The following is a 243,793-nucleotide window of genomic DNA, read 5'->3' as shown; positions in this document are numbered from 1 at the left end:
GTGCCCTTCTCCCCATGTCACAGCAAGGGTACCTACATCCACACCCTCATCTGGTGATGCTAACCTGGATCACCAGGGTAAGACTGAGCCTGCCAGGTATCCTGGCCACAAAGGTCCTCTCTGTCCCTTTCTTGGCCCTATTCTTTAGAAGAGATCCCAAAGCCCATTCCATACCGCAGGTGTGTGTGGTGCTCATCACCTGTTGGAGGGGGAGAGCCTGCAGGTACCACTGCAGGTATCATTGGAGGCTGCAGGGAAGGTTTATTTTTCTAGCACTTCTTGCTCATCCTCTTTTCCCCACGCTCACTCCGACTTGGGTGTGGCCCAGCACAGGCAGCTCTGGCCTTTATCTGACCAGTGGGTGATCAAACAAATGAAGTTGAGGCCACTTGTTGGCCCCACTCAGGCCTGGGCCTCTGTGCACCCACCAGGGGACCCCAGAGGACCTCTTCTGGTGGGAGGGGAGGGTCTGCATCCCTGGAGAGAGGCTCCATCCACAGGCCTCTGGGGCCCCAGTCACAAGCTTTCTCCCTCTCCCAGGCCCCAGCTGGGAGGGAGGGCCACAAGGGTCCTGGGTAAGTGCTTCCCCTCCCCACTTGGGGAGATTCCTGGCACACAGTAGGTTCTTAGCAAACACACCCTGTCTCTTCCCTTCTTCCCAGGGCCAGCCTGACCAACATGCTGACACAGCTCCCAGTACCTCCTCCCCTAGTGTGTCCCAGCCTGAAGGGCTGGCTGTCCCCAAAGAACAGCGACACAGGGAGAGCCAGGTGTCCCTTCTCCTGCAGTGCTATCTGCCTAGCAATCACCAGCCTGTGCAAGGAAGGCCCCTGGGGAAGCGGACTGAGCCCAGCCCCCATGGTCCTGCCAGTGCAGACTCAGATGGAATTTCAACCCCAGGCTCGCACCTGCAAGGGGCAGCAGTGCCTCCTTCTAACACGGCCAGGACCCATTTTAGGGTTGTAATGTGCCCAAGGCTCTGCTGGGGCTGAGGACAGAGTCTAGTGGACTCCATGAGGAAGGGGGTGGGTGTCAGGTGAGTATCTCCTCCAATGGAAGTGACACGTCATGGAGACCATGAGATGAATGGGGAAAGGGGGCTGTGAGGAGGAAGAGGAGCAGCAAAGCCAGGGCCAGCACCCCAGAGAGACGCCTGTTGGGGATCCTCCCAGGGTCTGTGGTCAGGCCAAGCTGTTGGCACACCCTCAGAGGAGAGACCCATGTACAAGCCCAGCTCCGTGCCTCAGCCTGGTCACGACCCACTTGAGGACACCTGCTTGGTCCTGCTAGGGCCCTGGCTGCTTCCTACCACTGTGCTGGGCTCAGCCATGGCAGCAGGCACTGTCAGGCTGCCCTTCCCCTCTGTCTGCTGGGCTCTGGGACCCCAGCCCCTTCACTTTCTTCCCCTACCCTCCAACACTGCTCTCTGTTCTCGGGCCCTTAACACCTCCCCCGCCAGGCACAAGGCAGGTGTGGCCTCACCATGACCTGGCAGGAGGTGGGGAAGCCTGGAATGCAGAGCTGTGGTGCTGGGCCGGCGGTGGGAGCAGGGACTGGGAAGGAGGGCTGACAGTTGGCAGTACTACTTTGGAAGGACGGCTGGGGGTGAGTGAGTGCTTGGAACAGAGATGGGGCGACAGTTGGCGGTGGCAGCTGGAGTGGCAGTTGGGGCTTGGCAGGGGCACAGGACTGCAGGGCAGTTGGGGTGGGGCAGCCACAGGGTTGGCAGGTAGCCCCTGGCCCAGAGCAGCTCTGGAGGGTGGTCTTGGGGAGGCCTGGGCATGAGGGCAGGGCCAGCTGGCCGTGAACCTGGCCAAGCTATGCCTAGGAGGAGGCCCACCTCACTCCAGCCTGGGTGAGGCACTCTCCCCAGCCCATGGGTGTGGCATTGCTGCAGCCCAAGGCCAACCTCCCATCCACAAGCAGGACCCAGGATGACGTGGAGTGGGCGGTCCCCTGGGCAGCCCAGTATCCTCAGCCCGCAGTGGGTGTCTGCTTCTCCGCCCTGCTCTCTGCCTTTCTCTCTGGGCTTCCAGCAGAGGCCTGGAGAGGACAGGGACAGGTTATGGGCAGTTCCCTGGGAGGGGGCAGGACTCCCAGGGCTGTTGCCATGGGGACGGCTGAGCAACACCACTGGCTGGAGAATAAACAGGCAGGTTCTCTGACCAGTGACTGAGACAAAGAAAGGCACAGAAAACCCTGCTGGAGTGGCTGGGGAAGATGGGGATGGTGAAGGCCCTGGCAATGGCAGAGAGGGTGGGGTGCCCCCCAGGACACTCGGAAGGAAGACAGGAAGGGATATTTGCTGTTTCTTTGTAATTTTCTCTTCCAAAGCTCCTCCCAGTGTGTTCTTCACAAAAGCAGCCCCTGAGAGGAGACAGGCACCTGGCACAGGGCTGCACCCCTCCCTCCTCCTCTGCCCTACTGCAGCCCACAATAGGGGTGGGAGGCAGGCAGCCAGCTGGCGGAGCGTGGCGCAGGGGTCTCTAAGCACAGGTCTGCAGAGATGTATGTGTAGCTTGCCAGCCATGTGACTCTCCCACTGTTGTTGGCTCCTGTGGAGTCAGTCCAGGTCCCCGGGGCCAAGAGGGCACGTTCTGAGGAGCTGGCATCAGCAAGCACACCGGTGGCAAGAGCAGCTTCTACACACTGCCCCACTCCCTGGCTCCTCAGAACGCCTGGCCTGTTGCTGCTCCTTGCAGCTTTGGGGTGTCCCCAGGCAGGACCAAACATGCTCACACAGGTGGCTGGAGTGGCTTTCCTAGATGACCACACCACACAGTAAGGACAAGAGTGATCTGCAGGGCCTTGGCTGCCCATTTGCTTGCCTGTCTTGTCCATCCATTTGTTGAGGGCAGGGACCATGTACAATCCCTGGTGGCACCTCCATCCCTTGCCCTGAAGGCCAGGGTGCCTGGGGCAGAGTGCCTCTGAAGCCCATCACACACACCCATCCCCACCTATTTCCAGACCTGCCTTCAGGGCGGAGCAGCCAGTGTCCATGAGAAGCCCATGGCTGTCAGGCACCAGCAACCAGGGACTGCAGTGAGAGGGGCGATCCAGTCTGGCATCTGTCTGCCTTGAGTCCGGCTCCCAGCAGTGCTGTGGGTGCTGGGCCTGATGAAGGCAGGGTTCCTTGGCCATGCAGCACACTGACCCACCAGAACACACATCTAGGTGGCACACAGTTCAGGTGATGTATCCCCCACCCTGCTGCCCAGTTTTGCTCAGAGGCTGCAGATGCCATTTCCTGCTTTTGTTTTTAAATATAAAGAAGTTTATTATCCCTCGGAACAACGAAGGTGTGGAAATGGGGTGGCTTTAGGCATAGGTTGATCAGGGCTCTCTTTCTGGGGCTCGATCTTGGTTTTGCCTTTTCAAAGTGTTGACTTTATGTCCACGCTGCTTGACTTGCTGTTGGCTCTTGCACAGGAAAGTGAAAATCTTGGTCCTTAGTCACTGGTGAAGGGTGCGAATCAGGAGTGCGGTCCCTCTGTCCTGGCTTATCCTAGGACCCAATAAGAGCAGAGAGGCAGCCCTGGCCTGGCAGGTGGAATGGGCCTTGCAGTGGTGAGACAGACCTCATTCTCACCTGCAGGCCTCTTGAGCAATGACTGAGCACCAGAATGCTCTGGCAAGGCAGCATCCACTGCTCTACAGTCCTGAATGGAACATGGACATGGCACACAAACACTGTCATCCACCCCACCATTTTGGGAAAAACGGGGTGTCTCTGAGCAAGGAGATGACGTAAGAGGCCTCTCCCTGCTTCACTTCCTCCTATGGGCTCCAACGGAGCTCCAGGTTAGTGGGTAGTGGGGGCTGAGTGGCTATCTGCAGACAGTGTCCTCTGCCTCCTCAAAGGGAAGAGGCAGGTGACCAGTCAGAACCTCTTGGAGGCCTAGAGGCAGCCACTTCTCAGGGTGATTGTGCCCAGCCCCCAATTCCTAAGGGCCAGAGACACTTGGGTTCATCCCAAGTGGGTCCTCCAGCAAAGAGGCTGGGGATGGTGTTTCCTGGACCCGCAGTGCCAGCTCAGGCGGCTGGCGAGAGAGGCTGGGGCGGGGGCGTCTGTACAGCCTTCTCCAGGCGCCGCGGAGCAGTGAGGGAGTGTCCCAGCCTTCCATTGCTGGCTGCCAGACCTCGGCTCGCCCTTGCTCTCTCAAGGAGAATTTCCCCCAGCCTGCCCTCCCACTGCCGCCGGGTGAATGCCTCCTTACACATTCAGAGAAAGCCTCCATCATGGCCCGTCGCCTCCCACCTCCCGAGGAATTCCGCGGCCCTGGCCCCGCAGGGAGGCAGGGCGCGGACCGCCGGGAGCTTTGCGATTGGTTGACCTAGCGGAGCTCGACTCCGCTGCGTGGCTGGCCGGCCACAGGCTCACCTCCCTTCCCGCCGTGCTGGGGGGAGGAAGCGAGGTGGCCTTTACCCCCGCGCAGACCAGCCAGGAATGCGGGGCCGAGCTCCCCATTCTGTCCGCCCGAGGGCAGCGGAGGCGAGAGGGGGAGGCGCTGGTCTCACCACGCCACTGGGAGCGGGGGTGGGAAGAGACACATCTGTGGCTGCACAAATCGCGATCGGATTGCCGGCTGGAGAATCCGAGCAAAACCCGGGCCGTTTGCCTTCCGCCCCTTCCCAAGCCCCGCACCCTACGGGTCGACTACACCACGAAAGGACCTAAGCGCCACTGCTCATAATTGGCCAAAACCCAGCCCCAGTGGCGGGCATAGCCACGTGGCCAGCGCCCCAAGGTGCGCCCACTCCCGGGTGCATCGAGGTCCCTCGATGGTGGGGGCGCGCGGTACCCAGGCTCTCCCGGGCATTGCGCCACCGGCGGCCTTGGAGCGTCTGGGCGTCCAGCGCTCCGAGGCCCGTCTATCCGCCGGTGCTGGCGAGAAAGTCGCGAAGTTTGCCAGATGCGCGCACCACGACGGCGCGTCGGGGTTCGGGGACAACCGGTGACCCGAGGACCAGCGCGCTCCAGGAACAGGCGCGTAAGCAACGCCAGGTGCGCTGTCCCCAGGGCCGGGCGCCCTCGCCCAGCCGGCCTCTCCCATTGGGTGGTCTCCCCGCTGCCCGACACCCACCGGGAAGGGACGCGCGGGCCGGGACCCCCGCCGCGCCGCCCCAGTGCCCGCCAGCCAGGGGAGGGGGCTTCCCACAATGCCCAGCGAGCTTCAGCCGGCACTTCCGCTGTCCGGCCGCCACGGGGGGGGGGGCGTGCAGACCGACTGCCGCGCTGCCCCCGCCAGCCCGCTGCGCGGAGTCGCCGGGCGAGGGGCGGGGCGGCGGCCGGCGGCGGGGGCGGGGCCGGGGCGGTGGCCGCGGCCCGGAGCAGCGCGGGCCAATCAGCGGCAGGCGGGCGCGCGCCGGGGGCGGGGTCAGGGTCCGCGGGCGGGGCGCGCGCGGGCGGCGGGCCGCCGGGCTGGAGCGGCGCGGGGGCGCGCGCCGGCCTGACGGACGGACGGACGGACCGGCGGGCGGACCGAGCAGCCCCGGCGAGCACGCAGCTCGGACCCACCCGCACGTAGCGCTCGCCCGCGGCAGCGGCGATCACCGGCGCGGGTCCGGCGGCCCCGGCGCCCGCCCGCGCCCCATGGGGTCACAGGTAAGCGGCGCCGGCTCATTGTCCGCGCGGCCGGGCCGGCGTACCGTGGCGGGGCCGGGCCGGGCCGGGCCGCTGTAGTCCGGCCGCTCCGATCCTGGCGCGCCCCCGCCCCACCGCCCGCCACGCCCCGCCCCGCGGGGGCGCCCTACCGGGGGCGATGGGCGCCCGGCGGAGACTAGGGGCGGCGCGCGGACCCCGGCCGCGGGTCCCGACCCGAGTGGCGTGGGCGGGGCGGCGGGGGGCGCGGATCCCCGCGGGGCTGAGCGCGGAGGTGGCGGCGGCCGCGGGCTGCCCGGCCCCTCGGCCCCGGCACCTCCTGCCGCCGCGGTCCCTCCCCCGTCACCTCCGAAAGGGGAATTTTCCAGCTGGTAATTTCTGCTGCGTCAACGCCCGGCCCCGGGAGGCAACCCGGGGGCGTCCCGCGCCCCCCGCCCGCGCCGCTCCTCTCGTCCTCCACCCGCGCGGCGGAGCCGCACCCGGACCCGCCCGCGCCGAGTTTGCCAAGAGTCGGAACTGCGGGAGGTGGGCGCAGGCAGGTCTCCGCGCCCTGCGGGGCCTTGGGGGTCATTGTCTTCCCAGAAGCCGGACGCCGGCCCAGTCTCCATTTTAATCACGGGCCGAACCCGGACGCAGGGCCCTGGCGCCGGGCGGCAAGGGGCGCGCAGAGAAGACGCGGCGCGCGGAGCGCACGGGGAGCGCGGAGGGAGCGGGGTCCGCTGCGAGCCGCGTCTTTGTTTCCCTGTAAATAGACATGTCAGTTTCACCGGGTAGCGCAAGACAGTGTCTGACAACTCAATCCTGAGGGCAAATGGGGAATTTTCTGCGCCAGAGGGAGGGCTCTGGCCAATTGGGGTTCCCCCGTTCCTCCAAGAATTTCACTGTTTGAAGGATTAAAAAGAACTGTATACAATAGGGCTGGACTGTGGAGCCTGAGGGCAAGCCAAATGGGGCGCAGAACAGGTAATTTCTTACCTCGAAGAAATATAAACAAAAGAAAGTTTGACTGAGATTCTTAGGGAATTTCAGTGGCATTGGCGCTACAATCTCAGCGGAGCTCTTGGCGAGGGTTATACTGGCAAGATTGTTATCTGCATTGTTTAAAGAAATGCTAATTAGGAAACGTTTCACTAGCAGCCGGTGCGGACACCTGTGCCTGGAGTGCTCCTGTGCATCAGAGTGGTAGAGTTGCAGAGTGTTTCCCCGAAGGCTCTGTCGTCGAGGCTAACTTTCCGTGTTTGGTAACACTGGTGGATCCACTCTGTTGCTGGCCTTCGCTTTACCAGTGTAAGGCAGTATTTCCACTCAGCAAGAGTGGAAAATAGTTTGTTCATCAAAAGGAGACATATAGACGCAAACGGTAGTATTTTATCATAGGATTCTTACATTTGTCATAACTTTGTGATAGTATTAGATATTTTGAAAACTTTGAGGTCCCAATCTTGTTATTACCGAGAAGATTAGGTGAATAATGGGAATATTTAGGCAAAAGCTTTTTAGATATAAGCAGGAATTTAACACTGTGTCCCCTAAAAAGCTTGTGATTGTTTCCATATCCTTTACTGAAGGGAAGAGGGGTTATTGTGGATTTCTCTTTAGAGTAGTGGAATACCTCACTGGAATGTCTAGAAATCCAAAATTCAATCTTGCCTGAGGCCTGCCTGGGGACAGCATTTAATTAAGCCTCTCACTGACAGTATCCTGCATGTAAGAGTTTTGTTTTGCGTAGATAACTTTTGTTCAGGTTTAGCTGCTCTTACTGGAACATAGGTTGTCCTGGTACTCAGGCCTCAGTCCCCTCCCCTTTCTGACTGGGACTGGTTGGCTGTTACATGGGGGCACTTGTCCCCTTGACATTGTATCCCCACTTGAATCATACCGGGGTCAGGTTGTCCCATGCCTGTGGCTTCCCAGGTCCCTTGGTCACAAGTAGCACAGACATCAAAGGCAAGCCAGGTACAGTGGTAGCACTGCGCCACAGGTGCGGAGAAACACCACAAAGCGTGGCGTTTCTGGTTATTGTCTGGAGATGTTTTATTTACAAACACTGTTAAACCGAATTAAATGTCAATAGTGAACTTCCCAGCACTGTCCTTATGTGGGGTTCTTCAAATTAGGGAAATTGGGCCACTCTGTCCCTGTGGTCTGTGTTTCTGGGGCGGCTGCTCAGCTGTGGTGCTCTGTGCTTCATCAGAGGTCTTAGACCAGCCTCCAGGAACTTAGGGACCCACTTAGTGCATGGTGCTTAGAATGCACCACAAGCCAGGGAATTTGAGCTGATTCTCTCACGTTGCCATCACTTTCTGTGCTCAGGCTCCCTCTTGGCTGCTGGTATGAGAGGAAAGTTCTAGAAACCATTGCTCCCTTACATGCCCACACCAGTGTTCCAGCACTTACTTTGGGAAATTCTGTGTGGGGGACTGTATCTTCTTGCCCAACTATTGTTCTCATAAAAAATGTGGGCTTTATCCTCTGCTCTGATGTGTGTGCTTTACCTTAAGTTCTCTGGAGTGATGCAGATTCTTAGTTCCCCTGAGACTCTGTGCCTTTCTGTGGGGGAAGAAAGAAGATCCCTGTGGTTGCTAGAGTTTCTGAATCGCTGCACCCCATGAAGAAGTGGACGATGCAATAGCATCATGATCAAGGCCACAGACTTACGTCTTTGACGTCTTTGAAATACATCCTCTTGTTCCAGTTTTGGTTTCCTGCCTCTGGCTGCAGCTCTGGCTTTGGCATGGCTGGAGCTTGTCCTAGCATGTGCGGAGCCTTGGGACTGAGACCGGGAACCTGTGGGTCTCCTCACTTTTGGCGGTTCTCAGACACTTTGCCTTCTTTTGCACTCTCAGGTGGTACTGTGGTTTGTTAGTGGTGGGAGAATGTATCTGACCATGTTGCTTGTAGGTGGAAAGTGGAAAGCCCTTTCTAACAGATGAGTTCTTCTATGCAGGGTTAAAACTAGCAGGCTCCTCAGATTTGATCTGAGTCTGACTTTTGTAGGATTTTCTGTTGGATGTTGAAATCAGCAGTACCATTTAACTCAGATTTTAAAATTACTATGTTGTGTTTTTTGGGTGTTTAATTTTTTCCCTCTGGTGCTTGGGATGGAACCCAGGGCCTTGGGCATGTTAGGCAACATGACTTGGATTAAACTGGGCATTTGGGGGATGGCTGAGAACCTCAGTGTATTTTTCAGCAGCACTGACAGCGCTTTTTGTATTTCCATAGATGTACCCTTTGAGCTGTGTTAGAGATACCCAGGGTTTTTCTGACCACTCCTTGGGATTATTGAGGTCCTGCTGTGCACCAGCCTTCAGGTCGGGTTGGGGACAGAGTGCCAGTGGTCTGTGGGCATGCAGCAGGGGGCATGTAGGGGCCACGGATGTGATGTTCAAAGAGGTGGGAGAGAGCCACCTTGAGGACTGGAAAAGGATAGAGTGTACACAGACTGTAGGGTGTGGAGGGGCATGTGTCTGTCCAAGGCACCTGAGCCAGGGCTCCAGAGAACTGCATCTGACCTGTTTTATGAGTGTGGTCTGCCCATGAGGGCAGGCTGGAGGGGGCAGCTGTGGGGGTGGCATGAGAAGGGATGTGGTCTCCACTGCACCATTCAGAGCTCTTGCTGCAGCCCACAGTCCCTTCCCATGAGTCATACTGGGAGACCCCTCATCCTTTTTGGAGAGCTTGCAGAATCAGTTCCTTCCCTGCCTAGAGCTGTGTGCTCAGGTGCCCCAGAAGGGCCCAGTTTTTCTTGCTTTCCCTGTCTGCTTGTGGCTCTCTGATTTGCTGACACCTCTGTCTTTCCAGCTGCCTGCAGGTCGCAAATGATCCATGAGTGTGTGTGTGAAAGATGGGTTTTTTAAAATGTCTTAATTTGCACAAAAGTTGGACAGCGTCACTGCTTTTATGGGACACAGATCAACTTCTGTTTGAGACAGTTTTGTTTCATTCATGGCTTTCTCTCTCTCCTTCCAACCACTGCAAGAAACGAGGCCTCTCTCTCTTAGTGGGAACCCTCTCCTTCACCAGCAGCATTCAGGTGTGCAGTGGTCTCTGTAGAGGTTTGCAACAAGGCACCGCTGCATCTTGGGCTGGGATGGCAGGCGCAGGTCTGTGTGCTGAGACAGACCATGCCTCTCTTAGGTCTATCAGATGCATACCTAAAATGAGCTTTGAAGAGAAAGTCTTAGTCTTCATAATCTTGTCCTAGTGCAGCCCTTTTTGAATTTTTTTTTTTTTTGACGGAGCCTTGCTAGGTTGCCCAGCTCGCCTCAGACTTGCAATCCTTCTGCCTTAGCCTCCCGAGCAGGTGGGTGACAAGCATGGCCACTGCTCCAGCCCTGTTTGGATTTTTTTTTTTTTTTTTTTGGTACCAGGGATTGAACCCAGGGTTGCTTAACCACTGAGCTACATCCCAACCCTTTTTTATATTTTATTTAGAGGCAGAGTCTTCGCTGAGTTGCTACTTGCCTCACTAAGTTTCTGAGGCTGGCTTTGAACTTGTGATCCTCCTGCCTCAATCTCCTAAGTGGGTTTACAGGCATGTGCCACCATTCACTTGAATCTTTTTTGTGTGTGTGTGTGGTGCTAGGGATTGAACCCACGGCCTTGTGCATGCATGGCAAGCACTCTACCAACTGAGCTATATCCCCAGCCCTCCTTTGAATCTAAAGATAGGTTTGTGATGTGCTGTTCTCATCGACCCATTGAGCACTGAAGCCTGAACAGCAGCATGCTTTGATTTAGGAAGTTCAAAATCAGCTTAGGAATTTTGGTAGGAAGCAGAAATTACTCAGCTTCATTTAGAGGTGGAGAATGAACTGACTGAAGAGGTGACCCCTGCAGGTGAGAATGGTACTCGGGTTCATCATCATCCTCTAGCCACGGAATGCTGCCTTCTGTGCTCCAGGGGAGCCTGCCTAGTTGAGTATAGACCAGCATGCTCAACTTCTGAGGTGTTCCTCATGCCTAGACTCCACCTGTGTGGTTGTCACCCATCCAAGGAAGCTGCTGTAAGGGGCATGTGTACCACCCAAGCCTCCTTCCACTCAAACCCCCACCTTTCTAGGTGTAATCTGGTCATTCCCAGCTCCGGGGAGAGGTCCACTCCCTGGCTGACATGCCTATTGACAAAGAAAATGAAGCAGTCATGCAGACTGTGGACATGCATTTTTGAGAGGACAGAGTTCAGGAGAGGAATCAGGATTGGAAGATGCAGAAGGGAGAATTGCTTCGGGAGTGTCTGGCCAGGGCACAGCATGGCACCTGTCCTCCGTCACACTGGCGCCTGGATGGCTGTAGCCATGCTCCCTGTGCTTGCTGTGGGTGTCACTTTGTGTCCTCTGAGCAGCAGCCACTGGCAGGCTGGGGATCTTCCTGAGGACACCTCACAGATCCGGGTGCTGCTAGTCCTGCTGTGGAACTGAGCCCAGTCTCGGCCGATCAGAGAACCTGAAGAGCTTGAGCCCTGGAAGGCCTCTGTCTTCTCCTCTTGGACCCCTCAGACTCCATGCCTGGCTTTGTGTGTGCACACGCGTGTCAGCTTGGGGGCCTTTCTGTCTTTTGGTGATGGAAACTGAGTCCAGTGTGCCATACCTCTGAGCTACATCCCAGGCTTTATTTTTTTCTTTTTTTCAGGCAGGGCCTCACCAAGTTGCCCAGGCTGGCCTAAAACTTGAATCCCCATGCCTGAGCCTCCAAGTCACTGGGATGACAGGTGTGGTCAACATGCCTGGCTTCTGGGAAGAATTTCTAAAGCTTCCAGCAAGTTCCCATTGGGGTCTGTTTACACTTGAGAAGGCTGTGTCCCTGGTGAGCACCCTAGGTCACTTCAGGGCTCCCAACTCTGTGTGGCCCTTACACTCCACCAGGACCCTCTAGGGGCCCTTGGGTTTAATATTTCAACCTCCCTGCCTGATTCAGACATGGCGCCAGTGCTCTCCTGGTGTTCATAGCAGTAAGAATTCACAGCGGAGTGGAGTGGCAAGTGGATTTTTCCTATGGAAACCTTATGTAAGAGAAAGTCAAAACGCTGTTGTTTCTCACCTTGGCCAGTAAATAGGTGGCTCTTCCTGACCAGGAAGACTCAGGCAGGCCACCACCTGCTCGGTGTGGTTCACAAAGTGCTGTGTGGCCGTTTATGATTTTCCAGCTCTGAAGGGAAACTAAGGAAGCCAGGATATTGAAAACCTCAGGGGCAGCTGGGTAGCATGGTGCACACCTGCCATCCCCACTACTCAGGAGGAGAAGCCAGATTGAGCAATTTAGCAAGACCCTGTCTAAAAATAAAATAAAAAGGGCTGGGGATTCAGTTCAGTAGTGAGGCACCCCTGGTTAATCCCCAGTGCCCAAAGCCAAAACCAAAACAAAGCAAAACACCAAACAGAAATTTCTCCACAGTTACTAAACATGCAGATGCCCTTGTCTGAAGCAAATGAAACATTTTAGGTGAAAGTCACTCTTCGCACTTTAAATGTTTCTGTTTAACATCATGTTGTTAAAAATGTGTGTGGGGGCGGGGGATGCGGCTCAGTGGTAGAGTGCTCACGTTGCGCGTGTGCGGCCCTGGGTTCGATTCTCAGCACCACATAAAAATAAATAAATAAAGTAAAGGTAAAAAAAAATTTAAAAGTGTGTCTGTATGTCATCCATTGTCACTCTTGCCTTTGGTGGTACTTGGGTGGATAGGTGACAGGAGAGCTCATTCCCCATTGCTGGCTGTCATGTAGGAAATGTTTGTGTTATTCTATTGCTTTGCTTGAAGACTGGCTCTTTATGCTCAGGTGTCTTGAATTTTTCGGAAACCATCAGAGGTGCTCTGTCTGCAGGGCAGAAAAACCTGAACTCCTTGACTGTCCCACTAAGCAGCTGAACAGAGGGGTTTTCCATGTCGGGTTCATGTAGACTTTTCCGGTTCTTTCTCTTGTGTGCTGGTGGATGAGACAAGGAGGCACTTCCAACATCCGCTGTGGTCAAGGCTCTTTTCACAGATGCCCAGGCTTTGGAGGAAGTAACCCTTTGGGAGGTGGTCCTGCCAGATCCTTTGCTTCTTCTCTTGGTCTGGCATCTTGATCTCTATTGCTATTTTTTAAAATCTGTTTAGCATTGTGGAAATTGCCAGAGATCCTGGGAAAGGGAGAGTAGTGGGAGGTTCCAAAATCTCTGCTATGTGTGGCTTTGCGAGGCTGTGTCCAGTGACAGTTTTTTTGGGTGGAGCAGAGTCACAATGTTCACCATCACCTGTGCATGGCCTGCAGGTGCCCTAGAAGCGGGGCCAGGGCTGAGAAACATGCCTTCACTTGGGTGAGGGCTGTGGCCCAGCACAGTGCCTGCCCCCGTGTCTGTGGGCTCCGTGCAGCTGATGGCGAGCTCCTTCTTTCTTCAAGCAGGTTTCTCTGCTTCCCAAGGAAGGCACTGTGAGCACTGAGCTTGATGCCTCCTTGGGCCTGTGAGGCAGCGTAGGAAACTGCAAGCTGGCCGGAGGCCATCTGTTGCTTGTGCAGTGCAGGCTGTGTCTCGGGTCTGGGGCAGCCTCAGTCCACCTTCCCCTGCAGAGCTACCCCCAGAGCAGCCGGCCAGTGTTGCATGCATTGCTTCTCAAGCAGGTGACGCACTGCACATCTGTCCGATGCAGCCCATCTGGAAGGGCTCTGACTCTGGGCATCCTGCACTTGGAGTGACTTTGCCACATGTTTCCTGTGTGACTTTGCATAGCACACACCTCCCTTCAGGTGAAGGTGGCCTGTGGAGAGCCTCATAAGACTCACCTTTAAAGCAGGACACAGTAGCACAGGCCTGTAATTATAGCCACTGGGAGGCTGAGGCAGGAGGCTCTCAAGTTCTAGGCAAGACTCAACAACTCAGTGAGGTCCTGTCTCAAAACAAAAGTAAAAAATGGCCGTAGGGGACTGGGCTATAGCTCAGCTGTAGAGTGTTCGCCTAGCACGCGGGAGGCCCTGGTTTCTATCCTCAGCACCACATAAAGTAAATAAATAAAAATAAAGGTATTGTGCTCATCTACAACAAAAATGTATTTTTTTAAAAAAATTAAAAGGGCTAGGGATGTGGCTCTGTGGTAGAACTCCTGGATTCAGGCCCCAGTACCCTTAAGAACTTCTGAATCAGAATGTGGTGGTGGACTGTGGCCCAGGGTGAAAACCACTAGCGTCCCATGTCAGGTGGCCTTTCCTGCTGTGCTGTGGGGCAACTGGGGTGCTGCAGGCTGCTGTGCATGTGCTTCCTGCGGCTGCCAGAACCGAGGGTCCTGGGATGGTGGCTGAAGATGGCAGAGATTTACCTGGTGTCGGTGAGCTTCCTCCCTCCCGAGGCTCTGGGGAGGACCCTCCCTGCCCCTTCCAGCTTCAGGCCTTGGTGTGCCTGGCTGGTGGTCACATCTCCCAGTCTGCCCTGTCCTCTCCTGTGGGTATCCATGCTCCCCTTTCCTAGGGGTGGCAGTCATGGTGGGTTAAGTAGGGCTCATCTGAACTCGATCACATCTGCAGAGACCTGGATTCCAAGTGCGGTCACATTGGACGGTGTGGGGTTCAGGCTCCCACAGACCCGCCTCACTGACACATTTCCATAGACGTCACTCAGGCTCTGCCTGGGAAGGCTTCTCTGGGTGTCATGAGCTGTTCCTTCTCAGGGCACCATGGCCCTGACAGAGCTGTTCTTTACAGCAGAGGTGCAGGTGACCACCATATTAAGTGGTATGTCCCTTGGCAGGCAGGGTTCCTGGCGACCTGGCAGCCAGCAAATCGGTAAGCATCCTGGTGGGGGCAGCAGTGATGCGGAGACTGCCGTCTCAGCCTGCAGGGGGCTGTAGAGGCTGGAGGCAGGGAGGGCCGGGCCTCCCACATTCAGTGGGGGTGAGGAGAGAAGAGCCAGGTGTCTGGTCTGGCTTGGAGTATCTGTCAATGGCCCTTCTGCCTCCCTGTCTAAAGCAGGACTGTGTCCCCTCCTCCCAGCACCCCACTTGCATGGCTAATTGCCCTTGTGCCCTTCCTTCTCTCTGTGGGTTGGACCCAGAACCTTGTCTGTTTCTCTCCCTGGCCCTGGATAGCAGGTGAGACCAGTGCCCTTCATTTTTTTGGTACCCAGGGTGCTTAACTACATGTCCTATCTCGAGCATGTTTTTATTTTTTATTTTGAGACATGGTCTCCTTAGGTTGCTTAGGGCTTCACTAAGTTGCTGAAGCTGGCTTTGAACTTGGGATCCTCCTGCTTCAGCCTCCCGAGTTACTGGGATCACAGTTGTCCACCTCTATGCCTGGCCAATCTCAGAGCTCAGTAGTGCCTGACAGGTGGCCATGACCAGCCCAGAGCCCCGCCCTGGTAACTGGAGATGCCTGTCAACCCAGGCAGGTGGGGTCTCAGGCCTGCAGGACATGCATGGGCTCCCACCTACCCACCTCCTGTCTGTAGCACCCCGAGGTTTCCCACTCTATGTGTCTTGTCTGTGGCTTTGGAACAGAGAGGGGGGCTCCCAGAAATGCTTCACTAGGCATGAATTGTCGGTGGTAGCCTGCCGGAGCTGCCCACAGCCCCACTGAGGAATTTCCTTCTGCTTTCAGAAGTATGAGCACTGGGCTTTGGCTGCTTCTCTGTGAGGGGTGAAGAAGAAAGCAGGTCTTTCCCTTGTCCTCTGGGGAGACCCCCACGGCAGTCCCCACTTCTAGGTAAAACCCACCGGTCCATGGCAGTTATCTCTTCTAGGTGAGAACCCCCCTTGGCAGTTCCCAGGTCTAGGTGAGACCCCCCCCATGGCAGTTCCCAGTTCTAGGTCAGACCCCCCCATGGCAGTTCCCAGGTCTAGGTGAGACCCCCCCATGGCAGTTCCCAGTTCTAGGTGAGGACCCCCCTTGGCAGTTCCCAGTTCTAGGTCAGACCCCCCCTTGGTAGTTCCCAGTTCTAGGTGAGACCCCCCCTTGGCAGTTCCCAGTTCTAGGTCAGACCCCCCCCTTGGTAGTTCCCAGTTCTAGGTGAGACCCCCCCTTGGTAGTTCCCAGTTCTAGGTCAGACCCCCCCTTGGCAGTTCCCAGTTCTAGGTGAGACCCCCCTTGGTAGTTCCCAGTTCTAGGTGAGACCCCCCCATGGCAGTTCCCAGTTCTAGGTGAGAACCCCCCTTGGTAGTTCCCAGTTCTAGGTCAGACCCCCCCTTGGCAGTTCCCAGTTCTAGGTGAGACCCCCCCCCTTGGCAGTTCCCAGTTCTAGGTGAGACCCCCCTTGGTAGTTCCCAGTTCTAGGTCAGACCCCCCCTTGGCAGTTCCCAGTTCTAGGTGAGACCCCCCCATGGCAGTTCCCAGTTCTAGGTGAGACCCCCCCCTGGTAGTTCCCAGTTCTAGGTGAGACTCCCCCTTGGCAGTTCCCAGTTCTAGGTGAGACCCCCCCCCCTGGCAGTTCCCAGTTCTAGGTGAGACCCCCCTTGGTAGTTCCCAGTTCTAGGTCAGACCCCCCCCTTGGTAGTTCCCAGTTCTAGGTGAGACTCCCCCTTGGCAGTTCCCAGTTCTAGGTGAGACCCCCCCCTTGGTAGTTCCCAGTTCTAGGTGAGACTCCCCCTTGGCAGTTCCCAGTTCTAGGTGAGACTCCCCCTTGGCAGTTCCCAGTTCTAGGTGAGACCCCCCCCCTTGGCAGTTCCCAGTTCTAGGTGAGGCCCCCCCTTGGTAGTTCCCAGTTCTAGGTGAGACTCCCCCTTGGCAGTTCCCAGTTCTAGGTCAGACCCCCCCATGGCAGTTCCCAGTTCTAGGTGAGACCCCCCCCTTGGCAGTTCCCAGTTCTAGGTGAGACCCCCACGGCAGTTCCCAGTTCTAGGTCAGACCCCCCCATGGCAGTTCCCAGTTCTAGGTGAGACCCCCCCCTTGGCAGTTCCCAGTTCTAGGTGAGACCCCCCTTGGTAGTTCCCAGTTATAGGTGAGACCCCCCCCCTTGGCAGTTCCCAGTTCTAGGTGAGACCCCCCCCCCCTTGGCAGTTCCCAGTTCTAGGTGAGACCCCCCCCTTGGCAGTTCCCAGTTCTAGGTGAGACCCCCCTTGGTAGTTCCCAGTTCTAGGTGAGACCCCCCTTGGCAGTTCCCAGTTCTAGGTGAGACCCCCCTTGGTAGTTCCCAGTTCTAGGTCAGACCCCCCTTGGTAGTTCCCAGTTCTAGGTGAGACCCCCCCTTGGCAGTTCCCAGTTCTAGGTGAGACCCCCCTTGGCAGTTCCCAGTTCTAGGTGAGACCCCCCTTGGCAGTTCCCAGTTCTAGGTGAGACCCCCCTTGGCAGTTCCCAGTTCTAGGTGAGACCCCCCTTGGTAGTTCCCAGTTCTAGGTCAGACCCCCCTTGGTAGTTCCCAGTTCTAGGTGAGACCCCCCCCTTGGCAGTTCCCAGTTCTAGGTGAGACCCCACCTTGGCAGTTCCCAGGTCTAGGTGAGACCCCCCATGGCAGTTCCCAGTTATAGGTCAGACCCCCCATGGCAGTTCCCAGTTCTAGGTGAGACCCCCCATGGCAGTTCCAAGTTCTAGGTGAGGCCCCCACTGTCAGAGCAGTCCCAAGCTCTGGAGAGCCTGAAGCTCCTGTCGGCCCTCCTTTACTGGGGTCCTGACACCTGGGAGGTGGCTTGGTCTTCAGGTTAGAAGGTGTATGAGAGCAAGCACCTGGACTCTATTGGGTTCCCAGCCTCTGCTCCTGACAGGAGTGTGGATGGGTGCAGTTTCCCTCCTAGCTGCTGGATCTGACTTTCTGGTGGGATGTCCCACTGGAAGACCACCACTGGCCTGTGTGGAAAGGGCTTGGAGCAGGTCTCCTGAGTTTTTTGGTGGGCCCTCCTCTTCTCTTGCCTATCAACTTCTGAGCATCCAGGTGACAAGCTCAGGACTCCTGTGCTTGGGTTTTCTGTTTTCCGCTTGTTGAGGCTTGGGGCTTTCGTAGCCTCACTGTTACACATAGCATGCCTGGGATGAATTGACCTTTTGGGTGGTTTCCTGGGGGTAAAGCCCAGGAGTAGAGCTGGTGGGTCAGAGACGGACTACATTGGGAGCCTTGTCCCTGCTGCAGGCTGTGTAGCAGGACCGGGCATGGGTCTGGGTACACCACCAGCTTTGGGTACTTAGGATTTGATGTTGCTCTTTGCTACCTTCATAAATTCAGATGTTGTGGTACTCTCAGAGTCTAGGACATTGCACTTGGTCTCTTTAGGCCCTGCCCAGAGCCCTTTAAAGTCATAACATTAAGTTAAACCAAAGCTGGACACAGGGGCATACATGTGTCATCCCAGCTCCTCAGCAAGGCTGAGGAAGGAGGATTGCAAGTTCCAGACCAGCCTGGGCAATTTAGCAAAGTTCAACATAAAATAAAAGGGCTAGGATGTAGCTTAGTGGTAGAGTGCTCCAGGGGTCAGTCCCCAGCGCTCATCACTGCACACAAGGTTGAGCGCAGCTGCCAGTGCCAGGATTCATGTTGACCTTAAAAGAATAGAGAGGACATGGGGCTGGGCTTGTGTCTCAGTGGCACAGCGCTCACCTAGCACATGCGAGACGCTGGGTTCGAACCTCAGCACCACATAAAAATAAATAAATAAAATAAAGGTATTGTGTCCAACTACAACTAAAAATATATATTAAAAAAAAGAATAGAGAGGACAAGGGGCTTGCTCGGCACCTCTTGACTGAGGCTACGCAACGTGCCCCTCAGCCCCAGGTGCCCCAAGATGCCCTCAGTTGCTCTCTGTGTCCCCAGGTGTCCCTGGTGGCACCCCCATAGCCCATCTGGACCTTGAGGCCCAGCAGTGGGTGAAGTTGCTGAGGGAGTGGCCTCTGCTAGAGGCCTGCTGGGGGGCTGTGCTGCTCCTTCTTTTTTTAAATATATGTTTTTTAGTTTTAGGTGAACACAATATTTTTTTATTTTTATGTGGTGCTGAGGCCCGAACCCAGTGCCTCTTGCATGCCGGTGAGCACTCCACCACTGAGCCCCAGCCCTGCGCTGCTCCTTTGACTGTGACTCTGGGTCTACACCACAGACACATGTGCTGAGCCTACAACCTGGCCCTGAAGGGAGGCAGCTAAGCAGTGGCCGTTCCCCAGGGCTGGGGCTTGCACAGGTGGGCGAGGGCTGTTCCGCTGAGCTGCACCCTGCCCCGGGCTCAGGTGCACTACCCAGGTCACCCTGGTGCCCCCACTGCTCACCACCCCGAGGAGTGCCATTGGTGGGTCCTCTGCCTTCCTCCTGAGCTGTGGAGTTGTCTTTTTTCCTAACATTCTTCCTTTCTTGTGTGCGTGTATGATGCTGGAGATGGAGTTCAGGGGTGATCTACCACTGAGCTGTACCCCCGTCCTTTGTGTTGTGTATTTTGAGACAGGGCCTCACTGTGTTGCCGAGGCTGGCCTGGGACTTGGGTCCTCCTGCCTCAGCCTTTGCAGTAGCTGGGATCACAGGTGTGGCCCTGCAGAAAAGGGTAGTGTTTACAAAGTCACTGCTGCTTATGCCTGGCCTCCTAGGGTGCGTTGCCACAGGACCAGACAGGCTCTTCCAGCGGGAGTTTCTTCTTGACGGGTTCTGGCAGCCAGCTCTCAGGCCGAAGTGTCGAGGGGCAGCCATCCTGAGGGCTGCAGGCCAGGCCCCTCAACTGTGGCTGCCTTTCTGTGCATCTGTGCCCACATTCCCCCTTTGCATATGGACCCCTGCCTGCCTCACCCCACTCAGTTGGGAGAGGCCTGGATTCCTTTCTGGAGCCACAGTGCAGGCCCTGCACCCTCCACCCTGCTCCAGCCCAGCATGAGGGAGGGTCCTGCTCCACCTGGTGGGGCCCAGGGCACGCTGCAAGCTTCCCTGTGCCACACGGTCTTCCATCGCCTCACGCTGTTCACCTCCAGCTCTTGACCTAGGACCAAGGAGCTTGCCATCTTGTTTCATTTCTATCAGCACTTTAAAAAGGATGTTTTGAGATATTCTTGGGTTAAAAATGCACAGTTTCGGTATTGCAGGTTTAATGTGACGAAGGCATGGTAGTTTTTTTACCTGATTGTGTACATGGAACCTGTGTGGTATTGAGGTGTGGTCCCTGGGCTGAGAGGCCCCAGCTTCAGTAGCAGGGCAGGGCAGCTCAGGCAGCACTGGACAGCAGGTGTGCTGCTAGTTTAAGGACAGAGTGGTTGGGGCACCCAGGAGGGCTTCCTGGAGGAGGCAGGGCCAATGTCTGGAGGGGTCTCCGTGCTGCCTCTGATAGGGCTGAGCTGCCCTTCAAACTCTGTGACCCGAGGGTGAAAGTCAGCTTTAGGAGCCAGGTTCAAGGCCAGGAGCACCTCGGAGCCCAGGCAGTAAGAGCTTCCCTTTTCCTGGGCCAACTTCCCAGCAGCTGAAGCAACAAAGCTGAGCATTCTGGAGCCCTGCCCGCAGTGGACACACCAGGCACAGGGCCTGGGCCTGGTCACTGGCTAACCCTGAGGAGGATTTTCTGGGCCAGTGCCCTGGGCTGATCCTTTTCTGTCTTCTTCACCTGAGGGCCTGGACCTGGGCCACTTGCCCACGAGGCAGAGCCCGAGTCAGGATGTGAGGGTCCTGGGCAGTGGCTGCCCGTGTGGGCAGGTTCCCCTCATAGTAATGGCCTCCTTTAGGGTCCCTAGCTGTTGAGGCCAGTAGCACACTTGCTGGCCAGTGCACCGCTTGTGGCATGGGCTGCGGCTTGAGCCTCACTCCTGTCCTGTGGCTCCTGACCCTTGGATGTCCCAGTCATTGAATGCTGGCCAGCTGGTGCTCTCTGCTTCCTGTTGCTCTGCTGCCACCGCTTCCCGAGCAGCCCAGGCTCAGGGCTGGAGGCAGCCCTCGCGCTCATGCTGGGAGCTGCCAGTTTTGCTAGCTGTCCTCCTGGCTGAGCCGTGTGGATTGGGCTTCTCTGCACTGAAAGGCCAGGCTGGCCCTTAGCACTCGGACTTGGTGGACTGCCTGGGTGCCCGTCTTTCTCCATCATGGAGTCAGTCCAAACATGCTCAGGAATGCCCAGGGTCACTTCTGCCTCACATTCTTGGTTGGTGGGGAGTCTGAGGCTGCAGTCAGGCCTGGAGGCCACCCATGTCAGAGCCGAGGCTCCGTGGGGTGCTGTGAGACCACCTGTGCCCTGCAGCACAGGTGTGGCCCCTGCCTCTCCCTGTCCTCCACAGCACCTTCATGCTGCCTGGGCCCCTGCCTCTCACTGGCCTCAACTGGAGTCTGCCTGTAGATGGTGGTGTCAGAGTTGGCCCCAGCCCCACTGCGGCAGGCCTGGGTGCCCCCTCTGGCTGTGGGCCCTGGTGGAGTGAAGGTTAGGCTGAGCCCCGGGACTGGGCTGGCTCCCCGTCTCACCCCTGGGCTGGTGTCTGTTAATGATATTGGAGTACGTCATTTAAAACAATCTGAACCCAGGGCCTTGTACCCCCAGGCCAGCACCCTGCCACTCAGCCACATCCCTACCCCTAAGGATGCTGCATGCAGTCATGAGCGGAGGCCATGTGGTGCCTGTGAATCGTACCTTATGCCGTAATGTGGCAATGCACACGCATCTCCGTCTTGAGCTTTCCAGAACAGCACAAGCTGTGAGCACCCAGGAAGTGCCTTGAGAACTGAGTCCTGCCCAGCTGCCGGGTGTGCCGGGGAGCTGCTGGGTGAACCGGGCATAGCCTCCCTGCTCTTCCTCCTGTGGACAGCCTGCTGGGGTCTGCTGAGCCCTGTAGACCAGGAGGACACGTCCCGGGCTGCCACACAGCCAGCTAACAGGAACCCTGCGTTTTCCCTCCCCCTCCTCCTCCCCCTCCTCCCCCTCCTCCCCCTCCCCCTCCTCCCCCTCCTCTCCCTTCCCCCTCCTCCTCCCCTCCTCCCCCTCCCCCCTCCTCCCCTCCGCCTCCTCCGCCCCTCCCCCTCCCCTCCCCCCTCCTCCCCTCCTCCTCCCCCTCCTCACCCTCCTGCCCTCCCCCTCCCCCTCCTCCCCCCCTCCTCCCCCTCTTCTCCCTCCTCCCCCTCCTCCCTCTCCCCCTCCTCCCCTCCTCCCCCTCCTCCCCCTCTCCTCCCCCTCCCCCTCCCTCTCCTCCCCCTCCTCCTCCTCCTCCCCCTCCCTCTCCTCCCCCTCCTCCTCCTCCTCCCTTCCCCCTTCTCCCCCTCCTCCCCATCCTCTCCCCCTCCCCCCCTCCTCCCCCTCCTCCCCCTCCTCTCCTTCCTCCTCTCCCTCCCCCTCCCCCTCCTCCCCTCCCTCCCCCTCCCCTCCCCCTCCTCCCCCCTCCCCCTCCTCCTCTTCCTCCTCCTCCCCCCTTTCCTCCTCCTCCTTTCTTCTTCCTTCTTTCTTCCTTCTTTCTTCTTCTTCCTTCTTCTTCCTCCTTCCTCTTCCTCCTCCTCCTCCTCCTCCTCCTCCTCCTCCTCAGGGTCTGGCTAAGTTGCCCACCTACAACTAAAAAATAAGTTTAAAAAAACAATGAGGCTGGGCATGTGGCTTAGCGGTAGTGTGCTCGCCTGGCATGCACGGGGCTCTGGGTTCGATCCTCAGCATCACATGAAAATAAAATAAAGACGTTGTGTCCATTGAAAACTAAAAAATAAATATTAAAAAATTCTCTCTCTCTCTCTCTCTCTGTCTCTCTCTCGAGACTGGGTGTGGTGGCCCTGTAATCCCAGGGACTCCAGGGAGAGTGAGACAGGAGGATTGCAAATTCAAGGTCAGCCTCAGTTATTTAGTAAGACCCTGCCTCAAAATAAAATAAAAAAGGCTTGAAATGTGGCTTAATGATAAAATGCCCTTGGTTCAATCCCCAAGACCAAAAACAACTCCAAAGCAAAGGAACAAAAAACAATCACTCCAAGAAGAATGGACTTTTTCCTGAATGTGTGTGGTGACCAGACCCAGGGAGGAGTCGGCCTTGAGGCCTGGCCAGCAGGGGGTGCCTGAGGCCATAGCTCCTTGTCCCCTGGTCTGGGCTCTGAGTGTGAGATGCAGTTTGGGTGGGACAGACCTGTATGGAGGTTAGAACAAATCACCTTCCTGGTGGAGCTGCTTAGGGCCCAAGGGAAAGAGCGCCCCCATCCTACATCTGCATCAATATTCTGAGCACGCAACTCTGCAAAAAGTCCCTGCTAAGCAGTCTTCAGGCACAGTGGCCATGCTTGTCATCTTGGAGTCTTGGGAGGCCAATGCAGGAAGATTCTCAAAATAAAAATAAAGTGGGCTGGGGGTTTGGCTCATTGGTAGAGCACTCTGAGTTCAATCCTCAGTCCTGGACAAAAGAAAAAAGAAAAGGAGAGGGATGTTATTCTTGCAGGAAATCAAATAATGCAGCTGCGACTCCTGGGTTTGAAGCGAGGCACTGACGTTTCTGTGTCCACGGCATGGCTCGCGGAGCTGTCTGTGGTCCATCCCTCCACGTCACTTAGCCTGAGCACATGGAGCCACCGGCTTCGGCCTCCTGAGTCGCTGGGGTTACAAGTGTGCCCCCATGGCCGCCCACAGTTGGGTTCGTTTAGCCTAGTTGGCCCATCTACTTACTGAAGGGTGACCTTATTAATTCTGGGGCATGTTGGTTCCTGTGTGGGGATTCTTTTCAGCACCCATGTCCATCATGAGCCTGGAAACGGGCCTTAGATGTCCTGCTGGGTAGGGTCAGCGCCCACTTGCTGCCTGCTGCCCTTCGTGGTGAGGGTGGATGCCTCCTGCACACCTGTGCTCCAGGTGTGTGGACGGCTCCGCTGGCCGTGCTCATCCCCTCTGTATGCGGGGCTTTTCGTGGCCACTGTGCTGGCTGCTGGCCTGTACTGTTGCCTGCCACAGTCCCTGTCCGCCTGGGCTGCATGGGTAACTCTTCTGTCTTGCCCCACAGAGTCTGTAGAAGAGGCAACACCAGGACTTCCCAATGAACAACCGAAAGGAAGATATGGAAATCACGTCCCACTACCGGCAGCTGCTTCGCGAGCTCAACGAGCAGAGGCAGCACGGCGTCCTGTGCGACGTGTGCGTCGTGGTGGAAGGCAAGGTCTTCAAGGCCCACAAGAACGTGCTGCTGGGCAGCAGCCGCTACTTCAAGACGCTCTACTGTCAGGTGCAGAAGACGTCTGACCAAGCCACCGTCACCCACCTGGACATCGTCACCGCCCAGGGCTTCAAGGCCATCATTGACTTCATGTACTCGGCCCACCTGGCCCTCACCAGCAGGAACGTCATTGAGGTGATGTCTGCCGCCAGCTTCCTGCAGATGACGGACATTGTGCAGGCCTGCCATGACTTCATCAAGGCTGCCCTGGACATCAGCATCAAGTCGGACGCTGCCGACGAGCTCGCAGAGTTTGAGATCGGCGCCCCGGCCGGCAGCAGCACAGAGGCGCTGATCTCTGCTGTGATGGCTGGCAGGAGCATCTCTCCGTGGCTGGCGCGGCGCACAAGCCCCGCCAACTCTTCCGGAGACTCAGCCATTGCCAGCTGTCACGAGGGGGGCAGCACCTATGGGAAGGAGGACCAGGAGCCCAAGGCCGAGGGCCCCGACGACATGTCCTCGCAGTCCTTGTGGCCTGGAGACGTGTGCTATGGGTCTCTGCGCATCAAGGAGGAACAGATATCGCCTCCTCACTATGGAGGGCGCGAGCTGCCTTCTGCCAAGGACAGCACGATGCCGAGCTCTGCCTCAGAGCCAGGAGCCGGCGACGGCTGGCAGCCCACGGGCCGCAGGAAGAACCGGAAGAACAAAGAGACGGTGCGGCACATCACGCAGCAGGTGGAGGAAGGCAGTGGGGCCGGCTCCCCCTCGCCTGCCTTCCTCCCCACGCCCGGGTGGCCCTTCGGCAGCCGGGACTCAAGTAAGCGTTTCCTTTGCCACATCAGGTCCACACCCAGTGCCCGGCGTCCGTGGCCTCATGGCTGTGGGTGGAGTGGCGTGGTCGCTGGTGCATGCTGGGGGCTTTCTGCGGTCTCCTCCTCTCATAGGGAGTCGGGGTTTCCACGGGAACATAAGTGACGGGGCTCAGGCTGGGGCGACTGGTGTCTGGGAGCCCCTGCCAGTCCGTTCCCATCGCACTACACCAGTGGCCACCTGGGGCAGGGCTCCTGCAAGGCCAGGGGACCAGCTGAGGGGTCTGTAGGTGGAACAGTGGGGAGGGTCCTGGGGGAGCTCTTCAGCCCCGTGTGGGGTGTGGGTCCAGCTGCTTCCTCTTGTATATGGTGACTGAAGGGGTCATTCAAGGGGTCACTCGCCTGTCACCAGAGTGTCTGTGGGACCCAGGCTGTCCCCTCAGCTGCTGCAGCAGTGCTGTGGCCCTGGGCCTGCCGCAGGATGCAGGATCCGTATTTGCTAAGTGTGGTTCCCAGCCAGGCTAATAGGGGCTGCTGCATGCTGGGGGCCCCATGACCCGCACAGGCCCTCTGCCCTGCTTTCCAGGGCCCTGAAGCCATGCATGGGAGCTGGGCTTCAGCCTGCACGGCAATGTGCTGTCCGTCTCCCAGAATGGAAGACGGTGAGCTCCGTGTTCATGCTGGGGCTGCTCCTGGTGCGGAGCACCCAGCAATAGCCTCTGCCTGTGCTGCATGTCCTCTGAGCGGCAGGTGGGGCTCCAACTGTCCTTCCTCCCAGGCCCAGGCCAGAAGGGCACTGATCAGAGCAGAGGTGGCCATTGCTTACTCAGGGAGGCTGCCAGGATGGTTAGAATGCACCCTGGGTACATGTGAGTGGACAGAGGTGTTCATGGGGCAGACACCATAGGGCCCAAAGCCTGCAAAGGTGCAGCCGATGCCAGGCGAGCTTGTGTGCGGGCGGGAGGGCTGGCTGGGTGGGTGGACACTGGGCCCTAAGCTCCTCCTCTCCTTGACGGAAGCCTCGGGAGCTGGGAGTGCCGTGGAGGGTTCCTGAGGCCAGGTCTCCACACTGGCTGGCTCAGTGCAGTAAAACGTACATAGCATGAACCTTACAGGGTGACCACTTGTTCTTTTTTGGCATTGAGGATTGAACTCAGGGGCGTTTAACCACTGTGCCACATCCCCAGCCTTTTTATCTTTTATTTAGAGACAGGGTCTTGCTGAGTTGCTTAGGGCCTTGCTAAGTTGCTGAGGCTCGCTTTGAACTCACGATCCTCCTGCCTCAACCTCTGGAGCTGCTGGGATTACAGGCTGGCGCCAGTGTGCCCAGGGACATCATAACTACTTTTAAGTGCACAATTCACTGGCGGGTCACACTGTTGTGCCATGTCATTGCTCTACATCCAGAACTTATTTCACTGGGTGCTGGGGTGGAGCCCAGGTGCCTGCTGGGCCGATGATGTGCCCTGAGTCCTCTCCCCCCAGTTCTGTAGCACTTTTTCATCATCCCAAACAGAATTCTGTCCACCACACAGGACCTGCCGTGGGCCCTGCCAGAATCCACCAGCTGTGGAATGCTGTTGTTCACTATGCACTCTCTGTTCCCAGCCTTCACACTGAGCCTCCAAGGCAGGGCCCAGCTCACCACGTTCAGCTGAAGTTGATTTAATTCAGGGTTTCCCTTTTCTCTGGGGATGTCCTGAGCACAGTGGATGTAGAGCAAGTCCCTGGCTTCCACCCAAGATGCCAGTGTCACCTGTCCCCCAGGTGTGACAGTGCAAGGATTACCTGACATGGACAAATGTCCTGAGAAGGTCCTCCACCACTGGTGCTGAGCTGAATAGAATCAGGTGAGAGTCACTCATGTCCCTGCTGTGCCTATGGGGAGGTACCCACAAGAGCAGACACGTCAATGACTCACTTCTGCTCCTAGCTTTGTTTTACAATCGTCTACAGCTCTGACAAAGCCCCTGGAGAGTGACTAGCCTCCATGGGCACGGTCTGACATGCACAGATGCACCAAGGCCTCCGTGTGTGGTGAGTCACCTGCAGGTGACAGTTCTGGGGGCCTTTGTGTCACAGAGCTGTCAGCGGGTTAGGAAGCAGCACGCCCCTCACGCCTGCTGGCTGGACGTCTCCACAGTTGGGGAGCAGGTGTTTCCAGATTCCAACAAGTGACTGCGGCTGTGTACTTTCCTTTGCGTCTTCAACCCTTAGGTTTCCAAGGCAACCATGAACCGCTCCTGCCAGCAGATTCCCAGTGCTGAGGCGTGGGCGTGAGATGTGGGCCTGGGCTCGGGCATGGGACCTGGTGGCCAGTCGTTCCCGAGCTTCTGGCCTCTGCTCTGGCCCCCAGCCTGGGATTCAGAGGTGTGAGTCGTAGTCCCTTAGGGAGGTCAGCTCATTTTCATTGAAGGTTTATTGTATCCTAGGGAGGATTCTCCCCTCTCCCTCCTCTTAGAGGAAGGAGAAAGGCTCTTTCCTAAGGAAACGTGTTGGGTGGTTACTGCAAGTCATCTGGGCATCGGCCAGATCTTGGACGCCCAGCCCTCCCGCCAGCTCACTCACCTGTTCTGCTCTGTGTCCCCTTGGCTCATGGTGCCCCAGGACCCGTTGGCCATTAGGAGCAGTTCTCCAAGTACAGGTCCCATGTGTTCTGACCTAGCTGCTCTGAAGACGGAGTATTCCACTGTCCCCCTGTGAGAGCGTCTGGGACAGCACCGGGCAGGACAGAGCCGCCATGCAGCCCTGGCACAGTCAGGGCTCAGGCCAGGCCTGCCCTGCTGGCGTCAGCTTCCTGGGGCTCTGCCTCACTGCCCCGTCTGCAGAGGACAGCGACTTCAGTGGTGGCTGGTGAGGCCTTGGGCGGTGGAGAGGAAGCTGCTGATTCAGGAATGGCGGAGGAGCAGCCCAGGGCCCCGTCCAGGGTTTTGCAAGAGTGAGGTCCTGTAAGCTGAGAGCTGTGGCACACACCTATCACCCCAGGAGCCTGAGGGACGAGGCAGGAGGCTCCCAAGTTTCAGGACAGCTTGGGCAACTTAGCAAGACCCTGTGTCAAAATAAAATAAAAGCCTACGATGTAGCTCAGTGGCAAAGTGCCCTTGGGTTCAATCCCCAGTACTGAAAAAATAAATAAAGCCTTGAGGTTTTGTGTGTTTTTTGTTTGTTTGATTGGTTTTTTGGTACTAGGGATTGAACCCGGGGTACTTACCCACTGAGCCAAATCCCCAGTCCTTTTTTGTATTTTGTTTAGAGACAGGGCCTCGCTAAGTTGCTGAGGCTGGCTTTGAACTCGAGGTCCTCCTGCCTCAGCTGTCGGAGCTGCTGGGGTTGAGCCTTTAGCTTTATTCTAGCTAGAGCACAGTTGTGGCTTTGTAGAACACATGTCTGTGCTGAACTTCAGTGATGTTCAGTAATGTTGGAACTCATTGCATCAGGACTTTCATGACCACACTGGGACCACAGAACACCCAGTTGGTAGATGGGTCCCTGGAGGCTCCCGTGTCACCCTTGTCATGGCAGCCTCCAGTCCTGCTTGGGGTGGGGAGTGGGCAGCGCCAGCTCCCAGGACCTGGCCCCTCTTGGCCTCAGCCAGTCCCAGCCCCCTTAGTTTCCCTTCCGAGCTCTCTTCAGCCTCTTGGTGCTTGCTCCTTGCTGGAGGTGAAGTGAGAGAAGCCAGGGGCATCAGAACCTGACCAGATCACACAGGTGCAGACTGACCGACTTCCGGAAGCTGTGGGCCTGTGGGTTTGTCTCTGTGTTGCATTGGGTGCAGGCTTCGCGAAGCAGCTGTAGACAGGAAGGGCTCACCTGAGCCAGGTGCAGCCTGCAGGGCCCGGTCAGGCTGGAGGGCTCACCTGAGCTGGCTCCACCTCTGCCATCTAGGTGAGGATGCACTAATGGTGCCGAACAGAGGGACAGGAAGGTGAAAGCAGGAGCCAGATGCTCGTGGGGTTCAAGGGGCATCTGCTTCACAGGGGAGCAGGCAGGTCGCTGCTTGTGCCAACTGAGCTGAAGGTCCAGTGGACTCTGGCCTCTCATCTGGGGTGGGTGTGCTGAGCTGGGCCTCAGGACCTCCACTCTGGCTGTTCTGACTGAGCCACAGGGACTTCTGCTGCCTACCTGCTCCTTCAGGCTGAGCTCACGTGCAAGGGCCTGTCTTTGCCACTGGCCTTTCTAGGAAACATGATCCATAAAAGGGTGAGTCCTGAGGGGTCTTGTGGGCATCAGCTCAGCTTACTAGTGGCCTGTCTGCTCAGCAGGGCACCTGGCAGAGCTGGGAGGATGCCTGGTCCCCATGCAGAGGCAGATCAGCCTGGGCTGAGGAGGGGCCAGGCTGGCCTGCTCTAGGACACCACCTCGCTCTGGCCTGCGGACAGTGGGAGGCACAAGGGTTAGGAAAGTCGCCCTTTGCTGAGCAGCACTTTGTGGTAGTGGCTTTTGTGATACTGGGGACTGAACCCAGGGCCTCCTGCATGCTAGGGGAGTGCTCTACCACTGAGCCACCTCCCCAGCCCCTTTGACTTTTTGTTTTAGGACGGGGTCTCACTAGTTGCCCAGGCTGGTCTTGCATTGCAGTCCTCCTGTGTCTGCCTCCCGAGTAGGTGGGGTCACAGGGGTGTGGGTTACTCCCAGCACATTTGAGAACTCTTGTCACTGCTTTCTTAGAAAATGTTTGAGGGTGAGAAGAGCACAAGTTCAAGGCCAGCCTCAGTCAAAGCAAGGCGCTAAGCAACTCAGTGAGACCCCGTCTCTAAGTAAAATATAAAACAGGGCTAGGGATGTGACTCAGTGGGTAAGCACCCCTGGGTTCAATCCCTAGTACCAAAAAAAAAACTGTTTGGGGGGTGCACAGCGGGTATGTGCAGCCAGTGTTGAGCACCCTAGCAAGTACTGTTTTCACACAGGTGGACACAGATGCATGTCACTCAAAAATGTCTTTGAGGCCCCTCAGAGTAAGCATGCATACTTTTTTTAAAAAAATATTTATTTTTTAGTTTTAGGTCAACACAATATCTTTATTTTATTTTTATGTGGTGCTGAGGATCGAACCCAGTATCTCATGCATGGTAGGCAAGCGCTCTATCTCTGAGCCACAACCCCACCCCCATGGTTTTTTTTAAGTATTTATTTTTTGGTTGTAGTTAGACACAATACTTTTATTTTATTTATTTATTTTTATGTGGTGCTGAGGATTGAACTCAGAGCCTCACATGTGCTAGGCAAGTGCTCTACCACTAAGCCACAATCCCAACCCCAGTATGCATACTTAAATATATGTTAAAATTTTTTAAAAAAAGAAGTTTGAGGACTGGGTGTGGTTCGGTGGTAGACTGTGTGCTTAGCATGTGTGAGGCCCTGAGTTTAATCTTCAGCCTGCAAAATTTAAAAAAAGGTCTTGGAAACAAATGTGCCATAATGTGCCAGAGAAGTCCAAACCACCAACATGACCAGCACCCCACAGGTGCTCATGCCCACAAGACCTGTCCTTGTGTGGCCTTTGTCCTGACAGGGGCACTTGGTTGAGTTTGGATTTTCCAGCCGGAGGCCAGCTGTCCTCCTAGTCCCGGGCTTGCCCTCTCCCACTGAGCCTGCTCCTTCCTGGAGCACCAAGGACAGGTCTCGGTGCACCTGCCACCTGCAGGTCTTGGGAGCCCAAGGCGACCTTCACAGGCCCCAGGGAGCAGCCCGGCCAGGCCCCCCAGCTTGGCCATGGCCACACCCCCCTGCCTCCTTCACCCCCTCACTCCTTCACCCCCCTCACTCCTTCTCGGCTTCACTCCTTCTCCCCACCTCCTCCTGATTTTTCTGACCTGCGGGGTCTTGTCCACGTCAGGTGATGGTGTCGCAGGCTCCGGGGACTTGGATGTGAATCCTTAGCACACGGTGTGTTCACCAGCAGGTGTGCTTCGTGGGAAAATGGTCTCTCACTGTTTGAGATGCGATACGAGCAACTGCAGATCCATGTGTACCAGTCGAAGCTTCTTTTGTCTCTCCCTCGACTGTTGTACTGGGAGAACATTCACAGTCCGAGAAACCTGAGGAAACGGAGCACAGCGTACCGCTTCTGGGTTCCTGGGCGCATTCTGCTTTACTGTTTTTCTTTATTGAAGATCCATCCACATACCCCAGTCCACCTCGTTTTCAGGGCTTTCCGAAAGGTGGGCAGCATGCACTTCAGGTTTATCTGTGTCAGAGTCCAGTTTGCATTTGTTGGTGAATTTCATGCACAGGAATGTGCCAGTCTCAAATTCATGTTTAGGAAGTTTGTGCAGACATGGAGCCCAACCCCACTGAGGGGGAGAGGTCCTGCCTGGAAGCCTGTGGGATGGTGGCCGGTGTGTCTGGGGTGGACTTCGTCTTTGGGACAGGTCCCTGTGTGTGCCAGTGAGTGTGGCTGCCTGGGCTGCGTCTGCCTCCGGCTGGGTGCCCATACTGCTGTCTAAACATCCTGCCTTTCCTTCTTCAGTCTCAGGGTGACTAACGTCAGAAGTGTCTTGGCTTTTTCTTTCTGCCTGTCTTTGATGCTAGGGATTGAACCCAGGGGCTCTCTACCACTGAGCCACATCCCAGCCCTTCTTATTGCTTTTATTTTGAGCCAGGGTCTCCCTAAATTGCCCAGACTGGCCACAAACCTGGGACTTGCCTACCTCAGCCTCCTGGGCTGCGGGAGCCCAGGCCTGCACCACCCCAGTAGTTTGATGGGTTCTGACAAAGGTGTGTAGTCCAGCAGAGGGTGGGTGACCCCAGGTTCCCTCGGTCCTCGGGCTGTGAGCAGTGTCCTGACCAGCCTGGAGCCACCGAGAGGAGTGTCCCAGGGCTTTCCCTTGGGTCTGGCTTTGTGTTTCTCTTCCACATTGAGGTGCGGGTGCAGAGGAGCCCCGCGGGCCTTGGTGCAGGCCACATGATGCTGTGCCTCGCCGGCACTGGCAGCCCCTCTCGCCGGCCAATCTGCAGGCCAGGTGGGGTCTCTAGCTCTGCCTCTTCTCACTCGCTATGTTCAGCTCTGTGTGTCCAGCTGCCATCCAGCCACACTGTGAGCAGGACCCTGAGTGGCCCTCGCACCCCTGCAGCCTGGTCTCTGTGTCAGTAGCCCCTTGTCTTCAAGGCTGCTCGCTGTCTGTGTGTCAAGGAAGCACAGGATCCCGGCCAGCCGAGTTCTGTGGCCTGGCTGTGGTGCTGCTGGCTCTTGGTCGCCTGTGGGTGGCCTCCATCTGGTTTTGGCTATAGTGGAGGAGGCTGCAGGGAGCCTACTTGTCTTTGGACACCTGGTTTGGCTCATCGTCAGTGAACACGGAGGAGTGGGGTTGTTAGGCCCTGGCCAGGGTGTGCTCCTCCCGAGAAGCGGCCAGCAGCCTCCTGCTGTTGCGTGTTGCATGTCCACCAGCAGCGTGCAGCTCCCTGGGTTCCATTGGCACCTTTGGATTTTGTCCCCTCGGGGGAAGAAGCGTGGGTCTCTTCAGGGTTTCCATTTCCTTGGTGGCTGAGTGTGTCAGTCAGTTTTCTGTCACTGTGACAAAGTACCTGAGATAAAGGACTTATAAGGGAGAAGGTTTGTTCTGGGTTGTGGTTCACTTGGCCCCTTGTTTTGGGCCTGTGGCGGCATAGTGCATCGGTTGTGGGTGTGAGTGGTATGGGGGCTGCTCCCTTCCTGATGGCCAGGAAGCACAGAAAGACCAGGAACCAGGTCCCAGCATCCCTGAAGGCTCCGCCTCCCCCCAGTGTCCAGGCCGAGAGATCCTTCAGCTCTGCGCAGCAGGGGGGCCGTTGGGCTCCTTCACAGCTTCTTGGCTGTTCACAGAGCTCCTTCCTGTTCCTGTCTGCTGTTCCTCCTTGGGCTGGGAGGTGCTCAGGGCTTGTCCTGGGCTTGGTGGCCATCTGCCTGTTCGTGGGAAGTGTCCACTCATCTCCGTCCATTCATTTTCGCTGATCCTGCTGTTCTGCATACAAATCCGACATCAGGTGCAAACGCTTCCTGTGTCTTTTGCTCGTTTTCTCATCCAGCAGTATTTTAAGAGCAGGCAGTGTTGTTGACCCTTTTCTTTTTGGCTCCTTCTCCTTTGGTCCTAGGACCTCTGCCCAAGTCACCAACTTCTCCAGAGTTTGCTTTTTCCTAGAAGTTTCACAGACTCAAGTGCAACGCGAGCTCCTGTGACTCGAGTCGCTTTCTATATGTGGCATGAGGTTGGCTTGAGGTTGGCTTTTGATGCGATTGTGCAACTGTCCTGATGCCACTCGCCAGAAGCATTGGCTTTTCCCTGTTGGAGTTCCTAGCTGAGGTGCTGAGTGCGTGCACGGCCACCTCTGTGTCTCCAGATTTCCCATCTGCAGATCCAAACATGGATTCAAAATATTAAAATCAGGAAATCAAATCTCTACCGAACATGCACTGACTTCTGCTGGTCACTATCCCCTGAACAGTACAGTGTCCCACCTGTTTACACAGCATTTCCGCTGTGTTAGGGATCACAAGTCATCAGAGCTGGCTTGAAGGCCATGGGAGGGAGGCCCTGGCCCTGTGCAGACACGGTGCCACTCTGCCAGGGACTTGAGTGTCATGGGCTTTCTATCCTGGGGCTCCCAGAACCAGTACCCTCTAGATACCCAGGAACAAATGCACATAGGAAAAGAGAGAAGTTCTTACATGATGTGAAAACACCCTGATATGATTATAAGTGAGGAAACAAATTTAGTTTGGACCTTCAGAAATAAAGAACAACTTAAAAAAACTCACAAGGTGGAGGTGACTTCACACACAGCGCATCTCTAGCGTTTTTCTGCAGTTGTGTTTCCTGAACCTGGTGCTCTGTGGTGGTGGGAAAGCCAGTGTTTGGCTGCTCCCCAGTGGGAGGTGACCCAGACCCTGCCTAGCTGTGGACAGTTGATGTGATCCCATCTTGCTGCTGTGCGAGTGACACTGCTGGGCCCGTGGCTGTCCTGGGAAGGAGAAGGAGCTGAGGGCGGGTCTCCCCTCCCGATTCCCACACCATCTGCACTCTGTCGGAAGCCTCGTCTTCTCTCAGCCAGTGGGGTATGGCAGGGAAGCCACCGCCCCAGTCTCTCATCTGCAGCTGCAGCCCTCTGTGGGCCCAGCATGGCTCAGCCCCGGGGTCTCTCCTCAACCCTCCCTTGTATCCCTGGGGAGGAAGACCCTCATGAAGCAGACATGCCCCAGAATGGACAGCAGCGGGGAGCAAATCCAGCAGAAGCAGGGACCCCGTGGCTGAGGAGGGTCAGGGCCTGGGCAGGCCTGCACAGCCTGGTGGGGCCAAGCAGGAAGGGCCCGAGGGTAAAGTGAGGGAGAGGCTTGGGGGGCATCCAAGACGAGAGGGCAGCCCTGGAGGCTCAGGAGCACCCCAGAGAGCAGGACATCAGAGGCCAGCGCTCCTTCTCCGGCATTCCAGACCACTAAGAAGGGCGTGCCGGCCCTTGCAGGGGCCTGAAAGGACAGCGCACTTGCTGGGAACCCGCAGGCACCAGGCGCAGCTCCAGACTCTGGCCGCGGGGGGCCACCGAGGCTGCCCTTGGCCCTCATCTGGGAGGCACCTGTGGTGCTGTGGGGACTCGTGTGCAGAGTGGCCTGGCAAGGCGGGCAGCAGACGGAGCTGCTGGAAGATTTCACTGGACGTGGGACAGTGCCTAGTGCAGGCTCCAAGCCGTCTTCCCGGGCCCAGTCGTCGGCTGGTTCTTTGGTCATATATGTCTGCGCTGGGACGGGAGGGACCCAGGACTACAGGCATGCAGGTAGCGCTCTGCCACGAGCCACAGCCCAGCCCCAGTTTGTTAGGTTTTAACATTGCCATTAGGGACACTTGCCCCGTGCGGCCTCCCTCCCTCCCTGTCGGTACTGGGGACTGAACCTAGGTGCTCTATCACTGAGCCACACCCCAGCCCTTTTAATAATTCATTTTGAGATGGGTCTGGATGAGCTGCCAAAGCTGGCCTTGTGCTTGCCGTCCTCCTGCCCCAGCCTAGTCCCTGGGATGCCAGAGTAGCCACTGTGTGGGCTTCGACTGCATTCTTACCAGGTGCACAGGGCTTTTGGCCCACGCCCTCAATGGCACTCCTCATGTTCTGGGTTTTGGGGTCCACACCTCAGGGGTATGATGCTGTACCTGGCTGTGATGGGGCATTTGATGTCTTTGGATAAGTGTCTGGTCAGACCTAGTGCCCTGTGTGTTTGTCTTTTGAATCGCGAGAGTCCTTTATGCAGTCTGGGTAGGATTTCTTATCAGAACGTGGCTTGAAAATATTTTCTCCCCATTTGATGGGTTGTCTTCTCACTTTCTTGAGAGCAGACATGGAACATAGGAGGTTTTGATTTTGATGAAATCTAGTGTATGTTTTTGCTGCTTGTGCCTCTGAAGGGCAGGGCAGGGGCCATGGCACACAGGTGTGGACCTCAGAACCCATCACCAGGTCCAAGCTCACGTGGATTTCTCCTGAGCATTGTGGCTGCAGCTCTGATATCCAGGCTGGATGCTGGTGCTGATATCTCCTCTTCTTTGAGGTGGAGTCCTGTAGCTCCGGGCAGTCTGCATGGGTCTGAGTCCTCGTCCAGGGTGGGGCTCTGAGCCGGGCTGCGGCCTGAGGCCTGGGCTGTGACTGTGAGGAGCTGCCAGGGCACAGCAGGTCGGGGTGGCAGGACGGGGCGGGATGGAGCACTAGGCCACTACAGAGCCCTGGCAGGTGTCCTGGTCATCGGGACTGGGTCCACACCTCACAGGCCATGGTCAGCAGCAGGTTGTTGCACTCCCCTAGACTGGCCGCGTTGTCCACTAGGAGAGTCTTGAAGATTGCCGTGTCCTCTGACGTGTCTTCCTCCCACCCGCAGGTGCAGACCTGACTGTCACTGAGGCCAGCAGCTCCGACAGCCGAGGGGAGAGGGCCGAGCTGTACACCCATGTGGACGAGGGCCTCCTGGGAGAGGCCAGCTGCCTGGGCCCACCCCTGACTCCTGAGAAGGACGAGGTGCTACACCAGGCCAGTGCGGTGGCCGGTCTGCGCGCGGCACTCATGAGTCAGAGCAGCCTGCTGTCTCTGAAGGCCGACGTGCTGGGGGACGACGGCTCCCTGCTGTTCGAGTACCTGCCTAAGGGTGCCCACTCGCTGTCTCGTAAGTCCAGCCCCTGGCCTGTTGCTGTGCTTGCTTCCGCGTCCATCATCCCATCACGAGGGTCAGACCCAGAGAGCATGGAGGACAAGGGTGGGGCTGCCCATCACCCCGTGGCTGAGGGCCGTCCCTCTAGGCATCTTGGGAGGCTTCACAAAGCCCGAACTGGCCTTGGGGTCCCCTGGGGCCTGTGTGTGGTCAGGTAGCAGGAGAGCCAGGGAGGTGTTTGCTGTTCATGCTGCAGGCCTGGAAGGCTCGGGTTTCTGTGGAGCACCAGGCGCCCTCTGCTGGGCCCTGTGCCCAGTCGGGGAGGTGTGCAGCCAAGCTGCGGCTGCCGAGGACAGCAGGCCACCCGCGTGCTTGTTCTTGTTAGATGATGCCGTGGCAGTGAGTGTGGGAAGAAGCTGGGTGCTGTGTCCACCCTCAGCGCTGTGGTGGGAGTGAGACCACGCGTGGCAGGAGGTACGGCTGCACCTTGCAGAGGCCCTTGGTGCCTGTCCCTGGTGGGCGGGAGGTGTTACCTGACCAGCTCACACAGCCTGCAGCACCAGCGCCAAGACTGGCAGTGCACACGGCCCCAGGCAGTGCAGTGCCAGGAGGCTCTGCCAGGGGTGGAGTGAACAAGGGCCTGTCCCCTACGGGGCGGGGGCACACCCCAGGCGGCAGGTGCTGCGCGGGGCGGGCGGGCGGGCGTGTGGAGCCGCGTCCTCACCTCGTGCCGAGTCCCCTGAATGAAATAAAGGAGGGTGCCGGTCGTTTGTGGGGCTTTGGAACGTGTATCTTTGTTTTATTTTTGCTGTTTTTAAAGACAGCATTTCTACAATTTTGTTTTCATGAGGACGAAAATATCCTGAGAGTTTGTGTTGGTGTAAGGGCTGTTGGTGTATCGCTATGGCTAATAAATGCTGCCTGGAAGGAACGCCCGTGTCCTCTTTATTCCCGTGCACCTGTCGAGGGCCGGAGGGTGGGGCGGGGCAGTGTGTGGGCACTGGGCGCTGGTCTTGGACACGCTGCTGAGACCTTGTTCCCACGTCTGAGAAATGGAGATGCAGCCATTTACATAGGTGCTGGGATCTGCCACAGAACGATGTCCAGGAGCACCGAGCAGGCAGATGGAGTGCGCAGTGGACCGAGTGTGGACTGGTCAGTGAGGAGAACATGCAGTGAGTGGGCTGTGTGCAAAGCGTAGACCGCCAGCGGTCCTGTCTGGGTGGTCCTGGAGCGTTCTAGAGAAGCTGAGTTAATGTCCTTGTTTCATAGGACTGACCAGACGGGCAGCAGGCGGGGGTGTCGGCCTGGTATGAGGACTTCTGCATTTGAGCAGCCTGACTTAATGGCCTACCTGTTTACAGTCATTGTTCACTGAAAAGGAGCCATTAGCTGCGCCAAGTGGCCGCTGTGTACAAATAACCCACTCAGGTCCTCGGCCAGCGCGTTGCCTCCGTGGGTCTGGAGAAGGCGCAGGAACGTGGTAGCTTGGATCTCACGTGAACACCAGCCAGCCGGGTATAGGAGGGTGTGGCGTCGTCCCATCCCACGGTGACACGAGAGCACAGGCGTCCTCTGGAGCACCGTGAGCTTCGGCCAGTGACACCCACAGAGCTGCATGTGACATGGTCCTGCCTCCCTGGAGGAGGCCACCAGGCTCCTGGGGGCTCATGGCTGTGGCACTGGAACTGGGCTATGGCTCACCCTGGGCTGTGGGCAGGAGCATCTGGAGGGCAGAGGCAGCGACCTCCGTTCTGGCTTAGAGAACACTTCCTTCAGCTGTTTAAACAAGGTGTCCAGGGCCCGAGCTCGAGTCTGGATGGTGCTGGGCCCTTGCCCTTTGGGGCGTCCTGCCCTGTGGAGGAGCCGCAGCATCTGCCTGGAAGCCCCTGTCAGATCAGCCTTCGAGGCCCGAGGTCCCGTGCTGCAACTCTCTGTGATGAAACCCTCTGTTGAAATCGGTTTGCTCCTGGGAGGCTGACCCCGAGCTCAGATGAGTCACCAAAGAGACCCCTGCTGCTGGGTTTGCCCAGCTGAGGAAAATACCCACACTCACCCTGCGTGAAGACCCTGGCACTGCCCCTGGCCAGCCATGCACTCTGGGGTCCTGCATGGTGCTCCTGGAACTCTGGTCTCTGGTGAACCTGCATCCCGAGCCAAGCGGCTGACACTGCCCTTCCATCCCAGGTGAGCCTCCGGGCAGTGCCACGTGGCCAGGAGCAGGCCAGGGGGGGCGCCACTGAGGCCCAAGCCTGGTGCCTCAGGAGCTGGGACATGGCCTTCCTCCTCCCTCGGCCCCTTTCAGCTCGTCCTTGGAGGTGAACCAAGCGTTAGCTATCACTATGACCGCTCCACTCCCCGGGGACACAGGAAGCAGAATTGTTCGATTTAAAGTGTTTCTTGAGTCACTTGGGCGCCTGGGTGGGAGGACCTGTCAGGGGTCCCACGGTCAGGACCAGCCGGGCAACCCTGCGAGGCCTGTCTCTGTGACCCTGTTCTGAGGATTTCTTCCCCCAAAAAACATTTGATTCACATGCAGGAGGTTGAGAACTCGGATTCCCACAGCCGAGAGCGAGGCCATCTCCGGGGGCCTTCCTGCATGGGGTCACCGTTTCTGACCATCTGCCTTGGCCCCAGAGGTCTGGTGGGAGTGCGTGCTCCTTCGTGTCCCTAGCCACAGGGGAAGGCCTGCCACCTCCACCTCCTGCCTCCCTCAAGAGCCAGGAAGCCTGGAGCCACCACCTGGATCTGCAGGTCCACTGCTGCTCTTCGTCCTCCGCAGGTCATCCCCGCAGGGTAGCTTTGGGTGCTGGTACTCTGGTAACAGCTCTTCTTCCACGCGTCTGTTTGTTGGGAATTAATGACAGCCTTCCTTTCCAGGTGGCCGGTGACAGGTTGTCTTTGTAGCTGCTGGACGGGGACCAGGTGAGTGAGAGGGGGTATCAGCTGCAGAAGTGTTGCCCACCTTTCTCACACCACCGGTCAGTAGCTCGTGGGCCTCTGGCTCTAGGTTGGCATCTCTGTTGACCTGGACATGGGTCTGAGCAGTGCTGTCTAGACCTGGCTCCCGGGGTCCTCTCTAGGGTCCTGGGGAGCCTTCTCCCAGTACCCGGCATTCCTCCCACAGGCTGGGTAGCCTTGCTCCACCTGGGTGGCCGCATTGGGGTGCCAGCACTGTGGTCTTGGGCACTGGGAATGCCTGTGGAGTCTGCTAAGGGTCCCTGTGGGACAGACGCTCAGCTAGCTGTGCACCATGGCTCCCAGGCAGGATGGGCCTCCAGTGCCCTGAGCCCTGTGTGGGGATGGGTGCCTGGTGTGCGGGTCCCTGTGGCCACTCATGTGCAGCTTTGAGTGTGGGGCAGTTAGGGACACGGCTGCTGTGACGCCCAGTCAGGGAGGGGCAGCCTGGCAGGGGCGGGCACACCTCCAGCCTCCAGGCAACCTGACCATGTGGCTTGTGAAGTTGGGGGACAGAGGAGGGGCACAGGGGCACGTGGAGGTGGAGTCCAAGAGGTCTGCCTGACTCCCCAGGGGGACCTGAGGGCCCGGCCCAGCCGGCTGTTGTGCAGGCCTCTGCCCACGCACCCCTCAGTGCTGATGGGCATCACCAGATGCTCCTCTTTTCAGAAAGCGCCATCTGCCTTCACACATGCGGTCGACATCACCTCCTTACTCAGAGCTGGGCTCCCCTTTGCGGAACAGCAGGTGGCTCAGGAGGGTCCTGGAGTAGCCAGAGTGCTGTCAGGCAGGGTGGGCAGGTGTCCCTGGAAAAGGCGCTTCCCCTCGGCCTTCCCTGTGACCAGTGCAGACCGCCTTCAGGCTGCCGCAGCTCCCTGCTGATGCGTCTCTGTGCCATGATGGCAGCTCTGAGGACAGAGAGCTGTGGGGGGTGTCTTGAGGCTGGGTCCGCCAGGGCAGGTCCCTCTCAGGCTCTGGTGGCCATCTGCACTGAGTGTGTCCTTACTTTGTGGGCCACCATGAGTCTGTTCACTGTCACACCGAGATTTTGTGTCCCGCCTGGGCACCTTGGCTGGGGGGCATGGATGACCCCACCTGAGCTGGGGTGTCTGGTTGGGGTGGTGGGGAATGGTGTCGGAGGTCGGCAGCTGACCATAGGGAGGTACCTCCTGGGACCCACACGCAGGCCCAGAGGTTTTGGTTGGTGTTTGAAAACAACTTAAAATTTAGATGGTTTCCAGAGAGCCTGAAAAAACAGGCTTTGTGATGAATGGTAAAAATGATAAGGGATGTAGGAAGCTTTGTGTGTGTGTGTGTGTGTGTGTTCACTCTGGGGGCCCCGGGGTGTTTTATACTGAGCTGTATCCTCAGCCCTCTTAAAAACTTTACTTTGAGACAGGGTCTCCCTAAGTTGCTGAGGCTGGCCTCAAATTTACAATCCTTCTGCCTCAGCCTTCCAAGTAGCTGGGATCACAGGGGTGTGCCCCACACTAGGCAACATTATTCCTTCTTGAAAACAGAACTTCAGTAATAAAAGGTTGGTTTTCTCTTTAGGTCTGTTAACTGCCAAGTATCTGCTCCATATCTGTAAATTCATTTTCCTGGCATTACTGTCTCCTTCGCATACGGGAAGCCTATGGGTACACAGAAGGGCATGTAGGTTATAAAGATCAAGACTCCACCCACCTGGGGTGTGGACTTACTAATTTAGATTTTGGGTTTTTTTGTTTGTTTTTTTATATTTTGTTTTATATATTTTTAGTTGTTGATGGGCCTTTATTTTATTCATTTATTTTGTATGCCATGCTGAAAATCAAACCCAGTGCCTCACACATGCTAGGCAATCCCTCTGCCCCTGAGCCACAACCCCAGCCCATAGACTGCACTTTACATTGTCAGCTTGGCGATTTGTCAGCTGCTATAAAAAAACACTTGTTTTAAAGAAAGTGTCTTTGAAGAGAAGTGGGGCTCACAGGTTCAGCCAGCCTGGCTGGTCCTGGGCTGACCTCCGTGGCGAATGATGGGAAAGTGCCCACCCAGAACACATCACTGGAAGCCTGACCCACACAAAACCAGACACACAGGCACTGGAGTCCTGGGGTGCAAGCCCATGTGGGGGCCGGGCCCTGGGGAGGGTGGGAGGGCGCCCACCCTGGGTCTCTGTAGGTGCTGGAGCTGACCCACAGGCTGAGCCCTCAGGACACAGGTGGAGGTGGTGCCTCAGGCTGCCCACCACTTTGGGGACTCAAGGGGCAGAACCCGCGTGCAAGAGACCCCCACATGCGCACACAGACCCTCGGCCTCTGAGCACACTCTCAGAGCCACATTCCAGGAAGTCCAGCCGGAATGTTCTAGAAGGTGCATCAGGCAGCATTTCCCCAGAAACACAGAGCAGGAGGAAGCCAGGGTCACGTGGGCTGGGTGGAGGGACAAGGGAACATGGGGTGAGACCCACTCTCTGGGAGTAAAACTCAGACTGCATGGAACCACTGAGCCCTCACGGGACCTCAGCCATTGCTAGGGTCCACAGCAAACGTCTGCCTTCACCGTGTTTGGAGAAGGCACTTCTTCCCTGTGCCTCAAGTGCCCATCATCCAACTGAAGGGTCCAGTGTGTGCCAGGTCACCCACTGACCAAGCCCCACTGGGAGCCAAGAAGGTTCTTGGTTGTCAGACAAGGCCGATGGATCTGCAGCTGACCTGCTCAAGAAATCAGCCAGAAATAGCAAAAGATGGAGAATTCCAAGAGAATTGGGATCTGTAAAAAAAGTGTCTGAGCTGGGCAGAGCACAGTGGGGCACGCCTGTAATCCCAAGGCTTGGGAGGCTGAGGCAGGAAGATCTTCAGTTCAAAGCCAGCCTCAGCAACAGTGAGGTACTAAGCAACTCAGTGAGACCCTGTCTCTAAATAAAATCCAAAAAAAGAAAAAAAAATTAGGGTTGGGGATGTGACTCAGTGGTCAAGTGCTCCTTCGTTCAGTCCCTGGTACCTACCCCCCCCCCCCCGCAAAAAAAAATGGAAAGAGAAAATACAGTGTCTGGAATTTAAGTTCACAGATAGTCTGAGAGCAGCCAATGCAGAAGGTGGGTCAGTGGCTGGAGACAGATGTGTGGAAAACACTCCCGGCAGGAGCTCAGAGGAAGAAAGAAGGGGCATGAAGCTGCGAGGCGCGGTGCGGAGCTCGCGAGGTGGAGAGAGCCACTGGGATGCTCCAGGACGGAGCAAGACAGCGTGGGCTCAGGAGCTGTGAGCACCAAGACCAACCAGCCAGCCACAGAAGCAGCCACAGGTACACGCTGACTCGAGGACAAGGACGCAGCCAGAGGAGACTTTTCCCTCCAAGAGCCGCAGTGCTGGGGCTGCAGCCCTGAGGACAGGCCGCCCACCGGGAATGGCGACGGCAGGAAGTCAGCTCAGCGTTGGGGGCATGTGCAGGGCCTTGTCAGGCACCCAGGGGGAGCCAGAGAGCTCACCTCCTAGGACAGGTCTCCAGGGGGAAGCACCCAGCCGGCAGCCCAGGGTGACAGCAGCCCAGGGTGACGAGGTTGGGTTGCTGACTGGTTGTTCAGTCCTCGCACAGTCCAGGTGGTTGTGGCCAAAACACAGTGCAACTGGGGGCTGTGACAAGAACCGGCCACTCCTGACCATGGGAAAGGGGCGGGAGAGGAGGCTCAATGATACCCAGCACCTCCATGGCTGGCCCTCAAAGGAGGCCCGGATACCCAGGAAAGAACTGGGTACCTCCCTGGGCAGGAGCTCTGACCAGAGTGTGCTGTGCGTGAGTGGACACATCACGGCAAGTCCCTCCCGGGGGCACACTGCGCTGCTCCCATCGAAGTGGAAAAAACAATCCTTGGGGGCTGCAGTTGCGGCTCAGGGGAAAAGTGCTCGCCTGGCATGCGTGAGGCACTGAGTTCAATTCCCAGCACCACATAGAAATTAAACAAAGGTGTTGTGTCCACCAACAACTAAGAAATAAATATTAAAAAAAGAAAAGTAAAAGAAAAGTAAAACAATCCTTGCCTTTTTGGAGGGAGGTGCATAAGGGGCCCTGAGTGTGGCTGAGGTGGTTCTGAACTCTTGGACTCACGTGATCCTCCTACCCCAGCCTCCCGAGTGGCTGGGATAGAAGAAAGTTGTGCACTACCATACCCAACTTTCTTTTTGGTTTTAGCCTTTAAAAAAATATTTACCACTTATGGATGACAGACTATGTAGATAAGAACACAGGAAAATATAAAGCAAAAAGATAAGCCAGGCAGACACCAACCTAGAGAAAGCAATATTAATGCCAAAGTACACTTTAAGGTGTCACAGCCTGGTCTGGTGGCCATGCCAGAAATCCCAGCAACTCGGCAGGCTGAGGCAGGAGAATTGTAAGTTCAAAGCCAGCCTCAGCACTTAGGGAGGCCCTGAGCAACTTACCCAGAATACCTCTCTAAATAAAATATACAAACACACAAATGACTGGGGGGGTGGCTCAGTAGTAGAGTATCCTTGGCTTCATTTCCAGTACAAAAAAAAAGGTAGCAATTAAACAGTGAACTTGACATTCCTATATGTGTCCAAAAATAAGTTCAGTCTTTAAGTACATGGAACAAAAGTCGGCAAGAAGCTAGAGGGAGCTGTGGACAAGTGCATGGTCATATCGGGGGTTTCTGACACCTTGTCCGGCTAGCCAGACTGCCCTTGGCTTCAGCTTGCTGACACTTTGTGGAGAATCTTGTATCTGAATGACCAAGGAGCGGCTTTAGCACGGGTGCAGGAAAGGGTTACCAAGGACAAGGCAGACCAGCCATGTCCCAGGACTGAGACTGCAGGTGGCTGGAGCTGGGGTCAGCCAGAGGAAGATGCTAGAACTTCCCAAAGGTTCTGCTTGAGGCCACAACTGGACTGAGATCCTGTGTCACTGGACGCCACGGAGGTGGTGACATTTTGAGTTGAATGATAGTGGAAGTAAGAGCACCTCAAAACTTCAGAGCACCCTGAGACAGTGCTCAGAGCTCTGTTGCCCTGATGAGAAAAGGAGAAGGCTCTGGATTCATATGTCAGGAATCAAGGAGGAGCTGAATACAGTGGAGTGCACCTGTGATCCCACTGGCCTGGGAGGCTGGGGCAGGAAGATCACGAGTTCAAAGCCAGCCTCAGCAACTTATCGAGGCCCTAAGCAACTCAGTGAGACTCTGTCTCTAAATAAACTACAAAATAGGGCTGGGGATGTGGTTCAGTGGCCAAGTGCCCCTGAGTTCAATCCCCTGTACACCCCCCTCAAAAGAAAAGAAAAGGAATCCAAGAAGAGAAGAGTGTGGGGTCAGCACTCCACCCTCTCCACCCTGGTACCAGACACCGAGGAGTCAAGTCGCTTGATTCAGGGTCTCAGGGGCTTCAGCTCAGGGTCACTGGGCTCCATCGTTTCTGGGCCTGAGTGAGGCAGGTCAAGGTGGCAGCACGTGGAGGAGCAGAGCTGTCACCTCATGGTGGCCAGGAGGCAGGGAGAAGGGAAGGAAGGGGCTGGGGACAAGACGTAGTGCCCAAAGGCTCATCCCCAAGGACGGGGTCTCCACCACTCCCCAAAGTGCGTTCAGCTCTGAGCCCACCTGAGGACTCATCCACGATGGGTGCCGTTGGAGCCTCACAGTCCAGGCGCCCCAAGATCCCCTGCTCTGAACACTGCCGCACTGGGGACCAAGCCTTCAGCACTGCAGGCCAGGCCACGGCAGATACCACGCGCAACCCAAGGGAGGCAGGAGACAGAGGAGGAGCAGACACCAGTGAGACCGAGCGTCCCTCGGCAAGGAGGAGCAGGGCCAGAGGCCCAACTGCCCAGCTGGGCGCACTGCACCTGCCCGTGGTCCCAGGGACAAGGCTGAGGCGGAAGCATTGCAGGTTTGAGGCCCTGCCTCAGTAAGGTCAAGGTGGGGTTGGCTCCGTGGTGGAGACCTTGCCTACGTCATGCAAGGCCCTGGGTTCAGTCCCCAGCACCAACAGAACAGCAGCCGTGCCTTGGGGCAGGTAGGTGCTCAGAACCTTCAAGGAGCTTTTGCAAATCAGCCTATGGGACTCACCGCGTTTGCAGAATAAAGGAGAAAAAGGAAAGGGAACCCTGTGATCCTAAACCCAGTGGCATTCATAGTAAGAATTCCCAGCCTAGTGGAGTAGAAAGAAGTGATCCCCGGTGTCTAGGGAAGTCAGAGTCGCCCTCAGGGCCCTCCCAACAACTGACCCAAGCCACCCTGGCTACAGGGCTTGGTCTTCAGTGGCATGAAGCTCTGTGCTGCAGCAGAGACCACACAGCTGAACTCAGATTCTGTTTTGGGGGGATCTCAGTGGTGGCGGTATCATGTGATACTGGGCCGTGGCATCTCTGAGTCACTGTGTTCAGTAAGGGCAGACCATCAACTCCCTGCAGCGTGGGGTGGTGGCTGGCTCTAGGGGTCGGGAGGTGGGGCCCACCTTTCAGCTCACAGTGGGCTTCTGGGGATGGGGCCCCGTGGTCACCTGAGGAGCTCGCACACTGTGTCTGTGACCTCCCCCAGGTGAACACTCTGTGGGTTGGCCAAGGTCCTGAGCAGGGAGGTGTGTGCAGAGTGGGCTCCTGAGGACAGGCCCTCTGGGGTCTCCTGGCAGGCCCAGTGGCCTTGGGAGCTGGTGGTGCCCACCCCCCGCCCCAGTGCAGACCTGCTGGGGGTGGGGGCAGGCAGGAGTTGGTTGTGGTTTTGATTTGGTCTTTTGCAGTACTGGAGACGGAGGTGCTTTACCACTGAGCCACGTGAGACACTGTTTTAGTCGGCTTTTTCACTGCCATGACCAGAAGAGCTGAGGAGAACAATTAGGGGAAGAAACACTTATTTTGGCTCATGGTTTCAGAGGTTCGGTGCAGAGGAAGCCAGCTCCATCCCTCTGGGCCCGAGATGAGGCTCAGGAGGGCATGGAAGAGGAAAGCAGCTCAGGATGTGGCAAACAGGCAGAGAGCTCTGCTCCCCAGGGACAACCCAGAGACCCCCAGGCAGGCCCCAGTGACCTCCTCCCCAGCCACACCCGCCTGCCTGAATCTCCACCCAGTTAACCCTCACCTGAGTGCCTGACTAGGTCCAGGCCTCTCAGTCTTCTCCTTCTTGCTTTGTCTCACTGAGCTGCTTGGGGACATCCAGCGTCTGAACCAGGACAGTTGCCCAGGCGTCCTCAGATCCCTGTGCACTGACGTGAGCCCGTGTCAGCAGCACAAATGGGCAAATGCAGGCGGCACAGAGTGTTGGGATGGGGGGCCTCTGAGGCTGCTGCGCAGTGTACTGCTGAGTGTGTGTGCGTGTGGGTGCACAGACAGGTGAGGCCTCACTGAGCTGGGTCCTGGGGTGCACGCACTTGCCCACGGTTAAGATCTTGAAACAACTTGGATACATTGTAATTCCGCCTCATTCTAACATAAAACTGTGGCTGCCTTGTAAGTCTTTGAAGTCAACTATGGTCCTTATTTGGACCTGATTTTGAAATACTGTAGAAGTGCACTCTTTGGTAAATGATGACTAGATGAAGAATTGACTGTCTGGAATGGAACCCCTGGTGTTCGGTTTGGTTTAATGGTCTTGCATGTTTTCGTTTATGCCAAGTACTGTTTTTTTTTGGGGGGTGGGGGTTGAACCCAGGGGTGCTCCAGCACTGAGCTGCACCCCAGCTCTGTTTATTTTTATTTAAGACAGGATTTCACAAGTTTCTGAGGCTGGCCTGGAACTTGGATCCTCCAGTGTCAGCCTCCTGAGCAGCTGGGAGCAAGATGTGGCTGCCATGGCAGCTTATGGCAGTGACTCTTTTACTATGTGGCTTTTTAATGTTTATGACAATGAAGCCACACGTCTTGGTGCATTTGTGCTGCCACAACAGAAATCACAGGCTGGATTGTTTATAAAGAAAAGAATTTGGGGCTGGGGATATAGCTCAGTTGGTAGAGTGCCTGCCTCTACCATTCTGGAGACGGAAGTCCACGGGGGAGGGGCTGAGTCTGAAGAGGGCTGCATTCGTTTTATTTATTTATCTATTTTTTGAGACAGCCTCACCTGTGGCCCAGGCTGGTGTAGAACTTGTGGACTTGAGGGGTCCTGCGTGCTGGGACTGCAGGTGCAGCTGTGGCCAGGCCTACTTGCCTTGTCAGCCCAAGGTGGAAGGCCAGCGGGGAAGCCCTGCGTTTGCGACCAGCCTGCTCTCACGGCAGCACACACTCCCAAGATAGCTTGTGTTTGTCCTTTGGCTTTGCAGTGCTGGGATGGAACACAGGGCCAGCACCTGCTAGCCAGGTGTGCCATGTGAGGGAGAGGCCCAGACCTCTCACAGCCCTGTGCCTGGCACCGCGTGGTTGCTGGGACTATGATTCCAACACTGCACCTTGGGCCACATTCCAGCCTTAGCTCTATATGATTTGGGAATTTTCTAAGATATGTAAGCTGTAAGTCACAAAGAAATTACAGGGGATATTAGTTGTTTCCAACTAGGAATGAATTTATCAGACACAGTGGCACTCTCCTGTGACCCTAGCTGTCCCCCTCCTGTCCCTCCAAGAAGCTGAGGCCGAAGGATGGCAAGTTCTAGGCCCCTGGGCAACTCACCAAGACCTTGCCTCAGATAAAGAATAAGAAGGGCTGGAGATGTGGCTCAGTGGTAGAGTGTTTCTGAGGCTCTGGGTTCAATTCCAGTACTGAGAAGAAAAAAAAAAAAAGGACATTGTTCTAATCATCACTGGCTGGGGCGTGGCTCGGTGGTGCAGCAGCTCCTAGCTGGCCGGACCCCGGCAGTGACATGCTGCTGACTGCACACAGCAGGTACATGGTGCCCCCAGTGCCCACTCCTAGTCTCCTGGACCTGTGACTGTGACCCTATTTGGAAAATGGGTCTTTGCAGGTGTGGTTAAATTAAGTATCTCAAATGAGGTCGTCCTGGATTAGAGTGGCTCTAAATTCAGTGACACATGTCTTTATAAGAGGCAGAAGAGGAGACATAGGCTCAGAGGAGGAGCCACCTGAAGATGGAGCCATGTGGCCATCAGCCAAGGGGTACTGGGGCCCAGGAGCTGGAGGGGGCACAAGGAGCCCCCTAGAGTTCACACTGTGGTGTCCCAGGTCTGACCTCCAAAACTATGAGACTGAATTTACTTACTGTTCTGGGCCACCCAGAGGCTCTTTGTTACAGCTGTGACCCTAAAATAACCTGTCAAGAAAAGACCAGAAAGCGTTGTTGCGTTAGCTTCAGAAGCCACAGGTACGGAGTGGCGTTGTGTGCCAGGCCTCTGCTCTGGGCAAGCCCTGCTTAGGAGGGGGAGCCACGGCCAGGAAGTTCCAGGCAGTTTTTATGAGAGAAGAAACAGTGCTTCTATACAGAGAAAGTGTTGATTTAGCACGCAGGTCTGAATTACTAAATAGAAGGCTAAATATATGGTAATACAAAATTCTAATTTTCATGATTGTAAAACCAGAATAGGAACCATGGCTGTGTTCCCCCAAAAAGTTGTTTTAAGTAAAACAGTGTAGAAATTCATGTCCTGTTCCCCTCCCACCTAGAGGGTGTGCATCACCCCCCAGGTACGGCAGTGGGGACACAGGGTTCTGAGGAAGAGCAGTCCTTCCTGGTGGAGGTGTGGCTGGAAAAGGGGAATATTTTTGTGCCTAGTTCACTGGACCACATCAAGGACAGAGCCCAGTGGTCAGGGAGGACAAAGCAGGGTGTGGGCAGTGGCTGGACAGAGGCCTGTCTCCTGTGGGTCACCTTGCTGAGCGCCCGCTCTCTTTGTGCCACTGGTGTAGCCTGTTGGATAGACTCGCCCTAGCTAAGGCAGTGCACATCATCAGCAGACACTGGACACCAACTCCCCCCGAGGACCCTGCTTTTGGGCGGGTCCTACTGGAGTGTGCCCCTCTGCTGCGATCCTGCCTGCACAGGCACCAGGTGGACAGGAACAGTTGCAGGGCTGTGGGTAGATACTGCCCAGGACCCGTCTTCAGAAGGTGGTGGGTGGTACAGTCATCTACAGGAACCGCAGTAACCACTGTTCTCGTGGGTGAAAGAGGGGAACACCTGAATGCCCAGCAGCTGGGTCTCTGGCGGATCTGGTATGTGCAGACCTTTGGCAGATGCAAGTCCCAGGCTGTGCGTTGAGGCCATAGTGTGTTGAGTGGGTGCTTTGTGTGCGGAATGCCTTCCGGTCCAGTTCTGACTATATGTGGGTACAACTGGAAGATGGTGCACTGTTGGCTGTGGTCATCTCAGTGCCTATCTTGCCTTAGAGGCCATGCTGAGCGTGGTCCCCCTCCTGTCCCCAGCCACAGGCCATTGCCACACCCACCAACACTGAAAGCTCCTGATGTAGGGACACGGTGTACATCTAATAGAGAGGCTCAGAAGCAGAAGTCTTGTGGACTCCTACTCTCCAGGGGACCTGATGTTGCTTTAGGGGCACAGACAGGGACCGTGGCTCTGGGGAGTGGCTCAGCTATGAGCTATGGTGTCCACTTGGAGTTGTCAGCTCAGGGCTTTCTAGGCCTAGCAGGGATGAACTCTCCCCTCAGTTCTTGGAGAATCATGTGTCCCTGGGACAGGGGTTACTGTCTGTGGGGCACAGGACTCTGGCTCACGGTGGATCTTGCAAGGATCTTCCTGATTGGACCTGTGTGAGTCCAGGGCCAGTGCTCTTGGGGCTGCTCTGCGCTGGCCAGTTTCTAAGTCCCGTGCCGAAGCTGGGGTCTGAGCAGCAGAACCACACTGGAGCCTCTGAGGGTCCCTCAGCAGAGTCAGGGCCCAGGTTCCCTGGGACAGTGTAGCGTATTGGATAGATTAGACCCCTGGTTGTTTTCCAGCAGAGGGGTGCCTCCTTTTCCCTCTGTGTTTTTTGGCCCATGCCTCGCTACGGTGCTGGCTTCTTATCTGCCTCCTGGGAGGTCCTGATATCCAGCAGCATCTGAGGGCATGGGGGAACATCTGAGGACATGGGGAATGTATGAACAGAGACAAGATGGCATGTGCTGGGTTGGTTGTCCACAGGGCTTGCTGCTGCCCATGCCTGGGCTCTTGGTCAGCCCTCGTCAGGGAAAGATTGCTTGAGTGGGCCTCCATTTTGCAGAAGGCTCCTCAGAGGTGGGCACCAGCCTCCCTGGGCTTGGGTTGTGGGTCCCCTTTGGGTGGACAGCACGTGGAGAGGAGGCAGCCAGGTGACCCTTGCACTGACGCCTCTGCTCTCTTCCAGTGAATGAGTTCACGGTGATCAGGAAGAAGTTCAAGTGCCCCTACTGCAGCTTCTCGGCCATGCACCAGTGCATCCTCAAGAGGCACATGCGTTCCCACACCGGGGAGCGGCCCTACCCCTGTGAGATCTGCGGGAAGAAGTTCACGCGCCGTGAGCACATGAAGCGGCACACGCTGGTGAGTGCAGGGCCTGGAGCCGCGGCCTATGCTGAGCTGAGATGTCCTGAAAGGCGGGCAGTGGGGGTGGCTATGGGATGCCTGGACACTCTGCAGTGGGGAAGCCAAGCAGGCCACCATGGACAGCATTCGCCAAGGGGTCACTGCTGCTGGCTTCGGGCTGCCTTGCTCGCCCTGTAGGGGTGGGGCCAGGCTCTGCACCCAGCTGGTGGCTGTCAGGGAGCAGATGCTGAAGAGTGGACCAGCTCAGCTAAGAGCGACAGAGAGGAGGTTGTCTGGAGATAGAGAGGAGATCAGCCTAGCGAGACGGACCCCCAAGGCCCTGAGCCCTGACAGGGGACAGCCCCAGGTGTGATACCAATGGGATGCTGCACTGGGATGGGGGAGCATCTCGGCGTCTTTGGGATGGGGATGGTTTGCAGGCTGGGTCACCTGGAGCTCATCAGCTTCATGGGCAGCCCTGCCAGGCGGCAAGGGCCGAGGCCGGGTTCAGGCTCTCTGTTGGCCTCTGCTGCTCGAGCCTAGTGGGGTACTCTTATTTGAGGTGAGGACAGCTGGGAGCTCCCCTGAGGTTAGGGTCCCTGAATGGCTATAGAGCCCACAGAGGGATATTCTCTAGGGTCCCCCATGTGTCCCTCTGTGAGGTGGGGATGCCTGGATCAGGAAGAGCCCTTGACCATGAAGGGAGGCCAGAGGCAGACCCATGTCCACGAGAAGCCATGAGGTCTTAGCAAGCCAAGTTTAGAATTTTTTCTCTAAGTGAACGTTTGCTTCTGCTTCATCTAATTAATCAGCCATAGAGATCACTTTGCAGACTAAAAGGCACATATGCACCTATTCAGAGGAACCACATCTTGTTTCATGCTAGCAAATGCTGATGAGTCTCAATGAGGGTCATTGCATTTGTCTAGAGAACCCACAGGAGGGCCCTGAAAAATGTACTTAAAACATTTGAGCCAGCTGCAGTGGCCATGCCTGTAACCCCAACTGTTCATGAGGCTGAGGCAGGAGGACCTCTAGTTGTAGGCCAGCCTGGGCAATTTAGCAAGACTCTGTCTCAAAATAAAAAATAAAAAGGCTGAGGATGTAGCCCAGTGGTAGAGCACTTATCTAGCATGCATGAGGCCCTGAATTCAATCCCTAGTGTTAAAAAAGTAGAATACAAAACAAAAACAAAAACAATGAAGGTGGCCCACCTCTTCCTGAGGAGAGGGTTTCTCTGGGTGCCCACTCTGAGAAACAGGGCCCTGCGTTAGGAGACGGTCTGCGGCCTCCTTGCGCACAGTAGCCATCCTGGCACCTCTGGGGGGCAGACCCAGCAGCAAGGAGTGGGACCCCTCTGTACCTGCGAGGGCTTCAGGTCTGGATGGGGTGGGCCGGCCCTGCTCCACAGCAGCACCACCAAGGGGCTCAGCAACAGTTACCACGGTGCCCAGCACCCTCCCCGAGCAGGAGTGTGAGCACCCACGAGTGCCTGGCCCTCTGGTCCTGGCCATCTGCCTTGGGGACCCCGACTCCTCCTGGGCCTGTTCCTGCCCTGTCATCCCCATTTGCACAGTTCCTGTTGTGACTTGGCCTGGCCGTTTTGTTCCCCTGTGTGGGGGGGCAGAGGGAGGCCCTGAATCTAATACAGAGCAAACAAACCTACAGAATTCTGGACCCAACCCAGGGGTCTAGACCCTGCTGGTTGGGCTTTTGAGGAGGCCATGGGGCTAGCACCCAGCTCCAGGAGCCATCACCAGCTGTTCCTGAAGGTCTCAGGTCCCCCATGTGATGACCTGCCCATGCCACACTCTGGACGTGCAGGTTGTCACGGCAGCCTGGCAGCTGTCACTGGAGCCTTCCCCACTTGGGGTTTGGTGGAAATAACAACCCTGCCTTCAAGAAGGTTGGGTTCAAGAGCAGTGCTCTGTGGGACCAAGGGCCTGGGAAGCTGAGGCCAGTGAGGGGCAGCTCACGAGGCATAGCTGCAGGACCACAGTGATCGCTTGTCAGATCATTGCAAGTAGAAGAAATATGAGCTTAGCCAGGCACGGTGGCACAGGCCTGTAATCTCAGTGGCTCTGGAGGCTGAGGCAGGAGGATCAAGAGTTTAAAGCCAGCCTCGGCAAAAGCGAGGAGCTAAGCAACTCAGTGAGACCCTGTCTCTAAATAAAATACAAAATAGGGCTGGGGGTGTGGCTCAGTGGTCGAGTGCTCCTGAGTTCAGTTCCTGTTAGCACCTCCCTCCAAAAAAAAAAAAAAAAGAAAAGAAAATGTTAGCCAACTTTTTTTTTCTGCTGTGACCAAAATACCTGACAAGAACAACTTAGTGGAGGAAAAAACAACAACTTAGAAGAGGAAAAGTTTATTGTGACTCATGGTTTCAGAGGATTCAGTCCATGGTGGGCCGACTCCATTGCTCTGGGCCCAGGATGAGGCAGAAACACCATGGCAGAGGGCATCGTAGAGGAAAGCTGCTCAGTTCACGGCAGCCAGGAAGCAGAGAAAGACAGCGGGGAAGCCTCCCAGGGCATGCCCCAGAGACCCTCCTCCAGCCAGTCCAACCTCAGGTAGTGCGTTCACCATCCAGGACCCAGACACTGAGGAGGTCCGGACCCTCAGGGTGAGCCCCTCCCAGAGGCCCCACCTCTGACTACTGCTGCGTCGGGGACCATGCCTTCAACACGTGAGCCTGGGACGCTCTCAGCCACCCCAGCAGGACCCCGCTCCCCCTCAGCCTGGCTGCAGTCTTTGTGTGACAGGACTTTCTTGCAGGCAGTGGAGAGCTGGCTTCAGACACCCCCTGGACAGCTCCCTCCCTGTGTGCAGCCAGCTCTCCACAGCTCCAGCTCTTGCACATGGAGGGTAGGCGTCTGCAGGACACAGAGGGCCGAGAGCCTGGAGGTCTGGGGAGGCTGCTGGCACTTGAGGGCAGAAGCATGGCTAGCACCAGGTCCAACCAGAGGGTGGACCGAGGCTCACAGGTAGCTTGCCACGTGTGGGCCCACTGGCCTTTGTTCTTGAAAAGTAGGGTCAGGGCTTGGTTGTGACCAGTCCCTCCAAGCCCTCCTCAAGTTAGCCAGGGGTGCTGTGCTTCTCCACAGACTCCAGTGCCCATGCTGAAGTCTCCACAGGTTCCAAACAGCAGCAGGCATCCTGTCCCCTTCTGCAGAAGGCATCCCGTCTGTGTGTCCTCAGGTCCTAGGGCCTTTGTGTCCTGCTCTCTTGAGGACCCTCTCCCAAATGCTGTTGCTCCCTGTCAGGCATAGCCCTGGTAAGGGGCACTGATCCTGTCCCTTCCTGGCCAATGTGCCTCTTCTGCTGACCTCAGTTGCTAATCTCTGTCCTAGGCTCTCAGTTGACCTCAGGCTCCAGCTGGGGGAGGGAGCTGTGCCTTTTCACCTACAAGGAAATGGTCAGGAGAAGGCTGGGGTGTGGACTTGCCCCCAGTCTGTTCCCAGTTCACCACCATCTCCTGGGACTCCATCCCAATTCCCCTTCCCTCTTTTTTTTCTTTTTAATTTCCTTGTAGTTGTAGATGGATAGAATGCTTTTATTTTATTTGTTTATTTTTATGTGATGCTGAGGATCGAACCCAGTGCCTCACGCATGCTAGGCAATTGCTCTACCACTGAGCTACAGTCCGAGCCCTTGTCCTTCAATCTTGACCTATGGCTCTCCTGCTGCCCAGCCCATCAAGCCATGGGCCTGGACTGGACTCCCAGAAGCCAGATTCAACCTATAGCTTTTGGTCACTGCTGTGTGGGGCTCTCCACCCTTAACCAGCCTGAGCTGGCATCGTCTTTTCCAGGAGGGGCACAGGAGTGCTCCATACGCTGTCTGATGAGAACTCAGCCTGTCCTTGCAGGGACTCTGGAGGAGGGAGCAGTGTGACCTTAGAGAGAAGTATGTAGCAGGGCCTCTGTGTGTGCATGTGTGTGTGTGTGTGTGTGTGTGTGTATGTGTATACTCACACCGAGACCTGGCCCTGCTGGGGCTGCGGGAGGACACTGCTGCCCGTGGTTTCAGCACCCCTAGGGACAGGGCTTTTGGGTGCTGTCCCCAGTTCTGACCATGTAGACTCTGGGCAGCACCCTCAAGCCTGGGCTTGAGGGTCCCAGCAGATCTGTCACCCCCAAGTCATGCCATGGCTATCCTTGCTCATATGCCTCTTTAGGGCCTGGCAGAGACTGCCCCTGGGGGACCTCACCCCTCCACTGACTGCCCTGTCCTCCCAGGTCCACAGCAAGGACAAGAAGTACGTGTGCAAGGTGTGCAGCCGCGTGTTCATGTCTGCAGCCAGCGTGGGCATCAGGCACGGCTCCCGGCGCCACGGTGTGTGTGCCGACTGTGCTGGCCGGGGCGCAGCCGTGCAGTTGGACCATGGGGGCGGCGAAGGCTCCCCTGAGGCCCTGTTCACTGGTGATGGGCCCTACTTGGAAGACCCCGAGGACCCGCGAGGGGAGGGTGAGGAGGAGCTGGGGGAGGATGAGGACGACGACGTGGCAAAGTGGAAGGACGATGTAGGGCTGGCGCCCGAGGACACGCTGTTGGGGGACGACAAGGAGGACGAGGACTCACCACAGGGCCCCCGCAGCCCCACTGCAGGGCCTGAAAAGGACTTCGCCTGGATCTCCTAGGCCCTGCCCCAGTGGGCAGGGTCTGATGGTGGGGTGGTGGCTGCGTCGTTCCGTCCACCTGTGTGTGTGTCTTAGTGGGTCTCAACACCCGACGGCAGGGCAGTGCCCTTCTCAGCCCCTCCTCTGGTCCTCCCTGCAACCAGCCCACTCCCACAGACACCGGCCATGGCCTTGCGGTCAAGGGAGAGCGCATGCTCCTGCCTGTCCTGGGATGCCTGGAGTCCCCAGCAGGTGCCTGCGGGTGTGTGACGGGTCTGGTCTGGGGCGTGCCTCCAGAGCATCAAAGGAGCCCTCTGTGGCTGGCCAGACCCTGGATGCAGGCTGGCCAGGGTGGCCAGGGGCATGAGTTCATCCTCGAGGCCACAGGTCTGAGTCCATGTTGAGAGTTTTGCATACACCGAGCTGCATCCGTCCGCAGCACTGCTCAAGCCCTGCAGCCAGGTGGCTGCCTGTGACCCCGTAGTGGCCCTTTGCCCTCTTGGCTCCTGCCACATAGTGGCAGCCTGTAGAACCCAGGTCTGGTGCACAGAAAGCCCTGCGATCCTCTTACCTCTGGGCTTTGGTGCTTAACAAAGCAGCTGCAGATCCTCGAGATCCAGGGCTCCAGGTGCTCTCTCCGGTGGTCCTGGAGGGCGGGGCCTGAGGAGGCCGCAGCTCCTTCCATGCAGGACTCCTCAGTCAGGGAGGAGACCCCTGGCCAGGCTCCCCATCTCAGGCCCAAAACAGTTCTGCCATGAGGGCCTCAGCTCTGGGTGCACTTCCTCAGAGAGCCTGGGCCCCTTGTCCACCCTGGGCTTGCTCCAGGGCTCCTGCTGACCCCTCTTGGGACGGGCTGGAGCCGGACTCCTGCCATCGTTGCTGCTAACACTGGAGGTGGGTGTCCTTGCTGCAGTGTGCTGCTTCACCTCCCTGCCTGGGTAACCAAATGTTAAAGTAGTTGGAGACATCATGAGGTAGCTGCAGGAAATTCTTACTTTTTGCATTGTTTTTCGCAGTTGGCAAAACTACATAGGGTTGTTTTTCCTTTGGCTTGTTAAGTCCTCCTGCTGTGTTTTGAAGGAGCTTCCCATGTGTTCTCCTTTTTTCCTGAGTGAAAAGCAAAGGCCCCCATGGTGGGCATCTCTGTGCATCACCCAGCGTTGAGGCCCTGGAGGCAGGCTGCCAGACCCACCCTAGAGCATACATGGCAGCCTGTACCCCTCCTCCAGGCTGCTCTGACACCACAACTAAGACATTCCACCCTCTCCTCCTCCTCCTCCTCCTCCTGTGCACCCTCTCAGGGTGAGGTGCAGGCAGCTTGACCACTCCCCACCCTAGGCCAGGGCTCCCTGGGAGCTAGTGTGAGTACCAACTGGAGAGAGAGTTTCTAGTTTCTCCTCCAGACTGCAAGCCAGATGGCTGTTACCTTTTTACTGTCACATCTTCCTCAGTGGAAAAAGGAAAACCCCACAGAACTATGACTTAGGTCCCAGTGGTCACCTGGAGCACATCTCCTGAGAACATTCCCTAAGCACAGCTGTCTGGCAGCTGCTGCCAAGGACACACAGGGTGGGCCCATGTGGGCGCAGGGACATGGTGCTGCCCTTGAGGGCCTGTGTACGGGGAGGAGTTGCAGTTCTCTCTCTTGTTTTTTCAAAGTTAAATCAGCCAGTTTCTACCAGTCACAAGAGGCCGCTCCCCCTGCTGCCATCCAGCCCTGCTGCGCATACATCCCTCCTTGGCAAAGCCATGAGCTCCTGAGCCAGTCCCTAGCGCAAGCTCAGACCCTCCTACACAGAGCATGGGGGCCTTGGCTTGTCACCCATTCTCCCACAACCATGGCGGGGTCTGGGGTGCTCCCAGTGGGGCAGTGTGGCTGACCCCCTGACCAGGAAGCTCCAGCTGAGCTCCCAGCCCCCTTCAGGGCTCTCAGAACTTTGTACCTTTTCTCCCACTTTTTTAACACCTTTTCTATACACTGATTTTCTTACAAGTTGCATTTGGAAACCAGACCTTTGCTACCAGCCTCTGGGTTTTGTACCGGTCCCCCCTCTCAGGCCAAACTGCCCAGGGCCCCCGGCCCACCTCCCCCAGGCACCTCTGCCTGGCACTCAGGATGTCTTGCTCTCTGACTGGCTCCCACTCTGGATGCCTTTGCTGGCCTAGGGGCATATCCTTGAAATGATACTGTACCAGAAAACCAAGGGTCCCAATCTGTCCACCATCTTCCCCGTCTGCTGTGTGGCAGGTCCGCTGTTCTGTTTGCTAGTTGGAGAGTGGAATTTCAAACCCAGATGAACACATCCATCTCAGGAGGCATGGAGGGAAAAGACGTATGTAATGAAGGTTTTTTTTTTTTTTTTATGTGACTGATTTTTTTTTAATCAATGTTCAAACTAATAAATATTTTTTTATGAAGAGGAAAATAATGTGTAGATTACATTTCACATTTTGTATTTTTGTTGTTGTTTGTGTCTGTTTATACCTTGGTGTTTGCAACACCAAAGTGGAAGATACAGTCCATGGTGGTGGGGGTATGTGAATAGGGAAACCATGATTTTGTAGGGAGCTCTGGATCCTGGCCAGGTTGTTTGGACTCTGGGTCTGGGCAATAGGATGCTGCCAGGACTCTCCAGGGCCTGACTCCGGACACAGCTATGCTTCCAACTTTGCACATCTTCCTTTTTAAGAAAGAAAACTGAGAAAATGCAAAACTGGAACTTTTTTGCAATATTATGAAAGATAATCTTCAGCTCATTTTGTGACATGTGCAGCTCTTTAAGAAGCCATACTTTCTAGTGGTTGTCTTTTGTTTAGATCCTGTTGTTTTGTACGCGGCCCTTTTAGAACCACTTGTAGTGAGGGTGCTGTGTGTGTGTGCTTCCCTTAAATATTTATTTTTTTTCAACATGCTTTCAACCTGTCATCAAAAACAGAAGAGACAAAAAAAAAAAAAAAAAAAAAAAAGGGCAGTGTTTGGAGACTGTTGATTTTTTTCTTGGGATGCTCTATTATATTGACTTTATATATTATTATAAACCTGTGTTTGTACTGGAGATGTGTTTAATATTTGGGGAGGTTTTTCAGTCCATTGGTGGAAAATCACAGCTGCTGCCTAGGTCTTGGTAGCCAGAGGCCAGGCCAGCAGCCAGCATCACCTTCTCTTCTCTACAGAGGGTCTGGAGTTTCCTGCTTGCCTCCACAGGCTCCAGGCCTGCCTGTGGAGTTCCTTTCTGTGACGGGATTAGCATAGACATTCTTGCAAAGCGATTACTTTCAATAAATTGGGAAATTGCTGCTCCCAGCAGATGCCTCCTGTGTTTCAGATAGCCCCCTCCTCGGCCTCATCTTGGATACAGGGGGCTGGATTGGAGACCCCCAGCCCCGTGGCCTCCCCCCATCCCTGCCCACAAGGTCCTGGACCCATTCCTTCCCTCCAGGAGGCAGACTCAGCTTCTGGAAAAAAAACCCAATTTTTAATTTTTCTCCTCGCCTGGTGGCCCAGACGTGAGACACCTGAGCTTCAGAAACATGGAAAAAGTCAGCCCTGGCCCCTAAACCATTGCATTAGGTGTGAGTATGGGAGTCCCCTTCTCAACACCCCTCAAAGTGCCTCTTGGACCGAACCCTACAGCTGGCCTGCCAACATCCTTGGCCAGTCCTGGGCCAACAGGCAGCGGGGCAACAATCCTGGGGCCAAGAGGACAGTGATGTTATTTGGCTTTAGTGCAAAAACGCTGGCTTCTTCAGAGGCACTTTGAATAGCAGGACCCCTTTCCCCACTGCTGGGGTCCAGGGTCACCATCTCCCCTACTGTCTCCTGCCTTAGGAAGTAGCCCCACAGCTACAAGAGGCAAGGCCTGGTGATTGCCCAGGACAGGAGGTGGGACAGCAGGGCCAGTGGGCTCAGTCCAGGAACCGCTGACAAGCCTTCTTCCAGCGGCAGGCTGTGCACCACAGGTCCCGGTGATCCGTGCCGTACACCTTCCGGCACTTCTTGGCATCACCGCGGGGCTTCCTGGGGAGACAGGTGGGAGACGAGTGCTGTCAGCTGGGACCCTCCCCACCTGGCACCTGACTGGGCCCGCAACCCACACGCACCTCAAGCTGGCACCAAGCTTGGAGGGCAGGGCTGGTGCAGTGGCCTGGCCCTCAGTGGGCTGCGGGTCCACATGGACGGGTGCCAGGCAGCCCTGGGGGGAGCTGCAACTTGGACTTCGCTCCTCTCCAGAGTGCCCTGAGACTTGCTCCCAGCTGCCACCTGTTGCCTCCCCAGCATGGTGGGCATGGTCACCGTGGCATGTCTTGGGAGGAACTGCAGAGCTAAGCAAAGGGGGCAGGGGCAGGGCCAGGGGCCGCAGCAGGCTGGGCAGGTCCAGATGGGGGAAGGCAGGTGGCACAGGGGCCTCAGGGGACGTTGGGGCCAGGCTGGACAGCCCATTGGTCAGCATGTCCACACCAATGTCCAGCTCAGTGTAGTAGAAGTCCTCCTCACCATCACTGTGCTCAGGCTCTGCCCGTCTCCTGCTGGGGACACAGCAAGGGAGCTGAAGCGCTGGCCTGGCCTGGCCCCACCGCCCGCCCCCGGCCCCACCGCACCCCAGGTGCACCAGGCGGATGTGTCTCTGAATGGCGGAGGCTGTGCGCAGCACCTTCCCGCAGCTCTTCCACAGGCACTGGAACACCACCTGGACCGCGCTCTGGGCAACAGGGTGTGTGTCAGGAGCAGCACTCGAGTCCACCCGCCCTGGGCTCCCCCAGCTCACCTTCCGTTTCCTCTGAGTGGGCTCCCCAAACAGAAAGTGGGCTGCCTCAGGGGGCAGTGGGGGCGATGGTGTGGACGGGGAGGACTGGTCGCTGGCCTGGTCCCAGACCCAGTCTCCACTGCTGCTGCTGTAGCTGTCAGTGGGCTGCGCCAGGGCCTCCCTCCAGGGTTCCAAGTCAGGCTCTGCAGGAACATGCACCTCAGGACCTCTGGTGGCTTGAGCTGCTCTGTGGGGACCTGCTGCCTGCTGTCTGCCTGATGACCTGCAGTCCCTAACTCAGCTGCCACCTATTCAGGTGAGCCTGGTGGGCAGAGTCTTGGAGAAGATGTTGGTCACAGGGGCATGGGGAGACATCCCCCAGCATAGCAGAGAAAAGGGGGTGCCTGGCATGGTCAACAAAGTGGAGGTGGACAATCTGCAAAGGCCTGGCTTCAGTGAGAGGCACTGAAGATCCATATAACCACTTCAGAAAGAGAGCTGAAGTGTGGGTGGCAGGTCTGCGGACTCTGCTCGATCCCAGAAACTGGGTGGCTGTAGGGTCCTCTGTCCCAGGCCCTGCCCCCACCTGAGCACAGACTTGAGACACACCTGGACTGAAGGATACAGCAGAGGTCCCCAGATAGAGGGGGCTAGTAGACAGGCTTGTAAGGGCTGCCGCGGCCAGGACCTCATCTAGCCGAGCTTTTCCTGGGGGGGATCTGAAGGAGACAGGGGCAAGATGTGGGTGGGTGGGGCCCAACAAGTACTCTAGGACCCTCCCCTGACCCAGCTACACTTTCAAGGCCTGGGCACGTGTTCCAGCACCAGGCTGCCTCACTCCTGGCAGAGAAGGAGGTCTGGCTCCACCCCCAGCTCAGGTTGCAGAGCCCCCAAATCACCAGGAACCACAGGGAACAGGGCTGGGGTCTCTCTGAGGCTGGTGTTCTCTACAGCCTGGGCTTTGTACCCTGCACCCTCAGGATCTACAGGGCACCATGTCTCACTGGTGGGCTAGGACTGACCCCGACCCAGCCCCCATCACATATTAACCAGCGTTGTGCGTTGTGCAACAGCAGCTGTGGGCCCCGGTCCAGGCTTAGGAGGTGGGAGCAGCCAGCAGTCGGCAGCAGCCAGGAGGGAGAATGGGCTTCAAGCACAGGCCGGTCCTGGGCCTCAGCGGGATAGGACAGGGCCCGCCCCTGCTGTGCAGCCAGCCAGAAATGTCTGGGCTTAGGAGTGGGGGAGTGGCAATAGGAGCCCCAGGGATTCCTGGACAGTAAGCCCCACGCAAACTGCACTGCCTCTTCTGCACAGAAACTGACAGCCGCCCCTCCCAGTTCTGCGATGGGACCCCCAATGTAATTGGTCATTTATGTCCAACTCCTCCAGGGTTGGAGAGCTGGGGGAAGAGAACGCAGAAACCCAGTTCCGGACCCTGACCTATTCTCTACCGAGGCCTCCCTCGGGAGGGTCGGGAAGGCAGAAATCCGTGCCCCACCCACTGCCTATGCACACACCGACGCACGTGTGCACACACCCACCTCGGGCACGAACTCCCCCCACCCCAGGGGCTCACCTCTGCCCTGGCACCGGGATGTGCACCGACGGTGTCGGGAGCCCAGCCGCCCCTGCCCACGTCCCCGGGGTCCCTAGGTCTGCAGCCTGCGGCTCTTGCGGCAGCGCGAACTCCAAGCCCGCAAAACCTCCGCCCATAGAAGGGCCCTGCAGATGGAAGAAACTCATAGAAGAGGCAGCCCAGGCCCACCAGCCTGCACCATGGATCCACTTGGCGCCCGCCCCCGCCCCACCGGCATAGCTCCGCCTCCGGCCCCGCCTCGGCGCGGGCGACGGGGGGCGTCCCCCGGCCGCACGGCTGGACCCACGGACATGCAGGGGCCGACGCGGCCACCCCTAGCTGCCACGCCCTCGGGGCCCAAAGTTTGCGCAGCCCCGACGCCATCTTTGCAGCCAGAGAAACTTTGTTGGCGCCCCCGCCCACTGGTACCTGTGGCGGCGCCGGCACCGTCACGGGCGCGGCGCGCGGGCCCGACCCCTGCGCGCTCAGCCACGGCGCCTCGGCCCGTAGCGCACTGGGGTCCCGACCGCCGGCGCGGAGCTGGGGGCGCTCACAGCCCGGACCCGGACCTGGGGAGAGCTCGGCTTCCATGGCCGGCCGGCCGCCGAGGCTGCAGCGGCGAGGGCGGACTCTCGGGAGGCGGCCCCGGGCCGGGCCGGGCTGGCGGGGCCGCCGACCCCCGCCCTGGATCCCGTGCGGCCCTCTCGGTGCTGCGCCGCCCCGAGGCCGCCCGGCCGACCACGCCCCCCGCCCCGGCGCGAGCGCCTATTGGCCGGCGGGCGTATCAACACTCGGTGGCCGGGGCCCGGCGCTCGGCCTCCGACTGGCCCGCGTTGGGATCTTGCCCGCCTCTAGCCCGCGCTCCCGCGCTGGCCAGGAGAGGTGGCCTCCCGGCGCCCGACGGCCCCTAGCCTGGCCAGCTCCGGGCGGGCGCTCTAGCGCTCCGCCGCCTGGGAGGGCCGCTTCCCCACCGGTGTGTTGGAAGAGTTGCCAGAGACAGAAAGGGGCCCTGTCTCCTTGGCTGGCTTCTTGGAGCAGGTTATTCTTTAACGCAAACTGCCCACCTCCCCCGACTTATGTAACTCTAGGGGTTGGTGGCGGAGCCCAGGGTCCAAGTCCCACCCTGGCAGCCGCCCAGCAGGCTTCCCTGTCCCCAGGACTGGAAACCACAGCGAGATGGTTTGCCTTCCCCCTGCCCGCCAATGGCTTCGGAAACCAGAATAGCCTCAGGTACCAGAGCTTGGGCACCTGGGTGAGACCACCTGCAAGACCAAAAGGAGCCATGGATCCTTCCAGAAGTCCTCACTGCAACCCTCCCCGCTTTCAAGAACGGCAGGCTGTGAGGCATGCATGCCCATCCTTGTTTGATGGAACTTTATTAGGATGTAGGCCTTCTGTGGAGCAGGGAGAGGACATGTGGACGGTGGAAATAGAACCTCACAGGCTAGAAGCCTTGGGATCTGGGATTTGTGCTGTCAGCTGCAGGGGCAGGGAGCTCACTCTGGAGAAAGGAACATAGTAAATACTGGGTGTTCAGGGGTCTCCAAACCCTCCCGAGGCAGAAACGGGGGCCTGGCACCTGCACATATCCACTGTATTACCAGGTAGACAGGAGGGGTGAATCCTGCTCAGGGCCCCATCTCCTGGATGCTCTCATACACATTTTCCAGGGGCCTGCTGTCCATGCTCAGGTCCCTGAGGGGGAGGGTCTCACAGGTCAAGTCATTCCTTGGGGCCAGAATCGATCCCCCACCCTTGAGGTCTAGCTGGTTTTTTATGAGTCCTGGGTCCCTGCTTTCAGACTTGCAGACCCTGGAGTACAGGATGTCCACCTGGAGAGAGGAGGGATCCAAGGAGCGGTTAACACCAGCCTCTCTGCCAAGAATCTGCCAGCCCCACCTGCTGTGCACAGCCCAGGCCCACTTTACCTGAGCAGTTGGGATCCTCTCAGCAGTCCCCTGCTGCAGTTCTTGGGGACCCTGACCTGTCCCCTTGAGCTTCTGGATGCAGGCATATTCAGCCACCAGAGGTCTGGCCGCAGGCCCAGGCCTGGCACAGCCGATGGTCAGCCGTGTCCCTGCCCACACCACAGGGCTCGAAGCCAGGCTGGCTCTGGGGATTGCAGCCAGCCCTATGTTGGAATAAGTGTCCTCAGGGCCAATGAAGGGTGAAGGGGAGACAGGAGAGGCCTTAGGCAACTGCTGTGGTGGGAAGATGGAGGGGGCTGCCTGTGGCCTGGTGCTGCTCCTGGGCACTTCCAGCCAGTGTGGGTGCAGGAGATCCATGCTGGCAGGCCGTGGGGCTAGGGGTGGGGTTAGAGTAGAGGTCACTTAAGGGTGGGGAGCAGGCCTGGCCCCAGAACTGGGGAGACAGCCTATGGCCAGACCCACCCCATTAACCCTCCCGGAGGCTCACGATGCTGCTGTGTGGGCCGCGGTGCAGCTCCTACAGCCTGGTGCCGGACCTGCTGAGGGAGCAGAAGCGAGTCTGTCTCAGCACTGACTGAGGGCAAAGGTCTGGAAGGGACCCTGTGGCACCACCCTGGCCCCACCCTGGCCTGGCACTCACCACTTGCACTGGCATCATGCTGCCCTGCAGCCTGGCCCGATGCCTCGGCACCCGTGTCCTGGGGGCAAGAGCATCATTAGGCCAGGGGCCACAGTAGGTACAAGGGTGGTCAGCAGCTGATGCAAGACCAATGTAGAGGTTCTCACAGAGCCTCTGCACGGGCCTGCCTCTAACTCCTGTCTGCACAAGGAGGTGGTGAGGGCCCACAAGGAACCCAGCACAACAGACATACCTGTGGCAGGCTGTGCACAGCACCCACAGCCAGAGGAGCAGGGAGAAGCACCCTAGGACCCAGAGGGTGGGCAGGGCCAAGGGCACTGGTTGCCCCATCCTGTGAGGCAGGGGCCTGGGGGCAGAAGAGAGGGGCACTGGGGCTGGCTTGAGGATGGGGCACACAAATGGCAGCCCCACTTGTGCTCCTCCCTCTGTGGGTGGGCTCCTCCCCCTATTCTGACTCAGCATACCGGAAACACCTGACCTTACCCAGGGGCACCCACCCTTCCACCTCCAGCTTGGAACTCCTGGTGAAAAGGGGTACTCTGCCTGCACTTTCACCATAACTGCAGGTGGTCATGGTGATGGCAGAGCATGGCTAGGGCAATTGTAACCTGGCCAAGATCATGCTGTGGTCACTGCAGCCCAAACCCATGATCTGGGGGAAGTCCCTGCAGTTACACCCCTGGGCCTATGAGCCACAGGCCACAGACCTCGCCTACCCACCCTGCCCAGCTGTGGCCCCCTTGTCTTACGTGATGCCCCTAAGCCATCTTAGTAGAGAGCTTGGACCTTGAAGTGGAGTAGTGGAGAGGCAGAAGAGGCCAGCTTCAGGCACTGAAATGTCCTCCCACCCCTCTGGCTCTCCTCCCCCTGGTCTCTGCCACCTATGCTGGATTAATGTCAGCAGAGTTGCCTGGGGGATGGGTGGTGGGTAACAGGTGGGCCCACCAACTATCTGTAGGAGTTAGGGGAGGTTCAAGGGGTAATCTTGGAGGTCGAGGCCAGTCTACCCAGACTCAGCAGCGGGCTTCTTGCACGGGCATGTGGGAGGGCCCAGTCTGATTAACTGGAACACAGCCAGTTCCCAATGCCTTGACCAGGTCAGTCCAAGCCCTCCCAAATGCAAGGAGCGCCCCTGAGGGGCTTGGGGAACTGCCCATGCTGGAGGGCAGAGCAGGCACTTACCAAGGCCACCACGCAGCTCCTCCACGGCCCTGTCTGGGGCAGCCAGGAAGGTCTTTGTGGGCCTGGTAGAGCTCCCCACCTCACTTCCTGTCGCTGCCTCAGAGCACCTCCCCAGCAGCCCTCAGCCCTGAGCTGCAGCTGCTGCCGCACCAGGAGTCACCCACCTGCTAGGGCCCCTCCCTCGGTCTAGTCGTGACTCAGTGTGCTACCCTGGGCGCTGGGTGGCCATCCCTATATTCTGAGAACCCAGCTATGCACCCTACCACACCCACTGAAGTGAACACTTGCCAACAAGAAGTGGGGAGAGTAGATCAGCTAGATAATCAGTGGCCACCAAATTTCAACTGACCAAACCCACTTGAGCAGGACCACCTGCCTAACAGTGCTCCTGAGGGCCAAATCCACCCAGTGAAGTAAGCACAGGGCACCAAAGGACACCCAGGGTTTTTACCCACCTCAATCAGAAAAGAGAAGGGAGAAGGCCACTCTCCTGGGCCCTCTGACCCTGGCATGGGCTGTGGCCTCATTCAGGACCCCTGAAGCCCAGCCCGTGAGTTGCCATGAACCTGTGCAGACCCCTCTCTCCCCAGAGACCCCGTAGCCAGCTGAGTCTCCACTGATACTGTGACGAAATCATTTTAATGTCCTTGCTAAGGATACGCCCCAAGACACTGGCAGGTGGGCTCCGTAGGCAAGTAAGTATCCAGAAGTGACTGACCCTCCAGAAGGACATCTTCACTTGGCAGTGTCCAAATACTCCAGGCTGGCGAGGCTGATATGAATCCTAGAAGTGGGCTGTCCCCTCTTGAGAGGTATCTTAGGTGTCAGAGTGACAGCTGGTTTTTCAGCCAAGGCAGCTGGAGTTGGGGTCCCAGGACCCATCCACAGTACATGCGAGGCCTCTAGAACTCTGTCATCTTCCTGTGGGTGTCTGCCTTCCGCTGTTCCCGCTGCAGGCCTGCCTCCTGAGCTCGGAGCTGCCCCAGCTGCCGCTGGGCTCCTGCCAGCTTCTCTTCCAGCTGGGCTGCTGCCACGCTGTGCCTAGGAACGGCCTGCTCGTCAGCATAGCTTCCTGGCCCATTGACACCACTGCTGTTGTGGCCACTGCCCGACCTCTTACATCTAGCTTTCTTCAAACTCAGCAGGCACTCTCAGGTCAGGTGACCTCCCGCATATGTCCTATAGGGATGGCCACCCAGCGCCCAGGGCCCCACACGTACCGGCCAGCATTCCGGGTGAGGGCCTCTTGGATGCCCTGGATGTCCCGCTGGGTACGCACAATCTTCTCCTCAGTCTGGAAGAGCCGTAGGCTCAGGGCCTGCTTGGCGCTCTTGCTGGCATGGTACATGTCCTGGCTCCTCCTTCCTGGGGGGCCCGCCCCAGCCTCCAGGGCCCCAGGAGCCTGGCCCCGCAGCTTTTCATTCAGGAAGTCAAACACGTTCCGAGGGGGTGGTCGGCCCCCAGGCCCACCCCCACTCCCCTGGCACCTTGGGGGCCTGTTGGCACCAGCCTGGCCCCGCTTGGTCCTCTTTTGCAGGATCTCTGCACACTGGTCCAGCGACTTCCCTCGAGGCAACACCACAGCATGAATAGGCTCCACCCGGCCTTCGGCATGTCTGCCTAAGCCTGCAAAGAAGTAGGGCTGGTGCTGCAGGTACTGACCCTCAGCTGGTCTCCAGCACCCTTCCCCCCAGGTAGCACACACTCACCCTTGCCAAACTCATAGCCCATCTTGGCGAGGAGTCTGGAGCCAATGCCACGTGTGTGTACTTCCCAGCCAGCAAAGGCAGAGCTGCAGGTCCCAGTGTCTGCAGTGCCTGATTCCACCACTGCAAGAGACAGAGGGCAATGGCTCAGCTAGGCCAGAGGACGGTGAGTGGTGACCTGTGCTCTGGCCCGTGTTCCCCAAGAGCTCAGCTCCCAAGCAGGATACCCATCTCTTGCCAGGACTCACAAACCTGCTGTGGGTGTTCCTGGCACCTTAAGCAGGTAAGTTGACTGTACTGCAGCCTATCACTGGTTGCTGAGGATAGGGGTTCAGAGATCACCAATTCATGTCATAGGTTCCCAGGGACACCTCCCTGTCATTACCCTCCCTGACCCCTCAGGAGACTTGAACATTGCCTACCAGCTCCCTTTCCTGACACCTCCACCCAACGTATCTGGACACACACCCTCTATCTGCCAGGTTCCCTTCCACCCCCACCCACCAGGCAACAGGTCCTCAGCCTGGAAAGGCAATTGACAGAGCCACCCCTTCCTGTCCGTCACGTCTACCCATCACTCCCTGTTGTCTCTTTAGCAGCTCCAGCCCCAACAGTCCTTTCTCTCCCACAGCAAGGCCAAGACCTTGCATTTCAGAGCTTGTAACTGTTGCACATGCTCCTCAAAGCCAAAGGCCAGGTCTCTGGCCCTACCCCAGGCCCTCTGCTTTGGTTACCCAGGCTGAGCTGACCTCACTTTGGCCACTCACTACAGTTGTCCCCTTAGCAGGGTGCTTCTCAGGGAGAAAGCTGCCAACCTTGCTCCAGGCCCCCACCATCCTGGCTCTGGGCACCACGCTGCCGTTGTACCTCTGGCATAGCTTGAGTCAACCGCATCACCACTGTCTGAGTCCGATGACTCTGCAGCCTCCGTGCGCAGGGGGGGCAGAATGCTATCTCCCTCCACCACAGCCTCTTTCAGCAGCAGTGAGTCAAACTTGACTGTATAGTAGCCATTATCTACATCTGAGGAGACAAACATGGGCTGCAGGTCAGCAGCTGTAATGAGCAGGCCACAGTAAGGAGCAACGAAGGAAGGGGGACGGGAGGCAGAGCTGAGGCCAGGCCAGACTTGCTCCTCTTGGGCCCAGTCGGAGATCTCAATGTCCAAAGAGATAGGAAGTGGCCCAGGACACAGACAAAAGACTTTCTAAGAAGGGCTTTATTCAGAAGCACCCTGTCAGGGAAGTCCCCACAGCAGCCTCACCAAGGATCCGTGCTGGGTGCCAGAGGCCATCCTGGTGCTTGGCCAGACACGTAGAGCCAGCCTGCAGCAAGCTCAGATCTGGGTCCTGGAAGGGGCGCAGCTCATCCACGGAGACCACCTGCCCGTGGGAGAACCTGCAGAGAAGGCCACAGGGGGCAGGCTCAGGCATGGCCTATGAGGGCAAACAAGCCCATCTGCCTGGTGCCCAGAAGGGAGAAACAGACAGGGAGATAAGCACACCAAAAAGAATATACTTTTTCCATCTCTCTCACATACCTTTTTTTTTTTTTTTATTTTTTAAGTTGTAGATGGGCAGCGTGACTTTATTTTATTTGTTTATTTTTTATGTGGTGCTAAGGATCAAACCCAGTGCCTCACACATGCTAGGCCCCAGCCCCAGCCCTCTCTCATATACTTTTTAAATATTGTTTTTCTAGTTATAGATGAACACAATACCTTTATTTTATTTAATTATTTTAATGTGGTGCTGAGGATTGAACCTAGGGCCTTGCACATGCTAAGTGAGTGCTCTACCACTGAGCCCCAGCCCCAGCCCTCTCATACACTTTTGCATGTGCATATACATACACACTTTCTCACAGGCAAACACAGACGTTCACTCATAAACACACACATGCATAAACATATACACTCATACTCACAGACATACCTACATATACATGTACAGGTGCACACAAATATACAAGCACACATATATATTCCCATGTACCCATATACATAAACTCACACGCGAATATACACACACACGCAAAAACAATATACTCATACACACTAAACATGCACACTTGAAGTCTCTCAGGATGCGCTTGGCTACTCTGAAGAGCATATTCCTGGTATTGTTTCCAGCTTGCTAGGGTGACAATGTGGCAGAGGGTCTTGTGACTTTGGCTCAACATCATCTCCAGTTATGAAGTTCTAGACCCAAACCCACTAGGACAGCCTAGTCATAAGTAGCAGTGCTGAGACTCATATAGATATATATATTTTTAAGTACTGGAGATTGAACCCAGGCATGCTTTACCACAGAGCTATATCCCCAGCCCTTTTTATTTTTTTCCAGTTCTTCTTATTATTTTTTGTTTTGAGACAGGGTCTCATTAAGTTGCCCAGGCTGGCCTTGGGCTTGCAATCCTCCTACCTCAGCCTCCCAACTTGCTGGGATTACAAACCTATTCCACCACATTCAGCAGTATTGCAACTTTTAGATATCAGTGCACCAGTAAAATTAAAACCAAAACCAAAACCAAGTTAGAGAGAATGAAGAGGAAATGTGGGGACAGACACAGGACTGCAAACTTGAACCTGCTAAATAAAGACATGAAAAAGCTAACCACCAGCCACCACTGCATGTCATCATTTCATACAGGAAACTGTTAACCCCACAGGAGCAGCTGAGGGCTGGCATTCACGTCAAAACAGAGCCAGGGTTGTCTTCCTAGGCAGGAATCTGTGGGTGGGAAGGAGGGAGATGGACAGGCAGTCTCAGTAAGCTCCCCCAAGTTGCACAGTGGTGGTCTGGGGTTCTCCTTCTCACCCCTGGCTATCCTGGTAAATAGGGCACTGCCATTGAGCAAGCAATACCAGCAGCTGTGACACAGCTGCAAGAGCACTGTAGTGGAGGTACTGGCAGAAAAGTCTCACTCAACCAAGGACTAAAGGGATGCACTCGAAGCAACTCCTCGCCAGGTGAGTTTGGCACATTCCCAATGTCTGACCATCAGTCAAACCTTTTTGGAGGATCCTTTATCACTAGAAGAGGCCTTAAAATTTGGCACAGATTGAGTGCTCCTTATCCAAAATGCTTAGGACCAGAAGTGTTTTAAACTTAGATTTTTGAACACTTCAGATTTTGAATTTTTAGATCAGGGATGCTCAATCGAACAAGTGCTTTTATGAAAGGATTTCCAAGAATATGAAAAACTTAAGAAATAATCTAAAAATTTGAAGCATGGGGAATAGTTATGGTATATCCATGAGGTTAAAAATAAGAGATGGACAAACTGACCTGTGGAAAAAAGGAGAACAGCAAGAGCCCCATGCACATAGGAAACGTAACAACTGAGGAGTACCGCAAACATGCTAGGGAAGGATGAACTCTGGATTCAAAATTTGAGTTTTCATATATAAGACCCCCAAATTGATGACCAACATCAAAATGTCCACAGAAACACATTCCAGATGAAGTAAAGACTTAAACCTGAGAACTCTAAAAAGATCTGGAACTATAAAAAGATCTAAGCTCAGCTAGGGCCTGGTAGGGACATCATTGAACACTTCCCACAGAAATACAAGCCTAAAACTGGAAAAAATTGTCAAGACTCACTGGAAATTGATGAGAGCACACATACACTGAAAAGAGATTAGTGACAACCCGCTCAGCTCTGGTGGAAATGGGAGGAGACAGCTGCTACATTTGGCCCGTTCCTGGGTTCAGAAAACCCACGATAGTTCTTCCAGCTTGGGAAAAAACTAAAAGCCGCAGAGCAGATGGGGGCAGAGGCAAAACCCAGGCCCTGGCAGCTACATGCGGCAGTGCTGGCAAAAACCACTGGGGAAACAGCTCTGATCATGTGGGGTTGTGACTTCAGCTGCAGTGAACACCAGCTATGTGTTTAACAGGGAGATCCCCAGCTCCTGAGGGAAATGCATGTGTTAGGAGCTCCAAGAGAAGACTGGAGAAACGAGGAGAGAGAACAAGAGGCTGGGTAAACACGGAAGGTGCTCCCCAACCCACAGGGCCAAATGGCTGAGGTAAGAAGCCCTTGGTGCTAGAGGTATCTGAGTACCATTCCTGCCTAAATCACAGGTGATCATGGAGCTTTAAGAAGATGCAGCCCCCTCCCCGCCACACATATGTGCATGCACACACAAAGATGCAGCTCTAGGAAACCAGGCTAAAGAGCAAAAGCACATCTTAAATAAGCAGTGGTGACAGAGGCTGCACATTACAGGGGAGGCAGATTTTCTGATTTAAGTCCAGAAAACTTCACTAAAACAAACTTAGGAAAACAATTCAGAATCCAGGTATAATATATCACCTGTCTTCTGGCTCTGCTCTTTCTAATGAGATGTCATTGAATTTTCAACAAAGTTATGAGACAGGAAAACAGGAAATGTGATCTAAATTTATGGAAAAAAGCAATTGATAGAATATGACCGAGTGAGTCCAAATGCTGAGTTAAACAAGACCTCAAAACAGATATTGTAAGTATGTTTCAAGAATTAAATGATAATGACACTCACTCAAGAAACAGAATATCTTAAAAGAGGAAATTATATAAAAAGAATCAAATAGAAATGCCACAGTTGAAAAATAGAATCACTGAAACAAAAAATTTGCTAAATAGAGGAGAATGATTGAGACAGGCAGAGCACAGGGGGCTTCCAGGACAGTCCAACAATTCTGTGTGGTGCTGTAGCGCTGGATCATGTTACTACGCATTCGATCAAATCCACTGAACATGCAGCACCCAGATGGAGCCCTGTGCACACTGTGTCTGGGTGGTGACAACGCAGGTGCTCTGGGGCATGAGGAGCTGGTGATGGAGGTTGTGCCTGCCTGGGGCAGGGGCATGCAAAGAAATTTCTGTACTTCCATTCAATTTTGCTGCAAACTTAAAACCTCCCTAAAAAACAAACAAACAACAAAAAAACCCCACCAAATTGGGGAGAAAAAAAGGCATCTCAGAAGCCCATATAAAAACATCAAGCGGGCTGGGGATGTGGCTCAAGCGGTAGCGCGCTCGCCTGGCATGCGTGCGGCTGGGGTTCGATCCTCAGCACCACATACAAACAAAGATGTTGTGTCCCCTGAAAACTAAAATAAATAAATAAATAAATATTTTTTTTTTAAAAAACAAATAAAAATAAAAACATCAAGCAAGGGGTTGGGGCTGGGGCTCAGTGGTAGAGCGCTTGCCTAGCATGCTTGGAGGCACTGAGTTTGATCCTCAGTACCACATAAAAATAAGAAAATAAAATAAAGATATTCGGTCCATCTACAACTACCAAAAAATCCAAACAATAACAATTAAAAAAACAAAACAACAACAACAAAAAAAAACCATCAAGCAAACCAGTACATGTGCACCGGGAGTCCAAAGGGGATGAGGCAGCTGATGAAGTGACTGCAAGGCCCTCCCACCCGGTGGACTAGACATCAACTCAGCTTCAAGAGACTTTCTGAGGCTAAATGGTACAAGCGCAACGAGATCACATCCAGACATCAATAGAAGTGCCGAAGTCAGAGAAGCATAGCAAAAGAAAAGTAACTGTTTCTGTACAAAGGCACAGTGGTTCGGTTCATAGATGACTCCTCATTGGAAACAATGGAGCCAGAAGGCGATGTGATGTTGTATGAGAATGCTTAAGAAGAAAAAGAACTGCCCACCAAGAGCTCTGAAGGTGACCTTCAAAGATGAAGGTGACCATACTCCAATATTCAGACGAATCAGACGAAAATTATAAGGCATGCTGAAATAAGAAAATATAGCCCATTAACAGGAACAAATAAGTTAACAGAAACTACTTCTCAGCTGTGTTAATTATACCAAATAACTAAAGGTAAGCATGGATGATGAACCAAAGGAAGTGTAAGAACAAGGTATGTTGCCCCAAGGTAACCCAACAGAAGGTACCCACAGACAGGACATCATGGAGGAGCAGTGTACAATGTCCCAAACACCAGCTTCAGGGAAACCCTGAAGCTAAACAGTAGAATAGCCAGAGGAGTTGAGCTGGCAGATGAAAGAACAGAAAACCCGGAGGCAGATCTACTGAATGAGAGAAAGGAGAGTCCAGGAGAAAGAGCAAGGCCCCAGGAATCCATGGTACACCACTAGCCCCACACACCATCACTCACAAGGCGGGAGCTTCCGGAGAGGAAAGAGGGGAGCAGAAAGAGTACTCTTGAAGATGTGGAGATAATGACTGAAACATTCCACATGAGATGAAAGATCTGCATCCACAACATCCAAGAAGTGCAATAAACTCCAAATCTTTAAACTCAAAGAGGTCCAGAATGAGACTCATTACAAGCAAACTGCTGAAATCCAAAGACAGAGAATCCTGAGAAGTGCAAGAGAGGAGGGACTCAGCATGTCCAAAGGATCCTCCAGAAGATTAACAGCCAGTTTCTCATCAGAAACTGCTGAAGCCAGAGGCAGTGGAACATCATTTAAAGTACTGAAAGAAAAAACAAAAACACTACTGGATCAAGAAGTCCATATCCGGCAAAACTATCCTTCCAAAATGATGGAGAAATAAAGACATTCCCATATTCAAAAAGCTAGAAGAAATGATTGTAAATATTTTTTAACATAAATAAATGACAAATGTTACAGGGGATATAGTAGATAACACATACAAGGTATTGAAATATCACATGGCACCCCATTATTAGGTACAATTTTATTTTTTTTAATGTGTCAGTTAAAATATTAATTTAGGCTAGGCATGGAGGCACACACCTCTAATCCTAGCTACTCTGGAGACCAAGGCAGGAGGAAACCTGGGAAACTTAGTAAGATCATGCCTCAAAAAATAAAAAGGACTGGGGATGTAGCTCAGTGATAGAGTACCCATGGTTTCAATTCCCAGTACTGCAAAATACATACACATATACATACAAAAATTACAGACCACTATCCTTTTTGGATATAGATGCAAACACCCTCAACAACACAGTAGTAAACCAAATTTAGCAACATATTCAATATACACGATGACTAATTGTGATTCATCCCAGGAATGTAAGGAGGAGCTCAATGCATGAAAACCATTCAGTATAATACACCACATTAGTAAAAGAGGAAGTAAAAAAAAAAAAAACCAACATAATCATATCTGTTGATACAAAAGAGCATTTGGAAATGGCAAACACAACTCAGGGAATGTCCTAAATTTGACGAAGAGCATCCATGGAAGACCCACAACTAATATCATATTCAACAGTAAAAAACAGAAAGCTTTCCCCCCTAAGACCAGGAAAAAAAGAAAAAGAAAAACACAAATACACACATACTCTTACCACTTTTATTATACAATGTAGCAAGTTCCAGTTAGAGCAATTAAGCAAGAAAAAGAAATAAAAGCCATATAAGTTGGATACAACTGAAATCTCTATTCAGAGATAACATTATCCTATAAACAGAAAATCTTTAAAAATTACAAAAACCTTCAAAACCACAAAAAACTCCTATTAAAGCTAATAAACAAATTTTAGCAAAGGACACAAAATCAACATACAAAACTCAGTTGTATTTCTACACATTGGAAATGAACAATTTAAAAATGTAATTAAGAATATTAAGTAAATTCTACTTATAAGACCATCAAAAGGAATATTAAAAAGAAGTTAAACCCAAAACATGTAAGATCTGTACATTACAAAATATAATTGGAAGAGAATACTGCTAATACTGTTTAACAATCTTATTAAGATTGGTCTATGTATTCAATCCCTATCCAAACTCCAAATGCCAGGCTGGGGTACAGTTCAGTGGCAGAGCACCTGCCTAATATGTGCAAGGACTTGGGTTCAATCACACACACTCTCTGATACATACTATAACACAGATGAAACCTAAAAATACTATGTTAAGGGCCGAGGATGAGGCTCAGTGCTAAAGTGCCCAACCAGCATGTGCAAGGCCCTGGATTCAATCCTCAGGACCACTCACATGCACACACACTGCGTTAAATGAATCCAGCCAAAGAACAAAGGACAAATGCTGGATTATTCCACTTGTACAGGCGCCTAGAAAAGGCAGATGAAGAGAGACAAAGTAGAGGTTCTCAGAGGCTGGGGGAGAGGGTCCTGGAGTTACTCAATGAGTACAGTTTCTGTTTGGGAAGAAAACATTCTGAAAATAGATAGTGGTGGTAATGACTTTTTTTTGGGGGTTGGAGGGTGGGTATGGAATCCAGGTCCTGCATATGCCAGGCAAGTGCTCTGCCACTATGCCATATCCCTAGTCCTGACAGTGATGATTATGATATACTGTGAATGTCAATTAATGCTACTCAACTGAAGGCTTAAAAATGGTTAAAACGGGACACCTTGTCATACATATTTTACCACAACATTTAAAAATAAATAATGTAACATAAAAAACCAGTGAATTGTATGCTTTATATGGGTGAATTGTATGCCATATCAATTAAATCAACAAAATTTTGTTTTGCTTTTTTTTTTTTTTTGGTAATGCTATGGACCGAGCCTAGGTTCTCACACATTCTAAGCAATGTTCTACCACTGAGCTACTATCCCCAGTCACTCAATGTAATTTTTTTTTTTTTTTTAGTGAAGGAAAGAACAAAATATAGAAATGAAGAATAAGATAAAGAGAGAAAGCATCAAATATTAAAGATAAGTGAAGAGTTAGTATGGACAACAAGACATATACTATGTACTGTAATTCAAGAAAACTTTCCTGATGGGCTGGGGTTATGGCTTAGTGGTAGAGCGCTTGCCTAGTGTGTGTGGGGCACTGGGTTGGATCCTCAGCACATTAAAAAAATAAAGTTATATATCCATCTAAAATATATTTTTGAAAAACTTTCCTGATATGAAAAATATTTGTAATTACCTATGTTGAAAGACTATACCATGCTGAAAGTATCACTTTAGTGTGATTCACAGTGAGATGCATCACGGTAAAACTACTGAATTTTACAGGGAAAGAAATGTGTGAGCCAAGATTTATACCCAATAAAACTGGCCTTTGAACATAAAGGATACAAACACAACTTTTCCAATAAGCAGCTCTCCAGAAATGCCACTCTAGGAGCCCACCACTCACCTAGAGATAGACGAGCCTCAGATAACCAAGTAACCCAACTGCCCAACATGGATTGACGGCATACACAGAATAGGCCCTTGCAGAGCTGAGATGATGGGCTAAGATGACCACACACTACATAATGGAGACCTAGTGCCATCGTAAAACACAAGAATGCAGGTACGTGGATAAAAACACTTCCCACAGTTTTCAGTCATTGCAAATGGTGCTGTTAGTCCGAGTGCAATTGCTCTCAGAATGCTGTGTACCTACAACGGGATGACAAAAAGCAATGAGAGGAAATTTGGAGTCTATGATCCCCTGAGCTCCTGAGAACCAGAACCCTGGGGTGGGGTAGAGAAGGAAATTCAGATGTGATCCAAAAGAGACTGAATGAAAACGCTAGTTGTTAATTTGAACTGTTCTGAATACCTATATGAACTCACATGTATTTTACTCTTAAAAATACAGGTGGATAGGTGGGTGCACTAGAGCATGCCTGTTATCCACAGTAACTTGGGAGACTGAAAAGGATCAAAAGTTGGGGGCCAGCCTTGGCAACTGAGGAAGACCCTGTCTTAAAATAAATAAAATAAAGGATTAGGAATGAAGTTCAGTGGTAGAGTTCTAGGTTCAATCTCTAGTACCAAAAACAAACCCCAAATTGAACAGGTGCATGGTCTTGTTATCTCAGGCAGCCTATATACATATACATCCACTGTTCCCTGTTTCCTAGCTCTGCCACCTAAAACATGTAGAAACAATGACCAGCCTGCAGCCTGGTATTATGCACGCTGAAGGTCTAGAAACACCCCCTCCCATGAAGGAAACCATCCTTCCTGGAGGCTGGGCAATGCAGGGTCTAGGGCAGGAAGTGCACTGGTGGGTTGAGTATCCTGACCCAGACAGCAAGGTGGCCATCAGCATCAGTGGAGGCCAGTCAAAAGGATGCAGAAGTCAACTTGAAGAGGGTCCTGCTGGCCAAAGGCAGGCCAATTTGCAGGTAAAAAAAGGATCAGAACTGCAGCAGATCAAAATTCATCAAATGCATTTACATTTATGAGTTCATAAAAATATTAAATTTTTTAAAAAGTTACTTCATCACCTTCTCATTATAAAAACGATTCAGCTCTTTATCTTCAAAACTAAGTAAACAAGACAGAAATGTCAAGCATTTTTTCTATACTGGGTGGTCAAGTAGCACCCCAGGTGTGTGCTCTCTGCACCCCTTCCATTCATATGGCCAGCAAATGACCCTAGTGATAAAAACAGTAACACCAACAGAGGTTGGACCTGAAGCCTGCAGATGGCAGGTGCAGCTATAATCAGGGTCAGAAAATGGGCAAGACCAGATTATGGCGGTTACACCACAGTCAGACCTGGTTGATAAGCCATATAAATAAGAAATACGGTTTTTGAGGGAAGAGGCTGTTTAGGATTGAGGTGCAAAGCGGGGGCTTCTAGGATTATTGACAACTGGTAGTTTTTGATCTGGATGGTGAGAGCCAGTTCAAAACATTTCTTTATATTCTATTTGCTTCCCACATCTGAATTTGTTTCAGAGTAATGAGCTAAAGAAAGCCACTTATGCTTGTTACTCTTCAGGTACTGTTCTATATTCTTTGTGGTCCTGTACGTGAATTCATTCTATTCTCCCAGTAACTAGAGGAATACTTCTCACCTCCATTTTTTAGAAGACAAGAGAGGAGAGAGATCAAGCTATAAAAATGTGTGAAAGGGGGCTGGGGATATAGCTCAGTTGGTACAGTGCTCGCCTCGCATGCACATGGTCCTGGGTTCAATCCCCAGCAACACACACACACACACACACACACAAAAAGGCGTGAAAGGATGCTCACCTCATTAGTAATCAGACAATACAAATTCTATCCAGATGCCACTGTCCAGTTTTCAACAGGCACAAATCTGAAGGTCAGACAGTATGACTGTGGGCAATAAGAAGAGCACTAAGAATGAGGCACTTCAGGAGGTAAGAAAGTGCGTGCTCTCTGCACTGACCCAGGCATATACTGACTCTCCACAATGCTTACATGCTGGGGAAATGTTTCTTGGGTGCAAAATAACATGCACTAGGATAGTCACCGCTTGTTGTTTGCAATAAACGAAAGCTGAACACCATCAAAGCAGACAGAATAAGATGTGGCATACTCATATGAGGGAAAGTAACAGTACCTGAACAGAAAAGTTTCATGTCAACTTGTTCATCTCTCAAAACATAACTGAAGCCGAACACAGTGCCCCATGCCTGTAATCCCAGTGGCTCAGGAGGCTGAGGCAGGAGGGTTACAAGTTCAAATCTAGCCTCAGCAACTTAGAGAGATGCTAAGCAACTCAGTGAGACCCTGTCTCTAATAAAACACAAAATAGGGCTAGGGATGTGGCTCAGTAGTCTAATGCCCCTGAGTTCAATCCCCGGTAACACCCCCCCTCCAAAAAAAAACACAGTACATACACCACTTACAGACACACATCTGTAGAGGACCATCATGTACTAGAAGGGTATGTACCAAGTTTGGTGACAGCAGTCTCTCAGGAGGAGAGTAAAACAGAGAGATTGGGGGTAGAAAGGTACTTTATATTATTGGTACCATTTTATTTCTTTTATTTTAAAAATTACAAGCTGGGTACAGTGGTGCATGCCTGTAAGCCCAGCTACTGAGGAGGCTGAAGCAGGAGGATGGTAAGTTTGAGACCAGCCTCAGGAAAAGTAGCAAGACCCTGTCTCAAAATAAAAATTAAAAAGACTGGGGCTGTAGCTCAGTGGTACAATCCCCAATATCTATCAATCAATCAATCAATCAATCATGGAGCTCAGCAGTAGAGCACCCCTGGGCTGAATTTCCAGTATTTCAAACCATCTTCATCATCATCATTATCATTGTCCAAAACAAGTCCAAGAAAACAACTTAGCCTGGGGTGCTGGCAAGGCAAGTGTTTGTGAGATGCTTCAAAGTCTTCAGATTGGACCTAAAGCTGACAGAAGGAAGCACTGCTGATGAACAGTGCTGGGGCCGGTGACCTTGGGCAACTTAGTGCTTCAGAGCCCATCTCTCCATCTGTAAAATGGAGTGACTGCAGGGCTTACCTATAGTGTTGCTGCACAGGTCAGTGAGCATATGCAAATCTCTTGGAATAGCACCTGGGCCAAAGGAAACAGGCCAGCAGCAAACTAGATCTCTCATTGTAGGGAACACAATACAGGAACTTGGTAACCCCCAGAGACAGTGGCAAAATGATGATCTAGCTGCTGGTTACACAGACATGTCCACTTGGTGAATATTGTCACTGATGACAGGCACCTTTGTGCAGGGGTGGGAGAGGAGGGTGGGGAGGGAGGAAGAGAGGGAGGAAAGGAGGGAAGAAGGAAAGGAAAAAATATACCAAGAGTCTACTAAGAAGTATGATATTCAGCTAGGTGCAGTAGCATAAACTTATAGTCCCAGTCATTCAGGAAAATGGCAACTTATCAAGATCATATGTCAAAATCAAAATCAAAATGGGTGAAGTACAATGTAGCTCAGGGTTAGAGTCAGCTGAGGTTCAATCCCACACAGCAAAACAAAACAAAAAAGTTCAGTAGTCATCCTGAACTACTGGCTTAAAAGAAAATCAACTATGAAAAGTTTTAGTGAATACTCCTTCTAAAGATGAAGTAAAAACAAAACTATGTGTTAAGGGAAAAAAAAAATAGACACCGTGGCAGTAAATGAGGGCATTTGCATTTGATGAGGTGATGCCATCCCATTCCTGAGATGTAAAGATGCGGACATTATTTATTCAATATCCTCATCAAGTAGATCATAGGTGCACCCTGAAGCACTTACGGGCAAAAATAAAAAAGGAACTTCTAGAATTTGCTTTAAAATAGTCCAGGGGGAAAAAAAAAAGGTAGAGCAAGGGAAAATAGATGTAAAATTGGAAAATGTGATAAATAATGAAGCTGGCAGTTGTCACCGCTCTAATCTTGTGCATGTTTGAAAACTCCTGTAAATCCTGGGGTTTGAGGTACAAGTCAGTGGCAGAGCGCTTGCCCAGTATGTGGATTGACACCGCCAAAAAAAAAAAAAAAAAAAGAAAAAGCTAATTTTAAGGTTCACTCTGGAGAGTAAACTGATGATGGGCGGGTATTGTTCTTTACAGTATAAACGCAGACTTATTGATTTCTCAAAAAAAAAAAAAAAAAAAAAATCCAAGTAAACATGAGGCTGGGGCTTGGTGGTAGAGCGCTGGCCAAGCATGGATGAGACACTGGGTTTGATCCTCAACACCACATAAAAACAAATAAATAAAACAAAGGTACGTATCCATCTACTACTAAAAAAAAAAAAATTAAAAAGAAAAACCCGAGTAAACACCTCATCCCGACACCGCTGCAACTCCCCGGGCAGGGCAAGGCCTCACCTGCAGCTGTCCTTGAAGCGGCACTTCCCCTCCAGGAAGAACGGGCAGGGTTTCAGGGACTTGTGAGTGGGGTAGAGGTAGAGCACGCGCACGCCCGCCGAGCCGTCCTCCGCCGCCTCGGTGCCCACCACCATGGCGTTGTGATACTCCAGCGTGCCCCACGCACTGCGGTAGGGGGCGTTCACTTTGGCGCCGCTCAGCTCTCCCGGGTCCGGGTCCGGGTCCGGCTCCGCGCGCCCGGGCTCCGCGGGTCCCGGCCCCGCCTCTCCCTCCGGGCCCATCTCCGGGCCGGCGGGCACCCCCGCGGCCTCGGCGTCCAGCGCGGCCAGCAGCTTGCTCTTGCGGACGGACACCAGGCTGGCCTCGGTGAGCCCGATTAGCTCGCGCAGGTCGGCCTGCAGCTGGCGCAGGTCGGCCTGCTCGGCCGCCTCCAGGCCGGCCCCCAGGGCCAGCTCCACCTGCCGCAGCTGGGCGCGGTAGGTCTGCAGGGCCGCCTCCAGGCTCTCCTCGTCCATCTCGACGGCTGCGCGGGTCCGGGGAGGGGCGCGGGCGGAGCGGCGGGAGCGCGGCCAGGGGTGCCGGCTCGGCCGCTCGCCCGTAACGGCAGGCTCGCTCAGGCGCGCGGCAGCCGGCCCCGCCGCCTCCCGCGCCGCCGTCAAGGGCCCGCCGGCCTCTACGCCACAGCGGTTGCGCCCGCCTTCCGCCCGCCGCGGGCACTTCCTCCCGAGCGCCGCCACCGCCGGAAGTGCCCGCGCGCGGGGGCCGCCGGGACGCGGCCTAGTCCCGACCTCAACCCGCGTCCAGTCTAGCGCCGCGCGGGGGGTCAACGCGGGGTCGGCCGAGTCAGGACCTCAGCGGCAGAGGCTCCGAAGTCGCTGCGGAGGCTGCGGCGTCGGTGCGGGTGCAGGTGGGCCGCGGCGGGTGCGGCACAGGAACCCGGCCCCGCCAGTGAGCGCTTCGGGAACTGGCTAGCCCTGGGCCGCGGCTGCAAGTTGCAGGCGTGTTCCAAGTACGTGGTCCAGAGGGAGAGAGGCTTGGGAGGCGGGAGAGGGAAAGGACAGGAAAGGGCCTGGACTCTGAAAGGCCGGCCATTGCCCACCCGCGGAACGAGCTGCGGTGGGAGTGGTCGGGGAAGAGCTGGGTCAGGGGTCTTCCAGAGTGGCCGGGAACGCCCGGACTCGAGTTGAGCTGCCCGCAGGACGGACGGACCGTAGGGGAAGCCAGGGGAGTGGGGTGCTGGCGGTGCGCACCATGTCGTCTCTCGGGTCCCAGGATGTACACACTGCTGTCCGGGCTGTACAAGTACATGTTCCAGAAGGATGAGTACTGCATCCTGATCCTGGGCCTGGACAACGCCGGGAAGACGGTAGGTGCCTGCCCGGCCCCTCCCTGCCAGGGTCTGCTGGGGGTTGTACCCGTAGCTGCTGTGCAACACAGGGCCGTGATCACCACCAGATTCTTGAAGAGCAGCACACGGATCTGTTTGGTTTCTCTTTTTGTTTTTTTTTAAAGGTTAGACCCGTAATCCCAGCAACTCAGGAGGCTGAGGCGGGAAGATGGCAAGTTCAGAATCAGCCTGAGCAATTTACCAGTCCCTAAGCAATTTAGTGAGACCCTGTCTCAGAATTTTAAAAAGGTGGGGGTGGAGTGGAGACGTAGCTCAGTGATAAAGCACCCTTGGGTTAATGCTCTAGTACAAAAAATAAGTAAATAAAAAAATAAGAGTATTTGAGAAGCACACCTGGAAAACTGCCTTAGCTGCCTTTTCCTTTCTCCTCAGACCTTCCTGGAGCAGTCGAAAACCCGGTTTAACAAGCAGTACAAGGGCATGAGTCTGTCTAAAATCACTACCACCGTGGGTCTAAACAGTAAGACGCACCTTAAAGCTGTGAATTTAGGGGTACCCCTAAGGATGCTGTTATGGCCACAATTCAGCCCATCAGTGGCCAGAGCCCTGTGTGTTACGCTGCTTCCCAGACCCCTGTGGGTGGCACCAGAGTGGTTTGCCCTTTCCCTAGGAGAGCTGGGACTTGGTGTGTCAAAGACTAATGTCATGAGCTTGCCCATTCTCTCTTCTCCCCAGTTGGTACTGTAGATGTGGGAAAGACTCGCCTCATGTTCTGGGACTTAGGAGGACAGGAAGAGCTGCAGTCCTTGTGGGACAAGGTAAGACATTCAAGTCTGTCCCCACAGCATTTCTTTGCAGATAATAGCTCTTGGTCTTCCTCTGTGAAAGTCCATTACCCACTTTTTTCCCTGAGGGTTCTCTCTGGTTCTGTCCCAGGTTTCCCAGTCACTCCCTGTTTCATTCCAGCCAAACATGCTGCTAGAGTCACCACAAAAGTGTCAGCAGGGGATTCCTGTGGTGGTCAGCACAGAGTACTTCCTGGGGGAACACAGAGAGCTGCAACCTGTCTTTTGGCAGTTAATGATGGAAAGGATTGCTCTAAACCAGCAGGCCAGGAATGGGGTTTACCTGGGCATTTTAAGGCATCTGGCTCAGGACCACTTCAGTTCTTTTTGAGCATTTTGGGGAACAGTCAAACTAGGAATAACTTTGGGGTAAGCCAACACTTACCAAGACCAGAGAATGTTCAAGGCCCCAGCTAGGGCTCAAGCTTGCTGGGAAAATCAGGCAGCTGGCCTGGTCACAGAGTCATCAAGGCAACTGTTTCTCAGCATAAGAGAAAAAATGGGAGAAGCAGGAGGTCTCTTCACCACCATCATCGCTTGCCAAGTGAGAACGCACTTGTTTCCTTCCTGCTTAGAGTAATTTAGTTGCCGATCACCACAGGATACAGGCAAAAATGGCAAGAATCAGATGAGGGGTGGGCACAGAACCTGCATCTGCAGGTGGATCCATCTGTCTCAATTCTAGCTCATTATACATTTTTCTCTGGTAGCTTTTTCCCCATACCAGGGAGTGTCCTCAAGCAGACAGAAACTGCTTCCTGTTTTGATGTAGGTTATGGGCATTTCTGAGACCCCAGTGTGGTACCCCTCTCCATACACAGCCTAGATTATAGTGTGGGTTCAGCTTAACCTATGCCAGGCACTGGGTCCGGTACTGAGCAGGACAGACCTGGCCCTTCCCTTAGGGAACTCCTGCCCCATGAGTTGGCACTGTGGGTTTAGGGGATCCCAGTGCTATAGTGCAGATGCCTCAGCTACCCTCACACACAGTATCCAGCCAGGCATGGTGGAACATGCCTGTAATCCCAGGGAGGCTGAGACAGTAGGATTCCAAGTTCAAGGTCAGCCTCAGCAATGTAGCAACACCCTGTCTCAAAAAATAAAAAAGGGGCTGGGGATATAACTCAGTTGTTAGAGTGCTTGTCTCACATGCCCAAGGCCCTGGGTTCAATCCCCAGCACCACGCAAATAAAATAAGTTAAGAGGTGTAACTTAGTGGAAAAGTGTCCCTGGGTTCAGTCCCCAGACTGCATAAGAGAAAAGAAAATACAAAAACCTGAGGACCTGCACCTGATTCTGACCTTGGTCTCCTTTCTTGGGTCCCACCAAAGTGTTCTGTCCTACCCTGACTTCCAGTCAAGAGGATGGTGCTGGTCCTGTGGCCTGAAGATGGACAGAGAATAAGCCAAGTCAGGGTCTTCTCATCTAAATGCAGATGCAACTGGGGAGCCAGGGTCTCAGGAATGGAGGCCAGGATGGGTTGGGCATAGTGTGCACATTGGGGATCTGTGCTGGGAAGGCAGCAAGCAGGGTACAGGACTGAGCAGGGGGAAACGTCACTTTGGGTGATGGGGTCAGCAGGGCCTTGGCAAGCTGGGAGTACAGGAGGAGAGTTGCTTGTCACAGCTGTACCATGTTGGACAAAGATGACTAGGACTCCTCCTGTCACCGGTGTGGACAGGTGTGACTGGTAAGATGGCTCTTAGCAGCCAAAGTGGGTCCTGCAATAGCCAAAGTGCCTGCCACTGGGTAGCAAGACTGCAGTGGGGCCCCATGGCCAGCTGCGTACCACTTGTGTTCATATCTTTGCTCTGGGGAATGGCTCTTCTCAAGGGGAGGCTGGCCCAGGAGAATGTGGGCCTATAGTCTTGTCACCTGATCCTGGGCTGTGTTCATCTTTGTTGTCACCATTTTGCTGAGGCATGACTTCATCCTAGTGGTCTAAGCCCTTGTCCAGATGGCTCACTGGGTTTCCCTGCCCCTGCCAACTGGTGTCAGTTACCTTGCCAAGGTGGGGTCTCCCGGGCAGCCATGGTTTATGACTCAGCAACTCTGTGGAGCACTTGCTGCTTTAGTGAGCAGACCTCCAACCCCACAGAGCCCTCAGTTATGGGGACAGTCAGCCGAGTCCCCCATAGGTTACTGGGAGGGACAGGAAGGGGCCTTTATTCAACTGTGGTCCCTGAATGCTGTGACCTCCTTGTTGGAGCCCAGTACCTCAGGTCTCTAACTGGGAGTGCTGATCTCATCCTGAGGCCTGGCCCCCTGCAGGCTGCCGCTAGGTAAATACTGTGGCTGGCCCAGCCCTGCGTGAGACTGTCCAGGTGTGGGGCCCATGCCATGACAGTGGCTTACAGGAGCCTCTGGGGCTGTGTGACATATTGGATCATGGGCTGACATCTCATGGTGGGAGTACCCATTGCTGCTGAGATTAATTTGTCTCCAGAGTTCCTCTGATTTCCTTGAGGACCACACCCTGTTGAGCTTCAGCCCTGCTGTCACTGTCAGGCTGCATCCCTGGTGGTGGTTCCCTCAGCCTTGGTGAGTGGAGCCTGTCCCATTAGGCTTGTGCTCTGCCACCACAGTCACCGCCTCTCACTCACCCAGTGCTACATCCCTGCACTGGGCTGGCCAAATCACTTTATCCCCAGCAGCTGCTCTGGTGGACCTTACATAGGCACCAAGGTCTCTACTCCTTGTGCCTGCTGCTTGCCTCTGCTCCAGGCCCTGTGTCCATGCTGTCCACAAGTTGGCACACATGCATCTCAGGCCACGACTTCTCACACAAGCAGGTGAGCTGCTCTTCAGCTCTGGCTTGTCCTTACCTGTCTAGCTGACCCATGCTTGGGTATTTCCCTTTAGGGTTGTTCAGGGCTTTCTTACATGGCCAGAGGTGTGTTGCATCTGTTGGAGAGCTAATGTGCTATTCCCATCTCACTGGCTGTCTCTGAGCCATTCATCTTGTGCATGGTAGGTGTTCAGGGTGGCTCTGAATTCCAAGGTCTGACACCCAGTTATCCTAACTGTGCCTTGCTCATGCACTTCAGGTGCTACTGGGACTTACTGGGCTGGCTATAGACCCTCTGGTAGAACCTGCCAGCTCCTGAGTCTGTAGCAAGAGGCCAGCCTATTGCCCAGCCCTCCTAGAGCTGGCAGCCTGTGTGCCAGGCCTAGCTCCAGGCCAGAGCAGCTCCAGTGTATGGGTCTCACTGTAGAACCCAGGAGGACATCTGGAACTGAGCCTCCTATTTCTCAGGTGCAGTGGCTTATCTGTTCCTGGACCAGAAGCCCTAAGGCTCTTGCAGAGCTAGCAGCCTGCTGCTTCGCCAGTTATTGCCCACCTGAGGGGTGCATGTGACCGCTGGCTTGTCTTGTTCTTCAAGAGCATATCCTGGTACTCGTCAATGCCGAGTACCAGTGTGCTGGGACAGGAGAGTTGGTGTAGCCCCGGGTGAAGTGGCAGGCATGCTGTTATCTGTGCCACAAGGACATGCAGTCTCCCAAATTCTGTTCTGCTTGGGGTGAAAATACACCTGCTGAATCTTTGGCTGTTGCCATGTAGACCTGCACCTCCTGTGTCTGCCTTGCCCTCTGTCTTGCCCCAGTAGTGCTGCCCACTTATCACCCTTGGTGAGCCCAGGGCTGGCCATGTCCAGCCTGCAGAGGTCTGAACTCAGTAGGGGTGACTGTCCTAGCAGGGGCAGGGCAGCTTTGTAGGTTTCTCCGAGTGCCTTGTCAGAAACATGCCTGCCCCTCTTGCATCCCCATTGCTGTGCTTCCCCTTGTGCCAGGTGTTACACAAACCCCCAGGTGCACTCCTCACAGAGACTAGGCTAAGATCTGGACTTCTCCCAGCCCTGTCTCTTTAATGCCACCATCAGCCCACGGCCGCTGGTGGGTTCTTAGGACAGCACCTAGGCAGGAGAAGGATGACTACATCATCAGGGTCAACAAGCCTTTCCCTAAAGGCCCTGGATGTGTGTCTACAACTGAGTTCCCCCAGCTCCAGAAAGCACCCCAGCAGATCTTCCCCTTGGGGCTGCACCTGTTACCTGACTGTGGCCCCGGAAGTGAGAATCTTCCTTTTATGGACCCCTCCTGATGGCCATGACGGGGAGCTTGGCCAAGTCCACCCTTGGCAGGGTGGTGGCTCCAGCCATCTTCCATGTCTTCCTAGTACTATGCAGAGTGCCATGGTGTCATCTATGTCATCGACTCCACTGACGAGGAGAGGCTGTCTGAGTCGAAGCAGGCATTTGGTGAGTGTAACCCAGATAGAGCAGAGGCAAGAATCTATGTCCCAGGGCTGTGCGGGGAGAAGTGAGGGGAGGTCGGATCTAGCCTGGACATGGTCCGGTCTGGTCCAGGTGTTTGGAGCTGGCTTCCTGGCATATGAGGGGAGGGTGAAAGGAGAGTTGGTGCCACTCTCCATGCTTGTGGGCCCCGGGCACTGCCTGCTATCAGGATGCAGGGTGCAAGGTGCTGCCTGTCGTACCCTCTCCAGAGAAGGTGGTGGCAAGCGAGGCGCTGGACGGTGTCCCCATCCTGGTGTTGGCCAACAAGCAGGATGTGGAGGTGAGCCCCACACAACTTCTCTGGAGTCCCTGTGTCCCAACTATAAGGAGAGTGGTGTGTGTGTGTGCCCTCATGCTGAGAGCTCCACGTCCTTCTGGTGCACAGAGCTCTTGAGGCCTCTCTGTCTTACGTGCTCAGGACCTCCAGCTCCCGGAGCCCAGGTCCTCTCTGAGTGTCCTGGAGCTGTCATCACTAGGCAGACCCATCCTCACTGTAGGCGCTCTCACCCTGCTGTAGGCACCACCCTCTTCCCTAGGGAAGTGCCAGGATTTTGGCGAGGGGAGGGCAGCACCTCAGAGACATATTCCTGCTGTGTGGGCATCTTTTCTCCTCTGGAGGGTGACTGTGCTCTGTCCTAGCGTGGGGCTGGGGAGACCCAGGTGAAAGCTCTGAGCTCACAAGTTGTGAGGGGCCCTTGAGTGAGAGTCAGCTCTGACCCCATCCTGTCCCCACCATCATTGGAGCCAGTGTCTGTACCAAACCTCCCCCAAGCCTTTGGAACCCCTTGGAGGTGATGCTGCCATGGAGAGGCTCTGCACAGAGCAGCTGCAGACCACAGTGGCTGCCAGTGTCTGGAGGGCCAGGGAAAGCCTCACTCTCCGGAAGTGCCTCTGCCCCTCCCCTAGCCTGTCTCCCTGGCTTCCTTGCAGACCTGCCCCACCAGCCCTGCTCCTGCATCTGGAAACCACTAATGGGGGTTGTCTGTCACGGGGTGGGGTCTTCTTTCAGGGAAGGGTGAGTGGAGAAGCCACCCCATGGCTGACACTGCCACTTCCCCCTCCCTCACCCTGCCCACCAGGGCCACTGAGACCCACTGCCTTGCTACCTGGCTTGTGTCAGCTCCCTACTTGGAGCCCACGTTCTCACTGTGGCTGCTGTAGGGACTGCTGTCAGGGTGGGGGTGGTCCTTGCCATGCAGCCTGGATGGGGCAGGCATGGGGGCTGCTTCTTAGGGCCTCCTCTTCCCCCAGACTTGCCTCTCAATTCCTGACATCAAGACTGCGTTCAGTGACTGCACCTGCAAGATTGGCAGGCGAGACTGCCTGACCCAAGCCTGCTCTGCCCTCACGGGGTGAGTGGGCCTCCCCAACACGGGCCTGGGCACCGAGGCCGACTCTGCCTCACACCACTGTCTCTACAGCAAAGGAGTGCGCGAGGGCATCGAGTGGATGGTGAAGTGCGTCGTGCGGAACGTCCACCGGCCACCACGGCAGAGGGACATCACATAGGCACACCTGAGCCCTGCCTTGGATGGCCCTTCTGCAAGTGCTGAAGAAGCTCGCTCCCTGCCACGGGCTCCTGTGCCATGGGGCTGGGGGTTGGGTTTGCTTTGCCTTTTGCTTCCTTCATTTGCTCTGTGTTTTCTGTAAGACAAACTACTCTGTCTGGAAAACTGTAGGCATCCAGAGGCTTCTGCCAAGAGGCGCCGGGCAGCTGGGCCCACCTGGCTCCAGGCAGGCCACCACAGGCTGGGAGACCTTCCCAGTCCAGGCATGGAGCTGGGTGAGGCCCTGGTAGACAGGCTGCCCTTGAGGCCTGCCTGCCCATTCAAGGTGGGGTTTTTAGGGAGATGGGTTGGAAATGAGGATCTGGCTCTGGTGGGTATTCTGTCCAGCTTTCCCATGAGGAGGCAGGTATGGCTATGCCTCATATTGGAGGTGGTCTGGGGCTGGTCTTACCTTGAGAGGATCTGGTCCACAGCAGGGCCCTGGGCTTTGGTGGAACCTTGGGACAGAGTGGAGACCTTCCTAGGTGGCCATGCCCACTGGTCCATTATCATCTTGCTTTAGTCCCCAGGGGAGGGGTAACATGAAAATGCTGGGAGGTCGTGCAGGTGTGTATGTCCTTCTTACCCTGCAGGTTGGGTGGTGTTTCTGGAGATAACACTCTGCCCTTCCAGTGCAGCCAGGGCAGCAATGCAGTCAGAACAGCTCCTGTCCATCCATTCCATGGAGCAGCCCAAAGGCCAGGTTCCCTTCTGTCTGGCAGAGTGACTGTAGCAAGGAACTGTACCATGGGCCCTCAGGGTGGGCAGGTGGCAACTCCCCAGGCAAGTAAGGAGCCATGAATGCATCCTGTGGGTGTGGAAAGCAGCCCAGCCACAGTCCAGAGAATTGGTGGCTCTTTGTTCCAGATCAGGTCACAACCAGACTTTATCTTGGAGGGGGTGGGAAATGGGTGTCTAGCTGTAGTCCTTGATAAAGTCTCTGTTCCCACCCTTGCAGGCCCCAAAGGGTGTTCTGCAGGTTGATTCTTAGGACCTGAGGGTCTCCAGCCTCAGGAAGGACCTGGCCACCCTGGAAGGGGAGAGGGTGGCAGACCCAGTTCCTTAGGCTCTCTGGATAGGTCTGGAGGCCACCTTGTTTCTGAGAAGGCAATGGGATGCTTGAGGTCCTTGACCGGGCTTCTCATGGGAAATCCCCTTGCACATTAGAAGTGGGTGAGACTCAAAAGATCAGGGTAAAGGGGTCCCTCTAGCACAGTGAGACGTCCTGTGGGTGCTCCCCCATCCTTCCTCTGCTACTTAACCAGAGCAAGACTTGGGGAAATGGGTATTTCACAGACCTTCCTGTGGATGATATGCCCTGGTGTTTCAGGTATGGGTGGGAAAGGCGGGCCCAGACCCCAAGGTCTGCTGAAGCACCTGGGCAGGGTGGAACTTCCCACCAGGTATCCCTGCCTGTCTTTAACAGAAACATGACTTTAAAGCAACAAGTCTTACAAAATGGCTTTTTAAAATAAACCTTAAGAAGTCTCCCTTGGTGATGTTGGGGTCTAGAGGCAGGGTGAGGGTGTGCGGAATAGGGTGTGCCACATCAGCTGAGTGTTGACTGCAAAGCCATGCCACTCTCCCTGGGTGGCGACCTGTTCTCCAGCCACCACAGCCTCTTGGAGATGCCCTGGGAAGCCACCAAGTCAGTGATAATATACTCAACATTCCTTTGTCTCCCTGCAGGAGTGTCAGAGTGGGCACATGGGCCACCAGTTTCACAGACCAAAAGTAAACTGCAGGGTACAGGGCAAAGATGGAATATAAAGCCCAGGCAGCACAGGGGTGGGGCAGCCGCCCGGCAGCTCCAGACCAGGGCAGCCAGTGCAAGGGCCGAGGGGTCTGCCCTATCTATAGAAAGAATTGGGAGGGACAGGGAGGTTCAGGCATGAGGTGTGGTAGGACAAAGGTTAGCATCTGCATCTCACAAACCTGGGCTCTCTGGGCCTGTCCAAGGAAGCAGTGGCCTTTCCCAAGGGCAGGGAATGTGTGTCCAAGATTCTTCTGGGACTTCTCCAGTGGAGCTTAGCCTAACTTGAATCCTAGCCCTCTGCATCCCTGAAAAGCTTAAAGACTTAGTGGGAACTTGGAGTTCCCAACCCTATGAAACTTCTGGAGGCCCTCCCTAGCTGCTGTGCCTTCCAGGCTGCTCTGCTGGTCCTGGGCTGGGGGCAGGAGAGGGTGTAACTAGTGCACAGGCTGGCACTGTATGGTCCCAGGGAGGGGACCAGAACTGATGTGCAGATTCTCGTGCACCTGCCAGAAACCTGCATGCACAAAGGAGCCAGGGTGTGGTGTCAGGCACATTTGTGAAATACAGCCAGGCAGCGCTGCCTCAAGCTCCTGCACCTGCACTTGGTCCTGGCTGTGTGAAGGGGGTAGGGTTGGGCATTGGGTCACACCAGCTCCAGCGTAGGGAGTGCCCATCAGGGCAACAGGACCAGTCTCTCCAGTGTTCTTGTCCTTGCTGGAGTGGGCATTGCCCAGTCCAAACCCCCCAAGCACAGGCAAGGGGCCACTGCCATGTGCTTGCTGCAGCTTGCCTGCCAAGCAATAGGAAAAAGCATGCCAGCCTGTGGGAATGCTCACTTCTGTCTTGGCCACTGTCCTTGTGCTAGGTAAGGCAGGAACCCTCCTGGGTGGAGCCCAAGGTGTGATTGGTAGGGGATGAGGGGGCTGGCCCAACATACATACATGCAGGTCTCCTCTGAGAGTACCAAGAGCACCCTCCCTGCTACCCAGATCTTCAGTGTATCCTCAGATACCCCAACAAGCAAGGTCACACAGACACCTCTTGGCCACTGTCGGCAGTTTTGTTTGCACATAGCTGACAGAGGCCCCTGGGGAAAGTTACAGAGAAGAATTTCTAGCAGACCTATCCCAGGCCCCATGTGTCTGAGGCCTGTAGAGGGTGACTCCTGGACCATACCACACCTGGGACAAGCCAGTGTGGGGGCCACAGCAGGGCACAAGGTACTCCACAGATGTTCACTGGAGCTTGGGCCAGAAGACCTGTGTGATGTGCTTCCTGGCAGCAGCATGACAGGACACCTCCTGGAGGCCTGTGGAGACATCAGGTTGCTGGGCATGTCTGCTGAACACCACGGCCTAGTGAAGGGCCTTAACTTCTTCCTACCCAGCCCACCACCTGAAATGCCATCACCAGAAGTGGAAATCAAAGGAGAGGCACTGTGTTCTCTGCCTGGAAACCTGGTACAAGGGGCCCTGGGTGAGCTCACTTGCCCTCCCAGTGCCATCCCCCACACTTAGCAGTCTGTGCAGCCTCGTACAGCTTACCCCACCCAGGATTTGCATGCCCATCAGGAGGCCTGGTGTTGGTCTGTGGTGGTGCCCTTGGGTACTGCACTTCCCACTGGCCTCTGTCTAAGGAAAGAGGAGATCTTGCTCTGGGTCTTCCCTGGTTTATCCACCTGTGAGGGACCTGCAGAAAGGAGCAAGTTGGAGGGGTGCCCAGTGCTGCCCTCCTGCCTTCCCGCTTTCCCAGGGCTGCAGGTGACTCAAGTGTGACAGAACGGGCAGAGAGAGTGCCCAAACAGGTGCCCACCTGCTTGAGGTGCTCCAAGGGTGAGCTCAGGGAAGTTCTCCTGAGGACTCTGCAGTGTTGTCCCTGTGGTGGGCAGGCCCATCAGTTCTGCACAGGTCTGCATGAAGTGCTGTTTGTGGTGGGGACGCACGAACATGCTGAACCCTGTGGGGAGTTTTGCTCAGGCTGTACCTACCCTGCGTGGCCAGGCCCACACCATCCTCTCCACAGCTCTCCTGCCCTGCCCACCCCACCCTGGGGCCACTTGCTCTGCAGCAGGGGGAAGTCCTCAGGCTTTGACGTGGTCAGCGCAGCTAGCACAGCCAGAACCTTGTTGAGGTCATCATCACGTTTATATGCCTTCAGTGCTGCCAGGAGCTGGCTGCAGCCTGCAGACCCTAGGGCCTCGCGGGCATCTGCCAGGTAAGCACTCACAGCAGGCTGGCCCCGCTGTTCCTCTCTGGACATGACTTGCGGACAGCTGCCCAGGGCTCCTGATCAGGGGTAGAATGGCTCAGAGGTAGTGTTGGGCCTCTGGGGGTCCAGGGCTCCCCCTCCACTCCCTTTCCTTCCAGGAACTCCTGCAGAGCCTAGTGCTGGTCAGGACAGTGGGAGCATAATGGAGAGCAGATAGGAGACAGGAGACACCCCTGCCAGTGGCTCCAGCTCTGCTCCAGACTGTTCTGGCTGCCGCCACTCAAACCAAACTAGAGCACAAGCCTCTTTGAGAACTATACACCCTACCTAGGTCTACAGGAGTCAGGTACCTGCAGGGCTCAGCCTGGCCGACAGGTGGGGCCCACCCTGGTTCAGGTGCTTTCCAGGATCCAGCTGCCCGGATACACCCTCAGACTGGGTCAGCTTGGGCTCATATTCTCTCTTTCCTGAAGAAATATGCTCCTGAGGGCCTGAGAGGGTCCCCAGGGCAGGAACAGGACTGGCCAGAGGAGACCAGGTCTCATCACCCTCCACAGTCCAGAGCAGTGACCCTGACTTGCACATGCTGCAGGCACCTGGGGGAGCTGAGTACAGCCCACACAGCTGCCCTTCTGTTGGGGGAGGGGGACAGGGCTAAGGCCCTGCCCAGGAGCACAGAGCCATAGGTGCAGGCACCAGGACCTCCACCCGCCACCAGCCCAGACTCCTATGGATGAGCCTGCTCTGAAAAAGCAGCAGCAGGCACTGCCCCTCTAGGACCCAGCTCACCTCAGCTCAGAGGAAGGAAAAGAAGGTAGAGAAGTGCTTAGCATCTAGACCTGGTACGTGCACCTGGCTCCCCAAGTGCAGGTCTCTCCTGGGAGGCCTAGGCCCAGCCCAGTGCATAGGAACAGGGCTTGCCCACATAAGTGCTTCCATCTTATGGTAATGCCATCAGCCCCCACATAGGAGCAGGGAGGCTGGGCCAAACAAGAGCACAGATGCCCACTCTGACCACCCAGGGTCCCAGGTACCACCCATCCTTGGGGTCAGAGGCTGAGGATCCTGCTTGGTAGCTCACCACTGTGGTCCTGGGCTGACTGTGCATGCTGCCCATGGGAAAGACTGTGCTCTGGCTGGCAGCTGCAGCTTTGGCCTGTTAGCTGGAAGCAGATATCCTCAAACTGTTGTTTGTGGTGAGGCCGCACAAACTGGTAGAACCCTGTTAGGAAGGGATGCTGCCTGGGCCCATGTACTGTGGCCACTGAGATGGAGGTTTGAGGGGCTGTGGGTGGCCTACCAGGCCCCTTGTCCAAAGGGTAGGGACAACCTTAGGCCCTAGAAGCCCTCTGGCAAGTGCTCCCCACCCCCAACAGCTAAGGTACTCCACCCATGGCAAGAGGGCTCTGCAAGCCAGGGCACCTTGGAGCAGGGTGTGCTTCTTGGGGTCCTTAGCAAAGAGGCTCCCAAGGCAAGCTGCCAGGGCTTCGAAGTTGTCAGAGCCCTTGTAGTCCTGCAGGGCCTGGGTGAAGGTGTCAAAGCTGGCTTGACTCAGGGCCTGCTTCACGGCCACCATGAACAGCTTGGCTCTGCCCGCCTGCACACCAGCTGTTGGCTCCTCCTGCTGGGCACATGCAGAGAGGACCTATCAGGGCCAGCCCCATCCTTTCTGCCCTTGGTTACTGCCAGGAGAGGCCTGCAAGGGTCCACTGTAGCTCCCTGCACCTAAGGTCCACCACAGGTACAGGTGGAGCTGAACTCCGAGGGCAGCTTGCAATGAGAGCTGCTTCTCAGCAGGCGTGCCCACTTGATTTCCCTCCAGCCATTTTCTATTTATATACTTATTTTGAGACAGGGTCTCACGAAGTTGCCCAGGCAACTTAGGATCCTCCTGCCTCAGCCTGCCCGGTTCCAGACATGGCCACCATGCCCAGTTAGGCCTCACTTCTGCACAACTCAGACCCACGAGGTTCTATGAAAACCGAGGCAGGGCTGGTCCAGGCAGTCCCACAACCCTGCCCCACCCTTCCTGGCTGCAGCAGCCCTCCAGGGGCACTGCTTGATTCTTCCTAGAAGCTGAGGGACATGGACCAAAGCAGTTGCACTTGGGCTTTCAGCAGGCAAAGGGCCCGTCTCAGGTCTGACTCGGTGGCTCTCATCTGAGACCAGGAGCACACTGCACCTGCTCACACGAGGCAGGTCAGGGTCTGTACTCGGGGACGGCAAGGGTCACGATGTGCTCCCCACCACAGCTGGAGGGGAGTGGAATCATGGCCAGATGTAAGACCCAAAACAAATGGGCCCAAGGGCTAAGCCAGATCCTGGCTGGAAAGGAAGAGGGGCTCTCAAGACACCCACAGAAGGAACTGCAACCTCCAGCCAACTGTCATCACTGCTGCCCAGGAAGTCCACCTGTTGGGGCTGACTGACCCACACCCTACTTGGTTGGGGACCATGGGCACAAGAGTCAGATTCCAGACATGTCCCTGAGCAGCCAGTGTGGCTGCAGGACAGCTCACATACCGGGCTGACCAGCCTAATCTTCCTCCTTCCTCCTCTCGGCATGTCGGCCAGCCTCTTCTCACGCTGGAGGGCTGGGGCAGTGTGACTGAGTACCTGAGGGGGACACAGCTATGGTCCCAACCCCAAACTTGAGGGTCTCCAGGAGCTCTGACAGTGTCCTGAACAGATGCCCTGCAGGGGGAGGCTGTCATGCTCAAGTCCTGGTGGCAACTGGATTTGGGGCAAAGGCCCCTGGGGGGGCAGAACTCAAGGTCCCACTCTAGCCCAGGCCCTGAGAAAGCCAGCTTTGGGTGTAGCAGGCAACAGGAGCCACTAGGCTGTGCCAGCCTGACCTGCCAGGGAAGCATAGCATGGCGGGGGGCATAATCAGGACCTCATTGCTTGGGGCTGAGGGCATACAGCATAGCTAGGGGTGCTGAAATCCCCCATCAACCCACCAGGAAGGGGATTTACAGAGGCAGTGGGAAAGATGCCAAGGTCAAATGGGCAGGACCTGGGCAGGTTTCAGAACCCCAGTGTTCACTCCCAGGCACTCCTCTGCTCCAAGCCTGCACCTCCCCTCAAGGGCAAGCCTCAGCACCAAGCACCGGACCCCATCTCCGCACCTCTTCCTCCCTGAGGTGGGCCTTATCTGCAAGTGCCTCAGCCCTCTGCTCACTGTGCTCCAGGGCAGCCAGCAGTCCCACGGGCCTCCGCTGGGCTGGGACAGGCTCCTGCTCATACTCCACGCACAAGCTGCTCTCGGGGTTCCCAGAGGATGGCAATCCTGCAGAAGCATGAGAATGAGAGCAAGGCTCACAGGGGCCAGGCAGGCTGTGCCTCTGCCCATGGTGGCCCCAAACCCAGCCCTATTAACCTGTGGACCCGGGCCTCAGGCTGGGCACATGCACATCCAGACTTGTGGCTTTCCTGGCAGAGAGGAGGGTGCTGGGCAACCTGGCCGTGGAGACAATCGCTTCTTCCCCACCCACACCTGGGGCTGCAGCCAGTGGGGCCTGTGTAGGCATCTGCAGACCACAGGGCAGGTGGGGCCTGTTTCTGTGACTCTTCAGAAGAGGAACCCCAACCCCTCCCTGGGTAGGGCACAAGGCACGGCCAGCTGGGCATCTGGGAGCTCACAATTTTCTGAGCGACACGGAAGAACTGTGCCACATCGCGAATAACGTGGCCAAAGTTGTTGTACACCTTGAGGTAGGGGCGCACCCAGGAGGGCAGCTGGGCTCGGGCGTCAGCACAGGCGAACCTGGAAGGCGTGTGGCCTTCAGCCAGGGTCCTCTGCTCTTTGACCCACTTCACAGGGCTCCAGTTTCCAAACAGAGGCTCACTGTCTGCCAGGAGGAGTCCCCCAGCACAGAACCCCAGGGGGCTCACACGGGGCTGAAAGGCCCAAGGCCCACAGAGGGCCTCCAGTGGCCAGGGGGAGCCCTGCCGTACTTACCTGTGGTCGCACAAGAAGACAGCCCCATAGTCATGGCGGTGCCTGATGACCCGCCCAATGGCCTGGTTCACAGCCCGGGACGCCTGCAGTCGGTACCACTCCTGCCCAGAGAGGAACTTCAGGGGCAGGGGCGCCTGGTCATTGGGGCTGTCACCAGTCCCCTGCCCTAACCCAGCCCTGGCTCTGTGGCGTCTCACCTGGCCTCCAGCCCCACTCTGGCTCCTCATCTCATCCAGGAACTGCATCTTGAGAACAACCCGGGGGTCCATGCGTGGCGGGTATGGGAGGCCCGTGACAACCACACCTCGGCCATTGGTGTCTGAGAAATCCAGCCCCTCACTGGCCTAAGACACAGGCCCAGGAGCTGCCTGGGGCAGTGGAGACTCCTCTCCCCTGATGCCCCCACCTGAGCTCGGGGCTCTTCCCAACGGTCTGTCTGTGCCCCAGCCCACACAGCCCCATCTCTCGGGCATGGGTGAGATGTAAGGAAGCCCCCTCCTTGCCCCAGCCGGGCCCATCACCAACTCCCCCTGCTCAGAACCTCCTGTGCCCTGCCAGTGCTTGCCTGGCCTATGAACAGGTCCCAGTGGCCAGCAGGGCCCATGGCAGGGGGAGGATGCACCACAGAGGCCTCACCTTGCCCCGACATACTGCAAGGAAGGTGGCCCCACTGGACCCAGGGGAGGCGACCTGCTTGTAGTAAGCATCGATGACCTGGAGGAAGAGGCTGGTCAGCCTGAGCCTTAGGCCTGGACTCCTCTGCCACAAGGGAGACGGGGATCCCATCCTCCGAGATTGGGGAGCCAGTAGGTCGTACAATCACCATCACTGCTGGTTCCCCACTGACCCATGCCCAGAACCCAGAGGCTGCCTAGTATTTCCCAGAAAACACAGGGACCCCACAGCCAGGGTGGTTGTGGGGCCTTAGACACCAGTGAAATGTCAGCAGCTCTCCAGGCAATACACCCAGGGAGGTGGCAGACCCTGGTGGAGCACAGACCTCTGAGAAACTGCCTTTGCTTCTGGGCTCCACAAAGAGAGGCTTGAGCATCTCCATCTTTCTGGCCAAGTCTCGGGCCTGTAGGAGGAAAAGCCAGGTGTGCACAGGCTCATCAGTGCACTGGTCAGACTCGGGCAGTTGTGGGGCTGCAGCTGCCTGCCACCTTGACCAGACTCCCTCCCCTGAGGAGGCACAGGGGATGTACCTGCCAGAACTCCAGGCTTTTCTCCATGACGGGGTAGGAAGGGAAGAAGACCAGGAGCCCATGGGGCACCACGCGGGTGATGTTTCCTGGAAGCATGGTGGCCATGGTCAAGGCAGAGGGCCCCACAGCTCTTGGGAGAGGGGACTGGGTGTGCCAACTCCAAGTGGGGCTCTGACAGCATGGGAGGGCTGGACACCAGGGCTTCCCAGAGAGGGCAGACTCCTAGGTGGAGTGGCACTTACCCAGAGCCTTCCCCAGGGAAGACAAGCACTCTTCAGAAAACCTGCAGAGCCAGGGAGGCTGCTGTCATGAGGACCAGGGCACAGCTACACCCCACCACCCTGTGAGGCCCAGACAGGACCCCCTTACCGCTTATCAAACGCGGAGCTCAGCTGGGCTCCATCCGGGCCTTTGGGAATAACTCCCACCCAAAGCTGGTGTCTGTCGATGACGTGGGGGTTCTCCAGGCAAACTGGGAAGGGGCTGGAGCCGGGCAGAGGGAGCAGTCAGTGGGTGGCCCCGTGGGCAGCACCCCCACACCCAGCTGTCCCCAGCACTTTGGTCTCTGGTCAGGGGTGACCCATACATCTGCATCTCCAGGGCGAAGGAGGAAAGCGGGGCCAGTGTGCCGCTGGTGAGGATGAGGGTGTGGACACCCTGGCGGGTCAGCTCATGCATGCTGTGGCCGGGACTGAAGCACCAATAGCTCAGCACCTTTCCTGTGAGGACAGGGGGTGTGAGGATGGGACATATGTCATCTTTCCCACCTTCCTGCAGTCACACAGGCACAGGGTGCAGAAGTCAGAACAAAAAGGCTCTCCTGAGGTGAGCTTAGCCTGAGAGCTCAGAACACGAGGGAGCAGGACGCAGGTCCAGGCGAATGCTAGGAGACCCCTTGGGAGAGACCACCAATCTCACACCCAAACTTTTCCAAAGCCAAATGTGTGGCACAGGGCTCAGAGGCCCTCTGCTAAAACCACAGGGAAGGAAGCAGGTCCAGCCTCCCAGGCATGAAAGACCTCTGCAGAAGCCAGGGAAGTGAGTTTCCAACTCTGGGCAGTCAGGACAAACAAGGTCACCACCCCAGAAGCCAGCAGCTTCCCAGAGTGCCTGACCAAAAGGCCCTCGTGGCACAACGCCACTGCTCGCTCCCTGCACTCTCCAGAATGGGGAGTGAGGGCAGACAGCCCAGGGCAGGACCCTTTCCTGAGCTTGGGAACATGTTCCCACATGAGCTGCCCCACATGGGGACCATCAGGGATGCCTGGCAAGGACCCACCACAAAGGGTTGATTTCCCATCGACACCCCAACACAGGAGACTACTTTTTTTAACTGGATTGAACCCAGGTGCACCCAACCTCTGAGCCACATCCTAGTCCTTATTATTATTTTTTATTTTGAGACAGGATCTCACTAAGTTGCTTAGGGCCTCACTAAATTGCTGAGATTGGCCTTGAGCCTACAATCTTTCTGCCTCAGCCTCCCAAGTCCCTGGGATCACAGGCGTGCGCCACCATGCACAGGTCAGGGAGGCGGCTTCTAAAAAGCCACATGATTTGAGTGGAAGGAGAATACACTACTCAGGCCCTCATTCTAGGTACCCCTTAGCTTCACAAATGCCACCCCCTACTCAGGATGCGAGAGGCCATACTTTGAGGCTGTGAGGATCAGAGCTCCTGGCCACACCATGGCTCTAGGCTACTCTGGACCCCCGAGACCTTTCTCCCCGACAGCAGTCAAACTACAGTACCCACACAGAAACACCCACGGGCTGCTTCTGCTGAGGCATTGACCCCAAACGAGACAACAGCGGGAAAAACAGCAGCCCCACACAGGGAAGGGCACAGAGGCCCAGGAGCCAGGGAGGGCTGCAGACACAGAGAGGCACACCTGGAATGTGGGCCCAACACTTCTTGAGTTAGCAGCACCCAGGGGCCCCAGGCATGAATCCACTGTTTGCTGGCCACAAGGACTGACCGTCTCACAGAGGTGGGGCCAGCTGTACCCCAGAACCCCTGTGCTCCAGACACCAAGCCAGGGGCACACTGCACCAGATGCAGTGTGTCCTGGGCAGGTGAGAGGCCTCACTGGTCCCTGGCTTTGTCACTGCCCACCAGGTGACGGACAGGTCATGTGCCTTCAGCCTCCTCCAAGGCCCCTCTGGCTTTCAGTGAGCAAGTGAGGTGGCCACAGGTGTGGCTGACTGATGTAGGCAGTTCCAGTGTGTCTGAGGTCAGCGGGGGAGTGGGTCCAAGCCCATAGGCTGGTACCTTGCTTTTTGGATGCACTGGCGCTCCAGGTGACTGACCGCTGAGCTGCCCTCCTGTATCCTGTGTCAGGGTGAATGTGCACCTAGAGGGACAAGCATGGACAGTGTCCTGACCCCTTCCTCACATCTCTGCGGCACTACCATGCTGCCCACCTCCTGGAGGGAGCTCCCACCTTGTAGGCCTGTGAGAACCCAGGCCATACCACGGAACCAGGGTTGCCCTCTGCAGAGTCCATACTGAACACGACCTAAAAGGCAAGGAGTCCATCACAGGGCCAAGGGCCAGGGCCGAGAAGGAAGCCTCTGTTGTGCTGGGAAGCAGGCCCTTGGCCCAGCGTGCAGGAAAACCTGTGCCACCAGGATGATGGACAGGCACTCAGGACCTCCCTGGCTCACCTGCCCAACAACATCCCAGGATGAGGGGCAGCACCTTCCACACCAGGTTGACCGCATGGAGGGAACACACAGCAGCCCCACAGGGCCTTTCCTCTTCTGCCTTGGCCACCCTCTACCCTGCATCCCAAATCAACCTAGAACTCAAAACATTCCAGTCAAGACTATAATAGGACTCCTAAAGGACATCAGTGAGCTGACCCAAAGTCCACCTGGTGGAGAACCTCAGAGCTGAAAGGCACGGGAGAAATTGTTCTGGCCAACAAGGACAAGGTGAAGCACAGGACACCTGTGGGCGGGGCAGCTGTCTGTGTAAAGAAGTGGGCTCCGGCTCTCTGGGAGGGGCCAGCCCCAGCAGGGGCAGGCCTCCTGCTCACTGGCCCCCACCACAGAAAGCAGTCAGAAGACAAATGCACTGTGCAGATCAAGGGATCAACACTTGCAGTGACAAAGCCCTATGGAGCTGGCATGCCCAGGACAGTTCACAGAAAAGGCACAGTGAGCAACCGGCCAGCAAGGCTCCAACCAGCACACCTAGGTCAGCAAGGGATGTGGCTTCCAAGCTGCAGGACGAACTGGGCAGTCCCCCCAGAGGGTGCCACCCAACAGTGAGAGACTACAGAGAAGGAGGTGAGAGAACACCCCTGGGGGGCTGCTGGGACCTGGAGATGGAGAGCAGGCTCTCAGGCACACCAGGGAACCAGGCCTCAGCCAAGGTTGCTCAAGGGAGGCCACCTGCCCGGCACCAATGTGCCCAACAGTACAGGCAAAGAGTCTCCGGCAACTTGGGTGTGTGCCCATGACAGCACTCTGTGGCATGAACACCAGGGTGGCAGAAGATTCCTTGTCCTTTGGGGCTCTGACAGAGCCCTGTGCAGACTGCTCCCAGCATGGGTGCGCTGCCCTCACTTCCAGTTTCCGGTTAGACTGCACGTACCCAAATGGTCTCCTGTTGTGCTCAGCACTGCCCTTAGTGGGAGGCCCCTCTGTCTGTGAGAGAACCCCCAGGACACTGCCTCTGGCCTGATGCCCACCAGGCCTGCCCTGTACCCACTTCCAGCAGTACCAGGGAACACCAGCTTCCCCCCAGGGCTACTCTGGACATGTCTGGCCATTCAACAGTCAAGCACAGCCAGACGGGTCCTCTATCTCTTCCCCTAGAGGCTCAGTGCATTCAGACTGAGAGGAAATGAGCTTAAGCATTTGCCAACAGAAACACGTGGTGTGGGGGCCTTCATCCAGGCTCTGACACCCTGCTGACTTCCATCTGGAAAGGGGCCCACACAGTCCAAAGCAGGCTCCTACCTGGATGATGTCTGCCAGCTTCTGCAACCCCACCGTGGTGGCCAGTGCTCCAGAACCTGTGGGCAGCAGGCAGAGGCAGTTGTGGATCTCACAGGGCCACACTACCAAGCCCTGCCTCCTGCCCAGTGGGGAGACCAGTTCCTCAACCAGCATCAGGCACAGGACATGGGAAGAGGGCAGCTGTCGTGCTCTTCCCAGAGTGCGAGGGAGAAGCCAAAGGGTTCTGTGGAACTCGAGGAAGGCTCTATGGTCAAGTACATGTAGAAGCCACCCTTCCTCAGTGCCAAGAGGCTCAGCAGATTCAACAGGTCCTGCATTTCAAACTTCCCCAACACCTGCTTAAAAGGGAGTGTAGCCATGGAACCCTGGGAAGCCCTCTGCCCCTCACAAAACAGCAGAAATGGGACTCGGTGGTGTCAGGGAGAAGCCAGCAAGGTTCCCAGCTCATAAGCCCAAGGTCTCTTGCTGTCTCTCTTTAAAAGGAGACTATCTGGTGGGTGCGGTGGCTCACACCTGTTATCCCAGCAGCTCAGGAGGCTGAGACAGGAGGATCAAGTTCAAAGCCAGCCTCAACAACTTAGTGAGACCTTTTTTTAAATTATTATTATTATTTCCTAGTTGTATATGGACTCAATGCCTTTATTTGTTTTTATGTGGTGCTAGGATCGAACCCAGTGCCTCATATATTAAGACCCTGTCCTTTTTTTTTTTTTTTTAATTTTTTCTTTTTTAGTTTTAGGTGGATACAATCTTTATTTTACATTTATGTGGTGCTGAGGATGGAACCCAGTGCCTCATGCATGCTAGGCGAGCGCTCTACCACTGAGCCACAACCCCAGCCCCAAGACCCTGTCTTAATGTGAAAAATAAAAAGGGCAGGGATGTGACTCAGTGATCAAGCACTCCTGGGTTCAATTCTTGGTACCAACAACAAAAAGGAGGGGGCTCTCTGGGATGCCCTGTAAGAAGACACCACTAACAACAGCTGGAACACATCTGCAGGACAACACAACAGGCCAGGTGCAGGGGCACAGTCTGAAATCCCAGCTTGTGAGGCTGAGGCAGGAGGACACAAGTTCCAGGCCAGCCTGGGTAACTAAGCCAGAACTTGTCTCAAGATGAAAGCTGAAGACTGGGTGTGCGGCTCAGTGGTAGAGCACCCTGGGTTAGATCCCAGTACCAAAAAAATACACAAGTCAATAAACTGGCAACAGCACAGGAGCACACACGGTACACCCTTGGAAATACACATGAGGGGCTGGGCTGGGGCTCAGCGGCAGAGTGCTCGCCTCACACGTGCAAAACAGTCAAATGGCACGGATGCCTTCAGTCCCAAACAGAAGGGGAAGCTCCACAGGCTGCTCACAGGGAGGGACAACAGCCTGAAGCAGGCAGCTGACTGCTGGACACAGAGCAGCAACTCTATGAGGGCAGCCCCCATCCCTCTCTGTCTGCACCACAGGGCAGCCGGCCCTCCAGAGACTCACGCCCTGCCAGGTGCTGGATGATCTGGTCCAGTGAGTCCAGGATGCAGTCCTTGGTCTGAAATGTTATCTGGGCTTCTGCAAACAGCTCAAAGATGTAACTGCCCGAGAGGAAAAAGACGACTTGAGCCTGGCAAGGGGACCAGGATTCAGCTTGGTGAACCCACAGGCCAGAAGCTTTTTAAGTGTCCTTTAGACAGGAGCAAACTGAGGCTTCTCAGGGAGAGCAAAGCTGAAGTGAGAGGCCTCTGCCTTCAGGAGCTAGCTGTAAGTAAGGGAGAGGAGAGAAGGCCCTGGCCCAAGTGCAATGTACCCAAGAGACAGCAGGTGCCTGGGCGAGGGACCCGCCCATGGGGCTGCCAGGGCGTGCTCACGGCTCTGGAAAGAGACAGGGGAAGGGCAGCAGAAGCTACAGCAAGGGGGCCTTTGGTGAGGCAGGGAAGGTTCCAGAGCCAGCTGGAGTCCTGGACATCCAGCTGAGGAGCTAGGCTTCACCTCCCAGCAACTGGAGTCCCTGCCAAGTTCAGAGGAACAGACCAGCTCTGGCAGAAGGCAGCAGCCAGGGCCTTCCTCAATAAACCCAGGCCTGGCTCCGGCAGCCACCTGTCTTCAGGAGAGAACTACCCCCAGGCCCTCCTCTGCCTGCAAGAAAGACAGCAGGAAAAAACGGAGTGCCCGCGTTGGAGCATTTAGACTCTGAGGACCTCCTGGCCTCCCTAACAGGCTGCCACTGCTCTGCTGGTCCTAAAGGGATGGTCTCACTAACAGGCACCTGCACTGCCAGTGAGGGGCTGGGCCAGCTGGAGGAGAGGGCTGCAGGAGACAATGCCACCGTGCGTGCTATGACTCCTGGTGTTCTCCACAACTGCTAAGAGGTGGCAGCACACAAGAGCCTTGAAAATTGAGACAGACCCAACTGGAGGATATGGCCCAGGTCTGACTTTCAGTACCTGGCAGAATACCAAGGTCACAGCCCATTGTCCCCTCCAGCTCCAGGCCCTGCCTGGAGTCACAGGGTTTGCCCCTGTCCCTCACCTTCCCGGCTTGGTGACGCCACTGTCATCTCCAGGCAGCTGGACAGCATCGATGGCACCCTCCAGGCGAAGCAGGATCACTGTGGGTCAAGGGGCTGTCAGAGGTGGGCCCACCAGTGGTGGGGGTGAGGGAGGGCAGCACTTACTCTTGAGCTTGGCGACGTCCTGCAGCTCCATGTGCAGCCCTGGGTGAGAGAGCAGTACATGCACAATCTGCGTCCTCCCAGCTCCGCCAGCTGCCCTGTGGAGGAGGGGACCCAGCAAGAGCAGAGCCCAGTGCAGTCCTCGAAGTCTACACTCCAGCTGGCAACAGCACAGGAGCACACACGGTACACCCTTGGAAATACACATGAGGGGCTGGGCTGGGGCTCAGCGGCAGAGTGCTCGCCTCACACGTGCAAGGCCCTGGGTTCGATCCTCAGCATCACATAAAAATAAATAAATAAAATAAAGGTATTGTGTCCAACTACAACTAAAAAATAAATATTAAAAAAAAATACACATATGAACACACCACACACATGGACACCCTACGCAGCCCTGTGTCTGGAGAGGCCTGGAAGCATCGGCCGCAAGCACAGTCAGACCTCTAGCACAAGGGACAGCGTGAGGCAGAGCTCCGAGGAAGAGGAGAAGGAGTGCAGGACAGAACAAACACTTAAAGGAATGACGGCCAGCTGGGTGTGGTGGCACAGGAGGGTAACCCAGCAACCCTGGAGGCTGAGGCAGGAAGATTCCAAGTCAAGGCCGGTCTGGAACACCTAGCTAGGGTGCTGCTCAGTGGTAGAACGCTTACCTCGCATCTGAAAGGCTCTGCAACCCAGAGAGCACACGAGGGGACAAGTAACGGCCAAGAAAGCCACAAACTAAGAGTCCACGACCAACAGAAGGCTACCACTCAGAGGATGGTTGTCATCCTGCCAGAACTGGGGGCAGCAGCCAGCAGGGACACTCCTCACCCACAGGCAGGGAAGAGCCAGGACCCCAGAATTCCAAACTCAGCAAAAATAACTTCAGACATTCTCAGAGGAACAGATTTAGAAATCTGTCACTGTGCAGTTCTCTGGAGAACTATTAGCCAGACCACAAATAGCTACAATTTCTACATGCCAATTAAAAGAAGAAAAAATGTGAAAGAACTGTTAAAGTCCTTCAAACTGTAAGGAAACAACATTAGAAGAAAATGTGGACCATCAGAAAGAGCAAACCACTGGGTCAAATCAATGGGCAATTCTGTTTTTGAGCCTGGGTCTCACAGTCATTTCCAGCTCTTGGGTTCAGTTGATCCTCCTGCCTCGGCCTCCTCAGTGGCAGGACTACAGGCATAAGCCATGATGCCTGGTGAACAATTCTCTTTTAAATTGCTTGGTGACTGTAAGCAAAACTCACCTTGTTGCCTGGTATGCTTCCCTATACACAGAGGAGAATGAATGGACACCTGGACAGAAGGGGCTCCAGGTAAATGTAACCTTCATCAGGTTTTAAAAAGGAAGGCTAAAGACCTATACTGATGTGAAGTGACCAAAGGACTCAGATGGCTGGGCTGGTGAGCATGCCTGTCTTCTCAACAACTCAGGAGGCTGAGGCAAGAGGGTCAAAGTTCCAGGCCTGCCTGGGGACCGTCTTGAAATAAAAAATAAAAGGGCTGGCGGGCTGGGGTTGTGGCTTAGTGGTAGAGTACTTGCCTCACACTTGTGAGGTACTGGGTTTGATTCTCAGTACCACATATAAATAAAAAAAAATAGAGGTCCATCAACAACTAAAAGAAAAAAAGAGCTGGGGATCTAGCTCGATGGTAGAGCACCCCTGAGTTCAATCCCTGGCACCAAAAATAAAAATAAATAAGTAAAAGTGGTAACAGCCAAGGTAAGTGTGTCCCTGCACCTCCATCTTTCCACATAGCCTTTACAAACTACAGACCACACTCCAAGTGGGCCCCCAGCCATCACAGCTGGTGCCCTGACTTCAGTATGGCGCTTCCAGGATGCTGCCTGCCAGGCAGCAGTGACAGTTGTGTGAGCTCCCAGGTAGGCCTACCCAACAGGCTGGTGTCCTCATAGAGAGGCCAGCACTGCCAAGTGCCCTGCCTGTCTGCAGCATTGCTAACAGCCCCTGCTGACTATAATGTAACTGCTGCTTTTCCAAAGTGGTTGCACTATGGTAGGATCCATGAGCAATGTCTCAAAGCTCCATTTCTCTTTTCTTTTTTTTAGTACCAGGGATTGAACTCAGGGGCACTCAACCACTGAGACATATCCCCAGCCCTATTTTGTATTTTATTTAGAGACAGGGTCTCACTTGCTTAGCACCTTGCTGTTGCTGAGGGTGGCTTTGGACTCATAATTCTCCTGCCTTAGCCTCTGGAGCCGCTGGAATTACAGATGTGGGGCACTGCACCCGGCTTTAAAGCTCCATTTCTCTACAGTCTCATCAATACTTGCCACTCCCTGTTCCCGCCATTTTTTTTTTTTTTTTGTATTGGGAATGGAACCCAGAGGGGATTTACCACTGAGCAACACCTCCAGCCCTTTTTAAAAGTTTATTTTTGAGATAGGGCCTCAATAGGTTGCTTATCTTGGCCTGGGACATGCATCTTCCTGCCTCGGCCTTTCAAGTGACTGGGAGGACAGGCTTGCACCATGCCCGCCTTCACCCTGGTTTTGATGGGCATTTATTTCCCTGATGAGTGACAATGTTGAGCATCTTTTCATATGCTCACTGGTCACCTGCGTATCTTCTTTGAAGAAATATTTATTTACATCTTTAGCCTATTTTTAACTGATTTGTCTTTTCACTGAGTTTAGGAGGTTTTTAAGAATTTTTACATATTTCAGATTATGATTCACAATTTCTTCCATCCTGCAGGCTGTCTTCATTTTCTTTATCCACAGCTGGGGATCAAGCCCAGGGCCTTGAGTGTGCTATGCCTGGTAGGCTCTCCACCCAGTGACGCCAGCCCTGGTCTTTTCACCCTCTTGATTGTACCTCTCAAGCACCAAGTTTCTATTTCTGGTGACATCTACTGTATCTTTTTTGGTATTGTGTCATCTGTGTTGTTTCTAAGGAACCCACTGCCTGACACTGGCCCAGGATGACAGGCAGTTGAAGAGCTTCCGCCCCTGGGCATGGACCATGCTTAGCAGCCTCCTTCCATGTATACTGCAAACTTGGCTGTGACAACCTGACAAAGGCCACCTGAGCCAGGGATCACAGTTCTGCCATGTCATCGCTAACCCTGAGCTGGGATGCTGGACAGGCACGACCTTCCCCAGCTCCACAACTGCAGCTATAGACGCAGACTGAAGTTCCTAACTGCAAGAGCCAAGCCTCACAGCAAACCTGTCATTCATTGGTACCTGTTCTTCCTGTTGGACCTGTTGCTCGGGAAAACACCATCTAAAACAAGGTCTTATTTGGGGAAAGGAAGAGAGGGAGGAAGGAAGGTCATTCCAGAAACTACCAAGGCCCACCTCATGTGTGCATTATTGTGTGATTGTGACTTCTGGATTAATGTTAATGTTTTAAGTAAAAACCAACAATGGGGGGCTGAGATTGTGGCTCAGCAGTAGAGCTCTCACTCAGCACGTGTGAGCACCGGGTCGATCCTCAGCACCACATAAAAATAAATATATTTAAAAAAGGTGTTGTGTCCAACTAAAAAAAAAAAAAAAAAAAAAAAAAAATAATAGGGCTGGGGCTGTAGGTCAGTGGCAGAGCATTTGCCTAGTATGTGTTGCACTGGGTCCAGTCCTTGAGCAATGCATAAAAATAAAGGCATTCTGCCAATATACAACTATAATTTTCTTTTTTTTCCTTTTTTTTTTTTTCAGTTAGTAGAGTGCTTGCCTCACATGCACAAGGCCATGGGTTTAACCCCCAGCACCACACACAAACACACACACACACACACACAAAAAGCAGTAACAATGTCTGTAATCTCAGCACCTCAGGAGGCTGAGGTAGTAGGATTACAAGTTCAAAGCCAACCTCAGCAACTTAGCAAGGTCCTGACCAACAGTGAGATCCTGTCTCAAAAAAAAAAAAAAAAAAAAAAAATATATATATATATATATATAAAGCAACGATAAAATTAAAATTAACGTGATTGGAGAAAATTGGAATAAAAATTAGAAAGAGCAGAAAGAACTGAGCCTAGAATGAACACCAAAGCCACAGTGAAGGGAGGACACAGCCCAGGAGCAGCACAGGGCTCAGCTGGGTGCTGTCCAACCAGTGGCCCAGCGCTGCGCAGACACTGTGCTCCAGCAAGCAGGGCTCTCCTCCACCACGGGCAGCAATTCACCCCTTCATTCCTGCCTTCGCTGGTGCTGGGGACTGAACCAGGGCTCTACCACAGGGCTGAAAGCCAGCCCTTTTTTAGTTTTAATTTTGAGACAGGGTCTTGCTAAGGTGCTGAGGCTGGAATTACAGGTGTGCACCACCACTCCTGGAAGAGGTAGCAATTCTTGAACAATTGTCTGGGTACTCTAAGGTTGAACAAATCAACATGGTGAAGAAAATGGAACCAATTTCTCTCTGTCAAGAAGGAGCAGGTGGGGCTGGAGCTGGAGCTCAATGGCAGAGTGCTGGCTTAGCAGGTGTGAGCACTGGTTCAATCCTCGGCACCACATAAAAAATAAGTTAATAAACAATGATAACAAAAACAAGGAGCTAGAAATATGGACAGGTAGAAAATCAATGACACCAGGTGCACTGGCACACACCTGCAATCACTCCTACTCAGGAGGCTGAAGCAGGAGGATGACAAAAAGAAGGCCAGCCTCATCCACTTAGTGAGATGCTGTCTCACAATAAAAGACAAAAAGGGCTGTGCATGTAACTCCTTGCTTAAACACCCCTGGGTTCCATCCCTAACACCAAAAGAAAAAAGTAAAATCTCATGGACACAGAATCCCAACCAAGAAACTCGAGCATCAAAGGGGCTAGATGACCTTTGTTCTGCAACCACTGCAGCCACCGCTGCTGTGAGGAAGGGCTGTGGGGGTGACAGTGAGCTGAGCCACGAGGGAAAGCCTCAGAGTGCAGCAGATGGGGGTCATCTCACCAAGGGGCTGAGAATAGTCTGTACCTGTCACAAGGAGACCTGGGAGACAAGCTGCAGGCTGGTGCACAGGGCAACTGGCTCTTCAAAGCATTAAGGCCACAGAAGACAGACCGAGACATCATCCTCAGGAGACCTGAGCATGCTCAGCGGAGGGTCGGGCCCTATCCTGTGGGACTTCAAGGGCCCCTGCAAAGTGCAGGGGGCAACACAGGAGAGAGCCCACTTGGAAAATAAGTAGTGGTGAAAAATAAAAGCAGACACTGAAGAATAGTAAAGGACGCCAGGAACTGGCGGAGACCTGGACATAAGCCAGGTACCCTCTCCCCGTCTCCTGCTGTCCAGCACGACAGGTGCACACCATCACACCCTGTCAGATGGCCTTAAACTCAGAAACAAAGGGACAGGACTTAAATAGATTTGGAGGGAAAATAAATCACTTTAGAAATGAAGATCAAATTAGAACACAGAGGCAGGTACGTGCCACAGACAGTGTCCTGAGAGAAAGGGAAGGAAAGGGAGGGAGGAGGCGCTGAGGAGCCCTGAGCACAGCGGAGGAGACAGAGCAGGGTCCCGAGCAGCACAATGGACCAAGGCCCGGAGCACAAGGCCAGGCCATGCCCATCACCCCCGCTGCCTGGGAGGCTGTGAGGGGGTGCGAGCTCCACGCCGGCCTGGCAACTAGCCAGACTCTGCCGCAAAAATAAGATGAAAGGGGCTGCAGACGGCCCGGCTGACATGTGTGAGGCCTGGGTTCCATCCCTAGCACTGCAAAAAAAAAAAAAAAATTGGAACCACAGCAGCCCCCTTATCTGTGGTTTCACATTCTGTGGCTCCAGTTACCCTACCCACAGTCCAAAAATATGAAATGGAAAATTCCAGAAAACATGTACTCCTATCTTTTTTTAATTTGCATTTTTTAAATGACTTTATTTATTTTTGTATGTGGTGCTGAGGCTCAAACCCAGTGCCTCACTCATGCTAGGCAAGCGCTCTGCCACTGAGCTACAGCCCCAGCCCCTGCATTCCTAGTTTTAAACATCATGCCTTTCTGAGCAGTTGACGACCTTTTGGTGCTGCCTGTTCCACCCAGGCTGGGGCGTGAATGTCCCTTTGCCTGGCTCAAGCACCTGTCCACAATGCCCGCCCTGTCACTTGGCAGCCTCTCAGCTGTGGGATCAACTGCACCACATCACTGTGTCCCGAGACCCAGAGTGTAAGAAGAGTAATGCTGGCAACATGGATATGACACAGAGAACCCATAAAATGATCCCTCTGAGAAGGCGGATGCTCCCAACATGAAGAGGAGGAAAAAGGTATGCTGAGGTCTCCAAGATCGGCAATCTCTGTCAAGATGGAGGCCACATTCACACCAATTGTATTACAATGTATTGTGAGAATCCCTGCCTTGCTTATTGCTGTTGAGCTATTACTGCACCCAACTTATGATCTAAAAGGCCTTAACAGGTACTTCCGTATAACACAAAACACACTCGACATAGGGTTAGGTATCGACCAAGGCTGCAGACAACCACTAGGCCTTGGCACACGTCCAGAGGGGATGACTGCACAGCTGAGTGTACACACACTGGACAATACCACTGCAGGACCCGGGAACAGGGACAGCTTGCAGCAGAATCACTGGGTCTTCAAGTGAAAGAAACCCTAAAAGGGGATATGACTCTTAAAACACAACTGAAATAACAGCTCTACAGATGCTCCACCCCCAGGTCACTGCACATCCTGAGGACAGTGCCACAAGACAGGGTGTAGCTCAGTAGTGGAGCCTTTGCCCAGCATACATGAGGCCCTGGGTTCCATCCCCAGTTCTGAAAAAAATACATGGATGCCATGGATGCTCCTGGAGGAGCAGACCAGGGTGGTGCAGCAGGGGAGTTCCACTTGGAGCTTTAAAATAAAAGTCCCCACCACTCAAGACACAGGCACTGTCTCTAGTGTCCCACACAGCCCTGACTTAGAGGTTTTACTCACCAGCAAGGGGACAATGCCCTGCCTACCAGAAGGAAGCCCATGCCGCAGAGAATAAGCAGTAGACTCCAGCAGGCCCAGAGCCATCTCAGAGCAGCCTTGTGTCACCATCCACTCCGGCTGGGCCAGCATCTCTCCAAGCATGGCCCAGGACTCCAGGCCAGACCCTTCCTCAGGGGTCCTGCAGGCCAACCCTATTTCCTCTGCACGACCACTAGTGATAACCATGCATTGATGCCTCTCCTCTCTTCTTCTCTCAGGAATAGATGATCTCCCAGAACTGAGGGTGGCAGAATGCTGGCCTCCAAAGATGCCATGTCCCAATCCCTGGAACCTGTGACTCCTTCACCTTCTGTGACAAAAGAACTCTACAGATAGGATGAACTCAGGGGTCTCACGATGCAGAGTGTCCTGATCATCCACGTGAGCCCGAAATGAGCTGACGGAGGAGACAGGACACTCAGAGAAGGAGGAGTGAGGACAGGAGCAGAGGTAGGAGTGTTGTGGCCATAGCCAAGGGACGCCGGTAGCCTCTAGGAGCTGGGAGAGGCCAGAGTCTCTGCAGATATAAGCAACAGAGATGAGGCCTGTGGGTCAGCACAGCTCAACATCCAGCACCCAGGGTTCTTCCAAGAAACGGAAATGTGACAGACACACGGGGAGAAGCCCGTGTCAAGGTGGGGCCGAGATGGCAGTGATGCAGCCACACCCAGATGCCAGCGCTGCCCATGCTGAGGCAGAAACAGACCCTCCCTCAGAGCCCCAAAAGGAGCCAAAGACAGATACCTGGATCTGGACTGCCACTGTCTTAGTACCCCCATCTGAGCAGCCCTAGGAAGCCACACGAACATGCAATGCTTTGTTACTTGAAGGCATACATAAATACTTATTTCCAGTACCTGTCAATAGATACAACTCACAAAAATGAAGTTCAATAATTTCTAAGGTGTAAAGGGCCCTTAACACTCTGTGCTGAGTACACTCTCCTATCAACACACGTTAGTGTTGCATCAGAGCTAGATCAGCCCAGCGGAAAGGGCAGAGGTATGAGCCCGGTGGGAAGGGCAAAGCCAGGGCTGCCTTGGTCCTCGTGGGCCTCCATCCTTCCCATGGACAGACCTGACACACAAGACCTAAAAGGAGAGGCGGGGACCAAGGCTATGCATACGGGTCCAGGAAAACGACACAGCAGAACCGGGCACTCCCACTAAGTGCTGTCTACTAGAACAGCCCACCTGGGCAAACACGTGCACCTCTGGACAAACAGCCTGCACACACGGACACTTCCTGAGTGTCCTCAGAGCACACTGTGTGACACAGCCTGAGGACTTTGGGAGGGAAGCAGGGACAACACCTAGAGCATGTAGCAGATTCAAAGGACACTGAAAATGCTGTCACCGAGAGTCAGGACCAGGTAGGAAAGGACACAAATGCTTCAGAAAACTCCAGATTCCTCGGATGATGCCAGCCCTCCCCGGCCTGTGGGACCTCACATAGTCTTGCCCAAGAAACCGCTTGGCAAGTCAGTGTCCTGATGTGCCAGCTGGACACAGTGCTGTGCAGGACTGTGGCCTCCAGGAGGACCAGGCTCAGCCTCCCTGCTCAGCATTCTGGCTCTAGGCTCTGCACTCACCTGTACCGAGGGCGTCTGCGCTGAGCTCCAGGCAGAGCTCCCCCTGCTGCACCACCCTGGTCTGCTCCTCCAGGACCTGGTCAATGGCATCCAAACCCGAAGCCACGTCACGGGGGGTCAAGTCAAAGGAGGCTGACTCCTCACATATCTTCTCCTGAGAGGCCAAGCACAGCCCCGTGAGGAGAGCAGGGTGGGACAGAGGCTCAGAGAAGCAGGAAAGGGGCACAGAAGGGACCAGAAGCTCACAGCTAAAGTCCCTGGAGCCATGGCCCCCGGTCTCAGAGGCAAGATGACTAAAGATGACTAAATGGCCCAAACCAAGGTTTCAAACAACTACTTCACTTGAGTTGCCAACGTTCTATAACTGGGAAATTTCCCATTCAAATCTAGATTTCTGAGCTGGGCATGGTGGCAGCAACTGGGGATTATAGGATCATAAGTTCAAGGCCAGTCTCAACAACTTAGCAAAGCCCTAAGCAATTTAGTTAGATCATCCCAAAATAAAAAAATAAAAAATAAAACAAAAAGGGCTAGGGACTTGCCTCAGTGGTAAATTACTGGGTTAAATCCCCAGTACGAAAAAAAATAAAATCTAAATTTTTGGTTTCAAAAGTCAGAAAAATCTGGTATAACACCCACCACCTCCTACAGCAAATGCCTGGAAGCTGGTGGGGGCTGGCTGCTGCGCCTCAGAGCACCAGGCCCTGCCATGGGAACCCAGCTCTCGAGGAACCTCACCCCAGGTTCTGCAGCAGAAGGATGAGGCTGTCCCATGTGGCCAGCCTCCAAGGCCATCCCAAATAATACACACTCCTGAGCAGAAAACCATGAAGGGAGGGTGGAAGTGTGCTGAGGACAAGGGACAAAGGGAGCCAGGAAAGACTTCAGGAGCTGCTCCTGCTGCCACAGTCACCAGAGGTGAACAGCTCTCTCCATGGCAGCTTCCCAAGGGTCAAGCCAAGCAGCCTGAAGGGCAGACCCTGCAAGACAGCATGGGCCTGGCTGCTCACCAGCAGGTGGAAGGACAAGGGCCTGAGAGTGTGTCCAAGGCCCCACTGAGGTATCTGATCCCAGGAGGCAGCGCAGCAGAAGCACCTATTACCAGGTCTGGCCAGATGCCCCCAGGGATGCTCAGGAAGCTGGAAAGGACAGCAGGTGCTCAGCACAGAGGCAGAGGGGACTCACCACATTGTGAGCTTCATCAAAGATCACCACGGTCCCCTTCAGGTCAATGCCATGTGCCCTGCGACTCTATAAGGAGGAGGGGAAGAAACCATGGGCTGGAGCCCAGCAAAGCAGCATCCTGAGAGTGCAAGCCTGCAGAGGCAGGGCAAGAGGGTACCAGGGCATGCAGCAGCCACCAAAGGTCACAAGCGCAGAACACACTCAGTGCTGGTGGGGACAGGAAGAGCCACACCCGACTGGCAGGAATAGCAGTGCTCAAGGCTGGTTCAGGATGGCAACCTGGCAATACCTTGCTCTAGGCTGATCAGTAGCTGGACACTCAACAGGTGTCTATCACAGGGAAACACGCAGCACAAAGGTGCGTGCCACGGTTGGCAGAAAGCCAAGGAAGCTGCAAAGCCCTAGCATGCAGACAGGCAGAGGAGAAGCCTGCACCAACGGTTAAGAGTCCAGCACCCAGTCCCACCCCTAGAGCCTGAGGGAAGTGGCCTGAGCTTAATCAACCTAATTTCAAGCTAAGTCTTCGTACAGTCAAATGTCTGTTTTAAGCGTACCACAGGATTCTGACAGATGTGTGCTTGTCTAATCTCTGGAATGTCATGTCAGCAGAGGGCCTCTGCTGTGCCAGCCTTTCGGGACAGCACAGCTGAGACATGGGCCTCGGGCTGACTGTGCATGAGCTCTGGTGACCTCGAGTGTGTAAGTCTGGACACTGCAGCGGGCCACAGGCTTGCAGTACTCACAGAGCTGCTGCCCCTTCTTTGCCCACACCGGCATGTGAGGCTTGCAGTTGCTTCACACCTCATCCAACTCTTAGGGCTTTGGGTTTTTTGTTGTGGCTGTTTTTTGGTGAAGCTGGAGATCAAGACCAAGGCCTGGCACATGAAAGGCAAGTGCTCTGCCACAGAGCCACACCCCAGCTATTTCAGTGGAATGCAGTGTCATCTCACATGTTTTAGGCAGCACCTGTCTGCTGCTCAGAGCGCTGAGCACCTACTGCATGCTGACCTGGGTCAGCTATTCACATTCATGGCCCAGGCCTGTCACTCTTAATGGCCCTAGTTCCTTCAAGGAATCTAAGCTTTACATTCGTGAAGGGCAATGTTTCCATCTTTTTTTATGGCTACTGCTTTGTGTCTGAGCTCAGAAACCTCAGCCTAACACAAAGTTGCAAAGACCAACCCATTCCTTCTAGAAATTTCAGGTTCAGCTTTTACAAGAACATTTGCATAGTGTGAAGTTGAGTGTTGACTTTTCAAATAGATAACCAGCTATCCCATCACCTTTCAAAAGAACAACACAATAGAACTTTCCTTTCCCTTCGAATGCCTTTGGCACATGTATTGAAAATGAGCTGCTGCCTACAAGGATGGGGGCCACCATTTGCTGCACTAATCTGTGTCTATAAGCACACATTTTCCCAGACTTCACAATGAACTTCCAACTCTGCTCTTCAAAACCCTCTTGTTCTTCCAGATCACTCACATTTCTAAGAAAATATCAGAATCAGCCTCGGGTATTTTTGCAGTGCTGAGGATTTGACTCGAGGGCCATGTGCATGGTGGTAAGCGCTCTACCACGGAGCAGCTTATTGATTGTGATGTGATTATTCCAGATGGGGCTTGTACCCCATATTTGCAACAGTTCTCCAGGTGGCTCCCAGGCAGCCAGGTTTAAAAGCTTCAAGTCATGAGAACCACCCACAATTTCAGAGATCTCATTGGCTCTCCAGGCCCCAAATCCAACAACTGCTCTACACAGGCATGGCTATCTCCCACAGGGCTCTGCAATGGCTTCATGGTGTGACTGGCCTCTATACCACTCACTTGCCTCCGCACTTGCTCTGGGGCCCCCTTCCACACACTCTAGAGCTCTTCAGTAGCAGCAGCTCCTGCGAACCTTCCTGCTGACTCCCTTTGATTAATCTATACTCCATATGAGTGACTGTTTTATTCACTGCCATGCCTAGGACAGCACCCAGCACAGTGTATTCTCAAAGAACATCTATCACAGAAAATAACAAATTGGCAAAGGGATTTGGTGCACAAGATACCCAGGATGCTGTTCCCACCATGGTAAGTAAGAGGGTGCTGACACCACCTGCTAAAAGCAAATGAGTGAGGCAGGAGGCCCCTGCACCTGGCCAGGTCCTGCGCCCTTGACCTACAGCAGGGGTATCCTGCCCACACTGCTATTCTGAGGGCCTGAACCAGCAAAGGCTTGGCTAGTCCCTCCAGAACCCAGGGAAACCACTCCCACACCAGGGATCACCAGCTACATAGGCTGAGATCTCACCTTGGCATCCAACAGGTAATTGTACGGCATAAAGATGATGTCAGCTTGTTGCTTCAGGTTCCGGGAAAGGTAGTACGGGCACACTCTGGAGTAAGGAGGAAGAGGCAGTGAGAACCACACAGGGCCATACAGGCTGCAGCTGATGGAACTGGGCACGCTCTGACAGGGCCTCAGACAGTGGGGAGCCCACGAGTGTTCTCAACCGTGATGGTGCTGTCCACTTTGAAACTCTATACCAAACAGAACCGACCCTGTTCCTAGACACAGGCCACGGGGACAAAGACAACAGGGGAGAGCTAAGGCAGGGTGACCCCCTCGGTGCAAGAATGCTCCTTTTGTTTTGTCTGTCTGCGATGCTGGGTGAAACCCAGGGTCCGAGGCATGCTAGGCAAGCACTGCTACTGAGCTGCACCCAGCCCTGAAAGTCTTCCCTACCACTGCTCAAACCCATGCAGCCCTAAAAGAGGAAGACAGGGTTGCTGTCCCCAGAAGAATCAGGGGTGGGCTTTAGCACCCACGTAGAGAGCCCCCCAAGGTGGAGTACATGAGGACCCAACTGGAGACAGTGCACACAGACCACATGTTCCTGTCCAAGGTCCCCAGGGGGTGGGCAAGGGCCAGGAGGAGGAGGCATTTCACTTCATATTTCTCAGAACTGCTTAAATTTTTTTCACACTGAACAGTTGCTAATCTCATGAAAAGAAAAGGAAAAAAAAATATGTCCATGAGCCCACCATGAAGCACACAGCAGCTGTGGCCTTGCTGAGGGCTCTTACTTGTGCTTACTCCCACTCTTGACCAGGTCCTCAATGTCCAGGATGGGGGTGGCCAGCTCCTGCTCTAGGCTTTTCTCTGTAGATAACAGGAAAGGTAAGCAAGTACCTTCAGTTATCCCCAGACCCAGGAGGGACATCCAAAACAAAAGGGCTCCTGTGCAGCAAGCACTGTGGACAGCCACCACCCATGGACTTGCCAAAAGAATCCCCACCAGATGAGTCAGGTCCTCAGGGAGGGCTCCACCTGGAGAAACCCCATGGGAGCCCTGCCCTGGACCCAAGAAGGCGGGCTCCAGTCTGAGACAGAGGGTTAACACTAGAGAGAGATGCCAACACTGTCCCCAAAGGTCCCAAGCATCCTTTCCACCTCTGGACACTCCAAGACAGGACAGGAGGGCTGCAACCCCGAGAGGCTGAGAAGAGCCACAGCCTGTCACCAGCACCCACAGATGTGTCTCGTGAGTGGTGCTCCCTGGCTTCCCACCAATCACAGCAGAACCAGAGTGGCCACCTGGTGGAGAGCTGCAGCTGCCAGGAGAGCTGGCACTTCCTGGGAACGGAAGGAAGCAGGGCACAAACAGGCAGGAGGCCAGGGTCACCCCAGGCAGAGCCCACCCTGCCCCACCCTCAGCAGGTTCCTCTCCAAGCTAAGCACTAGCCTGACCCTTTCTCAGGACCGCAGCCCAGAAATGGGCCCTACCCAGATGGATACAGGGTTCAGGGCAGAAAGGATGTTAAAGGCTGCCCTACCACAGTACAGATCCCCAAACTGGAGTCATGGGAATCCCTTGGAAGCTAAACGAGCAACTCCTGGGCCCTGGGCCCTTGTGGGCAGAACGAGGGACTTTTTCCAAGAAGCACCACAGAGTCTTAGGGCAGACATGTAGAACTGGGCCACCCCCAGCAACTGGCTTCACTGTGGCTGTTTCATTCCACCCCTTACAGGTGCCAAGCTCCCTCAGGGGTATGACGACAGCCCATGCATCAGCTGCAGAGGCCAGGAAACACAAACACCCCGACAGTGACCCTTCCCCAAACGCCCCCTGGCAAGGCAGCCTGATCCTCAGCAGCACCGTAGCAACACATGGCCAATCGGCACACAAGGCAGCAGTGAGCCAACTTGCCAATTCCTGGGCAGATCACCAACCCATGAGGATTTGCAGGGAGTCAGTACAGAAAAGAGGAATGAGAAGAAGGACAACAGGCAAGGAAACGGCAACTAGGGCTGACCCATGGCACACCACAGGCTGATGCCCAGGTGGACGGCGCCCTATGCCTCAGAACCCCTCACCAGGACTGCAGCCCACTCCAAAGACAGCTAAGAGCTGGGAGGTTGCTAGAAACAGCCTCACAGCAAAGATGTGCAGGTTCACAGCTGGGGGAGCCTCCAACAGGCTAAGCAGTGAGTCAAAGTGAGGTTGGGGGCTGGCCTGTGGTTCTTAGGACTGAGCCCAAAGTCGTGGAGAGGAGACATCTAAAGGGCCAGAGCTGTCAGGCCAGCTGCCACCACACCTCCACACTGATTCAAGGAGCAGGTCATGCGGACAGTCTCCAGCCAGGGGCCAGCACTGCAGTGAGCCCTCAGGACCTACGCAGGCGAGGAGCAGTGGAAGAGACAGCTGGGGCAGAGCACAGGCCTACAGGTCCCTGAGTGCTAACCCACAGCAGCTACAGAAAGTTGGCTGGAACCATTCCCACAGGCACCGCACCAGGTCCTCTGGCACAATGCCAACAGGCAAGCTACAGGGGCCAGCTTGGCTAGGGCTGTGGACAATAGAGGCAGCCAGGATGGGGCAGAGATGACATGTGCTACCAGGGACCAGGGGGGAGAACTGCAAACACAGGGGTGGACACGGTGAGGGGAAAACACCTTCCAGGTGACCTGACACCCACAGGCTGGTCACAGAAGACACACAGGACCAGGGGGCCAGGACCAGTGACTAACATCACCAAACCCTGTTCCTGTCCAGACTGCTGTGGATAGGTCTGTGTTCAATGATTCCTGTGCACACCTTCCTTCTTTCCCCAGACCCCTACCATGTGGCCTGGGGATGCCCAACAGATCCTTCCTCTGAAGAAGCCAGAAAAGGCAGAGACCATGGGGAGTTTCCAAACAGCACATCTGGAGAGGAGGTCCAGATTCATGGCCTCCAGACCACTGTCACAGAAGGAGATACCTGGGGCATAGTGCAGATAGACAGTCCTTCTCAGGACCAGCCAGCAGGCCAGGATAATCACACACTGAAGTGACTAAGGGTCCTTGGTGCCACCAGACCAAAAAATCAGTAAGCAAGAAGGCAACGGAAGCCAGGCACAGTGGCACACACCTGTAATCCTAGTGACTCAGGAGGCTCAGGCAGGAGGACAGCAGTTTGAGGTCAGCCTCAATAACTTAGCAAGACTTTAAAAAAGGGCTGGAAATGTGGCTCAGCAGTAGAGTGCTCCTGGGTTCAATCCCTAATACCCCTCCCCCCCACACATACACACAAAAGGATCAAGAAACAGGGAAAGAGGAAGGAGTCAGGGTCCTTGCCATGTTCTATCTCCAAGGGGCATAAAATGGGGAAACCTGGTGCTGGGTGATGACAGACCCCCAGCTCAAGCCTCTGACCTGACCACCACGAGAAGCCCCAGGGTCCTCAGCCCTGCTGTGCTGGGCACTCAACACAGACTGAGCAGACAGCGGCTCTCAGGCCCATCAAGGCCTTGCGAGTACTCAAGGGCTGTGTCACCAGGGTCCCTGCACTTTGTGCTAGCATGGCAGTCCCAACCAAGGCAAGAAACAGAATCTTAGTACCACAGAAGTGTGAGCTCCCCAGCCACACAGCCTGCACTGCAGATGTGCCACCCTTCAGGCCTCAGCAACTTTAAGGGCTCTGCCACAGGAAGTTCATTCTGCCACACTCTCTGGGGACCTGTGATAAGCCCCAGAATCCCTCAACAGACACACGAATGGGAAGTTAATGATTTGGAGAAAAGGCACTCATGCTAGACCCCTGCCCTGGGCCCTTCAGGGGCTCCAGGCACACAGTCACCAGGGCCAGCTGTTGTCACTAACCCTGAATGCACTCACTCATCCCATCTCTGAAGGAGGCCATCTGTCAGGCCATGGCCACCCCAGGCTGGACCCAGGGACTCACACTTGGGGCTGTGATTTGTCAAAGCTAAATTAGTAAGAGAAAGGATGCAGGAGCAGGAATCAGGGGGAGGCAGACACACTTAGCTCCCCAGAAGCCAGTCACCTGGGAAACCTGCAGGCATCCCGACACCTGGGTTCTCCAGGGGACTGGTCACAGAGGTACCACGAGGTGCCCGCTATCTGGCAGGCAGCAGCGTTCTGGGCTCCAGATGGAAGAGAAGGTGCGTGGCATACTCCCTATGTGTTCAGAGAGTTAAGGTGCAGAGAGCCTCCCACCTGGCGGTGGTGAGGTCCTGAGCCACACACCCACCAGTCTGAGACCACCATATGAGAACAGAGACCCAACAGGTGACCCCTCAAGTCACAAGACAGACAGGCCTAAGCCCTACTGGCTGTACTGGGGTAAAGCAAGTGGGCTGTGATACCCAGCCAAGCCCTAGACAGCTGCACATGCCTCACCTTGACCCTACCATGCGACAAGCGACAGGAGCAACTTCAAGGAGCTGTTCTTACCATCCACATTGTTATAGAAATGACAGGAGCGACTGGTCACCTTCTTGCGGCACAAGTGGATCTGCAAGAGAAAGGCCCAAGCACACATCTGGAGCAGCAGCTGCAGAGGGCTCACCTCAGGCCTTACCAACCCTCTCCCCACCTCCAAACACTTTTAAGCCCTGGCCCAGTCCAGCAGGGGCACAGGTCAGGGGTCAGCATGTACTAGAGCACAGCCCAGGCCTCCAGTGCCCAGGCAGCACCTGCCCAAAAGAACAACAGAGGTTGAGTAAGTCCCCAGGAACCCACCTGCATGTGGTTACTCTCCTGCTTCTTCACCTCGGGGTGGATGCACAACTGCTCCCGGGAGCCCAGCACGCATACCCTGGGCCTGGCAGAAGAGAAGTGAAAAGTCAAAGAGGGATGCCACAAAGAACAGATGGCCACATAGTGTAGTCTAGCAGTATAAGCTGTGGGAAGCATAAGTATGCACTGGAGACTTGGCAGACAGAGGGAGCAGAGTGGCTGAATGTGGCTCAGGCAGGTAAAACTGCACAGAACCTGCTGTCCAAGTTCTCTCAAACAGAACCCAGAGCAGGATGTCAAGACTCATTTGGCTCTTGGCAAGGGGCAGACTCTATTCCCTTCACAAGCAACCCTTGGGGGGTCTGTCCCAACCCTCCACAACCAACACAATAGAGCCTGGGATGCCAGCCCAAGGATAGCCACAGCTCAAAGCTGCTTCCTCACAAGTAATGGGCACTAAGGGCTGGGGATGTAGCCCAGAGGCAGGCACTTGCCTAGCAAGGCTCTATACAAGGTCCTGGGTTCAATCCCAAGCACCAAAAAAACAAAATCAAATAATCAACCACCCTTTGCCCTCCCTCAGCCTAGCAGAGAATCACACACCCTGGATGGGTCTAGAAAGAATGTGGACATCTACCACCATGCAGCAGTGCTGCACACAGCTGGGATGTGGGCCCAGCTCCATGCAAAGCTCATCCCTCCTATGACCCTGAGGCAGGTGAGGGCTCCCTGACGCACCGGTAGGAAGTGTTCCGAAGCTCGCCAATGACCTGTGTGAGCTGCGAGTGGGTCCTGGAAGCATAGATGATCTTTGGGATGTCTGAATAACAAGCTGCCCAGATACAAGGAAGCACAAAAGGGGTGGCTCTGAGTCAGTGTCCTCATGTCTCAACAGGCAACACTGGGCTCAGTCCTACATGCAGCCACGAACCTAATACCCACACATTCACTACCAGAAACAGGTTCAAAGGCTACCTGTAGTGCCATAATTCCAGGAAAAAAACTGCAACCCTGGTTTTAAACTCAGGATAGTAAGAAACAGCGTGAAAGTTACAAAATTCTCCTGTTCAACTCTGCTCCACAGATGACAGAAGCCCAGGAGGACTGGCCCTGTCCCTGACCTTATCCCTTCCCTATCATCACCACAAGGCCAGGAGAGGCCAGGAAATAGGGTCACCTATGGGATCTCCTTCAGCAGCAGTAGCGTTCCCCCAGGATGACAAGTCTTGACCAACGAACCGCTCCCCCTGCACCCTCTCAGCAATCTTGCGGGCAGAGATGGTATCCCGAAGGTGCTCCCGCCAGGCTAGTGTGGTGCAGAGCAGGCAAAGAGTCTTCCCCGTACCTGTAGGGCTCTCCAGGATGCCATTCACTTTCTGAAGAGGGTCAGGAAGAGGGGTTACGGGGATGCAGAGCAAGATGTGAGGCCACATGATATGCCCAGCTCTGCTCAGATACATAGCTCATGGTGGAAAAGCCCATGGGACATCATTAGTCCACATGACATTTCCCACTCATGCCCTAAAAACCACAGGTGAATTCAGCCCTTGTTAGTAGGAATTTACGAAGCATTATCCAAAATGCAACAGCATTTTTAAGCATAATATAAATACTAAAATGGCTAATTAGGTGCCAAGTCTCAAAACAGGATGATTCTGGACCCAGGCATTTCCCTGTCCTAGCTGAACAGAATATGATGTCCTACATATCAGCTCTCAGATAAAAGCCTGAGCAAGAAACTCAGGGGTTAGGAGTGAGCAGGTATAAGAGGGCACTCCAAGAAATCCAGCAGAAAGTGACTGCCCCTCCCCATCCACCCCTTAAGTTCTGCTCAGATGCCACCTCCTCTGAAGCCAAGGACCTCCTAAGCCTATTATCATCTAGAATCATCTTTTTGCTCACTTGATATTGCCTCTCCTACCCTACTGGAAGCCTTATTCATGACAAAATACAGGGTCTGGCTGGAATGAAGAGTGGAAGTATGAGGCTCTTGCTAAAGCACCATCAACCCATCCCTAAGCAAAGCCCTCAGTCTCTGCAGCTTTACCTTCTGTAGACATTCCAAGACCTTGCCCATGTACTCCTGTTGGCACTGGTATGGCTGGAAGGGGAAATCCACTGTCACACCATTCAGGACTATCTTGGGCATATCAGCCTGTTCTCAGGAAGGCACAGAGGTTAGCTAAGATGCAAGATGTTTGAGTCTGAGACAAATCCTCTCCGAACACCTCAGGGTCCCAGGCACTCCAGGTGAGTGATGCCAGCACTTGGCACTAGGACACAGTACTGATCTTTGCAGGAATCCCTACAGCACAGACATGAGGAAGATAACAAGACTGTGTAGACAGGCCACTTCACCAGTCACTTCAGTAAATCCTTCCCTGTGGAGAAAGTCAGAAGGCAAGCCTGTTATATCCTGACACAAAGCTTGGGAAGAGGAAGATACCAAATAAGTCGCCTTTTTCTGCCCCAAGCCACTCCGTCCTACTCTGAAGAGTCGCCTGGGTTCACAAAAACAACAGGGCCCAAGAAGCAACAATTCGGTGACTTTCACAGGCGCGAGTGAGGCTGAGACCGCAGCGGCACCGCTCCTCCCTGGGCCGGCACACGGTGCAGAATGCAGCGTCTGCGCCTCCTGCCCTCTACTGCCCTAAAGGCAGGGGCCATTCCCCATGTCGCCCGGATGGGCACCCAGTTGCAGCCAAAGTAGCGAAAGGACATCCTGGGATGCAAATCGAGCATCCCTCAGCAAGTCGCTCAACCTCTCCAGGCCTCCGTCTTGCCTGGAAGCTGGGACCGACAAACACAAAGCCCAGGCCCCAGCCCGGTGCGGCGCGGTGCGGCGCTCCGGCTGCGTACGCTCTGGCGCAGGATCCGGCCGCCCCAGGTGCCGCGCGGCCGCTGCAGCGGAGCGGCCGGCTGCGAGACCGCGGCGCGTCTCGGATCGCCAGTCTCGGCGGGAGCCTTCCACCTCCCGGGCTCCCCAGGTGCCCAGCCGACCGACTCCCGGCGAGGCTCAGACGCACCGTCACAGGGTTCAGACTTGGCGGGCTGAGGCGCACGCTGCACTTCCTCCTTCATTTCCTGTCCGCCGTTCGATGCTCCGGTTGGAAACCGTTCTCAAGTAGCAGGGTCCGTCTGCTCTTCGGCCTCGTCGCGCGGTCCGCCACGGCTTCTTCCGGGCGCAGCACTCTCCTTTCCCGGCTCCTGCCGCGACGACGTCCCTCCCGACGTCCGGCCACCTCCTCCCTGTGCCCGGCCGCCGCCACCGCGCGCACAAATGCGCCGGCACCTTGCGTTCCCGAGGTCCCCGCCCTCGCCTCGCAGAGGCCTGCGTCGATGGCTGTCAGTAAAATCCGCAAATGGCTGCCGTGGCCCTAGACGCGCTCCAGAGAGCCCTCCCCCTCCCCCCACGTCCTTACTCTCCCCTGGGTCCAGCCTCTCTTCCGTCAGTGTTCCCAGAGGTCGACACAGGCCCCTCTGAATCCCCAGCATCTGGCTCCAGCTGGTAGTCATTGGTGGTCCCAGGAGAGACCCCCGCCCCCCACAGGCCTTCCGTCGGAGGTATTGCCTCAGGCGACCCTAGCATGTCCCAGCAGGAGCAGCAGTGCTGCCCGCTGAGAACATCTGTGTGTGCCCACGCTCTTGTGTGAGGTCTCTTTTGAGGAAGCACCTGACACACGCTGGTACCCACCCAAGGCACCTGTCTCAGATGCTCCTAGATCTCAGCAGGGATTTGGAGAAGATGAGAGAGGCCGCTAATAATTGAATGGGCACCAAGAACAGGTTTCAGTACCATCTATGTGTAGATTGCCCAAAGCCTGCAAGGAACCAGGAGTTCCGTCCTTCACTTCCATACCAATCATCTCCTGAAGGCAAGGGTGTTCCTCCTGAGAAAGCTAAGGAAGAAGAGGCAAAGACCCAGAGACTTGGGATTTTCATAGGCCAGAACTGGACCTCTTCTGAATTAAAACATGTAAAAGCGATTCTGCTATGGGATGTGGTGGTGTACACCTGTGATCCCAGTGACTTTGCAAGAGGACCACAAGTTGGAGGCCAGCCTGGGCAACTTAGCGATATCCTGTCTCAAAATAAAAAGGGCTAAGGGTGTTGCTCAGTGATATAACACCCCTGGGTTCAATCCCCAGAACTGAGAGGAAAAAATTCCACTGAACCCAACCTGGGAGATGAGGGGATGGGGAAACCAAGACTGACCATAGCAAGACTCACTCAGCAGGCACAGGGATCTTGACCAGGGCAACAAACCTAAATTGAGCATCTGCTCATTCAAGCTTCAAGGGACACAGCTGTGGATGACTACAAGACAAATATGAACCAGTCACATTGTGATGAATACAAGGAAGAGACACAAGAGAGGAGGCTGCCATGACTAGAAGTCAGAAAGGCCACCCTGTGGATTGGTTGGAAACAGCATGGGAAAAGTCATGTTGCAAGTACTGGGAAAGCCCCAGAAGTGAAAGACCCTCCAAGGTGTGAAGTGCTCAAAGGAGCCCATGAGGCTGGAACTGGGAGAGGAGGAGAGTCCAAGGGTCCCCATTTCATCCAAGAGTGAAATAATGCCTGTCTGGAATTAAAGAGGAGTAATGGAAGGAACTTGCACAGAGCTAGGAGGAAGGAAGTCTGTGTCTAGCCCCAGGACTGCTCATGACTGGTTGCTGCAGGGGTACTCATCTAGGCAGGCCTGGTACTGCCAGGACTCCTGCCTTGTGCTCTCATTGCTGGCATAGTCCCCACTCCAGCATACAGTGAGTAGGCACTTCACAGATGCTTTTTGACTGAGCGAGGGGCAGGGTTCCTCCAGGGAAGGGCCAGGGTTGTTTTCAGAACAGTGCAGGATCTTATCTATAAACTCAACAGTTCACAAAAAGTGTCTTTCAAATGGCTGCTTATGAACTCCCTGCAACTGACTGTGGTTGAGAAGTCCAAATCTTCTCCAAGAGTTGGGTGGGATGGCACACCCCTGTAATCCCAGCTACTTAGGAGGCTAAGGCAGGAGAATCACAAGACCAGCTAGGAATGTCATTGAATAGCAAAGTGTCCTGGGTTTAATCCCCAGTACCACACACAGAAAAATATAATCTGCTCCAAGGCCTGGTACCATTATATTGGGGCAAACATTCAGTATACTTACTGTGGATGTTATGTGCACCTACTGTGTACCTGGCACTGTACCAGGGGCTTCCCAAACAGCTGGCCCCTCTAGCCCAAATGGACACAGAAACTCAACCGAGGACATGAACAAAGTGAGTCTGAGGTAGTACAGTCCCTTGAGCCTGCCTAGACAAGTATTCTCCATCCACAGGAGAAGACTAGAGGACCAGAGGTGGTTACTTCTCTTGATCCTAGCACCTGAGTTCCAGTATCTGGAGCTGAGTCCATCTGAAGGACACTGACAGTTCCCAGCTACCACTGCTTGTGGTAGGCCACCCATGATGCTACTTGAGTTGTCCTTGACTCAGCCCTGAGCCATGCAGGCTTAGGTCTCCCCTAGGGAATGATCCCAACATTCCCTTGTGTAGACTGCCCAAGGCATTAGATCTCTGCCCTGCTCTGACGACAGAACAGCTCTCATAGCTCTGGACTTGGGCGTTACCCATTAGGCTTGGACAGCCCACCTCCTACCTTATTTGGCAAAAGAACATTCCACAGAAATTCTTTTGAAGCTCCCTTTTGTATAAATAAAGGAAACACGGGTTCTCCTGGCTCTCTTTCCAGTGTGGAAGCAGGACCCTGAAGGTCGCAGAGCCATCCTATCCTCCATCCCAAAATTATGTCTGTGTCATGTGTTTTTTTTTTTTGTCATATCTCTCAGCCAGCACATTTCACGCAAGGGAAACCCAAAATTCTTAGGCCATGCTGGATGCGGATGAGTAGAATAAGAATCAAGAACTGCAGTGACTCATACAGAGGACATGGTTTCTTCCACTAGGACCAACACTGTTGTTAGGAATGGCTTGTGTGCTGCTGTTCTCCCAGCTCCTGTCAGAACTGAACTCCAATGTGCATGTGTCTGTGTGTGTTAGTTGACAGGTCTGCCATCAATTCAGCAGCTCAAAATACCTCTCAAGGGTTAGCTCACAATTCTCAGGATCCCAATGCTAACAAGAGGTGATCAATTGGGCTGAATTCTGTCTGGAAGGTCCAAAGGCCAACCTGCTTCCAAACTCATTCATGTCAGAATTCACCGTCCATCCTGTGGTTGTAGCACTACGATGTTGTTGCTCAGGCTGATCTCAGTCCTTTGGCCTGTCCTTGACTTCGGCCTTTTGGAGCTGGCCTCATTTCTGGGTAGAACTTCTAAGGATCCCTGAGTTTTATTCCTGGTCCTAAGTCTTGATTGTTGGTGGAGCTAGCCTTCTCTTGGCCTCACAGTGTCCATCCCTGAAACAGGAGTAGCACTGTGTCTGTCTGCCAGCCTCACTTTGGGGGAAGCAAGACATATGCACTCCACTGAGTGCATGCTCCAGCCCTGGCACACTCCCTCTCTTCCACCATGTGGGGTCTGGCATCCTGGTCTCATCTTTCACTCAAGAACCAGAGGTCCAGAGAACTCAGAAACTTGTCCTCAGGCAAAGAAAGAATGTCAGAGCCTGCCTCTATGTCACTTCAAAGATGGGGTTCTAACCTCATCAACCCAACTACCCTGTTCTGTGCCTGGAACCTGCCCAACTTCTGGACACAGAGGAGTTGCCCTTGGGAATGCCCACCCCTCTGGTCCATGACATTCCTTTCTCTGAGCACAGACCAGGGCTCAGTGGCCATCCCAGTCTCCAGCAGCTTCTTTCAAGAGCTCTGAGACACCACTCTGACTGTGGGACCTTCCCACATGGTGGGTATGGGGGCTTATTTCTACACACCCTGAAGCCAGCACAAAGCCAAGTCTGGAGGACTGGCAGTCAGCGGCTGTGGGAGGGTGGAGCACAGGCTTCTAGTTATACTCCTCTGCTTTTATCCCTGGGTGCTCCCGCTATGACGGCGGCAGCCCCTGCCTAGGCACTGGCTTGCACTCCCCATCGCCTCCCTCCTTCCTTCCTTCCTTCCTTCCCTCCCTCTCTCTCCCCCTCCCTCTCTCTCCCCCTCCCTCGCTCGCTCCCTCCTCCCTCCCCCTCCCACACCCTCCCGCCGCGCCCGCCCTCGCCTCGCTCCCTCCCCTCCCTAGCACTGCAGCATTCGCCGACTGCAGCTCCAGCCGCCGCCTGCGTCTCTCTGGCCTCCGCAGCCCGTCGCCACCAGCACCATGGCCAGCACCGTGTCCGGTAGGCGGCAGGGCCTCGGGTTTCCGGGGGCTGCGGCGGGTCTGGCCTGAGGCAGGGGCAGGTTGCTGTTGCGAGGCTGGCCGGACCTGCCTGAGCGCCCCAGGGCCCGGACTGCAGCGACCGCCGGGAGGCTGCAGAAGCCGCAGGGGCCGCGCCTCGGGCTGGGGGGGTGGCGGTGTCTGGCCAGGGACGCGACGTTCCTTCGGGTGCCGGGGGGCAGATCGGGCGTCTGCCGCAGGCTGGTACCACCAGGAGTTCGGGCACCGTTTCCTGTCCCTGGGTGAAGGCGCCCGTGCTGTGTGGAGGGGGGTCACCTGAGGCGCCAGCGACCTTAGATATCGGTTCAACCGCGCTTTCACGGGGGATGGGAGAGCGAGTGGGGCCCTCCCCAGCGGCCCCGGGGCTGTCACTGCGTCTAAGGGGCGCTGGCGGGGGCGCTGCAGGAGGCCCGGACCAGCTCGAGCCTGGAGCAAGAGAGCCGCACCCGCCCCACGTGTCGCCACCCCCCACTCCGGGACTTTGCGGGCTCGGAGACCACCCTTCGGCGACGGCGACGCCAGGGCAAGCTTCTCTGGCCGGAAAAGCCACCACCCTTTGCGCCACGGGCTTCGGATGGTGGGGGAAGGGCTTCTGCCATTTCCCAATCTTCCCAGGATTGGCGGGGGTTTGGGGGGCGGGTCTGCCTCTCCCTCCCTACCTCCGTGGTGCTCCGCAGACCCACAGCCCTCGAAAGCAGTCCCCACCCGCGGCCAGCCACAAGTGCGGAGCTCTGGCGGAGGGGCAGACACCATAAGGACATTGGATGAGGGGTGACCCTCGAGGACCCCCCCCCCACACACACACACACCGGACCCTCTGCCCTGTTCAACTGCCCTAGACCAGCTTTCTTTCTTGATGCCAGCGATGACAGACAGCAGGCCCCCACTCCCTCTCCTGCTCTTCCCTCCACCCTGGGGTCGGATCACTGTGGTCAACTGTCTAGCTAGGCACAAACTCCGCCCACCTAGTGCCCTGCCCTGACTCCGCCCCTCAGGCCCAATAGAGGAGGGGGCTTGTGTGTTACTGATCAAATGTATCCCCAACCCTGTCTGGGAATCTTGTCCATCTGGGCTTCATCCATTCTTGCCCTGCAGAGATACTGGGACAGCTAAGCTCAGAATGGTACTCTCCCAGGACACCCGAGGCCAACTCTGTCCTTCCCATGGCCAACAAACTGTTCGAATCTGCCCTGAGTCCTGGCCACACGTCTGAGCCTTACTTTGGAAGGCTTGGCATCTTCCAGCCACCATGCTGCTCATGGCTTTTGTGGATTCTGCCTTATATTTAGCTCCTTACGCAACTCTGAGACTGACCACCTGAGCCATGCTACCTAACCTCTCAAGGCTTCTGTTTCCCAATCTAAGGGAGACATGATCTTTAAACCTTCCAGCTCTGAATACACAGGTCCAACCACCTGCCTGTGTCCTATTTCCACATTCACAGTCCTCCCAATTTCGTATCAGCTCATTTTAAAAACATTACCATGGGACTGGGTTTGTGGGGTTGTAGAGCACTTGCCTAGCATGATGAGGCACTGGGTTCAATCCCCAGCACCACATTAAAAACCAAACAAACAAACAAAAAGGTATTGTGTCCATCTACAACTAAAAGTATTTTTAAAAAATTATCATGTGTGAAATTTGATCAGAAAGTTTCTTGTCCACTAATACTGAAGCAGGAGGATCACGAGTTCAAGACGAGACTGGGCAATTTAATGAGACCCTTCCTCAAAATAAAAATTTTTTAAAGGTGTGGGGATATATCTCAGTGGCAGAACATTTGCCTAGCATGTAAGAGGCCCCAGGTTCAATCCCTAGGACTAGGAAAAAAAATTTCTTGGGGCTCAATGGTAGAGCACTTGCCTAGCATGTGTGAAGCACTGAGTTCCATCCTTAGCATCACATAAAAATAAATAAATAATTGTGTCCATCTACAACTAAAAAAAAAAAAGAAGAAGAATAATTTAAAAAAAAAAAAGTTTCTTGCCCATCTAAGTGTTATACAAGTTCTTGTCTGTTCCTTTGAGGGGTGCTGATATATAACCATGTATGGAAGCTGGATCACCTCTTCTGAGAGGGTCTCTCCAGCCAGGAAGGGTGAGGCATGGGCTGCAGAGCCTCCCAGACTGGAGTGGGGGGCAAGAGCACAGACACCCAGGACTGTACTCTGACATTCTCACGTCACTCCAGCAAGCTGGGTCCTGGAGTTGTGTGGAAATGGGTGACTATAGGGTGCTTACAGGATTGTTGAGCATTACTGAGATAGTGGGCCCACACTGGAGTTCAAACCATGTGAAAGGACCTGAAAGAGTTGAATTATTCCATTCTAAGAGTGGATGTGTTTCCTTTCCCCCAACAGGAGCCAGGGCCACAGTTGCCCTGACTAGCTCATTTTCTTTTCTGGTCAGATGGCAGGGACACTAGTTGGTGGCACTTGATCTGGAAGGGCAAGAAGGTGAGCTGTGCGGGGCGGGGATGTGGCTCAAGCAGTAGCGCACTTGTCTGGCATGCGTGCAGCCCAGGTTCGATCCTCAGCACCACATACAAACAAAGATGTTGTGTCCACCAAAAACTAAAAACTAAAAAATAAATATTAAAAATTCTCTCTCTCTCTTTAAAAAAAAAGAAAGAAATAATTCCTTTAAAAAAAAAAAGTGAGCTGTGGTGCTGAGTGGACAGCTCCTCCTGTCCTTGTCCAACCCTACCTGGGTGGACAGTATGTGTCTCCTGAGGGTGTGGCTTTATCTCAGGGTGACCACACTGTCCTCAGGATGAATAGAAAAGACACAGGAGAATCTGAGGGCTTCACCCAAGTCTATAGTTCAGAAAGTTTACAGTTCAGGCAGGGTGGCACACACCTGTAGTCCCAGCTACTAGGGAAGCTGAGGCAGGAGGGTCCCTTGATTTCAGGAGTTCAAGACCAGCCTGGGCAACATAGTGAGAGTATGTCTAAAAAAGATAAAAACAAAGAAGAGAAAGAAGGAGAGAGAGCTGTGGTGCTGGTCCCAGTCGTGGGAGTGGGGGTTTGGCTAGTTTTTGTGGCACAACTCCTGTGATCCCAGCTATTTGGGAGGTTGAGAGAGGAGGATCACAAGTTCGAGGCAACTTAGCAAAACCCTGTTTCAACAGAAAAAAAATAAAAGGGGCTGAGGATGTAGTTTAGTGGCAAAATGTCCATGGTTCAATTCCCAGTACAAGAAAAAAAAAAAAAAGTGAGGCGGTAGTTGGTTTTGTGTGCCTGAGAGAGAGGGAGAGGAACAGGAGCTAGTGGGGGATGGGAAGTATCAAGGGCAGAAAGCCACACACCAACAAATAATCACAGAGAAATACTCAGAAAGAAAATGGGAGGGATGCACTGTGAGAGAAAGGCACAAAGACAATGACAATGACAGAATCTTAAAGAAGGGTGAACAGAGACCCAGGCTGTGTCCCCATCTGTTCAGGTGGTCATAACAAAACACCTTTGACTAGGTGGCTTCTAAACAAGAACAGTCCAGGAAGCTGGGAGTTCAAGATTCCTGAAGATCTGGTGTCTGGTGAGGTTGCTTCCTGGCTCATAGATGCATCCTCACTTTGACCTTACCTGCCAAAATGGCTGGTGGCCCTCCCTGGGTCCTGTTCTCTAAGGGTACTAATCCCACTGGAGAGTTTCACCCTCATGACCTATTCACCTCCCAAAAGCCCCACTCTTTTTTAATATTTATTTTTTAGTTTTAGGTGGACACAATATATTCATTTTATATTTATGTGGTGCTGAGGATCAAACCCACTTCCCCATGCATGCTAGGCGAGTGCTCTACCACTGAGCCACACACAGCCTCCAAAAGCCCCACTCTTAACACCAGCACACTGCCTTAGGATTTCAGCACGTGAATTTTGGGAGGACACAGACATTCAGACCAGAGCAGGCAGAAAGGGACATATAGAAAGAATAAGGCTGAGACCAAGAGTGATGCAGAAGAGTGAGCCGGGCAGAAACACCCGGAGAGAAAAGGACTCCAGGAGGGGAGAGACTGAGAGACAGAAGCACAGAAAGAACAGTGTTGGGAGATACCACCAGAGTCCAAGCTTGGAGGCAGGACGGGGAGGGGAGGGGAGGGATGGAAGTCAGAGAGGTGGGTACATAGTGTGATGAACAGCTCTGTCTCACAGGGTGGGAAAAATGGGACCCCGATCAGCAGACTCAGGGGTGGGGCAGTGATGGTACTGCTCACCATGGCCTCATGCCCACAGCCTACAAGGAGAAGATGAAGGAGCTGTCCGTGCTGTCACTCATCTGCTCCTGCTTCTACTCACAGCCTCACCCCAACACCATCTACCAGTATGGGGGTGAGTGGGCCCACATTGTTGTTGGCCTGCTGGGCCAGGCCTGCCCACCTTGCCTTTCCTGCCTCCCCTGGACTCTCAAGCACCCTGGCATGGCTGGATTCTGCAGCTGGTGGCTTTGGGAGAAGGACCCAGGCCTGAGAGTCTTGCATGAGCATCTTCCCCCTTCCCTCAGCCCCTGATTGGCATGTTGCCCCACACAGGCCCCTCACTTTGCCCCCGTCCTCTGGCCGGCCCTCTTGATGCCCTGTCTGGTCTTGCCCTGCAGACATGGAGGTAAAGCAGCTGGATAAGCGGGCCTCTGGCCAGAGCTTCGAGGTCATCCTCAAGTCCCCTTCTGACCTGTCCCCAGAGAGCCCTGTGCTCTCCTCTCCCCCCAAGAGGAAGGACGCCTCCCTGGAGGAGCTGCAGAAGCGACTGGAGGCAGCTGAGGAGCGGAGGAAGGCAAGCAACTCTCCTGGCACAGGCTGCCCTGGGCCCTGCCTGGTCAGGGCATAGATCTGGGGCCCTGGAGGACTCATGATCCAAAAAGGGTCTTATCCAGGGCAGGGGAGTGTGAAGGAAGGGCCTGACATCTGAGAACCCTCAGTTGGAGCAGTCAGGGGAGCTAAATGGGCTCCAGGTTCCTTCCCCATCCCTTCCCCTACACCAGCACTTTTATGACTGAAACAGAGAGAAGGACTTGGTTTGGGAATGCAGCCCAAAAGCTCAAGTCCACTGGCTGTCCAGTGGAAAGTGGCTATCTTAGGCACAGTGACCAGGCTAAGCAGGACCCAAATCTACTGGTTAACCAAAAGTGGCTAGTGCAGGGATGAAGCCCTCTGCAGTCAATCAAAAGGCAAGAAGCATGTAATTATCCTTGGGAGCCTGGAGTCTGCCAAGGAGACCCCACCCAGGGTCACCAGGAGATGGTCTTTCTCCCAGCAGGAAGGCTAGGCAGTGTTGCTTGGGAGGGATCAACCCCAGGACAGGGCTTGTCTTGTACAGATGCTCTCAGCCCAGTGAATAGAGGGGCAGTTCTGGGCACAAGGGTGAACCACTTCAGTCCCCCAACAGTAACTTTCAGTGGCAAAGCCCGGAAAGTCCCAGGCAAACTGGGCGGTACAGTGTTGGCCCAAGCTCTTAGGATGTGTCCATGAACAACACGACAGTAGGACAAGGCGCGGGGTAGGGGCAGTCAGCTGAGAGCAGAGGAGGTACAAAGTCTGCCCTTTGCAGCAGAAGCTTTGCAGACCCCCTTCTCCCTGCCCGACCCAGGCCTGGAGATGGTCAGACTGTCCTCAGGACGGCGCCCGCGGTCCAGCACCCGCAGGCCCGGGGCACAGGAGCCACTCAGGGTTTGGCTGGCTGCCTAGCGCCAGGGAGGTGGGCCGGGGCGCGGAGGGGCCGAGGTCACCGCTCACGCGCCCGGCCCCGCGCAGACACAGGAGGCTCAGGTGCTGAAGCAGCTGGCGGAGCGGCGCGAGCACGAGCGCGAGGTGCTGCACAAGGCGCTGGAGGAGAACAACAACTTCAGCCGCCTGGCGGAGGAGAAGCTCAACTACAAGATGGAGCTCAGCAAGGAGATCCGCGAGGCGCACCTGGCGGCGCTGCGGGAGAGGCTGCGCGAGAAGGTGCGCACACCGTGGGGGGGCGGGGCAAGATGACGGAGGGCGGGAAGGTGGGGCGGGGCCGGGGTCCTCACGCAGGAGGGCGGGGCTGAGGGGCCCCTCCGGACTGCGAAGCACCACGCCCTGGCCGTCTGTTAGGTGCTTCCAAAGCGCACTGCCCCGCCGTTGGTTTTGTCTCCCGTGACACACTGTCCTGCTTGAGAAATACCTGAAAGTATTTCTGTTCCCCGAGTCAGAGAACACCCTGGGGTCCACTCCCTCTCAGGCCACGCTTTAAGGGTACCTCTTGTCTTCGCAGGAGCTGCATGCGGCGGAGGTGCGCCGGAACAAGGAGCAGCGGGAGGAGATGTCGGGCTAAGGGGCACTGGACACAGCGGTGACAAGAACGAGTTTTTTTTGTTTGTTTTTGTTTTGTTCAACTCTGCCTAGATGCAACTTTTGTTCCTGCTGCATCCCTCCCCGCCCCCGCACCCCCAGCCTCATGCTTCTCTTTCCGCACTCCGCACTCCCAGTTGTCCAGTCCTGATGGTGCGTCTGACCATGGGCTCTCCCCGGAGGAGCCACCAGGGTGTGAGACATGGTCCCTCAATTCAGATACAGGACCAGGTGTGGTTAGGTCCCCTCTCGGTGGCTCCCTTAGTGGATATGGTGGCAACCTTAATAAATCTAATGGCAGTGTCATGTGTCCTTGTTTTGGGTTGTCTGGTCACATGAAGGCATGTCCTTGTGCCAACTCCCCTCTGCCAGGAGACAAGGCAAGAACATCTTCCTGTCTTCCCATGGGTGAAGGTTCCACAAGGAGTAAATGGCAGAGGAGGAAAAAAATGGGCTGGGTCTATGGAGCCCCCTCTCTCTTGACACTTTAGCTAGCCCTGGAACCTGTGTGCAGCATAACTGTCTGGAACTGGTGGGAAGGTTCTGCAGCATTCCTTAATGTGGTGGCATAGGGTGTGGGCACCCTAGGTGAATCATAGAGCCTGTGGTCATGGCATAGGGTCCTGGGTTGGGTAGGCATGACCTGAGTCTGCTGGGTGCATGAGCATTGTTCTCTAAGTACTCACGAACAGACTGTTGTGATCTAGAGAGTTGTGGGCAGTGTGGATACTGTCTCCACCCACTCAGAAGTGCAGGCACTCAAAGATCCCAAGCCACGACCCCTATCCCTCTGGGCTTTACAGATGCCCTGAAAGAACCTAGTCCTTAAAGCCCTTTGGAGTTTAGTGTCTTTCCCTGCTCTCTGCTCTGGTCCAATGATGCTCCTGGCCATTGGACTTTTAGGTTCCCCTCCAGGGAGGTGTGGCCAGGTGTGAACACAGTAGTAGCCACAGGTCCTCAGGGAGCCCTTTGTGAGGGCTGAGGGTGGGTGCCAGGACGTGAGGGTGGGGGGTTCAGGACCAGCTGTCTTCAGATTGATGTTGGAAGGGCAGGGTCAGGGTTCCCAAGCCAGCCCCCATGCCACATCCATCCTCAAGATTCCTCACCAGAGGGTTGGAAGCCTGGTTCTAGGCCTCTTCTGCCAACACCCTCCTAGGTTGGGTCCCCTCTTCTTCAACAGCCCCCAATGCTCTCGTGCTGTTTGGGGATAGTCACCTGCCTATGTGCCACAGCTGCATCCCCTTCTTATCCATGACAACTCCACCCAGCAGCCAAGTGTGAGGGCAGGATCCTTCTTGGTGTGAAGTAGGAGGACAATGACACAATTCTTTCACAACTCATAGCTAGGGTCCCAGAAGCCAGGTTGCAGCCTACAGGGGCCTTGGCTTTTATCAGACAGAAGACCTTTGGAGGACTGCAGGTGGTCATCCGGGCCCAGCTAGAGATGGGGGCACCCTTGTCTCAGAAAGTCCTCCAGAGGGAGCAACAAGCCAGGGTTGGAACCCAGTGGTATCCACGTGTGGCTTTTGTGGGACTGAGAAGGGGAAGTGGAAAGGGAGCTAAGGTTGGATTTCCCTGGCAGGTAATAGCTATCTTGTAGCCAAAACCTAATGCAGCATGCACCTGTCTTATCCATGAGTGAGCTTAAAACTAATTGAACAAACACTTGTGTTTAGAAGTGGCTGACTGCCCACTCAGAGTGTGTCCTGCATCTGGAACAAGCACCACAGGGGGTGGCTTAAAACAAAGAAGCCTCATCTCTCCCAGCTCAAGTGGGCATCATGGCGAGGGTGGGGTAGGAGATGGGATGACTTGAGCCATCAGTGCAACCTGACCCTGATCATGCAGAGGGCACTGCAGGGCAGGGAGTGGGCACTTAAGTCACTGTCTCTCCATGAGGCCGTTCCACCTAAGCCTTCACTCCCCTCCATAGCCCCCAGTCCTCCAGCTGTGGCACTCTGCTGACACTTCCTGTGGGTTTCTACCATCTTATCAACCTGAGCCCTAAGTGCCTGGCTCAGGTGCTCATTGCTTTCTGGAGGCTGGAGATGCAGCCAGTGATAGACTGAAGCCTTAGCCAAGGCCAAGAGTTCAATTCCCACTACCAGAATCCCTCACAAGACCAAAATCTGTTTTTTTTTTTTTTTTTTTTTCTTTTTGAACTGAGGTCTTTCCAAGTTACCCAGGCAGGTCTCAAGCTTTTGGGCTGAAGCAGTCCTCTTGCCTTAGCCTCCTAGGTGCTGGGAAAGGTGTGCATCATTGTTCTAAAAGCTAATACGTCTCGTGGCAAGTAGAATAAGGGCCTCTGTGAGACCATGGCCATCTCCTGTGCTGAGGGTCCCCTTGTGAGCCTCAGAAAGTTGCCACTGGTGTGCTACAAACCCAACCAAAGCCAATGTGAATGTTTTTCCATTAATGTTGCCAGAAGCTCACACATTGGGTGTTCCTCAGCCTCCTCAACCTGTGGCAGTTCATTTCCTCCTTTTACTACCTTGTGCTCTGAGGAGTACCCATTAGCTACTTTGCTGACTATTCCTCAGTTTCTCATGACTGGCCTGGGTTGTGCATTTCTGGCAAAGAGAACCAGAGAAATGAGGTGTGTCTTTCAGTGTATCACCTCACAGTTTCCTGGGATCAGCAAGTCTCATTGGTGGTGATCTGATCTGGTTTCTCCACTTTAAAATTACTAGTTTTCCCTTGGTAGCTATTAAATCTTGTGGAAGGCAGAATGATGGTTCCCAAGATGCCCACGTCCTCACCCATGGAATCTGTGATTTGTCTCACAAGCGAATGGAAGCTGCCAGTCTACAATTGTAAGAGGTGCTTCCTGCATTATCCCCACAGGCCTAATGTCATCACGAGGGTCCTTCAAAGTGGGAGAGACAGGTGTGCAAAAGGCAGGAAAGGATTCCTCTCTGGATCCCCCAGGAGTCGTTAGCTGTGCCAGTACCTGGATTTCAGCCCAGCAAGCCTGAGGTTGGACTTCATTTCTCACCTACAGAGGAATAAGAAAATAAATTCATATTTTGAGCCCTTGATTTTTATTTTTGGCTGGCAATTGAATTCAGGGGTATTCTACAATGGAGCCACACGCCCCCAGCACTTTTTAAAAACTATAATTTTTGAGACAGGATCTCATCAAGTTGCCCAGTCTGGCCTTACACTTTTTTTTTTTTAACAACTAATAATTTATTAAAACAGTTTACTTAGGCATCTGCAATGGTGACTTCCACCTCCACTCCTGGCTGGTGGAAGTAATCTGCTCAACAATCGCAGAAGGGCTGTGCAAGTCGATGAGTCCTTGTGGATTCTCATCTGCAGACAATCCTGTCTTGGAGCCTTCACCACAAGGTGTTTTTCTTGTGGTGCTTCTCAAAGTGTTGGTAGGCATGCAAACAGGTCCCCTCATTTTGAGATTCTTCTCCTTTGAGCCTCTGATCAAGTCAGCACACACTTTCTCAAGTGATTTCACATTGCCGCTGGTGAGGGTGATTCTAATTTGGTGACCTGCCATCCCTGGTTCCATGGGTGTCTTTAAATGCCAAGGCTGTGGCAGTTTCTTGGCGAGCGAACAGCAGTGAGTCAGGAGCAGAAGCGGGCAGCATGGTGCTCTGTTGTACCCACAACTGTGTAGCTCTCGAAAAAGCTGGCCTAAGGGCTGGGGATATAGCTCAATTGGTAGAGTGCTTTCCTTGTGTGCACAAGGCCCTGGGTTCAATGCCCAGGAAAAAAAAAAAAAAATTGTTGGCCTTAAGCTTGTGATCCTCCTTCCTCAGCCTCCCAAGCAGCTGGGATCACAGATGTGCACTTCTGTGCCCAGCTAAACCACTAAATTTGAAGCAATCTGTTGGAGCAATAATAGAAAGCTAGGAAAATAAGTACTTTAGGGGAGACATTCAGAAACCATGCAAACACTATTTCACCTCAAACTTTTGCTACTTAACTTTAGCAACTATCAGTGGATTCATACCTGTCACAAATAAAGGTGACTGCTTCCTTCTACATTTATTGACTTGTTTTTTCCCCCCAGTATTGGAGATGGAACCCAGTAACTCACACGTGATATTTTTCTTAATTGGAATTCAGGAAGAATTGTGCTATTTTCCCACTTACTTGAGGACCACTCACACCCACATGGCAGACTGGCAATGCCCCGTATTGTGGCCATAATCCAGCAGTCAGCACTTACTAGTGCTCACATAGTCAGAGCTCTGGCCAGTGAGACCCTTCTGGCTAGTTCTAATGACTGTTCCACCAAGGCCCATCTTTTTTTGGAGCAAGTCCCTATCTGGGGGTGGGGGGCACTCACTTAACACTGGCTTAGTCTGCTGCAGCAGAAATACCCATATGGGTGGCTTATAAACAAATTTCTCACAGTTCTGGAAGCTGAAGCCCAAGGCACCAGCCAAAACTGGTATCTGGAAAAGTCTGACTGTTGGCTCAGTGTTGTGTCCTTGTGTGTGGGAAGGGGCACATGGCCTCTCAGTGGTCCCAAAGACCCCACTTCCTATGGCCATCATCTTGAGGGTTAGAACTCTGAAGCAGGAGCACTTAGTGGCACTGCTGATGAAATAAATCCATCCCAAGAGCACTTTCAGTCCCCTCTGCCACAGGGATCATTTCTGGCCTTGTAGGAAACAAAAGTCCAGCTCCATGGCAGGATGGAACAGAGAGCAGAACCTAATTCACCCTTATCCTATAGTGGTCTGGTCTTATTTCCCTCTCATGCCTCCCTGGAAGCTGAGGTGGGCCAGAGTGATAAACAGGGGGACTGGGAGCCAATGCCCGCTCTGGCCAGCTCCCTAGCCTGTCCAGCAGCAGGTGCCAAAATTGCATGAAGTCAACAGCTGTAACACCATCTGTGTCTGTCCCTGCAGGCCTGATCTTGTCCTCAGGGCCACTTCCACCACTCCCCTTTAATCTCATTGGCATTTACTTCTACAACGACAAACACGGAATACTACCAGATAATAACCAAAATAACTGCACGGACAAAAGTTCAACAATTTAACATATATATGTTTTCAATACATATATTTACAATATATACTTACAAATTCGAAGTATACGTATATTTTTATGTATATTCACAGTTAGCTTTATCTTATTATACTTATTTTTATGTGGTGCTGAGGGTCGTTAATTTTTGACGACTTTCCTTCACTGTTACTCCTCAGACTGAAGCACTACTCTCCTTGTTATGATGTCCTGCAATTAAGTCTGCTGGACACGGCCCACCCCGGCAGCGCTTCTCCTGAAGGGGGCGCGACCATCCCACGCAGGCGTCTGCTTCCTGTTCTCACTTCACCTCGGGGACCCTGCCGCCTTTCACCCACTCCCAGACCCCAGAGAGCCCGGGGCACAGGCAGCACAGGGGCACGGAGGCGCCACCGGCCTCATCCCCCGGGGCGAGCGTCAACTGCTCCCCAGGGCCGACTGCGCCCGCGCGGGGGAAGGAGCCCAGCAGGCGCCGAGGGACGCCTCCCTCCCCAGCGCGGCACCGCGCCGCTCTTGCCGTCGCGGAGAAGGGAAGGAGCGGCGCCGGGGCGTGCTCACCGGCTCGCGGAGACCTCCCGCTCCCCCGACCTTCCGGGCCCGTGAGCGCGCCTCTCGCGCCGGCAGACGCAGAAACCCAAAACCCGAAAATGTGCAGGTCCGACGCGGGCGGTGTGCGGGCGAGGCTCCCCTCCGCCCGGGCCGCCAGGCGGCGGGACCCAGTCCCCCCCCCCCCGCCCCACGCTGCCTCGAAGGCGGGACCCCCGCGCGCGTCGCGGCCTCCATTGCGCACTGCTGGGGCTGGGTCGCAGATGCGAGGGAGCTGCCGCGTCCCCGTCATACACCGGCAGCCTTCCCGGCGCCGTCCCCCCGCGGACCGTCTTCCCCTGACGCGTCCGCCAAGCACACGGCGCCATAGGGTGCCCGCGGAGGGCAAGCCAGCGACGCGAGGGCCTACAGCAGGCCGCAAGCGCACGCGCGTCAGGGCCCTCCGGGCCTTTTCTCACAGCACCTCCCGCCTCCGCGGCGAGCGCCAAATAAGTCTCTGAGCCCGCCCGGCTAGTGCGTGCGCGGCCCCGTCGCCTGCGTCACTAGGAAGCGCGCGCCCGAACTGCCGCCGCCGCCGCCGCCGCCGAATCCCCAACAAGGAAAGAAGCCCCCGGCCGCCGCCGCCGCCGCAGTTCTCGCTGCCGTCGTCGCCGCGGCCGGGCGTCCGAGCAGGCCGGCGTGGCCCCAGGTAAGCGGCGCCGGCGCTTCCGCGCCCCCCCGCGGCGAGGCCTCTCGCGCCACTCACGCGCCGCCGTCCAGTCAGGGGTCCCTGCGGAGCGTCAGGACGTTACGGCGGGGGGAGGGGAGCGGGGGAGGGGCGGCGGGCGCGCGAGGGCGGCGGCGGCGGCGTCGGCGCGGCGGCGTCAGGCGGGCGGGCGCGGGCGCCGGGCGGTCGGGCGCGTGAAGCGGCGGCGCTTCCGGCCTCCATCTTGCCGTCGCGGGCGGGCGAGGGCGGCGGGGTGCGGGGCCGGGCGGGAGCGGGCTCCGTGGGCGCGGGGTCTGGGGTGCCCGTCTGGGCGCCGCAGCTACGAAGAAGAACCTCACCCACGAGAACGCCGAGACCCTCCGGGAGCCTTACTCAGGCCCGTGGTGGGGACGGGCTGACAGGAATGAGTCCATGGTGGGAGCTGAGTGGCCCAGCGGAGGGACCGCGCTCGCCGGCCCAATCTGCCAGACCCACCGGCGGAGTCGAGTCCGTGGCAGTAGATGGGTCGCTAGGACCGCGTTGATGTGGACCCAGAGGGAACTGCACTGCCAGGAGCCCCGCCAAAGGGACCCAGCGGTGGGGACTGTGTGACCAGGAACCTGCCATGGGGACCCAGCAGTGGGGACTGTGTGGCCAGGAGCCCCACCAAAGGGACCCAGCGGTGGGACTCTGTGACCAGGAACCTGCCATGGGGACCCAGCAATGGGGACTGTGTGGCCAGGAACCCACCCGTGGGGACCGTGTGACCAGGAACCCACCCGTGGGGACCGTGTGACCAGGAACCCACCCATGGGGACCCAGCAGTGGGGACTGTGTGACCAGGAACCCACCCATGGGGACCCAGCAGTGGGGACTGTGTGGCCAGGAACCCACCGTGGGGACCCAGCAGTGCGGACTGTGTGGCCAGGAACCCACCCGTGGGGACCGTGTGACCAGGAACCCACCCATGGGGACCCAGCAGTGCGGACTGTGTGGCCAGGAACCCACCGTGGGGACCCAGCGGTGGGGACGGTGTGGCCAGGAACCCACCCATGGGGACCCAGCAGTGGGGACTGTGTGGCCAGGAACCTTCCAGGACCGGGCAGTGGAAGCCCCATTCATAGAGACCCAGTGGTGAGAACTGAATCAGTGTGGCTCATGGTTAGTAGCTGTTAGTTCACCTAGTCGATGGTTGCTGACTCTTCAAACACTTTTGTCCTACTCAGTTAAAATGAGCTGGTTAAATAAAAACTACCTATAACAAGATCAGCAAACTCCCTGCTCAGAATTTGTTTCTAAAGGCTTTGGGAAGACATCCCTGAGGGATTTGTGTGCCTGCCTTGAGCACTTGCAAAACCAAATGCAGACCGAGCCTTGGAATAAACTGCTGTGTCTGGGCTGTGAAAGGAGGTGGCGGCAGGTAGCACAGGACTGCCTTTGGGTGTGAGCAGCTGGCTGGTGCCTGTCTACCTGACACTGGATGCCTCCAGAGCTCACTGCTGATAGCTTTTGAAGAAGCTGGAAACTTCACATGTTTTGAACTAATTAAGATGTTTCAAAACACTGAGGATCAAAGGAATTACGCCTGTGGACCGGTGGTCATACCCTCTGCTCTCCATGGTGTCATTTCCTTTTTTTTGAGGTTGTTTTTTTTTTTTTTTTTTTTTTTTTAGTTTTTTTTTTTGTTTGTTTGTTTTGGGTACTGGGGATTGAACCTAACCAATCTACATCCATCCCTTTTTATTTTTTATTTCGGGACAGGGTTTTGTTAAGTTGCCCACACTGGCCTCCAACTTGTGAGACTCCTGCCTCAGCCGCCTAGTTGGAATCACAGGTGTGCACCATTATGCCTGGCTTGTTTTTTTGTGACGGGGTTTGCTGTGTTGCCTAAGACGGGCTCACACTTGTCATCCTCTTGCCTCAGATTCCCAAGTAGCTGGGATTATAGGTGTGCAACTGTACCTCTGCTTCAAAGGAAAATAGTTTTGATTTGCCAGAAGAAAGTCAAATCTTGGAATGGGATGTATTGGCCAACCGAACACTAGCACTTTTATCTTGTTTTTGTACTTACACCCAAGCATCCCGTGTCTGTCCCCCACCCCCACCCCAGTAGCTGGGGATTGCACCCAGGGCCTTGTGCTGGCTAGGTAAAAGCTCTGCTCATTCATTCTTTTGTATCTGGCTCCTTTATTTGGTATAACGTTTTCAGAGTACCCATATACTAGTAGATATCAGAATTTCATTCGGTTTTGAGGCTGAGTAACTGTGCCGTCTTCTTTTTCTTCGTTCCTGTGTGTGTTTGGGCGTTTCTACTTTTGGCTGTTGTGAGGGCTGTGTTACAAACACTGGTATATAAGTATCTGAACAAAGTCCCTGCTTTCAGTTGCATATCTCCTAGTTACTCTGTGTAACTTTGTTGGTGGGAGCAGGGATGAACCCAGGATCTGAGGCCTGCTGCGTGCCACATGTTAGGCAAGCACTCCAGCACTGAGTTGCACCCCACCCTGTTTTCTCTTTGGCTGTCTGAGCTTTTCATCCCCAAATCCAGTGTCATGAAGATGTTGCCCTGAGTTTCCCTCTAATTGTTTTAGGGTTTTACTCTTAGGTTTGATCATTTCGAGCTAATTTTTGAGTGTAATGTAAGGTGGTGTGAATTCAGCTTTTATTCTTTCGCATGTGGATGAACAGTCATCCACACCTCAGTTTGAAAGACTGTCCCCATTCCCTATTAAATGGTGTTGGCAGCCTTGCTGGAAATCAGTTGACCATATATGCAAGGGTGCAAGTGTCTTTTGCTAGTTTCAGTTTTAAGAAGATTATATTATTTTTAAAAATATTTTTTAGTTTCAGGTGGACACAATATCTTTATGTTTTATGTGGTGCTGAGGATTGAATCCAGTGCCTCATGCATGCTAGGTGAGCACACTACCACTGAGCCATAGCCGTAGCCTCAGCCCTTAAGAAGATTTTAAAGTGGTAAATCAGCATCCTGGTTTTTGTGTACAGTTGCATGAATTGTTTCATGAGTAGATTCGTAAAGCTATTCTGTGATTAAAGTACAGAGAGCACCCTGGAAGCCTCCCTGGACCTCCCGTTTGGTCATGTTTGCTGTGGGCTGCAGCTGTCCCTGCATTTGTGTGGCCTTGCCTAATAGGAGTCCTGGGGTCCTCTCCTGTGGCACCTCCTATGGGGTTGTCTTTTCTACCCACTTGGTCCTTAGAGATTTATCCAGGTTGTTGACAAATCCATAGTTTATTTCCTGCTGCTTGGTGTTCTCTCTTGTGATACTCTCACCTCCTGAAGGACCTTTAGGTTGTTTTCAGTTTTTGACAGGAGTAATGCTGTCATAAGAAATTGTGTACAGGTTTTCAAGTAGATGTAAGTTTTTTTTTGGGGGGGAGGGTACCGGGGATTGAACTTGGGGGCGCATTCAACCACTGAACCACATCCCCAGCCCTATGTTGTATTTTATTTAGAGACAGGGTCTCACAGAATTTCTTAGCACCTAGCCATTGCTGAGGCTGGCTTTGAACTCTTGATCCTCCTGACTCAGCCTCCCAAGCCACTGAAATTACAGGTGTGCGCCACCATACCCTGGACCCATCCTTATTTTTTCTTTGGTGAAGTTTCTAGTCAAATCTTTTGCCACTTTTAAAAATGGATGCTGTGTAAAAAACCAATAACAACAAAAAATGGGTGCTGAGTCAGGTGTGGTGGTGCACGTCTGTGATCCAGGAAACATTTGGAAAAATCCAGGAAGGCTGAGGCAGGAGGATCACAAGTTCCAGGTCATCCTGGGCAACTTAGCAAGACCCTGTCTCAAAATAAAAAGGACTGGGGATGTGTCTCAGTGGTAAAGCACCCCTGCGTTCAATCCCTGGTACAAATGAATAAATAAGAAAGTAAAAATAAAATAAAGTCGGTGCTGTATTAGTGTTATTTATATATCTCAGATGCAGGTTCTTTATCAGACATATGATTTGCAAATAATTCCTTCCAGTCTGTAGCCTGACTTTTATTCCCCTTTATATTCTTTATTATTTCTATTGTAATATACCTACTTAACTCCACACCCCACACCCCAATACTGGGGATCAAACCAGGGGCACACTATCACTGAACTGCATCTCTAGCCCATTAAAAAAAAAAAAATTGAGACAGAGTCTCACTAAGTTGTTCAGACTGACCTTCAACTTGGGATCCTGCTGCCTCAGTTTCCTGAGGAGCTGAAATCATAGGTATGTACCTTCTGGCTATATACTTAATTTTAAAAAATTAGTAGCTAATCTCTTAGGGTTGTTGTAGGCTCCTAGCACAATTGAGCTGAAGGTATGGTAGGGTTCCCAAAGCCCTTCTTCTCCTCTGCTCTGATTGACATCCCTAGAGTGGGCTATTGCTGTAGCCCATGAGCCTGCTGACCATGCTGTCCCCCAAAAGCTCCCTCCCATGTGGACACCCTGTGGGTTTGATGGATGTGTAGTGACATCACTGCTGTAGGCAGAGAGCCCCCTGCCCCCAAGCCCTGTGTTCCCCTCTCTCCCCCAGGCCGGTGAAAGTGGATCTTTCTTTTTTGGGGGAAGGGGAGTTACCAGGGATAGAACTCAGGGGCCCTCAACCACTGAGCCACACCCCCAGCCCTATTTTGTATTTTATTAGAGACAGGGTCTCACTGAGTTGCTTATAGCACTTTGCTAAATTGTTGAGGCTGACTTTGAACTCATGTGACCCTCCTGCCTCCGCTTCCCAAGCTGCTGGGATTATGGGCACGTGCCACTGCGCCCAGCCTTGAACACAGGTTTTTCTACTGGGTCTTTCTACTGTCTCCGTGGTTCTGTCTTTTCCAGAGTGAGGCAGCATGGAATCCTGGTGGGGCCTCCTCTGCCCTCTCTCGATTCAGTAAATGCATGTACATTTCCACCGTGTCCTTTAGCACATTGGTAGCTCATTCCTTTTTATCTCTGAGACCTGATCTGATGTCTGGAACATGAACAAGTTGTCTCTTCTGTGGAGGGGAGAAGCAGGGGTCCACATATATTCTCCCTCCCTTTGGGTCCTGGCTATTGTGTGCCTCCTGTGTTGAAAATCCCATCAGGCAGTGTTACAGTTGTTGCATCCAGGGTTACAGGTGTTTAGAGAACTCAAGAGGCAAATGGTTTATTGTATTGATTACTTGGGTTACTCTTCCCTCATTCCTGAGGTTCCAGGCCCCTCTTCATTGGTCCTGATTTCTTTTCTGAACTTCCATTGCTATCTCTTGGAGAGCAGATGATGGTGATCAGTTGTTTTAATTTTCCTTTACCTGGAAATACCTTTATTTTGTCTTCATTCCTGAAAGATCTCACTGGTATAAAATCCTGGATTGGCAGTCCCCCCCCCCTTTCTTTTTTTTTTTTTAATATTTATTTTTTAGTTTTCGGCGGACACAACATCTTTGTTTGTATGTGGTGCTGAGGATCGAACCCAGGCCGCACGCATGCCAGGCAAGCGCGCCACCGCTCGAGCCACATCCCCAGCCCCCCCCCCCCTTTCTTCATTACTCCTCTCTCTTTCCTCATCACTCCTCTCTATCTCCTCTTTTCTCTCTCTGTTCTGTGGCTTGATCCCAGGACCTTGCACATGCTAGACACTGAGCTACATCCCTAGCCCTTCTTATATTTTTTATTTTTATTTTTTAAAAATATTTTTTTGTTATAGTTGGGCACAATACCTATTTTTTATTAATTTATTTTTATGTGGTGCTAAGGATCGAACCCATGGCCTCACATGTGCCAGGTGAGCACTCTACTGCTAAGCCACAACCCTAGCCCCTATATCTTTTATTTTGAGACAGGGCCTTGCTAAGCTTCCCAGGCTGGTCTTCAACTTGCTGTCCTCCTGCCTCAGCCTCCTGAGTTGCTGGGATTAGAGGTGTGCTCCACCACACCTGAAAACAGTTATTTTAATACATTAAAAATACTGTTCCCTGTGGGGCTGGGGTTGTGGCTCAGTAGTAGAGTGCTTGCCTAGCATGCATGAGGCCCTGGGTTCGATCCTCAGCACCACATAAATATAAAATAAAGATGTGTCCACCTAAAACTAAAAAAAAAATAAATATTTTTTAAAAAATACTGTTCCCTGGGCTGGAGTTATAGCTCAGTGGTAGAGTACTTGCCTAGCGTATGTGAGGCACTGGGTTCGATTCTCAGCATCACATATAAATAAGTAAAATAAAGGTCCATCAACAACTAAAAAAATATTTAATCAACAACAAAACACCATTCTCTGCCTTCCAGCCCTTGTGATTTATGAGGACTACTCCATGTTGTTTGAGTTGTCCTGTATGGTAATGCATACTTTTTTTTATCTGTTTCAAGATTTTTCAATGTTGTTTTTGGTTTCTGGCTTGATTATAATGTGGGCGTGTCCATTGGAAGTGTACTGAGTGTTTCAAATGGGCACGTTTATGTCTTTCTAAGTTTGGAAAGTGTTCAGTACTTTGTCCTCTCCCTGGAACTCCAGTGTCACAGTGCTCAGCCTCATGGCTGCTGCTTAACCCTGAGGCTCTGTTTCCTATGTGTTCTAGTATTCTCTGCTGCTCAGGTTTTTTTTTTTTTTTTTTTTGTACCAGGGATTGAACCCAGGGGCACTTAACCACTGAGCCATATTCCCAATCCTTCTTACATTTTATTTAGAGACAGGGTTGCTAAGTTGCAAGTTTCTTAAGGCCTCACTGAGTTGCTGCAGCTGGCTTCTAATTCATAGTCCTCCTGCCTTAGCTTCCCAGCTGCTGGGATCACAGGTGTGCACTGCCACACCTGACTGGATGTTTTCTTCTGTCTCATGTTCTCTTTCTCCATCCTCTCTTATCTACATGCTGCTATAGTACCCATCCAGTGATCTTTTATTTTACTTTGGCCACTGCTTATTTTTCAGTGCTGGGGATGGAACCCAAGGTCTCGCATGTGCTGTGCAGTTGCTCTGTACTGAACTGCATGCCCAGCCCTGGTTACTCTACTCGTTGATTCTCAGTTTGGTGGGTGAAAACTTGGGAGTGCTTGCTTACCCTTGGATGTGATGTGGCACCTGCCTGTCTCTTGTTGACTCTAACATAAACCTCAGAGTGAGCAGCTCTTGAGTGTTTTCCCATGAGAGGTGATAGGGCTTTCCTGGCCTCTGTGTGCTAAGCAGTTCTGGATCACACCCTGGACACTTGGGTGTTCTGCCATGAGGCCAAGGCTGTGACCCCACCTCCCCGAAGGTTCAGATGCTCTCACTGCAGCAGGAGCTCCACCTGAGCCTGGAGTGCATGTTTGCAGGCCATCTGTGGCCATACTCGGGTCAGTCAGTCAGTTTTCAGAGTCTGCAGTGCCCCATCTGAGGCCTGGTCCAAGGTTGGGATGACTCAGGCTTTCCCCCGTGGCTGTGTGTAACCAGTCTCACCTTCCTCCTGTCTACTGTGCCACTCTGACTTCGGGACCCCTTCCTTGTCCTCTGCTAGAAACTTAGGACTGTCATGTGTGCCACCACATCTTGTTACTGAGTCTGTCCTATGCCTGAGGGAGAGCGTACAGTGTGGGCACTCATGCTCTGGGGACTGTTGCCCTTAATGGGACAGGGCTACCCTTTCCTGGGAGTTTTGGTGCTTGCCAGGCCTCTGCCATCATTTCAGGGTTCAGGTAGGGGCTTGGGTTTTGCCTGAGGGCGAGACTGGTGAAGACAAAAGATAGTAATGGTAGAATAATGAAAAGCAGGTCATCCCTCTTTCTTTCTGTCCCATATGGGTTTCCCTTTTCACAGCCACAGAGAGGACTTATCAGGTGGCTTCTGTCTGTACCTGTGCTCAGTCTTATGGTTTGGGCTGCCCTTGAGATCAGCCAGAGATAGAGGGAGAATAGCAGCTGGATACCCTGCATTAGAGAATTCACACCTGGAATTCTGGTCTCCCTCCCTGTCCTTTGGGGGAGTGTGGCTCCTGTAGGGGAAAAAGAGTGGCTTTTGCCCCTGCCAACCTCAGACCCTGCAGAGTTCCTGCATTGCTACTGCTGCTTGTCAGAGTAGCAGCTAGGAGCTTGGAGGAGGATCTTTGGAGAAGCAGAGAGGCTGTTTGCTGGGTGTTCTTTTGAGCAGACCTGGAGACCACCCTGCCACCTGTGTTCTGCCTTGTCCAGGATTGGGAACCTGGAAGAGTGACGCTGCAGTCCGAGCGTCCTCTCCTCAGAGCCATGGCTACGCCAGATGTGAGTGTCCACATGGAAGAGGTGGTGGTTGTGACGACCCCAGACACTGCAGCCGACGGCAGTGGTGTGGAGGAGGTGAAGACGGTGCTGGTGACCACGAACCTGGCCCCTCACGGGTAAGGCCTAGCCCTGTGCCTGCTGAGGGTGGTGGGGGCTGGGCGGGGCTGCCTGGAGGTTTCTTTGAATGTGGTGGTTCTCAGCCTGGACTCAGCCTTTCTTTAAGTGCCAGCTATAGAATGAACAGCATTGAATGTGAGGATCAGTGAAAGCTTGGGTGGCACAGTAGCTCCTTGGTGTAGCCACCATGTTCCCAGAAATACGTGGCATTTCTCTTGATTAGTGGAACAGTGGGGACAGCTGGAGACTTTTTTTAAAGAGGTGAAGGTGAAGCGCCAGTGTCTGCCTTGACATTCCTCATGAGACTGAGTACTTTCCCACTTCTTGGATCAGAGGTCTGCCTTGAGCATTAGCATCCGAGTGAGTGCTGGCTTCCGTTTGCCACCCACAGGCAGGGTTGTTAGGACGGGTAGATGGCTCCTGCCTGACTGGGGATGAGGCAAGCAGGGTAGTCAGCCTGGAGAGGGCTGCTGAGCCCCATGCTCTTCCCACCAGAGGGCCTAACTCCCAGGCTAAGGCTCACCTTGCCCAGCTCTCGTGTGTATCCTGCTGCCTGGGCCTCCCAGGGGGTATGGACATGCTTTTGTCTCTTCACTCTCTGTAGCTTGTTTTTGCAGTGCTGAGGAGTGAACATGGGGTCTTGTGTGTGCCAGATAAGCTCTTCACCATAGAACCTCTCAGAGGGAGGCTCTAGACCACTCCCTTTTGCTTCGTGCTGCTTGTGTGAGTGGCTTGCTGGCAGCTTTGTGGTGGGGCTGGCCTCAGTCCGCTTTCCTCTGCTGGACACTCCAGCATTGGGCACCGTGCATCCATCTCCCTCCTGGGGCAGAGTGGAGGCTGGTGCCGCAGTTGAGCAGGATTGGCCCCAGAACTCGTGAGTCCTGGGTGCATGATCCTCCCTGTTCTGTGGGTGTGGCCAAGGCCCTGGCAGGCTTCTGGGAGGGCCTTCCTGCAGAGTTACCCGTGAGGTTCTCCTTTGATCTTTGTCAGCACCTTGGCACATAGCTTAGAGGTGTCCTGCACATGCTCTGCTGCTTCCTCCCCAGCCTGACCCAGAGCAGTGCCCATGTCTCCTCACCTAGATTGTGAGTGGCTTGATAAGAGAGTGTCAGAAGTGGCACTGGGTCAGGGAAACCTGTGTGGCTTCCTTCTAGCACCTTGGGGCTGCTGTGGGGAGCCCATTGCCACACCTTCCAGCTTCAGCACTTCTCACCCAGGAACTTGGGGAAGGAGCCTCCAGGGAGGGCCAGCTCTACATGGAAAGTCTCCAGCTGCTGGGGATGATGCCATGTAGCCCACATCAGGGGCCTTCAATATTATTATCTGTAGGCCTTTCTTCTTGGGCTGTTATCTTCTTATACAGTTGTGAACTTAAAGAGCTGTGTCCCCTGTGAATATCCTGCACTCTCTGTAAGTTCTGTGTGCAAGAGAATGGTCATCTGTCTGCTGGTGACAGTGACTGACCCCTGGGGCTCTCCTGAATGTGTGCTTCAGCTGGCACAGGCCCTCAGAATTAAGGTGTTGTGTTTGTTTCCTTTATTTCCTGTCCTCATTAGAGAAAGTGGCTGCTGTGGACCGGCTTTGCTCTGTCAACACCCAAGTTCAGGTCCTTTTCTATGTTGGTCACTTTTGTTGTGTAAGGAACCACCTCAAACTTGGTGGCTTAGGACACAGATATGGATTGTTGCAGTTGGACAAGGACTGCTGCTTTCTGTGGTCTGGCTGCCTGACTGCCCCATGGTGAGCTGGGGTGGTCCTGGAGCCTCAGTCACTATCTGGTTGACAGGCTGGTGTCCTGGTGGCTGTCGTGATGGCTCACCTCTGCCTGCCAGCCTCTTGTCCTCCATCTGGTGGCCTGGACTTCTTTCCCAGGTGTTTTTCTTTCTCTTTCTCCTATACATCCCATTGCTGAAGCTTGTTACACAGCTGTGCCCAGGTTCAGGGTGGACTAAGGCTGCCTCTGGATGGGAGAGTTGCAGGATGCTGTGGCTGCTTCTGTAGTCTGCCACCATCCTCTGCACAGCCACTCCATTCCCCAGGACTCAGCAGGGTCTTCTCTAGCTGTGGCACCTGGCTTCAGTTCCATAGCCTTGCAGGCCACCTCAGGTCTAGGTGCAGTTGAAACATCTCTTGATCCAGAGATTCTTGAACTGAAACTATAGTTGCTTCCCCTTCCCACACCTAGCATGCAGGGTCAGGCAGGCCACGCACCAGGTAGACAGTCCTGCTCAAAAGCTACATGGTGAGATCTTTGAGAATGGCCTGTCTTTTGGGGCAGAGCCTTTCGCCACACATGGCCTTGAAAGTCCTTGAACCAAGGCCCTCAGCCCCATTGTGGTGGCATTTGCTCAGATGCTGTTTACTTGGATAGTTGTTGTCAAGTGAGAAATGGGAGATGTGAAATAGTTTGACCCCTGGACTCCCTGTAAATTCTGTGTGCAAGAGAATGGTCATCTGGCAGCACTGCAGCTTGGGAGCCCTTTCTGCACTGTCTGGAGGTGTTCTCCCTGAGAATCTCCCATTTTTAGGCACGTGTTCCACCTTCTGAGTTGCCTCGGTGCAGGGTTTTATTTCTGCACCACGTCACAGCAGCTACAGATGCCTCTGCCCCTTCTTGCTTCTGCTGATGGTTCTGTGCCACTCACAAGACTTGAGCATCCACCCTGCACGTCCCTGCATTAGACACTTTTCCTGCATAGTAAATCACTACAAAACTTAGTGGCTTGGCCAGGTGTAGTGGCATACCTGTGATCCTAGTTGCTCAGGAGGCCAAGGTGGGAGGACCGCATCCTCAAGGCTGCCAGCCTGGCAACTTAGTGAGACGCTGTCTCAAATTAAAAAGTAAAATGAGCTGTGGAGTGTGGCTCACTGTTTATCTAGCGCATCTGAGGTCCTGGGCCTAATTCCCAGTACTACTAAAGAAAAAAAAAACAACTTGATGGTTTAAAGTAACTAGTGTCTGTCATTTTTTATGGCTTGGTGAGTTGGTCTAGGCCTGGCTACTGGATGTCTGAGTGGCCTCACTGGGACACTTGCCTGAAGTGTCTTCATAGTATAGTAGCAGGAGTGGGGACTACAAAGCCTCTCATGTCCCCTTGTTCAAAGCTGGTCAAAATTTGTTCTTAGTCAAGTCGGGTGAGGAGCAGGAGCTGTTCATTCGATGCTGTTCATTCTCCATCATATCTCTTGGTGGAGATGGAAGAGCCATGAGGATCAGAGGCCTTTCCCGGCTGTGGTCCTCTGGTGCCAGATTGCTCTGTTCTGCCTGGATCTTTTCTATAGGTTAGGAGGGGTCCTCTGCGTGCATCTCCTGGGGAGGCACCACATGGCCTCTGAGGCAGGTTGACCTACATGAAGCTCTTCTTTTTTAGTGGGACTTACCTATTTTCTATTAGATTTGCTTTTTTTTGCTTTTGCAACTGGGGATTGAATGCAGGGGTGCTCTACCACTGAACTACCCCCTGCCCTTGTTATGTTTTATCTTGAGACAGGGTTTTACTGAGTTGCCCAGGCTAGTCTGGAACATGTACCCTCCTGCCTCAGCCTCCTGAGTCCTGGAGAAGACAGGTGTATGTGGATTTGCCCCTGTGTGTGTGTGTGTGTGTGTGTGTGTGTGTAAGAAGATGGAGCAGAGCTAGTTGGCTGCATTGTGGACACTGCTGTCTTTCCTGGCGGGTGTTCAGGGAGAACTTAGGAGTGCTCCACCTCTAGAGCCTGGCAGGCCTGTCCATCAACCTGCTATAAGCACCCTTGCTGCAGAGAATGGAGCGGCCCAGAGTGGGCATGTGTACTGTAATGGACATTTTTCAAGTGAAGAGTGAACCAGAATGCCTGTTAATTAGCATCTTACCCAGGGGCCATGGAGGAGTCCTGAGGGCTGTCCTGTGGAAGGCCTCATCCTGTCTGTAGGTGTACCTCTGCCTCTGTTGGCACCAAACCTGGTTTCCTCTGCCATCTCCATCTAATGCTTACTCTTTATTTGCTTGAGGCCCAGGGTATGTTTCCTAGTGACCCCCAGTAGCCTTTCTTCCCTCTCCGACTGCCTCTGAGGAATGTGTTCCGCCATCTGCCATGCAGGGCACATGTTCCTATTTGGCCATGTCCTACCCCTGGCTCAGGAACACTGCTTCCTTTTCTGAGTTCCTGCAGCCTTTTTGGAGTTCCAGTGTTTCCAGTAAATATTATTCTTCATATTGGAGTCACTCTTGTGTGAGTATGTCGTGCTGGGGTGGAACCAGGGCCTTGGACATGCTAGCTGGGCACGTGCTCCACCACTGGACTACATCTCCAGCTGGAGTCATTCTTTTTTTTAAAAAAAAAAAAAAAAAGATGTTGATGGACCTTTATTTTATTCACTTATTTATGTGCGGTGCTGAGAATCGAACGCCTCACACATGCTAAGCAAGCGCTCTACCCCTGAGCCACAACCACAGCCCCTGGAGTCATTCTTAACTGCCCTGAAAGCAAGTTTCAAATTTGTATTTTAATCAACTCCCATTTCTGCCCTGGTTTGTGGTGAAGATAAAACCCCTGAGCCCACTCAGGCTTCATCTAGCCTATCCACATTGCCTCCCCAAGGCTTCAGAAACCAGAGGACTTCCTGCCCCAGACCCTTCTGCAAGGACTGTTTGAGTCCCATTGTTGTGAGTGTGTGAACTGATTCCTGAGGTGGGATGTTGGGTCCAGGGCATGTGCTTTCTAGCTGTAGGCATAACCCCTCACAGGTTTTCCTTTGCAGTGCTGGGCCATTGCTGTGCCACATCCTTGCTTCAGTGGTGCTGGTCTGCCTCCTCTCAACCTTCCCCATGTACCAATTGGCCATGCTTCCATGCCAGGACTGTCTGGGTGAAGGAAGCATCTCTTGTTCCTTATTTGCACTTCTTAGGAGTAACGAGAGGTCTTTTTGCAGATTCTCCAAGGCTCTGGTTGAGGCCTCCAACCTCTGCCAGGCTGTAGGGCTGACTGTGGCTCCTCTGTGTGGTAGGGAACCAGCCATTTATCTTACCTATATTGTGGACATTTCTTTTAAGTTCTCTCTTTTATTTTTTTCATACCAGGGATTGAACCCAGGGATGCTCAACTGCTAAGCCACATCCCCATCCCTTTTTGTTTTTTATTTTGAGACAGAATTTCCCTAAGTTGTATATGGCCTTGCTAAGTTGCTGGAGTTGGCTTTGAACTTGTGATTCTCCTGCCTCATTCTCCAGAGCTGCTGGGATTATAGTCATGTGCCAGTGCAACCAGTTTACCTTTACTTTTGATTTGTCCATAATTTATTTTGGGTATAAGATGAAAGTTGACTGTGGTAATTTTTTTTTTCTCTTCCAAAAATTTTATATTTTGTGGGCTGTTGCCTCTTTGGAGTTCAGGTGAGAGTGGCTTGTTGGTAGAGGCCCTGGTTCAATTCCCAGCACTGCAGATAAAAAAAAAAAGAGAGAGAGAAAAGAAAAGAAATTATATTTTCTGATAATTTGTATAACTGCATGGGATCATTATGATGGAAATAAAAACTTTAGTAAAGAAAGAAATGGAGGTTTAGAATTCCTGCTTTGAGCATTTATACTTCCATAAATCCATTAGGCTGGCCTTGCTTTCCAGCGCTGTTCTGGGCATTAGCGTAAGGAGAGCAGAACACTAGGTGTGTGTCCTTGTGGGGGCAGCAGGCAACACCTCTTAGCACACTGGCCCAGACCTGGCAGCAATGCATCTCTGGAGGAGGCCGAGCTGTTGGCACAAGTGTCCTGAGCACATGTGCTCCAGGTATGCTGGGGCTGTAGGTCATGCTTGGTGCTCTCATGGTCCCTTTCCTTTTTTAAATATTTTTTTAGTTGTTGACAGACCTTTATTTTATTTATTTTTTAAAATATTTTTTAGTTGTAGTTGGACACAATTCCTTTATTTTAATGTGGTGCTGAGGATCGAACGCAGCGCCTTGCATGTGCTAGGCAAGTGCTCTACCGCTGAGCCATAACCCCAGCCCTATTTTATTTATTTTTTATGCAGTACTGAGAGTCGAACCCAGTGCCTCACATGCCGGGCAAGTGCGCTTCCACTGAGCCCCAGCCCCAGCCCCTAACGGTCTCTTTTTTCTCTCTCCCACCCCCCCACTGCTCACCAGGGGTGACCTGGCAGAAGACAATGTGGACACAGAAAACGCAGCTGCTGCTGCCGCCGCAGCCTTCACAGCCTCCTCGCAGCTCAAGGAGGCCGTGTTAGGTAGGGAGCCACGTAAGGTGGGCAGCCACGACAGTGGGGAGCTGGCCTTCTGCCTCCTTTGCAGATGCAGGATGGAACAGCCGGCAACTGAAATGGGTAGTACCCAGGGCTCGTGAAGCTCTTTGTGGGCTGGGTGGGGCCCTAGGTCCTCCTGGGTGTGGCCAGGCATATGTGATGAACCCTTTCCCTGCTTGTGGCTGGTGGGAGGGCAGGAGGGGTCACCTGTGTCTTGCAGCACTCTCCTTTGGGGATTCTCTGTGCCTGTTGCTGATCCTGGCAGTGAGTGGCAGTAGATGGTCTTTTAGCACCTGTGGGACTTGGTGTTACCAGATAAAAAGCCCTCAGTTTCTAAGGTCTGGTTTCCCTAACAAGGTTCCAACTAAAGCTTGATTCATCCCCGTAGGTGACTCTTGAGTCCAGCCACAGTTACTGGGGTTCCTGAACACTGCTGTAGTCTGATGTGCTCTGTAGATCCTTCTGGAGTGCTGATGGGCTGATGAGGACCCTGCCTTTTTGGCTCACTTGGGTCTTCCTGGATTTAGTGTGGGTTTCCAGGTTGACAACCAGTGCTTTCTGCATTGTAAGAAGTACTTTGGAGAGGTCACAACTGATTTTGTGTTTCTGCCCTTCCCTGTCCATGTGCCTGTGAGAAGTGAAGATGGCTGAAGAGGGGGAAAGCTTGGAGGCTGAGATTGTGTATCCCATTACCTGCGGAGACAGCAGAGCCAACCTGATTTGGAGGAAGTTCGTTTGCCCTGGCATCAATGTGAAATGTGTTCAGGTGAGAGCCACCACAGACATTTGCTGGACCCCTATTCCGGGATCCTGTGCCTGGGAGGAGGAGGAAGAAGCTAGGAGCCAGCCTCAAGGACAGGATTGCAGCTGTGGGCACAATGGGGAATGCCTCCAGCAGGAGTAGTTCTCATTTCTGGAGGGATGCAGGTGGAAGGCAGCACTGTGTGCAGTGTATGGTCCTGTGGTGGAGACCAGTTGAGAATGGCTTTGTTTGGCAGACTGAGGTGTGTGCTTTAAAGAGACTCATTCACTGGCAGGGGAAGATGATGAGAAAGGCATTCTCCTCTGGCATTCTGCTTGTCCCTTTCTCAGATGCACCTTATGTTGAAAACAGTTAAAATGTTCATTAAGATTTTCACGAAGCAGAGCCAGGTGTGGTGACACACAGCTGTAGTATCAGCTCCTTGGGAGGCTGATGCAGGAGGATTGCTTGAGCATAGGAGTTCAAGTCCAGTCTAGGTAACATAGACATTCTTAAAAAAAAAAAAAAAAAAAAAGTCATCTGGGCATAGTGATACATACCTATGATCCCAGCAGCCCAGGAGGCTGATACAGGAGGTTCGTGAATTCAAAGCCAGCCTTAGCAACTCAGCAAGACCCTGTCTGTAAATCAAATATTAAAGAATCTGGGGATGTGGCTCAGTGGTTAAGTGCCCTTGCGTTCAATCCCTGGTACAAAAAACAAACAAAAACAAAACAAAGTCAAAGATATATATTGTATATGTATGTATATTGAACTCAGGGGCACTTGAACACTGAGCCACATCCCCAGACCTATTTTGTGCTTTATTTAGAGACAGGGTCTCATTGAGTTGCTTAGTGCTTCACCATTGCTGAGGCTGGCTTTGAACTTGCGATCCTCCTGTCTCAGCTTCCCAAGCAGCTGGGATTATAGGTATGTGCCATAGCACCCAGCCCCCAAAGATATTTTTAAAAAGCATCTTCCAGATGTGTCTTTACACGTGACTGAAAGGGAGAAGTTGTCAGGACCCAGGCCTGAGTTAGGGCAGAGTCCAGCTTTTGTTGGAGAGCCTTGCGTGGGGTGGGTTTCTCAATCTTGCAGGCTGGGTGAGAAGACCAGACTGTCCTCCACTCCCAAGGGATGTGGGGGCTTGATCCCTCTAGAGCCATCTGCCAGAGAGTTCTGCTGAGTATGTCCTTCCAGCCTCACCTTGCCCACAGCAAGGAGGCACTGTCTCCAGGCTGGGCACCAGAGGCAAAGGGTAGCCTGCTGCCATTCACACATGGTCTGTGTGGCCCAGTGGCTTCTGGCTGACAGTCCTCAGGATTTGATAGAGGCAGATGAAAAGCCCTGTTTGCAGGAAAGCATCCTTATATCAGGCTTTAAGTAATTTCCACAACATGCTAAGAAAAGGAGCAGCTCACAGTGTAACAAACCAAAACACTGGACACAAGAAGTGGTCACCCCGAGCAAGTGCCTTCAGAGAGGCTCCAGCAGGGGTTGGGACCCACAGAGGTTTCAGCTTGTTCTGTAATATTGGGTATCGAATCTAGGGCCTCATATGAGATATGTTAGACTGAGCTAACCTCTGGCCCTAAGTGTCGGAATTTTAAGACACAGAACATAAAATAATTATGTTTAATTTATTTCAAGAAATAAAGAGAAGCTTGAATACAGTAAAGAATAAACAAATTTGATGAAAGCACAACTAGAAATGAAGAATAGAATTAGAATTAAATACTTGGTTGATTGGCATCAGAGCAGATTAGACATAACTAAAGAGATGACTGGTGAACTGGAAGACACAACCAAAGAATTCAGCCAGAGTATTCTCCACAGAAGAAAGAAGGTGGAAAATAGAAGCAGGAGAAAATCCACCATGTCTGTTTGCAAAGAGGGTGTGAGTGCCTCATGGCCATGGGAGGGTGTCAGTCCACAGTTCAAGGGCCCTCACAAAGTCCACAGTGGATTAAAAAAAAAATTTCACTGCCTCCACCCAGGACAATTTAACCTACAGGTAAATAACAGTGAGCTGGAGTGCAGGTTAGTGGCAGAACACTTGCCTCATATACCGGGTTTAATCCCTAACTCAGCAAAAAAATTTAAAAATGGGGCCATGGGCTTTCACTGAAGTAGGAGCTGGGCATGATGACCACACCTGTAACCCAGCAACTTGGGACGCTGAGCAGGAGGAATGCAAGTTCAAGGCCAACCTGGACAACTTAGCAAGACCCTGTCTCAAAAGGAAAAAGTGCTCGAGTTGCAGCTCAGTGGTAGAGCACTCCTGAGTTCAATCCCCAGTGCTGCAAAAGAAAACCAAAAGCAAACAGCTCAAGTAGGACAGAAATCTGTGAGTCTCTATTTACTGCAATGTACTCCATGTCATTTTCTCGCACACAGTAAGTGCACAGGGTGGAGTGGAGTGCTCATGTTAGAATGCCAGACATGAAGGAGTGACAACTGGGAATGCCAACGCTCAGTCCATCCTCATGGACCACTTGCAAAAATGGAGGGCAGTAGCTGCAGTGGGAAAGCCTGCCAGACACCGCCACGTCCAGGTGAGGGATGTCTGCCTCACCCGCATCGGGATGTATGGGCAGGAGTTTTTGACTGCCCCCGAGAAGATCCAGACACAAATCGAGGCACCTGACCTATATGCTTGGCAATGAGAAGGCTCAGAAAGACCAAGAAAGGCTGGGGAGCTGCTCCATCATGAGGAGCCTGCAGAGATGCTGTGGCCATATGCATCAGTCCTGGGTCAAGTGACCATCAGGGAAGCGCAGTCACTGGTCTGAACATGGATTGCAGACTAGGTGGTGGTACCCCTGAGAGCTGCCCTCTGGCTATGCTGAAGTACCTTATTTATAGGGAACACATGCAAATGGTCTGGGGTCCAGCATCAAAGGCCTAGAAGAGGGTGTACGTCCATGCACACGCCTGGATGAGGGGAGCATGGAGGGCCAGTCAGTTGCAGAAAGCCTGCTGCAAGGACAGCAGAGCTTCTTGGATTGTCCTTACAGTTAATAAACAGAAAAAGTAAATAGGCTGTAACATAACATCACAGTCATGGTGAAATGAGAGAAGCACAGGGATGGAGAAGACCCTCAAGATGGCTGGCAGCAGACCTTTGCCCTGAAGGAAGAGTCCAAAAGCAGTGGGGCAGAAGCCAGAGGTGGTAGGCTGGGTGCTCCCTGTGTCAAGGGAGAACAGGTGCCTATGGCGAAGTCATCTCTGGAAATTCATTTTCAGGCATAACTGAGTTGCTACCAACAGATCCTCACTGAAGGATGTTCTGAACGTGTTTCAGGCAGAGGAAAGAGATCCCAGATGGAAGTGTCCACTGTTCAAGGGACCTTCATGTGAGAGACATGTCCTGGTATCCTGGGAGGGTCTAAAGATAAGCACTGGCCACACAGCAGTGCTCAGGAAGCCCTGAGCTCTGATGGCCTAGGCATAGCATACAGGGCCACAGGAGAGGACAGAGCTGCAGAGAAGAACCTGGAACCAGAGAGAGCAGTCATCCCAAAGGAGGGCAAGAAGGGAAAGGGACCTCTAGAGCCCATGAGGCTGGTGGACCAAAGCCTGGAGCAAAATCGGGCCAGGTGGGCATGTCCAGCACAGCCTCAGGCAGGAGAAGGCTGGTGGCAGATCCAGGCTCGCAGAGGCCATGCCTGCCTCTGAGGATTTAAGGCAGCATAATGTGGCTGAGGGGTCTTTCCATCCTGATGGGCTGCATGGAGGTGGCCTTCTCAACTGCAGCCTCAGGTATCGAGAGAGGAGTGCAGAACTCATGGGGTGTGGAGCACCATCCCCACCAGCACTGCCTGCCCAGGCACTCTGCTTGGGTGGCAGGTGCCAGGATAAGGCAGCCCCAGGACCCAGCAACTCCTCCATCCCCAGTTTGCTTGTTTTCTAAGGAAACAACTTTTTTTTTTTTTTAAACACTCTCTGCCAAGTTTTATTAAAGAAAAATTTTACATATTTTACTTTTCACCAGTCTGTTCTGGCATGCTTCTAATGATATCAGAATCACTGGATCAATGATAGTGTGCACACACTGTAGTATTTTCCACATGCTGTGCCCAGTTCAATATTGGGCCACTGTAGTGATGGACACCAGTTTTGGCCAACATGGCAAAGTATTCTATTTCAAATTTCCTCAAAGCTGGACAGTTGTTGGCGAGGATGACCAATTTCGCTTTGCCCTGTCTGATCATCTTCAGAGTTTGCTTGTACCTCAGTACGTACTTTCCACTTTTCATAACAAGCTGGAGCCGAGAGTTCATCGACTCCAGAGACTTTTGCATCTTTTTTGCGGCCACCATCTTCCTGCCATAGAGCTAGAAAGAGGAAATAACATTTTTTTTTTTTTAAAGAGAGACAGAGAATTTTTTTTTTTTTTAATATTTATTTTTTAGTTTTCGGCGGACACAACATCTTTGTTTGTATGTGGTGCTGAGGATCGAACCCAGGGCCTTACACGTGCTAGGTGAGCGCTCTACTGTTGAGCCACAACCCCAGCCCCAGGAAACAACATTCTATTTTCATCCTTTGGTTCTAATAATTGCTTACTTACTAGGATTGAATAGGATATTTTACCTTCTCAGCAGGAAGGACGGTCCCCTGACTTTGAAATGGTCATGTGTGAGCCTCATGCAGGATGGGGTGCTGTTTCTTGCTCTGTGGCCTGGCCTGGCAGCAGGGGTCATTCATAGTGCTTGTGATTTTTTATTAACGTTACATTTTTATGATGTAAGGTGTGTATATTATTTTTAAGGTTTGCTCAGACTGTCTGGAGGAAGAGTGCGCCACAGGCTTTTTTGCATTTGGTCAGCTCAGCCCTCCCCATTCCCAGACACATTGCACTTGTGGGCAGCAGCATGCCAAGTGTGCGTACAGGACTGGGCCTACTCCACTGGAGCACTCTGTGGCAAGGCTGGGGCTTCAGAGCCTCAAAGAGGCTCTCCTCCCTACCATGAACCCTGGTGCAGGCTCCAGCAGCAGAGCAGAGCAGGGGAGGACAGGCTGTAGCCCTCTCAGACCAGAGTCCAGGCTGAGTTGACCCTGACCTCTTTGCTTTCTGCAGTATGACGAGCATGTGATTAGCCCCAAGGAGTTTGTGCACCTGGCGGGGAAGTCCACTCTGAAGGACTGGAAAAGAGCCATCCGGATGAATGGTATCATGCTCAGGTGGGTACCTGTAGGTGCACATGGGGGTGGCTCACAGCCCTTGCTTTTCCCCTTTGGTTCTGGATTTTTGAAAAGCTGTGTGTTAGATGTGGTGGGTGCATATAGCTCTTTCCGCTCTGCTCACGCCTTACAGAGTATGGGTCCACTCAGCAGGGACACTTTCAGACTTTTAGCATTGTTTTTGTTTGTTTTTTGCCAGATCTCATTTTATTTTTCACCCATTCTTCACTTGGGGCCTCTGGTGACTGTCACTGTTAAAAAGTTAAGGGCTATCCTGGTGTCTGCCTCAGGTAGGCACCCAGGTCAAGCTCAGCATGGTCTTCTATATCAGCCTTATTTCTTTTTGTCCTCATTTTAAAAAAAATTTCTAGGGGCATTAAAATCATACACAGTGGTGGGATTCCTGATGCCATGTTTATGTGTGCACATAACACAATTGGTCAGGCTTGTTCCCCAGCAACTTCCTTTCCCTGCCCTCCTCCCTTCCTTTTCCCCTTCTCCCCTCCCATATATATATATATATATATGTGTGTGTGTGTGTGTGTGTGTGTATGTGTATATATATACATATATATATGTATATGTGTATATGTATATTTACTTGTAGATGGACACAATACCTTTATTTTGTTTATTTTCTTTAATGTGGTGCCAGGGATCGAATCCAGTGCCTCATGATGCTAGGCAAGTGCTCTACCACTAAACCACAATCCCAGCCCCTCTCCCCTCCCTTTTTGTCTTACTTTTGCCGCAGTCTCATGCGGACTACACAGATAGCTGGTAAACCTTGCTGGCTTGCGTTCTTTGTGACCTGTGAGCCATAACTGGTCTGTGTACCTGGAGGTGTGGGTGTTGCAGAGAGGGGGGCCCCCAGCCAGTATCCACCTTGCCTCCTGGGAAGATGCCCTTCTCTGTGCAGAGTGAGAGTTTGGCTTCAGGGCCTGCCACCAGCCCCAGAACATTCCCCCCACCTCTCAGCCAGTCCCACCCAGGAGCCTCTGGTTTTCTCGAACATGGTGGGTGGGCTAGGGAGGCGTGTTGTGAGCTGTACATGTGTCTAAGGCCAGGTCTGCCCAAAGGCTCAGCATGGTGGGAGCCCCTGACCTTGTTTACAGTCGTGGCAGGCTTGCTGAGAAATGCCAGACCAGGTCTGGGACCTGGGAAGGCAGGTCCTCAGGATGTGCAGTGGTCATGAGCACTCTCCTGCAGTTGCTGGCCTCCTTTCCTGTCTGCCTTTTGAAGGCCCAGGCCTCTCCTGAGAGAGTGGCTCCCATGTCTCTGACTCAGAACTGGCCACAGGTGATGCAGTGAACTAAGCCATCTCCCCTGGGTCTTCAGTTACAGCATGGACTGGGCACCTCCAGATGTCTGCCGGCCAGTGCATATGTCTCCTTCCTATGGACAGGGCCCTGAATGGGGGGCAGAGCCCTGCATCTGCAGCACGTTCTCATTGGAACTTCATAACTTTATGTGCCCGGGAGAGTGCGGTTCCCCTCCCACCTCAAGAGACCCTGGCAGTTTAGCTGGAAGGCCCAAGTCAGGGTGGGGAATGAATTGTATTGGGCTGGGTCTCACCTGGGTTCTTGGTCCTCTTCACAGGAAGATCATGGACTCAGGGGAGCTGGACTTCTACCAGCATGACAAGGTCTGCTCCAACACCTGCCGCAGCACAAAGATAGACCTCTCGGGGGCCCGTGTGTCCCTGAGCAGCCCCACGGCCACAGAGTACCTCCCACTCACACCTGCTGCAGCGGATGGTAGGTAGAGGAATAGGAGGAAGGTCTCACAGACTGACCTCCTCTGGCTGCCTTGGTGCCTCCTGCCCCTCCCTCTCTCACAAAGGAAGTCTGGTGATTGCTAGGTTTATGGAACCGGAGATGGTCACCTTTGTCTTGACAGGAGTGTGTGGAATCCTGAAGGGACTGCCTGTGTCCCGGCCTCCTCCCTCTCCCAGCCCTTCCCACATTTGGAACAGTGCCCCTCAGTGCTTGTGGCTTTTAGAGCAGCTTGTAGCTCTCTCTTCTGGCAGCTTGGATGCTGGTGATGATCTGGATTGTTCTTCCATAGGGATAAGGTGTTCCTGGGATTCCTTTCAGCTTCTTTTTTTGAAAAATATTTTTAGTTGTAGTTGGGCACAGTACCTTTATTTTATTTATTTATTTATTTTTATGTGTTGCTGAGGACTGAACCCAGCGCCTCGCACATGCTAGGGGAGTGCTCTACTGCTGAGCCACAACCCCAGCCCTTTCTTCCAACTTCTTCTTCTTCTTCTTTTTTTTTTTAAGATGGACACAATATCTTTATTTATTTTATTTATTTATATTTCATGTGGTGCTCAGGATGAAACCCAGTACCTCACAAATGTGAGGCAAGCGCTCTGCCAATAAGCTGTAACCCTGGCCCCTTCTTCCAGCTTCTTGAAGGAGAAGTGTTCTTTTTTCTTTCTTTGATGGTGGTGCGGGGTGCTTGGGGATTGAACCAGGCCTCTCAGCTACATCCCCACCCCAAGCCCTTTTTATTTTATTCTGAGATTTTTTTTTTTTCTTCATTCCTTTTTTTTTTTTTTTTTTTTGTTCTGGAGGTTGAATACAGGGCATATCACTGAGCTGTCCTTTTTATTTTTAGACAGTGTCTTGTTAAGTTGCTGAGGCTGGCCTAAAACTTGTGATTCTCCTATCTCAGCCTCCCAAGTTGCTGGGATGACAGGCATAGCCTCCGTGCCTGATTTGAGAAAGTCTTCTTAAACCAAGGCCGTATCAAGGTTGGGCCCTGAGTCCCCATCGTGTTACCTAGCAATGTCTGGCAGTGCTTTCTTTCTAGCACTGTCTCTTGCTATGCCTAAGTTGTCACTCCATGGCATTGGGTGGAGTAAGCTCCTGTGTGATGGGGTGGTCCTGTCATTCATTCCAGATGGGCTGATGGTAGGGGCTTCAGTGGTCCCTGGTTGGAGGAGAAGGGGGCCCATGGTGGCCTGAGGCCTTGTTGTTCCCCACATCCTTCTCTGTGTTCTGCCTGGTAGGTGGGCTGAGTCCTGAGCAGCATAGGGATGTTGCCTGTGGTGGTCGGGAGCTGGCTATTGTCAGCCTTTCCTTCGTTAGTGGCCACAGTTTGCAACATTCTGAGGGTACCTTCTGCTTAGCCCTTTCCTGGACCACAGCTCCAGGCCAGATGTTTGAAGTCTGGCAAGCATGAGGAGGCATGCAGTCGGCATCCTAGGCAGCATACCCAGGGCTTGGCTCAGACTCTGCCCTGCCTTATTAAAGTGGGCTGTGGGTGATCAGCCAGGATAGGTGGGCACCCCTTTACTTAGGTCTGTTCCACCCAAGAAAGGCACAGTCAGGGACAAGGTATATCTGGGCTGCTTTAGCCTGAATCTCTGAGAACCTTTGGCTTGTCTCTGGGTAGTCAGAGAAAGGTGGTACACCTGCCCAAGCCATGACAAGTGTTGGCTCATGCCTCGCTTGATTCCAACACATCTTTGATGAGGGCAGAGCTGGCATAGGCTGGAAAGTTACCAAAACATCTGTCTGTTTCCGGGTCTGCTTCTTAGCCAGGCCTGGGCATGAAGCCTGTTGGAAACTCCAGGACGCAAATACAAACTACAGACAGTTAGGGTTTGTAGCTACTGGAAATGTACTTGGGACAAGCCAGAATAGATGACTTGTCTTTCTTGATTTAGAAAAGTAGAAATATGATTGATTCATGTTAAGATCATGGTGGCATAATGAAAGATAGACAGTGGTAAAAAGAAAGCTAGGGTGACTGGTTCCACACCCATCTGTGGGGCCACATGGGCAGGAATCTCCACCAGCCCCTGCATCGAATCACACAGTGGTGGGTGGAGGACTGTTTCCTGTTCTTTGTCCTGTGTGTGTGTTCAAAGAAGTCATTCAAGTAACCCGGACATAAGGCAGGGAGTCCTTTGGTTGCTCTAGTCAGGCACAGCCTCAGGAGGGAGGCAGGACCTCCAGGTGTGGGAGCTGCCCCACGTCACACTCACCACGGCTCCACTCTGCTCGTAGTGAATGGCTCTCCTGCCACCATCACCATAGAGACATGTGAGGACCCCAGCGACTGGACCACAGCCATTGGAGGTATGTCCCTGTAGGCTTTCACAAGTGCACATAGTGGGGAAGCTATCATCCGTACTCTGGCCATCATTGTCCCAGCGGGGGCGGGGGGTGGTGGTGGTGGTGGTGGTTAAGACAGAGCTCAGCCACTGGCCCGTTAGACATGGGCTGTAACATGCCCTGACCTCCCTGGGCAGTGTCCTTATGGCTGTCCAGGGCAGCAGTGCTCTTACTACTCACCCAACCTCTTCCTGCTCACTCGACCTCTTCTTCCCCAACAGATGACACATTTGCCTTCTGGCGGGGGCTAAAGGATGCTGGCCTGCTGGACGAGGTCATTCAAGAATTCCAGCAGGAACTGGAGGAAACTATGAAAGGCCTGCAGCAGAGGGTGCAGGACCCTCCCCTGCAGCTCCGAGGTAAGGGAGATTGAGCTGCCCCCTTGCTGGCTCCCCCAGGCCCTGCTGTGTAGCTGGGACAGAGGCCTGCTGTGCTGAGGGGACTGGGGCGGGGTGTGTGCAGCCTGTGTTCTAGACATCTGTGGAGCTGGCTCCTGCCAATGCAGCCCTGAGGAGCTGGCCTCTGAATGGGCTGGATGGGGCCTGGGTGTTCACCAAGTGCCTGCATTGCTCCTTTCAGATGCTGTCCTCCTCAACAACATTGTACAGAACTTTGGCATGCTGGACCTAGTAAAGAAGGTGCTGGCCAGCCACAAGTGTCAAATGGACCGCTCTCGGGAGCAGTATGCCCGGGACCTGGCAGGTACACCAGCAACAGATGGGGGGATCGGGGTCTCCACGGCTACCTCTGGGCTTCTCTCTGTCATAGCTGTGCATGTGAGCTTTTCCTCTGGGGCCTGGCAAGTGAGGACATAGGCATCATACAGGAGTCAGTAAAACTCAACAGCCATGGTCCTTAGACCTCCAGGCTGGAGGCAGAGGTCACAGCGCCTACCGACCTCCCTGCAAGGCCAAGTGGCTATTTAAGAGAAGTGGAGAGAAAAGGAAGGGCCACCCTACCACCAGCAGATGCGCCTTGTGTCCTTTGCATCTGCTCCCAGCTCCTGCTCTTGTGGTCCTTTGTGTGTGCACTGCACATGAGTGTGAATAGGCTTACTTGGCCCCAAGGGCAGCTTTGCCTGCAGAGACTGCCTGGCACACGGCTTTCACCTGGGAGCAGTGGCCCTGGTTGTCACCTCTGCTGGCCTCACCTTAGGCAGGGGGCCCTGGGTGTCTGGTGCTGGTGGCTCCTGGGCTACCTTGTGGTGACATCTGTGTCCCTGCAGCCCTGGAGCAGCAGTGTGACGAGCATCGGCGCCGTGCCCGGGAACTGAAGCACAAATCCCAGCACCTCAGCAATGTGCTCATGACACTCACACCTGTGCCCCTGCCACCCCCTGCCAAGCGGCCTCGGCTTGCACGCGCCACGTCTGGACCAGCTGCTGTGGCCTCGCAGGTGCTCACCCAGTCCGCGCAGATTGCCCTCGGCCCAGGCGTGCCTGTGCCCCAGCTGGCCAGTGTGCCACTTGGTAAAGTGGTATCCACGCTACCCTCGGCTGTCCTGGGCAAGGGCTCTCCTCAGGCTCCACCAGCCAGCTCGCCAGCCTCGCCGCTGCTCGGTGGCTACACAGTCCTGGCCTCCTCAGGCTCCAGCTTCCCCAGCACAGTGGAGATCCACCCGGACGCATCCAGCCTCACAGTCCTAAGTACAGCAGCCATGCAGGACGGCAGCACTGTGCTGAAGGTGGTCAGTCCGCTACAACTGCTCACGCTTCCCAGCCTGGGCCCCACCCTGCAGAATGTGGCTCAGGCGTCACCTGCAGGCAGCACAATAGTGACAGTGCCCACTGCCACGGCCCCAGGGCCTGAGGAACACACAACCACCATTGAGGTGGCTGCTGTGGCAGAGGACCATGAGCAGAAGTAGCCAGGAGCCTAGGCCTCTTGCAGGGTATGTCCTGGGAGGGTGAGGCCCCTCAGGGCGGGTGGAGCTGGCTGCCTCTCCTCAGGCCGCTGCAGGCAGAGGCCATGGGGCTGGCTCAGCACAGGCAGGTCTAGTGGGCTGAACCAAAGAGAGGCATCACTAGGCAAATGAGAAGACAGATGCCAGCAACCTGGAAGATGGGTCTTCAAGTCCAAACTTCCTCCCCTTTTCTCTTGGGAAATAGACTTTCCACCTGTTGCTTGTTGATACTGTTTACACATTGGGCCTTGAGCAGGAGCCAGGGGAACAGTGGCTAGGAGGAGTGCATCTGGGTGCAGCCAGGTGCAGGCAGCAGAGCCAGGACGGCAGGTGCCTGAGACCCTGAAGGTGCTGGTAGTGCCAGAGCCCGCCAAGTCACTGAGGTCCTGGTGCCCACGCGCCGTCTCGGGGACGTTACTAACACATGTCTTGGGAACTGTACCCAAGTGTGGAAACCCATGGATCCTATGGATTTGGTTTCTTCCCACAGTTTTCTGTAGGGTTAGTGTGGCCACGCCCCACTCCTCTGCCTGTGTGGGAATGTGCACCCTGGGGGCCAAGATGCAGGCCCCGGGCAGCACCTGCCCCCACCCCAGGTGCTTAGATGGGGCACCCAGGCATACCAGGCAGGGTCAGGAGCCATTGATCACGTGCTACAGGTGTTTTTAAGTGAATTGCTTAGTAGGCTTCCAGGAAGAATCAAATTTGTAGCATTTTCAACCAAAACAATGCTGAGTGCCTAGGCTTCCCAAGGCAGCTCTGGTATGGGCCTGGAGCACTTGTGTATGCACCTGGCCAGGTGCTGGAGTTCCTGGGCAGTGCCCCTCCCCAAGATGAGGCTCTTTGTGGGGTTTGTATAGGGGTGTTCCTTCAGACTTGGTGGTGCTGAGATGGCCCCTGTGTGCAGTCAGCTGATGGGACCCCCAGAGCATAGAGCAGGCCAGTTGGGGGACGTGGGGCCCAAGATATTCCAGGAAGGGCTGTCTGTTGACAGTTTGCAGATCAGGGTTTGGGATCTCAAGGAAGACCAGGCAGGGGGCTATCCTCCAGGCCAGAGCCTCTGGAGCTAGACATTTCAGGAAGTGGGATAATCCCTGGGGCCAGTTATCCACAGACCCTTCTGGTGGTTGTTGGCCAAGAACCCCACAGCAGGAGAAGGCTGCAGTCCCTCTTTGCTGCTTTGAAAGGAACTAGCTGTCCCTCTCTCTGTCCATCCATCCCACTAAGTGCCCAGACCCAACCTTTACACCTTTGTTTTGACCAGGGCCCCACGTCAAGCTACTGTTCTGTTTCTTATTTTCTTTCTGTTACATCCTTGTTTGCTGTTAGGAATCAGCTGGTTTTGGCGTGGTGTTTATCTATTTGTGTACATACTCCTTTTTTTAAACTCATTTTTATTTGAGTTTCAAGTTCTGTGACATGGGGCAGCATGACCTTGTGGGCCTCAGGAGGATGCAGGTGTGGGCATGGCCCAGCAGCTCAGGCAATGTAAGACATGGTGTCACTGGTGGGGACCTATGGGGCTTCCCTTGGCCGGCATCTGCCATGCTCTCTGCCTGCCTTTCCGGCTATAGAGCATTTTCCCTCTGTAAGATTCAGATGGGACTGTTTCAGCCCCTGCCTCTCCGTCCACGGAGGCACTGGAAGGTTCAGTTACCTTCAGAGCCATATACATAAGCCCCAGACCAACTTAGAATTAATTCCCTTCCCTTTCTCATGGTGCCCCAGACTGCCCTCAGCCATCTGCCACCAGCCCCTCCCACAGGAACCCACCTCCACTGTGGGTGGAGGGCTTGCTCACCCCCCTGGCTCCTGCAGGGCCTGCTGGTTGCTCGGGGGTGGGGGGGTGTTTGGGCCTCCCACTGCTCCTCAAGGCTGGCCAGGGTCTATCCAGTGGCTGCCTTCAGTTTAGTTTTCTGAGGAAATGGGACTGGATTTGGTTTTTGCAGAGGGCGTGAGCTCAGTGCATGCCCAGAGGCACCTGGGGAAGGGCATTGCTTGAGTTTCACTTTCTATGTTTTGCAAGTATCTGCTTGGTACTTTGACATAAAATAAAAACCTTTTTCATTAGTTCTGTGTCTGGCTCTGGGAATGGCAGGCTGTGGAGGGAATGAGTTTATGAAAATGCCCCCACCCCCATGGTGGACAGGGCCATCCTATCTTGGGCTCCTCACAGACACCTGCTAAGTCCTTTCCACATGTGGTCAGGGGTTCTTGAGTCAAGCATTTTCATAACAACACCAGGCGCCATTTGGTGTCACCCTTCCTGTGGAGTGGGGTGGGTTTTCTGCAGGTCTGACATGGACCAGGACAGTCTCTGTGCCAGTGTCTGCTGCTGCCGCAGAGGATAGCTTTTGAGCAGCAGGGCTGTGCTGAACACATCAAGGGTCCTGCTGGAGAAGCCATGCCTCACCCAGGGCTTCCACCAGGGGCCCTTCAAGCTGGTCATCTCCTTGCCCTTTCTCCAGTGCCCCCGCACCTCCCTGGCCCTGTGTCCCAGGGCTCCACAGGTTCACACCCCACCACCACCCAGAAAATCCCTGTGTGGAGAGGCCAGTGTTGTGGGAGACAGAAGAGCATGTGCTTTGAAAGTGCGCAGTCCCTCAGGGTCCCAATCCAAAGACCTGTTCTCCAGACCTGGAGCTCCTCTGCACGCACATGTCTGCAGCAGCAAAGTGCTGGGCACAGTGGCACATGTCTGATCCCAGCTGCTGGGGGGGGGTGGTGGTGGTGCTGGGGCCAGGACCAGAACTCAGTGGTAGAACACATGCCCGGTGTGCATGAGGCTTTGGGTTCATTCCCAGCACCACAGAAAAGGTGTATACATAAAAAGTAAATAAAAAGGGCTGGGGATGCAGCCCAGTGGTAAAGCATCCCTTGGTTCAATCTCCAGTACCAAAAAAAGCTAATGAACATGCTATGGCCTTGGTGGCCTCCCTCCCCATAACATCTCTAGGCACCTTGGATTCAGTGGGTCCAAGACAGACGTGCTGCTTTATTTTCTACCCTGAATCTGCTCCTTCTTGTTGCTCGTCTCTGGGGAGGGCAGCACCACTTGCCCAGCTTCAGGCCCCCTCTCTGCCAGTGCCCTTGGAGATGCACCCTGCTCTGCCTCTTTCAGGCTAAGATGACCTCTCCCTGCTCCACCCTCTAGCTCACACTCCCCACTGCCCATTCTCCATGTTGTGGCCTCTCTTTGTCATTCAAATGCTGACCCTGCCAGGACTCCCCTCTTCTCTGGAGAGGGCTGTACCCTTAGTAGTGCCCTGTGATATCTACTTCTGATACTCAGGGTTCACAGCTGCAGAATGTGAATGTATAAGCTCAGAAGAGTTGGCTCTGGGCTTGTTCCTACCAAGGGGACGTCCCTGGGGGTCACTTCAGCAATGGCCACTCAAGGTCAAGGACACAGGAGTGGAGGACTGAGCAGTAGCTGCCTGTCTCACCAGGGCTTCAGAGCCATAGAAGACAGAGTCCCCATGGGGCTGGCACTGAGTGAGGGTCCACTGTCTGGGTGGACCACATTCTACTTGTCCATGCCCTCTCCCAAAGGACACCTAGGCTGTCACCAGGTTTTGGCTGCAGGGAATAAAGCTGCTGTAAACAACCATGTGCAGGTTTTTGTGTGGCTGTGGTCTTCAGCTCCTTGGAGTAAATGCCAAGGAATGTGACTGCTGGCTTGCAATCTGCCTTCCAGAGTGACCGTACTATGGTGTACCCTCCCAGAGGCAGATGCCATGCAGTGGCACTCCCAGGAGTGGGGGCCGTGTGTCAGGTGTGGGGAGGTGCTCCTGCTGCTGCTCTGCTCTGCATCCCCAGTGACCTTTGTGGAAGCCTCTGTGTGCTACTCTGCACACTTCTTTGTGGAGGCCTCTGTGTGCTTGCTGCTCTGCACACCTCTGGGAGGCTCCTGTTCAGGCGGGCCTTTTGCCCACCAGTTTCGTTTATATATATGTTATAGTCGGACACAATACATATTTATTTATTTGTTCATATGTGGTGCTAAGGATCGAACCCAGGGCCTCGCACGTGCTAGGTGAGTGCTCTATCACTGAGCCCTAGCCCCAGTCCCCAGTTTCATTTTCTTATTGCTGACTTGTTTTGTTCTGGGTTGCAGGTTTTTGTTTTTAATCTTGAGATGGGGTCTCCCTGTACCGCCAGGCTGACCTCAGACTCCTGATCAAATGATCCTCCTGCTTTTATCGTTGAGTTTTAAGTTTTAGGAGGTTGGTTGGTTGGTTGGTTTTAATTCATGTGTTTTGTATATTAGTACTTTATCAGCTATGTCTTTTGCAAGCATTTTCTTCCAGGCTGTGGCTTGTCCTCATTCTCTTATGAAAGATGTCCTCATCTTTCACAGGGAAAAATGAAGTCCCATCCCTTTTTTGTGATTCTGAGGATCAAACCCATGTCCTTGCATTTGCTAGGCAGGCTTTGCCACTGAGCTAACCCCAGCCCTCTTCTTGGAGCTTTCCAGTTTGGCGTCTCACACTTGGCTCCATGGCCCATCCTGAGTGATCTCGTGGAAGGCCAGGTTTGTGCCTATGTCCTCGCCATTTTTTTTTTTTTTTTTTAGTTATAGGTGGACACAATATCTGTATTTTATTTCTATGTGGTGCTGAGGATCAAATCCAGTTCCTCATGGATGGTAGGCGAGCACTCTACCTCTGAGCACAACCCCAGCCTGCCATTGTGGTTTTTGTATGTGGATGTCCACTTGTCCAGCACTCTTTTGCTAAAAAAGGAGTCTTTTTTTTTTTTTCTATTGCATTTCTTTTGCTCCTTTGTCAAAGATCAGTCAACTGTATTATGTGGGCCCTAAGCAACTTAGCAAGACCCTGTCTCACAATTAAAAAAAAAAAAAAAGGGCATGGGGGATGCTGGGGATGTGGCTCAATGGTTAAGTGCCCCTGGGTTCAATCCCTGGTGCCAAAGGGAAAGTTAGGGCACTAGCTATCAGTGATCAGTGCGACTTCTTGCTTAGGTTGTCAAGTAAGTGTGAACACAGTTAGTGGGTTGAGCAGTCAGTCAGCAGATGGTGGCTCATGGTTCTGTACACACGGAGAGTAGAATGGAAGGTTCAGAGTTATCACATGCAGTAAAGATGGTATTTCGGGAATTTTTTTTTTTTTTTAAATTCTGGAGGTTGAACACAGGCACATTTTACTACTGAGCTATATCCCCAGCCCTTTTTTTTAGGAAAAAAAAAATTCTTTTAATTGTGAGACAGGATCTTGCTAAGTTGCCCAGGCTGGAGTAGACTTTATGACCCTCCTGCCTCAGTCTTCTGAGTTGCTGGGATCACAGGTGTGCATTACAGGTGTGCCTGGCTCAGGAAACTGATTGCAGATCCCAGTTCAAGAAGTAAAAAACATTCTTTTTTGGTGGATTTCCTCCTTCATTAAGCAGTGTCTCTTCTTTGATTTATCTTGTGTTATTTGGTTTTGCCCTAAATTCTAGTTTGATGTTAATATTGCTATGCTAGCATTTATTTATTCATTTTTGATTGATAGATGCCTTTCATATTTTTTTCTTTTTTACTTGTTTTTTATTGTATCTATGGTAAGTCACAAGTACTGTATTCTCTTTATTTATTTGTTTTGTGGTACAGAGGAGCAACACCCAGCGCTTCACCACTGAACTACATCTACAACCCTGTTAACATTTTTTTTTTTTTTTTTTTTTAATTTGAGTCAGGGTCTCAATAAATTGCCCAGGCTGGCCTCAAATTTGGGAATCCTCCTGCCTCAGCCTCCTGAGTAGCTGGGATTACAGGCATGGATCACTGTACCTGGCTTTTCTTTTTAAATCCATCTTGTGATCTTTAGTCTATTACTAGGATAATTTAATCCTTTTACATTTATTGCAGTTATTGGTTTATTTGGATGCATGTCTTTCATTAAGTTGTTCCATAGGCTGAAGTATTTCTGCAGAATTTTCTCTCTCATGTGCCTGTCCATGCAGTGCTGGGGGTCAAACCCAGGGCCTCACACATGCTGGGCCAGTGCTCTACCGCTAAGCTACACCCCTAGACCAGGAATTTTCTTGACTTATGTTTTTTTCTGCGTTGGTCTCTGCCTTTTCTTTCTTTTTTTTTTTCTAAAGTGCTGATGACTCTTGACTTTCTTCTTTCATGTGATGGCTTTAAAAAATTTACCAGGTATGGTGGTGCCTCCCTGTTAATAAGTAAATAAATAAGTAAAATGTTCATGAAGTCTATGGCACGCCTCCCACAAAAGTTGGGGGTCTAATTCCCCACCCCTTGGTTTTGGACCAGCCTGGTGACTCTTTTTTTTTTTTTTTTTTTGGTACTGGAGATTAGACCCCAAGCCACACTGAGCCACATCCTGTGCCCCTTTTATTTTATTTATTTATTAGTACCAGGAATTGAACTCAGGGGCACTCAACCACTGAGCCATATCCCCAGCCCTATTTTGTATTTTATTTAGAGACAGGGTCTCACTGAATTGCTCAGTGCTTCACCATTGCTAAGGCTGTCTTTGAACTTGTGATCCTCCTGCCTCAGCCTCCAGAACCTCTGGGATTACAGGCATGTGCCACTATGCCTGGCTTATTTTTAATTTTTGATACAGGGTCTCACTAAGTTGCTTAGGGTTTCACTAAATTGCTGAGACTGGCTTTGAACTTGTGATCCTCCTGCCTCAGCCTCCGTAGGTGCTGGCATTACAGGAGTGTGCCACCACACCTGGCCTTGGGACTCACTTTTGAGGACTAGAATGTGGCAGCAATCAGGTTGGACTGGGAGAAGATGGTGGAGTTTCCATTCACCCTTTCTCCCCTGCCCACCATTTTGGACTTCAGCTGTTATGTTGGGTGATCTCGTAGAAGTGGAGGTAGGTGGGGCTGGGGATGTGGCTCAAGCGGTAGCGTGCTCGCCTGGCATGCGTGCGGCCCGGGTTCGATCCTCAGCACCACATACAAACAAAGATGTTGTGTCCGCCGAGAACTAATAAATAAATATTAAAAAATTCTCTCTCTCTCTACCTCTATCTCTCTCACTCTCTCTTTTAAAAAAAAAAAAAAAAAAAGAAGTGGAGGTAGGTGCTTAAGGAGCCTCAGGTGCCTCCTACTGCAGAATCCACCTCTCTGGCTGAGGATCTGGGTATCATAAGACCAGCTGACTTTTGAGTCTGTGCCTGTGTCTTTTGTGGCCATCATGGAGGGTTGTTTTATGTCTGGGTTTTGGGTCACTTGTCATAGTCATACTGACCGGAACTTGCTGTCTTAATCACCTTTCCTTCTGAGCCCAGGTCCTGCTCATTGTTTGGTACCTGAGGGGATGCTCCGTGGTGTGTGGTGCTGGACCCTCTCTGTGCAGAGGGGTTGGCATGGGGCAGTTCCACCTGGGCCGGTTGGTTATATGTGCAGCTCCTGCACCATGAGGGTAGAGTGGGTGTGTGCAAGTTCTGATCGCTGCCTCTGGCCTGGGTGGATGCCTTGCTTGGTGGGCAGGGTGGGCTGCCCAAGGCCCTGCCAGATCCATCTGGCTCCAGCTCCTGACTCCATGAGGGATGGGGTAGGTGGCACCTTGGGCTCCCCAAGCAACCGGAGGCCAATATCGGCTTGAGGCTGGCCTGCTGCACTCCTGGTGCAGTGTTCCTTCTTGATATCTGGGTGAGCAGGAAGTGCATAGCCACACATGCACACACACAAATTGTGCTGTGGTGAAACGTGCGTTCAGTGAAACACAGCACTCCGGAGGACTGTGGCTGAGTCTCGGCGATGGACAGAGAACTGTGGCCCTGGCTGAGGTAGGGCATTCCCTCCTTCCCCTTCCCAACCACTCCCCACTCTGCCACCATGACCTGGTTCACAGCTGCTCCTTAGCGTTGTGTAATGCAACCATACATCTAAAATGTCTGTGTGTTGTTGGGCTCAGTGGCCAGGTCTGCATCTCAGCTACCAAGGAGGCTGAGGCAGGAGGATTGTAAGTGCCAGGCAGGTTGGTAACTTAGCAAGATCCTGTCTCAAAATAAAAAAGTAAAAAGGGCTGGGGTGTAGCACAGTGGCAGAGCACCCCTGGGTTCAGCCCCCAGCACCATGAAGGAAAGAAAAGGAAAGAGAAAGTGCAGGTGTGTTTCATCTCCTTGGGCAGGTGTGGTAGGCATGCAGTTGTTTAGTCATGAGGTCAATGTTCATTTGATTTTGCCAGAAACTTCCAAACTGGTTTCTGAGCTGGCTGCAGCATCTGGTGCCTCCTCCATGCCTGGGAGGGTCCAACTTCGTCCAGGTACACAGCCTCACCTCAGGAGCTCTGGTTTGTGTCTCCAAAGGACTTCATGTGGAGTGTCTTTTTGTGCTTTTGGTCATTTTTATATTTTTTATGTGAGGTGTGTCTCAAATAGTTTGTTCATTTTTAGAAACCAGCCTTTAATTTTTGAATTTTAAAAATTTGAAACAATCTCAGGCAAGGAGTTAGCTCAGAGGCAGAGCTTGTCCAGCATAGCAAGGCCCTGGGTTCTATCCCTAGCACCCAAAAAAAACCAAACAAAGCAAAACAAAAAACCAAAACCTGCTCTGGATTCCTTAGGTCTGTTTATTTTTAATATATCTCCTCTGTTGATAGTTTACCTTTTCATTTTTATCACTGATGTCCTTTAAAGTGCAGGAGTTCTGATATTTGTGGAAACAATTTACCAGTTTTTCCATCAGTGCTTCCATGTCCTTTCAGAGAAGGGGCTGCCTCCCCATGCTGTGAGGAGCTCTGGTTCCCACATCTCACTCCATGTTCAGTTGGCCCTGGGAGCCCTTGAGCTGGGGTGCAGGTCAGGCCTGGCTCCCCCTGTCCCCCCCAGCTTCAGCTCAGTGGTCCCAGCACCATTGTTGAAGACACTCTTCTGCTTGGCCCTCGAGGAGATTCTAGCTGCACACCTGGGTCTGGGCTGGCTCCCCACACTGGCAACTGTGTTCCATCCAGCTTCTACAAGCTTGGGGTCACCCAGGCAGCCACACTGGCCACGAGTAGCTACACAGTTCTTCCTGTCCTCTGCACACTGGCCAATCCTCAGTCACAAACACAGGCCCTAGAGGTGCCTGGTATGCACAGGGAGTGGCAGTGGAGCAGACACCCTGGAAGGTAAGAGGCAGGTGTCACAGTGAGGGCTGAGGCCAGAGGCCAGGAGTATGGACTTGACCCTCTGGGTTCCCAGAGCAAGCCACGTCTAGGTGTCAAGGAGGAGCAGCACACAGGGAGGCTGTGGGGGAAGGGAGGGTGGACTGTGTCCCCTACCTGACTTCTTCTTCTGGGCATGCCATCCCACAAAGCACGAGGGGAGCCAGGCTCTGCAGGACCAAGTGTCTAGGAATTTGGAATGGTCACCCCCAAGCCCCAACAAAAGGGATCCCCCATGGCCTTGTTGGGCCTGCAGCCGCAGGCTGATGTGGTGGGATACTCCTGCCCACCCCTCTCCTTATACTGAGCGCATCCCCTCTCCCAGTCATTCTAGAGAGTTGGCCATGGAGTGGAGCACTCAGAATGACAAGGCAAGATGCCACCCGGGGGCATGGACCCTTGGGGACACCCATGACATGCTCTTAGGAGGGTTTTAATCAAGCTATGAGTCTGATGGGGGTGGGGCAGCCCAGGCTGGGCACTGTGGGTGGGGACTAGCAGGGAAGTACAGCCCCCCCCCTCTACTGGGGACTGATTTGACGCATGCAGTTTGGGGAGGAGTGAGGTTGGGTTGGAGGCCCTGCAGAGATGCTGAGGGGGCAGGGCAAGGGGGCATCTGGGAGCACCCAGGGCCTAGGTGCTTCCTTGGCAATGTCTGTCTGGTACAGATGCAGCCCCTCCCCTGATCCCAGGAGGAGGGGATCTGTGTCTTTCCCTGGCTTAAGCCAGGATCCCTGGGTGCTGACAAAATCTAGACATTGCCATACCACAGCCACCACACTTGGCCACCTGGTCACTCCTAGATGAGCTTCTGCCAGAGCAGAAGTTCCTGGGTGGGGGGAGGGGGACAGGTATTGGGTGCTGCTTAAGTGTCACAGCCAGAGCTGCTTAGAGCAAAAGATGCCCCTCAGAAAAGCTGGGCCTTGCCCCCAGACCACAGGAGACCTGGGCTGAATTTCCTCCATGGCTCCTAGCACTGGCAGAGGGCAAAGCCAGGCTAGGCACCGTGGACTCTGGGAACAAATGGTTCAAGAGATGAGTGGGGGATGGGAACGCACTTTGTTTCTTTTTAATTTGATTTTTTTCCCATACTAGGAATTAAACCCAGGGTTTCACATGTGCTAGCCAGGAGATAGGCAGGTGCTACACCACTGAGCTACACTCCCAGCACCTCCTCTTTTTTTTCAGTACCAGAGATTGAACCCAGGGGTGTTAACCCCTGAGCCACATCTCTAGCCCTTTTTTATATTTTGTTTAGAGTCAGGGTTTTGTTAAGTTGCTTAGGGCTTGGCTAAATTGCTGAAACTGGCTTTGAACTCATAATCCTCCTGTCTCAGCTTCCCGAGCTGCTGGGATTACAGGCGTGCACCACAGTGGCCAATTTCTAGTTCCTTTGTGGTGCGTGCAGTATTGGATCACATGCTTTGCCTACTTTTCTCTTAAGCTGGATATTTTTCTGAATTTTTAAGATCTTTAAAATACTAAATCTTTAGATCTTTAAAATACTAAAGAACTGAGAATCTCACTGTGACATGAGCTAGGCTTGCTTTGCTCTTGTGTGGCTGGACCTGTCAGCAGCACACAGGTAGATGTTTAACAGCTGGCTCTATGAGAAGGAAAGAATTATTGAACACTGTCCCTCATAGTCTGCTCAGAGTACAGAGTCCCTTAGTCCTGAGTGGGAAGGAGTATGCCCAACATGCTGGCTGCAGGGATGGGCCCTCCTTCGGAAGGCCAGTCCTATACAAGACTACTGACTGGCAGACACGTTCTGCCTAGGTTTCTTCCAGGGTCTCTGTGGTGGTTGCGTTTCCTGTTTTAATCTTCTGTCTGTCACTATTTGCATCAAGGCCTTCCCCACTCTGCTGTTTTTGTTTCAGGATGTGACGATTGTTAACCAGGCTTGAACAATCTGACTTCCCCTGTGGTCTGAAGCGCTGCCACTCTTCACAGGTGACACTGGCATGTGCTTGGGTTGGCTTCAGGGCTCTCTGCTAAGCCCTGAAATCTGCTGATGTGCTTGTGCTCATGCTCTTCCTTCAGGGGTTTGCAGTGGCACATGCTCGGAATACTCTTTCTAGTGATTGTCCTGCCTATTCTTGTTTATGAGATGCTTTCCCAAAAGAATCTTACAACCAGTGTGTCTACTATGTCCCATTTCCTTTGGCACTTCATTGTAATTTGCATTATTCAGACAGATTTAGGGTTAGGTCTTCCTGTGTGAGAACAGAGCCCTCTTGCTGTCTCAGCAGTGCCCCATGATCCCCAGGAGTACCCGAAGATCTTCTTGCATGTTTTTCAACTTCATTTCTCGTGCTGCTCCTGTTTGGGAATCTCTTTCTCGTCCTCTTTTCTGATATCTGTGTGTTCAGAGGCTCCTGGTTATTGGTGTGTGCCCAGCGGTAGAGCTTCTGCTTGACACTTGCCTGGCGGGAGGGAGATTGGAGACAGATGTGCCTTATTGTTTGAGGGACCACAGAGCTGCAGTAGCTATCACCTGCCGTGTAACAAGCCACCCAAACCTAGTGCTTAAAACCACAATAAACATTTATGATCTCGCTGCTGGAAGTGACAAGGTGTGGTTCCGGCTTGGCGTCTACTGAGGCTGCAGTCAGGCTGTTGGCCAGGGCTGGAGGTTGGCAGGAGCCTCAGTTCTCCCCGATATAGCTCCCCTCTGGGAGGAGTGGTCCTGGGGTGTCCCCCAACATGTGTGGTCAGAGAGAGCAGGGAGGGAGGAAGTTGGCAGTCTTTTTTGATACCCAGCCAGTTTTGTACCAGGCTCCCTGGTTGCTCAGGTTGGCCTTTGCAGTGGGCGAGATCAGGATCCTGCGCCCACAGTTTCCTGGCTCAGCTGGGGATCAGCTGGCTGTGTAGCCTTTGGGGTGACTGCTGCGCTCAGCTGATGGCGGCCCTTCTCCACAAGGCCAGGAGGTTAGGCACAGCTCAAGAGAGGTTGTGTAATGCTCCTGGCTCTTCAAGTCATAGCTTGGACCTCTTCATTTGTTTTAGGGGATTGGATGTAGTCACTAGAGCCTCAGAGGGATGTTTCCTTTTAGGAAAGGGCCCCTCCCCCTGCAGAACTCTCAGCCCGTTCCCCCTCCCCAGTACTCCTTCCTAGCCAGAGTGCACTTGTGCGGGCTCCGGGGTCTGCAAGAAAGTGCTCCTCACCTCCACTAGGAATACCTTTTAAACCCCAAATGGGCATGGCACCATTAGCCATCTGCCCAGGTTGAAACTCCTCCTCCGTGCACCCAAGGCCACAGAAGAATGTGTGTGTGTGAGGCTGGGGCCAAGAAGGGCTGACCCCAGGGTACCCCAGGACTCTTCCTACTTTCATCCGCAGTCCAGGGAGCTCCACCAAGGCTGGGAGGGGAGGTGTCACTCGAGGGCGGGGCAGGGGCGGGGGCGGGGCAGGGGTCAGTGAGGTAATTTCCGTGATCAGGCATCTGAGGTTTGAGCCGCCCCAGGGGCAGAATCGAAAGTGATCACTGCTGGAGGTTGGTGCTGGTGAGTGCAGGGTAAACCCCTGGTGGTAGCTGGAGCCGAGACGGGAGGGCCTGCTGGAGGGGAGGGATGCCAGCGCCCAGTGAGTCCCGGGGAGTGAGCCAGCTGCCTGGAAGGCCCCCCGACCCCACCCACAGCAGCACAACCAGGCTCCCTTGCATCTCCTGCTGGATCCAGCACCTGGTTGGGGTCTTGGCTCAGTTGGGCTCAGAAATTTCCACTTGGGTGCAGGGGTTTTTCAGACCCTGGGTGGCTACCCTAGTCATTTTCCTTTCTTTATTCTTATTATTTATTTTCTAGTTGTAGTTGGACACAATATTTTATTTATTTATTTTTATGTGGTGCTGAGGATCGAACCCAGGGCCTCACACGTGCTAGGCGAGCTCTCTACCACTGAGCCACAACCACAGCCCCATTTTTTTTTTAAAACATTGTCTTTGTATTACCCCAAAGATTCCTGGCCAGCAGAGTGTGCAAGGAGCTGTCACCTCCCTCGTCCCAGCTGGGGTGGCCCCAGCTAAAACTCTGGGTCCTGGGCAGCCCCCTCTCCTGGCATCCCTGTAGGAACTCTGTTATCTGTCCTACCTGGGAAGGGTTGGTCCTCTGCAGGGCTGTGTCCTCCCCACCCTGGGTCCCCACTGCCAAGACTAGGGGTGCAGTCACCCTAAGAGACACTGTGGACTCTCAGAAAAGAGGTATAGTGTCTGTAAAGGAGACGGAAACCTGGGAGTCCCAGGCCTCACTGGGCCCAGCTTCTGTAGCCTCCAGGGTTCTCCTGCGTCCCCAGCTGTCACTTCTGCTTCTCTTGAGCAAGCTGGAGACCCTTCAGGAGGAAGGGGTTTGGTGGGTCAGGCCAGTAGCCTTAGCTTCTCCATCAGTCAAGGCCACTGCCAACAGTTCTCTCTGTGGGTTGGGTTAGGCAGGATTCTTCACCCTGGCCTGGGGGAATGTGTGGGTGACCCTCTGACCTCTGCCTGACTTGGGCCTCCTGTCCCAGTGGGCCAGGGAGTCTTGAATGCCGCCCTGAAGAGCCTGGTCAGCTTCAGACATGGCATCCCAGGGGCGTGGTCCGTTGCCCACCAGCCCTCTGGCCACCAAGGGGCCATCTCTAGCCAGGCTCTACGCCCAAGTGGACCTCTATCTGGGTTGCCCTCGCTGTGCCCAGCGCCTCAACGAGACCACCTATGTGCTGCAGAAGGTGGAGCATGGCTGCCCCCGGGAGATTCTGCTGGCCCGCTGCAAGTGCACTGCCAAGAGTAAGGTCTGGCGCAGGGTGGGCCGCAGGCCCACCTTCCCAAGGCCTCTGTGCTACAAAGTCTGTCGCTACTACAGCCCAGAGCTGGGCTGCCGGCGCCACCGGAACCAGTGCACCTTCGCCCACAGCCGTGAGGAGGCACTGGTCTGGACCTTCGAACGCAAGCACAACCTCTCCCGTCTGTGGCTGAAGGCTGCCTTGCAGGGCAAGAGGGCTCAGGGTGGGCCACCTGGGGCGGCTGACACCATCTGTGCAGAGTTCGGAGGCCACTTCCAACTTCTGTGTGCCCACTGCTTTAGGCGCTGCCCCCCACACCTTAGCCCTATGGACCCCCAGGGACGGTGCCCCGAGCATGGAACCTGCCACTCACTCCTCGCCCATGTCAGCACTGAGGGCCGCAAGCGGCAGTTTGTAGAGGTGCGGCCGCAGCCCCAGAATCGCCCCCTGCTGAACTACTGCATGTTCGTAGGGCGTGGGCAGCCGTGCCGCCATGGTGCTGCCCGCTGCCAGTATGCACACAGTGCTGTGGAGATGGCCGTGTGGAAGGCCGAGCGGCTGGATGGGCTCCGGCGGGAGGACCTGCTCACTCACCCTGCCCTTGGGGAGGCACAGTGTACAGCGCCCCAGGGCCAGCCCCCTGGGGTCCAGCTGTACTGTCACACCTGCCTGGTCACCTGCCACACTCAGGAAGCCTTTGAGAACCACTGCTCCTCCCTGGAGCATGCACAGATGGTGGCCTACGACCAGGCTGTGCCCTGGGAATACCGCAGCCCACCCATGGGGTTGTCTACATTTGAGCTTTGCCCAAGGTAAGGACAGCTGGGTGGGAACGTAAGGTGGGGGACGAATCCCCACCAGCCAGCACCAGGAAATGCAAGACTCATGGTCCTGGGGCTCCCTGCACCTGCCTCATCCTCTCCCAGTGGGTCAGCACTACCTGGCCTCTGAGGACCTGGGTAAGGAAAGTCCCTTTCTTGGAGCTGCGTGACAGGCCTTGTCCTAGGGGCATGGGAGTAGACAGCAGGCAAGGTCCGTGCGTGCCCTGGCCTGGAATCCATCCTGCTTCCCATACAGGCTAGAGTGGGCATGGGAGGCCTGCCTTTCAGCTCACCTTTCGGCTGCACCTCTGTGTAGCCCTGATGACCTCCCTGCCCCCAGGCCTGACCTCTGTGAATATGGGGACATCTGCACCAAGGCACACTCAGCCCAGGAACTGCAAGAGTGGGTCCAGCGGGCACAGGCCCTGCGGCTGCGGGAGCAAGAAGCCTGGAAGGACGGGTTGATGCCCTACCGGGCGCGGCTGCTGGCTGAGTACCAGCACAGCAGCAGCGAGGTCCTGGTGGTAAGTGGGGGCTGTGCCAGGGGTAGGGGATAGGTTCAGGCTGCCCTGCTAAAGGCCAGGTCTTCCCTGCAGCTGGCTGAGACCGTCCCTGGAGTGTCTATTACTTGCCACCAGCCCCTAGTGCATCAGGCCCAGGAGAAGAAGACCCAGCACAGCTGGACGTTCACTGTCCACTCTGAGGTGAGGGCTTAGCACAGATCCAAGGCCTCAGGCCTTGTGGGCCAGTCTATCCCTGGGTGAAGGATGCCCCAGGAGGTGAGTACCAGAGATGGGTAGATGTCAGAAGCCTGGGATCTGGACCTGGGCAGGCTCCTTAGTTCTCTGCCTCGGTTTCCTTACCTACAGACAGGGCATCTCAAGAGCCCCCACCCTGAGGGTCCCTCTGCAGCGTTCATGGGTTAGCAGTGTCTGGTGCCCCGAGAGGGAGGGTGGGGTGGGCCCAGGCTGCCCATCCTGCCTATGGTCACATCCACAGGGCCTAAGGCACGTCCCATGACCCCCACCATGCAGAGGAGACCAGGGAGGTTAATCAGGCGTAGGTTCTACACCCAGAGAGTGGCTGGAACTGCCTCTTGGGAGGGAAGGAGACTGGGATGATGCCCAGAGGGTTGGGTCAGGGCCTGGGGGTGCACCTCACATCCAGTCTCTTCTCCTAGGACCCTCTGCTCCACGTGGCCCTGCTCAAGCAGGAGCCTGGAGCAGACTTCTCGTTGGTGGCCCCCTCCCTCCCACGGGGCCAGCTGTATGCGCAGGGGCAACACTTCCGTGTGCGTGACACCTCAGCTGAATTCCAGGTGGAGGTGCATGTGCAGGCTGCCTCCTTTGGTACCTTTGAGCAGTGGGTGGTCTTCGACTTTGGCCGCCGGCCAGTTCTGCTTCAGAAGCTGGGGTTGCGGCTGGGCCAAGCACAGAGCCTAGGATTCTGTGGAAGGCTAGCACCTACCTTCCTCGAGGAGCGGGGCCGCTGGCACACAGGCAACCGCCACGTGGTTCCTTGCGTGCCACACACAGCTGAACAAGCAGCCCTGGTGGCCAAGTACAAGGCACCGGCCCTGGCCTTGGAGTTCAGTCACAGCAGCCTGGCCTCAGGCCCCATCTCTCTTAGCAACTATCGGCAGAAGATGCACAACTTCCTCTATGAGGAGGAGGCTGCTCAGCAGCGGCTGGTGGCTAGGTGAGGCAGGCAGCAGGCGGGTGGGCAGCTGGGCAGCTGGGAATCTGAATGTGAAGCCAGGTCTACAGCTGTGGCCTGGGAGCTCACCACCAGGTGCTCCCACCAGGCTGACCATGCAGGTCCAGGTGTCCCTGAAGGCGGCTCTGCAGACACCAGCACTGGGCATGCTCTTCGCACCACAGGGAGCCCTCTATGCCGAAGTCCCTGTCCCCTCCTCTCTGATGCCAGATACAGACCAGGGCTTCCTGCTGAGTCGGGCAGTGAGCACGGCCCTCATAGCTCCTGTGCCCGCACCTAATGACACAGTGTTCGAAGTGCAGCTGGAGACACGGGCCAGCTCAGAGCAAGCTCTGTGGCTACTGCTGCCAGCACATTGCTGTGTGGCCCTAGAGCTAAAGCCTGAGGACAACCCCCTCTTAGAAGTGCAGTTCCAGATTGACCCAATGCCGTTCCGCCTCTGGCACCAGGCAGTGGACACACTGCCCAAGGAGCACCTGGTGGTACCGGACCTGCCCAACTGCACTGTGCCCCATCCCAGGCCCATCCCATCCTCACTGTGTGGAAACCACAAGCAGAAGATGGCTGTGAGGCTCATTGCAGGCAGCAGCCCAGGAGGCATGAAGCCTGTTCCCCCTCTACTCATCTATGGGCCCTTTGGCACTGGCAAAACCTACACACTAGCCATGGCCTCTCTGGAGGTGGTTCGGCAGTCCCACACCAAGGTACTCATCTGCACACACACCAACAGGTGAGCCCAGGCCTGCCCAGTATCCAGCCCTCTGTGGGGACTCTCCTGAGGGCCAGCTGCCCTGGGGTGATGGGTCTGTTGTTGGCTGAGGGACCGGAGAGCCACCAAGAGGTCATGTACCATAGAAGGGGAGGTGGGTGGCAGTGGTTGGCTTGCTCAGCTTTACGTGGCAAGGCCCTTGATTGATTGTGTTTTCTATAGAAACACAGATTTCTCAATAGGGAAGTTCCCCTCTGGTTGATGTGGTTTTCTTGGTTCTCTAACAGCATACACTGGCAGGTTTCTGGGTCTTCCTCAGCCCGGCATCAGGAGGGAGGACGCACAGGACAGGGCCACATACCCTGGGCCAATCTTCTGGGCTTAGTGTGGGGATCACTGGGTCTTGGCAGTGTCTGGGGGGCTAGTGGGGCCAGGTATGTCTCACCTGGAAGGTGCCAACAGCCTTTCCTTTGCCTCTTGACCCTTGGACTGTGCCCCTGAGAGTTAGGGTACCAGTTCTTGCGGCCCACTGCTGACAGAGCCCAGGAGCCATGCTCAGGTCAGGCCAGCCTCTGGTCACCCTGGGTTGCTGCAGGCCACGGCCAGCTCCTTCACCTTCCTCCCTGCTTTGACTTAAACCGCTCCCCCCTGAGCCCTCCCTGACCCTGCAGGAGCTTCTGCTCCTCCCATTCCTTGCTGTCAGGCTCCGACCTTCCTGCATCTTTGCCGTGTGTCTGTTCCCTCTGGGGATGCCAGCATGCCTGGCAGGACTCTGCCCACCTCCTTCCAGGACCTCCAGGTGGGGCCAGGTACATGGGGCATTTTAGCAGACAGTGGGAACAGCTGCATGCCTTGTGCCCCCATAGTGCTGCAGACATCTACATCCGGGAGTATTTCCACGCCCACGTCAGCAGAGACCACCCTGAGGCAGCTCCGCTCCGGGTGATGTACACAGACCGCCCGCCCAGCCAGACCGACCCGGCTACGCTGCGGTACTGCTGCCTGACAGAGGACGGCCGGGCCTTCCGCCCACCCACCAGGGCAGAGCTGGCACATCACCGCCTGGTGGTCACCACCACCTCCCAGGCCCGAAAGCTGCAGGTGCCGGTCGGCTTCTTCTCCCACATCCTCATCGATGAGGCTGCCCAGATGCTGGAGTGCGAGGCCCTCACCCCACTGGCCTATGCCTCACCCCACACCCGTGTGGTGCTGGCGGGGGACCACATGCAGGTTACGCCCAGGCTCTTCAGTGTGCCCAGGGCTAGGGCGGCCAGGCACACACTGCTCTACCGCCTCTTCCTGCACTACCAGCAGGAGGCCCACAGCGTTGCCCAGAAGAGCCGCCTCATCTTCCACGAGAACTACCGCTGCACCGCGGCCATCATCAGCTTCGTCTCACGCCACTTCTACACGACCAAGGGCAGCCCCATCCAGGCCAGCGGCAAGGTCCCACGCCACCCCCAGCACTACCCGCTCATGTTCTGCCATGTGGCGGGTACCCCTGAGCAGGACCTGTCCAGGACGTCCTGGATCAACGCAGCGGAGGTCGCTCAGGTGGTGGAGAAAGTGCAGGAGGTCTACAACACCTGGCCCCGCTGCTGGGGTGGCCGGGAGCAGAGACACATCTGTGCTGTCTCCCATGGTGCCCAGGTGAGCCCAGCCTCTGGCCTCCTTGGAAGTTTACCACCTGAAATTCCAGAATGGGTGCTGCTTGGCGGCTGAGGGTGCCCAGGTCTCTGGGGCCCATCGCTGGCGGGGCACCGACCCCTCATGCTCTGGCCTATTGTCTCCAGGTCGCTGCCCTGAGGCAGGAGCTGAGGAGAAGGAACCTGGGCGAGGTGTCTGTGGGCAGCTTTGAGATCCTGCCAGGTGGGTGGTCAGTGGCACGGGCAAGGGGCACCTGGCTGTGGGGCAGTTTCTGGCCTGCTCCTCAGTCTTGCTCCAGTGGGGGGTGCAGCTGAAGATGGAGGTCAGTCCACTGTCCTGCCTAGCGGCTTGACCCATGTGTCCCCTGCAGGGCGGGAGTTCCGGGTGGTGGTACTGAGCACTGTGCACAACTGCCTCAGCCTGCTCGGCCCCAGGGCACCGGCCTCCGAGTTCTTCACGGAGGCCCGTGTACTGAACACGATCATGACCCGAGCCCAGTCCCAACTGGTGGCCGTGGGGGATGCAGTGGCCCTCTGCTCCTTTGGAGCCTGCAGCAAGCTCTGGAGGAGCTTCATCCACGAGTGTGTGGAGCACCGCAGCATCTGTCCCGAGAGCCTGTCGCTAGAGCAGATCGAGCAGAGTGTGGCTCAGAGGCAGCATTGGGCCCCTGTGGCCCCCAGAGCAGAGGCAGCTGGGGCAGCAGTGGCCAGGGACACTGACACAGAAGAGACAGCTGGGGGCCCAGCCACAGAGCACGTGGCTGTGGCAAGGGTTCTGCCCGAGCCCGTGGCCAAGGGGCGTGAGGTCGCTGTGAAGCTGGAGGCAGGGGACGCAGCCCCTGGGGATGCAGCAGCAGGGCGGACCCTGGAGGGCAGGAGGCCTGCAGACCCCGAGGACTGGGAATCTGACTTCTGGCCTTCACACGGGGAGCTCGACGCCGAGGATGCCATCCTGCAGGAGCTCCTGGATGAGAGCCGACAGGTGACAGTGACCGTTGGGGAGGATGGGTTGCTGGACACCGTAGCCAGACCCAAGTCTCCACAGCAGGCCCAGCAGTACACCAACCTGCCCCCAGCCATGCTGTGGGAGCTACTGCACTCAGAGCCCGAGCTGTACCGCCACTGCACGTTCCTGAAGGAGACCTTCCAGCGGGCGTCCGCCATGCCGCTAAGCAATGCAGCCTCCAGCCCCATCCAGATCAGGGGCCGTCTGAACTGTGGGATGGCCTTTACAGGGGATGAGGTGCTGGTGCAGGTCCTGGACCGGGAGGCTGGTGATGGGGACATGACAGGACGGCTGCAGGGCCGTGTGGTGGGTGTGCTGAAGAGGAGGAGGCATGCGCTGGCCTTTGTGTGCCAGATGGACAAGTGGGATCCCCGGATCATGATCCCTGTGGACAGCTCTGTGACCAAGATCTTTGTGGCTGAGCTGAAGGATCCGCTGCACATCCCCATTCACCGCCTGCTCCAGGGCCGGGTGCAGCGTGTGGGGCACAAGACCCTCTCGGCTGAGGCTCGGCACACCCAGCTCTTCTGGGTCCACATCGTCCTGTGGCGTGAGCGTTTCTACTACCCACTGGGCATAATCCTGGATGTGCTGCCCGAGGCCACCACCTGGGAGCAGGGCCTCCGCATCCTGGACCTGGAGCATGGCCTCAGGACCCCCATGCCTGACCCAGCCTCCATCACCAAGGTGCTGGAGAGATACCAAATGGAGCTGGACTCTGCTGCTGGTGACCGAGAAGACTGTCGCAGCCTCCTGACCTTCACTGTGGACCCCCAGGGTGCCTGTCACCTAGATGATGCCCTCAGTGTCCGGGACCTGGGCACCAGGTGTGAGGTAGCTGTGCACATCACTGATGTGGCCAGCTTTGTGCCCAGGGATGGGACCCTGGACGTGGAGGCCCGCCGGCAGGGCATCGCATTCTATGCTCCTGATAGAGAGCCAGTGCTCACACTGCCAGTCAGCGTCTGCCAGGAAGTGCTCAGCCTCCTGCCAGGCCGGGACCGCCTGGCTGTCTCCCTCTTCCTCACCATGGAGAAGGGCAGTGGCCAGCTCCAGAGCCTGCGCTTTGCCCCCTCTGTGATATGCTCTGACCACCAGCTGTCCTATGAGGAGGCTGAGGCGATGATCAAGGGATACCCAGGCGCCGGCCTGCAGCTGCCAGCCCACCTGGGCTCAGTGGAGGCCTGTGTCGCAGCCGCCTGCTACTTCTCCCGGGTGCTGCGCCGACACCGCCTGCAGACTGCCTGTGACTACGAGCCCCCGCAGGAGGACAGTGAGCTGGGCTTCCGCGCAGCCCACATCATGGTCAAAGAGTACATGATCCAGTTTAACAGACTGGTGGCTCAGTTCCTGGTGCAGTGTGAGCACACGAGGACGGTCACGCCCCTGAGGTGGCAGCCCACACCTAGCAGTCTCCAGCTTAAAGCCATTCGTGAGCGGCATGGAGAGTTGGTGGCCCTGTCACCACGCCTCCAGCACTATCTGCATGACTATAGCACCCCGGGCATGCAGTTGCATGTCCTGGCCTCCCTCTGGAAGCATGTCCAGCTCGCTGCCTGTGCCCAGGAATACGACAGGATGGTGGACCTCATTGCCACGGATGACATGCACCCTTCTCTGGCTCCTGCAGGCCTTGCCTTCCGAAAGGCCCTAGGTCGCTCGGTGTTTGGCCGCTCCAGCCAGGGTGAGCAGCAACTGGCCAGCCACTACTCACTGCAGGTGGACTGGTACACATGGGCCACATCGCCCATCCGCAGGTACCTGGACTTGGTGGTGCAAAGGCTGCTGCTGCTGGCCCTGGGCCATGGGGGGCCTGAGTACTCCACCAGGGACATCGATGGACTCTGCCAGGACTTTGGCAGCCAGTATGCATGTTCCCGGAGCTATCAGCGGCGGGCCCGAAGCCTGCACCTGGCCACCCAGCTCAAGGCCCAACCCCAAAATAAGCTGGGCTTTGTGGTGGATGTGGAGATGGGCACCCACTGCTTCAAGCTCCTCTTCCCAGTCAACCAAGAGACGCTGCCTGATCCCTACCCTGTCCACTATAGCTCCCTGCAGCTGGCTGACCACCCCTGCAGCCTGGAGAGCCGGCCAGGCCTGAGGCTGCTATGGCGACGCCGCGTCTACTCGGTGCAGAGGTCCCGGCCATCCTCCCCACTGCCTGGCACCTTGCATGACCCATACACCCGGGTCGTGGGTGCAGCCCTATGGAAGCAGCTGTTGGTGCTGATGGAGGAGCAGCGCTGGCCGGAGGCAGCTGCCCTCATCCAGGAGCAGGGCCAGGAGGAGTCCCCAGGGCGGGAGCCTGTACACGTGCGCCAGAGCCCCTGTGGCCATTTCATAGAGGTTGTCCGGGAGCTGGGCAGCGGGGACACCCTGCAGGTACAGCTCAGCACCAGCCTGCAGCGTGGCTTTCTGGCACCAGCCCTGCAGCTGTGGACTGTGGTGCCCGGCCTCAGCCTCTGCCTGGAGCACGTGGAGCGGCCTGGTGACTGCTTCTCTGGGCGTGTGCTCCAGGCCTCGCAAGACTGGTACCGCGACGAGGATGAGTACTCCCGCGTGTGGGAGCCACTCTGCAGCCTGGAGTCGGCCACCAATGCAGTTGCAGAGAACAGCTCCATCACGCTGCAGCATGTGTGCATTAACTGGGACGCGGAGCGCACCCCCCAAGGGCAGCTGCGGGGCACCTTCCTCCTGGACGCTGCCTTCCTCTGGGAGAGCTGCATCCATGTCAACTTCAGCTGCTGCTACCTCTGCATCCGGCTCGAGGGGCTCCAGGCCCCTTCTGCCAGGCCCAGCAGCCTCAGGCCCATCCTGAGCATCGATTCCCCTGGGTATGCCTGGGTAGCGCACGGGCTGACTGAGGACTTGGACCAGGAGGGCCAGGAAGACCGGCAGGAGGCCTTTAAGCGGGTGCACTTCTTCATCCACCAAATGGCCATGGAGAAGGTTCCAGAAGAGGTGCTGAGGCCTGGCACTCGATTCACTGTGGAGGTGATGCCCAAGCAGCTTCCTGACCTGTGAGTGGTTTCGACCAGGCTTGCCCTGTGAGGCCAGGGCAGGTGTGGAAGGTGAGCACGGTCTCTTCCTGGGTGGGGGTCCTCTTGACTTCCCTGTGTCCCTCTCACTCCCAGGCGCAAGGAGGAAGCCGTGCGTGGGCTGAAGAAGGCATCCCCCCTGGTGGTCAGCATTGCTCTGGGCCGGTCCAGCCCCAAGCCCCACCCCAGCTCACCCTCCTGCCCCCTCCCTGCCCTGCATGGGTGCTTAGGGAGGCCTGGTCCCCAGCTCCCAGTGGCTGCCAGCAGGCTCCTGGAGCTAGAGGCCTATGACATCCCCGGAGGTCACCACAAGTTGAATTCTAGCCAGAACGAGGCCGTCAGGAAGGCTCTGGAGAAGCCCTTCACAGTCATCCAGGGCCCACCAGGTGGGCCCACATGCAAGGGGAGCAGGGCTTCCCTGGGCAGGCTGGGCCATGGGCCACGGGGATCCTGGGAAATAGGGTGGGCTCTGCTTACCCTGTGCTCTGACTGAAGGTACAGGGAAGACCGTGGTGGGCCTCCACATCATGTTCTGGCTGCATCAATCACACCAGGAGCAGGAGTCCACCAGCAGTAGCCCTGGTGGGGCAGGGCAGCCGAGGGGCCCACACATCTTATACTGTGGCCCCTCCAACAAGTCAGTGGATGTAATGGCAGGTGTGCTGGGTACAGTGCATGGGGTGGCCAGGGGCTGCCTGCACAGAGGAACAGCCTAAGCTCACACCCCACCCACCCCCAGGACTACTCCTGAGCAGGAGAGCAGAGCTGCGGCCCCTGCGAGTGTACAGTGAGAAGTCCGAGGCCACTGAGTTCCCAATTCCAGGTGTGGGCCGCAGAGGCCTGCTCAACAAGGCCCACCAGGAGGGGAGGCCAAACCAGACCCTCAGGTGCGGCCTGTCTGTCCTTCTGAGCATGGGTGGAGGCTGGGCCTGAGCTGGCCCTACAGTGGACTGCAGTTTACTGAGGCTCTACCCTGCAGGAGCATCACCCTGCACCACCGAATCCGACAGGCTTCCAACCCATTTGCACCAGAGATCAGGGCATTTGACGCCCGGCTGCAGAGAGAGGAAGTCTTCTCTAGGGAGGACCTTGCCTCGTAAGTGGTGGGCTGGGAGGTAAGCCTCCTGCTGGGGCGTCAGGATGACAGGCTGTGGCCCACACAGGTACAGGAGCATCCTGGGGAAGGCGCGGAAGTTTGAGCTAGACCAGCACTCCATCATTCTGTGCACATGCTCCTGTGCAGCCTCAGCCAGCCTCCAAAAGCTGGACATCCGGCAGATCCTCGTGGACGAAGCGGGCATGGCCACTGAGCCGGAGACCCTCATCCCCTTGGTGCGCTTCTCCAAAGCTGAGAAGGTGAGGGACAGTCAGTGGAGAGCCTGTGCCCTGGGCTGGAGGCCGAGGTGTGAAGGACAGCACTGAGCAGGATCTGGAATGGCCCACAGGCTGGGGTACCTCTGGGCCAGGTCAGGACCATGCCCCTTGTGCCTCCAGGTGGTCCTGCTCGGGGACCACAAGCAGCTACGGCCTGTGGTCAAGGACAAGCAACTGCAAAACCTGGGGATGGATCGGTCTCTCTTTGAGCGGTACCACAGGGACGCCTTCCTCCTGGACACACAGTACCGCATGCACCAGGCCATCTGCACCTTCCCCTCCATGGAGTTCTATGGGAGGAAACTGAGGGCCTGGCAGGGCCTGAGGCGACCAGCCAGCATTCTGGGCTATGCTGGCAAGGAGAGCTGCTCTATCATTTTTGGCTATGTGCAGGGCCAGGAGCAGAGCCTGCTGGTGTCCACAGATGAAGGAAATGAGAACTCCAAGGCCAACCTGGAAGAGGTGGCAGAGGTGGTAAGCATGAGAGAGACCCTCCCTGGTGCCCCCATGGGTCAGGACTGGGGTGTCTTCCTGGAGGAGGAAGAGGAGGAGGAGGAGGAGGAGGAGGAGGAGGAGGAAGAGGAATGAGGGAAGACTTCCTGGAGGAGGAGTTGGGGTTAAGAAGGGCTCACTGGATGAGGGGAAGGAGGAGGAAGTGTCAGAGAGGCCTTCTAGGAGGAAGAGGGGCCAAGGGAACTTGAGGGAAGCTCATGTGCCCTGGGCCCAGATGGCACCATGGTCCAGCTCCACCTGCCACTTTGTCCGCTCAGGTTCGGATCACCAAGCAGCTGACCCTGGACCGGACAGTAGACCCCCAGGATATTGCTATCCTCACACCTTACAATGCACAGGCTGTAGCCATCAGCAAGGGCCTTGAGAGGGAGGGTGTCACTGGAGTAACTGTGTCCTCCATCACCAAGAGCCAGGGTGAGGTTGGATTTGGGGGAACCCACACCTGGGGGTCAGAATGCAATGGGTGTGGGGAGCACCTGCAAGCTCACCTCTCACCCCAGGGAGTGAGTGGCGCTATGTGCTGGTGAGCACCGTCCGCACGTGCCCCAGGAGTGATGTGGACCAGCGACCGACCAAGAGCTGGCTCAAAAAGTTCCTGGGCTTCGTGGTGGACCCCAACCAAGTTAACGTGGCCATCACCCGGGCCCAGGAGGGGCTCTGCCTGATTGGTGAGGGTGTGGGGGCCCAGGAGAGGACTGGGGCTGCTCCCTGTGGGCACTCAGATGGGCTGCAGCTCCTTTCCTCTCCCCTCAGGAGACCACATCCTGCTGTCCTGCTGCCCTCTCTGGCGCCGTCTCCTGGACTTCTGTGCAGCCCAGCAGAGCCTCGTGCCTGCTAGCCAGGTGCAGGTCCGAAGGAGGCCAGCAATGTCTTCCTAAAGAGTCCCTCTCTGCCTAGCTCAGGATATGCTGGTGGAGAGCGTGGCCCTCGCCCTACAGTGGACTGGGGCCCAGGGCAGGTGGCCGTGTCAACTTGCCACCGTGGCTGCTGGGAAGGCCCAGGTGGCTGGCAGCAGCTGGTGTTGACCTCTTCCTGGGGGTGATCTTCCTGTTTGTGCCTGAACTTGGAAGGAGAAGAGGGACTGGAGTGAGCCCCTCTCTCTCTCTGCTGTGCTGCTCTCCCGGGATGGGACTTTGGGTGATAGGACAGCCTCTCGGCAGCCGACCACTGAGGCCATATTGGCAGGAGACACCCCTGTCACCAGGAGGCCTCAGGTAGGAAGGAGACCTCTTTGAGGCTGCATTTTGACCTTCAGACCCTCTGGGATCACCCTGGCATGGCATTTGCCTTCTTTTCTAGTTTTAAATACACCAAAGCCAGCGTCTTCTACTGGGACCACAGGCAGGGCCAGGACCTCCCTTGGAGAGGGGCCATTTCTCTGCCCTCACTGCCACTGTCCTGTAGAGACATCTATACAACACTCCTGCGGGTGGGTGGGCCAAGGGCCAAGAGCAAGGTGCCCCAGACACTCTGGGCTGCCTCCACCCCAGCCACACTTGTCCAGGCCCAGAGCCCTCAGGACAACCTGCCTGGGAGCCCCTTTCTCTGCAGGGTTGAGTGGGTGCAGTCTCCCTGCTTGAGCTTGCCCCCCCACCCACCCACCCACCTGGAAGCAGCTCTCCTTTGTTCACCCCTTCTCCTGAGTCTTGAGGTGCCTCCAGCAAGTCAGCGGTCCAAGGAGGTCCAAGAGACCTCCCCTGGCCTCTGCAGAGCCTTCTGTGGGAGGAGTGCCTGTCTACTGATGTTTTTTACATACCAAGTTTCTATATTGCAATTTTCAACCTTTTCTCAGATTCCACCTCATGATTAAATTTTTTAAATATATTTTTTGTTGTTGATGGAACTTTATTTTATTCATTTATATGTGGTGCTGAGAATTGAACCCAGGGCCTCACACGTGCCAGGCAAGTGCTTTGCCACTGAGCCCAGCCCCAGCCCCTCATGATTAAATATTAATGGTGTTATAAAGACCCCTCTGAAAGCTGCTCTCACTTCTGGGTGCTTTGAGGTGGGGCAGGGGCAAAAAGTGTTGTCCTTCATCTTCCTTAGGAGGTGGCTGTGGAGGTCACCAGGGGTTCTCAGTGGACAGATGCTGGACCTGGGAGCAAGTGGAGAGGATGGCAGCACCCAGCTTTATGACCAAGGGCACCAGCTGTACTGCCTGAGGTCATCTGTGCAGGGACAGTGGAGGAGGGGGACCAAGTTGGCAAGGATGGGGAGCCTTGTCCAGAGCTGCATGGCCAGCCTCATGCTCGGTCCCCAGACTGGGCTGACCCCAAGTAGCCCATGAGGCCAGGGGCCAGGTCCCTGCAGCTGTGGTCTGCATAGCACCCTGCCTTGTCTGAAGTTGCTCCTCAGGCCATGGGCACCCCCAAGCAGACCTGGGCTGTGACAGCATCCTGCTTGTTTGTGGCTGGCTCTCCCTGGCCTCCCCTGCACTCTCTGTACTGCTCTCCCTTGCCAGCAGAGATCAGATGGGTGGGATGGCAGAGAGAAGCTGGAGGGAAAATAGGTCCCCTGGAGGGAGGTGCCGTGGGAGGTGCTGCATAGAGAACACTTCTAGGGCAGCTGTAAAAGAATTGCAGAAGCCGGGCACAGTCCCAGCAACCGGGGAGGCTGAGGCAAGAGGATCACAGTTTGAGGCAAGTCTCAGTAATTTAGTGAGGCCTTCAGCAACTTAGCAACTCTGTTTCAAAAATAAATAAATAAAATAAGAAAGGCTGGGAATGTGGCTCAGTGGTTAAGTGCCCCTGGGTTCAATCCCTAATACGACAACAACAACAACAACAAAAAAAAAACTATTGCAGAGTTTTGGGGTATCTCCTGAGATTGGTAGGTGCCCCCAGGCAGAGGCAATTGGACCTCACCAGCCATGGGTTGGGCTTCTGGGGGAAGGGGTCTTGAAGACCAGGGGGAAGCCAGGACTGGACCACTGCCAGCAACAAGGGTTTAAGGAGACCATGTTGGGGTGAGATAGGCGCTCGGCTCTTGCCAGATACAAAGGTGGGAAGCCCCATGGAGTGAGTCTGCGGGAGGGAGCAGCCCAGGCGGGTGTACCCAGGGGCAGGACCTACTCAGGGTGGCTCTGCTCTGAGCTGCTGCCTCTGGGCCTGCTGGAAGCATGAGGCTGGGCCAGAGCGGAGGCCCAGGGCAGAGGGGCCAGAGATGCCAGGACCCGGGCAGCCCTCCAGTGGGCATGCCAGAGTACTGGACCCAAAGACACTTCCCTTGGCCAGCCCCTACCCAGGCCTCCCCTCTCCAGTGGGTTGGGTGCAACACAGCACAAACCCCAGTCCTCACTCCACAAGCAGCACAGGAGCAGTGGCATGCTGACCCTGGACATTTGGGATGGCCTATCCCGTAGGACGGCCAGAGGCAAGTCCCCAAAGCCACATGATGCCAGAGTGACAGGCATGGAGGGCTCACAGGAACCATGGGTGGGCCTGCAGCTGGAGAGCCCTGGGAAGGGAGCTGGGCTGCTGAGGCCTTTCTGACCCCACTGGGAGCTGCCCATCCTTTGCAGCAAACCATCCCTTTGCCAATGGAAAAAGGGGTCCCTGTCCTTTACCATTCTAGCCCCTGCCAGACCTGAGAGCACTGATGTGCATGGTGGGTGGGAAACTGGACATGTGTGTGCTCGTGTGGCCCTGGTCCCTGCAGTCCGCCCCCGCCTCGCCTGGGTGCAAGGTGCACCCTGTGGCCCTGGAGGTGACCAGGCCTGCATCCACGTCTCCTGAGTCAAGTGGGCTGTGTTTGAGACCATCTTCTGGCTGCACCAAGGTCACACGACCAGGCTGGAGAACATGGACTCTCGAGGCTCCTCGGGTAACATAGGGGTCTGGTCACCTGCATAGGGAGAGACCACCAGCAGCTGGCAAGGAGGGTTGGTGGGCAGAGGAATGGCCACCCCACAGGAGCTATGGTACTGGCTAGCATCTTGGGGAGGCTCCTGGTCAGGCTCCCTTGCCAGGACCCTCACCCACTTCGGGATGGGGGTACCGACGAACTTCAGCTTTTCTTGGGGAGAATATAAGACGTTTATCTTTTATTTTAAAAATAAAATGTGGGCTGGGGATGTAGCTCTGTTGGCAGAGTGCTTTCCTCGAATGCACAAGGCCCTGGGTTCAATCCCCAGCACCACAGAAAATAAATAAATAAAATAAAATGTCCTCTTGGTCTCAGGCACCCTGGCTCCAAGGAAGCTGGAATACTAGCGTGGGGGCTATGACTGCCCCCGTGGTGTCCAGACAGGACCCCAGGGTGTCACCCTCTCACGCAGCCCCAGCCTGCCAGGCAGGTGAGAAAGCAGAGACTGGTGTGGTGGTGGGGATGGCAGCCAGGTGCCAGGGGCTGGCACTTCTTGCTCCAGTGGCCATCTGTCCTGGAGGTCCAGACTGGGGCTCCCCTGGAAAGACAGCAGGACTAAGGGGGTCCTGGGGCTTGTGGGGTGCTGGACCATCAGGAAAACACTCATGGCTGCTGCTGCCTTAAAACCTAAGCCGGCTTGTTTAATTCTCTGTGTATACTCCTCTTTATTAGTGGATAAATATTAGAAAATCATCTCTCAGAAGGTGCGGTCAGGGGCGAGCTGGGCTTGCCCAGCCGACTGGGGGCAGGCCCTCCCGGGGGCCCTGGAGTGGTCTGCAGGGTAAGGCTGTCCCGCCATGGTTCATACACCAGTGTGTAGCTCTCTGCCCTCTTGACAGTGAACTTGTAGGTGCGGTTGGGCAGCAGGTTGTGGACATCGAAGGTGCAGGTGGCCACAGGGATGATGCCACACTGCGTGCATTCCTGCTGTGTCCGTGGCTCCAGCAGCTTGAAGCGCAGCTCAAACTGCTCTGGCACCGCTGGCTGGATGGTGACAAACCAGCGCAGGCTGACCCAGTCCTGGTGGGCCACTGACTCCTTTCGGTCAAACATGACTGGCATCTTGGTGCTCAGCATGAGCCGGATGTGTGGAATCTTTGTGGCCCCAATGTCGGATACCAGGCGGTGCTTGATGTGCAGGCGCCCTGGCACCATCATGGCCAGGAAGTTGTCCATGACAGCCGACAAGTCTGCCAGCCGCTGCTCCACAAGCCCCCAGCCAGCCAGGAAGGGCCGCGGGTCTGGGGACTCGAGCAAGGCATCCAGCTCTGTACGGCCACGGTCCAGCTGCTCCAGCAGGTCTCCCAGCAGCAGCAACTGGATCTTGGTCTGTGCTGTGCCCACCTTCTTCATGCGCTGGAACTTCCAGGGGTCAATGAGCTGGAACATGGTGTTGGGCAGCACCAGTGGGTTCTGGTCACCCAGGGCCAGGTGCTTGGGGAGGACCTCAATGTAGTAGGAGCACTTCTTCAGCAACTGCATGCGGGCATGGTGGCGCTTGAGCAGATGGGGGCTCAGGTCTGAGGTCAGGAACTCACGAAGCACATTGCGGTGCTCCATATAGGTCCTCCAAGCTTCTGGCTCCAGCAGCTGCTGATCCTCCCCCTCTTCCACCTCCTCCGTGTCCAGGAAGGACTGTGGACTGTCCAGCCTCATCTTGTCCAGGCCCAGGCCCGTGACCTTGAAGTTCATGGTCTGGAGCTAGGGGTAAGGGCTGGCATGAGCTGCAACAGTCAGGCTGGCTTAGCCGCCCACCCAGGCCCTCTGTCCTCTGCCCTCTGCCCTCTGCCCCACACTGGGCTTCTGCCCTTCCCAGGGGCACAGCTTTTTGAGAAAAGGCTATCTCAAGGGCCTGACAGAAAGTCTGTGTAGCTGGACAAAAGTGGACGTTGGGGGCAGAAAACCTCTTACCAAGGGGGCAGTTAGTTGTCCTTTGAAGTGAAGAGTCAAGTCAGGGCTGAGAGAGTAGGCTGGGGTCAGAATGGCCCAGGCGAAACCCCTGCCACTGACCAGCTGTGGGTCTGGTATGAGCTCAGTTCCTCATCTGACACAGGGAAGGTGCCCTAGGGCTGTAGAGAGGACTCAGTGACCCTGAGCAGTCCATGACTCTCTCTTGGGGCACTTGTGGTGCATTCTCACCTACTGGTTCTCCCTGAGGTTGCAGAGCAGAGGAGCAGGTCTCAACGAGGAGAGTGCTCTGAGGAATCAGCACTGCATTAGTCCTAGTACTGAGTATTCCCGTACTGAGGCTGGTGGCACAGAAAAAGACCCACAAAAGGATAGGTCCTGTCACCAGCTTTCACAGATGGAAGCCTGAGGCTAAGAATCTTGGTAGTTTAGTCTCCTTCCAGGTCTTAAAAAAATCCCTATATTTATTTTGAGATGGGGTCTCATTATGTTGCCCCAGTTGGCCTTGAACTCCTGGGTTTAAAGTACCCTCCTGCCTCAGCCTCCCCAGTAGCTGGAACCACAGGTACTGCTCCTGGCTGCTTCCATGATATGAACCATCAGCCCCAGAGTCTGCCCTCTGCTCCTCCCAGCTCAGGTTCCAGCTCTGTGTTGGTGGGGCTGGTGTACCCCAAGGCTGGGTGCTGCCACAGGCTGGCCCTGCTGCCAAAGCTCTCTGGAGAAGAGGCCAATATCCCTGGCTACCTTCAGCTCCCAGCAACCCCTGAGCTGGGCCAGTGGCTTCAGCTGGCATCCCTGATGTCATAGACTTCTGGAGTGAATGGATTACCTAGGAGCGAAGTGACCCAAGGCCATACAGGTCTGTGGTCAGAGTGTGACCCGAGACAGCCTCAGTCCTTAAAGGCCTACCTTGCTCTTCCTGGAGCAAAAGAGCCAGAGCAGACCCCTGGAGACACAGGGAGGGTTTCTGGGGTGAGGTGCAAGCTGAGATCAGGACCCCAGGAGTCCTGGCTGGAACCCTGCTCTGGCTGCAGGCCAGCACACCTCACCACCTCCGTGCACAGCAGCCTCCCAGCTGGAAGGCTGCATAGGGCTGCCCATGAACTCTAGGAAGGGGCATCCCCAGACCTATCCTTCCCCACCATCCTGACCCCATTACGCCCCTGGCCACAGGCCACTTCCCTTAAACAGACTACCGGCACCCCAGGCATCTCCACCCTTGCGCACTCCCCTCGCTTCCCGGCCCCCGTGCCCACCTCCCGAGTCCCGCACCTACCCCTCGTTTCCCAGAGCCCTCCTCTCCAAGTGCCGCTGCCTCCCCAGCCTGCGCCTGGCTTGCCGGCTGAGCGAAGCCCTGCTGCCGACTGTCAAAGCCCTCCGCGCCGCCTCGGCCCCGCCCGCCAGCGGGTTGCCATGGGGACTGCAGGTCATTGTGACACCCCGCGCGACGGGATGCCTGCGACGTGTCGTGAGGGTTGAGCGTAGACGCCGCGGGCGAGGGTGTTCAGCGCCCTGCGGACAGAGAGCAGCGGCCCTCAGCCCCGCCCCGTGGCCCCGTGCGCAACGAAAGCCAGGCTTGGCGCGGGGGTGCCGCGAACGCGGAGCCTGAGGCCTACCGCCTTCAGCTCGTGCCCTCGGGGGGGATCAGCACTGGCACCTGCGGACCCTTTTTGGTACAGGGAAGGGCACCTGCAGGAGGTCCCAGCCCTAGCACCGCCCTGGGGGTCTCCGAGGAATTCGGTCAAGGTGACCAGGAATTGGTGACGGGGTCACCTTAGCCAGCCGTCAGCAGGGCCAGGGGTGACCACTTCTCCCACGCAGGCTGCCTCTCCACAGGGTTTGCCCAAGCTTAGGCCATGTCTGGTCTGGATAAATGGGGTCTCCATTTAGCTCTAGGGAAGGTCTCAGGTCCCCATCCCATCCGTACACCCTACACCCCCCACCTCCCCCCTCTAGCCTTCAGACCTGTGGGATCACCACCCATCCCCCTATTGCTGGGAAGACAGCCTGGGTTTTTTCTGGCAATGGTCTCAGACACCCAAAGGTGCACTTCGCCACTTACTGCCCCCACATAGGAGCAACCCCTTCCAGGATAAGACTTTGTCCCCAACTCCTCTTACCCTGTTCTGTGGCCACAGCCCTTCAGCTCCAGCTGACTGTCCATTGGTTTGCTGTGACCTCCCAGCCTAAGGATGGAAGCCCAGGAACTGACTGGACAGGGGTGGTGGGTGCTGATCTGTCCTTGCCAGGACACTAAAGAAGTCAGAGCAGGGGTCATTGTTGATTTAGAGATTCAAGGGAGATCTAGATTATTTGAAGAAAAGGCACTGCCAGAGGGGGGTGACTGCCTCTGGGAAGGGGAAGTGGGTGAAAATCAGCAGGAGGAAGACCCTCTAACCCCAGGCCTGCAGCTCTCCCCTAGAGGAGGAATGTGGGGACAGAAACCCCTCCTCTCAGGCATGTCCTGATTTCTGCCCTCTCCTTGTCCCCCTCCCTTTTAAAATATTTTTTAGCTTTAGGTGGACACAGTATTTTATTTTATTTTTATGTGGTGCTGAGGATGGAACCCAGTGCCTCACACAGGCTAGGCAAGTGCTCTACCACTGAGCCACAACCCCAGCTCTCCAAACCCTTTTTGCTATTCCTAATTTCCCATCTAAATTTTTCCCTAATTTCCCATCTACTTTTTAATCAGCTTTTCATTTGAGATATGTGGATTGAGATATGTGGTTAGTAGGGACTAACAAATCCCACGTACATGTACCCAGTGTCCACAGAAGGAGACCTTTTGGAAAGCTGTAACACAGGATCACACTGGGACACTGATATTGACTGACACAGGGAGATCCACCAAAGGAACTCCTTGGTGACTCACCCACCCTTCCTTAGCCCTGCAACCACTAACTATGATTGTGTCATTTTAAGAATGCTGTATAGGGGCTGGGGTTGAAACTCAGTGGCAGAGTCTTGCCTAGCACACACACAAGGCCCTGGACTGAATCACAGTACCTGCAGCCTTTGGGGTTAGCCTCTGAGGTTCAGAGTAGTTCCTGACTGTTGGGACTATCCTGTGCACTAACAGTTGCTCTGTCTCATTGCTGAGTGGTGTTCTGTGGCCGGGATGGCCCAGTTTGCTTACAGTCTTGTCTGACCTTGGGTGGGCAGTGAGCTGATGCTGGTGGAAAGTTTCCCTGGGAGCAGTGAGGTTCCACTCCTGGGGAAGGGGGAGCACACCCCACCCATAAAGACCCTTGAAGCTGTGCCCTCTGGATATGGATGGAACTCTGAGCTCCTGCAGCCAGCCTCAGCCTGACACCCAGGATGCTGCCCCTCACACCAGCACACTGATGATGAGCAGCTTTTGCCCCCTCCAGGGACCTCCACTCTCGAGGGCAGCAGGGCAGGAGCTCCAGCCTTTCTCTTGCTGCACTTGCAGGGCGTGGCAGGGCAGTGCCGCTCCCTCCCGCTGGGCCTGCGGAGCACGACTGGGGCCGGCGCCTGCCGCGGCACCGCCCACTCAATCACCTGGAGCCTGTCCTCTGCTGCAGCCCCGCCCAGCTGCTCTCAGCACAACCGGACATCACAGCGGTCCTCGGGAGGGGCTACGGGTGCTGCCCTTCGCCCCACCCGTCATTTATCCAATCTAGGAAGCAGGCGGGGAGCTGTGTGCCTTGTTTAGGGACCCTCTGGAGTGACCCTGTCTGTCATTCTATACCAGGTGCCAGCTAGGGACTTGCGCAGGAAGTCCGCCCAGCGGTCCCACCGGCCCTTCCAGTTTCTCCTTCGCACTCTGATGGCTTCGGCACTCGGCCTCCTCTGCTGGGGGTTCTTCAGCCGGGTGTGCTGACCCTAAGGCTGCCCCATGCACCTCCAGCGTCAGCCGAGCCCGACGCCCCCCAAGGGCGCGGAGCCCTTCCTCAGGAAGCGTCTGGCCTTCCTGACGTTCTGGGACAAGATCTGGAGGCGGGTGAGCCAGAGGGCAGCATCCCCGGGCCCCAGGGCCCTGACGCCGCCGTCGCCGGCCCAGAGCCGTAGCCCCCCGCCAGCCCAGCGACCGAGCCCCTGGCTAGCCCAGCGCCCTAACCCGCCGCCGGCTCAGCGACCGAGTCCCCCACAGAGCCCTGAGTCGCGCTCTGCGCCCCCCGCGCAGCTCTTTCATGCGCTCTACAACTTCACCGCGCGGTGCGCGGAGGAGCTGAGCGTCACTCGCGGGGACAGGCTCTACGCCCTCAAGGAGGAGGGCGACTATATCTTCGCCCGAAGGCTCTCCAGCCCGCACAGCACCGGGCTGGTGCCCATCAACTACGTTGCCAAAGCCACCCCTGAGATGCTCTCAGACCAACCGTGAGTACTTGGGCCTGAGCCCCAGAGCCTGTATAGGTCTGGGGAGTGGAGTAAGACAGGATTTTAAGTGGGAATGTATGCATGTTCTCTGACCCTCCATGAGGTACCTGTTGCACCAGGATGAGCAGGCAGGTGAGCTGGCCACTGTGAAACAGATTAACTGCACTTCTTAGAGGGAAGCACAGGAGTAGCAGGTCCAGGTGATGGACAACAGGTCAGGTGCTGAGCATGGCAGCACTCCAGGACCCTGCCCTCATGCAGGGATCCACTTCACGAGTGTTCACTGAGTGGCCCCTGCTTCGGGGGCAGGGCTTGGGCTCTGATATGTGCCAGTTGATTCAGGCCTCACTCCATTCCAGGAGCTCTTCGGAGGGCTTCAGGTTCCAGGCATCCATGCAGGGACCCCTGGTACTGTAAGGGCACTATACCACCTGTCCACATTCTCCAAACCACCCAAGTGGGATCCAGACATGCCCTGGCTTGTTTAGGAAGAAGGTGCAAGGGGGAATGGATGAATTCCTGGGGTCCCCAGGACTGGTAAAGACCACCAGTGGCAAGTGGCCAGTGTGGATACCTGGTTGTTTGCACAACACTCTGGGATTTGGAGGGCAGGTGCTCTCCTGGTTGGGTCCTCAGAGAAGCCCAGGCTGAGGGTTCACTGGGCTGCATAGCCTCCTGGGTTGCAGGCAGAGACTAAGCACTCCTGTGTGCCAGCTCCAAACAGGGCCTATATGAGGGACACAGTGCTGTGGTGTCAAGTATTGGACCCAGGTCCTAGGGTGTGGTTCCTGCCTGCCTTTCCCCTAAATGCAGTTGGTCAGCCCAGATTTTGTGGCTATTGCAGTCTCCATTATCAAGATGTGGCAAGCTCTGGCCCAGTCTGGGGATCCTGGGAGGTTTAGATACCTCCTTTAGCACCAGCAGGTGGGGAGGGTCTTTCATCAGGCACATGCTGGGATGAACAGGTGGAGAACTGGTGGGAAGCAGGTCCTGCTGGGCCTTGGGCAGCTTCCCCTGCTCCTAGGCTCAGCTAGTCTGAGCCCTGGGCCTGGTCTCTGCAAACCAAGTTGTGTCAGCATTGCTCAGGGCCACCTCCAGCCTTCTGGGGGGCCCTTAGTGTTCAGTCTCCTGGGAGATTTCATGTGACAGGTGAAGCTGGAGTCACAGGAAGGTGCCTGATGAGGGGCTCCAGCCCTCACCCATGCCAAGGAGGCAGGTCCCAGGTCTCCCTGTTCTGAAGGGAGAGGGTTCACAGTCAGTGGATATGGAAGACAGATCCTGTGAACAGCTCCTGGAGGCTGCTGGCACGGCAGGCAGGCAGGGAAGGGCGCCTGGTGGGCAGGGCTGCTCTAGGGGAGAGCTAATGATTGCCTGAGCCTGGAGATGAAAGGCCTGACCACACTTGTGGCATCATTACTCTAGCACCTGGCTCCGTGTCCCAGAGAGAGACCTTTACCTCTCAGGGTGCACAGGGGAGTCTCAACTGCATTTGCAAGGGTCGTGACGCAGGCTCCTGGAGAAGGCTGGGGACATGTTGGGGAGACCCCCTTTCTCCTGTACCCCACATCCTTCTGTTCTGTAAAGGAATGACAGAGGCCCTTCACCCACAGAAGGTCTTGCTGGCCTGCTGGTGGACCTCCAAGGCAGGGACTGTATTCAGGAAGCATTCAGTAGAGCCAGCCAGTCTTGTGGGCTGTACCTTTGGCTTCTCAAATGAGTTTGTGGTCTTCTCAGAGCCTGCTGCATGGCCAGTCTCAGGAGGGTCCAGCCCAAATTCCAGCCTTGTCCTTGATTCTGTGCCCTTCCCTCTGACTTCAGCCCAGCCCCTTGCCTTGGCCAAGCCAGTTCCCTCACCCATGGCTCCCCAGGGTAGGGGTGCAGGCTCCTCTGGTCCCATGTGGGCTGCTCTGAGTCGCACTCCGGGTCCTCCAGGATCCCTTCTGACCCTACTCTCTGGGTGGTCTCAGAGCTGGCCCCCATGCCCCTTGCTCACTGTGCTTCCTGCATCTGGGTGAATGAGATCCCGTGCTCACAGGACTGTTCCCATGTGGCTGTGCTCCCGCGGGGCAGGGCAGCGTGCTTCTCTTGGCTGGGTCCCTGGAAGGTCCCAGAAGTAGGAGGTCGAGGTGGGAAGCTGAGCCAGGTGTGGATCCCCACCTGGACCCTGGACAGCAGAGACACCCAATGGGGAGGGGGGCTGGGAGCTACTTCTCCCTCCCAAGGATGTCACTGGCTCCCAGGAATGAGGGGACCACACGGCGTGACTTAAACGACTTAGGAGATGGCCCCTGACCTCTAAACTCGAGTTTGTGGACTCCTGTGTCTAGAAATCTGAGGAGTGGGCTGGGATTGTAGCTCAGCAGTAGAGCACTCACCTAGCATGTGTGAGGCACCACATATAAATTAATTAAAGTCCACCAACAAACAAAATAAATGAATAAATAAGTAAATCGAGGAGTGGGTGCCGGGGAGCCCCTGTCCCCTGGTGTTCACAGAGGCCCAAACACCTACCTGGCTCAGAGGGGAGCGTTCTACGGACAGAGGTCAGGTAGCTCTGGGCCACCTTCCCTGGGCAGGACCTTGAGACTGCAAGATGCCATGAGCTTCTCCTAAATCCCTCACTGGTTCTGTCTCCCGACCTGCACAACCTGGCTCAAGTCACCTGCTCTAGGGGCTCCCAGTCCCCATTAAGCCACCTCCCAAGGCACCATGCCCCGTCAGATGGCACCCATGGTCCTCTCCGGTCATACTGGCAGCCCAGAGGGTGCTACTGGGGCAGTTTGCTGGGGACCTGTTCCTGTGAACCCCCATAGGGGATCATCAAAGTTTCAAGTTTGGTGCGTTCAGCCTGTGGCCAGGGCTGATGGTTAGCCTGTGGCAGGGACTAATGGTCACTTGATGGGCAGGGAATTGGAGGTCATTTGTAGCAGAGTTAACTGAAAGCTAGTGGTCCAGGTGAGTGAACAGTCTCTCCTGTGGGAGTCAGTGTTCAGTTCACCTGTGGTGGCTGAGTTAGCCCCGTGCCAGCCTTAGTGGTCCCCTTTCCAGCTCTGAGGACTCTTGAGGTCAAGCAGGGGACAGGGGCTGGTGGAGACCCTGAGTTGGGACCCCAGATTGGGCACTGGTTGTACCTTGTCCCCAAGAGATGTCAGGACAACTGTGGCCTGAGGCCTGGCTGGGGTCACACGGTGTTGGACTTGCAGTGACCTTGCCCACTGCTTGCAGCTGGTACTTCTGTGAGATCAACAGGACCCAGGCCCAGCAACTGCTCTTGTCCCCTGCTAACGCTCCAGGGGCCTTCCTCATCCGGCCCAGCGAGAGCAGCCTTGGAGACTACTCACTGTCAGGTACAAAGGCAGTGCCTTATGGCTGTCCCACAGTGGGGTGCTGCTCAGCCCCCATCAGCTAGCACCTCGGAGCTGGGGTGGCGGGTCCCCAGGCAGTACCAGCCTCTTTACCCATTCCTGGTGAACATAGGTGTCCTCCCCTCCCTCTTTCCCTTCCTCCTCCCTCCCTTCACTTAATCATGGACTCCTTCATCCAACAAGAATCTATCAAGCACTTGCTCTGTGCCCCCAGAGCTCAACACTGCCTCTGCCATGCAGCTGCCACACCCACCCCTGCACACAGGGCTGGCCACCTCAGGAACCCCAGACACTGGTCTGAGCCAGGCCACAGGAGAGGTTGAGGTGGGGACGCCTGCAGCAGAGTCCCCAGTGTCCATCTCTGTCTCCCAGTCCGGGCCCAGGCCAAAGTCTGCCACTACCGCATCAGTACAGCCCCGGGAGGCGGCCTCTACCTGCAGGAGGGCCGGCTCTTCCCCAGCCTGCAGTCTCTGCTCGCCTACTACAAGGCCAACTGGAAGCTGATCCAGAACCCACTGCTGCAGCCCTGCGTGCCCCAGGTGGGCCTCACTGGACCCTGTTCCTGGGAGCCACCAGGACTCAGTCTCAGAGTCGCTCAGCCAGTTCCTGGGCCTGCCCCACCTGGGGGCAGTGAGAGCCAGTGGCTTCTGTGCCCTCCACTTGGGGTGGCACTCTGGCTGTTGGAGGAAAGATGCGGGGGATCACTGTGGGGGGGTATGGGTGCACCCCACTCTGCAGGGCAGGAGGCAGTGGCAGTGACCAGTCGGGGAAGGCACCCACAGCTGTCCCAGGCCCTGAAGGCAGAAGTGTCGGGAGGAAGTGCTAGCCCTCCCATGGGGCTGAATCCTGGAACTGCACCAGAGCTGTGCTCCAGGGCAAGGGCAGAGCCCTCTGGTTTCTCTGGTCTCATAATGACAGCCCAGTCAGGAGCAGTAATGAATGTCTGTGGACGGATATCCGGCCGGCTCAGGAGAAGGTGCCACTTAGGTCCCCACAGCAATTAGCTCCTGCATCTCAGGGCCAGTCTTACCAAAGGCCAGCATTGGTTTCCCTGTGTTCTAGTCCAGGCCTGGGGCGAATGAGTCTAGGGGAAAAGAGATGCCCAAGACCTGATGTGGGGGCTCTGTGCAGAAAAAACCAGGAGGCAGGGCCCTGCCAGAAGCCCACCCTGCCCAGCCCTCCTGTCCACTTTGCCAGGGGAGTGGCTGGCAGGGCACTGAGCTGCCTTCCCTGCAGAGGCCCCCAGCACAGGACAAGTGGGAGCGACCTCGCTCAGAATTTGTCCTTGGGAAGAAGCTGGGTGAAGGCTACTTCGGGCAAGTGTGGGAAGGCCTGTGGCAGGGCTCTGTGCCCGTGGCAGTCAAGACCATTAAGTCAGGTGAGGCCCTCCGTCTGAAGCCAGCCTGGGGCGGTAGTGGGGGTGGCATGGGTGGTCCTGGTGCAGTGTCCTCTCCTGCAGCCAACATGAAGTTGGCTGACCTGGCCAAGGAGATCGAGGCGCTGAAGACCCTGAGGCACGAGCGGCTCATCCGGCTGTATGCGGTGTGCTCCGATGGAGAGCCTGTGTACATCGTCACGGAGCTCATGTGCAAGGGCAGTCTGCAGTCCTATCTGGGAAGTGAGTACTGCCCTGCCATGCTGGCCATATCCTTCTGGTTGAGTGTGGATGATGCCCTCCCCTCTGCATGGAGGCTGTCCCTGGGGCCCTTGGTGGCAGGCCATTGGTGGTGGGCCAGGCCTCTTTATTGAACATGTATGGCCCAGGCTGCAGACACCAGTTCCTGCTGGGTCTCTGGCCAGCAGGGAGTTGGGAGCCAGGATCTGGGCTGGGGCTGGGCTTTGCTGAGGGACAATCAGAGACATGTGTTTCTGAGGCTGAGCCTGGAGTCTACCGGGAGCAGGGGTCCCCATATGGGTTACCAGCTCTGTATAAGGTCTGTGGACCCAGCCCAGCCCCCGGGCACCCCATCCTCCTCTCTGAGTCTCCTCTACCCTGGAGTCTCAGGGTTTTGACTCAGTGGCCAAGAAACAGCTTGCATTGAGCAGTCACATGGAGGCACAGGACCTGCTCGTCCTGTCCTGCTCACTGCCCACTTTGGCATTACTGGCTGTTCTCATGCCATCTTAGAGAGCAGGAGACTGAGGCACAGAAGGGTCAAGAGGCTTGAGCAGGCATCTGCCTGCCTGACTCTCATGGGGCCCGTTCTGTAGCCTTTGGTCCCTGAGCTGCTTTCCCTTTGCAGGCCCCGAGGGCCGGGCCCTGAGCCTGCCGCTCTTGCTGAGCTTCGCCTGCCAGGTGGCCGAGGGCATGGGCTACCTGGAGGAGCAGCGTGTGGTCCACCGGGACCTGGCTGCCAGGAACGTGCTCGTGGGCAATGACCTCACTTGCAAGGTGGCTGACTTTGGCCTGGCCCGGCTGCTCAAGGTCAGTGGGGATTCTGGACTCCTGAGCCCACGGGCAAGGAGGGCACTTCTGCGACTGCTCCACCACTGGCCTCCCCTCACCCCCCAGGATGATGTCTACTCCCCAAGCAGTGGCTTCAAGATCCCTGTCAAATGGACGGCACCCGAGGCCGCCAACTACCGTGTCTTCACCCAGAAGTCAGACATCTGGTCCTTTGGCATCCTGCTCTACGAGATCTTCACCTATGGCCAGTGTCCCTATGAAGGTGTGCAGCCTACCCAAAGAGAGCCAAGGCCTCTTCTGGAAGAAGTTTGATCTGAGGGAGGAGGCTCATCCGGCCCTGGGAGGGCTGAACCTTGGAGGGTACCTGCCTTCAGCCTGTGCTCTGAGGGCTGGAGGGGCTGGTGGAGGGCAGGCTGCTAGGCTGGGCAAGGTCTCCACAGCGAACCCAGACAGAATCAAGGTAGCTCCCACTCCATATCCACCCCCCTCCCCAGGAATGTCTAACCAGGAGACACTGCAGCAGATCAGCCGAGGATACCGGCTGCCGTGCCCAGCCACCTGCCCAGCGGAGGTCTACACACTCATGTTGAGGTGCTGGAAGGACAGCCCTGAGGAGCGGCCCACTTTTGCCATGCTGTGGGAGAAGCTGGGCACCATGCACAGGCACCTCCACCTGGCCCTCTTGTGACCAGGGCTCTGGCCATGGGTGGCGGCCAGGGCCAATGCTCTCTGCAGGGTGACCCCAGGTCAAGGCTGCACAGCTGGGAACCAAACCAGCAACTCCAGCTGTGGGCCTCCTGTGCTGACACGTAGGGACCTGGACACCTGCAGATGGAGCTCAGCCACCCACACCCACCCAGATGGCAGAGTGTCCTTTGCCTGGTGTGGCCTGTGTGCTTGGCGTCTCCAGGACAGAGGAAGCACAGAGTAGAGCCTCAGAGACACTGGGTGGAGAGGCCGCAGCTGGCCTTGTGCGGGTCCTCCTTGACTCCTTCCCAGGGTGAAGGAGGGAGGGGAAGATTCCCCCACGTCCCACTGTGAGTTTAAGTGGCCAGCGCTGGGGCGCCCAGGCAGACCCAATGGCACATGTGTGCACATAGGGCTGGCACTGTCTCCTGCCCCCTGTAGGCACTGGCAAACCTGGCACATGTGGCTACACCCAGTAAAGATGTTCTGATTGACTCAGACATGGGCATGGATGTGTTACACGCTGACCCCCAAGCCCAGAACCAGGCGATGGAGCTGAAGGAGGTCCATCCTGCTAACAAAGGTGGAAGAGAGAGCAGAACCCCCAGGACACCCTGGTGCCCAAAATGAGCAGCCACAGAGTGAACTCTGTGGATGTTGGCAGGAACTGACAGGCTGTAGGTGTCAGTCACAGCCCTGCTCTGGGCTGGAGCAGAGCCAGTGGGCTGGGCTTGAGGTGGGAAGTCTCAGGACCCAGGAGGACAGGCTGGGTTGCTGGTGGACAGCATGAGACTGCTTCTAGGGCAAGCCACCTGTACTTGAGGTCTGTTCCCAGGATGGGCAGTGGGTGGAGGCGGGGTGGGCGGGGTGGGGCAGGTGCTGTGTGTGTGCTAGCTGCCAGCTGCCAGCCCACTCCAGGGAAGACCAAATCCCAGATGGGCATACTCTTATCGGGGGTGGGATTCTTTGGGAACGAGGAGCTGGGCAGGGCCGTGTGGCTGGCCCTTGGCTACCCCACACCACAGGATACCAGGGGTGGCACACAGAGGCTGGGGGTTTCATCCAGGGTCTCCTAAGATCACCCTCTGTCCCTGGGAGCCCAGGTTTGCAGCTGTGCCCCTAAGGCTGTAGGGACAGAAAGACAGCTTCAGCTCACCATCTCCTAGAGGGACGGAGCTCAGGCGCAGGTCTGAGGCCGGTTTGCTCATTATCACTGATCACAGGCCCTGCCCACGTGCTGGCATAGGAGGGAGCTGGGAACAGGAACCCCTCTGTGCGAAGTGACCACCCCCCAGGCAAAGCAGTGGCTCTGCAGGGCTGGCACAGTCGGCCTCCTGGAGGGAGGCAGAGTGGTCCCCGGGGGACCAAGGGCAGGGCAGCACGTGCAGAGGAGAGCCCTGGAGGCTTGTCATTCTGGGGACGCAGCTGAGCCTGGCTGTGCTGGGTGGAAAGGGGAGATCTAGGTGCCTCGGAGGCCACACTGGGTTCCAGCCCTGTGGGTGGCGGCAGCAGAGGGGTTTGGGCTGAGCCCTTTTGGGGCCCCCACTCCTGACCTCTGGGCCATACTTCTGCCTGGGCCTGCAGCTCCCAACCCCGCCACCCCAGGAGGGTGGGGGCACTGGGCTGGAGAGGCGAGGCCCTGAGCCAAAGTCTCAGGCACCTCCCCAGCACATAGTCAGGGTGGCCTGGGCTCTGGGGTGGCTCAGCCTAGTTTGGGGACCTGGGCTGGCACCTGTTCTGGGATGGGAGGCCTCTGCAGGAGGCCATCCCACAGAGGCAGGTTTGTTTGTGGCCTGGGCACATTCCTGGGTGTCCTGTCAGCCATGGGTTGGGAAGGTTGACCCTTCTGGGTCCCCAGCAGGGGCTGCGGATTCCTGCTTCCTGGTAAATCTTGGAATCACCCACACATTTGCCCAAGGACTCGCAGAGGCTTCTGGACACAGCTCAGGTCCAAGGCTTGAGGGCACTGGAGCAGGCAGGGGCAGAGGCCGGAGTGCAAAATCTGTGTTCCCTGGGCCAGCCGGACATCCAGACGCGCCTCCCCTTGACGTCCTTCCCCTCCTCGTCTGACCTCTGACTTCAATCCTCTACAGTCCCTTCCTCACCTTGAAGAAAAGTGAGCTGGGCTGCCTGAGCTGTCCATGAACCTGCCAAATAATCCACATTCCTCCTCTTCGTCTCAGATGAAGTGGGTGGAAGTGCCATTATTTCTCTTAAAAAAATATATGTCTAAAGGCTGAACTGTAGCTCAGAGCACTTGCCTGGCACAGGTGAGGTCCTGGCCTTGATCCTCAGCACCACCCAAAGGAAAGGTTCCAACCAGCTTAGCCCGTGATCCCCTGGTCACTCCTCACAGACTTGGTGACTTCCTCTCCCCACTCCCTCCTGCCCCCTTCACAGCTGTCCTCCGAACCCCTGGGGAGGTGCTCCTGGAGGAGTCAGGGCAGGGCCGCAGGTTAGGAGATGGTCTGGGTCTCCCTGGGGAAAGGGTGCAGGGGCAGAGCGTCAGTTTCACTGTGGGGCCGGGTGGGGGCTGGGTAGTGGGAGGCTGAGGGGTCACAGGCAGGCTGCTAGGAATGGGGAGGTGGGGCCAGGCAGGGTTGGAGGGGGGTGCAGGGAGGGAAGAGGGTTCCCTGGCAGTGAGGTGCTTCAGGCCGCAGCTCATGGTCTTTGGACGCCCCCATGTGTCCTTGCCGGGAAGGGCACAGTGCCTGCTTCCTCGGCTCCTGGTCCCTTGGCCCCTCATGTCCCCGTCCCCTGTTGGTCTCCCAGCTGCCTGAGCCCTGGCCCAGCCTTCCTTTCCAGGGTGGCTCCCCAGGATGGATTCTCTGAGTGTCCTCACAGGGCGGGCCAGAGCTGCCGGCACCCCCACTGGCTGTATGGACACCCAGGCCCTGGCATGCTGCCCTTGGCCCACAAGCCTCACCCCTGGGCCCCTCCCCGCCGGCGGCCTCTTCCTTGAGTCCACCTCAGTCCCCTCTTGCTCCCTCCCAAGGGTGACCCTGACTGTGGGGGCTGCCCACGGAGGTGCCCCCTGCAGCTCCCTGCGTTAGTCTGTGGTGAAGAGGCCCCTGGCCACCTCCAGCGATCTGCCCACCTCCAGCGATCTGCCCACAGCCCTCACTGATGCCTTCTCTGGCCCCCTCCTACTGCCCCTGGGACCCAGGACTCACCCCCAAAGGTCCCTGGCTCTGCTGACACCTGCATGAGATGTCCTGGTCCATGGGCGGCTCCGCCTCCCTCCCATGTGGCTGCTGGGCCGGCAGGTGGGCGTGTGAGACTGGTGGGGCTCCAGGGTGGAGCCCGGGATAGGCCAGCCCCAGTGGGTGCGGGTGCGGCTGGCCTGTCTGGTGATGAGGAAGTGAGTGGGGTTGGCCTGTCAGGGACAGCTTTCTGCCCTTCCCAGCTCACAGCCCTGTCCTGCTACTGTGCCTGCCATGGTGTCCCGGGACCAGGTCCACCTAGGCCCCAAGTATGTGGGCCTCTGGGACTTTGAGGCACGGACAGATGAGGAGCTGAGCTTCCGGCAGGGGGACATCTTCCACGTGACCAGGAAGGAGGAGCAGTGGTGGTGGGCCACCCTGCTGGACTCTGCAGGTGCGGCCCTTGCTGAGGGCTATGTGCCCTGCAACTACCTGGCAGAGAAGGAGGCCGGGGAGTCTGAGCCGTGAGTGTCCCTGGGCTGCGAGGGCTTGTGGCAGGGCAGGAGCTGTGTGCAAGAGTGGGCAGGGGCACTGGGGGCCTGGGGAAACTGGGAGTGTGGAAGACCCTGGCTCTGTCCTTCCTGCAGCCCATCATGGGCCGTGCATCCAGATGGGCCTGGTCTCTGGACCCTCCTGTCCTGGCACTTGAGAGAGCTGGGGGTGTGTGGCTCTGTGACATTTGGAGACCACGCTTCCCTAGGACACCCCACAGCCACTCTCTGGTCATGGGAACTGCTCTGCTGGACCTGGAGAGGACAGAAGGGTCCAGAGTGGGCTTTTGGGGGACTGGTAACCAGTGGCAAAGTCTATGAGGGAGTCCAGGGCTCTGGGTGTGAAGTCTGCTCACTTTCCCAACAGCCGGAACCAGACATGCAGCCTAGTTATGGGAGCAGGAAAGCACCTAGGCACACCCATTGGCCTGCCAGGGCCAGGTATGGGAATGCGTCTGTGAGGTGTCCCCTCCCAGCAGCCACGCTGGCTGTCCCTGTTCCCACCACAGTTGGGTGCCCAGGAGGCTTTGATGGATTACAGGGCAGCTGGGGTGGGTATGTCCACAGTACCTGAGGACCGTGGCTTCTGGGGTGCACTGGGGCCCCCTCCCTGAGCAGGGCCAGGCCAGAAGTCTCCACTGGCAGGGCTGATGGGGACATGTGGTCAAACAGAGCCCCCAGCTGGATCCACTCACCTCGGGAAATCACCTTAAAGGCCACTTGGACCTGGTCTTTCCAGCGCCCTTCAAAGACCTCCCTAACAGGACGGGTCCCTGCTGCCTGTGTTTCTGAGAGGCCAACTCTCCTCAGCACCCACATTGAGCACCTACTGCATGCAGAAGATTGGGAGTATGCATAGGGAGATGCAAAGCAGTGCATCGAGCTGCAAGTGGGTCATCTCAGAGGCAGAGGGTGTGAGACGTGAAGGGTTGTAGGGTCCAGGTGGCCAGCACACAGGTTCAGTAGCCCTTAGGCCCAGGACCCAGCACGCATGAGGTGTGCAGAAGAGGCAGGGTGGGCAGAGGGTAAGCACAGAGGAGATAAAGTTTCATAGCAAATGAGGGGTCGACCCCTAGGGGCTCTGGGCCAGGGGTGTCCTCAGGGTGGGCCATGGCTCTTGAGGGAGTCAGTGTCGCCCAGGGAAGGGCAGAGGTCACCTGGGAACTCTGAGGGCCACACCCTGCAGTCCACAGTCCAGGGCTTGTCCATGCCCTCATGCTGAGAACCTGCATGTGCTGTGGGAGGGTGCATGTGAGCAAAGCTACAGCCGTGTCAGTGTGTCTGCTTGTGTGTGCTTATGTGTGCATGAATGTGCAAGTGCATCTGTGCACACGTGAGCTGAGCACACACACACTGTCGCATGTCACGTGTGCACGTGTGTGAGTGCAATGTAAATGTGTGTGGTGCTTCAGTGTACTTGTGCACATGAGTGTGTGTGCTCAAGTGCTGTGTGTGCCTGGGAGCCCTGCTGCTCAGCTGAATTCCTAAGGCTGGGGCTGTGCATCTGTGCCCTAGTCCTGCAGCAGAAGGACCACAAGCCTACTGGGGGTTCTGACCACAGACAGGGCATTGGGGCAGGATGGGGAATGCCTACCCTTCTCCTGCCTGGGTCATTGGTATCCAGAACCAGCTACTGGGGACTGTGTGGGTAGAGACCTCTGCAGGGTCCAGGCAGCATGGGAGGACAGCTTGTTCAGGGCTGGGATACGGGGTGGGTGGGGTTGGGTCAGCTGAGACACAGGCTGTCTCCTCCCTCCCCTGCAGGTGGTTCTTTGGCCAAATCTCCCGCTCAGAGGCCGTGCACCAGCTACAGGCGGAGGGCAACCCCACTGGTGCCTTCCTGATCCGGGTCAGCGGGAAGCTGGGAGCAGACTACGTTCTCTCTGGTACAGCCTTCTTAGCCCTCCACTCGCCTGTGCCTGCTTGCCAGGGCTCCTTGGCTCTAGGCCCTCCTGGCCATACACACCCAGCTGCCCTTCGACTTCGAGGTGTGGGACATCTGGTGCTCACCCAGGCAGCTCCGAGCCTCTCCACCTGCCTCCTTTGGGGCAGAAGCCAGAGTGACTCTCACTGATGGGAGAAAGCTCTCTTGAGGTCCTTTCCTGCTGGCCTTGCCTGTGGCCGTCCACTGTTGGGAGCATTGACCCACAGGTGTCCGGCTCTGCAGGGGTGTGCGGGGAGCAGATTAGCCTCTGCTGGCTCTGGAATCTTAGTGGGGCTGGGAGTGTGGGCAGCCATCATCCAGGCAAAGTTGGGAGGTCATCGTGGGGCAGGGCCCAGCAGGGCCCAAGGAGGGTGAGTGCTGTCCAGCAGCGACCGTTAGACCCTAGGCCCTTGGAGCAGGTAGGGTGGGGAGCATGCAGGGTGGGGACGGGCTGATGGCTTCCTCTGTCCTGCCACCCAGTGCGGGACGCTCAGGTCGTGCGGCACTACAGGATCTGGCGGCGCTCTGGCCGGCTACACTTGAACGAGGCAGTGTCCTTTCCCAGTCTGCCCGAGCTCCTGGACTACCACAAGGCCCAGAGCCTGTCCCATGGCCTGCGGCTGACCGTGCCCTGCTGCAAGGTAGGCCCCTGTACCTCCATGGTGTGGCTGCTCAGGGCCAGGCAAGGTACAGTGCAGAGCACGGGTAGAGTGGGACCAGGAGATGCCCCCCTCTCCTGGTCACTCTTATAACCTGACCCACCAGAGGTCAGCTGAGCTCCTGCTGGGTCCTGGCTCTGGGAAGCCAGGGAAGAAGGGTCACCCTGGCCACTGGCCTCAGGAGAGTCACTGGTGGGGGCAGGAGAGAGACATGGGCATGGGCCACTCAGACTCCTGAGCTGCCCCAAGGTTAAGGATAGACCAAGGCTCTTCCTGAGTGCAAGCCAGTGGCAGGGCCAGTGTCCCCTCCCTTCCTGTGCCTCCTGCCTGTCCCTCCAGCACGAGTCGGAGCCCCTGCCCCACTGGGCCAACTGGGAGAGGCCAAGGGAGGAGTTCACACTCTGCCGGAAGCTGGGCGCTGGCTATTTTGGGGAGGTCTTTGAAGGGCTCTGGAAAGACCAGGTCCGAGTGGCCATTAAGGTGATTTCCCGAGGTGAGTGGATCCAGCTGGGGGCTCTGTTTACCACATGTCCCCATCAGTCCTGCCAATGGAGACTTCTGGCCTGGCCCTGCTCAGGGAGGGGGCCCCAGTGTACCAGCTGGGGGTACCTGCAGCATGCCCGAGGGGTGCCACCTGTGTCCTCACCTGAACACACTGATTACAAAACAGAAGGTTGAATTCTCAAGGTAATGGAAAGCCACTCAAATGCATGACTGGAAATCTGAAAAGGTCCACCTGAAATCTGCCACAGTACGTTTGGACCCCACCCTGAGGAATCAGGGCCTGACCCAGGAGGACCTGGGAGTGTCCAGCTCTGAGGCTCTGGCTCAGGCAGGGAGGGACGGAAGCAGATGGGGCCCCCAAGGCCTGGGGTGCTGGGGCCTGACTATGGAAGTCGGTGTTTCCTGAGCGACCGTGTGGGGGCTGGGCCTCTTGCTGGGAGCCTCTATGAGGGATGTGCCCACCAAGGCTATGCGTCCCCAGACAACCTCCTGCACCAGAACACCTTCCAGCGGGAGATCCAGGCCATGAAGCAGCTGCGGCACAGGCACATCCTGGCGCTGTACGCCGTGGCGTCCCTAGGGGACCCCGTCTACATCATCACGGAGCTCATGCCCAAGGGGAGCCTGCTGCAGCTTCTGCGGGGTGAGTGGGCAGGGTCCTGGGCCCTCTTTTCCCTGCATGAGAGTGACAGCAGGTGAGAAGTGACCCCAGCCAGACACCCAGGGAGCTCTACGACACACATCATTGTTTTCTGGTTTAAGAAACGACCCAGGAGGGGCTGGGACTGTGGCTCAGAGGTAGAGCACTTGCCTAACCCGTGCGAGGCCCTGGGTTCGATCCTCAGCACCACATAAAAATAAATAAAGATATGTGTCCACCTATAAGTAAAAAATAAATATTAAAAACAGAGAAATGACCCAAGATACAACAAATCTACCATGTGCTCCTTGTGAAAGTTTCACTAAGTACAGACAAGAAAAGCCGTGTCAACCGAGGCCATTTCACAGAACACCTGGCACAGCTGGCAGCCCTCACAGAGACCTGCTTCAGTCCCCAGCTCGTCTCTCCTCCTGGACTGTGGTCCCTCCTGCTGGTGTTTCAATGTGCACATGCACTAATGTGCCCCCCATGTACGCATGTGTGCACACCGACCATGCATTCTTACACACATGCACATGGACATGCATGGACATGCCCACACGCTTACACGCGTGCACACCCACAGCCAACGCATCATACACGTGTATGCAAGAGGACGTGCCCACACAGGGACACGCATCTTGCTTTCCCAGGTCGTTGTCAAAAAGCTCCTGTTTCCTTCAACACAAAAGCCAAGCCAAATGCTGGCCACTAAGATGGCCTAACTGGACAATGAGATGGGAGGAGACTCCCCAGGGTACGGTGCCACCCAGCCGTGTGCACCTGGGGTGGATATGTCTAAACGCCACCCAGGCCTGCAATCTTGTAGCCCACATTCTCACGCAGGAAGTGACCACTGCAGGTGGTCTCGGTGGGATCCAGTGTTCTTCAGAAACAGTCTGGAGTGTGGGGAGCCCTGCTCCTCCACCTGGAGGAGCTGCAGGCAGAGCCGGGCTGCCATGGTCTCCGCCTCTGGAAAGGCTGCCCACAGCTACACTGTCAACCAGGCCAGCTGCCCTTGGCTCCAGCTGAGGAGCAGCAGCCTGCAGAGCCTCACAGCTGGCAGGTGAGGACTGACCTTGGCCTCCTGTCGCCCCACAGACTCTGATAAGCAAGCCCTGCCCATCTCGGAGCTGGTGGACCTTGCATCGCAGGTGGCGGAGGGCATGTGCTACTTGGAGTCACAGAACTATGTTCACCGGGACCTGGCCGCCAGGAACATCCTCGTGGGGGAGAACAATATCTGCAAAGTGGGGGATTTTGGGCTGGCCAGGCTCATCAAGGTAGGGCCCTCAGTGGGCAAGGCCCAGGGTAGGGACCTCCTTTCCCATGGGAACCCAGAATGGGCAAGACGAGTTGGTTACCAATGCTGTGACCACAGCTGGCAGGGGTTCTGTCCACACAGCATGGCCTTAAATCAGAGCTTCTCACACCCGGGGTCTGAGTCCTCTGGTCTAGCAGCAGTGGCCACCAGTGGCTCAGACAGTGGTCAACACAGTGTGCTGTTGACTTGCCCACCCAGACCTCGGCTCCTACGCCTGTGTGTGCTGTGGGGAGACGGTGCAGGCAGTCCTCCATGGCCCACCCTACCCTGTCTGATTGCAGGAGGACATCTACCTCTCCCATGACCACAGCATCCCCTACAAGTGGACAGCCCCTGAGGCACTCTCCCTAGGGCATTACTCCATCAAATCTGATGTCTGGTCCTTCGGGGTCCTCCTCCATGAGATCTTCAGCAGGGGTCAGATACCTTACCCAGGTACTGGCCCCAGTGTTCCTGATTGGGCTGCTCCTGAGTGGCCAGCGGGGGTGGCGGGAGGTGCTTCCTTGATAGCCTCATCTGGAACACCACACCTGTACACTGGCTGAGCATTCAGGAATGTCCATCCCTGTGCCTGGGGCCACTTCCTGGAGTCACTGTCCAGGGGGAGGTCGTTAGAGGCAGACTATGCTGGAAAACGTCCAGGACACAGTGGTGGTCATGCTTCAGAGAAGGCTTCTGGGGAGGGGCGGCAGGCCACTGGGTGTGGCTTCCAGGTGGTGGAGGGTGGGCACTGGCCTCCTGGTTCTTCAGCTCCTCTTGTCCCACTGGCAACAGGCATGTCCAACCACGAAGCCTTCCTGAGGGTGGACGCTGGCTACCGCATGCCTTGCCCCCTGGAGTGCCCACCTCCCGTGTACGGGCTGATGTGCTCCTGCTGGAGCAGGGACCCAGAGCAGAGGCCTTGCTTCCAAGCCCTGTGGGAGAGACTCTCTGGCTTCACCAGGTACGAGAACCCACTCTGAGATGCCTTGGGGGCTGCCTGGCCAGGTCCTGGCTGTCCTGGACCTCAACTGAGGAGAAGTGTGGTCCTTTAGTTTACTGACATGATGGTGGGCACAGCAAACACAGCACGTGGGGACTTGCGGAAGCAGCAGAGCAGCTACATGACTCTGACAAGCAGCAGGCTGCAGGCCTGGCCAAATGCCCTCACTGGCCGTCTCCCCAGCCACCAGCCTCCAACGTGGTCCTTTGGCCACAGATGAACATAACCAAGACCTCTCAAGAAAAGCATCCTTTTGCCTTTGAAAGTTTTCTGTGCCATCTCCTCTAAAATCTTAGTCGTCGTCTTAAACACAGACTTCAGGGAAGTAACCATCGACATAAGAAAACTGAGATGAAGTCTAAGAAGTCTTTTCCCCAGAAAAGCAGCACAGAGCTTTATCCAGTCTGGGCAATTGGAACCTCTCATTTTTGACAAAACCACAATTTGGTTAAAAATACGGGTGGAGAAAACCCACCATATTTGTCTCTGGGTCACTGATGGTCTGAAGGGAGAGCCTGGTGCGGCCTCCCAGATGAGTGGCACTGCCCCTCTAAGGGCGTCCCCAGGCTGGTCTATAAAACCCCTGGGGGGAGTTCTACCCAGATTGCTTGGAGAAAGTGAGTGTTCATATAAGTATCCCCAAACTCAGAAACACAGTAAATAATTCTTTTTTTTGTACCAAGGATGGAACCCGGGGGTGCTTAACCACTGAACCACATCCCCCTGCCTTTCTATTTCTTTCGTTAAGTTGCTTAGGGCCTCACTAAGTCGCTGAGTGAGGCTGAGGCTGGCTTTGAAGTTGTGATCTTCCTGTCTCCACTCAGTGGTCAAGTGTCCCTCGGTTCAATCCCCAGTACCCCCCAAAAACAAAGCAACAACAAAAACCCACCGGTCACCCTATACCCAACACCTGGGTGGCTCCCCTGCAGGACACCAGCACACCAGTGACAGGGAGACGCATGCGCTGGGGCTCCCACTTGGTGTTGGGGCCTCAAGAGATATGGGGCACTTGAGTGCAAGGGGTCTGTCTGCAGGTGCAGCAGCTGTACTGAGGACGTGACGTGCTGGGAACTGGCGTCCCTCCAGTGGAGGCTGGCGGGTGTGGTTCATTTACTTCCTGGTTTCCCTGAGAATTTAGGGTTTCTGAGTTTGAAATCATGGTTTATAGTAGTTGAAACCATTAGAAATAACAAGGAAACAATCCTGTATACGACATACACAAGAGAAGTATGATGCTCTTTGATTGGCTGAGAGGTAGCGATCAGCCTGTCCTAAAGCAGAGGGACTGGTTGTCACAGGGGTATTTAAAACATAAAGCATGCATGCAAACAGACCCTCCCCTCCTGTAACCAAAGCTCACTAAGTCAGCCTCAGGGGTGACAGCACGGAGGTGCACTGGAGCTGGCTCTGTGAAAGGCCCTTTGTTATGCCTTGGTGACTGGCCAGGAGACAGGACTTTGCTTAAACACAGCTTCTTGGGCTTCACTGTTTTTTACTAGGTCTTCCATTACTGAAAAGCATCTTCTCATGATCAAAAGGGCCAAGTATGTAAACTTCTAAGTTTGTCTTTAAAAAATCTTTTGTCAATTTGATTAAATCAATTACCAAACCTTTTGGCATGATTGACAACATCTAAAACCAAAGTCTAAATCAAGTCCCTTTGATCTTGAACTTTGACCTTGAGTTTCCAGAATGCCCCCTGGACACAGCCAGAAGTGGAGGTGGTGTACACCAGCAACCCAGGAGGCTGAGACAGGAGGACTGCAAGTTCAGGGGTAGCCTCAGCAACACAGTGAGGCCCTGACTCTGAATAAAATATAAAAAAAGGGCTGGAGATGTTGCTCAGTGGTTAAGCCCCCCCACCCCCCGATTCAATTCCTGGTACCAAAAAATAAATAAATAAAAATAAAAAGGGCTGGGGATGTGGCTCAGTGGTGGAATGCTCTGGTTCAATCCCCAGTGTACAGAGGGGTGAGAAAGTCATCTCAGCTTACACAGGAGAAATTAAGTTCATCAGGCTCATTTGTGCTCCCCAACACAGCCAACCCTTCCCTGGGCTGTATTTACAGTAGTCTGTGCTGCAGTTGGTGCTGATGAGTGCTGCAGAAACCTGCTGTCATGTCAGCATGTTGTTGCCATAGAAATAACCACATTTCCTTGTCAACTGCATAACTGATGTAATCAACTCATCAGATCCTTAATCATGGCTTTCTTAAGTTCCTTCACATTCACCGACATCATAAGGAAAGCATTTGCAATCAGCTACGGTCCAAATACTTCTCCTTCAAGGTCCCACGGAGATTGACAGGTGCTCTGGTACAGGCTTCTGGCAATGTCAGGGGGACAAAGGACCCTGGAGAGAACTGAGGGCTCAAGGCTGCCCCAAGATGAACCCACAAGGATCACCAACCCAGAACAGAATCAACTGGTGACCATTTTTTTTTTTTTTTTTTTTTACGATTTTAGCATTGCTGGTCCCTTACTATAGTTTTCCTGATTTGAGGACCCCGCCTGCAGCAACTTGGGAAACACTTGTGAACAAAGGCAAAATATTTGTGCTTTTTTTCCCTGACCCTTCCAGAAGTCACAAACTATTAGCAAGCATCCCTGCTTTCAGGGCAACATAGCCATCTGTGTGCCAAGGCCCTGCTTTCCCTGGGACAGACACAAATGTGGATGCTGGCTGTTGCCAAACTTGGGCTGTGGTGTCCTTTTTCCAGCTGCAACTAGATACATGGACCTCATGGTCCTTGGGAAGAACTGGCATGGGACCTTGGAGACATGATGGCCTCAGAGTGAAAAAGGATGTTGCTTCCTGCAGGCCTAGAAACTCAGAGATGCATTAGGGAGACTGGTAAGAGGACCCCCCACCACCACCACCACACCCAGGCCACAGGGGCAGGCCCAGGGCTTGGCTTCCTAAAGCAGTAGCATCATGTCCCTGTGTTCTCTTGATACCATTATCCTGACTGCATCCTGAATACTTGTCTCCAGTATATGGCTACCACTCTCCACACCAGCATTTCCAAATTCCAAGATTATAGCTTAGAATCACTAAACATTAAATCTGCCCCTTTCCTGAAGCTCTAGAAACTGTAGCTGGATGACTTGGTAGGGACTTAAATCATGACTCATGTGTGGAACACCTTGGTGACACCCCAGTAGCAGACCAGAAAGCCTCCCAGGTGCCACCTGAAGATGCTGCAGGCCCAAGGAGTAGAATCTCTGGGCTCGACAGGCCTGTGAGCTACTCTTACCACAGCCTCTTCCTTGATCCCCGACCCCATGGGGCATGCACAGAGCCCAGCTGTGGGGAAGCCAGCACCTCCGAGAGGGGACAGACTGTGCGCTCCCACTGGATAATGCTCCCTGCTCTAACCTGTTAGATCTTTGGCTCTTCCCAAGAAGTTCCCACATGGGACTTATGCTGCTTGGAGAAAACTGAGAGGACAGTGGCAGCAGGAGGCCGCAGATCCAGGGGCATCACTCTCTGGTTTTCTCTCCCAAGGTTCTCACAGGGTGGGCGTCTTGTCCTATACTGAGTTGGAACTCAGAGCTTCGGTCCTGAGCACCTGGGATTTCAGATCACCGACACTTGGCCAGCGGTCTTGCAGATATCTCAATCCAAAAAAATGAGTTTGAAATCAAAAGCATTTCAGGTTAAGCTTTTCTGGATGATAACACTCAAGATTACTGTTTCGGGTCTTCATTCTTAAGGATTCCGTATCACATAAAACTTGAACTGTACAACTCTGTATGCTTTTCTCTCGTTAACCTGTCCACTGTTATAGTGTCTCAAGAGGTGAAACTTGGGGTGGGTTTCTACAGCTCCCTCTGAGGGCCTTGTCCAGATGCTGTGGCTAGAAAGACTTACTCCTTGGAATACCCTCCCTCTCCTGGGTCCATCTAGAGTGGGAAGGAGCCCCCACTTGCTCCAGCACTAGCCGCCTGGCCTGGGAGTCTGAATGAAGCTGCATCCACACTACAGGAGCCTGGACTCCTACGGGAAGGCAGGAGGGAGGCTCAGCTATCAGGGACCATAGGCTACTGAACTTCCATGGACTCTTGTAGTTATTTATAGCATAGCGGACAGGAGGGCCTGCTGAGTCCATCCATAGCTCTGTTCCCTACCTGTGGAGGCTCCCTTACCTCTGCTGGCCTTAAGTTACCCTGCCTAGCTCTTCTGTCCACCAACTACACTGAGGCTACCTGTGGAGCCTCTCCACCCCACCCCTCATGCCTGCAGCCCCCAGTCTCAGCCTGTCCTGAGCATTGTCAAGGTTGGGGACAATACCTCTGCAGAAAGCAACCGAGAAGGCCAGCCTCAGTCCTAACTACCCCACACCCTCCCTGGCATTAAGGGATGGCCTTGTCAAACTCTTCCCAAAGGAGTTCTTCATGGGACATCGAGTTTCTCTAGCAGAGGGGTCCCAGACACATAGCCAGGACCCCAACCTCCCACAGTGGCCACAGCAACTGCCCTGAGTTGTCCTTGTCCAGCTCCAGAACTACCTGCCATTCTGAAGCAAGGCATCCCATCTGCTTGGGCCCACTTGTATGGAACATCTCATCAGACCTGAGATGGGGCCTCACTGTGAGGTCCCTGAGAAAGGCCCCCAGGAAGGTCTGGTAAACAGGACCAGCCACTAACAGAGGGACCAGGAGAGACTAAGAAACCTCTCAGACACACCACTGGGGCTGCCCGCTCTTTGGAGTTTATTTTCTGCTTGAGCAAGGCACAGTTATGTGGGTCAGAAAAGCCCACTGAGATTTGGAAAGAAGGGGTCTCTTGCCTGGCGCCTGCCATCTCCATGTGGAAGAACCCAGCTGGTCTCCGCTTGCTGTAGCCCATCTACCCTACCCGCTGGAGTGGGCAGGATTTGACCTAGCACCTTGGAAGCCCCAATCAGGTCAGGACTGAGACCCAGTGCTGGCCTGGCTCGGCTGGTTGACTGGCTGCTGCTTCGTGGTTTCTGGAGTCAGGCCACTGGTGACCAGGCTGGTGGAGGCCTGGGTGGATTCCGAGCTGGGGGAGAGCAGGTATTGTGTCAGAAGCTGACTTTGTTTTTGCTGCCCTCCCACCCCAGGAAGGGGGACTCACTGCTCTGGAGACTCCACCACTGTGGCCATGAACGGAAGAGTGGACTTCCCGAAGAAGAAGCTGGCCCACCAGTGACCTGGGTCGGCCTTGGGGAGACCTGAGAGAAGCAGAGTGGGTGGTGAGCCTGCTCAGGACTGGACCCCTCCCCATGCTCCGCCTGGCTGTGCAGGCTGGACCTGCTCTCACCCGGGTGGTGGGGGATGGCCTCCCCAGGGTACTCGGCACTTCCGCAGGAGCTGTTGCTGGACGCGGAGCCCAGGCGGCCTGGGGAGGGGAAGACAGTCAGCAACAGGGGCCTCGCCGGCAGCACGGGGCAGTGCTGGGCTCGGTCGGCAGGGGTCGGCAAGGGGCTACTTACGCCGGTAGTAGTCGTGGGTGGCCACGAGCGAGCCGCTGGAGGGGATGGCTGCCATGCTTCGCTAGGGGCTGGTGGGGACCTGCACGGGGCGCGGCCCTGGTCACGGCTCCCACGAGCGCTCGCTCGGAGGGCCGTCCTCTACCCGCGCCCAGCGGTGCTTCCGGGCGGCTCCAGCCAGTCCCGGCCGGTGCGAGGCCGGACAAAGGCGCTTTGTGCGCCGCCCAGCTCGCCCCGGCCCAGCACCCGCCCGCCCTCCGCCCACGCGCCCGTACCTCGGAGGCGACCCCTCGCAGCCCCCGGTGCCCGGTCACCGGTGGCGGGGCCTGGGCGCTAGGCCGCGGAGCCCATCGGTAACAGAGGCCGTAGGACGCCGCTCCTCCGTCCAGTCCCGGGCGCGAGGTGCGCACGCGCGGAGCGTTACGGGGCGGGGACTCGTTTGGGCCCCGCCTCCCAAGGCCCCGCCCTGTTAACCCCTTCCCGCCCGCTGCGAGGCCCGATCAGCCCCACCCCGTTAGGCTCCACCCCGAGACCCCACCCAGCCTGTTTGGCTCCGCCCCGGGCTCGCCTGCTTTAGCTGGACTCCAGTCTGCCTGAGGCCGTCGGGGGCGCGTCCAGGCCTGGCCTGGGACTGGAGTGGTTAAAGGACAGGCCCTGCCCCAGTACTAGGACTGGTCTCTGCCCCCACTCTCGCCAGGGAAAGAGAGGGCATTTGCCCATGCATGTCCCTGATGCTGCATCTCTCTCCCCAGCTGTGCCCACTGCGTGGTGCCCAAAGGTGCTTCAAGTCCTCCAGCTCGACCCTTCTGGGGCCGCCTGTGTGAAGCTGGGGAGCCTGCTGTGTCCCTCACTGCTTTAGAGCCTGCGGCCCAACCCGTTCCCCAGACCCCGTCTGCATCCAGCCGCCCATGGGGCCGGGTGGCAGTAGGGCAGTGGGGCAGTGGGGCAGCAGGGTAGGAAGTGGAGGGCACGGAGGGGAGGTCATTCCTGTGCCTGAGGCCTTCATGCTTGGGGAGGACCAAGAGCTAGTCGGAGTCCCTGGGGAACACAGGTAGGCTCTGACTGGGACCCTGTACCTTTCTCTTTGTTTCTTGCTCCAATTTGTTTGGACCTGCTGTGTGCCTCCCAGTGGACAGAGCAGGGGTCAGGTTGAGCTGAGGTCTGAGGAAGGAGGGAGGGTAGCTGACCCTTTTCAGCAGAGTGAGAAGCTCAGGCAGACACCCTGAGGCATGGTGCTGGCTGGTGGTGAGGAAAGCCAGGTGGCCAGGGCCTGGAGTAGGATGGGAGAGGTGGGTGGGGCTACCGAGTGCCATTGATAGGGCAGATGGTCCTCTAGGTGATACTGTGAGGGCAGGATTTTTTGCAGCTGCTTGTGTGTGCAGGCTCTGACAGACCTGTAGCTCCAACTTGGCCTTCCTGGACTCCTGTGGTCTGGCAGAGTGGTCCTGGAGCATGGGGCATTTTCTGTGGCTTCAGGGTCCAAGGACGCCTTGAGAGGCTGCCTTGAGAGGCCTGTCTTGAGAGGCCTGTCTGGGACTTGACAACACAAACCCTCAGAGAAATCCTTATTTTGTTGGCATACAGTAGGTGCTCAAACACAAATGCCTAATGCTAATGTCCATATTATCTATGCCCAGCCTGCTCCTTAACAGCATAGCAGGCTCCTGGAGATGGAAGGAGAAACAGCATGTCTCCATACCAAGCTAGAGACAGGTGTGTCCCCCAAGCCTCAGAGGTGGCCCCTTGGCAGCCCTGGGCTCTTTTCTGTGATGAGAGGTAGGGGCTCCAGCAAAGGTGAGCTGGAAGACTCTTTCTTGCCCATCTTCTCTCCAACATCCTCTAGCTGTGAGGGCCCGAGCCCACACAGGAGGCCAGAGGAAGGACATTCTCAGTGCTACTGAGGAGCAGATGGGGAACCCCAGGGCAGGCTAGGCCAGGCCTGAACCGCACATGGGAAGTCACTGAGGGTGTAGCCTTTGCACCCCCTAGCTCTGTACCCAACAGAAGGACCTGGCTCCAACCATCCCATGCCCACAGCCCAATGTTCCTTCTGCCACAGGGCCTTGCACCTTCTGGTCTTGCCACCTGGAGCACCACTGCCCTCCAGTTTCTGAGTGCAAAGAGCAGGGAGTGTGCTCACCCATTTAGTGAACTTTGACTAGAGTGGGTCCTGCTCACATTGATCTTGCAATTCTGGCTGCCCAGACCCTTCCTCAGCCACTTCAGCCTACGTGACACTGGCCCTCTCAGGGTGCAGATGTGTGCCAGGTGTGGACGCTGGGAAGAACTCCTGAACCCATCCTCTGGGTGGGGGTCAAGGCCAGCTGTGCCCCTGGGGTTGGCCTGTAGCAGGCCAGGTCTGGGACTCTGTAGAGGTGCCGAGGCCACCTCCTGTCAAAGTCTCTTCCTGTGGAGTATTCTATTCGGGCCAGAGACTGAGATGAAGTTTGGGGTGCAAAGGGCTGCTGACCATAGCTTTTACCTGATGGCCAGATGTGCCCACTCATGGGGAAGTTGTTGAGTGGAGGAGAAGACCATGAGCCACTGCTGACCATGCCCAGCATCAGCAATGAAGACGGAGTGGAGGGTTTCTTCTTCCCTCCCTGATTTCCCCCTCCTGCCCCCTGTTTGCCTCACTGGGTTGCCCCCTCCTGCTCAAGGAGCCCCCGGTGCTAGGACTACAGGCACTCACCTGGGTTCAGGACACTCTTCAAAATGGAGGAGTACACGCCACCCAGAAGGTGGAGGCTCTGAGACCCTGTCCAGAGCAAGCCAGAGATGCTGGATGGTGACCCTGGTGCTTAGGGTAGAGAGGGTAGAGAAGGGTCCTGGGTCCTCTGTCCCCGTCCAGCCCACCCCAGCCTCCACAGAGACTACATGGCAGGAGGGCAGGGTGGCGCTCACCCCTTTCTCATCGCTTCCGAGGAGCCCAGAGGAGGCTGTTCCAGCTCACTATTCTGCTAAGGGGCTGCCAGCCTGTCCCAGGGAGGGGCTCACACTGGGAGAGCCTAGGTGCCCACAGGCCCCAGGCTGGACCTGTTCTGCCTGTTGGGCAGTGTGACTTTGCCAGCAGCTGGCGCTCTGAGCTTAGCTTCTTCGGTGACTGTTTTCATGGTCAGAGGGGACCCACACAGGTGGGAAGGTTGAGCTTCGGAAAGGTCAGTGTGTCTCCACTGCTGGGCATGTGGGGTGTTGTCGGGTATTCAAGGTCTGCAGGGCTGGCACCGGGTGGGCTGGTGCTGGGTCAGACGCAGGAGCAAGGAATGGACATGTGCCTGAGCCTCCACTACGAGGAAATGGGGACAGAACTACATGGGACAGAGACTGTCAAGCACATGCTGCTGGAGGCTGACTGGCCCAGGTTGCTGTCTGGATGCAGTCATTAGTGGGTGGCATCAGTGGAGATGTCTCTCCTGGGGAAAAAGTGGCATAGCTGGTCCAACACAGTGCTGCCTGTGACTTGGGAGCCTCAGGCCTCTCAGACAGGGCCAGGGAGGCACCAGCCTACACAGGGCATTCCTCAGTAACCAGGAACTGTTGCTGCCACCTGCATTTCATCCCAGATATGTGGGGAGTGAGGCAGGAGGTTTGCAAAGCCTGCAGCCAGGGCAGGAGCCCTCAGAGCCTGAAAGTGTGTTTGCTGCTATGATCTCAGTGGCTGGGTCTCTGCTCTTTGTCCTGGTGTTGGGAGGCTGTGCCCTTGGTGACTCTCTGGCAGGCGCTGGTGCCTCCTGTTTTCAGGAGAAGGTGAGATGCCTGAGTAGCAAAGCACTTCATGAGTGCATAATGCAGGAGGCACTTGTGTGGCCACATGAGGTCCTGGACAGCAGCCTCTGTGCCCTTCAGTTCCTTGTCTGTAAAGTGGGGACTACAGAGTCACAAGGCTATTTTGAGGTGAGGACACACCCCACAAATGCTCAGATAAGTACCTGGCACACAGTAGGTGCTCAGTTACAGTTAGATATTATAATGGCTTGTATAGGGTCACTACTGGAAATAGCCTAGTGTGTTCACTTGCTGGTGAAGCAAGATCTGCGGGGCAGAGACTGCATCTCCATCATCTGGGGCCCAGTGGCTAAGAGAGAATCAGCCAGGCTTTTGATGAACATGCTTGATCAAGAGTGAAGCATGTAATAGAAGATGGGTGACGCCCAGAGTGCATGGTAAGCTTGGAGGAACAATGATTTCAGTACTCTGATTTAGAAAGCCAGAGAGGGCTTATTCATCACATTTACTAAACTCCAGGATAGAATCCAAAATTACTCAGCATACAAGAACTAGGGAGACCTCCATTCACACAGGAAGTGGCAGCCAATGGACGCTAACACTAGATAACTCAGGCGTCAGGCTCACCTCTCAGAGACTGCAACAGCAGCTATTATAAATAACAATTAATAAGCAATTGCAAACCCTCTTCTACCAAGTAGTGGAGAGTTAGCATTGGATAAAATCCAACATCCATCACGACAAACACTCTCCAGGCGCAGGAGGAACATTCCAGCCAGCAGTGGGAGGATGGGGGTCCACGCTCACTTCTGTCATCAACAACAAAGTAATGCGAGGAAAACACAAGGCACAGAGCTGGAAATGGAGAGCTGACAGGCCCTTTCACGACGACAGAGAAACCACGGAGCCTGGGAAGAGCCACCTGGATGAACACAAGGTCAGCAAGACCCAAGGGTCCCCCGGCAATCCAGAAGCAATTGCATGTCTGTAAACCACTTCTGGTTCAAGGCAGAAGAATTTCAAATGACATAAGGAATTGAAGGAGATGGTGAGTGTTTAGGCAGACAGTGTCTGTGGGCTGCAGACGGTGGGGCAGGCTCGGACGAGCAGGGCAGTCCTCACCAAGTTCACCTCTGGATTTAACAGGAACACTGAAAATCTCAGTGTTTGAAAGATATAGACAAGTAGGTCCTAAATTTAAGTGGAAAGATGAATAAACTAGAACACCATAACAATTTTTAAAAATAAGAATATAGGGAACTGGTGCTTTTCCAGTTTTGGTGGCGGGTACTAGAGATTGGACCCAGGAGGGCTCTGTCACGGAGCCACATCCACAGCCCTGTTTTATTCTTTGAGACAGGATCTCGCTTAGTTGCTGCAGCTGGCCTTGAACTTGTGATGCTCCCACCTCAGTCTCCACGGTTGCCATGACACCCCATTTTTTATTTTAAAACTCAGAGTAAAATTCACATATCATACGATCCACCATGTCAAAGTGAGCAGTCCGGCTTCGCCATCCTGCCTTCCCTCTCCGTGCTAGGCCGTCATCACCTCTGTCTAGTTTCAAAGCGTTTTGTCGCCCCCAAAGCAGCCCATGCATGAGTCGGCCCTCACGCCTGCCCTGCCCAGCCAGGGCAGCCCCTCGCCTCTGTCTCTGGAGTTACCACTGCACAGTTCATGTTGATGGAATCATACCATCTGGCTGCTTTGACCAGGGTCACCTGCGTCCTGCCAGGTGTGGGAGGTCCCTTCTCTCTCGAGCTGGCCGAGCCCCCATCTGCAGTGCGGCGGTCTCTGCTCAGCCCTGGACTGCCCAGGACTCTCACCTCTGGTTGCTGGAACATCCCACATTCCAGCTGGCTTCAGGAGGCCGGTTTTCGGCCCTTCTGGGTCTCCTCCCAGGAGAGGAAATGCTGGGCTTTGTGGTGATTCAAGGTCTGCCTCTTCGAGGAACTGCCCAGAGTGGTCCGTGGACGGCACCGTCCTGCGGAAGGCTTTGCTGTCCACACTCTGCCAGCTCTTGCTGTTTCCGCGAGCCTGGCGTGGCCATCTTGGTGGGGAGGCTGCTTCTCACTGGGTTTCAGTGAGCGTTTCCCCAGGGACTACCGATGTCCAGCATGTCCTCAGGCTCTTTATTGGTCTCTTGCACATCTTCTTCGGAGCAGCCTTTCTTCAGAGCCTTTGCTCTTTAGTTGGATTGCCTCTAACAGTTCTGTGAGAGCTTTGGTGTTAGGCTGGCTTTTTTTTTTTTGGTACCAGGGATAGAACTCAGGGGCACTCGACCACTGAGCCACACCCAGCCCCATTCTGTGTTATATTTAGAGACAGGGTCTCACTGAGTTGCTTAGCACCTTTTTCTTGCTGAGGCTGGCTTTGAACTCGAGAGCCTCCTGCCTCTGCCTCCTGAGCAGCTGGGATCACAGGCATCGGCCAGTGACTCGGCCGATGGCCAAAGTGGTCAGAGGTCAGGGTCTCATTTAGACCTTTTCCAAGCACCACTTGTTGAAGAAGTGCTCTTTCCTGATTGTGGGAATTGCAACAGTGCAGACATGTGGTGCTGGAGAGGGGAATACCACAGGTCAGCATGGGCCAGTGGAGCCCACAGAGGGACCACACTGTGCTGTGTTGTCACAAAGGTGACCTCGTGGGAAAGGACGTCTTTCCAACAAGTGCTTAGGGAGAGCAGGACGTCCACAGGGGAAAAGAGTCTGACTAGCCTACCCTCAGACCGCCCACAGATGGAGGCCTGCCACCACATAGGACAGCCAGCGATGGCCGTGCAGGCAAACTGTGACGCTGCTAGAAGTAGGCTCAGGAGATGACCTTTGGGACTTGGTGTCAAAGGTCAAAAACAGGATTCATTACAAAATATGAATATATTTGACTTCATCAAAATGAAAAGCGTTAGTGTTTTTATTTTTAAATTGTCGTTATCACTTTATTCTTAAGAGGCAGGGTTTCACACGCTGCCCAGGCTGGGCCCAGTCTCCCTGGTTCCGGGGATCCCCCTGCCTCAGCCTCCTGAGACTCCTGCACTGTGAGTGCTGCTCTATCCTTGAAACCACGCGTCTGACAAAGACCTCACAAGGGCCGCGGGCACACTCTTGCCCGGTGAAGCTAACGGAGGGAGTGACCTCTTTACAGTCTTCTCCAAGGAGGCTCAGCATGGCCGGTCCTCAGGGAGCTGCAAACCCAACACAGAGGGCCCCTCAGACCTGCCGCAGGCCCTGATCACAAGCACCTGCTCCATGTCTGCTGGGAGTTCAAAGCCACCACCCCGGGGACCAGCCATGCTCGCTGATCCCTGATTAATCGCCAAGGGAAAAGGCACAACCACACTGTGAGAAACCCGCAGGCACAGCCCAGTGACCACAGGATATGGCGTCAGCGCTGCTAGGTGGGCAGCTCTGGTGCACAGGGAGGGACAGTGTGGCCCCCCGGCATGCCTGCCAGAAAGGACCCCTGACCCCGTTAGTGCAGAGGTGTCAGAACACGGGTCGGGAGGTCCTGAGAGAACTCCCAGCCCCTGCACACTGAGGGTGGACGGTGCTGCTGGAGCCCAGAGAGGAGGGGTCCCCGAGGCTGAGTGAGACGGGCGAGAGGGCTCAGGGTGACAGGGACCAGGGGTGTGGCTGGAGGAGCGGGGTCCCTGGGGGCGGGCTTCGTGGGCAGCGCCTCTCCCTCCCAGCGGCGTGACCTGAGCTGCTTTCCTCCTGCACAGCCTCCCGCCACCATGTTCTGCTCCGTTTCGGCCCAGAGCAGTGCAGCTGGCGACAGTGGGCCGAAGCCCTGACACTGGCCAGTGTCCACGTCTCAGTGGCTCTGGTCCAAGACAGGAGCCTGCTCGAGCTGCTTGGGCTGGGTCTGTCCCCCAGGGACCATGTGGGGGTCTGGTCCGCAGTGTGGCGGGGCCGTGAGAGGCGGGACCGGTGCTGCTCTTGCATGGCTGTTCTCTGGCCCGTCAGGGCAGCAGTGCATGACGCCACCCTGGTCACTTAGGAGGCTGAGGGTCACAAGTCCCAAGCTGTCTGAGCAACTCTCTCTCTGGCTTCCTGTCTTGTCCTGTGGCCTTGCCTACACGTGCATTCCCAATACGATGTGGTTGACACAGCCAAGGTCTGGATCACCAGAAACTGACCTGAGGGGCTGCCTGACTCTGGACTTTTTCAGCATCCAAAACTGTGACCTGAATGAACCTCTTTTATTTATGAAGTACTCAGCCTCAGGTACTTTGTGATAGCAACAAAAACACCAAGACAGTGAGACCAATATGGGATCCAGAATTGGGAGAAAATAGAGCTATGCAGGGTCACTGAGGCAATTGGGGTGTAACTTGAAGAGGGAGTAGAGTGTTGAGGACCAAGGCAATGACTTTTGCAGGTGCTTCTCACATGCTTCAAGGAAGAGAATCCACAGGTAAAGATGAGGTAAGGCAGGAGCAGCAGCCCGTGCCCCTGGGTGAAGGGTGGGGTCTTGGTATTGTTCTTGAACTTTGTCCTCAAGTTTGAAATTATTTCAAAATAAAACATCATTTCCCTTTTGGTGTGGAACCAACCTCTGCTGATGACTCCACAGGAGCTGCAGGTGCTGGCACCCCCTGCACAGAGAACCACGGCAGTGACACAGACCCCAGCCCCGAGGACCCACGCTCGCCCAGCCCCCTCTGGAGCACAGTTTCTGACTACACTGCAGTCCACCTCAGCTGAGCACGGTGTCCGTGGGCTGAGAGGCAGGGGCCAGAGCAGGGGTGGCTGCGTGGCTGGGAGCTGAGCTGTGCCTGCTGCAGGCTAATCGTCATCTGTCACTGCCCAGCAAATGACACTTAGTGGCTTTAAAAAATATCCCAGCTTGGGGCTGGGGTTGTGGCTCAGCGGTAAAGCACTCGCCTAGCAGAGTGAGGCCCTGGGTTCCAGCCTCACTCAGCACCATATAAAAGAATAAATAAAGATGTTGTGTCCAACTAAAAAATAAATTTTTTAAATATATATACACACACACACACACACACACACACACCCCAGCTGGATGTGGCGGCACACGCCTGTCATCCCAGCAACTTGGGAGACAGGCAAGAGGACCACAAGTTCAAGGCCACCCTGAACAATTTACAAGACCCTATCTCAAAATAAAAATAAAAAAGGACAGGAGATATAATCAGTGGTAAAGAGCCCTGGGGTTCAATTCCCAGGATCACAAAAACAAAACAAAACAAAACACAAAAACATATCCTCTCCTTCTAATCAGCTCCCGTGGGGTCAGGGTCCAGGCTGGTTCGACTGAAGTGCTCGGTTGCTCGGTGTCTCAAGGGTGCCACTGAGGGTGCCATCGAGGCCTCCTTCTGCAGCTCGGGTCCTCATCACAGGTCACAGGGCTGCTGGCAGAACACTGTTCCTCTTGTTGGCAGAACTGGGGGCCCTGAAGTCTTGCCGACCAACAGCCTGCACCCTCCCGGCTCAGAAGCCCAGCTCCCGGCCACTGGCCCCCATAGGCCTTCTGACCTGGCAGGGCCTTCACGGCCCACTCTGCAGCACAGTCCTGAGAATGGAGTGGTGGTCCCCACTGCTCCCGCGTTCCAGGGGCAGACTGGCCACAGGCTCCCCTGCACCCAGGCAAGGAGACCACTCTAGGTGGTCCGCAGGTCCACCTCAGGTTGTGTCCAGTGAGGGTGGAGGAGATCCGAATCCTAAGACAGGAAGTTGTGGGCAGCAGCTTGCCCAGTCAGCGAGGGGAGGACGTTGGCTCTCAGCTATCCACGGAGCCCCTCAGAGGCTGCAGGAGAGACCAGGGCAGAGCTTCTGCAGAACGAGGCCCACCAAGCAGGAGAGTAGGTCTGCAGGCCCAGGAGAGGATGAGGAACAGGAGCCCCGGCGTCCACAGCGGTCTCTACTCTCAAGTCTGTGAAGGCGGTGGCAGAGAAAGGCCTGCCGGGGCTGCAGGCCGAAACGGAAGGCTGCGTCAGAGCCGAGAGGCGATGAGATACTGTGTATGGCCCCCGATTCTACCCCTGGGGATAAGCCCAACACCCCTGCACGGTGACACACACGAGGGCTGGTGGCAGGTCTGCTGTGGTGACTCGGACCTGGAAGTGGGTGATGCACAGCCACGAGAGCAAGCCAGTGCTGCTCCATGGGACACAGGGTCGCCACTGGCAGAAGCCACCGGCAGACGCCACGGAACGTTTGGCTTAGACCTGGCATGTCTCCACGGGCCACACGGGTGGCAGGACTGGGAGGCGGGACCCCAGCCCCTTTGCTCTCTGCTTCCTGGCCACGAGGTGGACACCATGTCTTTGTGTCCTCCGTGATGTCACGCCCTGGACCCTGGGCCTTCCCAACGAGCCAGAGCACCTTTTCTTCTCACCTCCGTGCTCCGTGTGTTGGATACAAAGCCACTAGGGTGCCTGTGGGAGGAGCCAGAGGTCGCATGCTGCTGCTCCACTCCTAGGACAGCTGACGGTGGCTGGACACCACAGTGGGTTGCAACCAGGGCATGAGGGCATGTTCCCATCCTAGTAACTCAGCAAGTGCAGCTGCCCAGGTACCCTCTGGTGTGCTCACCCAGGATGCCAAAGGGCAAAAGCCCCCTGGCGTTTCTGGTCCTCTCCCTGCCACGGCTCAGTCTCCCACTCTTGGTACCGTGGGGAAGCCTTCCAGGGTGGGAAAGCTCTGGGTCTTCCCACAGATGAGGGGGATGCACCCAGGCAGCTGCCTCAGTAGCTCATCCTGGCTGCTGGAGGCCAGTTACCCCTGCTGCATCCCAGATGACTGTGGAGGGCAGCTCTTAGAAAGGAGTGAAGAGGGCCTGCAGTGGCCAAGCTACTTCTGGGTCATGTCCTACCTCAAGAGACCTCACCTCTCCTGGAAACTGTTCCGGGCCTACAGTCAGAGACTGACCTCTCCCCTAGGTCACTGGGAGGAACCCTAGGGGACCCACCTGGACTTCTCTGTCCTATGCTGTCCCACAAGGAAACGAGCTGTTGCCCTCTCCCTCCCTCTGTGCAGGGTCAGAGGAGACTGAAGGGCAGTGGGCCTGCAGATGCTCCTAGAACTCCCGTCTCTGGACACTGGAGGGTACAGCAGCCCTGCTCCACCCTGAGGGAGGGCCAACCCTCCCCAGTCAGTGGGTGCCTCCGTTTGGCTTCCCAGGCCATGATGGGCTGAATGGGGACCCTGCCGAAGCCCAGTGGAGACTCCTCCCCCTGCCGGGGAGGACAGACAGTGCCCTGAGGGGTGCGCTCCTCCCCAGGGCTGGCCTGTGGCGCTCACTTGGCAACGGCCCCTGCAGCGCTGGGCTTCCCCACACTGAGCTTTGGGATGGCGTGTTGGGGGGCCCTGGCTGGTCTGGCCGCTCTGTGAGTGGCCCCTCCTGGCCCAGCCCTTCTGATTTGGGAAGACGTGACCTTGCTTTGAGGAGGGAACCCCAGAGCCAGAAGTTCTTCTCTCCCATGGAGACAGTTTAATCTGCTGCCTCAAAGGTCGGTTCAGTCCCCTGGGTGCCCCGCCCTGAAGCTGGCCACAGGGGAGGGCCTTGTCCCAGGGGCTGTCCCGGATCCTACTGCCAGCTTGGCTGGTGGATGACAGGCTCCGTGCCCAGGGACTAGAGGTATGCAGACAGGCTGAAGCCAGGGGGCGCCCCAGCCTGACCCACCTTGCCCCCCAGCCCACCCGCGCTGTCTTCTGGGCTCAGCCATCCGGCTTGCAGCCTCCACCTGCCGGGCAGTGACTCCCAGAGTGCTGGCCTGGTCACGGCCCGTGAGCAGCACACGCCAGGTGGTTTGCTATGCACTCTGGGCTATTCTTATCCCGACAGTGATGTCACCAGCAGCCAATGGGAGGCAGGTTTATTTCCAGGGCCGACAGATTGATAATGGTTAATTTTAGCTGGGTCTTCATTGCCGAGAGGCTAGTGAAACCTCAGCCAGCGAGGAGGGGGTAGCCTGTGCCTCTCTGACAGCTCGAGGATGGGCTCCAGGCTCCCAGAGGGGCTGAGTGGGGTAGGGCCTGTCCCTTTTCCTTCCATTTTGCTCCCCAGAAGCAGCCCTGGTAGCCCTGGCCCTCCTGGCCTGCCCTTCCCCCACCCTTGGCGGCTTCCCACGGCCACTGTGACCAGTGACTCAGATTCAGAAGGAGGGCTACTGAGGGGCCTGAGGCTGGCTTGGGGCAGGGCCAGGGGAAGCACAGTCCATGACATAGGGCTTCTGTCTGGTAGTCACAGTGGTCTGACTCAGGCCTTCTGAGCACCTACTTGCAGTGTGACCTGGAGTAGGATCCTAGCCTCTCGTGCCCAGATACCTCATGGGTTCACAGTGTCCTGAGGCCTGCCTTGCAGCCCTTACCCCACAGGCGAGAGCGATCAGGACTTGGAGATGGCTGTTCTATGTGGCATGTGATGGAGTTACTCAGCACTGCTCAGTTCCTGGTGGGCCAAGTGCTGCTGACCATTCAGAAGTTAGGGTATGTCTTTGTCTTAGTCTGGTGCTATAACAGAGTTCCTGAGACCAGGTGATTTATAAAAGACAGAGATTTGCTTCTCACCCTCTGAGTGAGTCTGAGATCAAGGTGTGAACATCTGGTCAGGCCTTCTTGCTGTGTCATCTCATGGAAGGAGAGGAAGAGCAGAGGAAGACCCCCTCCCTCAAGCCTTCTCACAATGGACCCCTCCCAAAGGCCACCTCCCAGCTGTGCTGCTCTGTTTCCAGCCCTAAACCTGGCACCCAGAGGCAGTAGCGGCTATGGGAGTTGTCCGGTGCTACTCTGAGGCCAGCAGCTGCTCAGCGCTGCCAGTGTGGGCAGGCGCTCAGCACCATGAGCCTGACGTTGCAGTTACCTTGTGTAGACCCCCTTTCTGTGCATTCTGAACATCTCCAGTGCCCGTGGGGGCTCGTGGCGGCTCGTGGCACCCTGCAGGACTGTACAGCTGCATGTCCTGGAGACCCTGGGGGACCCCTGGCCCCCTCCCCTGGGGCCAGTGCTCAGGTATTTTGGGGAGGGTGCCATGTCCTGCCACTATGGCCATGGCCCTGAGCCATTCCAGGCCTGCTCAGGGCCTTGCTGGCCAGCTGCTCCCAGAAATGCACAGTAAGAGCAGTGGCTCAGACCCTAGTTGGGACCCTCTGAGGCTGAGGGCAGCCCAGGAGCCTGCATGCTGGCAGCATCCCAGGGCCCTCAACCCCTTTGTGTGGCCCGGCCAGCCTGCAGAGCCCTAAGCCAGTCTAGTCTTCAGGCAGGAAGGGGCATGGAATAGAGACTGGCAGGGCGGGCGGGAGGTCTCGCTGTCTGCCAGGCGTTTATTTTTAATTCCTGGCTCCCAACAGACAGTATCAGCAGCACTCGGAAGTGTCCGGTCATCTGAGAGAGCAACCCTGACTCAGGCCAGTGTGAGCCCTCCCCTGCTGGAGGACCCTCCCCACCAGCTGGGGAACCAGCCTTCACCTTCACTTCTTCCTCACACGCCTGCTCCGGCGCCTCACCAGACCTCACCCAGCTAAAGGCACTGGGCCCTGGTCTGGTCTGGACCTTGTCTAGACCTAGTGGACATTCACTGGGACAGAGGGGACAGGCATAGAGTGCTGTCACTCACTCCTCTCCCAAGACCCCCTTGCTGTGAGCCTGTCTTCCCAGCCCCTGCAGTGACAAAGACCCCAGTCAGATGGGGATGGGGTGGCAGCCTGGGCGTGAGGTTGGGAAAGAAAATGCAAATGCCTGGGTGAGATGACCAGATGGACGTCTTCACCTGAAGAGGCGGTCACTTCCTCTCCTTAAAGCCCAACTGGATACCCATACCTGGCCATGACCTCAAGGACTCAGTCTTACAGGGCCAGGAAGGAGGGGCAGACCGGCTGTGGGGGCCTAAGGCTGTCTGGGCTTGCTGCCCACTGCCTGGGGCTGTCTGCCTCCCTTGCCCTAGGAGGGCTTTCAAGGGAAGCACATCCGGGGAACAGGGACCAGGTGGAAAAAGGCTCTTCCCTGGGTCTCAGAGGGAGGAGGTTCTGGGCTGGGCCTGCTGAAGGAGCCTCCTGCTGAGGGGGCCATGCCAAGCCCAGTGGGCCAGCACACCCAGGACCACCACATCAAAGGTGCCCCTCAGAACGGGACTTCGTCAGTTCCTTGGGCCTCAATCATGAGCAGGGCTGCGGGGCAGGAGACATACAGACCCCGGCCTGACTTATGGCCTCAGCATCCCGCCTCCCCTCCGACACCTGCAGCCCAGTCCCCGTGTTCCTCCTCCTCCGCCCGGACGTGTTTAAACATTGGAAGAGCCTTTCTCCGCCTTTCTCCGCTCTCCAGCCGCGGGTCTCCGGTCACCCGCCCCCCGCCCGCGCCCCTGGCGGTTCCTCCCGGCCCCTCTCCTTGCCTGCCCCTCCCTTTCGGGCTCCGGCTCCCAGCCCCCAGCTCTCCGCGCGCCGCGCTCCCTGTTTCTCCCTCCCCGCCCGCGCTCGCTCGGGTGCGTCTTTGCCGCTGGCTCCTCGCTGCACCCTGAGTCCGCGCCGCGCCCGCCCGCGCGTGCGTGGGTGCGCGGCCCCTGCATCCCGCTTCCCTCGCGCCCGCCCGGCCCCGCCCTCCCCCCGCCGGTACCGCATTGCCGTACTGCAGGGGCGCAGTGCATTGCGCCCGCACCGTCAATAGGTGGACCCCCTCCTGGAGAGATAAAACCGCCGGCGCCGCCGCCGCCAGTCCCTCTGGCTGAGACCTCGGCTCCGGGTAAGGACGCTCGGTCTGGGTGCCCGGCTTCGCCCCAGCTTTCCGCAGAGGGACCCCTCCCTGGGGACCGGTCCTGGGGCCGAGAGGGGCCGGCACGGCGTCCGGCGAGCTGCGCGGCTACACTAGGGGATACCCGCCCGCCGCAGCGGGATCCACACGGGTGGACCCCGAGGGCGGCCGGGCGGTGGGTCCCGGCGGCACTTGTTTACGCGGCGGCGGCCACCGTCTCCTGGGCCGCGCGGCCGCCCTGCTGCCCTGCTGCCGTGACCTTGGGGCCCTGAGCGGCCGAGACTAAGGTTCTTGGGGCTAGGGACTCTGCCGGCGCCGCGCGATGCGAACAGGGCGCGGGGGTGGCAAGACCTGGGGTCTCACGGCCCCACCCGGCGGAGTGCCAACCCTAGGCACCCGTGTTCCTGCCCTTTCCCTCTCTTGCCTCCGGTCCCCTTCCTGGGCTACCTGGGCTTCCCGGGTGAACTCGGGGACCTGTCTGGGGCTGAGACCCAGCGCAGGGACCAGAAGGAAGTGGGGGAGGGTGGGGGGCCCTGGTGCCCCTGTTGGGCTGAGGGCATCCCTGCAGCATTTGCTGAGCTTGGGGGGTGTCCTTTCTTTTCTCATCAGAGCAGCACCCCCCTCCTGCTGTGCCCCCTGCCCAGGTCTGGGGGAGGCCTGGGCTATTCTGGGCCCTACCTGGGCACCACATCTGTCTCCCAGTGCCAGCCTGCAGGCAGGGACAGAGAAAGATGGCGCCCTCCCTCCGAGGAGGGGAGTGTGGGTGCTGACCATCTCTCCCCCGTGGCAGCAGGTGGGGGTGGGGTGCAGTGTCCCTGGCTGGGGCTGGGGCGGGCAGCATCTAGGAGGACGGGAGGACAGGGCACTGGAGAGCCAGGCAGGGTGACTCATCACCAGCTCTGGGCTGCTCGTGGGGCGCCTCCAACCCGCTGTTTCTTGCTGTCAGATGGGGTTAACCCCTCAGTAATGCGCGCTGACACCCAGACATGTACAGCAAATTGGACCATTTTGGCTAATGTGTGGGGTGGGGGGAGCACATGGTCTGTGATCAACTGGGTCAGGCTGCGTTTGGGAGGCGGGGGTCTTGGCCTGGGCTTCAGGGCAAGGATTGAGGGTGGGGTGTGCTCACAACCTGTGCCAGTACACTGTCTCTGCTGGCTCCCTCTGCACCTCCCCATCACCTGCTCCCCACTCACTGACCCCACAGAATCCCTGCTCAACACCCAATCGCCCTGAGCCAGAGCCCCAATCGTGCCAGCCCCTCTCCCACTAGGGCAAAATGGGCAAGGAGAAGACGCACATCAACATCGTGGTCATTGGCCATGTGGACTCAGGCAAGTCCACCACAACAGGCCACCTCATCTACAAATGCGGGGGCATTGACAAGAGGACCATTGAGAAGTTTGAGAAGGAGGCGGCTGAGGTGAGCTCTAGGCCCCCCCCCCACCTAATGGCTCCTGCGTGGCAGTTGAGCTTGGTTCCCTGACTCCTGGGTGTCTGGATCAGTTTTCCTCCTTCAGAGCAATGGGCACACGTGTCTCTGGGGGCCATATGGGATTTGACAGCAGTGTGGGGGTGAACGGGGTCAACCTCTCTCAGAATGTGCTCGGTGGGGGTGGTATTGGGCTGCCAGGTCTGCCGCATGGCAAATGAGAAGTGTCATTTCCGCCCTGCAGGGTCCAGGGCAGGGCTCTGTACTCTGCCACAGTGGGCCAGGGCCCCTGAGCCTTGTCCCCTCGTCCCCCAGGGGCAAGGCTGGGGCTTGAGGTGGTGCTGCCCTCGGTTGTCCCAGGATTGGGCAGGACTCAGGGCTGCTATTAATAGCTGATTGACGGGCAGTGTGCCTGCCAGCTCCATTTTATTGTGCCGGGCTGTGCAGTCTGCTTGTCCAGGGTGTTGCCCTGGGGTGGGGGTCCTGGTGGCCTGCAGAGGATGGAAGGGGCCAATTGGTTGCCTTCTTTCTTTGTGGCGGAGACCTGTGGGTGGGAAGTGGCCATAAATGGGGGCCTGTTCTCTGCCACCATTCCCTCCCCCTGAGCTCTGGGAGAAGCCCACTTGGGAGGACCTGGGGGAGGGTCTGAAGAACCGGGAGGATGCTCACCTGGCACCCGGATGAGGGGGCCTTTGGAGGGCCTGGGGAGCCTGTGAGGACCCTGGGAGGACCTGGGGGCCTGGAGAACTTGGGAGGGTGTTCAGCTGCACCCGGATGAGGGGCTGTGGCAGGGCTGGGGCAGGGGCAGCCAGTGTCCTGGGCTGAACCCTGCCTTAGTGGTGGTGGGGTACCCTGCGTACTGTCACCCCAATATACATCACTCTACTTGGGATAGTGAGGGGAAGGGACCAAGGGGCTGAAGGACCCCTGGGTCAGGTCCCAGATGGGGCCTAGACCTGTCTAGGGGAGCCCCTCCAGGCTAGACAGCCTCCCTGGAGGGCAGAGGCCTGTCCCTGTGAGGACCGGGCAGGGAGCCGAGCCCAGCTGGGTGACAACTGCACCTTGGCCCAGGTTGTGGGGTCCCCTAGCCCCCAGTACCCAGGTGTTTGCAGAGAGCGGCCAGCCTTGCTCCTGGGGGAAGGCCCTGCTTCCTTTGCTCAGGGGGGAGGGAGGCACCTCAGAGCCCTCTGGGAGATCTCATTTGCCATAGAAAGACCTGGAAAGACAAGCCTTCCTGGCAACCTCCTCTGATTTCTGTTTTCCGTTAAACACGCGCGCGTGTGCGCATGCACACACACACACACACACAGGGGTTTTCACACTGAAGTTTTCAAACCCAGTGGTGTTATTGGCCTCTGACTTTGAAGGGGTGGGTCCCCCAGCTTCAGATGCAGGGGTGCTCTTTGCTGAGGAGGGGTTCATTGCGGCTGGCAGGTTCCAGGCCCTTGCGCCACCTGCTGGTGGACACTGGTGATTGTGGCCATTTGGGAAGCGGTGAGAGGAGGGCCCTGGGAGGCATTGTGTGGACACTTGGCAGGGCAAGGTAGGGTGTGGGTGTCACCAGAGAGGGGGGGCCAGAGTCCCAGGGCCCCCACTCCTGCTTCTCAATGCTGCTCCCAGGACCCAGGGCAGCCCTGGCCAGGGACGGTGACCACTGAATCTTGGGCCCTGTCCTGAGCTGTGTGCCTGCCCTCCAGATGGGCAAGGGCTCCTTCAAGTATGCCTGGGTGCTGGACAAGTTGAAGGCAGAGCGGGAGCGCGGCATCACCATCGACATCTCGCTCTGGAAGTTTGAGACCACTAAATACTACATCACCATCATCGACGCCCCGGGCCATCGCGACTTCATCAAAAACATGATCACCGGCACCTCCCAGGTTGGTGGGGCGAGGGAAACTGGGGACCTGGGGGCATGGAGTGGACCCTTGTCACCACTTGCCCCACCTGGCACGGAGTCCCCAAGAACTGAGTCAGTACTCTGCACTTAGCTAGGTGGGTGCCTGCAAGGATAACAGCCAGAGGGGACAAGTGGTGTGCCCTTCATGGACATGCAGATGTAGAGGCCAGGATGGGGACAGCTAGAGGTGGGCAGCAATGCACATGATTAGACTGCACAACCAGACAGTCCTGGTGTATTCACACAGACAGGTGGGGGAACAGGACCGGAGGCTGAGTGACTTGTCAGGGGACACACAGCCTGCTGGTGGTGGAGCCCGTGCCCAAACCTGTGTCTGCTTGACTTGGCCTGATGGGGGAGACTCCCCTGCCCCTGATGTGAGACCCCCCCAGGTTCCTCCCCCAGGACCTGCTCAGTTAGGGCAGGGCCAGAGGCTCACTATCCCCACCTGCTGGGCAGGCGGACTGCGCCGTGCTGATCGTGGCTGCAGGTGTGGGCGAATTTGAGGCGGGCATCTCCAAGAACGGGCAGACCCGAGAGCACGCGCTGCTGGCCTACACCCTGGGGGTGAAGCAGCTCATTGTGGGCGTCAACAAGATGGACTCCACAGAGCCCGCCTATAGCGAGAAGCGCTACGACGAGATTGTTAAGGAGGTCAGCGCCTACATCAAGAAGATTGGCTACAACCCAGCCACGGTGCCCTTCGTACCCATCTCTGGCTGGCATGGAGACAACATGCTGGAGCCTTCACCCAACGTGAGTGCCATCTGGCTGCCCTGCCCAGAGCCCAGAGCAACAGGACGCTGGGCCAGGTAGATGAGGGCTGAGCAGGGACATCAGAGGCCCGTCTCCAGCTTCGCTCAGTCCAGCTTGCTTTCCCTGAGCACTGGAATGGTGGACACCAGCCTCCTGGGGAGGTCATGGCCTGTTCTCAGGGTCCAGGGTTCTGCCTCTCCTGTTCAACCTCCCCATGAGTCCATCAGAGGCAGCTGAGGTTCCTTCTCTGGCTAGGGAAGGACCCCCAAGCCAACCCTGCAGGGCAGTGGCTCATGTGTCTGGTGTCCAGGATCCCATCACAGGGGGATTAATTTCCATGTCCCCCTGGAACACTTTCCTGGCCCTGCACAACTTGCAGGGTCAGCAGGGATGCAGAACCCCCCTGGGGTCTGGAGTGAGGTTGGGCTTTTGGCAGTGTGCTTATTCCTGGGCTGGTGGGGAAGGCTGAATGCTGGCTCTTGACTGGTCATCTGGGAAGCTGAGGCCCAGGGCCTCAGCCTTGTCAGGGACAGTTTTAGAACCTTGGACTGTACTCCTAGGACTCTGTCCAGCCAGAGGAGATCCCTGTCCTAAAAGGGCAGCCACCTGGTTCTGGCCAGCTCTGTAGCCACCTCAATTGAGAGAGTTAGTGTAGAGCTAGACCTGGGGGCACAGTGAGGTTGTCTTGGACCAGCTGTGTGGAGTGCAGAGCCCATGGTCCAGGAACGCAGCTGGGCAGGAAGAGGCTGCTCCCCACCTCTCTTTCCAGACTGAGCACCATACCCATGGGCGGGTTCCCTGGTGGCACTGTTGATGGGTGAGTGACCTGTCCAAGAACTCTGTCCTGCACTGCCCACAGGCCTGAAGTGTAATGGGATCTAAGGAGGCCAGAAGAGGCTCCGTGGTAGGGAGGGCTTTCGGCCTACCTCTGGAGAGGCCCCTGAGCTTGGAGATAACATGGTGACGAGCAGAGCTTCTGGGGCTGGGGCCCAGTCTGGACTCTGTCCCTAGCCTGGCCAGCATGGGAGGTCAGGCTGGGGTCTGTTCAGTGTCAGGAGCATTGCCACCGAGTCTGGGCCACTGAGGGGGCTTTTCTCAGTGCTCCCCCCTCTCTCCTAAGGGAAGTTTGTCCAGGGTCTCTGTGGGCTGGGGGAGATGAGGACAAGGAGATCAGCACCTGGAGGGGCACAGAGCAGTTTAGTGGCAAGAGTCAGGTACCAGCTGCCTGGGGGAGGGCCACTCCCCAGCAGAAGCCACTTCTAGTTCTGGGGCCCTGGGGGCCAAGGGCCTGTGGTCTGCAAGTGATTGGAGTGAATGGAGCCTCCCTGCCCCCGCCCAGATGCCGTGGTTCAAGGGCTGGAAAGTGGAGCGCAAGGAGGGGAACGCAAGCGGCGTGTCCCTGCTCGAGGCCCTGGACACCATCCTGCCCCCCACACGCCCCACTGACAAGCCCCTGCGCCTGCCTCTGCAGGACGTGTACAAGATTGGCGGTAAGTGAGGCTGCTGTGCTGCCCCACAGCTCCCCTGCAGGCCTCGTCACTCCTGCCCGCCAGACCAGGGCCCCAGCTGTCCCACTCCTCTTCCACAGTGCATTCTGGGGAACTGTCTATCCCCTCCGTCCGCCCTCTGTCTACTCACTGTCCTGTCTACTTGTCAACGCATCCTCTCCTCCCACACACCCCACCCAGACACCCATCTGCCCAGCGCTTGCCAGGGTCTCCCTCCCTCCAGGGAAGCGCTCAGCACTGTGCCAGGAGCTGGTAGCATAAGTAGGAACACAGAGGTGACCCCCTCTTCACCCAGGATGACTGTCTCATGGGACACAGTCCTCCTCTAGGATTGAGAAACACAGGCCATGGAGTGCAATGGAAAACATGGTGCACACCTGCAGTCCTGCCTCTTGGGAGGTCGAGGCAAGAGGATCGCGGGCTCCAGGCCAGCCTGGGCAACTTAGCCTAACCTTGAGACCCTGTCTCAAAACTAAATTCAAAAAGCCTGGGATGTGGCTATTGCCCAGCATCCATGAGGCTCTGGGTTCCATCCCAGCCCTGCAAAAACAAACCAGCAAACAAACAGACAAGAGCCCCAGAAGGGAGAATGGCGGGTCCTCCTGGCTAGGGCCTGTGGCCGAGGTGGTGTGGGTGCCACCTCTTCACACAGAGGGAAGCCACCAGCCTCAGGCCCCACCATATGGAGG

At 55.4% G+C, this 243,793-nt stretch overlaps 14 protein-coding genes, 1 long non-coding RNA gene and 2 pseudogenes across 53 annotated transcripts in view; 8 read left to right on the top strand and 9 right to left on the bottom strand.

Moving 5' to 3' along the window:
- Positions 1-3,254: 3,254 nt before the first annotated feature.
- Positions 3,255-4,378, bottom strand: LOC124085301 (uncharacterized). 2 transcript variants are annotated; one of them, XR_006849399.1, is made up of 3 exons: positions 4,221-4,378; positions 3,593-3,662; positions 3,255-3,508 (listed from the first exon to the last, which is right to left on the bottom strand). It is a non-coding gene; the product is annotated as an uncharacterized LOC124085301 (long non-coding RNA). The 2 variants fall into 2 exon arrangements; XR_006849398.1 differs by having other exon boundaries at positions 3,255-3,662.
- A 56-nt stretch (positions 4,379-4,434) lies between these two features.
- Positions 4,435-57,731, top strand: Zbtb46 (zinc finger and BTB domain containing 46). 2 transcript variants are annotated; one of them, XM_046432855.2, is made up of 5 exons: positions 4,435-5,008; positions 23,407-24,376; positions 35,203-35,484; positions 49,651-49,826; positions 54,047-57,731. In XM_046432855.2, exons 2-5 carry the CDS (start codon positions 23,440-23,442, stop codon positions 54,446-54,448), a joined length of 1,797 nt encoding a protein of 598 aa, XP_046288811.1. In that variant the 5' UTR covers positions 4,435-5,008; positions 23,407-23,439; the 3' UTR covers positions 54,449-57,731. The 2 variants fall into 2 exon arrangements, with proteins under 2 accessions (XP_046288811.1, XP_046288809.1); XM_046432853.2 differs by lacking the exon at positions 4,435-5,008 and adding an exon at positions 5,467-5,608.
- A 150-nt stretch (positions 57,732-57,881) lies between these two features.
- Positions 57,882-61,473, bottom strand: Slc2a4rg (SLC2A4 regulator). Of its 2 annotated transcripts, none has more exons than XM_046432857.2 (7): positions 61,178-61,473; positions 60,749-60,894; positions 59,782-59,891; positions 59,194-59,375; positions 59,027-59,127; positions 58,529-58,954; positions 57,882-58,445 (listed from the first exon to the last, which is right to left on the bottom strand). In XM_046432857.2, the coding sequence occupies exons 1-7, from the start codon at positions 61,337-61,339 to the stop codon at positions 58,334-58,336; spliced, it is 1,239 nt and encodes a 412-aa protein (XP_046288813.1). In that variant the 5' UTR covers positions 61,340-61,473; the 3' UTR covers positions 57,882-58,333. The 2 variants fall into 2 exon arrangements, with proteins under 2 accessions (XP_046288813.1, XP_046288814.1); XM_046432858.2 differs by having other exon boundaries at positions 58,529-58,951; positions 61,178-61,472.
- Positions 61,474-62,107: 634 nt separating this feature from the next.
- On the bottom strand, positions 62,108-65,347 carry Lime1 (Lck interacting transmembrane adaptor 1). Of its 9 annotated transcripts, none has more exons than XM_046432863.2 (6): positions 65,217-65,339; positions 63,549-63,662; positions 63,317-63,374; positions 63,164-63,215; positions 62,677-63,050; positions 62,108-62,580 (listed from the first exon to the last, which is right to left on the bottom strand). In XM_046432863.2, the coding sequence occupies exons 2-6, from the start codon at positions 63,644-63,646 to the stop codon at positions 62,377-62,379; spliced, it is 786 nt and encodes a 261-aa protein (XP_046288819.1). In that variant the 5' UTR covers positions 63,647-63,662; positions 65,217-65,339; the 3' UTR covers positions 62,108-62,376. The 9 variants fall into 9 exon arrangements, with proteins under 9 accessions (XP_046288819.1, XP_046288818.1, XP_046288817.1 ...); XM_046432862.1 differs by lacking the exon at positions 65,217-65,339 and adding an exon at positions 64,954-65,067; XM_046432861.2 differs by lacking the exon at positions 65,217-65,339 and adding an exon at positions 64,499-64,984.
- Positions 65,119-80,331, bottom strand: Zgpat (zinc finger CCCH-type and G-patch domain containing). Its single transcript, XM_046432856.2, has 6 exons — positions 79,693-80,331; positions 67,469-67,602; positions 67,072-67,227; positions 66,208-66,327; positions 65,719-66,124; positions 65,119-65,539 (listed from the first exon to the last, which is right to left on the bottom strand). The coding sequence occupies exons 1-6, from the start codon at positions 80,205-80,207 to the stop codon at positions 65,401-65,403; spliced, it is 1,470 nt and encodes a 489-aa protein (XP_046288812.1). The 5' UTR covers positions 80,208-80,331; the 3' UTR covers positions 65,119-65,400.
- Positions 80,332-80,431: 100 nt separating this feature from the next.
- Positions 80,432-89,217, top strand: Arfrp1 (ADP ribosylation factor related protein 1). Of its 5 annotated transcripts, none has more exons than XM_046432869.2 (8): positions 80,435-80,701; positions 80,965-81,058; positions 81,473-81,560; positions 81,776-81,858; positions 86,063-86,144; positions 86,390-86,460; positions 87,432-87,532; positions 87,602-89,217. In XM_046432869.2, exons 2-8 carry the CDS (start codon positions 80,966-80,968, stop codon positions 87,687-87,689), a joined length of 606 nt encoding a protein of 201 aa, XP_046288825.1. In that variant the 5' UTR covers positions 80,435-80,701; position 80,965; the 3' UTR covers positions 87,690-89,217. The 5 variants fall into 5 exon arrangements, with proteins under 5 accessions (XP_046288826.1, XP_046288825.1, XP_046288827.1 ...); XM_046432871.1 differs by lacking the exon at positions 80,435-80,701 and adding an exon at positions 81,205-81,251 and having other exon boundaries at positions 80,719-81,058; XM_046432872.2 differs by lacking the exon at positions 80,435-80,701 and adding an exon at positions 81,205-81,299.
- Positions 89,218-90,529: 1,312 nt separating this feature from the next.
- Rtel1 (regulator of telomere elongation helicase 1) lies at positions 90,530-123,456 on the bottom strand. 12 transcript variants are annotated; one of them, XM_046432847.2, is made up of 35 exons: positions 123,247-123,456; positions 122,268-122,601; positions 121,398-121,596; positions 120,959-121,052; positions 120,224-120,305; positions 119,936-119,996; positions 116,284-116,359; positions 115,508-115,592; positions 113,213-113,278; positions 112,028-112,181; positions 103,490-103,528; positions 103,345-103,423; positions 102,313-102,410; positions 100,826-100,881; positions 99,301-99,375; positions 99,129-99,210; positions 97,444-97,576; positions 97,227-97,340; positions 97,100-97,140; positions 96,858-96,943; positions 96,653-96,730; positions 96,289-96,366; positions 95,850-95,996; positions 95,653-95,768; positions 95,334-95,457; positions 95,071-95,221; positions 94,820-94,980; positions 94,215-94,307; positions 93,114-93,315; positions 92,773-92,913; positions 92,042-92,158; positions 91,544-91,768; positions 91,296-91,439; positions 91,028-91,172; positions 90,530-90,792 (listed from the first exon to the last, which is right to left on the bottom strand). In XM_046432847.2, the coding sequence occupies exons 2-34, from the start codon at positions 122,367-122,369 to the stop codon at positions 91,051-91,053; spliced, it is 3,621 nt and encodes a 1,206-aa protein (XP_046288803.1). In that variant the 5' UTR covers positions 122,370-122,601; positions 123,247-123,456; the 3' UTR covers positions 90,530-90,792; positions 91,028-91,050. The 12 variants fall into 12 exon arrangements, 9 of the variants coding, with proteins under 9 accessions (XP_046288803.1, XP_058431490.1, XP_058431488.1 ...); XM_058575507.1 differs by lacking the exon at positions 123,247-123,456 and having other exon boundaries at positions 92,042-92,211; positions 92,773-92,854; positions 122,268-123,219; XM_058575505.1 differs by lacking the exon at positions 123,247-123,456 and having other exon boundaries at positions 122,268-123,217.
- A 3,912-nt stretch (positions 123,457-127,368) lies between these two features.
- Positions 127,369-134,152, top strand: Stmn3 (stathmin 3). Its single transcript, XM_046433710.2, has 5 exons — positions 127,369-127,497; positions 131,769-131,864; positions 132,130-132,305; positions 133,283-133,474; positions 133,770-134,152. The coding sequence occupies exons 1-5, from the start codon at positions 127,479-127,481 to the stop codon at positions 133,827-133,829; spliced, it is 543 nt and encodes a 180-aa protein (XP_046289666.1). The 5' UTR covers positions 127,369-127,478; the 3' UTR covers positions 133,830-134,152.
- On the bottom strand, positions 134,136-137,618 carry LOC131423796 (small ribosomal subunit protein uS10-like; annotated as a pseudogene).
- A 2,347-nt stretch (positions 137,619-139,965) lies between these two features.
- On the top strand, positions 139,966-168,673 carry Gmeb2 (glucocorticoid modulatory element binding protein 2). 6 transcript variants are annotated; one of them, XM_046433707.2, is made up of 10 exons: positions 139,966-140,078; positions 148,223-148,407; positions 154,527-154,624; positions 155,278-155,405; positions 160,468-160,571; positions 162,171-162,328; positions 164,594-164,665; positions 164,923-165,060; positions 165,281-165,403; positions 165,927-168,673. In XM_046433707.2, exons 2-10 carry the CDS (start codon positions 148,277-148,279, stop codon positions 166,565-166,567), a joined length of 1,593 nt encoding a protein of 530 aa, XP_046289663.1. In that variant the 5' UTR covers positions 139,966-140,078; positions 148,223-148,276; the 3' UTR covers positions 166,568-168,673. The 6 variants fall into 6 exon arrangements, with proteins under 6 accessions (XP_046289663.1, XP_046289662.1, XP_046289661.1 ...); XM_046433706.2 differs by lacking the exon at positions 139,966-140,078 and adding an exon at positions 140,365-141,209; XM_046433705.2 differs by lacking the exon at positions 139,966-140,078 and adding an exon at positions 140,365-141,236.
- On the bottom strand, positions 159,365-159,709 carry LOC124085762 (large ribosomal subunit protein eL30-like; annotated as a pseudogene).
- Positions 168,674-172,386: 3,713 nt separating the features above from the next.
- On the top strand, positions 172,387-193,139 carry Helz2 (helicase with zinc finger 2). 3 transcript variants are annotated; one of them, XM_058575673.1, is made up of 21 exons: positions 172,387-173,461; positions 173,666-174,375; positions 177,617-177,689; positions 179,179-179,243; positions 180,238-181,304; positions 181,654-181,837; positions 181,910-182,017; positions 182,494-183,011; positions 183,118-183,759; positions 184,605-185,388; positions 185,532-185,607; positions 185,756-189,410; positions 189,525-189,814; positions 189,924-190,085; positions 190,168-190,315; positions 190,408-190,524; positions 190,592-190,784; positions 191,196-191,276; positions 191,573-191,729; positions 191,816-191,983; positions 192,069-193,139. In XM_058575673.1, the coding sequence occupies exons 5-21, from the start codon at positions 180,289-180,291 to the stop codon at positions 192,191-192,193; spliced, it is 8,424 nt and encodes a 2,807-aa protein (XP_058431656.1). In that variant the 5' UTR covers positions 172,387-173,461; positions 173,666-174,375; positions 177,617-177,689; positions 179,179-179,243; positions 180,238-180,288; the 3' UTR covers positions 192,194-193,139. The 3 variants fall into 3 exon arrangements, with proteins under 3 accessions (XP_058431656.1, XP_058431655.1, XP_058431657.1); XM_058575672.1 differs by having other exon boundaries at positions 172,389-173,461; positions 190,923-191,276; XM_058575674.1 differs by lacking the exons at positions 179,179-179,243; positions 180,238-181,304 and having other exon boundaries at positions 172,390-173,461; positions 190,923-191,276.
- Positions 193,140-195,328: 2,189 nt separating this feature from the next.
- On the bottom strand, positions 195,329-198,470 carry Fndc11 (fibronectin type III domain containing 11). Its single transcript, XM_046433124.2, has 2 exons — positions 198,367-198,470; positions 195,329-196,883 (listed from the first exon to the last, which is right to left on the bottom strand). The coding sequence occupies exon 2, from the start codon at positions 196,872-196,874 to the stop codon at positions 195,873-195,875; it is 1,002 nt and encodes a 333-aa protein (XP_046289080.1). The 5' UTR covers positions 196,875-196,883; positions 198,367-198,470; the 3' UTR covers positions 195,329-195,872.
- A 2,182-nt stretch (positions 198,471-200,652) lies between these two features.
- On the top strand, positions 200,653-208,392 carry Srms (src-related kinase lacking C-terminal regulatory tyrosine and N-terminal myristylation sites). 2 transcript variants are annotated; one of them, XM_046433566.2, is made up of 8 exons: positions 200,653-201,434; positions 204,660-204,781; positions 205,172-205,338; positions 205,997-206,177; positions 206,259-206,417; positions 207,043-207,224; positions 207,312-207,468; positions 207,701-208,392. In XM_046433566.2, the coding sequence occupies exons 1-8, from the start codon at positions 200,953-200,955 to the stop codon at positions 207,892-207,894; spliced, it is 1,644 nt and encodes a 547-aa protein (XP_046289522.1). In that variant the 5' UTR covers positions 200,653-200,952; the 3' UTR covers positions 207,895-208,392. The 2 variants fall into 2 exon arrangements, with proteins under 2 accessions (XP_046289522.1, XP_046289521.1); XM_046433565.2 differs by having other exon boundaries at positions 205,997-206,417.
- A 2,845-nt stretch (positions 208,393-211,237) lies between these two features.
- On the top strand, positions 211,238-221,395 carry Ptk6 (protein tyrosine kinase 6). 4 transcript variants are annotated; one of them, XM_058575515.1, is made up of 9 exons: positions 211,246-211,560; positions 213,352-213,473; positions 213,992-214,152; positions 214,510-214,663; positions 215,156-215,317; positions 216,416-216,597; positions 216,920-217,073; positions 217,413-217,581; positions 220,341-221,395. In XM_058575515.1, the coding sequence occupies exons 1-9, from the start codon at positions 211,331-211,333 to the stop codon at positions 220,348-220,350; spliced, it is 1,344 nt and encodes a 447-aa protein (XP_058431498.1). In that variant the 5' UTR covers positions 211,246-211,330; the 3' UTR covers positions 220,351-221,395. The 4 variants fall into 4 exon arrangements, 3 of the variants coding, with proteins under 3 accessions (XP_058431499.1, XP_058431498.1, XP_046289812.1); XR_009225814.1 differs by having other exon boundaries at positions 211,247-211,560; positions 217,413-220,474; positions 221,129-221,394; XM_046433856.2 differs by having other exon boundaries at positions 211,247-211,560; positions 217,413-221,395.
- Positions 221,396-222,313: 918 nt separating this feature from the next.
- Ppdpf (pancreatic progenitor cell differentiation and proliferation factor) lies at positions 222,314-223,502 on the bottom strand. Its single transcript, XM_046433857.2, has 5 exons — positions 223,352-223,502; positions 223,080-223,158; positions 222,908-222,985; positions 222,722-222,818; positions 222,314-222,646 (listed from the first exon to the last, which is right to left on the bottom strand). The coding sequence occupies exons 2-5, from the start codon at positions 223,132-223,134 to the stop codon at positions 222,532-222,534; spliced, it is 345 nt and encodes a 114-aa protein (XP_046289813.1). The 5' UTR covers positions 223,135-223,158; positions 223,352-223,502; the 3' UTR covers positions 222,314-222,531.
- Positions 223,503-237,345: 13,843 nt separating this feature from the next.
- The window catches only part of Eef1a2 (eukaryotic translation elongation factor 1 alpha 2), an 8,921-nt gene continuing 2,473 nt past the window's right edge, over positions 237,346-243,793 (top strand). Inside the window, exons 1-5 of one of the 2 annotated variants that reach the window (XM_046433986.2) lie at positions 237,346-237,502; positions 238,719-238,934; positions 240,641-240,820; positions 241,300-241,596; positions 242,936-243,086. In XM_046433986.2, the coding sequence (XP_046289942.1) occupies positions 238,791-238,934; positions 240,641-240,820; positions 241,300-241,596; positions 242,936-243,086 (772 nt within the window). In that variant the 5' untranslated portion in view covers positions 237,346-237,502; positions 238,719-238,790. The remainder of the gene's footprint in view (positions 237,503-238,718; positions 238,935-240,640; positions 240,821-241,299; positions 241,597-242,935; positions 243,087-243,793) is intronic. The other variant, XM_046433987.2, reaches the window with a different exon arrangement.

This window comes from Marmota monax, unplaced genomic scaffold (assembly GCF_021218885.2).
Source record: "Marmota monax isolate L192 unplaced genomic scaffold, Marmota_monax_Labrador192_F-V1.1 WCK01_AAM20220418_F8-fsc00014, whole genome shotgun sequence".
NCBI classification, from domain to species: domain Eukaryota; kingdom Metazoa; phylum Chordata; class Mammalia; order Rodentia; family Sciuridae; genus Marmota; species Marmota monax.
This window is presented reverse-complemented; position numbering and strand designations above follow the sequence as displayed.

Bases quoted from the DNA above. Each gene is read 5' to 3' on its own strand.
- Zbtb46 (XM_046432855.2), top strand. From the start codon at position 23,440: ATGAACAACCGAAAGGAAGATATGGAAATCACGTCCCACTACCGGCAG. The intron at 24,377-35,202 runs GTAAGCGTTTCC...TCCCACCCGCAG, and splicing joins CTTCGGCAGCCGGGACTCAA to GTGCAGACCTGACTGTCACT. The intron at 35,485-49,650 runs GTAAGTCCAGCC...GCTCTCTTCCAG, and splicing joins GGGTGCCCACTCGCTGTCTC to TGAATGAGTTCACGGTGATC.
- Slc2a4rg (XM_046432857.2), bottom strand. From the start codon at position 61,339: ATGGAAGCCGAGCTCTCCCCAGGTCCGGGTCCGGGCTGTGAGCGCCCC. The intron at 59,892-60,748 runs GTGAGCCCCTGG...TGTCTCCTTCAG, and splicing joins ATCCCGGTGCCAGGGCAGAG to ATCCCCCCCAGGAAAAGCTC. The intron at 58,955-59,026 runs GTGCGGTGGGGC...CTGTGTCCCCAG, and splicing joins ATCCGCCTGGTGCACCTGGG to CAGGAGACGGGCAGAGCCTG.
- Lime1 (XM_046432863.2), bottom strand. From the start codon at position 63,646: ATGGGGCAACCAGTGCCCTTGGCCCTGCCCACCCTCTGGGTCCTAGGG. The intron at 63,375-63,548 runs GTATGTCTGTTG...TCTTGCCCCCAG, and splicing joins CTGTGCACAGCCTGCCACAG to GACACGGGTGCCGAGGCATC. The intron at 62,581-62,676 runs GTAAAGTGGGCC...TCCTCTCTCCAG, and splicing joins AGAGGATCCCAACTGCTCAG to GTGGACATCCTGTACTCCAG.
- Zgpat (XM_046432856.2), bottom strand. From the start codon at position 80,207: ATGGACGAGGAGAGCCTGGAGGCGGCCCTGCAGACCTACCGCGCCCAG. The intron at 67,228-67,468 runs GTGAGGCTGCTG...TTGTCTCCTCAG, and splicing joins GCACCCAGCACGGATCCTTG to ATGTAGATAATGGCTACTAT. The intron at 66,328-67,071 runs GTACAACGGCAG...TGTCTCTTGCAG, and splicing joins TGACTCAAGCTATGCCAGAG to TGGTGGAATCAGGCACTGCA.
- Arfrp1 (XM_046432869.2), top strand. From the start codon at position 80,966: ATGTACACACTGCTGTCCGGGCTGTACAAGTACATGTTCCAGAAGGAT. The intron at 81,859-86,062 runs GTAAGACATTCA...ATGTCTTCCTAG, and splicing joins TGCAGTCCTTGTGGGACAAG to TACTATGCAGAGTGCCATGG. The intron at 86,461-87,431 runs GTGAGCCCCACA...CTCTTCCCCCAG, and splicing joins CCAACAAGCAGGATGTGGAG to ACTTGCCTCTCAATTCCTGA.
- Rtel1 (XM_046432847.2), bottom strand. From the start codon at position 122,369: ATGCCCAAGATAGTCCTGAATGGTGTGACAGTGGATTTCCCCTTCCAG. The intron at 96,944-97,099 runs GTAAGTGCCACT...CCATGCTTCCAG, and splicing joins TTCCCTGGGGAAGGCTCTGG to GAAACATCACCCGCGTGGTG. The intron at 91,440-91,543 runs GCAAGTGGCCCC...AACTCCCCACAG, and splicing joins GGACTTCCCCCTGCTGCAGA to GGTTCAGCATGTTCGTGCGT.
- Stmn3 (XM_046433710.2), top strand. The intron at 131,865-132,129 runs GTGAGTGGGCCC...CTTGCCCTGCAG, and splicing joins CACCATCTACCAGTATGGGG to ACATGGAGGTAAAGCAGCTG. The intron at 133,475-133,769 runs GTGCGCACACCG...TTGTCTTCGCAG, and splicing joins GGGAGAGGCTGCGCGAGAAG to GAGCTGCATGCGGCGGAGGT.
- Gmeb2 (XM_046433705.2), top strand. From the start codon at position 140,799: ATGGGGACTGTGTGGCCAGGAACCCACCCGTGGGGACCGTGTGACCAG. The intron at 141,237-148,222 runs GTTAGTAGCTGT...TGCCTTGTCCAG, and splicing joins CTGAATCAGTGTGGCTCATG to GATTGGGAACCTGGAAGAGT. The intron at 148,408-154,526 runs GTAAGGCCTAGC...ACTGCTCACCAG, and splicing joins ACGAACCTGGCCCCTCACGG to GGGTGACCTGGCAGAAGACA.
- Helz2 (XM_058575672.1), top strand. From the start codon at position 180,289: ATGGCATCCCAGGGGCGTGGTCCGTTGCCCACCAGCCCTCTGGCCACC. The intron at 189,815-189,923 runs GTGGGCCCACAT...CTCTGACTGAAG, and splicing joins AGTCATCCAGGGCCCACCAG to GTACAGGGAAGACCGTGGTG. The intron at 191,984-192,068 runs GTGAGGGTGTGG...CTCTCCCCTCAG, and splicing joins GGAGGGGCTCTGCCTGATTG to GAGACCACATCCTGCTGTCC.
- Fndc11 (XM_046433124.2), bottom strand. From the start codon at position 196,874: ATGAACTTCAAGGTCACGGGCCTGGGCCTGGACAAGATGAGGCTGGAC.
- Srms (XM_046433565.2), top strand. From the start codon at position 200,953: ATGCACCTCCAGCGTCAGCCGAGCCCGACGCCCCCCAAGGGCGCGGAG. The intron at 205,339-205,996 runs GTGGGCCTCACT...CCACTTTGCCAG, and splicing joins TGCAGCCCTGCGTGCCCCAG to GGGAGTGGCTGGCAGGGCAC. The intron at 206,418-207,042 runs GTGAGTACTGCC...TTCCCTTTGCAG, and splicing joins TCTGCAGTCCTATCTGGGAA to GCCCCGAGGGCCGGGCCCTG.
- Ptk6 (XM_046433856.2), top strand. From the start codon at position 211,331: ATGGTGTCCCGGGACCAGGTCCACCTAGGCCCCAAGTATGTGGGCCTC. The intron at 214,153-214,509 runs GTAGGCCCCTGT...CTGTCCCTCCAG, and splicing joins TGACCGTGCCCTGCTGCAAG to CACGAGTCGGAGCCCCTGCC. The intron at 214,664-215,155 runs GTGAGTGGATCC...ATGCGTCCCCAG, and splicing joins CATTAAGGTGATTTCCCGAG to ACAACCTCCTGCACCAGAAC.
- Ppdpf (XM_046433857.2), bottom strand. From the start codon at position 223,134: ATGGCAGCCATCCCCTCCAGCGGCTCGCTCGTGGCCACCCACGACTAC. The intron at 222,986-223,079 runs GTAAGTAGCCCC...TCCCCTCCCCAG, and splicing joins CACCCACGACTACTACCGGC to GCCGCCTGGGCTCCGCGTCC. The intron at 222,647-222,721 runs GTGAGTCCCCCT...GCTCTCCCCCAG, and splicing joins GTGGTGGAGTCTCCAGAGCA to CTCGGAATCCACCCAGGCCT.